Source organism: Coloeus monedula, assembly GCF_965178545.1.
Source record: "Coloeus monedula genome assembly, chromosome: 11".
NCBI lineage: Eukaryota > Metazoa > Chordata > Aves > Passeriformes > Corvidae > Coloeus > Coloeus monedula.
In genome coordinates this window covers 11,673,627-11,889,483 of record NC_138791.1, presented here as the reverse complement: position 1 = coordinate 11,889,483, position 215,857 = coordinate 11,673,627, and the positions used below count along the sequence as shown (strand labels likewise).

General features: G+C 57.4%; 26 protein-coding genes across 41 annotated transcripts; 8 read left to right on the top strand and 18 right to left on the bottom strand.

Annotated features, from left to right (window-relative positions):
* Nucleotides 1-1,359: 1,359 nt before the first annotated feature.
* Nucleotides 1,360-2,791, top strand: NDUFAF3 (NADH:ubiquinone oxidoreductase complex assembly factor 3). Its single transcript, XM_082288973.1, has 5 exons — nucleotides 1,360-1,441; nucleotides 1,567-1,759; nucleotides 1,846-1,912; nucleotides 2,064-2,164; nucleotides 2,304-2,791. The coding sequence occupies exons 1-5, from the start codon at nucleotides 1,383-1,385 to the stop codon at nucleotides 2,394-2,396; spliced, it is 513 nt and encodes a 170-aa protein (XP_082145099.1). The 5' UTR covers nucleotides 1,360-1,382; the 3' UTR covers nucleotides 2,397-2,791.
* Nucleotides 2,792-3,989: 1,198 nt separating this feature from the next.
* Nucleotides 3,990-15,527, bottom strand: IMPDH2 (inosine monophosphate dehydrogenase 2). Of its 2 annotated transcripts, XM_082288971.1 has the most exons (15): nucleotides 15,370-15,527; nucleotides 15,234-15,282; nucleotides 15,000-15,101; nucleotides 14,739-14,813; nucleotides 14,081-14,287; nucleotides 11,937-12,024; nucleotides 11,198-11,397; nucleotides 10,014-10,104; nucleotides 9,236-9,331; nucleotides 7,828-7,899; nucleotides 5,507-5,650; nucleotides 5,187-5,331; nucleotides 4,958-5,101; nucleotides 4,498-4,581; nucleotides 3,990-4,246 (listed from the first exon to the last, which is right to left on the bottom strand). In XM_082288971.1, the coding sequence occupies exons 1-15, from the start codon at nucleotides 15,465-15,467 to the stop codon at nucleotides 4,225-4,227; spliced, it is 1,617 nt and encodes a 538-aa protein (XP_082145097.1). In that variant the 5' UTR covers nucleotides 15,468-15,527; the 3' UTR covers nucleotides 3,990-4,224. The 2 variants fall into 2 exon arrangements, with proteins under 2 accessions (XP_082145097.1, XP_082145098.1); XM_082288972.1 differs by lacking the exon at nucleotides 7,828-7,899.
* A 1,603-nt stretch (nucleotides 15,528-17,130) lies between these two features.
* On the bottom strand, nucleotides 17,131-43,920 carry QRICH1 (glutamine rich 1). The gene is made up of 11 exons (XM_082288952.1): nucleotides 43,838-43,920; nucleotides 42,813-42,873; nucleotides 38,991-39,320; nucleotides 29,658-30,674; nucleotides 27,203-27,380; nucleotides 26,446-26,600; nucleotides 25,577-25,691; nucleotides 24,165-24,273; nucleotides 23,659-23,810; nucleotides 22,875-22,965; nucleotides 17,131-22,078 (listed from the first exon to the last, which is right to left on the bottom strand). The coding sequence occupies exons 3-11, from the start codon at nucleotides 39,297-39,299 to the stop codon at nucleotides 21,886-21,888; spliced, it is 2,319 nt and encodes a 772-aa protein (XP_082145078.1). The 5' UTR covers nucleotides 39,300-39,320; nucleotides 42,813-42,873; nucleotides 43,838-43,920; the 3' UTR covers nucleotides 17,131-21,885.
* Nucleotides 43,921-45,090: 1,170 nt separating this feature from the next.
* QARS1 (glutaminyl-tRNA synthetase 1) lies at nucleotides 45,091-51,360 on the bottom strand. Its single transcript, XM_082288613.1, has 24 exons — nucleotides 51,202-51,360; nucleotides 50,711-50,858; nucleotides 50,528-50,637; nucleotides 50,345-50,420; nucleotides 50,011-50,075; nucleotides 49,722-49,775; nucleotides 49,468-49,525; nucleotides 49,291-49,362; nucleotides 49,037-49,122; nucleotides 48,734-48,820; nucleotides 48,526-48,625; nucleotides 48,327-48,405; nucleotides 48,096-48,204; nucleotides 47,884-48,014; nucleotides 47,665-47,757; nucleotides 47,391-47,528; nucleotides 47,231-47,318; nucleotides 47,010-47,153; nucleotides 46,835-46,939; nucleotides 46,356-46,448; nucleotides 45,957-46,084; nucleotides 45,701-45,767; nucleotides 45,365-45,490; nucleotides 45,091-45,265 (listed from the first exon to the last, which is right to left on the bottom strand). Exons 1-24 carry the CDS (start codon nucleotides 51,346-51,348, stop codon nucleotides 45,215-45,217), a joined length of 2,355 nt encoding a protein of 784 aa, XP_082144739.1. The 5' UTR covers nucleotides 51,349-51,360; the 3' UTR covers nucleotides 45,091-45,214.
* Nucleotides 51,361-52,272: 912 nt separating this feature from the next.
* Nucleotides 52,273-54,832, bottom strand: LOC309577054 (epidermal differentiation-specific protein-like). Its single transcript, XM_082288746.1, has one exon. The coding sequence runs from the start codon at nucleotides 53,505-53,507 to the stop codon at nucleotides 52,449-52,451; it is 1,059 nt and encodes a 352-aa protein (XP_082144872.1). The 5' UTR covers nucleotides 53,508-54,832; the 3' UTR covers nucleotides 52,273-52,448.
* A 153-nt stretch (nucleotides 54,833-54,985) lies between these two features.
* Nucleotides 54,986-60,805, bottom strand: SLC6A8 (solute carrier family 6 member 8). 2 transcript variants are annotated; one of them, XM_082288744.1, is made up of 14 exons: nucleotides 60,494-60,805; nucleotides 60,006-60,224; nucleotides 59,523-59,654; nucleotides 58,708-58,981; nucleotides 58,498-58,630; nucleotides 58,113-58,247; nucleotides 57,919-58,022; nucleotides 57,690-57,814; nucleotides 57,492-57,604; nucleotides 57,275-57,412; nucleotides 56,861-56,963; nucleotides 56,685-56,785; nucleotides 56,304-56,474; nucleotides 54,986-55,497 (listed from the first exon to the last, which is right to left on the bottom strand). In XM_082288744.1, exons 1-14 carry the CDS (start codon nucleotides 60,600-60,602, stop codon nucleotides 55,366-55,368), a joined length of 1,989 nt encoding a protein of 662 aa, XP_082144870.1. In that variant the 5' UTR covers nucleotides 60,603-60,805; the 3' UTR covers nucleotides 54,986-55,365. The 2 variants fall into 2 exon arrangements, with proteins under 2 accessions (XP_082144870.1, XP_082144871.1); XM_082288745.1 differs by having other exon boundaries at nucleotides 60,006-60,128.
* A 780-nt stretch (nucleotides 60,806-61,585) lies between these two features.
* On the bottom strand, nucleotides 61,586-82,637 carry USP19 (ubiquitin specific peptidase 19). Of its 8 annotated transcripts, none has more exons than XM_082289109.1 (28): nucleotides 82,439-82,574; nucleotides 78,743-78,842; nucleotides 78,343-78,587; nucleotides 76,527-76,583; nucleotides 75,315-75,443; nucleotides 74,632-74,765; nucleotides 73,905-74,312; nucleotides 73,343-73,610; nucleotides 73,057-73,213; nucleotides 72,884-72,955; nucleotides 72,259-72,374; nucleotides 71,722-71,936; nucleotides 71,236-71,437; nucleotides 71,020-71,153; nucleotides 70,675-70,833; nucleotides 70,484-70,594; nucleotides 70,210-70,320; nucleotides 69,957-70,058; nucleotides 69,598-69,738; nucleotides 69,297-69,415; nucleotides 68,934-69,071; nucleotides 68,480-68,844; nucleotides 67,704-67,814; nucleotides 66,938-67,154; nucleotides 66,477-66,629; nucleotides 66,207-66,370; nucleotides 65,948-66,126; nucleotides 61,586-61,762 (listed from the first exon to the last, which is right to left on the bottom strand). In XM_082289109.1, the coding sequence occupies exons 3-28, from the start codon at nucleotides 78,449-78,451 to the stop codon at nucleotides 61,622-61,624; spliced, it is 4,212 nt and encodes a 1,403-aa protein (XP_082145235.1). In that variant the 5' UTR covers nucleotides 78,452-78,587; nucleotides 78,743-78,842; nucleotides 82,439-82,574; the 3' UTR covers nucleotides 61,586-61,621. The 8 variants fall into 8 exon arrangements, with proteins under 8 accessions (XP_082145235.1, XP_082145229.1, XP_082145228.1 ...); XM_082289103.1 differs by lacking the exon at nucleotides 61,586-61,762 and adding an exon at nucleotides 61,898-64,108 and having other exon boundaries at nucleotides 82,522-82,637; XM_082289102.1 differs by lacking the exon at nucleotides 61,586-61,762 and adding an exon at nucleotides 61,898-64,108.
* Nucleotides 82,638-82,955: 318 nt separating this feature from the next.
* On the bottom strand, nucleotides 82,956-93,201 carry LOC309577016 (laminin subunit beta-2-like). Of its 2 annotated transcripts, none has more exons than XM_082288675.1 (33): nucleotides 93,024-93,201; nucleotides 92,690-92,853; nucleotides 92,462-92,597; nucleotides 92,197-92,270; nucleotides 91,907-92,095; nucleotides 91,768-91,831; nucleotides 90,662-90,864; nucleotides 90,454-90,574; nucleotides 89,963-90,151; nucleotides 89,713-89,892; nucleotides 89,524-89,636; nucleotides 89,358-89,437; nucleotides 89,144-89,279; nucleotides 88,830-88,985; nucleotides 88,591-88,718; nucleotides 88,391-88,508; nucleotides 88,093-88,285; nucleotides 87,879-88,022; nucleotides 87,541-87,772; nucleotides 87,302-87,465; nucleotides 87,001-87,225; nucleotides 86,249-86,463; nucleotides 86,060-86,156; nucleotides 85,619-85,991; nucleotides 85,363-85,547; nucleotides 85,044-85,285; nucleotides 84,773-84,976; nucleotides 84,536-84,680; nucleotides 84,027-84,234; nucleotides 83,804-83,945; nucleotides 83,537-83,713; nucleotides 83,301-83,460; nucleotides 82,956-83,219 (listed from the first exon to the last, which is right to left on the bottom strand). In XM_082288675.1, exons 1-33 carry the CDS (start codon nucleotides 93,079-93,081, stop codon nucleotides 83,083-83,085), a joined length of 5,352 nt encoding a protein of 1,783 aa, XP_082144801.1. In that variant the 5' UTR covers nucleotides 93,082-93,201; the 3' UTR covers nucleotides 82,956-83,082. The 2 variants fall into 2 exon arrangements, with proteins under 2 accessions (XP_082144801.1, XP_082144802.1); XM_082288676.1 differs by having other exon boundaries at nucleotides 87,001-87,222.
* Nucleotides 93,202-93,529: 328 nt separating this feature from the next.
* Nucleotides 93,530-107,378, bottom strand: LOC309576925 (laminin subunit beta-1-like; the record flags this gene model as incomplete). The annotated part of the gene is made up of 35 exons (XM_082288523.1): nucleotides 93,530-93,663; nucleotides 93,812-93,968; nucleotides 94,058-94,234; nucleotides 94,450-94,587; nucleotides 94,676-94,887; nucleotides 94,973-95,117; nucleotides 95,471-95,674; nucleotides 95,761-95,990; nucleotides 96,062-96,246; nucleotides 96,322-96,706; nucleotides 97,163-97,259; nucleotides 97,345-97,559; nucleotides 97,984-98,208; nucleotides 98,312-98,475; nucleotides 98,817-99,048; nucleotides 99,468-99,611; nucleotides 99,797-99,983; nucleotides 100,484-100,604; nucleotides 100,711-100,832; nucleotides 100,909-101,067; nucleotides 101,166-101,318; nucleotides 101,514-101,670; nucleotides 101,918-101,997; nucleotides 102,116-102,228; nucleotides 102,615-102,794; nucleotides 102,920-103,108; nucleotides 103,346-103,466; nucleotides 103,552-103,757; nucleotides 103,832-103,895; nucleotides 103,974-104,162; nucleotides 104,314-104,387; nucleotides 104,495-104,618; nucleotides 104,723-104,898; nucleotides 105,400-105,449; nucleotides 107,089-107,378. 35 exons carry the CDS (start codon nucleotides 107,376-107,378, stop codon nucleotides 93,530-93,532), a joined length of 5,799 nt encoding a protein of 1,932 aa, XP_082144649.1.
* A 1,892-nt stretch (nucleotides 107,379-109,270) lies between these two features.
* CCDC71 (coiled-coil domain containing 71) lies at nucleotides 109,271-119,984 on the bottom strand. Its single transcript, XM_082288728.1, has 2 exons — nucleotides 119,897-119,984; nucleotides 109,271-117,486 (listed from the first exon to the last, which is right to left on the bottom strand). Exon 2 carries the CDS (start codon nucleotides 117,423-117,425, stop codon nucleotides 116,238-116,240), a length of 1,188 nt encoding a protein of 395 aa, XP_082144854.1. The 5' UTR covers nucleotides 117,426-117,486; nucleotides 119,897-119,984; the 3' UTR covers nucleotides 109,271-116,237.
* A 195-nt stretch (nucleotides 119,985-120,179) lies between these two features.
* On the top strand, nucleotides 120,180-124,290 carry LOC309577119 (uncharacterized protein). Its single transcript, XM_082288893.1, has 5 exons — nucleotides 120,180-120,356; nucleotides 120,431-120,816; nucleotides 121,439-121,599; nucleotides 122,003-122,135; nucleotides 123,607-124,290. The coding sequence occupies exons 1-5, from the start codon at nucleotides 120,203-120,205 to the stop codon at nucleotides 123,811-123,813; spliced, it is 1,041 nt and encodes a 346-aa protein (XP_082145019.1). The 5' UTR covers nucleotides 120,180-120,202; the 3' UTR covers nucleotides 123,814-124,290.
* A 508-nt stretch (nucleotides 124,291-124,798) lies between these two features.
* Nucleotides 124,799-128,880, top strand: KLHDC8B (kelch domain containing 8B). 3 transcript variants are annotated; one of them, XM_082288704.1, is made up of 6 exons: nucleotides 124,799-124,844; nucleotides 125,528-125,992; nucleotides 126,551-126,715; nucleotides 126,917-127,141; nucleotides 127,393-127,494; nucleotides 128,294-128,880. In XM_082288704.1, the coding sequence occupies exons 2-6, from the start codon at nucleotides 125,620-125,622 to the stop codon at nucleotides 128,488-128,490; spliced, it is 1,062 nt and encodes a 353-aa protein (XP_082144830.1). In that variant the 5' UTR covers nucleotides 124,799-124,844; nucleotides 125,528-125,619; the 3' UTR covers nucleotides 128,491-128,880. The 3 variants fall into 3 exon arrangements, with proteins under 3 accessions (XP_082144830.1, XP_082144828.1, XP_082144829.1); XM_082288702.1 differs by having other exon boundaries at nucleotides 127,393-127,506; XM_082288703.1 differs by lacking the exon at nucleotides 124,799-124,844 and adding an exon at nucleotides 125,113-125,180 and having other exon boundaries at nucleotides 127,393-127,506.
* Nucleotides 128,881-134,475: 5,595 nt separating this feature from the next.
* On the top strand, nucleotides 134,476-159,188 carry IHO1 (interactor of HORMAD1 1; the record flags this gene model as incomplete). Its single annotated transcript, XM_082288791.1, has 8 exons — nucleotides 134,476-134,531; nucleotides 141,954-142,113; nucleotides 143,466-143,623; nucleotides 145,448-145,496; nucleotides 146,129-146,216; nucleotides 153,382-153,485; nucleotides 154,255-154,448; nucleotides 158,987-159,188. The coding sequence occupies 8 exons, from the start codon at nucleotides 134,476-134,478 to the stop codon at nucleotides 159,186-159,188; spliced, it is 1,011 nt and encodes a 336-aa protein (XP_082144917.1).
* Nucleotides 159,189-160,212: 1,024 nt separating this feature from the next.
* PRRT3 (proline rich transmembrane protein 3) lies at nucleotides 160,213-163,689 on the top strand (the record flags this gene model as incomplete). Its single annotated transcript, XM_082288777.1, has 3 exons — nucleotides 160,213-161,305; nucleotides 161,392-161,532; nucleotides 161,951-163,689. The coding sequence occupies 3 exons, from the start codon at nucleotides 160,213-160,215 to the stop codon at nucleotides 163,687-163,689; spliced, it is 2,973 nt and encodes a 990-aa protein (XP_082144903.1).
* A 230-nt stretch (nucleotides 163,690-163,919) lies between these two features.
* CRELD1 (cysteine rich with EGF like domains 1) lies at nucleotides 163,920-167,101 on the bottom strand (the record flags this gene model as incomplete). Its single annotated transcript, XM_082288768.1, has 10 exons — nucleotides 163,920-164,836; nucleotides 164,947-165,090; nucleotides 165,172-165,267; nucleotides 165,380-165,463; nucleotides 165,552-165,647; nucleotides 165,737-165,913; nucleotides 166,017-166,108; nucleotides 166,182-166,292; nucleotides 166,369-166,451; nucleotides 166,919-167,101. The coding sequence occupies 10 exons, from the start codon at nucleotides 167,099-167,101 to the stop codon at nucleotides 164,616-164,618; spliced, it is 1,287 nt and encodes a 428-aa protein (XP_082144894.1). The 3' UTR covers nucleotides 163,920-164,615.
* A 704-nt stretch (nucleotides 167,102-167,805) lies between these two features.
* Nucleotides 167,806-172,121, bottom strand: IL17RC (interleukin 17 receptor C; the record flags this gene model as incomplete). The annotated part of the gene is made up of 17 exons (XM_082288790.1): nucleotides 172,001-172,121; nucleotides 171,906-171,927; nucleotides 171,448-171,821; nucleotides 171,154-171,265; nucleotides 171,043-171,087; nucleotides 170,745-170,884; nucleotides 170,490-170,549; nucleotides 170,297-170,351; nucleotides 170,014-170,198; nucleotides 169,874-169,924; nucleotides 169,745-169,790; nucleotides 169,524-169,636; nucleotides 169,348-169,416; nucleotides 169,218-169,275; nucleotides 168,990-169,085; nucleotides 168,876-168,914; nucleotides 167,806-168,413 (listed from the first exon to the last, which is right to left on the bottom strand). The coding sequence occupies exons 1-17, from the start codon at nucleotides 172,088-172,090 to the stop codon at nucleotides 167,806-167,808; spliced, it is 2,163 nt and encodes a 720-aa protein (XP_082144916.1). The 5' UTR covers nucleotides 172,091-172,121.
* Nucleotides 172,122-173,046: 925 nt separating this feature from the next.
* IL17RE (interleukin 17 receptor E) lies at nucleotides 173,047-177,169 on the bottom strand (the record flags this gene model as incomplete). Its single annotated transcript, XM_082288789.1, has 15 exons — nucleotides 173,047-173,654; nucleotides 173,842-173,943; nucleotides 174,019-174,070; nucleotides 174,147-174,215; nucleotides 174,287-174,435; nucleotides 174,553-174,598; nucleotides 174,702-174,749; nucleotides 174,903-175,090; nucleotides 175,172-175,238; nucleotides 175,338-175,406; nucleotides 175,487-175,626; nucleotides 175,698-175,821; nucleotides 175,898-176,004; nucleotides 176,102-176,257; nucleotides 176,791-177,169. 15 exons carry the CDS (start codon nucleotides 177,167-177,169, stop codon nucleotides 173,047-173,049), a joined length of 2,304 nt encoding a protein of 767 aa, XP_082144915.1.
* JAGN1 (jagunal homolog 1) lies at nucleotides 177,093-178,188 on the bottom strand. Its single transcript, XM_082288699.1, has 3 exons — nucleotides 178,129-178,188; nucleotides 177,852-177,949; nucleotides 177,093-177,772 (listed from the first exon to the last, which is right to left on the bottom strand). Exons 2-3 carry the CDS (start codon nucleotides 177,938-177,940, stop codon nucleotides 177,310-177,312), a joined length of 552 nt encoding a protein of 183 aa, XP_082144825.1. The 5' UTR covers nucleotides 177,941-177,949; nucleotides 178,129-178,188; the 3' UTR covers nucleotides 177,093-177,309.
* A 22-nt stretch (nucleotides 178,189-178,210) lies between these two features.
* Nucleotides 178,211-180,136, top strand: RPUSD3 (RNA pseudouridine synthase D3). 2 transcript variants are annotated; one of them, XM_082288698.1, is made up of 9 exons: nucleotides 178,211-178,304; nucleotides 178,673-178,740; nucleotides 178,817-178,861; nucleotides 178,946-179,042; nucleotides 179,162-179,239; nucleotides 179,308-179,392; nucleotides 179,462-179,588; nucleotides 179,671-179,807; nucleotides 179,889-180,136. In XM_082288698.1, the coding sequence occupies exons 1-9, from the start codon at nucleotides 178,231-178,233 to the stop codon at nucleotides 180,057-180,059; spliced, it is 882 nt and encodes a 293-aa protein (XP_082144824.1). In that variant the 5' UTR covers nucleotides 178,211-178,230; the 3' UTR covers nucleotides 180,060-180,136. The 2 variants fall into 2 exon arrangements, with proteins under 2 accessions (XP_082144824.1, XP_082144823.1); XM_082288697.1 differs by having other exon boundaries at nucleotides 179,132-179,239.
* Nucleotides 180,137-180,724: 588 nt separating this feature from the next.
* Nucleotides 180,725-184,117, bottom strand: LOC309577083 (tubulin monoglycylase TTLL3-like; the record flags this gene model as incomplete). The annotated part of the gene is made up of 10 exons (XM_082288788.1): nucleotides 180,725-181,312; nucleotides 181,385-181,820; nucleotides 181,899-182,145; nucleotides 182,221-182,369; nucleotides 182,445-182,623; nucleotides 182,841-182,974; nucleotides 183,072-183,186; nucleotides 183,254-183,382; nucleotides 183,530-183,853; nucleotides 183,977-184,117. The coding sequence occupies 10 exons, from the start codon at nucleotides 184,115-184,117 to the stop codon at nucleotides 180,725-180,727; spliced, it is 2,442 nt and encodes an 813-aa protein (XP_082144914.1).
* Nucleotides 184,118-184,948: 831 nt separating this feature from the next.
* Nucleotides 184,949-186,935, bottom strand: LOC309577051 (actin-related protein 2/3 complex subunit 4). Its single transcript, XM_082288732.1, has 6 exons — nucleotides 186,793-186,935; nucleotides 186,489-186,607; nucleotides 186,047-186,158; nucleotides 185,878-185,973; nucleotides 185,591-185,761; nucleotides 184,949-185,163 (listed from the first exon to the last, which is right to left on the bottom strand). The coding sequence occupies exons 1-6, from the start codon at nucleotides 186,793-186,795 to the stop codon at nucleotides 185,158-185,160; spliced, it is 507 nt and encodes a 168-aa protein (XP_082144858.1). The 5' UTR covers nucleotides 186,796-186,935; the 3' UTR covers nucleotides 184,949-185,157.
* Nucleotides 186,936-187,106: 171 nt separating this feature from the next.
* TADA3 (transcriptional adaptor 3) lies at nucleotides 187,107-190,094 on the top strand. 2 transcript variants are annotated; one of them, XM_082288772.1, is made up of 8 exons: nucleotides 187,107-187,707; nucleotides 187,833-188,083; nucleotides 188,253-188,358; nucleotides 188,512-188,653; nucleotides 188,792-188,895; nucleotides 188,997-189,106; nucleotides 189,240-189,425; nucleotides 189,502-190,094. In XM_082288772.1, the coding sequence occupies exons 1-8, from the start codon at nucleotides 187,501-187,503 to the stop codon at nucleotides 189,692-189,694; spliced, it is 1,299 nt and encodes a 432-aa protein (XP_082144898.1). In that variant the 5' UTR covers nucleotides 187,107-187,500; the 3' UTR covers nucleotides 189,695-190,094. The 2 variants fall into 2 exon arrangements, with proteins under 2 accessions (XP_082144898.1, XP_082144897.1); XM_082288771.1 differs by having other exon boundaries at nucleotides 188,512-188,895.
* A 481-nt stretch (nucleotides 190,095-190,575) lies between these two features.
* Nucleotides 190,576-193,897, top strand: CAMK1 (calcium/calmodulin dependent protein kinase I). Its single transcript, XM_082288520.1, has 12 exons — nucleotides 190,576-190,623; nucleotides 191,050-191,163; nucleotides 191,878-192,009; nucleotides 192,234-192,308; nucleotides 192,378-192,516; nucleotides 192,609-192,735; nucleotides 192,830-192,905; nucleotides 192,999-193,111; nucleotides 193,221-193,299; nucleotides 193,397-193,484; nucleotides 193,564-193,690; nucleotides 193,768-193,897. Exons 2-12 carry the CDS (start codon nucleotides 191,078-191,080, stop codon nucleotides 193,821-193,823), a joined length of 1,098 nt encoding a protein of 365 aa, XP_082144646.1. The 5' UTR covers nucleotides 190,576-190,623; nucleotides 191,050-191,077; the 3' UTR covers nucleotides 193,824-193,897.
* A 237-nt stretch (nucleotides 193,898-194,134) lies between these two features.
* Nucleotides 194,135-195,999, bottom strand: OGG1 (8-oxoguanine DNA glycosylase). The gene is given in 8 exon segments (XM_082288521.1): nucleotides 194,135-194,456; nucleotides 194,459-194,486; nucleotides 194,562-194,611; nucleotides 194,702-194,843; nucleotides 194,918-195,096; nucleotides 195,182-195,361; nucleotides 195,438-195,721; nucleotides 195,803-195,999. Coding segments are annotated over 8 exon segments (1,020 nt in total). The 5' UTR covers nucleotides 195,913-195,999; the 3' UTR covers nucleotides 194,135-194,409.
* Nucleotides 196,000-196,175: 176 nt separating this feature from the next.
* Nucleotides 196,176-208,103, bottom strand: BRPF1 (bromodomain and PHD finger containing 1). 2 transcript variants are annotated; one of them, XM_082288506.1, is made up of 13 exons: nucleotides 207,450-208,103; nucleotides 205,607-206,566; nucleotides 203,208-203,364; nucleotides 202,002-202,133; nucleotides 201,544-201,672; nucleotides 200,264-200,576; nucleotides 199,452-199,766; nucleotides 198,182-198,469; nucleotides 197,945-198,092; nucleotides 197,262-197,398; nucleotides 197,058-197,176; nucleotides 196,797-196,951; nucleotides 196,176-196,708 (listed from the first exon to the last, which is right to left on the bottom strand). In XM_082288506.1, exons 1-13 carry the CDS (start codon nucleotides 208,043-208,045, stop codon nucleotides 196,525-196,527), a joined length of 3,633 nt encoding a protein of 1,210 aa, XP_082144632.1. In that variant the 5' UTR covers nucleotides 208,046-208,103; the 3' UTR covers nucleotides 196,176-196,524. The 2 variants fall into 2 exon arrangements, with proteins under 2 accessions (XP_082144632.1, XP_082144633.1); XM_082288507.1 differs by having other exon boundaries at nucleotides 199,452-199,763.
* Nucleotides 208,104-209,335: 1,232 nt separating this feature from the next.
* CPNE9 (copine family member 9) lies at nucleotides 209,336-214,121 on the bottom strand (the record flags this gene model as incomplete). The annotated part of the gene is given in 19 exon segments (XM_082288679.1): nucleotides 209,336-209,488; nucleotides 209,599-209,672; nucleotides 209,817-209,874; nucleotides 209,951-210,053; nucleotides 210,171-210,298; nucleotides 210,493-210,674; nucleotides 210,755-210,801; nucleotides 211,088-211,149; nucleotides 211,262-211,315; nucleotides 211,386-211,461; nucleotides 211,554-211,595; nucleotides 211,974-212,078; nucleotides 212,159-212,262; nucleotides 212,376-212,439; nucleotides 212,662-212,738; nucleotides 213,594-213,656; nucleotides 213,660-213,697; nucleotides 213,879-213,925; nucleotides 214,009-214,121. Coding segments are annotated over 19 exon segments (1,590 nt in total).
* Nucleotides 214,122-215,857: the final 1,736 nt, after the last annotated feature.

Below are 215,857 nucleotides of genomic sequence, written 5' to 3'. Positions count from 1 at the left end.
AACGAAACCCCAGGGCAGCTGGGCACAGCGGGAACAGCTGCTTTTGGGATTCCGTTGCCCGCGCTGGCGCCGAGGAGGGATGGGCACGGGCACCACGCCATGCCACCCCGACCCTAGGGCAGTCGGTGGGCCAAGAGAGGAGAGGGCGACTTACCAGCGGGGACCGGGGCGGAGGAGATGCGTGGGAGCCGCCGCCGGGCCGTTGTGGCCGGGGGTGCTGGCAGAGACTGGGGTTGTGCTGCCGGCTCCCCCCGCGCCGCGGGCCGGGTGCCAAGGGGAGGGCGGCACGACCGAGCCAAAAGGAAACGGCTCCGAACAAAGCCCCGGTGGGGCTGGAGCAACTGGTGCCACCCCATCAACCCCCAATGGGGCCCGGAAACACGAACCGTCCCCGAGGGAGGGCACCTGCCCCGGCACCTGCGCCCAGAGGCGGCACGGTCCGGTCCGGCCCCGCCGCTGCCAGCGCCCCCAGCCCCCCGCCCCGGGGAAGAACCCTCGGAACCGCCATGGGGGGAATTGAAACCGCGTGAGGGACCCCCCATGCGGAGCTCTCGCGGTGTCGCCCGGGGTTCCCTGGGACCCTGCGCTGGCCAAGGCTGCCGGCTGTGGGAATTCCTGATGCCTATGGCACGGCACGGCACGGCACATGCCCCGCCGCCACTGCCGGGGAGCTTCCCCGCAGTGTTAGGCTACGGCTGGCCCCGGGTGGGTGACACAGGTGGGGGACATGGGTCCCCTGCCCCAGGGTACCTCTGAGCCCGCAGTGCCACCGGCCTCACCGAGTGCGGCAGGAGGAGGGGGGAGGGTGCAGCGGGAGGTCCCGGCGGCGGCTCGGGGGGTTCAGCCCGGACTGGCGACAGCCGCCCGCAGTGGGGCACGCGGGGAACCGGGGCGCCGCGCCGAGCCTGGGGCAGCCCCGGGACACCGGCGGGGCCGAGCCAGGAGCGCAGCCGAGACCCGGGCCCGCTTCCTCCCACCCGGGGAGCCACCCGCTCCCCTCTCACCTCCGGCCCCGCAGCCTTCGGCACAGCAGCCCGGGCCGGTCCACAGCCCCTCCCGGCGGCGGGGTCGGGGAGGCTCCAGCAGGACACCCCGCGCCCCGCTCCCGCCGTGCCGCTACCGCCCCGCCGCTGGCCGCTTTCGGTTTCGCTCCGGCGCCCACCCGGGTGCTGCAGGTCGGGGCACGCCCGGGCCCGGGGGCGGGGTGTGTGTGAGTGTCGCTGCCCTCCCGCCCCTCAGGACCCGCGGGCGGGGGACCCCGAAATGTCCCCGGGAGCCCCGGTCCGACCCCGCTCCCCGGGTGGCGCTGTCCCGGCCCCGGCCGCCGGGGGGCGGTAGCGGCGGGGGCGGGGCCGCTCGGCGGTTCCGGCGGGGTCGCGGCCATGGCGGCGGTGGCGGCGCTGCGGCGGCTCGTGCCGGTGGCGGGGCGGGCGGCGGGCAGGTACCTGCACCGGCAACCGGCACCGCGGCTGCCCTGCGACCGGGGGCGGTGCCTGTAGGGTGCCGTAGGGTCTCCGAGGAGTGTCCGTGGGCCCCACGTGTCCCAGCTGCTCCTTGTCCCCGCAGAGCGCCTTGCCGGGGTCACCGGCTCACGCCGGCGGATGATGAGATGTACCAGCGAACGCGGGTGATGGTGCTGGAGCCGGAGTCCCCGAACATCATGTTCATTGAGGGCTACAGCACCCGCGGCTTCACCATCAGCGGAGACGTCGTGGTGGGGCCCTGCGCCGTCCTGCCTCGCAGCATCCTTCAGTGGAACGTGAGTGCCCGGCGGCGGGACGGGGGCTGCCGGTCCCCACCGCGCACCGGGGGAGGTCCCCCTCAACGCCCGCTGTGTTCCCGCAGGTTGGGTCCCACCGGGACATCTCGCACGAGAGCCTGTCGCTGTTCCGGCTGCTGGAGCCCCAGATAGGTACGCGGGGCAGGGGGGGCGCGGACTGCCTTCCCTTCGGGCCCCTGTCGGGGTGGCTGTGCGGGAGCCATTGGTCCCTGCAGGAAGGGCAGGTCCGGGCCGAGGCAGCTCGAATGCTGCCCTGCCCACCCTTGTCGTGCCCTCGTTGCAGAGATCCTGGTGCTGGGCACAGGGGACAGGGTGGAGCGGCTGCACCCCACCACGCTGAAGCAGATGCGGGAGTGTGGGATTGCTGTGGAGGTACAGGACACGGTAAGGAAGGGTGAGCACAGACAGCACCCCATTGATAGGGAGGGAGGGGGTCATATACCTTCTTATATCTTCTTATGGGGAAGAACCGAGTCTCCTTTTTGAGGGCTGGAGCTTCACTCATTCCCTTTTCTATTCACAGGCAAATGCATGTGCAACCTTCAACTTCCTAATGAATGAAAGGCGCGTGGTGGCTGCTGGGCTCATCCCTCCGCGGGGCACCTACGGGATGTAGGCACTGCCTGCCATGCCCATGTGGGCTCAGTGGTCCTTCCCCTGCCTGCCTTGAAGCCCCCGACATCACCACTCCCAACTGAGAAACGCTCCAGACTGAACTGTCTGGAGCTGCCAGCTGGGTGATGGCTCTGCACACAGGTGGGCTGTGAGTTATGTGGGCTTAGCTCTTCCCTGCATTCCCTGGCTTCTTGGCCTCCCTGCCCAGTCTGGGCTGGGGACTGTGGGGCACAGCACAAGGCTTTGCTCCCACAGCCCTGCCAAGGTCATACCCCCACCTTGGCAGCAGAACGCCTCACCCTGAGATAGGGTGAAGGCTGGTGCGGCGAGCTGTACACCCCCGGGCACATCGGGGGCTCCATGAAGAAAATACATGTAAATGGGAAGTACAAGAAACTGTGTGGTGGTTAATGCACAGCACAGTGAGGCTGTAACAAGTTGATGGGGCATGTGCTCACCTTGGGCACTGGGCAGCATGTGTGGTGGTGGGATGCCACATAGCAGCTCCCTGAGCACAGCCAGCACCAGCAACTGGTGTGTCCCAGCTGGTGCTGGCCTGGCTTGGACTTTCCCGTGGGGCTTTTTACCACCCCAGCACCCCTGTCCCTTGGGTGGTGTTGGTCCACGGATGCTGCGTCCCCTCTCCTGGGAGGCTCAGCTCCAGCAGGGGACATGGAAAGGGTCACTGTCCTGTCCCCCCATTGGTTGATTCATGTTTGGGGATGTCACCCCTTGGGAAGAGGGTACATGGACCTTACAGAAGCCTCATGCCCCAAGCTCTGCCACCTTAGCAGGCAAAGGCAGGGGATGCAGCTGCAAGGTTAGGGTAGCTTTGCTTAACAAGGGTCTTAATGAGCATGTTAATGAGTGTGTGACACCGACACAATGGCGTTGTAGTCAAGGCTCTGGTTTTAGTGTGTAAATCAAATTTGACATCCCCAAACCACTGATGATAAACACACACTCTTCAGCAGGAGTGATGTGTGGGACATGTACGACTGATACAGGTATAAAATACTTCTGTCTCCTGGTGTTGCAAGCACAGGTAACCTGCCAAGCCAGGGAGGTTTACACTGCTGAGGCCTGCAGAAATGCAGACCAGCTCCTTTATAAACTTGTGCCCCTCCCAGTGCATTGCCCACCTTCTGGCAAACAATCGCTCTGTGGAGCCTGGGCAGGTAATACACAGTGAACAGCCCAAGGGGGTGCAACCACTGGGCCTGGAGGTGTGGCAATTACAAGAAGTTTAGGGGAAGGAGAACGCAGCAGCTGGACCAGGAATGGGGTCCTGCAGCATCCTGGCTGCTGCCACAGCTGGGTTTGGCAGCTCCCAGCAGGAGATAATGGCCCTGTAAAACGATTTGCTTTCTTGCTCAGCAGCCCAGCCCTTGTTTTCTGCTCTCAGGAAGGATTTTTAAAGAAGCCATACTGTGTTACCCCTCAACCCTGTCTCAGGGCTCTCCCATCCCTGTTGCCCTTCACATGCACGCAGTCCCTTTCTGGGGTTATCACCTGCTCCTGAGGGTGTGGGAAGCAAGGGACAGAGCCAAGGAAGGAGAGCAAGAGAGATAAAGAAGGAAGAGAGGCTCTGGGCTAACACCAACTGCACATCTTTTATTTTTTTTATTGTAAAACATGGCCAACATGTGCAAGGCTCCAGCCCAGGATCACAGCTCCCAGGTGGAAGGTGGGCCCCGTGGGTGGTCAGAAAGCTAAAGATGGCAGGAGCTCCAGGCAGCCCAGAATAATGGCACTTCTGCAGCAAGAGCAGCTCCCGCGTGGAGCAGCGCAGAGCTGAGTGGCACAAGGACAGACACAGACGGATCTCTTCAGAAGAGGCGCTTCTCATACCTGCGAGGGAAGCAGCACCAGGGAGCCCCTTTACTGACCCACCTCACCCAGGGCAGGGACAGAGGTGCAGTAAGGAATGGATCCTGCAGGCCCAGGGAGGGGGACAGCCTCAGCTGATACGGCTGTGCAGTGCCAGGGCAAGCCAATGGCACACCAAGGCAAGGGCATGGTAGCTGAGGTACAGGGTGGCTGTTTCAAACCCACAACACCCCCCCAAGGTGACAAGCAAGGATTCTGCCAGAAGCACTTACGAATGGAGGCCGTGCACCCCTCCTTCAACCTGGGCAGATGTCGTCCTCTTCTCAAATTTCAGCTCTCCTGAGTACATCATGGCTCTGAGGGGGAAGGACACCCATCACAAGCCAGGCAGAGTCCAGGGAAGACAGTGCTCTGGCACATGCTCAGGTGGAACAGCTGGGATGAGGGTCATTGGTTCCTCCAGCCGTGGCCAGAATGGTCTTTGCTGTGCTCCCAAGAACCAGGCTGGGTAATGTAACCCAAACATTTTGAGCCCAGCCAGCTGAATATGCAGCAAGAGACCACACTCCTGCAGCCCTGGGGCTGGCAGATCCATGATGAAGTGCCCACTGGATATGAGGGATGATGGCTACTAACTATCCAGAACACACCACAGCTTGAGTACAGCTGCCCAGGGACTCCAGACAGCAGGACCATGACCTAACAAGAGTACAGGCATGGGGAAGCACTCACCGGACTTGGGTCAGGCTCTTGGCACCGATATCCTGGCAGGAATGCTGGATCCCAGCAATTAGGTATGGAATGAATTTATGGATAGAGCCCTTGTCTTGCACTGCACCGGAGACCCCCTGGGCCACTTTGATTTTGTCTGTCTCACTGCATGAAAGCACAAATCAAGGATATTTGTGAAGCAGAGAAGCCCCAAAAGCTTGATCTGCTGCCCCAAAGCACCATCTCTGACCTGAAATACCGATTCTGGCTGCCCAAGTTCTTGTCCATGGCATCTAGGGAGCCCATGCCGCGGTATTTCTTCAGCCTGATGCCATCCGAGAAGAAGTACTCGCCTGGGGCCTCCGTGGTGGCAGCCAGGAGAGAGCCCATCATCACTGGCACGAGATATCACCAGGAACAGCACATCAGCAGCAGTGGTGGCAAAATCCCTCAGGGTCGCTGGGCACAGCATTGGCTGCAGCTCCCATGCCTCCAGCAGGTAAATGCCCTCATGCCCAGTGTGATGCCATATGGAAACACTTCCTAGGAGACTCCTACAATGGTGCTCACCTGTGGAGGCCCCAAGTGCCAGCGCCTTGGCGATGTGCCCAACCGTCTGGATCCCTCCGTCGGCAATCACAGGGACGCCGAACCTCCTGGCATACTCGGACACCTTGTACACCGCGGTGGCCTGGGGACGGCCGCACGCCAGCACTGCGGGACAGAGCACACACAGGATGAGCTCCACACAGCAGCACATCCCTGTCCAAGCAGGCCCTTTCAGGCTTCCAGCACACACATGCTCCAGCACTCAGAACACACAAATCCCTGGATGCTCCTTCCCTAGGCTGAATTGCAAGAGAAGCAGATGCCCGGGAGATGCCTGCTGAGACGTCCTCACAGCCCTTAGCTCCAAGAAGCTGAGTGACCTTGGGACTGGGGTCTTTGATCAGATGCTTGAGATCACACGAGACTTGTGGCTCATCCTGGTGCACAGCAGATGTGTGGGGAGCTTGGGAAGGAAATAAAGCGAACTCCAAAAGCCCCTCTCCAAAGCATCTCTGGCATGTAGCCATGTCCCACTGCTTGCTCTCTCCTGGAGCTGCCAGACCCCTTGTCCATGTACCCAGCATCTGTATGATGTGTCTCTTGAATGGAAAGGCAGTTGGCTGGGAGAGAGCTGGTATGCTTGTATATGGTATAGATATAAATATATCTATACATACAGGTCTGCATACACACACGAACACACATGCAGCAGTGGAAAAGGAAACGGGCAGAACGGTTTGGTAATAATTTATGTTCCTGCCCTGCAATATAGCAAGGATTCCTTCATCAGGTTTAGGTGTCCCATGGGGAGGGAGTTACCAGCTTTGGATTTACTTGTTCTTCCCAGTTAGTAGCAGTTAAGAGGCTTCCCATTATGTGAGGAAAACCAGCACAAGGCATGTTTTGTAACACATTTGTCAGCCACTGGCATGCAAGAACACTGAGATAAGCTTTTCTCAGGGAGACTTCCCTTCCCCATGATCAGCTGGAAGACTTTTCTCCAGTCATGGTTAGTCCCATAAACTGGGTAAGATTAAGGGCATGCAGTATTAGTACTTTGGAGTGTGAACTCCAGTTGTGGTTCAGCCTGCACGGCAGCAGTGCTGGCAGCACGTCCCTGGCAGAGGCCTGCTGGGGCCAGGATGCTGCAGTTCCTCTGCTCCCAGCACTCAGCAGCAGCTGCTGAGGGAGGGAAGCCAGACTCCAGGCTGAGATTGTTAAAGAACTGAATTTAATCAGACCCCAGCATTCAGCTCGGGCTCAGCCAGCCAGGGAGAGGCTGCCAGCTTTATCATCAATGCCCTTAAAGAGATGGTCTCGCACAGTTCCGCACTGCTGAAGGCCACACTGCAGCTGCAAAACACTGCCACGGAAGAGCTCTGTGGAGAGAAACACCCATTTCTGGAGGTCTTGAGTCCAGGGTCTATGGGATCGTGCTATAGACAGTGCAGGGCCTGCAGAAACCTCTCAAGTGCAACCACAGAGACCAGCCCTTTTAAAGCACAGCTTGGCTCAGGGCCCCTGGGAGCATCGCACCTCTCCGACTGTCCCAGTGCCCAGTGCCACAGCGCCGGAGTGCAGGCTTCCCAAGCAGGGTTCTGAGCACACACACATCACACAGTCGGGGTGAGGGTTTGTCCCTTTTAGTGCATTGGCAGAGGGTGGCCCTACAAAATCATCTGCTAGAGAAAACCTTCCAGGATCTGCAAAACTAAACCTCTCCCTTTGAGGTGTGTCACAACTAGGAGAAAGGACAAAGCCTAAGGCTTGCCTTGCAGGGGCTGCTTGATCTGGTAGCATCAGAGCAGAGAACACTGCACCTTGTGCTGGGCAGGCAAGAGCCCCTTCTCTCCAGACTTGGTGGGGAAAGATGGGACGCAGCTGCCAAGGTGGCCATGCGCGGTGAAGTCCCTCCATAACTCAGGAGAGCCAGTTTCATGGGAAGCTTGGCCAGTGCACAACTTCCCCAGAACTAGGGTTACATTTTGAGCACGATTGAGGACTGCTCAGGGATCACCTCCCAGTACTGGATCAGCAGGAGCATGCCTGGCTAGGAATCCAGAAAGTGCAGTCAGAAAGCCCAGTCAGGCTCCTAACGGGATTTTGGAGTGGAGAGGACAGGCCTGAGTTCCCTCAGCTTGGACACTTCAGATTCTGCTTTACAAAATCAGAAAGGCTTCTCAGATTTAATTTCAGATTCAAAACCAGTATCCAAAGCCACAAAACCCCAAGTGCATCTACAGCTAAATTATTCTCAAACAAGCAGTAGGGCCATGTGCAGCCAAATCAGGGTCCTGCTTCAAGACACATAATTAGGGTTGGGAACAGGGCAAGTGACTTACTATAGGTGCCCGTGACAGTAGAAGGGCATTTGGGGCTGTGGGACTTTAGGTCTGGAGGGATCTTTGGAGCAGCTAAACGAAAACAAACACACACATTTTAGAGACAGAAGAACAGCAGCAGAACAAAGGACCCCAGAAGTGACCTGCTACTGGGCAGAGCATACGGTGTGGGACAGAGCTGACTTTGCAGACCCTTCCTAGCCTGAGCCAAGCCAGAGGCCAGATCCCAGGCAGCCAGGCCTGCCTATGCACAGCACATGCTCGCCCTACCCCAGCAGCCAGCCAGAGAGGTGGCACCTACCCCAAAAAGACAGAGTTCTTGCCCTTAACAGGGCCAAAAACCTGGGGAGCTGCAGGCAAGAGTTCTGCAACCACATCTCCTGTGAAGCACCACGCTCTACCTCTGCTCTGCTCCTTTGCTAAAACCAGCACCCAATCCTATCTCCTGGGGCAGCTGGAGGAACCGCCGGGACATTCACCTCGCTGCAGATCAGAGCGTGCCTTTGCCTCGGAGCCTGGGTAGGACATGTGTGTCTGTTCTGGCTATGGAAGTGTCAGCCCAACGATACTACCCCCCTCCTTAGAAAGCTGACCTGAGACAGACTGCCCTGACTGGGAATCCCCTGCAGCCAGGCAAAGCGGGAATGCAGCACAGGTCCAGGGCTGCTCACAGGCTCCATGCTGGAAAGGGCAAAGCTAATGCAACATCTTCAGCCAGCAGCTGCTCACTTGCTGCCTCCTGTGGCACAGACCAAGGACGAAAGCAGAGAGAGGACGTGCTTGGGGACTGCAGCACCTTCCTGCACCACCTCTCTGTGCCCCACCAGAGGTTCAACACTCAAGGACTGAGTCTGTCCTCACGATAGACTTTCTTCAGGCCCTAGGGGATGCCCCTCTTGCCTTTTAACTAAGGGTGACAGTCTCTGCCTCACACAAGCTCTGTCTAACTGCAGAGACAAAAGCAAGAAATCCCATTTTGGCCTGGAAATTGCAAAGGCACCGAGCCCAGATCAATATTCAAGCATCACACACACTGCTGCCAGAAGGGAAAATGTACAGGCCAGTGCACTTCACCCATCAGCACTCGGGATCCAGTAACCCCCTCTCCCTGCAGAGCTGCCCGCCAGCCCCATCCCACGCTGAGCCAGCAGCTCCCCTCAGGCAAAGCCGCCATCTGCCACACCGGCTCTACTCAGTCTCGGTCAGTACTGGGAAATGCCTTTGCTGCTGCTGCCACCCCAAAGGTTGGAAGTCCTGGACAAAGCAGGTGGAAGACGTCTTGCTGGTCTTGCTGTTGGACACTGCCCTCACAACGGGAGAATTCCATCCCAGCCATGCTGCTTTTCACCACGGAATTTCTACTAATAGGTGTCTTCAGCCTATTTAGGAAGCAGCTGATCTCTCTTACCTTCCTGTGTGATGCAGATGGAACCACTGCCCATTCCGACCCTCAGGGCATCAACCCCCGCGTCAATGAGGTTCTTGGCCTGAGCAGCAGTCACCACTGTGGGGAGCAGAAATCGGTTTGAAAACAGACAAGCACATTTGCAAACAACACTTCTCTGCCCTGGAGGTTCCCCTCAAGGCCTCCAACATCCCCTGCCCAGAGCAACAGCCTGTGCCAGAGCCAGGCCTGTCTGGGAGGAGCAGTAAGTTTCTGCCCCAACTGTCCCCAGTGGGTGAGGTGACACTGCCCCCTTAGGCTATTCTGCAACACACTTCCACCCAAAGGCTGAGGCAGCAGAAGTCACAGCATGGTCCCAAGCACTCTCTGGGCCACACGAGGTAGGGAGGGCAGAGTACAGGGTAACAGCAACATCAGGTAAAGACAAGGACCACTGGACTCTGCTGTCAAGAGGCAGGGAAAATTGCCATTAGATTTCCACATCAAGCAATATTCATTATTATGCAAAATTTTAAACTGGTGTGTAAAATAAGCTAATGTGTAATGTGCTACAGAGAACTGTAGCACACTGTGCTGCAGAACAAAGGTTTCCAAGTATCTGCAGCTGTAAGGTACTGCCCTGTGTCTACAGTGGTCTTGCTCCATTCCACAAGCCAGAGGAAACCATTTTAAGTTCACAGACATTTACCAAGATGACCATTCCATTCATATCCCTGCAGCTCCCTCTGTGTCTAAGAAACAAACATCATTTAAAGACAAGCAGAGTCTTCAACACGCCTACCATTTCCTCCAATAACTTGTAGGTTGGGATATTTCTCCTTAATGTACTTTATCATATTGATCTGGAAGATGGAGTTCCCCTGAGAGGAATCCTGCAACAGAAAGAAAATCAGTTTCAACCAGAATTTCTGCAGATTACAAATGCAGCTTCAGAAAAGCTTCAGATCTTCACTCTGCTTGCTGGGGTCTCTGCTAAGCTGGGTAAATGGGCAAAATGACTCCCCACACTGGGCATAGAACCCCAGGAGAAGCTGCTTCCTAGACAGGAATGTACCTTCCCAGTACAGTTTATTGTAAAGTCAGTTTATTGTAAAGTCTTCAGTAATATCCTTCATGTTTAATCCTGTAGCTTCTACAAGCTACAAGCAGAACATCTGGCTGTGGATAAGAACCATCTGGCTCTACCAGCAGGACACTGTCAGTCCTGTCTCAAACTACAGCTGAAATAGAGAATGTTCCTTGTGAAACCCAAGAGGGCTGGGGAGGGGATGCACCTCCCCACTGTGCAGCAGAGCAGGTCGAATACCAGATGCTGAGCACTGAGTACTCAGGCCCTGTCAGCCTCCGTGACCCAGTCAAATCGTGTCTGTTAAACATTTCCCACTGCTCAGCCATGCCCTCAGAGCACACCGGACGCACAGGATCACGATCGATGAGAAAACCATGTGCAAATACAGGCAGTGACAACTGTGCCCGAAAGTTTACAGGCCAGAAAGGGAAACCAGCAGAGCAACTCTGGGCTCACCGATCACTCCTGAACATCAGTAAGAGAGTAACACAGTAACAAACACCAAAGGGATAAAGGGAAACTGTAAGAAGCCGAGCATTCAAAATTAGTCAGGAATATCAGAGAGGCTGGTGGCAGAGTGCAAGAGGTATTTGTAGATGATTCTGTATTAACCAACAGTGTTTCTCTTCTCAGCCTTCAGGGCTTCAGTGCACCCTACAAACTCCCTCCAGGTCGCATAAGTCTCCAGGCCAGAGGAAACCCTGCAATTTGACAATTCTAACCTGAACAAGACTGAGAGGTCAACAAACTGCTATATTCTAACACATAAAGGCCTCTGACACAGACAGCGAGTGCCACACTGCTGCCACACTGTCAGAGACATTCATCCAACCTGGGGACTCACCCCCAGTGTCCCAGGCTGACACAATGCCCATGGGCGCCCCATGGGTGCTCACCAGCACGACAGCGTCCACGCCAGCCTGCACCAGCAGGTCCAGCCGGTACTTGTCATCCTCGTGGGTCCCGATAGCGGCACCACAGAGCAGCTGCTTCTTGGAGTCCTTAGAAGCCAGAGGATAGTCCCTGTTCTTCTTGAGATCAGTGCGGGCTATGATAGCCACCAGCTCATCATCTTCATTAACAATTGGCAGCTTGCCTGGAAACCAACAGAAAGAACATTATTGCAGATTTCTGCAGGAGACAGACGTTAGCTCAGAGCAGTGCAGCAGACCAGGAGCAGTGGGCAGGCAGAAACTGCCATAAGATGGAGACTCAGAGGTGTGTTACCAAATCTTGACTGGCCATGGATGCCAGAAGCCCTGGCTCAAGAAACAGATAAAGGAGTTTGCAGGATTGGAGAAGAACTCAGTATTTTTACATTAACCATAGATAAAGTGTGTATTTTTTAATAATTAGACACACAATACCCTAGTGCTGAAATGTGAAGGCCAGGAGAGAAAATCAAAGACAGTGGATGGACAGCCAAATACTGGGCTGCCAAGAATCCCTCAACTCCAAACACATTTGAGATGAAGGCATGTGAACTCTGTACCCTGGCAGAGGGCTGCAGGGATTCTCTTCACTATCCTCTCCCATGCTTCACTCGTGCAGGGACTGTGTGCACACATTCACCCACTGCTGCCCCAGCTTAGCGCTTCCACAGCTCTCTCTTGTGCCCCAGATGGCCACAGGTACCTTTTTTACTCCTTTGCAGAATTTCATTTGCTTCTTTCAACATTACGCCAGCTGGGGCCACAACAAGATCCTCCCGCTTTGTCATAATCTAGTGGGTGGGAGAAGATAAAAAGTTACAAGAACTCCTTCACACTGATCTGAAAATATCAAACCCCCCCTGCCCACGTGAAACGCTCCGCAGCAGCCATGCAGGAGTGCTCCACAAAGAGTCCACAGCACAGCAACACGCCTCCAGAAACACACAGGAAAAGCCTCCAGTGTGCTGTCCCCATGTGAGCACTGGCATCAGGTCCCAAGCCCATTAGTGCACTGAAAACAGGAGATGGCAGAAGGCCTCAGGAAGACAAGTGAAAGTACCTAGAAACAAGGGACAACTCTCAGATGACCCTTATTTGGGACATCACCCTAACAGCCCTCCCTTTTAACTGAAGCACACGCAAATAAGGGCTGGAGACACCTTCAGAGTCTCATGCTGTTGTGGCAGAAATGGTGCCCTCGATCTCGTTTTCAGACAGCATTTCCAGTGCACAGGCCCTGGAAGGGCTCTGCCCAGAATAGCCCACTGCTGCTGCTGGTAAGGTCAGTGGGGCAAAGGAGTTGCATCAATCCAAATATGCTCACCCACGCTCACTCTGACAAACATGCACCAAAACACGGTGGAAAACAAAGGGCAGTGCTGGACAGTGGGCAACAGGGGAACATCTGACCTAGTATGGTGGCTTTCACCACAACAGTGGTCTCCCACTGGGAGAGCAGCTCAGAGAGATAATGAAATCTCCCTCCTTGGAGATTTAGACACAGCCCCACAAAACCTGCTCCAGCGGAACGTGCCTCGAGCAGGTGGCTTGACAAGAGACTTCCAAGTCCCTTTCCAACCACAGCATTCTGTGATCACCCATGTGATCCCCATGAAAGGTTATTTGAGAAGGCTGGGCAAAGCTAAAAGGGAACACTCTGTAACCCTTCAGGAAGGTAGATCAGTTGCACACAAAGAAAAGAGGGAACATTTTAGTTATTTATACTGTAAGAACAGACATTTTGCATGGGGAAAGAGGCTGACCATGCCTGCATCTACCCAAAATGCTGTGACAGAACCCACATCTCGGGAGAAGCTAATCCACACTTCCTAAGTCTCTGGGATTCATGCGCTTCCTATGCTACAGGAAACCCATGTATTTAAGTGGATGGCAATGAATGGCTCAGTAAGATGATTGCTGGACTGCCAGTGGACAGAAGATTGAGGAAACCATACATTCCCCTGGCCTTGCCTGGTGACAGGGACAAGCACCAGACACTGACAGCAGCAAGTTTCCTGCTCTGCAGTGCTGAATGACCCATGTAAAGGATGAGGGAAGATTCTTATCTGGCTCCTCTGAAGGGGCAGCATTACTTTAAAGGGCCGTGTGCACTTTTATAACCTACTCCTGGTTTAAGGCTTTCGTATCAGGTATTTGTAGCCGATTTCAAACCAAACAGGGATCAGCATGTGACATCAGGTTTGGTCAGCAAGAGCTAAAAATATTTGTGAGTCAAGAGCAAAGCGTGGCCAAGAGGCACTGGGGGTGTAACCTGACAGCGCCGCAGATCTCCAGTTACACAGCTTGTGTAACAGGGATCACAGAGAACATTCTCCTGCGTGAGGGGAGCCTGACAGCGAAGCATTATGAAGGCCAAACTGCCAGACTGCAAGTTCAGGGCGTTCTTTGAAAGAGCAAGTAACCCAGATGAGGCATACAGGGAAGGACAGCCCAGAAAAGGAAGCTCAGCACTTAGAGGATTTGTTGGGCAGAGTACAGCTGCTACACAGCTGACCAGTGCCAGCGTATGGCACTACAGCAGCAGCCAGGAACACCAACAACTAATTAGTGAAGCAGAGGAGAGCTTCCACAGCACTGAAAGATAACCCCCATGACTCATACAAACTTCATGGTCTGCACTGCAGGAATCGCTCAGAGAGTGCAAATGAACAAGACACTCTTCCTGGAAATGCACTCACAGACACATCTGCAGAGCTAAGCTGGAGCTGCTCCCTCCCACTGGCAGAACACCCTCCCAGCCACACGCTCACCCTTCTCCTTATCACAAGCCACATGGCTTCCTAACATAGTTCTCATACCCATCAGGTACTCACAAGCCCTTCTCACCTCACCAAGGGGCAGGTCATGCTCTGACTCTTTCAGGAAATCAATATCTCTGGACGAGATGATCCCAACCAGCTTGCCCCCCATCTTCCCATTGTCCGTGATGGGAATCCCACAAAATCCATGACGAGCTTTTGCTTCAAACACATCTCGTACTCGGTCATTGGGGCTCAGCACCACGGGGTCTGTGATGAATCCTTGCTCGTATTTCTGAAAGGAAGCAGATCGAGCAGCCAGGCTGAGCAGCACTGCCAGGCCAGACAGGAGCGAGGCACATGACCATGGGTTACTGCAGCCACTCACACGGGTCTGCAACCACCCAGCCCAGCCACATGCTCACCAACAGGACGACTCTCAAACCAGAAACAAGTCTCACCTAAATGTTAAAATCCAAGTGTCTCCAGGCTAACCTCCTCCCTGAAACGATGGGGAATATTCCCACACCAGGAGGACTCAAGTCCCAGGCTGCCCATAGAAAGTGCCTGGCACACAAGAGGGCTGTGCCTGCAAACCCTGGCAGCATTACAGCTCTGAAACACCAAGATCGGGCACAAGTCAGCAGCCTCCTCATGCAGCTCATTCAGCGAGGCCAGACCCGTTGCCCACCTCCACGGAGGACCCTGTGCCAGCACGGTTTGGTGCTGCCGTTCCAGCCACTCACCTTCACCTTCCGCACTTCGTTGGCCTGGAACTCCGGGGTGCAGTTGTGGTGGATGAACCCAATTCCTCCGGTCAGCTGGGGACACAAAGGCGGCCGTGAGTCACTGCAGACACTGCGCTGCGCTGCACCAATGGAGCCCTCGGGCCCGTCCTCGCCCCGAAGGGACCCCAGGGCAGACACACGGGTGCCTCAGGCAGCGTTTCCTGCCCCGCCAGCTCGGTGAGGGCGGCACACGGGACCCGCCCGCGGGGCATCACTCACCGCCATGGCGATGGCCATGCTGGCCTCGGTGACTGTGTCCATGGGCGAGGAGACCAGCGGGGTCTTCAGGGTGATCCTCTTGGTCAGCGCCGAGGTCAGGTCCTGGCGGGGAGGCAGGCGGCGGCGGCGGGTGAGCGGCGGCACCGGCGCAACCCCCGCCCCGGCCCCCGGCCCGCTCCCCCGCCCCGGCCACTCACCACCTGGTCCGCCCGCTCCCCCTCCCCGGCCACTCACCACCTGGTCCGCCGTGAAGTCGATGTACCCCGGGAGGATGAGGAAATCGCTGCGGGGTAACGAGGGGAGACGCGTCAGCGACGGCAGCGGCCCCGCGCCCCGGTCCCGGTCCCACCCCCGTGCCGGCCGCACTCACTTGTACGTGAGCCCATCGCCGCAGCTGAAGAGCTGCTGCGCCGTGAGCCCGTCGTCGGGTACGTAGCCGGTGCCGCCACTGATCAGATAGTCCGCCATGGCCCCGCCGCGTGCCCGCCCCGCCACTCCGAGCGCACGCGCGCCCCGACGGCCGCCGGGAGGGCCCCGCTGTGACCGCCCCGCGAAGGCGTGGACAGAGCGACTCCGGCAGGGGCAGGCGCCGATAGCGCCCCCTGGTGCCGCGGAGGGCCCCGAGCGGGGCACAGCCCCGGCTCTCGCTCTGCGTTGTGCCGGGCGGTGCCGGGGACGCTCCGGGCCCCGGTGTCGCTCTCAGCCGCCAGCAGTGCCTCCTGAGCAGCTTCTCAGCACCGAGCCCGTACGTGTTCAGCCCGGTGACATCGGGTCATCGCGGCTGTTCTGTGTTCAGGCCGAGCAGCCGGGTCCGTGTACCGGTAGGAGGCAACAGGAGAGAGCTGAACTCCAGTACAGCCCAGTAGAGCCCTGCGTGCCGGGCCCTGGCTTGGCTGGCACCAGCACAGTGTGACACCCGCTAGAAGACCACCTAAAAAAGCCCAGCTATGGGTGACATGGTGACACGCACAGAGAGACACTGCGGGTTGGGAGCCAAGTCCAACACCAGGTACTCCTGCAGTTTCAGAAGACAAGAATGGGCTTGTTGGGTCAGTGGTGGATGCAGAGCTGGAACAAACCAGCAGAATCCAAAGCAATTTTGTAAGTCAAAGGGAGCTGCACAAAGGATGAAAGTCAAAAGGCAGGAGCGAGGCAAGTCTTGCACCTCGAGGGGAATGAAAGGCACGAAGGAGAGAGGCAGCAGTCTCACCAGAGAGGATCCAAGGTGATCCCAGCTAGGCATTAGCCCCCTCTTCCCGAAGCCACCAGGCCAGGCTGTACAAACAAGCAGTGTGAAGAGGATAGCTGCACACTGGGGATTGCAGTGTAGCAGCTTCACATCTACCACAGATCAGGGCTGAAGGGAGGATTTTGGAGAAGAGCAGTAGCAGGAGGAGGGGAGGACTGTGCCTGGAGGAGCAGAACAGGCACAAACACAGATCTATCTGCCTCAGAGGAGCCTTGCAGAACATAGCAGTTGGCTTTTTCCAGGATGAGATGCTCCCATCCCTGCAGCTCCGTTTGGGCATCAGGAAAAGTTCCTGTACTGAAGGTTACAAAACTTCCTCCTCTTGGTTTGCTTGTTGTGACATTCCAGATCCACTCACAGAGCACCAGGGACACGAGACAACCACACCCCTTCTCACCTGCTCCCCCATAACACACCAGCCAAGATAACCCCCTGTCTAACAATAACTAGTTCAGGGACTAAAGAACAGTGCTCCTGTGCCTACAACTCCCTGCTGCAGCTAGTTAACTCCTTGTCCAAAGATCAGAAAACAGCTTCAAGAAATGTGTTACTCGTGTTACCCAGCTGTAAGACACAGGAAACATGAACAGAGATCGGAAAGCACCGCCTGCCAAGGACATGCACTCTTGAATCAGCATTACCTGTCACAGGATCAGCAGAACAGGAGGCATCATGCCAGACCAAGATCAGTGTAACAGCTCTCTACCCTTATTTTAAAAAGAACAGGCTAACAAAGGCTTGCTGAGCCTACCTGGGAAGCACACATGGACCTGAGCTGTTGCACTACTGCACAGGCACAGCAGTAAACAGGCATGTTGGCTTCTGTTCCAACAGAAACATCAGACAAAGTTTAACGGTTTTCAAACAGACTACAACAAAGGCTGCAGGGAAAAACATTTTATTTCCAAGCAGATTACAAAGAGCAGAGAATATAAGAGTAAAATTAAATTAAAAAAATAGTTGAGTGCATCTCTTTAAAATGATTTGTAGTGTGAGTTACTCACGGGGCAAAGCTACTGGAGAGTTCTGAAGGTCACTTTGCAGGATGCCAATCACATGTGCTGTTTAGACCTGGGTCAACACAGGAGGGACAGACAAGATGTATTTTGCATATAGGCTGCACACTCATTATCAAGCGAGGCCCTGGGCTGCAACTGGACCCTGCCTTTTTGAGACATCCCCTCCACCTCATTCTCTCCTGCAGTTCCCTCAAGTTCTAGACATGGTTTATTGCTGCTGTAAGTGGGTTTAATCTGCCTTCCCGTTCAGATGAGCTCCAACGAGAAGGGAGAAGCAGGCAAATGTGGCTGCCATGCACAGGGTTACAGGGAACGTGACTGCAGTGCCAAGAGCAGAGCTTCAGCCACGCAGAAAAGGGAACCGACAAGTAAGGACACAGCAATTGCTTCAGAGATTTGGGGGCAGCATGTCAGCAAGACTTCTGGAAGAATTGAGATGTTCCTTAAGGTAGGAAGAGGTTCAAGCAGAGAAGGGCTCTTTCCTAAGCATTGGCACCAGCAAAACAGAAGAGGCTGAATCATCAGGATAAGGTGCATTCCCTTTAATATTTGAGAGGAGCAGCTCCAGCAATAAGATGGGGAGAAAAGCCCCATATAAGGTGGAAGACAGTTGATATCCCACTTTAACAGTGATTTAGGAATCTAAGCACTAACTCCGAGTCAGTCACTATTAAATTCACGTAAGAATGTGGCTGGACTGGACAGCTGCACAGCCATTCAGTGTCCAGCAGCACTCAGTCCAGCAAGAGGATGAGCAAGTACAGTACCAGCAGTCCTCCACCCCCTATATACACCCAGGGGGCTCTTTTCTACCATTTCTGGATCTGCTCTTACCACAGCATAGGAGATTTCAAGGTCTTATCCCTTCTCTATGTATGCCAAGGCAGACAGTAGCCCTGGTGCAGCTGAGAACAAGACTCTTGATTTCTGCCCTAGCAGCAACAGTGCAGAAGAGGATTCTTATTAGATCAGATGAAGTCTTTTTGTATTGTCCAAGGCAGAACAGTTCAGGAACTACTTCAGACCTTGTGACCCCTCTGAAGTCCAGACCTCTAGGGGTGAGGCAGCCAATAGATGAGGGCCCTATGAAGTTACTTAGACCATTCCCTTTACATACTGCAGGCAGGAGTGAAGAACCACTCTCTAGTCTGCTCTCTGCTGCTTCAGCCATTACCACCAAAGAGGAAATGCTTGACCTCTTGAAAGCAAATGAAAATCTAATGGTGCTCTGGACACGTGTGTAAGAGGCTACAAGTTTCCTAAAGATAGGGACACTGTTAAATGTCAAGAGTTTGGCCAATACATGAGTCTCATGTCAGAATGTGAGGTGCTTTACAACAGTCAGTCTCTTCTTTCTATGGTTCCTTTCATACCACAGTGACAAGATGGGCACAGTTCAAAATCAACAACACACAGTCTCTAGCTTGACTTCTCAGGTCTATTTATTTAGGGATCGATGCATTTTCAGCCTGTCTCGTACAAGGCATAGGGCACGGAGACTTCCTGTCAATATATACACGCATACAAGAGCAGTACAAGCAGTTTGGCACTCTCAGAGCCAAGGGGGAATGCCCTTCAAGCAGCGGTCAAGCTGGTTATAGGAAAGTGTTAAAAAGCTATTTTACATGTTTGACCGGGAACATTTCCCAGAACATGGATAGCAACCCTAAGCCACGGCACTCTTCTGTGCTACTCTGTGCACGTCTTCCTACAAACCCCTACAAGGGAGCAGATCATGTTCTTCACTATCAAAGAACATAGTATTTATATTCTAGAAATACTGTACCTTTTAAACTAGCTCCAGAGAGGCAGACTAGAAGCCAGATCCAGGAAAATAATCCTTAAGTCACAGTATATCGATTGTCTCTAAAAATAGGGAATGAAGTTAACACAGCAGACATTCTGATGAGACAGTACAGAACAGTGCAGCAGTCCACTTCTGCATCAGCAGATCCTCTCCTATGTACATGCGGACAATGAGAAAGGAATGGAAACACTCCAGTCCATCAGGACAAAACCAGTCACCAGGAGATCTCCACAGCTCACCATGTGCCAAATTTCCCTGTTCTTAACCAGTATCGTCCAAGATCAAGGAGAATTCTTCCCCCTACAAAGACTTGAGATCATCTTGCAGTTAAGGGTGGTAAGGAAAGTGCACAATCTAGAATTTTAAGGTATCATGGAATTCTGATTCCCCAGAAAGCTAGGCTGAAGTTCCTGTTTGTCCCCAGCCTCCAACTGCCCTAAAATTCTGTCATGTTATTGCAGCTTCTGTCAATTTTTAGTGTAAGAGGTGGCTCTCAAGGCTGCCCAGTAAAGCAACTGGTACAGTGCATATCTGGCAGATTGTTTAATATCCACTGTATTTGATGGAGACAACCAAGGCAGCAGGCTTTCCAACTCTGCTCTGATGATGGGATAAACTGCCAAAAGAAAGGGCAAGCCACTCCGTGAGTGCCTGTTGGGCATCCTGTGCAGCAGGCACATGCAACTGCTTGGAACAGTGGGAGCCTGCCCCTAATCCTGTCTTCAAAGACTTAGTATAGGGCCAAAGATGGACATTCCAGTCACTACAATACGGTGAAGGGATTAGAGGCTTCTGACAGCTGAAACAGTACTGGTGATCCCAACAGCCACTCTACCAGGGGGCAACTGCTGGCTCCCAGGAGACAAACTGAGGTGACAGTACCTGCTGCCAGCACTACACACACCCTGGGCACTATCTTCCCAGCTTACCCACTGGGATCTGGGCACTGATTCCAGGCTCTTTTCCTCTGGCCTAGTTCTGAGGGCAGACTGAGCTAAGAGTGTAAAACAAAACAACAGTGCATTGCTACTTCACCTCTCTGCACTTACTTATTTGAACACAGAGTCCTATAGAGGGAACAAACTGCTCATACTGACAGCTAACTCAAGCACACCTGCTTCCTCAGGAACACCAATGTCAGTATGAAGCATCACGGGCTTGGGAAGTCTCTCTAAGCTGCACACCTCAACACTGCTCACAAGCACAAAGACAGGGAATATTATGGCTACTCTCATCAATTTACACTCTGCACAACCAACAGAGAGGGCAAACCTTCCTTCTCAATACAGACAGGTGCTGGACAACAGAGGCTTCAGGAAAGCTGCTTGCCTGTACACAAGTTTAAGTTCTTTTACTGTAATATATATTTAAATATTTATCTGTATATTTTGGAACAGGGAAGGGACATGAGGTGGAGAAGCAGGGAAGACAAGTTCAAGAAGCAGAGTAATTTCTCTGCATCCAAGAAGCTGGTGGCACAAATAACAAGCCTGGCAAGTGATCTCCCATTTCAAGCACAGTTGGCTACCTGCTGGCTTCAAAAGAGCAAACTATTTGTTAATGATATAAAATACAGCAACCATTTAAGATGCAGCAAGGCAAGGCTACAGGGCTGGGGATTATGATCATGAATGATGCCAAAAGCTACACGGCTGTGTTAAAAACTGTGAAAAGGCTGCTAAACTGCAGGAGTAAGCCATATGCTGCTCCTGGAAGGCCTTTTCCCTCCACTACCCCTTCATCATGCCGTTGGTGTGATGCATTTGAAAAGGTGGAGAGAGGGGGATTTGCCTGGGGTAAAGCCACAGAACATTAGGACAGTCTGATCTCACAGATCCCATGTTCCTAGCCTGGCACTGAGCTTCCATCAGCAAGCAGACATTCAGGTCCTTCAACAGAAGTTTATGCCCTTCTACCTTCATAAATTGTAGGGATGAAAGAAATCCAGCAGAGTTGAGCTGGAAAGAATGAACAGGGATGAAAACAACCAGTTTGCATACTGATCTTTGTATAATGACCCCCCACCCTCACAGCTCACTCTTCCCCAAATAAAGACACATTGTTCAATGGCATGTTGAAAAGACGTGCTCGTCATTCTTAATAAACAACTAGAGTAAGAATACATAAGAGAAACAGGGTGGTATCTTTATATGATACACAAGTGTATGTTACAAGAATTCCATCAGGCACAGAAGCCTCAAGGTTTAAGGCCTCAATGTTAGGCCAAAAAAGAAGAGTGTGGTAAAGTTTGTACTTTTAACATCTAAAAATGTCACTTAAAGGTCTGAATAGAAATTGTTGGTTTGTTTTTTTTTGTATAAATCATAATTGCAGTTCACTCTCTCCTCTTTCTTCCAAGATAACAGCAAATTAACGTCCAAGCACAAGAAAAGAAGATGCCTGCCTCTCCTCCACTGGCTGAGCAGGTCCATCCATCATTCTGTGCCCTCTAGGCTGCACGTGCTCCAAGGAGACAGAGGCCCCAGCCAACCAGGCCAATCCTGTAGTTCATGTTTTCTACATCATAAAAAAAAACCCAGAGTCAACCAGCAGCTTTCCACAGCTCCCAGCTCGCAGGGGATATGCAGCCTCCAATGGTTCCAACAGTTTGGTGTGTTGGGTAGGATACACAATGGGTAGGTTTTCCTTTAGATTCTTTTAAAGAGAAGAAGCCTAAAAGGGCTTCATAACTACACCAATAAAAAACCAAAAACTTAGGCATCTCCTTTAGTGTAAAAGTCTGTACAATTTCTCTTTGCTTGTCCCTCCCCCATCACCCTGCCCCACCCCATCTGAGCCACGAAGGATGCCTTAGTGCATGGTGCTGGCATTAGCCACGGCAAGAGCTTCCTGAATCTCTCGTATCACCAGGATCCGGGTGAGCATCTGCTCCATCTGCTCTCTGCTGATCGGCTGGATGGAATACCAGATAGGGCTGTTGGGGGCCACCACTGGCTCCGGTGTCAAGTAAAATGTGTCATTCCGGCCTTTCACACTCTGGGGGCTGTGTGAGGAAGATCAGAAATAACCAAACTAACAAAATGTCCTGGAAGAGAGAGACCACCACTGTTCTCACCCCAGGCTTCACAAATTCTGACAGTGAACATCTGGCTGATGAGACATGAAGGTACAGAGATACATCTAGGGGCAACATTCATCCCAAAGTTTTAGGACATGCCAAGGTGAGGACTACAAGAAAGCAGTTTTTATTCCACACTGGTAAGCATAACACACACATGGCTTTAGGGGTCTTTCAGAGTCTTTTAGAGTCTTTCAGATTTGAAAGATTCAGATCTTTCAAAGCAGGATGGGATATTTTCACATTCAGGCTACCTGCAGACCCATCATTGCAGAGGAACTACTATATTAAGTATCAGAATCATCATAATTTATAGATGAGTCCTTTGAGGCACCCTCCAATCTCCATAGCAAGTCCTTATTTTTATTCAGAAGCTGGTTTGAATAGGACCCTACTCCTATCTTCAGTAGTGGATGCTTCCAGATGACTTGCAACTCACAAGCAGAAGAACAAGTTCATGCCAACACAGCAAATGTCCAAGATTAAGAGCAGCCAGTTCACAAATCAGGATTTGTCTTAAATACCCCAAAAATTCATTTTACATGCCATCAGAGTTAATCCCACTCTCTCACATCAACACCCCTCTCCATTTAAGTAAATTTATGCAAATATAGAAACTGTGCCAGCAATATCACACAGTACTGAAAACTAGGCCAGGCACAGGGTGCAGCTCCCCAAGTCACAGAAGACAAGCACTATACACACAGATGAGAGCTCTCACCATTTGAAGAGGTAGAAGTCATACAGCTTTATCGGACACCTCAGGGGGTTCTCTGGATTCTCGGTCTGCTCTGCATACATGTCATCTGTAACTACAAACCAGCCCCCCAGAAGTCTGTCAGACACTCTGTGTAAGCACAGCACACTGAGCAGTACCACAGAGCCTCAAGACTGCAGCACCTTGTCACCGTGCAAGAGCTGGCAAGAGACACACGGCTGTTCAGGGCAGAGGCACCTGGCTATAAATGCTTAAAGCATTACGCAGAGCTTGCTTTGTCCTAAGGCTATTGAAAATCATAACCCATCCATATCCTTCTTTCCATTTCTCCTCTACCAGTGCGCAAAATAAGGGAAATTTTCTCACTACTAAGACTGCAAAGCCTCAGTTGCATCCTGTGCTTTTAAGAGGACAGATTGTACTTACATAGGAATTCTGTATGGGTTCACATGAATCAAGGTAAGAGAAGCCCTCCCAAAGAATTTTCTCCATCTCTTCATAAGCACTTACACCCAATAGCCTCTTTGCCCACAAAAAAAACCAAAAGTAACAAAAAAATTATCCTTGGTTCTTGATGAGTCCCACATGCCTCAGTTAAGGTACGTCCCCAAGCTTATGATTAAAAGGTACTACGCTCTCTTGAATAGAATGTATGGAAAACATATAATGCCAGGCTGCAGGTAACTGGCTGAGCCTTGGAATCCCTACCTGCAAACATCTCCGGGTTCATCCACTTCTTCAAGCCCAAGTAAGTAAAATATTCCCAAAGAAACCTCCTAGACACTACCTTTCTGTCCTGTCTGGTGCATGCCTGGAGCCTTCATATAGCGGATACTCGTGCTTTTATCCTTGGGATTAGAAGGGTTCTTCTTGGTCTGCCTCAGCACCTTGGAGAAGGCCAGCTTCATGTGCTGGTCTACTGTTTTCAACAGGAAGTACCTGAGCAGCAAGAACAGAACATAGGACATTCAGAGGCAAGCAAGAGACATCGTCACAACAGCAAGGTAGTTACCTTTAGTCGTCATGAGCAGGCTGAAGCTCAAACCAACCACTGGGCTAAGGACTGTTCCAGCAGCAAAGTATACAAAAGCCACAGGTTCAGTCTGCCCTCTGCTAGCTCACTTCCTTGTTATACTGCATCTTCTTTGTCTGATGACGCTACAAGTGGGCTCTGTGTGCAACCATTTGAAACTCATGATTTTGCCCTACCCAGAGCAGCAGTTTCACACCAATCCTGTTAAGGTATCTGAAGTTCTTTCATTCACCAAGATTCCCCAAGATTTGAGTACTTACTTTGTATTAAAAAACATCAGTGTAGTGAGCAAGGTGGAAGGGGAGTGAGCTCCAAGCTGCTTACACTCCCACAGCATCTCTTCTGTTACATGACTGGAGAGGATGTAACCTGCAACAATCAGAAGTCAGCATCATGCCAGGGGATAGACACAGCATGAACACAGGCAGCATTTTACAGTCTGTAAGTATTGGAGAGCATATAAATCTTAACAGAAGGAGGAAAAGGAGATTCTCACTAATGTCAAGATTCAGTGCTCTGCCAATAACTTTTAAAATAGCAGGTACAGTTAGGAAACACCTGTATATATCCATCAACCTCTAGTTGTGGAGTATACTTCTGCAACATGCCTATACATCCCAGCCCACAGAGAAAAGAATATGCACTTAAACAGCTTTTAATTAATGGCTTGACTCGACTGCAGATGCTCTTAATCCAATAATATGTGAGAGCAGGCAGGCCAGTGTAACAAATCAGTTCTTAGCCCTGTGCACAGCTTTAGTCAGCACACAGTGCCAAGTGATGTATTTGGACACATGAGTAATCCTTTGATTCTCAAATTTTTTCCCCTTTGTGTAGAAGAAAAATACTACACTCCAAATACACAGATAAACAGAAAAACAGACAGCAGTATGAACTCGAGGGCTTGTGGAATGTCAAAACACTGATCAAACAGCCAGACTGAAAACAAAAGGATTCCAAAACTTACAGTGCTACTTAGCCACCTAGCCTGTTACATCAGCTACTTTTCTGAACACAAGCAGTAACTTCTTCACTGATGTCCAAACATATCAAAGGGAATGAAACAATGAGAAACCAGGTTTCCATGCTCTGAAAATGCAATTCTTAATCTAGTTCTCATACAGTTCTCTGTCAAAATCTGTGTCTTCTGGAACTGCTCCCCCCATCCCTGTTGCCATGATCTCCTGATTGCAGCATTGGAGGCTTTAATCACTCATTGTTTTTTCCTTGGACACTCAGTTGGTCCTGCAGACAGTATCCATCTGGCCACATGGCACTACGGCAGTGCTGTTATTATCTCCCAAAGAAACAATACATATTAGAGGCAAGATGTATTACCACTTCAGATGAGGAAACTTGGTTCAGATGAACAATCAGCTGGCTGCCAAGTAAGCCAGTCTCATGACACTACAAAGTCCCTACAATGTGCCTTCTGATAGGTGACAAGTGACAGACAAATAATGTTCACTGACAGTCAGTGTTAGAGCCTGACAACTGCAGCAACCCCAGCATTCACTGCAAACACAACGTTTTTCTCCCTGACCAGCAGGAGCTGGCCTAGGGATGTTACATACTTCAAAAGGGTTTCTATTCAGACTACACTCATGCTTTAGGTTCAGTTTAAACATTCCAAGCTCTGGAAAGTTTTAAAGTTCTTAACAAAAGCCCTTACCAAGAGGCGAAACACGGGGCTGTATGTCCTTAAGAACTTCATGCAGCCATTCAGTGAACCGAATATAGTAGAGATCTGAGAAGATGTCATCAACTCGGCCGTTTTCAAAGAGATACTGTAAGAGATTCACAACACAGGCCAATACAGCGGGAGCAAGTGTGTTCCTCAGACCAGACCTTATCCTAAAGGCCCCCATACTCAGTCAGTCGAGCGTTTTACAGTATAGCACTGAAGACTAATACAATTTACTTGAAGAGTGAGCACTCTTGCACCAAGGCCATTACAGGGTAGGTAATCTCAGTTACTATCATGGGAATGCCAAGACAGAAAAAGGAAAAACCATATTACAAAGTAAAGCTGATTGGATCTCATGTTTTATCTCAGGTGTGTTCACTTCATGTTATTTCACATGATTAGTGGACACTACTTTTTCAGGTAACAAGGATGCTCAATTTCCCTGTCTAGGTTCAGTTCTGTTCCTGCAGCTCTTCCAGAAAGCTCATATATTCCCACAGCACGTAAGTTCTTGCCTGTTAAAGCTTCAACTAGATCTAAGTCTTGACTCTGACAGCTTCTTCAAACATCATCCAACTCTTCTCTCCCCACCAAAAAAGCTAAATGGACTTATTATTTTCACTATGATACTGAACTCAGTTATTCACAAACTTAACCTGTAGATGAAAGCATTGCTTGCACTAAGGACAAGTCATCTGATGTTTTCAGGGCTTTTTAAGCAAAGAGACTTTTTTCATATAAAATTGTTGGGAAGCTTAACAGAAGCCACAGTCTCTATTTTTATAACCAAGAGTCTCCCTACACATGCTGGCAACATGTACGGTTCTGCAGCACACAAAACTGTCCCATCCTACCTTCTGAATACACAGGAAGATATAGTAGAGCACATCTGGATCATAGGGTTCACCATCACCATTTCGAGCTTCTCGTGTCATTAAGCACAGACCATAATTCAGCTCAGCCACAGCTGAAGAGATGAGATCTTCCTGGAACCTCAGCAGCTGACGCCCTGGAAACAAAACAAAGCTATATTATTTAAACCATAAAGCCATATTATTTCCTAACATTTCAGGAAAGATTTCCCACATCTCCAGCTTTGCCATTCTATCTGGCAGGTCCAGCACTACCTCATTCTCCCAGTATAGTAGAGCAAATTGAAATAAATCCAAATCTTATGCTGTCAGAAATACTAAAAGATAAAACAGGCAAGAGTTTGATAGGAAGATCCTCTGCCCTGCCAAATGCGTAACTATTGTCTTCTTTCACCGTGCCCTCAGTGAAGTGCTGCCCTGCAGCAACAGGAAAATAGCAACTCCGTGACTGCTCTACCAGCTTGGCCAGACAGTTTTGTCCATGCACCACAGTCATGCAGTGCCCTTTTCTATTGCTATCAAGTGCCCAGGTGCTCAAGGGGGCTCAGCACAGAGCTAATACATGTCCTGCGGCAGTGGGAATGCACAAGAATTAGTACTGCAGAGTAAATTGAAGTTTAAATTTAGGAACAATCACTGATTAAACAAAAGTGTTTCCCAGAGCAGTAAACGCCTAACATTTTAGTCATTCCTAATCCTGCTTGAAAGGAAACAAAGGCCATGTTCTCATGACACTTACTTCCAATAGGTGCTAGTCTATTTTGGGCTTCTTTTTCCAGCTCTGCATTCTTGGTCTGTGCCCAGCTTTTCCACACTTCAAGACCTTCTTCTGGCTTCAGAGAGTTTGGAAGTAGAAGTTCAGGTGAAGTTTGGGGCTGTGGCTGTGGTTCAACTTCAGCAACCTGAACAGTTTGAGCCTATGAAAGAAAACACTTCATTTTATATACACACTTCAATATGCAACAGCTGGACAAAAAGCAAGAATCCCGCAATACCTGTAGCCCCAGGATACCAACCTTCTGCAATACTCCTAACAAGAAATCAATCCAAGGAATGCAACTTTTGTTGTCCAACCTGAATTGCTGCTCACAAAAGAATATTCTACACTCCAAAAACTCTTTCGGTTTGAATGGACAGATCTATCTTCAGCTCACTAATCACTCTGAATCACCACTGAAGTCCATCTCACTACAAGATCAGCCCACAGAGACCACCAGCCCCTGAACAGGAAGGTGCCACCAGCTTTACTAACCACTGCTGCTCCACACCTAGACCGCCCTGAGGAAGGTCCTGGGTACAATCACATGTGATACACCACTGGCATCCCTCCCTATCCATGCTCTCTTCAAGCAGTATATAACAGGCACACAATAAATACATTCTGTTATCATCCATGATGGATAAGATTAATTCATTTGTAAGAGGTAAAAAGCAGTAAGACTAGAACACAGCATCAAAACTCCAATTCAACTTCAATGCAGTGTTCTCAAAATATCAAATACTGCTAATGGGGACTAGCTACTATTGTGTGAAGAGTGACTGTATGACTTATTACAGACCTAAGGCATCTCCAGACCCTTTGGAGATTTACTTCGCAGCAAGACCTTAGGTCACCAAGAATTTCAATCTCAGACTGAAACTTATTGGTGCTATTGGTTTCCTTGACAAATCTAAAATCTGCAGCTAGCCCTCCAGCTGCACTCACTCTGCATTCTTCACTACAGCTTCTCAATTCCATGCCAGAGAGTCTCATAGCTACCTCAATTAACCACTTTACAGACCTTAGTCAAACTCTCACTGGCACCCTGAATGTTACAGAAATAGCAATTCTTGTATCAAAACAGTTTTGCTTTTTCCTTCCTAAGAGCTACTCCAAAAAGCAGCTTTTCCTTTGATACTGCTAAGTGCCAATATTAGTGAAAGTTGCTCTGACAGTCTAGAGACCATGGCATGTGAAAACAGCATAGAGACTTTTAATACCTGGACCTTACTCAGTATGAAAAACCAACAGCTGAAGAGGCAAAGTCTGCAAGAGTCTCAGACTGGAGCCTTCCAGCTGCCTCTGGTTGATTTTTTATTTTCTGCATCAGCTCTTACTAGCTTTTCACTTATCAGCCCCTGAAGCTGCAGCATGTAGCACAGCTGCAGAGAAACTGACTGAAAAGGCCCAACTTTAATCAAGGCAGATGGCAACCAAGTTGTGAAGGAAAGCCTCTCTCTGCCTTAAAGAGTCCAAGGGCGAACTGACTCCTTATCTTTGTAGGAGCCAGGACTGAGCCTCTGCTCTCCTCCAGAGTGCTGCCACATTACTCTCCAGAGATCTGAAAGCTTTCCAGAGCCAACTCCCTCCATAAGCCCAATCCAAGGGACAGTCTTCTGCCCTGACCCCACAGATACCTTGTCCAGTCATAGGCTGAAGTAAATCTGCTGAACTGGCAGATGCTTCTTAACAAACTTACATTTTTCACAAATAGAGCAAAATGGCTGCAATTTTCCCAGATCCTCTAGAAGCACAATGCTAGAGGACAGTGCAGGGCAGGCAGGCAAATTCCTTCTCAGTTTCACAGTTTTGAGAGGGTCAACTCCCAGAAGTGTGATGTTCATTTCTAGTAGCTTTACTGCCCCGCCTAGAGAGAGGGTACATCCCTCCTGGAATTGCCTATGTATTTAGGGGGGCTTATGCCCCTAAATATCTTACATACTATTGATCCAGGAAGTTTGCTCACAACTAGTCCGATTTCGACACTTTACCTGGGTGCTGGATCTGCTGTGGATTCCATGTGCAACATAACACAAAGTAACTAATAATGACTAGTACATATTAGCACACCTTATTTGGCTGCAATTATCCCTGCCTGTCCACTGCAACCCCTGGAACAGCTCAGGAAAATATTGCAGACCTCAGAATACCCGCTATGAAGAATCTGGCAATTAGTATGTATCTATTAATTTTTAACACTAAGATCAAGACCGTACTTTCTTTTGGAAAGTTTTGAATCCTAAAACTATGTACCAACATTACTACATGATAGTCTCATACCCATCAGGAGTCAAGTGCCCTATGTCACATTCAGGCTTCTGGGACAGATGCATCTCTGCTTCCCAGACACCAGCTGTCTGTTGGCATGCTCCCTGTCCACAACATTTTTAAGCTGTTAATCACAAACTGAGACCAAGAGGCAGTTTTAACTTACTGAGCAAGTGACTTGTAGCTGCTGTTGCTGCCCCTGCTCTTGGGGTGTGGGCTGCTGCTGCTGCTGCTGCGGGTCCCATATGTGCACTGTCTGCCCTGTATTCTGGTATGTCCCTGCTACAGCCTGCACTGCCACTGGAATGTGGATGTTGCCATTCATAAACTGTGCTGGAAAGATCGAATTAGCAAGAGTCTGCACCACTTCCTCATGAGAGTTCTTCACTACTGAAGTACTTCCCACCATCTTATCCTTGTCATCTTCCAGCTTCACTGTAGCCAGTGTCGTGGGCGAGCCACTGACGTGGACGGCATTGTAGGCCTCCTGAGGGATGGCAATGTGGGTTATGTTTTGCTGCTGAAGGTCACCACGTGGTTGAGCAGAGTAAACAGGGATGGTCCACGTCTCTCCAGTGGGGCTAGTAATGGTCCCAGTGGCACTGTACAGGTGGGCACTGTCCACTGTTAACAAGTCTGGCCTTAAAGAGACATAACTTTGCTGCTGGCCCTGAGGAATGGCCAGCACTGTGGCAACTGGCTGCCCTGAAATAGCATACGATACGGTAATAGGCATATCCACTTTACGTTTCTTCACTGGCTGAAGGACACTCGCAGAGCTGATCCGCCTCTCTCCCTCTCGTGGCGAGCCTTGTTGAGAAGGTGGGGGTGACAGTGCCCCGACTGTCTGGATCTGGATCTGCTGACCACCAGTAATGGCCTGTCCTGCCACAAGCTGGGCCTGGATCTGCTGGTGTTGTATGTGTTCCTCCTGTAGCTCGGCAGCCTGGATCTGTTGGGCAGTCTGCACATGCTGCACTTGGATCTGAGCTGCCTGCAGCTGTGATGGGCTAGGGCTCTGAAGAGACTGACTCTGTATTGTCTGGGATGCCTGCTGCTGCGCCTGGCCTTGGATCTGCACTTGGACCTGTATTGGCTGCTCAGAAGCCTGATGAACAGAGAGCTGTGGAGAGAGCTGCTGGGCGGAGACCTGCTGCGGTGACTGCTGGACCTGGACCTGAACCTGCAATGACACCAAGCCAGCAGTTAGAGATCAGCAAATGTCAGTGATTCAACAGAGATGGTCTGTCACTCAAGATCTATGCTCCAGGTCTTTTATGCTCCCTTTTATGATTCCATATATTACTCCATTAGTAAAGATTTCAGGAAAATGAAACCAAGTTATTCTAGAAGTGCCTGGTTATTAACAGTGATACAGTAGATGTGTTTGCTCAGCATTGCACATGACTCTCAGCAGAGAGAGAACAGCACGTGAGCTACATCTCCACCCTCAAAGCTCTATGGACTCAAGCCAACAGATTGCATCCCTGGAATCCAAAAGTGTCTTTAAAGCTATTTGCATTGCTAAAATGTTACTTTAGCATAGGTCTTGCAATACCAGCACTTTAAGGTCATGCACATTACAATCGCAGGAACTTGCCTCATTCTTACCATGCTTTAAATGGTTTTACTGCTGCCCACCACAGTCCCAAGATGGCCACAGGATCACTAGCTGGTGACAGGCAATTTGACAGACAAGTCAAAACCACCACTTGGCTCTTTCCTCATAAAGCATGGGAATATTACTTTGAAACCTATCATTGATAGTAACACTACTCAAGCAGGTGTCAACACAGAATGTGGCAAGTTCAACCTCAATCTTTATCATGCATGAATGGCCTACCCTGCAGCATGATTTTTAAACTCTAGAAGAATTTCTTTGGCAATGACAAAACCAACCTTTTTTTCATTATTTACTTATTCCATTTAATACCATTTATTGTCTGAATTACACTGTTGCATTTTCTAGCTCATGCACTTAGTCAATGCTGAATAACATAGACAAAATATGTTGACTTCATTTCAAATCAGTTCCTTTTCTTTTGGGGGGGGGGGGGGGGGGAAATCACACCCTCTCACATTAATGCTCATTTGTCCAAGGTCTGCCACAATACCTAGCAGCAGTCCAGCAGCACACTGAAAGCCAGGAGTCACAGGCAGCCCCCAGCACAAATTTCAGGTCTCAATACCTTCACATCCCTTGTCCAGACACTTCTCCACTTTTCCTCACATTTACACAGACAACTGGTTACATTTGCCTTGTCCTAGAAGTGATATCTCCCAGGTTCTCACGACCATCTGTTTCTCCAGGCTTCATTAACACTTTATTTTAAGGGAGGGAATTAATTCCTCAACACCTCTTTCTGGAGCCAACACGGACTTATTTAGTTATAAAACTAAATGTCTTCCTACTCACTGTCCTCTCACCTTTTTCTAGCTCACTTCCTGGAGCCAGTCAGACTAATGCAGCATTTACACAGAGACAGCACACTAGCCAGCCTGACAATACCAAAAAGAACTACAATGCAGGCCTGCTGTGCACAAAATCCACTTCCCAACATTGCTGCTAAGAAGTCTTGAAAAATGTTAAGGACCCATTTACAGCCAATTAAGAGTTGCTAAGGAAAAAACTGGGGTAGCAAAAAGCCCCACTGGCAGGCCCAATTTATAAGTCACCTCCTGTTAAGAATTAATTTATTTCCAGGAAGAATAGGGTACAGTTCCTTCTGGGAACTCTGTGCAGCATACTGTAATGCAGCTGACGTGGTGACTCTATAATAATTTCCTGCAAGGTAACAAGAAGCATGTGACCTTATGTCAGCATGACAGTTTCAAAAGCTGCATCAATGAGTGATTTGATCAGGCAGTCAATTGAAAAAGATGAACTCACCTATGGGATGTTTCCTCAGTTCTATTTGATATTGTTCTGCCCTGGAGCATGAGTACTGCCTTGGGCAAACAGGCCCAAACACGGATCCCAGGTAAGGGTTCAGTTTAAGAAAGCCAGTTGCAATCACACCCCTAAGGCAAGAATTCTTCAAAATACTTCACTTTAAAAATCACTAATATAGTCCTTACTATTAAATTAAGTCCTTGTTCAAAAGATTACCTGCAAGGCAAAAGCCAAAGACTGAACAAATTACATGTTTTATTGCACTGATATTTTCAGTTTCACACAAGAAACATTTGCTTTACCTGCTAGGATTCAAAATGATGGTAAGAGGTAAATGTGTCCTGTACTTCTGTAGTGCTTTCATAATTTGCACAGTTGACTGAGAACACCTTAAAAGGACCCCCATCTTCTTCCCACTCAAACTTTTACATTACAGTTCCTGTGAGTGTTCTAACATACAAAAAGGAAAGACTTTTTTTCGGCTAGCAGTAAGAATTCAAAGTCTCCTCCTGTGCTGAAACAATTTTATCACACAACCACAATTAGAAAGGTAATGGAATTGGTTTAAGAAAGAGGTATTGTCAGCAAGAGGCATGGTCTAAGAACAAATGGACCAAGACAGCATTTGCTCCCTTCTGCTCTTGTAAACAGACTTTCAGTTTGAGAGGACCTAACTGATCATCTAGCCTAACTGCCCGACGACTTCAGGGCTGACCATAAGCTACAGCATGTCATTAACAGCACTGTCTAAATGCCTCTTAAATAATGACCCCCTTGGGGTACCAATCACTTCTCAGAAGCCTGTTACAGTGTTTGACCACTCTCTCGGTAAAGAAATGCTTCCTAATGTCCACCCTGAACATCCCCTGGCACAGCTTTGAATCATTATCTGTTTCAGAGCCTGAGCCTACAGTGTTTGAAAGTCAGGGGCAACTTCCACCACTTTCAGCAGACGAGCAGTCATGCCCTGAGGCCTGTTGAAACTCCCTCAGGACTGAATCCTAACTCCTACAACCAGGATGTCTTGCTACTGCTTTAGAGTCCACCCTATTATTAACACTCAAAGAATGAGTCCAGACCCAAACAATATGAAGTCAAACTCCAGAATGACTTGAAGCTCTCCGTGTTGCAAACTACAGACATTAGGCATCTGACTAGAGTGGTCCTATTTAAAAGGATATTGGACCTCTACCTACCACACATTATGCATTCCCTGTGAATTACACATCCATTTTTAAAAACCGTATCTTGCAGCAGATCCCTCCCTGTTTTCTAGTAGGTTTATGCAGGAGTGCTACAAGCATTCATTTCAGTTTTACAGGCTTCAACCCAGTCTGAGACCAGAGGCTTCTTATATTGACCTCATTGTCCGTTTTTTCCTCAGATAGCAAGTTAGACAAAGTATTACACTAACCCCACCAGCAGCAGATGACTTTATAAAAGACTCTGTACAAAGGGGAATGTTTTAAATTTACAGGCCAAGACCAACAGGGAGGACTTTAAATCTTCCCTTTATGCTGAAGATTAAAGCAAAACCATGTTATGCTGGGAATTCCTGGGTTACTGGTGCAAGAAAGGAACATGCCAAGTTACCAGTACTGAAATACTATTTATTGCCGAAAGTCTGGATCCAACAGCATGAAAGAATCACCTCCCAGCAGGCTACCATGACACAGAGAAACGCCTTTTCACCATAAAGTCTCTGGAAGCTGGATCAAATACTAGCTGACTAGAAAATCAAGTGTCAGAAATCAACGCTGTATCATAACAGGAGGGGAAAACTACATTCCCTTAGAGGAAATCTTGTCACATCAAGCCCAAAAACATATTCTGTCCTGAACTGAGCACATGCAAAGAGTAAATCAGTAACCCCACGACCATGAGAACAGCTGAAGCCTGGTTGCCAAAATTATTTTTCCTAATGGTTGATAGACAAACTTTCAAGTAGGAGTCATAACATGTCTGCCCTGCACGGATTCTCTGCCCAAAAAGGAATCAGACTCAGTTGTTTCAGAACCGCAGCTCTGAAACAACTGAGATTTCTTTGCTTGTTAATTCTTTCATCTGTAGACTGACTGGATTACCTAATATTTCCTAAAACCTAACTCTAAATGAGCACACCTAGCAACTCTTCCCTGCATGGATTTTTTTATATCTAGCTTGTCCTAGAGCACCTGACAGGCTCTTAAATGCATCTTTTCACAAAGAAATCTTGGTTTCTGAGGCGTGTTTACACTAGCAAGCAGTAGTACACACCAAGAGCAGACCTCCAGAGCAAGACTGGAGACGTACTAACATGTCCACACTATACCTTCCAGAAGACTATTTCAAACTTAGTTCTAGTCTTGCCCACCAGCCAAGTTTGACATCATGGAGACACAAGACTGCATCTTACAGCTTAGTTTCGTCAGGAGGGAACCCCAAATGACAGACTCCAAACCTACAAGAGGTAAAAAGGGGCAGGTGGCCAACTTGCTGCAGGAAGCATGCTTCAAATGCCCCCAGAAGTAATGTGGGTGCATCTCAAACTTCCCACACAAAGTCAAATACTTGGGAAAAAAGTTAGTGAGAGCATGAGAAGAGTAATCTCAGGGTTTTTTGCCCAATTTAAGGACAGAAGACCTAGAATACAGTTCCCTCAACAGTCCTAAGCTAAAGCAAGTCCAGCACTAAAAGCTAACACTGTAACAAAGAGTTCCTTCTAAAGTTACACCAGAAAGTGTACATGCAAGTACAAAACAGATACGAAAAGTGTAAGTGAAAAGACTGATCAGAGAAGTAGCAGGAAATGTCAGAACTTGTTATTTAACTACTTTACAGGAAGTCCTTTGCTATCTAAGTAAATAAGGTCTACGGGAAGGGTACAAGTCAGCTTTTCAGAATAACGGCCAGACTGACTCTCACTCCAAGTTTTTCCTCTGCTCATTCATCAACATCAGAGAGAGAATTCCATCAGCTAAATTAGGCCTTGGGTGTGTTTGAATAGTTACAATATCAAGATTATGCTGTGAAGCTGTACACTGGGGAGGGATTTAGGTCTAAGACAGTTAAAACACATGACCAAGGAAAAAACAGCTTACCTCTCCAACAGAAGCCTACTTCCATATACAAGTAAATGCTACCTCGAAAACACCACTCTTGACTATAACCACTCTTTGAAGTGCCCCACTCAGCCCTAACAAATGATAATTAATACCTGCTGCTACACTAAAATCTTACTGGCATGTTTTTCAAACATAAGCAAATAGGAACTCTAACTCCAAGCTAAACTTCAAGACCAGCACAGAGGCAAGAGGAAGGTGCATCCATCAGAAGCAAAGGAAAGATGCATTCTGTGCAGAGCCAGAAACGAGACTTTTTTCTAAGCTATTTAAGGGCATCTTTCCCTGCCTTGTGTCATTAGTAACGCCCAGCCTCCTGTAATTGTCTGAAGTCACAGAACAGACTCAGCAGTAAACACATAAGGAATTGAACGATTAGAAAGCCACAAGTATCAACCAAAAGATATTTTACACAGGCACTTAACCATTCCCCATACAGTTCCATGATCTTGCTCACATGTAGCATCCTCCCCTCAAGCCCTGCCCAAGAAAATCTTGCCACCTAGACATCAGACTGTTCATAAAAAGCTGAAACTGAGGATTTCTCCACACACATCATAAGCAAAGATACTTTCTGTCCTTTGATATTCTTTCAGTTAAAGCTTCTTGTGTAAGAGGCACAAAAGGTTCGCTGACCTCTGCAGAAGTACCATATTTGGGAAGCAAGTCAACACTAAACACCTCTTCTCACTGGCATAATCAATTTGATGGCCTCAATGCACAGGACCAACAAGCAATAATCTGACCAAAAGCAGAGCTGATAAAACTCTTACTCAACTGGAACAAAACACAGCCCTTCTCAGCCACTCCCTGATGCACTACAAGGTATGACAACTCTTGACACACTAAACTCCTTCTTAAGGTCACCTATGGCACCCCTGTGATACTGGGTGTGGAAGGAGCTCCAGGACACTTGAACTGTAGCAATGACTAGTGTAAACAACCCAACAGTTGCATCCATTCATCCTGTAAAATAAACACTTGATAAGACTTTGTTGAACCTTTTAGGCAAGAAAACCTTAAGGTGACAACTTCTTCAAAGACAAAATTTATTTTGCCAGAAAAAATTAAAGCAGCAAGAAGTCACACTCTGTCTTTAGTTGTTCACAGCTAGTAAAATCCAGGATGGAACCTGAGCACTGCCTATCTCCATGATTGAAAGATCATCAGCAGCAATTGCTACTGTGAGGTCATCTGACTGGTCATACTATTAGTCACCTTCAGCAGTACTGTCACACTGCCAGACATAAGCATAGTCATTCAAAGGGTCTTCCACTGATTTGCAATTGGATTAGCAAGAACTAAACAGATTACCAAGTCAAGTACCAGGACATATGTTTAATCAAAAGCTAAGAGGCTTCGGCAGATGACCAGAATTCATCATAATACAACACAAGCAGTATTTCAGCACAGGGAGTCAGTTGGACCGGGTGCACTGCTACAGCGGAACACTGTCACTCCCCAGAATCACAACAAAATCCAGCTTTATCCAGAAGCTGTGCTCCGCCACTGCTGCCACAGTGACAGTGCAGAGATAAGTTAACACTAAATCATGGGTTTAACATAAATTATGTCTCCATAAGAAATCTTGAAAGACAGAAAAACACTCTTTCAAAGGGGTAAAGACATTCTTCTCCACCTTATTCTTGCAGAAAAACTAAGATAATTCTGAGCTAGCTGCTCAAATACACCTGAGTCCAGCTGCACTGCTGATACACAAAAGCTGCAGCCCCATCCAGTATCAAATGTGCCACCTTAGTGTTCTGGGGTGTTGCAACACCCTAAAGTGAACAGCAGGGTAGGTAACACAAACACTGGTTATGAGCTGTACGAATGGGAAAGCAGGTATCTAAAAGCAGAGGCACATCAAAAACAAGGAGCAGAGAGTAGACAACATTCTTTAGGAAACTTGATGAAATCTTGACTTTCACGAGTTTTTCATATTCTGGATGCAGGTCATTGAGTTCAAAAATCAGGAACCGGTCTCTTGCAGCAACTCTATGCTTATTTTCAAGAAGGTCAGGTTATTTTTCTCTGGAGCATATGATATATGACCTCCCTCCCTATCTCTGTTACTAAAAGACTTGCAAGAGTTAAGCCTGAATACTGAGTAGTTCTGAAAGGAGGCAGCAAGAGGTAAAAAATGAGTGGGGGGAAAAAAAAGATTCCTTTTGACTTCTACAATTGGTTTGGGGGCCTTCCACATCTTTAAGGCTGAGGCACTCAAAAGCCAACCCTCCTAGCTCTTCTACTGAAAAACAAAACTTCTTCCAGAAAACATACTAGCTGGCAAAACCAAACCCACTCTTGATCAGTTTTAATAGCCTCATGCAGAGATCCAAGTCATGCCTGCAAGACTTCGGTTTTTGTTCTTCAAAAGCCTTTCAACACAAGTTACTGTAGGGCAACAGGTTACAAAAGCCCCAGTTAAGCATTTATTTACTCAATAGAGAGTAACTGGAGATGAGTTACCAGTGAAGGAGGCAAGTCTGTCTTTGCCGTAGGATAAAAGCATGCAAGTGAGCCTTTGGCACAAGTCTACTGCACTGCAGCAAGCTCGCACTTATTTTGTACCTTATTTCCACCCTATTTGTGACTCCATACCCTCATTTAATGTAAAAACAAGAGAGCTCACAGCTTTACATTCTGCTACAGAAAGAAGAATGATTCATATCTCAAGTGTATCAGAATTGCAGCTATAGGCAGAGTTCAGCTGTTTGGAGATATATCACAGAAAAACCTTAGTAAATGCCCTGCCACCTATGAACTCTTCAAATTACAAAATGTATCTGAGGACAAAAGCAGTTATCCTAAGTTGTAACATTGGTTTGGTTTTCTTCCCTCTGATGCTGGATTTGCTTACTTAATACTTATTAAAATACCTAATGTAATATCTACTTTAAAAAATAACAAAAATGACAATTCCTTCCACTATGCAAATGGATAATCTACCATGCATCCTTTAGAATTCCTTTCCTGAAATGTATCATCCCCTGGTTTATATCCTAAAGTTGACTCTCTGGCATTTCTCCCTCACTTAAAAGACAGTTCAAGAACAACAACTTGTAGAATGTTCAAGTAAAACCTTTCAAAGATTATTGATTTTATTAAAGTAATAAAAAAAACCTGAAGGCAAGCTCAATCCCACAGCCACCCTGAACAACCAGACAGTCAGAGGGGGCTGGTATTTATAGCAGCTTCAGAGCAGAAGGCTTTGGGAGTTGTGCACATGCCAGAACTGTTGACCATTTCTCCAATAGGTGACACCACTCCATTGCTATGTACGTGGCTCCTCCTACAGCAGGGCCTGAGGGAGGCACAGTCCAGAGAGCCAATTTACTACCAAATTCCTTAAATGAAAGGGAAATATTGCTGTACTATATAAAGTTAATTGGCCCTGCCTCTTAAGTACTTGTCTGCGGCTTAAGGTTAGACAACAGCTCTGAACACTACTCTATCAGTTAGCAAGTCATATACACATTCAAGGATGATTTCAGATGCTTACCTGGACTTGCTGGGGTTGCTGAACCTGTATCTGCTGCTCTGGCTGAGTTTGCTGCTGGATACTGGTTGTCACAGGACAAGCAAGTTCAAGCAAAGATCCAGCCACCTCTGTGCTGTCCGTGTAAATGCAGTTGCCACCCTGCTGATACACCATTGTGGTGGTAGCCGTCTGCTGAAACTCCTGGAGAGCTTCTGGCCCCTTGGAAGCAAGGGAGTCTAGAAACTCCTTCATCCTGTGCTGGGGGATTGTTCGCGCCTTCACACGGATGTATTCTTCAAAGGAAATGGTGTTCTCCAGAGAATTATTCATATTGCAAAGTCCTCAGGGTTCCTTAAGGAAAGAGAAAGTAAAAGTCTTAACTACAGCACTCCCTCGGTGCAAGGATATTCTTAACTCCAGTAACTAATTTCTCATACCAAGTACTGTATGAAAATTGGCAAACATGCACAGCCAGATGCCCAAGACAGATGCTTTAGTTTTACGAGGCATCTTGTGCTACTATGCATTTCTCAGATTAACCCTTGGCAGCTCAGGGGAGTCTGAATGATACCCAGGTGTGACTGTGGAACTACTCACAGAGCTCACTGCCAGGTAAGCTCTCCTAGCTCTGTACTTCACCCAGACCAGGCAAGTCCTGTACCAGACAAACCCAGTTGTACATTCCATTTGTTTGCAGCATGCACTGTTAGCGAGAGAGGCTCAGAAATCAATATCTGCAGCCCTGCTTTGCAGCCGCAGAGCTGGGGAACTGAGCAGTGTGTTCTATCAGGCCGTGCAGTTCTATTCTAGGCAGCTAATGGGTAGCACAACAGAAGAGCAACAGATGCAGCATTCAGCCCATTGCTATTAGGACTAGGATAGCCTCATCGATCTGAACATAGCAAGCAAAAGGAGAGCAATGGAATCTAGCGATTTCCTCAAACAGGGAACTACACACATGGAGAAGCAGAGCTCTGGAAATGACAAAGGCAACAGCAGCATTAGTTTTTGATCTCCTTTTAATATAGGAAGAGGTTAACATGAAACATGCCATGTGTGAAGACAAAAGAAAGACAGAAAAAGAAGTTAGATGATCAGGGCGGAAGTGAAAGCAAAGAGAAAAAAAAAAAAAACACCACCACCAAAGATGACTCCACCTGAGAGCGTCAGACAGCTCTAGGGTATATTCTGACAGCATTATTTTCTTACTGACTTATCTTGTTTAAACCCACAAATTGTTTTTGCAGTGAGTATACTGGTTGTTTCTAAGGCACTAATTAGCCTTTATATAAATACATTTGAGCTATCACATCACTGGACACTGAGACAGTTGTGAAAAGATGTGAAACAACACAAGATTAGGACTAGAAGAGGTGATTCAGCACTACTAGATCAAGCTACATAAAGGAGGAAAACCACACAGACATCACTATGTACATTGACTGTAGTTCTAAAGAGGACAGGTACAAAAAGAGAACTTTATGTATCCTTTTACCATGATTTTACAAAGTAGAACTCAGACAGGGCTATGGTTGAATGTAAGACTGCAAAAGCCTGCCTGTGTGAAAATGGGAGTTAACTCCAGGCTTTGACTGGCGCTCAAGCACACTGCACAAGTCCAGCCCCAGTTATCATCAAAACCTGGGAGAGCTGAAGCAAACGCTAACCCCTCTTCATTGTTACATGACAGCAGTCCAAACACACAGTTTTTGTTTACATGGAGGTTCATGGCTAGTGCATTGGACCAGGCCCACAGGAGAAAAAAAAAAAACAAGTATCAAAGGTAAGGGGAAGATACATGAGGCAATTTGTGCTCTATCTATGGCTTCTGAAGTCTTTAAGACACATTTGTTGCTGTATGAGATTTCTACAGAAGATGTTCTTAAAATATGCAGCACTGTTTAGTAAAAAAAACATATAATGATGTTCACATGGCAAATCCAACAGCTCTGTAAATATCGGCATACAAAAGCTCCTGTGGAGCTCACATCTGGACAGAAAAACGATTCTTTCAGAGACACCAATCTGACATTTTCAAGCCAGCTATGGGTGATAGAGCCAGTAAGACTACTCACTTCTCCAACAGCCACCCAAGAGTAGATTACACCTCTACAACACACATTACTAATGCCTTGCTATGTGACCATATGCCCCGGGTGAAACCAAGGGAGAACAATGATGTTAATGCGTCCGTAGGGACTCAGACAAGACCTAGAGCAGGCACACTGAAATGTGTTTTGCATCTAGCTGGATGACACTCCATTATAGACTCTGAGGTTGGAAAACAGATTTTGAGCAACTAACTTGTCCCAGCCTTCTACTTGGAACTTCCAAGTATTTGACTTCAATATTACAGTGAGGCTTTCAGAAGGGCATCATCATTTTCCATGTCCACTCTGAGGTGCACTAGCAGATACAGCTTTGACAAGGAAGACTCTTCTGAGGAATAAACCTCAAGGATGCCATGCTGGGCTCCCAAACACGAATGCCACAGATGTTCTTTGACAGCAGGATCCCAGACATAAGTGCCACAGATGCTCTTTAACAGCCAGCTGCTGCCGAATTGGATGGGCTCACTTCTCCCAGGTGCTCCCTTCCTGCTTGTGCATTGGTATTTATTATGTTGTAATGGTTCAGGGAATAGCTATCCACCTTCTGTTAATCTTGTCAAAGGAGAGAGCAGGGAGGTCACAGGGCTGCTGTTTCTAATGGGAGCTGATAGCCCTCACTTCCACTTTTGAAACTCCAACCCTTCTTTCACAAGCTACATCATTCTCCCACATAAGAGACCAGAAGCCACAAGAAACCCAGAAGCATAAGCAGCAGAGGTCCACCACCGAACCATCACCAACCTCTTCTGACCACCAGGAAGCAGAACAAAGCAAGCACTAATTTCTTAAATACAAATCCTTGACCCTGCTGAGCTGGTCCATTTTAATTAGTTCTTGTTAGCATGAAAACCAAGAGCCTACTAGGCCAGTCTTCCCCTACTAGTAAATCTTCCTCTCTCAAAAGCTGTCACAAAGAATCTCTTTTCTTTCTTCTACCATGGAGAAAAGAATTTCCTTTACATTTTCTTGAAGTTACTATACCGAGAGCCACTAAGGTGAGACCCTGCAGTATTCCAAAGGCATGGACCAGAGCCCCACCATGCCACAAGGCATCTGTTCCCGTCCCACAAGAGGGACAAGATCTTCCTTGGGTTTTCTCTACAGATGCAGCTACAGACCCTGTAGGTAACAGTGTCTCCATGGGTCATTCACACCAGTTTTAAGGCTGCTGGATTATTTAACTAAAAGCACTGAACTACTCAAAACTTCACAAGACCCTATGCAGCAGTGGAGGTACCCGGTCCAGAGAAAGATTCAGGAAAGTAATGCTGCACTCCCAGAAATTTTACTTATTAAAACTAAACCAACCTGCACTTCTGGCACAAAACCTCTGTAAGGCTCTAGTGCATTCAACAGGCTTTTGTAGGGCAACACGTGCAGCTTGCTGCTGCAGTCACCACTTTTACTATTAGTTATTAAAACACATAATTTGTGCATTCCATTTATCCCACAGACACGCACTGGAAACTGCAAACACCCACCCTCACTGGATCTCAGCAGCATGTTTTTAATACTGCATTTTAAAATTTAAAAAAAGAGCATCCAGGCAATAAGTTTCTCCAACAAAGTAAGGTAACTGCTCTCTGTGCAGCATAACTGCATTTTTTTCAGGAAGTAAGTTCAAGAAAAATTCTTTGAAGATTATGAGCACATACGGTTAGTTGATAAAACTTAGACTGAGGTTACTGAAAACACACACACAACTTGCAGCATGTGGACAATCTGGACTCACCAGTCACCATGTTGCATGTATTTCTGCTGCTCTTGTCCTGAGCTCTTAGACTTGTAACGTTCTGGAGAAGACAGAACAAAGAAGCCCTTTCCATCCCCAGTTCCTCTTTCTTTATTAAGTCATTTTATTTTAAATATGTATTCCATTAAGAAAAAAAAAATCAGGAAACAAATATATGATCATCCACGCAGCTAGCAGCTCCTACTGAGGAATTGCAAGATGCCCAATTTCTAACCATCGTATCCCTCAGCCTGGTGGTACTGGGAACGACTGTGTGAGCACATCTGTCACAGAGCGCCGTGCGGCGACAGGCGCGGCACGGTGGGTAACTCCGGAGTTACTGGCAGATAGAACTTAGAACAAGGCAGCAGCAGTAGTGACCGTATCCAGAGCCCCCACCCCACCGCAGGTGTTCCCAGTGCTGCCCCGAGAGACAGCCGGGAACTCTACGGACCGCTCGGCCACCCAGCCAAGACGAGGCAAAGCTCCGCATTCAGGCCCTGAGACCGTCGGCTGCAGCTCAGCCTCCGTCCTGCCCGAGCGGGGACGCGGAGCCCGCGGGGCTTCCCCCGCCCGCGGGCACCCGGCACTGCCCCAGCCGCTCCCGCCGCCTTTGTTTCTCGGCGGGGCGGCCGGGCCGGGCCCGCAGGCGGCGCCGCGACACCGCCTCCCCCGCCCCCCCGGCAGGAGCCATGTCGGGGGCTCCGCGAGGACGGGGCTGCCGAGGGCCGCGCACAGGCCGCGCCTTCCGGTGCCTCGCTGCCCGGGTGGCGGGGGCGACGGGGACGGCCCGGTGCACGGGAGGGGGGGGGAAGAGCGGGGAGCGCGCCCGCGCGGGCCAGGAAAGCGCGCGCGCGGCAGGCGGGGCCGCCCCCTCCCCCTCCCCGCCGGGCCCGCGCCGCCCCCGGAACCGCCGCCTCCTCCTCCCGCGCCCAAAGGGAGGCCCCACCCAGCCCCGCCGCCGCCGCGCACTACCCCGGCCCGCCGGCCCGGCTGCGCTGCGGCGTGACCCGGCCCCGCCTCACCCCGGCCCTGTCGCCGCCGCCGCCTCGGCCCCGAGTCTTTTCCCCTCACAGCTCCCTGGGCGCCATCTTACATTCAACCCCCCGCAGCCAATCAGCGCGCTGCCCCAGCCTCGCGAGAGCGCGGCCCCCAAGCCCCGCGAGAGTTCAGCCCCTCGGCCCGCCCCGCGCCTTAAAGGGGCCTGGCCGCAGCGGGGCGCGGGGAGGGCGCGGCCGCTGGGGGGCGTCCTGTGCGGGGGGCGCGCGGCCGCGGGGGCGCGCAGAAGGCGGGGGGGACACGCGGGGACACGCGGGGACAGGGGCAGAGCGGGCAGGCGGGGTACCCGGGACGCCACCGGCACCGCGTGGCCGTGGGGCGACGCTGGCCGAGGGGCTCCACGCGGCCGCCCCGCTCCTTCGCGGCATGCGGGTGCAGCCCGGCCCCCATCCCCACGCAGCACCTGGGGCGAGGCTCCGCGTTGCGCCCTTGTTCGGGGCAGACCCCGGGGCAGGGACTCCCCGGGGAGGGCGCTGAGGCCTGCGCGGCCTGTACCGGAGGGGCCGCGCCCTGCCCCGGGCGGTACCGCGGGGCGAAGTTCCCCCATGGAGACGGAGGGTGCTCCGCGCCGCGGGACCGTGCCGGGGCTGCTTTAACGTGCCCATGTGCTCGGCGCGGCCTCCCCAGCCCCGGCCCCGCTTAAGGTGGCCCGTGGGGCTGGGCAGGGTCTCCCTCCACCTGCTTCAGGTCCAGGGGCACAGGCACGGGGCTAAGGGCACGGGCTTCACGCCAGTTCCGCGGGGACACCCCTCTGACCCCCAGCCCGGGGCCGGGCAGGGACCACCCCACTCAAGTCCACCTTAAGGGGGTAGGGCGCTCCGGCGGTGTTTGTACACAGTGTGCACACCCTGCCTGCACCTTTTTTGCACCCCCTGTGCCCTGCCTGCCGTACCTGCACCCCCCCGCACATCCCCTGCACCCACCTGTCCTGCCTGCACCCCACCTGCACCCCCTGAGACACTTTTCCATGCCACCTCGACACCCTTGACCCCAGCCCAACATTATGGTGCTGGCTGGGGGAGCTGCAGCTCCCATGGGGTCACATCAGTGCTACACAGCAGATAGGAGCAGACTCCGTGCCCCCAGAACAAGGGAGACACCCCCACACACACACCCCCAACCCAAGGCTCATCAGGGGGACAAACAGGAGACTACCCCCACCCCAGCAACCCCAGACTGAGCAGGAGGAGGCAGTGACAGTGCAGGGACAGGACTGCGATCTCCATTTATTGAGGCAATGCTGTGAGGCACCCCAGGGGGCTGCACCAAGGCACGGTGGCACTGGGGGTGTGGAAGGACCCCCAAGGAAGCAACACCACAGTGGTGTAGCAGCAGCGGGTCCCTCAGGCCTTGCCAGGGTCCTCCTTGAGCGTCACTGTCCGGTTGAACACCATCTAGGGAGAAACATAGGGTCTGCTCAGAGCCCCATGGCGGGCAGGGGGTGCTGCACAAGTGGGTGCAGGCTGCCCCACTGCCTCCATCCCAGGGCTCACCTTCCCCTCCTCACTGTCGGGATCCACAGAGAAGTAGCCCAGGCGCTCAAACTGGAACTTGTCAAAGGGTCGGGCAGAGTGGACAGAGCTGTCGACCAGGGCATTGTGCACCACACGCAGAGAGTCCTGGCAGGGGGGGACAGCTCAGCTAGCACCCTGACCCTTCTGTCCTCTCCACAGGCCTGCTCCCCCCAGCTCCTCTTCCCTCCAAGACAGAGTAAGGCCTTGCCCCAAGAGAGGTAGGGTGTACAAGGAAGTGGGTGTCCTCAGGACTGGGTGCAGGAGGTCCCCACTTTCCCCCCCGAGCCCATAACCCCAGCTGCTGCCACTACTCACAGGGTTGAGGTCACTCAGAAAGCCACCAGGTACCTCCGATGGGTCCTCAGGATTTTTGTGCAAAAACCTGCCATGAGATAAGAGTCTTATCCCAAAGCTGCCAGATGAGTGGATATAATGGGACCACAGAGCATCATCTTCCCCAGGGCAGATCCCTGTTGTGGGCAGACCCCAGGAGGGCCTGCTGGTGTACAGCTGTGCTACTGCTCCAGCATGCTGAGCGTGTTCTGGCCTCTGTTGGCAGCCAGATACTCACAGCCGCTCGTAGAGCCGCACTTCACATGTCACAGGCACCGACACCCAGTGGATGAAAGCTTTGGGCTTTTCCGCCACATCCGACTTGGTGCAGGTCACCTCCAGCTCAATGACACGTCCACTGACGTCCTGAGGGAGAGGAGATGAGCTAAGCTGTCAGGCAGCAGCCTTACCCCAGCAAGCCTAGGACTGAACCCCCAGCCCCACAACTCAGGGACACCTTGTTCTCCACTGTGAGGCACAGGGCAGGCAGAGAGCAGCCACACAGGCAGCCTGGGCCCTCACTGTGCCCAGAGTGTCCAGCACGAGATGACCATCGCTGCCCTTCCCTGCTGGGGCATGGCCATGTCCCGACATTCCACAGCCCAACATCATGTCACCAGTGCCCACGGCCACGCACCTTGATGACATTCTGGACAGTGATGACGTAGCCAGCGTGGCGCAGCCCCACCGGCTGCCCAGGGGCCAGGCGCTTGTAGCCCTTGTCTGCCTCCTGTAAGAGAGTTCACAGATGCATGAGGGGTCCCAGCATGGGCAGCCAGCCTCCCCTCCAGCATGTCTCTACATCCCCACTCCCGCCATCCCATGGATCAGTGATCCCAGGGCTATTTGAACTCCCATGTTGCTGTGGGATGTTCCCACAGACAGGGCCAGGTTGAGCACCATAGGTTGGACACGTCCTGGCCAAGCTGAGGGCAATACTTGCCCAGTGCTCATCAGAGCTGCTGGCACATTTGGGCATCACAGTCAGGTGCTCAGCACCCGCCTGTGATCTCTGTGTGCAGCACCACCACCACCACTTCCAGTGCTGCCAGGCTCCTGCTGCACAAGCTGTAGCTCCAGGAGTGAGGGCAGTATGGTCCAGTCGGCCTGGCTTACCTCCCTGAAGTCCGTCTCCTCAATGTAGATGGTCTGATGGAAGGGCACTTTGTGAAAACCACGGCTCTCATCGGCTGGAAAGTTGGGCACAAGGACCTCCAGTGGCTGGGGAGAAAGAGGGCGTGAATGCTGATCTCAAGGAACCCCACTCGACCACAGCCCATGACAGTCTCACCTTTGGAGCAGGGAAGTTGGTAATGGTGACCTTGAGGGGCTCCAGGACAGCCATGGCGCGGGGGGCCTGCTCATTCAGCACGTCTCGTGCACATGCCTCCAGCAAATGTGGCTCCATTGTCGCCTGGGCCACTGTCACACCAACCTGAGGGACAGCCTGCTGTGACCATGCTGGCCAGGGGATGCATCCATCTGCCCTGTCCCATCCTATCTGATGCCTACCCGTGCACAAAAGTTGTTGATGGCCTCGGGGGGGAAGCCTCGCCGGCGCAGGGCTGTCAGCGTGAAGAGCCGCGGGTCATCCCAGTCCCTAAGGAACACCGGTGTGGCAACCTGGCATGCCCTGGGTGAGCCCCATCCTGGCTGCTGGCCCTGCTCCTACCTCACAGCACCTGTCTCCACCAGACGGATGATCTTTCTCTTGGAGACAACAGTGTAGAGCAGGTTCAGGCGCCCATATTCCCACTGCACAGGGCAGTAAACATCCAGAGCGTTGCACAGCCAGAAGTAGGAGGAGCGCCTGCAAGGGAGGTACAGGCACAGCCCAGCTCAGCCACATGGACACACTGTCCCCTAGTACTCTGGCAGCCACCGGCATGCAGCCATCTGCTCCCAGGTACAGCTCAGCCCTGGGCCATGCTGTGCACAGTGCTCACCTGGCCTGGAACTCCTTGGTGCAGAGGGAGTGCGTGATGTGCTCGATGGAGTCGCAGAGGCAGTGTGTGTAGTCATACGTGGGGTAGATGCACCTGCAAGGCAGACACAGTTGGCTCGGGGCAAAGCACGGTGCTGCTCTACTCCTGACACCTCCCCACTTCCAGGAAGTCCAGACCCACCCCCACCACATGTGGCAGGACATGGCAGGCCCTCCCTACCACTTGTCCCCAGTGCGGTGGTGTGGAGTGAACTTGACGCGGTAGGCAACAGGATCCATCTTCCCATCCTCCATCACCATCTTCATCCTCAGCGTGGCTTCCCCCTCCCCAAACTTGCCCTTTCGCATGTCCTGTGGAGAGGGGGGAAGCTTTCAGCTGAGCCACAGATCCAGACCCCACAGTCATGCAGCACCTGCCCCAGCCAGGAGTACCTCAAAGAGCAGGAGTGACTCCTCCACAGGCCGGTCCCGCCACGGTGAGGGTGGTGGGTTGTGGCCCTTGATCTCTTCAACCTTCTGATGGCAGACATATGCCTGACCCCTACGGAGGGGAAATGCCATCACCAGACATGAGGGGCCCATCCTCTGGGCAAGGAGGACCCCCAGCCACAGCATAGGACATCAACACCACCCCTGCACATTCCTACTGCCCCACATGCTCACCTGCGTATAAGCTCCAGGGCCCAGGTGTAGAGCTGGTCAAAGTAATCCGACGCGTGTGTCACTGCATAGGGCTGGTAGCCTATGGGGATGGGTGAAATGGAACAGGTTGGAAGAAGCCCAAAGGCCCAGCAACAAGACCTGAATGTAGGGGCATCCCTGGCACCTGGCTTGATCCTGCCCTCCCCATCCTGAGCCATACCCAGCCACTCCACCATCTCCCGGATGGCTGTGAAGTACTTCTCCTCCTCCTTCTCGGGGTTGGTGTCATCATAGCGCAGGAAGCACACACCACCGTTGGCCTGGGGATGAAGAGATAGTGAGCAGCTGCTCCCTGAGGGACCACAGGGCCAGGCCAGCAGCCAAGGAGCAGGGGAAAGCAGGGGCCAGGGCAGCTTGGTGCTTTTTACCTTGGCATAGCCAAAGTTGAAGTTGATGGCCTTGGCATGGCCAATGTGCAGGATACCATTAGGCTCAGGAGGGAACCGTGTCCGTACCTGGAGGGGGAGAGGGGACACCTCTGTCCTTCAGCAGGAGACTCTTACCTTCCCTGACAGCAGTGGCACTGACATGAGCCCCTGGCAGTCCTGCAGAGCACCCCATGCTGTGTGGGTGCTGCCTCTGGTCGTGCCCCCTGTGAGCTGTGTGTTCCCCACCCACCCCGGCTGTGTCACTCTCACATGGAACCGCTGGGCTGATGGACATGGCCTCACCTGCCCACCCGTGATTGCCAGGTGCTGCTTCAGCAGGGCCATAGTGTTTGGTGTCACCACGTAGCCCTCAGTCTTGTAGTTTTCTCCTGCAGGCAGAAGATGCTCAGGGATACAGCACTGCCCTAACCATGCCAAGCCCAGCAGGCAGGGGGGAAGGACACAGGACCTGTCCAGTCCTCTGCAGCATGGAGAGCTGGGACCAGGCACAGAGCCAGCAGAGTGGCCCCACAATGGCAGCAGCTCCTCACACTTACCTGGCTTGTGGAACTTCAGGGCTTCTCCCCGCAGCTGCTCCAGCAGCGACTGTGTCTCTGTGCCCATGTCACCTGCAGAGAGATGGGACTGAGCTCCCTGATTGCAGCTCCCAGGGCCCAGCTTGGAAGCAGGTCCCAGCAGGAACTAAAGGGCTGGGGGAGAGGACAGTCTCTTACCGTTCTCCACCACAGCCACCTTCTGTTTCTCTGCTGGGGCCAGACGGGCCTTTGCAGCCTGCAGAGACCAGCAGAGCATCCTGAGTGCCCAGCTGTAGCACATACCTTCCCCTCCTGGCCCAGCCTGCTGTCCTCAGCACTCCCTCAGACCTGTTCCCATGGTGGCAGCTCAGCCCAGAGCAGCTATTTGGGATTCTGCCTGAACACTTTGCAGGAGAATACCATCCAAGTCACCAGCCTCCCCTTCTCCTTACCTTTGGCTTCTTTTCCAGGTCAGCTTCTGTCTTTGGCCCAAGCAAATGCAGCACCTGGAGAAGAGTGACACAGCCAGGAGTCAAAAAATCAGGAGTCAAAAAGGCTCCCTGTGCCCCAAGGCCTGGAGATGTCCTGTGCAGCCATCACTCCCCTCACCCTGCCTGCACCCAGCTGAGGCAGGCTGTCCCCAGCGCTGGGCCCTCCAGGGGACTGGCTGGCAGGTCCCACACCAGTCACGGCACCTCCAGGGGACCACAGCAGCACCTGACGCAGTAATCTCGCACCCACCTGCAGGTCCACCTCGTTCTTGATGGTCTTCCCGTCTGCCCACTGCAGCCGGTTCCGTGCCTCCCCTGCAGACAGGGCACCCCGTGGGCAAGGGGCAGGGCCCAGCCCGGGGGTGAGGCCATTGATGCAGAATGCCACACCCTTTGCCCCAGGGCTGTCTCTGTTGCTGGGTACTATGCCCTGTCTGTTCGGGGGATCTGGCAGGATGACATCTCCCCGTGGCAAAAGGCTGGCTTTCAAGATCCAGGGGAGCAGACAGTGACACTGGCAGTCAGGCAGAGGGATGTGACAGCCACCAGCATCAGGCAGGGGTTGCCCCGGTGTCCGCACTCACCCATCAGCAGCCCCATGTTGAAGTGGTAGCGCTCTGCCAGCAGCTCTGCTCGGTGCTTGCTGATCACAGCCTCCACCTGGGAGCAGCGCAGGGGACACTGGGGTGAGCGAGGCAGGCGGAAGCACAGCAGGAGCCAGTCCAATGTCCCCCGTGCTGTCTCCACAGGGTCACAGCCCCACTCACCGCTTCCTCGATCTGCTCGGGGGTGATGCAGACCCCCACACCGCAAGACCGCTCAAAGTCTGCCACATCCAGGGGCTCCAAGGGGTGGCTCCTCACGTACTCCAGGGCAGCTGGGGACAGAGCAGAGATGAAGAGCGGCGCTCCCGGGGCTGGGGCCGGGCGGGGGCCGGGGCCGCACGGTACCGCTGAGCTGCAGGTCAGTGAGAATCTCCCTGCGAGCGATGTAGCCGACGAGGAAGGCGAGGTGCTTCGGGTCCTTGAGGCGGGCGGCCGTGTTGTAGAGAAGTGTCCCGGTAGCTTTGTCCAGCGCCGGGCCCAGTGCGCTCCGAGCCTGCCGCCGCCCCGGGGAAAGTCAGGGCAGGACCGGGGCCCGAGCCCCGGCGAACCGGCAGCACCGGGGACCGGAGCGGAACGGGAGAGTGCCAAGGGCCAAGGCCGCTCGGCGGGGTCGGGAGGAGGTGAAGCCGGGAAGGCTGGGGTCGAGGGGGTGACAGCGGGACCACGGTGCCGATGTACCGGGGGGACACCGGGGATGAGGGTACCGACTCCCGAGGGTGACACCGGTGCCGGGGTAGCGAGTTCCCAGGGTGACCGGGTCCCGAGGTGACATCGGGATGACGGGATACTGGGGATCGAGGACCGGGGACCAGGGTGCGGGCCCGCGGCGGACGCACCTGCAGCACGGCCCGGCGCAGCAGCGCGCTGAGTGCCCCGTTGCGTAGCGTCTCGCGCGCCTTGGCCTCGCTGAGGCCGATGCCGGTGAACAGCCCCAGCGCCTCCTCCGCCTCCTCCGCCGCCATCGCCGCCGCCGCCGCCGCCATGCTGCCGCCTCCGCCACCGCCCGCCCGGGGACGCGTCGGCGCCCCGCCAACCGGCAGCGAGAGCGCTCCGTCCCGGCCAATGGAAGGAGGGAGACCCGCGCCGGCCGGACCAATGGGTGTGCGGGAGGCGGGCTCAGCGCGCGGGCTGTTGCATCATTTAAAGAGACCGGCGGCGGCGGCGGCCACGTGGGGGGCGGGGCTGGAGGTGGGCCCGGGGGCGGAGCGCGTGCTGCATCCCGCCCCCGGCGCCCCGTCTCCCGGCGCTTTGTGCCCCGCGGCTGGTGCCCGCGCCTCCAGTGTGCCTTGTGTGTCTCCGCCTGCCCCGACGGCCCCGGGCACGGGGCCTGCGGGAGGCCCATGGGGACGCACACGCCCAAGGCGGGTCGCGGTGGCGGCCTCAGCCCGATTTATGCGGAGCCAGGCCGGCTCGGTGTCCCCAGCTTCCCCGGATCGTGCGTGGTCGTTTGGCCCCGCCAGCCCAGTGTCCATCCTCTTCCCTCCTCACCCGCCCCCCCCCCCCGCTGCCCTAGTACACCCCTCATTTCAGTGTCCTCAGGTTTCCCCAGACCGGTGGAACTTCGGCTGCCTCAGCCCAGTGTCCTCCTTGCTCTCCCCCGTCTGACGTCTTGTCCAGTCTGGTGTTCCCAGCTCACCACTTTGCCCCACCAGCTTCCCCAGCCGGGTATTCTCTATTTCTTCCGGCCCGGTGCCCCCCCCACCCCCGGCCCGATGTCCCCCCTCAGCCCGGTGTCCTCCACAACCCCACGTTTCCTGCCTCAGCCCGGGAGTCCCCCGGCAGCCCGACGTCCCCTCCCAGCTTGGTGTCTCGTCTTAGCTCAGTGCCCCGCTAGCCCAGTGTTCCACCAATCCTACTCCCACCTCAGCTCAAGTAGCAGCAGACTCGAGTGGTTGGGGAAGGGGGTTTATTGGAAATACTGGGTGGGAGGAGGCACTGGCAGGTCCTGCCAGCCAGAGCCACCGGACACAACCAGACAAGGCAGGTCGTGGCTCCCCCGCGGGCGGGTGCTGGAGTCAACGCTGGTGTCGCAGTGGGTCCCACACCATGGAGGGGACAGCCATTGCTTAGCACTGGCACAGAGCTATAGCTCCATCCTGGTGCCAGGCACTGTGCCTGTCCCCTTGGTGGCTGCCTGCTCCCTGCCCGTAGCTGGCAGTGGCTTCAAGCTATAACGGGCACTGACATTGGTACCCGAGACACTGCGGTACTCGCCCATCTCTGTACGAACGTTCTCGTTCTGGGTGATGGTGAGCAGGACCGGGACGGAGAGCGTTACCTCCTTCCGCAGGACTTGGATGCTGAGCGCTGTGCGTGGGGGGATCTTCGCCGGCAGCTGCACCTCCACACGCTGCCGGCGAGTGCTGGTTTCACTGCGCCCTTTCTGCACCGTGAAGATGTTGGAGGCTTCCACGGTCAGCGTGAAGGAGAGCCCGGCTTTGAGGCTAGTGGCATTGCTGAAGTGGAAGCTCTGCCAGAGTGTGGTGCCGTACTCCCGGCTGCTGCTGGCCGCCAGTGCCTGCTCCGACTCTGTCTCGTTCACCCCCTCAATCTCATCCACCAGCACCTCCCGCTCCTCCTCCACCCGCTTCTGCTCCCAGAGGAGACGTGCTGAGACCAGGGGCCGCCCGGGGCGTAGCGGACGCAGGTGGGACAGCCGAGACTGAAAGTTCAGCTCCAGTTTGTAGTCAGCGAGATGCTCGCCAGGCCATGCCAGGCAGTGCCAGCCGCCCCGGCTGGGATGCTGGTAGAGCAGCCAGACGCCTCGCTGCACTACATGGGAGGCCACCCGGTCGTTGAAGTACCCATACGCCAAGTTGGTCTCCTCTGTCACCACCTTGCAGGCGCCTTGGAAGTTGGGGTGCTCGTAGAGGGTGATCTGGGGGTCCCCCAGGTCATGGTGCACGAGGCGCAGTGCTGAGAAGCTGTTGGGCCGATCCACAGAGGGGTACTCGCCCTCCTCAAAGGCGTGCGGCTCGCCCTCATATTTGGGGTCCGTGTAGGCAATCCATGGCTGCCCCTCCACCTTCAGGGAGGCGATGCAGTTCCCAAAATCCAGCTCGTGCAGGTCAGGCACGTCACAGGTGAACTCTCGGCTCAGCCCCTCAAAGTTGGCACGCTCGTACACCGTGATCCGGTTCATGGTGCTGCGGGTGCCTGCCCCTGCGAGGGCACAAAGTGCGGCACGTCCCCTCCTGTGGGCTCACGTGGATGCTACAGGAGACCCGCGAGGAAAGCCCAGCCAGCAAAGGGAAACCTTGGCACCCCTTTAACCCTTGTCCTCTGCCTTTCCTTTGCCCACCTCCGCCTGGTCCCCGTGCTCTCACCTTCTGTGCTGGCAACACCCCACAGCTGTGCCTTTTAGGAAGCGGTGGTGGGACCAGGGCGTGCTGTGGCACAAAGTGAAGGCGATGACAATGTTCATCCCCACACCCTGCACCCAACCCTGTCCCTGCTCTGGTGTTGGGGAGCCAGCCAGGCCCCGCACGGCGGTCGACACACTGGGATACCAGCCGGTCCCACAGACCAGCCCTGCCGGAAAGTCCTGCTGTGCCCCAGGCACGTGAGGCTCCGTGCTGAAGAGTCACTGCCAATTATCAGTGATGCTTCCGCCCTGCCCGCGCTAATTACAGTGTGCATTGCCGGTGGGGCAGGAACTGCTGGCTCACCCCAGTAGGGTGAGAGGGTATCGTGGTGGGGCAAACCCACGCCCTGAAACAAGAGTCTCTGGAACCCTGGCGATCCCAGCAACTGGACATGGACACCTAGCATGACAGTGCTGCTTCAGCCCTGAGAATGGCTAGGGCAGATGGGGACACTTCTTCTCCCTTGTCCCTTCATGGGCAGGACAACCACACACCAGGGGTGGCCAAGGCACTGCTGGAGATGGGATGCTGGGCACAGCCAGACGCTGACATCAAGCCAAGGCACTGGAAGGCAGCCACTCCAAGCACAGCATGCTGGTGGTTTTCTCTGGGCTCCATGCAGGTTCCCACAGCACAAACTGGAGCTGGCCTCCCCAGGAGCTACTGGTGTGGGGCACAGGGCACGTGCACTCCCTAGCTGGCACCCCGCTGCAAGAGGGCTCAGGCAGCTCAAGGGTTCTGGGGCAGGTTAAGCCTTTGATTTCTTCTGGCTACATGCCCAGTGGCTGCCTCATCCACTTGTCCACACAGCCCTCAGCAGCCCAGGGCTGTTCCCAAGGTACAGTGCATGGAGCAGGGAGCTACAAAGCTGACATGAAAAGCTCCCATTGGGGTACAGCTGGATCCTGACAGCTGGATCTTGGGGACAGTAAGGTCCCCCCAAAGCCTCTGGGCTGAAATCTGCCTCTTGGGGCTGATAAGCAAGGCCAGCCCTGGCTGCATGGGGTCCCCCAGTCCCACAGGAGTTTGGTACAGCCTGTGGGCACCCACATCCTGTGGTGGAGAAGGATGAAGACTTCATTGCTCCAGCAGCCTGTCCCCAGCAAGTCACCCAAGAGAGGAACCCAGGTGTCCCTGAATTCCTGAACCCTATCCCCTTCAAACCTCTCTCCCCCAAAGCCTAGTGCCACCCCACACCTCACCCCTCACTTGCCCGCTGCCAGTGCCCCATTTCCCCTGTCTGCAGTGCCAGCGCTGCCAGGGTCTCCCAGTTTATTGCCAGATGTCGGGGCGGTTGGGGTTACACCAGACAAACGCTACGGGAAGCAGTTAGTGAGTGGGGGGCCATGGGGGCTCCGGGCAGGGGCCAGGGAAGGGCTGTCCCACTCACTCCCCCAGCCTGCGGCCTCCCTGCCATCCCCCCCGGGCCGCCACGCTCCCCCGCGCCGGGGACCCCTCCTGCGCCCCGCGGCCGCCCTGGCTCCGTGGCCCCCAGCACCCCCCACCTCGCTGTGTTCACCCCCCTGCAGCGAGGCCGGTGGCCAGGGCGGCGCGGGGGGCACGGGGCAGCGTGGGTGGGAGGCGGTGCTGGCATTATTGCTATGGCAGGCGGGAGCAGTGCGACCCTCCCCACGCTCAGATCACAGTCTCGAAGAGCGTCGCCTTCTCCTTGGGGGGCTCTGGGGCCAGCAGCTTGGCCTCTGCCTCTGGCGTCAGGTACTCCAGGTGGTGTTGGCCCCAGATTGGAGTGGTCAGGAGCTGCCAGCGCTGTGGGGACACTGTGTCAGCACTGAGGGACAACAGCACTGGGACTGCCTGGACCCACCTTGGTGAATTCCCCGCAATGGGATAGGATGGGGGGTGGAGGTGAAACTGGGACAGGGAAGGGATTGAAATGGGATTGAGAAAGGGACAGAGATTGCATGGGGACAGGGACGGGACTGAGACACAGGATTAAGACAGTGATGTCAGCAAGGATGGGGTTTGGGAGAGGCTGGGAGTGAGACAGCAGTAGGGATGGGAATCTGGTAGGAGTGCAAATGATGAAGACTGGAACAGGACTTGGATGGGGGTGAGCCTAGGATGGGAAAGGGACTAAATGGGATTTAGAGAAGAACAGGGATTGCAAGGAGACACTGATGGGGACAGGCACAGGATTTGGCTGCGACAGGGATAGGGATAGGACTGAGACAGTGATGTAAGCAGCTGTGGGAATCAGGTAAGGTTGGGTATGAGACAGTAATGGGGACAGGGATGGGATTTGGATGGGAGTGAGACAATGGGGACAGGCACATGATTTGGATAGGAACGAGACAGTGATGAAGACAGGGATGGGATCTGACTGTGGATGGGACTGTGATGGCAACATGGACACTGGTGGGATTTGAATTGCAATCAGACAGTGACGAAGACAACAATGGGATCTGGTGGTGGATGGGACTGAAACGGCAATGTGGATGGTGGGATTTGAATGGGGCCAGGACTGGGCCAGGGACAGGACTAACAGGGGGGCAAGCATGGCTGAGGATGGGGTGGGGACAGAGGTAGGAGCGATCCCACTGCACCGCCCTCACCTCGCGGAAGGAGCCTTTGCAGCGCAGGAGCTTGTAGATAACAGTGCAGGGGATGCAGAGCATGGAGGAGAGCGCCAGGACCCAGCCGATGGCTTCCCCCCACCACGGGTACACGTACGTCTTATTGTATGTCAGCGGCTTGTAGTTCACCACGTGGAACACAAAGATGCCCTGGGTGGAGAGAGAGGTGAGGACCCACGGGGCAGGGAGTTGGCGGTCCCCACCCCCGACGCGTGTCACCGCCGTAGCCCCCGGCGTGTCCATCGCCCCACGGTCGCGACACGCGTGTGCCTACAGCGGCCGCCGGGGGGCGCTCAGTGCCCGTGGCACAGCGCGGGGCGGTGGCACACGCGTGTCCCCACGCGCGGTGGCCTTGCTCACCACGCAGACCAGCGGTGTCACCACAGCCCAACACCACTTCATGACGGGCAGGGGCCGGTAGCCGATCATACGGGCCACATCGTCCATGAAGCGGTCGGCACCTGCAGGGAGGAGGGCGTCAGTCAGGGCACTTGTGTCTCCCTTGCGTCCCCCCCACCGTGTCCCCCTGGCCTCACCATAGACCCAGGCAATGACTACGCACTCCCAGAAAGCCTGCCACAGCAGCGTGATCCCGCTGGCCGAGTAGTTGTCAAAGAGCTGGAATACGTACATGCCGCCCTGCCAGGAAGGTGCCCGTGTCACCAGCATTGTGCTGGCTGCCCCACACACCGCCACGCTGGCACTGTCATAGCCTTGCCAGCACCGGTACCCCACCTGGCATGGACACCCTGCATGCCATGGGCACCCTGCTCCCACAGCACCCCTACCCCACAGAGACTCCCATGCCATGGGCAGCTCCACTGACACGAGGGCAGCAGCTCCAGGGAGCTCCCACCCCACAGTGGGACCTCATGGGAGGTGCTGCCTGAGGAACAGGGGCAGGCAGCTGGTGTGGGGCTGGCTGGCAGTGTCCCTGCTGCGTCCCCCACCTGCGTGACCATGGAGAGGTCAATGAGGCAGCAGACGATGCAGCAGAGCGCAGCGGTGAGCTCACGACGCAGCGAGCCAGCCCCCGGCTGGGGGAACAGGTCCAGGATGCCCGTGATGAAACCCTCCACACCGACAAACTGTGGCACAAAGCAGGGCTCAGTGGGGATGTGCCACCCATCCTCTCCCTGATCCCCATCTCCCTGGTTACCACAGCACCTGGCTGTCCAGCCCCAGCACAAGGAGCATGATGAAGAAGAGCGTGGCCCACAGCGGGGACAAGGGCATCAGTGTCACAGCTTTGGGGTAGGCGATGAAAGCCAGCCCGGGACCTGTGGGAGAGTAGGGTCAGAGGTGCCACTCAACGGGTGTCACAGGGGACACAGTGTCAGCTGGCACCCACCGTCCACCACTCACCAGACTCGGCCACCTTGGAGATGTCCACGCCTTGCTCAGAGGCCATGAAGCCGAGCACGGAGAAGACAACGAAGCCGGCAAAGAAGCTGGTGCAGCTGTTGATCACAGCCAGGATGTAGGCATCCCTGTGGGCGGAGTGTCTTAAGGAAGTGCCAGGGGGTATTGGGGGACACACCATGGGGTCACTGGGACACACCAGGGGGACTGCCTGCAGCTGGCACAGCCCTACCTGTAGCAGTTGTTGTGGAAGCGGTTGTAGCTGCCCAGTGCAGTCAGGGCACCCAGCCCAATGGCATAGGAAAAGAAGACCTGGGTGCCAGCATCAATCCAGACCTGGGGTGTGAGGGAGGGTGTCAGGGGGTGATGAGGGTGCCAGGGGGTGTCTAGCACCCAGCTCCCTGCTGCCCTCCCCACTGCCCTCACCTGTGCCTCAACCAGCTTGGTCCAGTCAGGTTTCAGGTAGTAGATGATGCCGCCCAGCGCGCCAGGCAGTGTTACTCCATGGGCCAGCAGCAGGATGAGGACCACATACGGGAAGAGTGCCGTGAAGTAGACAATCTGAAGAGCAGTGGGTGGCCATGAGACCCCCCAGGCCAGGGCTCTCTGTCATGTGCCACAGGTGTCCCAGCAGGACCAGAGCTTGGGAATGTCCCCAGCAGCTGGTAGCACCTCCTGGACAGATGTGGGACATGGGCCTCCCACCCCTGTGGGCAGTGGCACAGGAGGGCAGGAGACAGCAGTGCTGTGTGTTGCAGTCCCGTTCTCTCATGCCGGTGGCCCTGATGCATGTTCCCCCTGCCAGCATTACCTTCCCAGTTGACTTGACACCCTTCCAAATGCAGAAGTAGACAACGACCCAGGTGGTGACCAAGCAGAGGATCATCTGCCAGTTCATCTCCCCTGGCTCGCTGAGGCCCCCAGAGAGACGCAGCACCTTGTTCCTGCAGAGTGGGGCTGTGCTGAGTGCCAGCATGACACCCCCAGCCCCAGACAACACCCTCCTGGTTCCCACACTCACTCCCAAAACTCAATGACAGGTGAGCGCTTGTTGGTCATGTCGGCACAGCTGAAATTGGAGGTCCAAGTGCTGGCAGTGGCATTAGTGCTGACATTGTGGCACAGGTCCGGGTTGAAGAGCTCCGTGCACTGCTCCGTGTTCCAGGAGTGGCCACAGGTGGCCCAGGGCAGGGTGTCCGTCAGTGAATGCACCAGGTAAAAGAGCCCCCACACCAAGATCATGATGTAGTAGGAGTTGCAGAAGAAGACGATCACCATAGAGGCCAGGCCTAAACCTGTGGCATGGGGAGACCAGAGCCCGCAGGCACCTGTGGGCATCTGGCAGCCGGCATGGAGTGGGATGTGGGGTGTTGGAGGGATGCGGGAGGACAGAGGAGAACTGACAGGGACAGGAGAGGGGAGAGCTGGTGGGAATGGGACAGGGAAGCTGGCAGCCCCAGGCAGGACAGGACAGGGTGGGGACAGCTGGCAGCATGGCACAGGACCAGGGGGGAGCCGGCAGGATACCTCTGCGGTGGGGATCCAGCAGCATGCAGGCAGGGAGCCACAGGGGCAGGCAAGGCAGGCAGGGCAGGACAGGGTGCCATGGGGCACAGGTGGAGGCAGCTGCCACCCTTGGCCGGGGCACAGGGGTGGCAATGGGACACGGGCAAGGTGCAGGGGAGCAGGTAGGGCGTGGGCAGGGTGCTGCCGGCCCCAGCAGGCTGCGGGCAGCTGAGGCACAGTCAGGGTGCAGGCAGGGTGCCGGGGGCCCTGGGCAGGGTGCAGCGGCTGTGGGAAGGGTGCAGGCAGGGTGCGGGCAGGGTGTGACATTACCCTTGAAGAGGGGGGCGATGTTCCAGGCGCCGATGCCCCCCTGCTTCATGAACTGCCCCAGGGCCACCTCCAAGAAGAAGATGGGGATGCCGCCCACGAAGACGATGAGCAGGTAGGGGATGAGGAAGACGCCTGGGGCCGGGGGCAGGAGGCCGGCTCAGCCGCTGCCGTCCCCCCGGCCCCCCCTTTTGCTCCCCCCCTTCCCCGCGCCGCCCGCCCGGACGCAGCGAATGGCAAAGGCGCCTCCGCGCCCTCCCCTTGCCGCGATGTAGGTCAGCACGGGCAGGTGGTGGGGGGCTCCCACGACCCCCCGCCCCGTGAGTGACTCTGGACCCCCACGGGGTAGCCCACGAGCCCCTCAAAGGTGCAGGGCGAGCTGACCCAGCGTGGGGTGACCCCCAGGCATACACTATCGAGCGGGAAGGGGGCACCCCCCGCCCCGCGGGGCTCACCCCCGCGGCGCGGGGCGAGCACGGGGCTCACCTCCGCCGTTCTTGTAGCACAGGTAGGGGAAGCGCCAGACATTGCCCAGCCCCACGGCGAAGCCCACGCAGGACATGATGAAATCCATCTGCCGAGTCCATGTCTCCCGTTCGGGAACGGCCTCTTTGGGGGGACCAGGGGGTCGCACCAGCGGTGCCGTCACTGTCCGCTCCTCGCCCGCCGTGGGGGGCTCTGCGCCCTCCGCCCCGCCGGGGCCTTCTGCCGAGACGGGGGGAGGGGGGATGCCCACGCCGCCGTCACGCGCGCCCGTGGGGGCGCGAGAGGGGGGGGAAGCACCTCCCCCCCCCCGCGCGCCCCTCTCCGCGCGTAGGGGCGTGACGTCAGATGTCAGGCCGGCGCGTGACGTCACAATGCAGAGCGGTGACTCACCCCGCGGCGGCGGGAGGGGGCGCGTCGCGGTCGCGCGTGGCCGTGGGCCCCCCTCTCCCCCTCCCCAAGCTCATCCCTCCCCGGCGCTCCCCGCTTACCGGAGCCCGCGGGGGCAGCGGCGGCCGCGGCTGTGGCGGCGGCGGCGGCGTCGCGTCGCGGGGCGTCGGGCGGCTGCGGGGCGGCCGTGTCGGTGGGGACGGGGGGCATGTCGCGGGGGGCCGGGGAGCGGGGGCGGGTCGGGGGCGGCTCCGTGGCCGAGGGGGGCTCAGAAGCAATCCACGAAGCACTTGAAGGTGAGTCGGAAGAACCTCATTGAGGGCGGCGGGGCGCGGCGGGGCGGGCCGGGCCGGGCGGGCGGCTCAGAGCCGGGCTGCGGGGCCGGCGCCGCGCGGCCGCTCCGGGGCTCTCTGCGCCGCGGCACCGGGCGGCGGCGGAGGCAGCGACCGGCCGCACCGCCCCCCGAGCCCCATTGGCCGCGCCACCCGCCCGCGGCTTGACGGGACTTGCAGTCCCGACGCACTGGCACCGGCCCCCGGGCGAGGCGGGAGCCACGGGGGGACAAGGAAGACCCTGCGGGATTCCGGGCACTACGGGCAGGGGGGACGGCGTGGCAACGGGGGATACCGGGCACGAGGGACACAAGGCAGCAGGGCACACCCGGGGACACCAGGGAGCAGGGCGCTAGGGACAGCAGGCGACAAGAGAGGCAGCGGGGGATGAGGCACTTCAGCGCACAACAGGCACTACAACTCCGGGACTTGCACGTCTCGCCGCACCGGGGCACAACAGAAGAAGACACGAGGCACTAAAGCGGCAGGATTTGCACCAGGAGACACTGGACAACAGGGTGCAGCCAGCAGCAGAGCACGCAGAGAGGCAGCAGGCACCGGGGGACACTGTGTCCCCCACTGCTGTGGAGTACACCTGGCAATAGCACCAAGAAACACCGGTCCCTGAGGGATCTTAGGGAATACCCAGCACCAAGTCACACCAAGGAACACTGGAGCACGAGGACACCTGGGGCAGCAGGGTGCTGGGCGTCCCAACAGCAGACTGGGGCATGGTGCCCTGGCTCACCAGGGGCCCGAGAGATAGCAGGCAGCAGAGGCGAGTGGAGTTCAGAGAGTTTAATGAGCGCAGGACAAACCCCAACCCCCTCCCCCAACCCCCCATCCCTCCAGTGCCCGGCCTGGCCCACAGCCCCAGGCCAGGCCCCCCACAACACCCTAGTCGACTTCTTCCATGCTGCTGTAGGAGGGGGCTGGGCGCTCGGCGGGGCTGGCGAAACGCTCAGGGAGGCCTTCCGCAGCCAGCGGCGAGGCTCCTTCGGGGGCCAGGCCAGATCCGAACGGCACCGGGGGCAGTCCCTGCAAGCAGAAGGTGGGCATGAGAGGGAGACTTGCACCCCGCCCACCCATCTCCCTCCCTGCTCCTGGAGGGCTAGAGGGGTGCCTGGGGAGACACAGCCCCTCAGGGTAGGGACCCCACGTGCAGAATGTGCAGCCCCTGGGCTTAGAGAGCAGAAGCTGGTGGCAAACCCCACAGCAGGGCAGAGGGAAGCATCGTGCCCAGGGCTCCTGGAGGCAGCCCCTCCAGCCCAGCAGGAGAGCCAGGCTGCTCAGCCAGTGCCAGTCAGAGCAGAGCCCTGCACCCCAGCATGGGTGGCAGTGACGGGCCACAGGCAGGCTGCCAGAGCCTGCCAGAGGTCTGAGGAACAGTGCAGGGCCAGAGGGAATTTCCAGGGCTGAGAGCACCTTGTCAGGCCTCGCTGCTGGCCACCCACCGCCAGTGAGGGCAGGCAGGTGCAGGCAGCAGCTTGTGGGCCCCAAGCCTGGGGCACCAGCACCAGCTGGAGCAGAGGTCAGCCCACTGGCGCCGGGCACTGACTCAGACCCACGAGGCCAGCACCACGGGTGAGCGGGGGAAGCCACCGAGACCCAGGGCTGTAGACAATGAGGCAACTGTTCCAGGACAGGCACCTCATGACCACGGCACAGCCCTGCCGAGCTCCCTGGCTGGGACCTGCTTGGGAGGGGAGTAAACCTCAGCACGTGGAGGAAGGGTGTGGGACAGAGGTAGGGGGAGTCCAGCTCCGGCCCCAGCCTAAAACACAGATGAACCCCTTCACTGCCAAGCATCCCTCCCAAGCCAGCTGAGGGCACAGCAGCAGAGACAGAAAAGAAAGTCACAGGGCTCTGAAGTTACCTCTCACACCCAAATACGCCAGAGCTGTCTGAGCCACGCTCAGCCAAGGGCAACACGTCTCAATGTCAGACACTGTTCGAGCTGCCGCCTGTGCCCCAGCCCCAGGGGACTGCCTGCTCTTGGCCCTGCTGGGCTCCCCACGCCCTGCACGTGTCCCGCGAGGCTACCACTCCACAGCTGGGACTAGAGCCCAGCCCGTGCCCCATGGCATGGGCAGGCAGAGCTCTCCCCTGAGCCTGCTGCCACACAGGGTGCACCAGGCACCCAGCAAAGCCCAAGGGATGGTCCTGGTGCCAGCTGGGTCACAGAGTGGCCTCAGGGGACCCCAGTGTGGAGTCCCCGCCTCTGTGTGGGAGTCCCAGCACACAGGACAGGAACGCTGCATCTCTTTGGAAAACCTGGCTTTATTAACGCACTATGGTCATACCTGTGCTCCCTGACCCCATGCCTCTCCTGCAGCATGGGCAGCTGCTGTCCTTGCAAATGAGGTGCTGCACCACACTGCTCTGAACAGACCAACTCCCCCAGATGCTGCCAGCACATAGCCCCAGGGACTGTTGGGAAGCAGTGGCCCACAGAGATGAGTGCTCACCACAGGCACCCCAGTCTGGATTGCCAGGCTCTCCAGCAGCTGTCCAGGGCTGAGCAGGGAAGCACACAAGCCCTAGGTGACAAGCCTGTCCAGCCCCAGCACAGGAGTGCGGCACACACCACTCCCAGTGCACAAGCAGCTGGCACCAGGAGGCTCAGCAGGAGGCTGGCAGGAGAGACTGGGCTGGCCAAGGACCATGGGTAGCCCCAGCTCTAGGGGTGCTCAAGGCTCCTGCAGCAGCACAGCTGAGAGAGGTGGCCAGCCAGGGCCCATGTCAGGGCATCCTGCCCTTGCTGCAGCCTCTCGGCAGGTCTCCACTTCCTTCTTGGGAGCCAAGCAGAGATGGCTGACATGCCCGTGGGGCTCTCAGGTCCCAGTTTCACTGCAGCAGCAACATCCCTTCTTGAGCAGCAGGTAGTCATGAAGTCTGCCTCACTCCCAGTGGGCAGCAAAAGAAGGGCAAAGGAGCTCCGGGTTCTCGGCTGTGCCTTGGCAAGGCAGCAGGCTGGCCACATAGGCCTGCCAGCTGGCACAGGAGATGCCAGAGCAGACAGGCAGGAGCCGACAGCCCCATGCTTCCCTTGGCGAATCTTTCCCAGCGTCTTCTGTCCTGCTCTCATAGCATCCTAGGACGGCGCGTGCCCTGGCGGCCCTGCTCCCGCAGCTGGCCACGCGCCTGGGCCTATCTCCAGCGGGGCTGGTAAATGAGTGGGTAGAAGACGTTCAGGAAGAGAGCCACAATTGCGGCCGTGGTGGCCAGGACAAAGTATCTGACGCAGCCTTCATCTGGGTGCGGGGGGGTGCCTGGACTCCGCTTCTGGCCACGGGGCCTCCAGGAGTTTCTTGCAGGCCTTTGGGGCGCCTCAAGCTGTAGCTCTTGTTCTTCAGCCTCCAGTTCCTGCCAGATCAGAGAAGCCTGCGATGTGGAAACCTGCGTCAGCACTTGGAGAACACAACGGGCAACACCCCTCGCCATCCCCCGGGGCAGGCGGCTGCCTGCAAGCCCAGCCCCGTGCCCAGCCAGCCCGCCTCCCCATGCAGCACCATCGCGGTCGCACCCGCCCCCGCGGCTCTTCGGGGTCTCTGGTGTGTGGGGCTCCGGTGGGTGGCTCTGTGGGAGGGAGCATGGGCAGCTACCAGGCAGGGTCTTCACAGGACCGCAGGGAGTGAAGCCAGCAGCTGGATCCTGATGGAGCAGATGCACTTGCATTGGTGGGTCCAGGAGGCAAGGGAGCAGGCAGCAGCCAATCACAGCCCAGCTTCTGTGATCCCAACAGGATCTTTCACATGACAGCCAATCCACAGCCAGCTGGAGCAGCAGGAGCAGGAGGCGCAGTGCCAGTACAGCCAGTCACAGCTCTGCTTTGGTAGGTAGGAATGCTCTGACAACCAATCGTAGCCCAGCTTCCAGGAGGATTTTCCACAAGCAGCCAACCACAGCTTGGCCCTTCATGTCGGTGATCGTGCAGAGCAGTTAGGGCGCAGGTCTCTGGAGGGCACCCAGTGCCAGGGAGGGTGCAGGTGGTCCAGGGTGCTTGGGGACCTGCTGAGCCCCACTGGGATCCAATGCATCCCATTACCGCAGGGGAACCGGTGCTGCCAGGGGCCCAATGAGCCCCAGTGCTACAGAGCAACCTGATGAACCCCAGCGCCATGGGGCATACAGTGAGCCACAGGGCCAGTTAGGCCCCTGAAGGCTCTCACCACCAGTGTGCAAAAAGCAGTACAGCCTTCTCATTGCTCAGGCTGCCCCCAGTGAGTGGAGCTGCTCCAGGACACGCACAGCCCCCCAGGGCAGGAACAGCCCAGGCAGGCAGACACCAAGATGCCAGACAGCCCCCCCAGCCTCAGAGACAGCCAGCTTCTGTCCCCAGGCAAGAGGGCAGAACTGCGATGCCTAACCAGCACTGGGTCAAGGGGAGCATGAGCCAGAAGGGCAGGGAGGCCAGGCCAGAAGGGCCTCTCAGGGCATACATGTGCAGTCACGCTGGAGATGAACTGAGCATTGTCCTCAGACTCTGTGGGCCTGCAGAGGTGCTGAGCATGGAGGGAAAGTCTGCAGCACAACGATGCAGGGGGTCTGACCAGGTGGGCACCACACTATGCCCCAGCCTCAGCCTTCCTGACTTTCACACAAAGATCAGTGTAACCATGCCCTACCACTGCATTCTGAAAGCACCCTGCCATCTGGCCCACCCCCAGTCCCTCCCTCCCAGGCCACCCAGCAACAGAGCACGCTCTGGCAGGTTTCTCTAGAGCACCCTGTGAAGGCTGCCAGGCCTCTGGCTCAGCACTGGTATTTACCTTTTTTGCACTTGGCTTGGCCCTGAGTTGGGCCCCAGCAGAAAGTGTCCCCCACCCTGCCTCAAAAGCGGCTCTGGAGAGCAAGTTCTTACTGCTCTCTGGCACAACCAGATCCTACTGCACTGCTCGCAACCACTCCTCTAGTGCAGACTCCGGCAAGGCTGTGCCCCTTCTTCTACCAGTGCCCTCCCACCAGCAATTCCACACTGATGACCAAAACCAGCTCTCCTGTGATCCCTCAGGACAGGGACTGTCCCAAGCTCACAGTGAGAATGAGGCAAGACAGGCTCCAACGCCCAGCCGGCACAAGCTCTTTGGTACCAAAGGGGTGCAGGCACTGCACCATGCTCTCTGGGTGCAGGCAAAGATGGGCAGGCCCTGCATGTGGGCTCCTGAGCACATTTAAAGGCTCTGTGGCTCCAACAGTGCCGAAAGGGACGCAAGTGCTCACCTGGCTTGCAGCGGCTTCAGCAGAGGGGGTGCGCTCAGTGCGGTGGTCTGAGGGATGCCCTGGCAGGGGTCTCTCCACAGGAGAGTTCCTCCGGCGGTAGAAGAGGACATATGCGTATCTGGTCACCACCTGGCTCTCATCCACTGTGGTGACTGTGCTGTCGTCAAAGAGCCGCCAGCCTGAGAAGGACGAAGGGTTAAGCAAGCAGACAAACCACGGCTGCAGGAGCAGGGGGGTGGTGAGGGTGACAGATCCTCACCTACGTCGCTGCGTTGGCTGTTCTTGTCGTTGGGCAGGCGGGCGTATGCTGTGTAGTGCCCTCCAATCATGCCTCCATAGTGGTTGATCACAGCATACAGGTCATACATAGGCAGCTGCTGCTCACCCTTCCGACCAATGCAGAATTTGCTCAGGTCCAGGCTCCTGTGGAGAGACATGGTGACCATCAAGGGTGATCAGTGTTATGCAGGCCGGACTGCAGGTCAGCAGAGGCAGTGCCAACCCAGGCACATCGTCCCCAGGCTCTCACCGGACGGGAAAGTCCACCATGTCATTGATCTTGTCCCTCCAAATAAAGCTGCGGAAGGAGAAGCGCTTGAGCTGGATGATGAGGACGTTGGGCAGCCGCCATAACATCAGCTGCTTGGAAGCCTCACGGTGCTGCTTGCACTTGGGGCAGTACCTAGGGGAAGAGTGCGCTTGTTACTGGTGTGGGGAGAGCCTCAGTTCTTCCAGCCCAGCTCAGCCCCAGGGTCCCCACATGCAGGGCTGGCAGAGGGTATGTCGGAGGGCCCAGCCTCCTCTGTCAAGGGCAGGCCAGCACAGTCCTACAGAGCACTACCTTTGCTCCCTGCTGGCTTAGCCCTTCCCAGTGCACAGGGAGGGCCAGCCCATCGTTCCTGGCTGCCAGTAGAAACAGTGTGCAGGCCCAGGTAGCTCCCGGGAAACCCTGCTGCTGCTGGCTGGAACCCGCCCTGCGGCCTTCCTCACCATGCTTCCTCTGGGGCCAGGACTTCGGGCTTGGTGAAGAGATTGAGGCACTGCTCCAGGGTGAAGTGGCCAGCCCGGGCTGCTTCGCTGGCTGAGCCTGGGTCCTCCACACACTCCAACTCCTTGGATTCTACCAACACGAATTCCTTGAGGCGCTCGTTGTTCTTCCACACCAGGGCAAGGGAGCAGTCGTCTGTCAGATCCAGGGGGGTGTCACCTGTGAAGGGGCACAGACGTCACACACATACTCTACCAGGTTGGAGCAGGCCACCTTGCTGGAGCAATCTTGCCCATCCCAGTTAGATACAGAAATCAAAAAGTGCTTCCAGAAAGGGACAGGTGCCCCCTGGCTAGGTTCACCATGCTGGGGCAGCAGAGCCCCTCAGCCTGCAGGGCTCAACACTGGCACAGCCCTCTCGTCAGCAGCACCCTCACAAACAGCCAGATGGGTGTGGGCATTCCACTCAAACAAAGAAACGACCCAGAGATCACAGACCCTCTGAGAATACATGAGGTTGGAAGGAATTGGCTTATTTGCTGAGGAGAGCAGGAATGTCATGCCCAAGAAGAGCTTCTAGGCAGAGGCTCTGTGCAGCAGAGCCCCTCCTTCCCCTGTCAGGTGCAGCTTTCACTGTTCAGTGTGGGCCACCATCACACCTGGGTTCACCTTGTGCCAGGCAGGCTCTGGCACCCTTGCCAGGCAGATCCACTACCCTGCCAGAGGTGGTAAGGGATGAAGGTGGCACTTTACAGGGCTCTGGCTCACCTTTATCTTCCAGCTTGTGCTCTCGGTTGGCAGCATCGATCTTAGTGATGTAGAACTGTGTGGCGCGGGCATTCAGTGAGTCTGGAGTGTGTTGGTACCCAGGGATGGCAGCTGTGAACAGGCAGGGACAGATTTGTGCTGGTACTGCCTGTCTGCCCTGCGTAGGGGCCAAGAATTTGCAGCACCCCCACCCCCACCTCACATGCTACGGCCTTGAAGGGACACAACCACGTGCCCGTGTCCTTGACTATTTTTAGCAGGCGCCTGCCCCTGGCAAGCTGTGCTCCTCTGCCTGCCTTGCCCCTTCACTGCACATTGCTGCCATCCTGAGACGAATGTCTGGAAACGTGACAGCCAGGCAGCCGACCGAGAGAGGCTGGTCCCATGCAGCTGAGTCAGAGCGAGGGAAGTGCTTTGCTCACAGCCCCCAGGGGCTCAGCCAGCACCAGCTCTGCCTTGCTCCCACAGGACTCAAGGCTTCTGCCCGCCCCTGCCTTCCCACCTCTCCCACAGCAACACAGCGCTCCAGCCTCTTTCCTCATCAGGTCTCTGCTCTACACCCTGGGCTTTGCCAGGGCACGGCAGAGCGTGGGTAGGTAGGCATTTCAGGTGAGGCAGCACTGCCAAAACAAAGCTCCCAGGGCCTCATCTGTGTTCCCAAGAGTCTCCAGACCAAGCTCACAAGAGAAGTGATGCTGTGGTGGGAGGTCACCCCAAGGAGGGAGAATTGCCTGAGCTCCTGGCACAGACACAGTTAGCACTTCAGCACCTCTTACCTTCTGGCTTGAGAGCTCTCTCATAGGACGGCTCTTTCTCACAACAGCTGTCATCCTGCGACTCCATGTGCTCAGAGAACCCTGAATCCAAGCTCAGCAGGGAACTCCTGGCTGTCAGGACCTTGCTTCGGACAGTGGTAGTATCCCCCGTCTCTGGGTGCAGCTCAGGCCCAGCTGGTGAGAGTGGGGGCTCCTGCAGGAGGCTGGAAGCCCTGTCCCCATCTCCCAGCTCAGGGGTGGAGGTGGCTGCTGCACAGCTGCTCTTGGCCAGGGGCTCCAGCTTGTCTGAGTGCAGAGGCTGCAGCCCCTGCTCGGGTGACATCCGGCCCAACTGGAATGGAGGCTGGAACACGCTGACTGAGTACCTGGGCAAGGAGGTGGGATTTAGAGCTGGCCAGACACAGGGCTGAGCTCAGCTCCAGGGCAGAAGCACCTTCCTTCCCTGGACTCTCACCTTGCATAGCCCTCCAGCAGCTGGGCCAGGCGGGCGTAGGTGAGGCGGGACTCGGGCACGCTGATGAGGAAGGGGAAACCGATGTTCTCGGGACGGCATGAAGCCTTGTGGTCTGGCCAGTGTGTTTTCTGACATGCCCTGTAACACATACAGTGCCTGCTGAACTCAGCATCCTTGAACAGCCTGGGAAGGAGCAGTGCAGGGCCAGAGGGGTGTGCTGGGGACAAGGGGAGCACCGGGAGTTCAGCTGGCTCCATCCCAAAGGGCAGACCCATCCCACCTTCTCCCAGCAAGAAGAGCTTTTCCATCCAGCCCTTCACAGCAGGAGACCCTCCCTTCCTGCCAGGCACCAAGCCAACTCACACGTTGCAGTAACCGACTCTATAGCATCTTGTGCAGCGCTTGAGCTTCTCATCCTCTGGCAGCTGCTTCTTCTGGCAGGCTGCACACTTGGCAACAGGGCCACTGGGCACCTGCGGGCGCTGCAGGAGAAAGGACCCATTGGACAGGGAAGGGCAAGGACAGACCGGGGCAGGACAAGGCAGCCTCAGTGGGCATCAGTGTAGCTAATCGCCCTTGTGTGCAGTTCTGCCACTCCTGCTCAGTCCCACTTAGGGCTCAGCCTTCCTGCATCCCTCCCAGTAGTCCCAATATGCTTTCTTACCTGCTGGACCTGAAGCTCCACCACGCGCTCCTTGGCCAGCTCTGGGGACAGCACCTCAAAGCAAAGCAGCAGGTCCGTCGGCGAGACCGTGTCTAGCGAGTTAGACGGCAGGAACATGCGGTGGAAGTGATTCTTGATCACCTGCCAGGAAGGCAGTGGAGCATGGCCGTGTGAGGGCTGCCCTATGTGTCCTCTCCTCAGAGAGCCACAGACCTCAGCCTCACAGTGAGCTGTGGGAAGAGCAGCAGCTCAAGGATGCTGTGCTCAGCTCGCCACCTCACAAAAGGGAAAGATGGACATCCCAGGCCCTACTATAGCGGCCTAACCCTCCAGAGCAGGTATCTGCCCAGCACTCTCACCTCTGCCAGGCGCAGGTTCTCTGGTTTCACGCGCACGCTGTGGGCCACTGAGTCAAGTACCTCCATGGCACTGGAGTTCTCCTTGCTGATACTCACGAGAAACTGCCACCGAGAAAGTGCCACATTAGTCACACCACACTAAGGCATGCCCTTACTTAACACAGGGCTTAGCCAGTTGGCACATGACCAACTGCCTGGGGCACCTCCAGGAGCATTCTCAGGCTCCCTCCCCAGGGTAGAAAGTATCCTTTACCTTGACTGGTTTCTTGTGTGGCTCCTTTGCAAAATAGTAGACAGTCAGCACCTTTTGCTTCTGTGGGAGGGGCACGGGGAGGTACAGGAAGGGGTCAAATGTAATAGACACCTGCAGATACAAACGCACACTCAGTTGTGGGAAGTTCTTGTGGCTGAGCAGCAGATCCAGTGGACCCAAGATCCAGCCTTGCCCTGTGACCTGTGCTCTCTGAGGGTCAGGAGTCTGATTCTGCACAGCCAGGACAGGGACAGAACTTCCAGGGCTGCCGTACCTTGGAGCACACCGGGCACACAAGCTTGGATTTGTACTGGCCCTGGAAGAGGTCTACTATGAACGAGTCGTTCCTCATCTTGTGTCGTTGCCAAGCCTCCTCAGCTACCACCTGCAGGAATAAAAGGCTTGGCACCTCACTAAACCACCCAGGCTGCTCTCCCAGTAATTCTGGGGGTGGAACACCCTCACCTCATCAGGCCTCCCATCCGAGTCAACAGTCTCTGTGTAGGGCTTGTTCTGGATGCGGTTGAGGTCCTCATGCAGGCCATCAAGCAGGAAGGCCATGAACTCCTGAGCATCATGCTGGGCATAGCCAGTGAACTGGCTGGCCTTGCTGGCTACAATTGCCTGTGGGGAGCACAGTCGTCAGTGCTGGCCAGCAGACCCCTGGTAGCACTGCTTGCCCCACGCACAAACCCTGGCTGCACCCACACCCACAGCTCTCTGTGGCACTTGCAGGGCAGCCAGGTGCCCACAGAGGAATGCTGGGAACCCACAGCACTTCCTGCTGAGCACCAGTGCCAGGAGCCCTACCTTCAGTTTAGAGGGCTGGAAGGCGTGGTGTGTGCCCTTCCACAGTGCTCTGAGCAGCATGGCGAAGCCGATGGCCAGGCGCCCGCCCGTCCCCAGCGGGTTGTTGTAGTTGATTTCTGACTCAAAGGACCGATCTGTAAGAAATGCAGGAGCTCAGGGTGGCTGGCTTCATCATCTGAGTGGCCAAGCTCTGCTGTGCTCCCAGTGTGGGCTCACCATGGAAGTAGTCACGCAGCTCCCGGGTGTTGGACAGGGACTGAATGACACTGTTCATGAAACAGGTGTTGCCCAGGTTCACCAGCCCTGTGAAGCCGGGCAGGCAGACCTTCTTCTTCTCATCCTCATCCTCATCATCCTCCACACTCTCGGCACTCACTGGGCTGTGTGTCATTGGTGGCACCATACACGTCGGTTTGGGCTGCCAAAGCAGAGGCAGGTGTGAGGGTGCGGCACTCAGGGAGTCTCTCTGGGAACACCAGAGGAACTCAAAAGCCCAAGAAACTCTCCAGAGAGGGCTGGAGCCATCACACCATCTCCCACTTGGACTGGGACAGACAGGCCAACAGCTGTCCCTAATCCTGCCAACTATGACTGAGGAGCACTGCCTCCTCCTCCAGGAATACTTTGCCAGCCTCCAGAGTGACACTGAGGAGGTGTCCCTCTTTCCCCTATCCAGGTCAGATCCATTGTGGCCACACTCACCGAAGGAATATGTGGCTCTTGCTTCACTGCCACGTGCTCTGGGGCCGTACGGGCTGCCACGCCATCCAGAGCCCCATCTTCCACACGCGGCTTCTCTTTGTCACTGGTTCGGGCCTCTTCCTTGCTGGAGAGGGGGTGCTGGTTACTGCCCGGAGGGTTCTTATCCAGAGGGGTAGGGCCTGTAGGCATGGCAACCTTTGCACCACCCACTGCACCTTAAAAAGGGGGAAGGGTGGGCCTGTGGTTAGCAGCACCACGCGCTGCCCACAGTGGGGCTGAACTGCTCAGTCCACACTTGCACACAGGCTCTCTTCTACCCCTCTTTCCCGTGAGCAAGGGAAACAGCAGTGCCCTTCCCCTATCACTTGGCTCACACTCTGCCTCACATCCCTCCTACTTGCACCCACTCAGCCCCTCTACTTCCCCACAATCCCATGCCAGAGGATCTGGCACCAGCTGGCAGCTGGGAGTGGTGAGGAGGGCCCATGCCCCACTGCGGTGCAGCAGGCAGGCAGGACAAGAAGGCAGGGTGCAGACCTCGTGTGGCTGGAGCCTCTAGCCCTCCCCAGCGCTGGCTCTGGCGTTTCTTCAGGCAGACATCAATGCGAGACACCGTGAAGTTGTACGTGCACTGGTCTGGCTCAATGAGGTTCCTGTAAGGCATGCAGCAAGTCAGAGGTGCCCCAGACCCGCCGCAGTCTCAGACATGCCAAGGCCTTTGCATGGCAGAGCCACGCTCTCCAGGCAGTAAGAACCCTGCTAGCACTGATCCTGAGGTAGCCCGGCAAAGCAGGGTGGAAACCCTCAAGCCTGGCCACACTGAACACACAAAGCGCCCCTTTTCTGACATCCATTCTGCTTGGCTGCCTCCTGCTGCATATCCCACCCAAAGGACACACAGGCTGGTCTGGCTGTCCCCAGGAGCTCTAGAACAGTCTGGGGTGAACTGCAGGCAAGGAGGCACTGGGATTTCTTCCCCTGCAAGCCAGCACACAGCCAAGGCAGACCAGGCTCAGGGCACTAGTGCAGCATGTTGTAACTGAAACCTCCAGATGTAGAAATGAGCATTCCCTGCACAGAACCGCCAGCTGGGACTGGTTCCTGTTCTAGCACTGCACTCTCACCTCCTTTGTCCTGGTGTGGGTTAGGACAGGAGTCATACCTGAGCTTCACCTGCCACCGGAACACCGTGTGGGGCCCACAGCCAGGATGGAGACGAAGGAAGTTCATATCACTGCAGAGAAATTGGGAGTGAGCAGAGGTGAACAAAGAAGTAGCCCAGCCACAATCAGGAGCTCTGCAGTAGCCTGGAATCATCCCGAGACAAACTTGTACCTCGTCTGAAACACGAGCGTGAAGTCTTGCTCCCGGAACAACACCTTGGATGTCTCCTTGTGGATCTCTTTCACATAGACATGCACCACCACCAGATCATTGCCCTTCTCATATGAGTCATTCTTGACAAAGGTCAGGCTTACAAAAGGTTCTGGCTCTGAGCAAGGAAAGCCATGGAGAGAAAGGTTATCTTCCTTGCATGCTGAGGCTGCAAGCTGACCCAGGAAAGGTCCTGAGCAGATGGACCTTCCTGACCAGGCTCACTCCATAGGCTCTGGCCACTCACCATCAGCTGCTGCTTCCAGAGCCACATCATCCTTGGACCAGTCCCTCTTCTCACCATCTCTGCCCATGGGAGGGGTGCCCACTGGGATGGCCTTAGAGCTCTCTCCCAAGACAGGCAGGCAGTCCCGGCTCCGCAAGGCCTCAGCAGGGCTGCCTGGCTGCAGGACTCTCTTCTCAACACAGGTGGCAACACGGTGGGGGAACACCTCCGTGGTAGCTGCAAGAGGTGGCATCTCCACTGGAACAGTCTCCTTGGCCAAAACCACAGCCTTTCAATACAGAAAGACACAGTGACACACAGACACTGTCACCCCTGGGGTGCCCTAAGGCACAGCTCCATACCACCTGCTTCCCCCACACATCCCATGCCAGCTCAGCCCCATTAGCACCACAGCCCAGCAACTGCAGGGTCCTCACTTCACCCGCTCCTCCACCACAGGTCCTCCTGTCAGCCCTCAGCATCACGGAGCCCACCACATCCCCATGGTCAGGGATGGGTCCTGCATCCCCTGCACAGGGCTGAGGAAGCAGGGGTACCCAGGTCCAGCCAGGTCCCCAGGTACCTTCTCCAGTGGCAGTGAGAGGTCTGCAAGGGCCGCGGGTGCATCGACCTGGCTGGCTCTGACATTGCGGCGGCTACCGGCCCTCCCGCTGTGCCCTTTGCTGGGCTCCGTGTTCCCGGTGACTCTGGCATTCAGCTCCTCTTCAGTGGGAGCCACTTTGAGGTATACTGCCCGCTTGGCGCTGGGGCCACTCTGTGTCCCTGGGCTGGCTGGGCTTTTCCCTCCCAGGGCCTCACTTCTTCCCGGAGCACGCTTGGGGTTGGAGGGCTCCCGCCGGGATCTTGGTGGCTCTGTGCCTTCAGCCCTCGGCTCTTCAGGGGTCAACTCCGCAGAAGCAGCTTTCTCTTTCCCATTTTCCCAGCATGCGGCCCCTTTGGCCAGTTCTTTGGATCCGTCTTTCCTTTTCTTCTGTAAAAGGCAATGCAGCACAGTGGGAAGTTATTTAGGTAGCAGCACCTTTCAGGCTTCCTATCCTCACGCTCACTCCCCCTTCCCAGACTGCACCAGGACTCTACTCCAGAACCTGGAGATGCACGGCAGGCAGAAACAGGCATATGACTCCCTGGGACAGTGACAGATGGCTCATGCAGCATGTGGATGCAGGCTCATACAGCATGTGTGCCCCACATTGCTCCCTGGGCAGCTCAAAAGTAGGGGGCTCAGAGGTCACCCCAGCTCCCCAGGGCTCCATAAGCTCCCTTAAAAAGGCAGATCATTCCCTCCTCACCAGAAGTGAAGACCAATTATGGAGTGGGATCTTCTTCTGAAGCACAAGCTGTAGAAAGTTGCCCTTCTTGCACTGGACCTTGCTGCAGGAGCTCTCGATCTCCTCATAGAACTGACAGCTCCACTGGCGCCCGTCTGTAAAGCAGAGGGGAATCAGTACCTCAGGCAGTGCTCCAGGCAGCTGTCACCTAACCCACAGCACCCTTTCACCTGCCCCCAGGATGAAGGAAGCACTCATTCAGAGCCAAGAAGGCTGCAGGCAGGCTGCCACCATACCCCAGGAGCCTTCCAGGGCTCCAGCCAGCTTCCCTGAATTTGCTTTGTACATCTGGCTGGCCTCCTTCCCAGCGGGAAGGCCCTGGGCCTCCCTGCCCTCAGGGGCACAGTAATTTTTCCAAAGGATACCCGGGACTGACTCAGCCATCCCAGCAAGCAGGGGACAGAGACGCACCGGCGCAGCAGTGGGCACTTGTTCACTTGGCACAGAGGCCAACTCCTGCCCTCCCCAGCTCTACAATGCTCTCCTATCAGCCCTGTCTGCTGCCTGAGGCTGTGCCAGCTGACAGCAGGGCATTACCTCTGAGGGAAAAGTCTGATGTCTTCCTGCTGCAACCCCATGCTTGGCCCAGAGCTGTGCCAAGTCCCAATGGAGAAATGCCTGCAGCAGTTGCTCTATTTCCATACCTGGTAGTTTGACCACACAGTCTGTGTCAGTGAAAGCAGCATCTACGTCCTCCGCCTTCAGAGCTCCACTGCCCAAGTTCAACTTGATAATGATCTCATCGGCATTCTGCTTCCAGTCCAGCAGCAGCTCTAGGAAAAGGAAGGGAAGCATCACCCACTTGCTGGGGTATGAGCCTGAAGTGCCCACTCCTTGGCCGGGGAACAAAAGCCTGAACACACACACAGTTAAGGAGGTCAGCGCAGGAACAGAGATCATGACAGTTAAATGGGACCTGCCCTCGTCACAGAGGGCACAAACAAGAGCACATGTTGCAGCAGGGCAGATGAATCCTGGTAGGAACCAGAGAGGCCAGAAAGGCAGTGCTGCTCTTGGCATTGCCACAAGCAGCAGCGGCAGCTGGGAAGAAGGGGTGGCTCCTGCCAATAACAAAACAATTATTGCTTTCCCAAGGAACGAGGAAGCCAGAGAGTTACTCTGGGGGATTTAAGTGGACTCTGACCACAATCAAAAATTGCCACTTCCCCTTTGCATATGCAAACCAAGCAGCCCAGCTGCAACCATCAAAGCACTGTACTCCTGTCAGGTGAGCATGGCTAACATGGCTGAAACATCAGCAGGCCAGCCAGCCAGGTAAGTACACTGCAACAGGTAAAAAAAGAGTGCAGCAGTGATACTCCGGTGCAGGCAGAACTTTGTGTGCCTGCCAGACTCCAGGTGTGGCCCTGTGGTGCCCTGAAGTCTTGAAGGCAAAAAAGTGATTTTGATCACCTTGATTTCAATCAGGTTTGTTCTACCCCTGGGGCACGAGGATGTCCTACTCTGTCCTCAAAGCAGGCCTGGACTGAGACAGAAACCAGCCAATGCTGCCCACAAGGTGACACAGCTTGGGATGTTCCCAGCCCATAGTGACGTCCTGCTCACAAAGAAGCAGAGCAGGTGTCAGCAGTGAGATGTCCCAGGGCTGTGCTCCACAGCACCATGACACCTGAGTTGCAAGCAGCCTGCCACATGCCCAGGGCCTCTTCCTTGCAGACAGCCCTTCTCCACCCCTGGGAAGGCCACATACTGTTAAGATAAATGCTGAGGCAAAGGAGTGCTCAGGTTAGCTCTGCTCAATGCCAGAGCATGGGACAACAAGGTGAGAGCTTCAGATCCCTTGGCAAGGGCACTCCATGGCCATGCACTGGCAGCTGGCACACACCTCAACTTACCCTCCTCTGAGTCCTTCTCCTGGGCAGTCTCAGCCTGCTCGAGCTCAGGGCAAGACACTGGTGGGCAAAGAAGCAGAGCGCAGGCAGGTGTGTCATTCTGTCACCTCACAACACAGGCCAGTAAGCTGATGCCCAAAACTTCACACATCACCTCCTTCTACCCTGAATCCGTGTCCAGGCCCTTCATTCTGCATGTGCTGCTCATCTCCCTCCTCTGCTTTCTCACACTTCCAGCAAGTCAGCCCCAGGACAGCTGCTCCAAGCCATACCACCATATCCCAGTCTAAGCAGAACCACAGTGGGAGCAACACAATACTGCACCATGCAGGCAGTGCTTTCTTGAGGCACATCTCATTGTGAAGCTTGTGGCATCCAGGCTCAGCTGTGTGGCCCAGCTTGGTGCACCAGACCCCAGCCCCCAGCCATATAGAGGAGTCCTGTCTTGATCTGACAGAAAGAACCTGGTGTTTGGTCATCCTCAAACCAATTCTGCTGTAACCAGAGAACCACATGGCCCAGCTGCACTTTAACATTTCCATTCCTGCACAAGCTGCCAACATCCACATCTGAAACTTCCTTCCAGATCAGGGTGGGGAACCAAACTGACCTGACACCTAATCCCTGCTCTCCACAGAAATACCTCCAACAGCCAGAAATGTCTCCAGGCCTGCTCTACCCACCCAGGACAGTGAGCTCTGCCAGGCAAGGCACCCAAAACAACAGCACCTTCTCCTGGAGCAGAGAAATAGTGCCAACAGGAGCTGTGGTCTCCACTCAGGAATACTCAGAGGGCTGTCACTGCCTCCCCTGACTGGCTACAAACCAGTAGGAAACCTCTGCTGACCACCACACCACTGGTGCAAAGGTGCCGGTGGGGCTGGCAGGGTGAGAAGCATAGCAGTAGCACTGCCTGGAGGATCTACAGCCCCTCATCACCTCTCACAGAGGGGATGGGGGCAGCATGGCTGCCCTCAAGGAGGCCCCTACGTCAGAGGATGCAGAGAATCAGGCCCTACAAGAGGTGTACTCCTCCCACGTGAGAGAAAGCACAACGCTGTGCTCTGCACTGTGGGATTTCGCATCAGGGACTGTGCCTGGCTGCTCTGGCACAGACCTCACCAGGCACTCAATTACCTTGGCCTATAAAACACCCTGTGATTTTGAGGTTACAACAATCATAACAGAGCAGGCATGGAAATCAAACAGCTTTTCAGAGCCACAGAAACTCTTGCCGGCATCCTGCCCGCAGGCATTCCCTGCACCTGAAGCATCATTTTTGTCAAAGGATACGTGGCAGTTACAGAAGGAATTACTCTACAGCAACTATTTCACCTGAGCCACACCTTATCCTGACTCAGAAGCTAAAGCACCAGCCCCACCCGCAGGCCCTGCACACCCGGTCACTGCCTCACAACACCTGGCCTCAGCAAACCGATGGGAAAGAAGCAGCATTGCCTCCAGCTGCAAGAGCACCCACAGGTTTCAGTTCCACTCCTGCTGGATTGGGGCAGATCACACCCAGTCAAAAGCAGAGTCTAGAAACAATCACCAAGGCCAACTCCGAACTTTAGCTAACAAGGCCACAGACCCAACCTTCCTAACATCGCTGGGGCTAAGTAGTGCCCAAAGGAAGGAGGTTACAGGTCCAGGGAGGACACTGTGTCAAAGAAGATCCCACATCACAGGGGTTACCATAAGCTGCAGGAAGCGATTAGTCAAATCTGCTTATCCTGCAGCAGATGGCTGCGAGGCTCCCAGGCTGCAGGGCTGAGACACCACGGGCCCGCTCACCACAGTGATGCTAAGGGGCTCTCACCTTCCTTGCTTTCCTGATTGGCTCGATCCTTCTGCTTCTTCTTGTTGGTAGCATCATCCAAGCCCCGAGACACTCTCCTCTGGCCAGGGGCATTTGTGCTGCTGGACATTTTCAGCCGTTTGGAGGACACAAACAGCCCACCGGGGTCGGTTATGGAGTCTGGGTCAGGGGTGCGACGTTTTCTTCCTGGCCCAGCTATCTTGGCGACTCTCTGTGGTCAAACTCTCTGGCAAGGAAGTAGTGGCCTAAAGAGAGGAAAGAGCGAGCATGGCAGAAGGAGCAGGTGGAAAAGGCCCAACAGCATCAGGATCCACTCTTTGCCTCAGGGCCAGTGCACTTACATGACCTTCACCGTGGTGTTTATGGGAAGCCCCATGCAGCACTCAGTGAGGAAACCTACCTCATCACAGCTGCTACAATGCTTACTGCCAAAAGCATGGGCTTGTCAGAGCTCCCAACATACAACCGGGGGTCTTCAGTATGTGCCACGCATTAAAAACCTGGAAAGCAAGTGTCATGCTCATGGCTCCCACTACAGCAACACTGGCCCAGAGGAGCCGCTGGTGCTAACAACACCTGGAGACACAGGCAAGGGTAAGGACATGAGGAGGCCTGGATCTGCAAAACTGAGCCTCCAGAGTCAACTGGGGGAGCCTGTCACATAGCTTGGAGCAACAGCTATTTCAGTCAAACAGTGTCCTGTGTAACAGGGCCAGAATAGGAGCCAGTAACGCCCTAAGAAGGAAGCAGGCCTGAGACAGTCTCCCATGACAGATGAGAGCAGAGCTCCCTGGCAAAAGGAGAGTTCCTCCCCCTTCGCCCACTAGCCAGGAGTTTAACCAGTATGACTGCACCTTGAATATTTATCTCCCAGCCAGTTTACAGACAGCGTCAGCGGGGCCTGGCCTGGAAACAGGACACCTCTGCTCCTCGTGCCCCAGGAAAAGAGCAGGCTGAGCAGGGCACGTAGGTTGCTCACCCCTGCCCCCTCAGACATGCCCTCCCTACAAAGCCAGCTCCCCTACAGGGTTTGGGAGCTGCTGGCCCAGGGGTCTGTTGCACTCATCAGCATCACCCTGCAATGTTCAGGGCTTTGAGAGAGCAGAACTGAAACAACCCACTGAAAACAGTCCCATTGGAGGTGTCTCCGTGGAGGTGGTGAGAGCAGAGAGATGGGAAGGTTTCCTCCCTTGCTGCCCCGGCTGCACACCCTGACCCTGGCAGTGCTCACCAGCCTGCAGGGGTTTGCAGCAGGGAGACAGGCCCAGCTGCACAGATCCTGCCCACCTCCATGTGCCAGCTGCCTGCCGCAGCTCCCAGTGCACTGATTCACACGCATCCCACGGCCCGGCTCCCATCTGAGGACATGGAGCCGAGCCCAACAGCATCTTTGGCCTAGTCCAGCTCCACTGAGCCTGCCTCTCCCTCAGTGGGAGGCAAGCTGCCCCTCAGGAACACCCAGTTCTGCTTTCACCCATGCATCAAGCACAGACCCCTTGCTGTGCGTGGGCATGGCCAGTGGCAGGAGGGACCTCCAAGGGAAACACTCAGTCAGAGGGAGGACGCTGCCAGTCCTGTACTGACCACACCCCGTTGCCAGGGCATTTGTGTTCTAGAAATGTTTGGGGCAACAAGTAGCCACAAATGTGGAGCTATAGCCACAAACTGAGAGGGACCCCAGAGAGCAAAGCAGCCTGGTCTTGCTCTCAGCTCTGGCAAAGCCAGCCCCATGACAAGTGCTGCATCCAAACCACTTCTCTTCAGGCCAACCTGCCCTCACAACCAAGAGCCACTGAAGGCAAGTGAAAAGCCGAGTCCAGCCTGACTGCCTGGCACAGACAACTCCTGCCACCCGCAGTGGAGAGCCCCAAAGTGACCTGGAGACCGGGATGCTGAGCAGGGTCCAGCATCAGTCCCAAAGAGCTGTGGGAGGGCAGCAGAGTCATCCCCATGCTGCTGCACACACTGGGTCTCTCCAGGATGCAGAAGCACTTCTGGCTCCAGAGGGAATGGGAAGGGCCCTCACAGCAGGAAACGTGGCTGTGATTCTCCAGGCTAGACCTCTGATGCCAGCTGCATGCTGTCACTCAGCTCCAGTCCCCACTGACACCCAAACAGGTTGGCTACAGATGCTTCCTGGCGCTGAAGAAGCTCAGCTGGGCTCAGAAAACATGAGAAAGCGTTTTTTGTTGTTTTTCTTTTGCCTCTAAGGTGAAAATCCCATGAGAAATGGGACACAAGAAGCAGTGACTGCTTCATGCAGGGTCAGGAGAGGCTCTATTGCCTCCTTCCTCCACCTCCAAAGGGGTGGCACAGGGTAATTGCTGGGCAGGGTGAAAGCAAGCTCTGAGAAGGGTCCTGGAGGCTGAGAAAGGACAGGCCTCTGCCCAAGAAGTGGTGAGGAAGAGAGACAGGGTTGCGTGCCTCCTTGTCACTCCTCCAAGAGAAGCCTGCTGCTCTCATGCCTCACTGAGGGCTCAGCTCCCTTGGGTGCTCTGCTGACAGTTACTCCTCATGGCAGGCAGGAACCAAGGAGGCTGGAGCTCTGCCCATTTCAGCTGCCAGACTGATGGCAACCTGAGGCTGCTACAGGCACCTCAAGGTTTTGGAGGAGTGCAGGCAAAGCACAGGTTATTCAGGGATTAGAACAGGCAAACAGGAGACTTTTTGCCTTTCTGCCACCAGGAAACACACATACAACCAGCATGTTCAGCCCTTGGGTGCACGGGGGCACAGAGGTTTTTGGCACCACTCCTGTTGGCACAGTAGGAGTCACTGTAGGGGAGAGATGGCAAAAGGCCACTCTGGCTAGATGCCAGGTGAACCTCTGGGAACTACCTGATGAGCTGGGCACTCCTACAAAACCTTCCCGGAGCCAGGGAAGCCTGGCCATGCTGCTGCTGGGAGCAGAGGTGCCTCTCCGTCCTCTGCTCTCCCTGCCTTTGTGCTGTGGTGTGTACCAGATCCAGGTGCCAGCTGGGGCTTTCTCCCAAGTGTGTCTTACCCCAGAGCTGTTTCCCAACCCAGCTCATGCTGAGACTGCAAATATTTTGACTGGCCAGAGGAAAGGGAGCAAGAGGCCAAGGAGAAGGGCCACTCCTCCCCACAGCAGCACCAAATGGGGAGGGACAGCAGAAGGTGTTCAATGAGATGGAATTTGTGCCCCGTGTCTGGGGCAGGTTTAGCAGGTGGCAGGAGGAGCTCCCTGATTCGTGCCCACAGCACTCCCCAACAGTGCCCAAAGGCCTTTACAGGGGTAGCTGCAAAGAAGGTTGGCTATCCCAACAGCATCTTTTTCCTATGGACTTTTAGATCCTCCATGACCTAAATACAGTCAACAGAAACACGTCCCTCTTGCACACAAATACTTTTGTCACCTTCTGTTTCTCGTTCCCCTGAGGGATCAGAAATCCCAAAGCTCAAGGTTGCCTTTTACTTGAGTTTCTGGGCATACCTGACACACGGGTGGAGCCAGGGCAAGCACAGAACCCCCCGGGGCAGCTACTCAAGCCAGCACTGTCACACAAAATACTTCCAACCCATGTGGAAATCACTGCGCCCCCAACGCATCATGACAGCAGTGAGCCTTGTGCTGAGTGAGGAACCCGGCAGGCCCAGCTCCCCCATTCTGGGGACGATCATAGAATGGTTTGTGCTGGAAGAAGACCTTGAAGATCATCTAGTTCCAACCCGCTGGCCATGAGCAGTGATGAGAGCGTCAAGACAGCAGCCAGCGGCCCCTGGCCCCCCGGGCGCTGCTGCCCGGCCTCGGGCACCGGAGGAGGGGAAAGGGACTGTGAACGGTGTCTGTGTGAATGGTGTTTGTTTGAACGGCCCCGGCGGGCAGAGCACGAGGTCACAGCGCCGGCTCCTGCCCGGGGCTGCCGCGCTGGGCCCGTCCTGCCGAGCCCCGCTCTCAGCCCCCGCCGCCCCAGCTCCTGCCGCCTCGCACAATCTCTCCACTCAGGCCCGTCACAGGCCGCCACCACCGCCATCCGCCGCCTGCCTCTCTCTCCGCCGCCCCGACGCCCGCGACCACGGGCCGCATCCCGGCCTCCCACCGCCCCCGGGCCCTGCCCGCCGCCGCGGCCCTCACCCCGCGCTGGCCCAGGCGCCGCTCGCCGTCCCCGGGCCCCGCCGCCGCCCCGGCCCGGCCGGTCCGGCCCTCCCCGCACTCACGGCCCCGCCCGCCGCTCCGGTCTGTTTGTGCCGCGCCGAAGTTCCGAACGGGCCGACAACGGAGACAGGCCCGAGCCCGTGACGCACTTCCGGGAGCCGCCGGGCGCGCCCACGTGACACGGAGGGGGTGCCACGTGACACGGGAACGGGGGCGGTGCCGGCGCGTTCCCGCAGCAACGGGAGCGGGGCGGTGTGGGTGTCCCGGTCTGTCCTGTGGGGGACCCGGGTTTGATCCGTGGGAGTGCCCCGCTGGTCTGTGGGGGTCCCCGCGTGTGCTGTGCCCCCGAGCCCCGCTGCTGATTCCCGGCCCCACCGCCCGACCCCAAGCCCCGCTGTGGCCCACACCCGGAGGCGGCCAGCTCCCACCCTGGGGAAAGCCGCTGTGGGCCCCCGGGGCAGACGGGCCCACGGCACGGGGCGGTGGTGAGGCGGTCTTGCTCTGTAACTTTATTCACACGGGGGTACCCTGCAGCCCCCGCCCCACCCAGCGCTGCGGGGGCAGGTGGAGGCTGGGCGGCAGGAGGCTGGGTGCTCTAGGGGGGTCCAGGCCCCTCCGGGGGATCACTGGCAGGTGTTGTAGATTTGGACCTGCTGGTTGATGGTGGCCAGCACCTCCCTCATTCTGGCCTCCAGCCCACCCAGCTGGGCTGCTTTGGCGTCCAGCACCCGCTCGTTCCGCTCGTACTCCTCCTCCAGCACTGCAGGGACAGGGAAACATGAGTCAGCCTGGTCCCCACCACTGCCCCCACCACCACCCCAGCATGCCCCCCTGGTCTCACCTCGCAGCCGCTGCAGCTTGTCCTGGGCGTCCTGCAGCAGCCCTGCAGCCTCCTCCCGCAACTGCTGTGCCCGGCTGCCCGCCTGCTGCGCGCCCTGCGCCCGGTGCTCCACCAGCTCTTGTGCTGTCCGGTACCGGTCCCGAAGTGGCCCCTCCAGCACCTGCTGGGCAGCGGGGCTGGTCAGCGGGATCCTCTGGGGACCCCTGCTGCCACACTGGTGCTGCCTGGTCACCCACCTGCTTGGCCTCGCTGGCTCGGTCCCGCGCAGTGCTGGCTGCCTCCTGGGCACGTGTGGCTGCCAGGCTGTTGTTGGCACGTTTCACCTTAAGGGCATCAGTCTGCCTGTCCAGGAGCCCAATCTGCTCCATGGCACCCGCCAGCTGCTGCTCTGCACTTCCTGTCTGGGTCTGCATCTGGGGATCGGTGGCATGGGGGTTTGGTGTAGTCACACTGAGTGCATGGTGGGGATGGGGTCCCATGGTCAGAAGGGATGGGGCTCTTACCATGCTAAGGGCTCTCTCGCTGTGCTGGATGTCACCAGCAGCTTGCTGCAGTGCCTGCTCAGCCATGCCCTGGGCTCGCCGCGCCTCCTCCAGTGCCTGCCGCACTGCCTCAGCTGTGCCCCGCACTCCCTCTGCACGTGACCTGCGGCAAGACGGCAAGGCTTCAGCACAGCCTGGGCTGGGGGTCCCTGGAGGGATTGCATCTTCACGTCCCTGGGCTCACCTGGCCCGCTGGGCATCCTGCAGCAGCTGCCCAGCCTGATGCACATCACCAGCCGTCTGCTCCAGGATGGCATCCACACTGGCCAGGCTGCGCACCCGTGTCTTGATCTCCTCGGCCAGGCGGTGGATCTGGGCCGGTGAAGCGGGAAGTGACAGCTCCAGTACCCGGCTGGCTACCACCTCAATGCTCTCAGGATCAGCCCCCTCCTCTGCAGGTAGAAGCAGTCATTGTGTTCCCTCCGGCATGCCAAGGTGGAAGGAGCAGGCAGACCAAAAGGCAGAGTAGAACATGGGACAGGGCACGGAGGCCAGAGATGGCTGGAGGGCACAGGATGGTTGAGGCAGGGCAGGGACCATGCAATGCAGCATGGGGAAGGGGTGGCAGAGCCCACATGCAGTGTTGGGACAATGCAGTGCGGCACAGGGCAGGGTCAGTGCAGTGTGGTGCAGGTGCAGAGCCACAAAGCACTGGGCAGGGGTGGCCAGCCCTCCCGGCATGCCAGCACTCACGGCTCAGGAAGGCCTTGACATTGCTGATTAGCTCCCTCAGCTCCTTGTTGGAGCTCTCCACACGGGCCCTGGTCTGGTTCGCCTTGTCCAGGGCTGCCTGCGCTCGCAACCGGGCCTCGTCTGCCTTCCCCTTGGCCTCTGCCACCTGAGCATGGGCAGAGACCCTCGGTGCCAGCCCCAAGGGCTGAAGAGTGTGGCTGTGCCACCAGATTGCACCAGCACCCGTGTGCCACAAACCTTGTGGGAGAGCTGGGCCATGTCGCTGGCAGCCTGACGCAGCTCCTCTTGGGCATGGCGTGCCCGGTCCAGGGCGCTGTCAGCCTTGGACACGGCTCCACCACAGCTCAGACCGCCACAACGTCGTCCCCCATTCTCATCCCGGCACCCGGCACCCCCACAAGGGCTCTCAGCACAGGGCACATCACCCGCTGCACCGCAGACCTGCAAGGCAGCATGGGATCAGGGCAGCCCTGGGTACCGCTCCCCCAGTCCCCTCCCTAGGTCCCACCTTCTCGTTGAGCGGGTGCAGGCTCAGTGCCTGTGCCCTTGCTGCCAGGTCCATCAGTGCCCGCCGGCTGGCCGCATTGTGGCGATTGAAGTCATCCCGCTGGCTGGCCAGGAGCTGCTCAGTGCGGTGACGGGTGGCTGCCGAGATGCTGACAGGGCTGGGCACGGCACGGGTGGAGGAGTCTGCCTGGTGCTCGGCCTCCCGCGACTCCCCATAGGACTGGCGAATACTGTCATAGGCACCTGGGGTGGGGCAGGGGCACTGTCAGATCCCTGGCCGTGGCCTGACCGCCCTGGCCTGGCTCTGTGGTATGGCTCACCAAGGAAATTGGAGGTCTTGAGGGCATGCAGCTGCTGTTCCAAGTACTGCAGGCTGTGGTTGAGGGCACGGGCGCCCCGGTCCACAGTGTTCAGCACATGGCTGGCATTGAAGTTGGCATCCTGAGCAGCTGTCAGTTCCCCTTCCACCCGTGTCAGCCTCTCAGTTGCCTCCTCGATCTGCCGCCTGCAAGGGAAGCGGGTGAAAAGCTGCCCCCAGGGCTACCCCGGGAGCCATGCCCTGTGCCAGGTGCTCACCGCAGCCCCTCCATGGCATGTGTCAAGTGGGTAGCAGTAGCAGCAGTGGCGTTGCGGGTGGCCACCACATCACGTACAGTGGCCAAGTTCTCCTCCAGCCGTCGGAAGGTGCCCTCAAAGGCGCCAGCAGCCCCGGTGTGCTGCAGGAGGCTGGCCCGCTGTGCCAGTGCTCGGGTGCGGGTGGCCAGATCCTGCACCACACGGTCCCAGTCCCCGAAGCAGGGGTGGCAGGGCTGGCAGGCAGGGAAGGTACCAGCAAAGCCCCGGGCACACTGGTCACAGCGGACTCCAGAGATGCCAGGCCGGCAGTCACAGTGGCCGCTGCTGCGGTGGCACTGGGCACTGGCTATACCACGGGGGTCACAGTCGCAGGCTGCAGGGAGAACAGTGTCAGGGCACCATGGGGCCCACTGTGGTCCCCCTGCTGGCACCAGCTCTCACCTCGGCACTGCTGCCGTGGGTCGCCCCAGTGGTGCTCCTGGCAGTCGGTGCATGTCCGGCCCCCAAAGCCTGGCCGGCAGGAGCACTGCCCTGTGAACTGACAGACATGGCATGGCCAAGGCTGGCACTGCTGCAGCACACCTCCAGCCCCATCCCATCCCCCCAACCCCTGTCCCTGTCATGTCTCACCTGGTTGCAGGTGGGTGTCAGGGAGTGCTGAGGGTGGCAGGCGCAAGGCTGGCAGCCCTGCCCACTGGCCAGGTTCCAGAAGTTGGGGCTGCAGCGGTCACAGCTCTGGCCCTCCACATGGGGCAGGCAGTGGCACTGCCCGCTGTGCCTGTCACAGTGGCACTGCTGCGGCCCACAGGTGCTGGGGTCAGTGCCCAGGGGGTTGCAGGAGCAACCTGGAACCAAGAGACACTGAGCAGAGATAGAGATGAGAGAATGAGGACAGGGATGGGGATGAGACTGGGACGGAGATAGGATGGAAGTTCTGATGGGGACAGAGCAGGGGTGGGATGATGATGGATTAGGGTGGAGGCAGGATGGAGACAGAGATTGGGCAAGGATGGGGTTGGGACTGGATGGAGGTGGAATGGGAGCAGCATGAGGACCACTGGTGGGGATGGGATGGAGATGGGACCAGGATCAGGAATAAGGACAGGATGGGGACAGATAGACAGCAGTGGGGATGGGATGGCAATGGGGACAGGAATGGGCATGAGAATAGGATGTAGATGGGATAGAGTAAGTTGGACATGGGGACAGGGACTGGGCCACAGTGCTGGGCCTGGGCAGAGGAGACAACCTTGTTCCAGGGCAGGGCTGCAGGGACTCCACAGCACTGTGTACAAGCAGGGGCAGCCATGGGTGCACATGGTCCCCAAGGGCATGTTGGGCCCTGGAGACAAGTCTGTCTCGGCATGGCAGCGGGTACTCACGCCTGCAGCTGTGTCGTGTGGCATCTCCATAAAAGCCGGGTTGGCACTCAGCACAGTGGGGCCCTGCTGTGTTGTAGAGGCAACGCAGGCACTGCCCTGTGCGCCGGTCGCACGCCTCTGGGTCCGTCACATCGATGTTATCGTGGCACTGGCAGGGCAGGCAGCGCCCACCCTGCAGAGGGTCCCCATAGTAGCCAGGGGCACACTCATCACAGCGAGAACCTGCTGACACAGAGTGCTGGGCAGTGCCCGGGGACAGGGCACCCCGGAGGGCACCAAGTGTGCTGTGGCAGGTACCCACCTGTGTACCCAGGGCTGCAGTGGCAGACGACCTGTTGGGAGCGGCTGTCTTGGTAGCAGGAGGCAGCAAAGTGGCGGGGGGTGCTGGGCCCCTCAGGACAGGGGCAGGGCCGGCAGTGCTGCCCGGAGCCCAGCGCTGGGTTCCCAAAGTGTCCGGCTGCGCACCTGCGGGCAGGAGGTCAGCAGGAGCCGGGGCTGCTGGCAGCATCCTGCCCCAGTTTGGGCACATACCCCACCTACCTCTGGCACCTTTCACCATCTGTGTGGTCACGGCAGCGCAGGCAGCTGCCTGTCCGAGGGTCGCAATTCTCAGCATGCCCGTTGCACTGGCAGGGCCGGCAGACAGGGAAACCCCAGTGGCCAGGCTGGCAGCGGTCACAGCGTGGGCCATGGGTGCCCTCACGACAGGGGCACTGCCCTGTGGTGCTGTCGCAGATGGTGCTCACTGAACCCTCACGGCTGCACTGGCATGCTGGAAAGCACAGCACCCACAGCGTCTGCCCCCGAGCTGTAGACAGCATCCCTTCCCCACGCCCCCAGCCCTGGGGTGCCCAGGCTCCTCTCCCACTGGCACTCACGTCGGCACCCGCCAGGCCCAAAGCCGAAGGTTCCCGGAGAACAGCGGTGACAGCGCCGTCCCATGACATTGGGTTTGCACTGGCACTGCCCGCCCTGGGGCTGGCACTCAGCGCTGAGCGAGCCTTGGGGATCACAGAGGCAGGCTGCAGGCAGAGAGCGGGGTCAGTGTCAGCTGCTGTGGGACAGGGTGCAGGACAGGGTGCGGGTACTCACGCAGCGCCCCGTCATGCAGGAAGGCTGAGAGGCTGTGCAGGAGGCTGGAGCAGGGCTCAGCCACAGGCGAGGGCCCTGCAGCGTGGAAGGGCTGGGCACAGTGGTACCGCTCAAAGGTCTCCCGGCGCTCCATGGAGCTGGGGTCGCCCGCAATGAACATCTCCAGCGAGGAGTAACGGGGCAGGAGCACCAGCTACAGGGCGAAGTCAGTGGGGTGTCATGTCCCTCTCTCCCTATGGCTGCATTCTATCCCCCTGAAGGGTTGCTGCCCCCATCCCACTGCCCATCTGCCCCTCACCGAATCGATGAGCACACTGGCAGTGGGATCCTGCCGAGCAGCAGCACAGCCCAACTCCAGGCGGAGGGTGTAGGAGATACCCTGCTCCAGACAGATGGGCTGGGACAGCACCACATACCTGGATGGGGGCAAAGCAGAGCTATGGCAGCCATGTGTCTCCAGTGAGCCCCAGCAAAGCCTCACCGTACTGAGGTGCTTACCTGGCACCAGAGGGGAGGCTGGTGGAGAGCTGGTCATCGGCAGGGATGGTGTTTCCACAAGGGCTGCTAGCGGAGACGGGGTTGGGGCGCAGCACCTTCAGCCCCACCTCCTGCCAGGCCTCTGGGTGCTGATGGCAGAGAAGGGGCAGTGTCAAAAAGCCTCACCATCTGGAACTCCCCACCACTACCTCCCAATCTGGCGATCCATCACACTGCTGGCTTCACCATCTGGTGCTCACCTGGGGCTCATAGCGGATGACCACATCATACTCAGTGGAGAAAGGCACATCACTGACATGAAACTCCACCCAGCCGCCTTCCAACATACGGGCAAAGCCTGTCCCTGTCCAGGAAGCTGGACGGTCTGTGGGGGGCTCACGCTCCACCACCGAGCCCTGGTGCAAGCAGGTGTTGTGAGATGGGACCACAAAAATTGCCTTGGCCAGCAGGCACTGCTCTGCCCTGGGTAGGGAGGCAGACCACTGCCTGCTGGTTTGGGGACCACCGCTCTGCTCTGCCTGATGTGCTCCCCAGGGACACCTTTATTCCTTACCTGATGCAGCCGTGCATCCTCTGCCTCATAGGTGTAATGATCCAGGTTGATGTGGTAGAAACCAGGCTCCACCTGTTCACACTGTCGTCCTATCACATGGCTGCGGCACTGGCACTGCCCTGTCCCCATGGCACACCTGGTACCCCAGCAGCACCATCAGCCCTGATGCCAGCAGGGGTGCCCCTTGCCCTCTGCATCCCCACAAAAGACTCACAGGTTGTTGCGAGCACCTCCCACATCGCAGTCACAGGGCCGGCAGCCTGGGAGGTCGTGGCTCAGTCCCCAGTGCTCGGGCTGCAGAGGGCAAGGGTGTTAGAGAGCAGCTGTCTGTGTGCTATAGTCCTGAGCACTGTGCATGGACCCTGGCACAGCCCACTCACCAGGCACTGGTTGCAGCTGCGCCCGGTCACCAGTCGCTTGCAGAAGCACTCTCCACTGACAGGGTCACATCGGCTGCCATCAGCCACCGTGCCACGGGGGTCACATTGGCACCCTGCACGGAGAGCCAGCAGCTTCCAGCAATGCCAAACAACATGCCTGACCCCAGTAGGTGCCACCCCGGTACCTACGCCGGCAGCCCTGTGGGTTGTTGGTGCTGAGGCCGAAGAAGCCAGGTTTGCAGCGGTCACAGCGGGGTCCAGCCACGTGCTCCTTGCAGCGGCACTGCCCCGCAATCAGGCCCCTGGCTGGGTCATCAGCACTGTCGCACAGCCCACCATCCAGAGAACCCTCGGGGTCGCAGTCGCAGGCTGGGATCACAGGCAGGGTCAGCACCGTGACCACCAAAGCACCACCCTGCACAGCCCATCCCACACTGACCTCGGCACACCGCGGGGTCCCGCAGGTCCTTGGTGGGGTCCTTGTAGTAGAAGGGCTTGCAGAGGTGACAGCGACGGCCCATGGTGTTGTGCTGGCAGCCATCACACACAGCCCCACTGGTGTTCCCCGTGGCCAGGAACACAGCCATGTCAAAGTGGCACCGCCGCGAGTGCTCATTGCAGTCACAGCCTGCAGGGACAGCACCAGGGCACGGCATGCGGCACCACAGCTCACACCTGGCAGGCAGCACCCCCAGTGCCAAACCTCCTCTGCCTGGACTCTCCTTACTCTGATATGCAGCACCACAACCCCAAACCTCCCTGAAGTACAGCCTGCAGCACCCCAAACACCCCCAGCCAGTCTGCATGATGCCAGTCACCACCAAACCACATCCCACTGTGCAGCACCCCAAAACCCCTGGCACAGCACAGCCTGACAGCTCTGGCACCGGGATCACTGTGCCAGGAGCCGGTGCCAGCAGGGGCACTCACGGCGACAGGCGTTGGTGCTGGAGCCCTCGGCTGGGCGCCAGGGCAGGTCTTGGTAGAAGTCCTCGCAGCGCTCGCAGTTCAGCCCCTGGGTGTGGTGTTTGCAGACACAGCGCCCGTGCACCTGCCAGGATGCCACGGTGAGGAGCTGCGGGACTAGGTGGCACAGCTACCCAGCTCCAGCAGGGCACACGGGCCTGGCTCACCCTACCATGCCATCGCTGGTGGCGGGGGCCCCGCTGAGCGGGGCGCACTCAGAAGCGTGCCCGTAGCAGAAGCAGTTCCCGCGCATCACCAGCTCATAGAGCGCGTAGTAGTACTTCTCCCGGATCTCCCGCCGTGAGTCCAGCAGGTTGTCCCCCAGTGTGTGCAGCTTGGTGAGGTTCACACGCAGATTGGTGACACGCAACAGGTCTAGGGCAGGGAGAGATCCATGTTGGCATAGGGTGCCTGGGCACGTCTAGGCACAGCTCACCCCTGCTGGGCACAGCTGAGCTGGGCTGGGCTGTGCATGGCATAGGAGGCTCTGTGCGTGGTTCAGAGGAGCTGGGCATGGCTCTGCTCTGCTGGGCATGGCTGGGATGGGCTGTGCACGGCATGGGGCATCCATGCAGCGCTGCACGCTATCAGGCTGGGCTGTTGTGGTTTTCTGTATCATACAGTATTGGCCCAGGGCCGTGCATGGTTTGGCTCACAGGCACGTGGTTGCACGTGGCCAGGCTGGGCTATACGTAGGTGTGAGGGTTCAGCTCCCACACACGTGGCTGTGCGAAGTCTGGCTGTGTATGGGCTGGGCTCTGCACCCCGACAGCAGAGGCAGGCTGAGACCTCCCCAGGGCAGAACAACACCCTTGGCACAGCACCTTTAGATGTCTTAGAGCACTCACCATTGGGGGCTGTGCCCAGGAGATGGCTGTGCCTGGTGGGCGCAGCCTGAGGGCCCTGGGAGGACAGGATGGCTTCCCCAGAACTGCAGCTTCCCAGCAGCCCTGCCCTGCAGATTCCTCCCCTCCTGCTCCCAGTCTAAATTTAGCCTTGGGTGATTAACCCACTGTGTCCTGTGCCCAGCCTGACTCCCCATCTCAAACCACAGCTGGTGCTGGGCTCAGTCGTAGCACAGCCGTCCCCCTCCATTTAACCCAATGCAGCCTGACCTTTAGCTGCTCTCACAGGGCAGGGTGCAGGAGGGGCCCAACACCCCACAGGCTGGATCGGGTCCTGACCCCAGTGTAGGGCCCAGAGCAGGGAGAGAGCAGCCAAAATAGCTACGCCCAAAATAGAGCAGCCAAGCAGGAGCCCACATGGCTGGCAACTCACTTTGGATGGCAGGGCTGTAGGGGTCCCGGATGGGGATGGCAGGGTCCAGCACGCGGTAGATGACCTGGGAGGGACAGTAAGGTGATGAGAGCAGTGCAGGGGGTCCCCTGACCCTCCTGGGATGCTACTAGGGCCTCACCTCCCCCTCAGTGGAGGGCTCGATGTCAGAGTAGCGGGACTCGCAGACAATGTCATCAATGCGGCGTGGGGGCCCATGGGGGACATGGGGAAAAGAGGCAGCGCAGTCATAGGCGAAGTAGCGATACACCTTCCAGGTGTGTCCAAAGTCGGCCGAGCGCTCCACCAGCATGGCCGCAGGACGGAAGGTCTGCAAGACACTCATTTGGGATGGGGGCCAGCCCCACAGTCCCAGAGGGCATGTTCCATCCTGTCCCATCCCAGCCTGGGTACCCACACGCTGGCACCCACCTTGAAGGTCATGATGAGGTGGGTGAAGTGGAACTCAGCCTCCAGGTCCAGCTGGATGCTGACGTGCTCCACACCTGGGGATGACAAGTGTGACAAGTGGAAGCACCCACTCACAGGTCCCGGGGGCTTGTCCCCCCCAGCCGGCAGTGGTCCAGGGGTGCGGCCGCGGCCACAGGCTGAGTCACACTTCCTCAGTGTGGGAGGAAGGGAAGGAGAGCCCCCCGGGACAGGACAGGATGCTCCACCACCCCCACCCACTACTCACCGTTCTCTGACTGCCACCAGGCTTTCTTGGGGCGGGGGGCAAAGCTGGTGACCACGTTCTCGATGCGGTGGCTGTTGGTGTTGGTGCGGGCATCGTAGGGCCGCCGCGAGTCGCAGATGAAGCACTTTTTCTCCTCCTGCGAGTTGGGAGGCTCAATGATGTGTGTCCCCAACCCTGTCCCGTGCCCCCCATTCCTCGTCCAGTCCTCCCGGGCCCCGCCCCACTCACCTGGAGGTGGCTGACGATGCAATAGGGCTGAGGCCGGCGCAGCCCGCAGGTGGAGGTGGCACTTAGGCGGGCTGCTCGCCCCACCAGCAAGTCCCCGGTGGCCGGGTAGCAGCTGCCGCGGGCACAACCCTGGGGGGAATCGGGGGCCAGGGCCACCCCCAGCCCTGCGAAGCGGCGGGTGGCTGAGGGCGCTGCGGGGCGCGGGGGGGCCCGGGGCTGGGACTCCCCCCGCCGCGCCCGGGGCCCCTTCCGCGGCCGCCCGGAAACAGGGCGGAGGGGCCGGGCCGGACCCTGGCGCCCACCGGCCCCTCTGCGGCGGGGGGCGCGGACTCACCGGCCAGCAGCGGCAGCAGCAGGAGGGCGGCGGGGCTCCACTTCGCCGAGCTCCGCATCGCGGGGCGCGACGGGGCGAGACGGGACAGAAAGGGGCGCAAAGGGGGCGCTCGGCAGGTGCCCGCCGGTCCCGTCCCGTCCCGTCCCGTCCTGACCCACCGGTTCCCCTTCCCGTTCCCGTTCCCAGTCCGGTCCCCGTCCCCGTCCCCGTCCCCGTCCCGGTCCCTCCCGGCCCCTCCGAACTGGGCGGCAGGCGCAGCGCTCGGGGCTGCGCGGAAAGCGCGGGGCGGATCCCGGCTGGAGCGGGGAGCGGGCCGGCCGAGGCAGGCGGGAGGAGGCAGGAGCAGGCTAGGGGACGCACACACATCGGACACAGGCACACACAGTTTAGGGCTTTATTTGCAGGCGCGCCCGCACTAAAGACACCTGCAGAGTGGACGGGACCCCCGGGCTCGGGGACCTGCGGGGCGGCGGGGCAGAACCGGCCCCCGGCCCCGCCGGTGGTCCCTAGCAGGTGGCGTAAGCGTTGGCCCTCTCCCGGATGTCCTGCAACAGCCCGGTGACCTGCTGCTCCAAAGCCTGCAGTCGTGACACCTTTTCCGCCATCGCCCGTTCATTGGCCCCAAAGCGCTGCTCCAGGTCTGTGGGACGGGCAACATGGTCACAGTGCAGCGTCCCACCGTGGGAGGGACCCCACCTTGGGACACCCAGTGGGACGGGCCCAGGGGGACATAGAGAGATGTATGGGGAGGTGGCAGGAAATGTACTCCACTATGTGCTCCCCCTCACCTTCCAGTTTCCTCTTACTGTTGCTGGCCTTATCCAGGAGGTCTTGGGCCTCTGCCGTCAGCTGTGACACACGCTGCAGGGCCCCACCAGACACCCTGTCCAGCATGCCCACTTGGTTCTTCAGCACCACATAACGCTGCGTTACCTGTGCCAGGTCCTGGCGGCACAAGGGCATAGTGAGGCTGAGCATCCCCAGCACCCAGTACCTGCTTGGTGCCCCGCGTACCAGGCAGGGATGGAGCTCACCTGGGTAAGTGTCCCCGAGGTGGTGGTGGCACGCTGTGCCCCCTCCTTGGCTTGCTGGGCCATGTGGTGAGCATCCCGGCCATGCTTCTGCAGGGCGTTGATGTGCCGTGCCAGTTCCTGCAGCCGCCTCTGTGCCTGTGACTCCTCCTCGTCCAGCACCTGCAGCCTGTGCTCCGCCTGGCAGGTGTGGACACCGGCTGCAGCAGGCACAGCAACCACCACGCCCGTGGTGCCAGCCCCACTGAGCTGGCACCTGCCCTATGCCATCCATATTTCCCCAGCACCAGACTTCCTACCCATAATGTGCCCAAGGCATCAGTCCTGCTCTCCACAGCACTGATCCCATTACTCCCAGCGGTACCAGCTCCACTCCCCCAGCCCATGCCCCTCACCTCCCTGGCTCTGTTCTCGGCCACCCGGATGGCATTCCTGGCGCTCTTCAGGGTGCTCCGTGCTGTCATTGCCTGTGTCCGCGCCACCTCCAGTGCCTGCTGTGTCCCTGCCAGCTCATCCCTTATGCCTTCTGCTCGCTCCCTGCAGCAGCACAGGTAGCTCCAGCCCCTGCCAGTGCAGGGGGACTGACCCTATCCCCTGCCTGCTCCAGCATGCCCCCACCACTTGCCTGGCCTCCTGCCCCTGTGCCAGCAGATCCCGTGCCACAGCCAACCCCTCTGCTGTGCTGTTGAGAATGGCGTCCACCCCCTGCAGCTGGCCAATGCTCTCCCGCATCTCCCGCAGCAGCTCCTGGATCTGTCTGGGGCTGCTGGGCAGGGAGATGTTCAGCACCTGCCGGGCCACCAGCTCAATGCTGCCCGGGTCAGCTCCCTCCTCTACGGGGACAGGGGAGCAGGGTGGATTCAGGGTGGGCTCACTGAGTTCTGCCATGCCCATGTGCCCACCCAGTGCTGGCACTACCTGCCAGGAAGGCCTTGATTCGGCGGATGAAGTCCCGCAGCTGGGCCGTCGCCTTCTCTGCATGGCTGCGGGCGGCCTGAGAGCGCCCCAGTGCCTCCTCTGCCCAGCTCCGTGCCCCCTGTGCCAGCTCCTGCACCTCCTGCATCTGAGGGGCACCTGGCTGAGCAGGGGGCACAGGGCAGCCTTGGGAGGGGGCATTCGGGGAGAGCAGCAGGTATGAGGGAACAAGATGGGGGCCTGCAAAGGAGCATGCAAGGCAGGTGCAAGGGGACAGAGGGTACAGCAGTGGCCCAAGGGGGCAAGCACACTGGTGGCACAAGGTATATCTATGAAGGGGCATAAGAGAGACCTACAGAGCTGACATGCTTGGTGGCAGGGGGAGGGAAAAAACAGGACATAGAAGGGGGTCGTGCAAAGTGGCATGGAAAGGGCACGAACAGGACATACAAAGGGGACACAAGGAGACCCCAGAAAGTGCCATGGAGCAACCACCCCTACCTTCTGTGCCACAACAGCCACCTGCCCTAATGCCTCCTCCAGCTGCTGCGAGGCATTATGGGCACTGCTCAGGGCTCGAGCTGAGACAGGCAGTGCCCCTGCACACCCAATGCCACCACAATGCCTTGTCCCTGCACTGTCCCGGCACAAGGCTCCTCCGCAAGACGCGTGCTTGCAGCTCTGGTCTCCAGGTGCCCCACAAATCTGGGATGATGCCAATGGTGGAAATGGCAGCTCAGCAGTACATGGGGGGGTGACCCCTGCACCACCTGTGCCAGTCCTGCTCCCACCTTCTCATTGATCCTGGCAATGTTGAGTTCCATCACCCGTTTTTGTGCCTCCCGCAAGGATTTCCGGGCTGCGGCTGTGCCACGGCGAAAAGTATCGCCCCGCTGCCGCAGCACCCGCTCAGTCGCCTGCCGTGTCATCTGTGCCCTACTTAGCTCGCCAGCTGTGCCATTGGCCACCACCTCCGCCTGCCGTGAGGCCTCCACCGATGCCACGATGCTGCGGTAAGACTCTGAGGGTGCAGGTGTCAGGGTTTGGCCAGGATGGCTGCCACCAAACCCAAACCTTGCTGGATGCTCTTACCACTGAATCCAGCTGCCACTATAGTGCCAAGGAGGATTTGAAGGTGGGAGGTGGTTCGGTTGAGGTCTCCCAGCTCGCGGCTCAGCTCAGCTAGCCGGTCATGGTGCTGCATATCTGCCTGTGCCAGCAGGTCTAGATGTTGCTCCAGCTCTTGGAGGTGCTTCCAGAAGTTGTCCAGCTCCATCCTTTGGGTAGGGAGGAGGGCTTCAAACTTTCAGGGGTGACAAGAGGGGGTCCCTCCACCCCAGCCCTACACGCACACTTGCCTGGTGCCACCCAGCTGCCTGGGCAGTCCATCGAGGAGGGGACCACCAGGGCTGTCCCCCTCTCCCAGCAGCCGTTCCACGTGCCCCAGAGCCTCCTCCAGCTCCCGCAGGCGACGGGGGCTGAGTGGGAGTGCAGACCCTCCCTCCCTCAGTGCCTGCACCTGTGCCCCAAGGCGCTGCAGCCTGTCCCGCAGGCTGCCCACGACCAGGTCCCAGCGCCCAAAGCAAGGATGGCAGGGTGAGCAGTGGGGGAAGGGCTCCTGGTAGCCCCGCTGGCAGCGGTCACAGCGCAGCCCCCCGAATCCCAGCCGGCACCGGCACTGCCCGTTGTCCTGCTCGCACTGTGGGCTCTCAGCACCCAGCGGCTCACACTCACAGGCTGCAGAGACAGTTGGCGGTGTGTCCCAGCCTTCCCATGGAGCCCCATGACCCCAGACTCCCACCATGTCCCACATCCCACCATATTCCCCTGTGTCTCCAGAATCCAACCTATCCCCAGCATCTTCTGTGTCCCTACAGTTCCATCAAGCACTCTGCGTCTCCTGAGTCCTGCATGTCCCCAGAGACACACCATGTCCTCAAGGTTCCACCATGTCCCCACCACCCCACTCTTTCCCCAAGGTCCTCCATGCCTGCAGTGTCCCACCACATTCCCAAGATCTCCTGAGTCCTTTGTCCCCAGTGTTCCACTGTCTCCTTAGTGTCCCATGTTCAGAGTCTCCCACCACGTCCCCAGGGCTCCCATGTCCCTAGAGTCTCACCATGCACCCAGAGTCCCCCCACACCCCACACCCCCAGAGCCCCTGCTCCCCCAGTCCCTGGGATGTGCTCCCACCTCGGCACTCCTGCTCAGGGTCTCCCCAGTGGTGCTCCTGGCACTGGGAACAGACACGGCCCCCAAAGCCAGGCTGGCACTGGCACTGCCCTGTCACCTGCAGTGACAGTGCCGTGCTCACTGTGCAGCTCACTGGGCCCCAGGAGGGCAGTGGAGCCATACCAGGGTGCCAGGGGACTCACTGTGTCACAGGCAGGGTGCAGGGCATGTGTGGGGTGGCAGCCACAGGGCTCACAGCCCCTTGGCCCCCCCAGGCTCCAGAAGTGGGGTGCGCAGCGATCACAGCTCTTGCCCACGACATTGGGCCGGCAGGCACAGGCTCCTGTGCCACGGTCACAAGAGCAGGTGCCATTGGTGCAGTGAGAGGCCAATGTACCCCGTGGGTCGCAGCCACAGCCTGCAGGAGGGTGAGTGGCCACGTGGGGCTCAGCCCATACCCCCTGCCCAGGCAGTGCACTGCTGGCCCCCAGCACCCCAAATCTGCCTGACCCCAGTAACTCCCAGTGTGCCCGGCCTCAAACCCCTGCACAGCCCCCACACCCCTGATCCCAACACCCCCACCAAACATGATCCCTGTCCCCTGCACAGCCCCAACCCAGGCACAGCCCCATACCCCTTCTAACAGCCCCAAACCTCTCCTAGCCCTGAACCCCAGCCCCAAGCCCCCCAACACCCCAAAATTCACCCCAACCCAACCCCAATCACCCCACACCCAACCACAGCTCCAGGCCTCGTCTCTACTTTGAGCCCTTGCATCACTTCAGCCCCCCATCCCAAACCCCCATGCAGCCCCAGCCCTGCAGAGCCCCTGCCCCGCTCACGCCGGCAGCTGCGCTGCAAGGCATTGCCATAGTAGCCAGGCTGACACTGGGCACAGTGTGGCCCGGCAGTGTGGTACAGGCAGCGCAGGCACTGCCCCGTGCGGGGGTCGCAGCCCTCCGGGTCGCTGGCGTCGATGTTGTTGTTGCACTGGCAGGGCCGGCACACCCCCCCCTCCATCTCCGGAGCCCCAAAGTAACCGGGGGAGCAGCGGTCACAGCGGGGCCCTGCAGAGATGGGGGGCTGTAGGTGCTGGGGTCCCGCAGCCCCAGCGCAGGGGTTCCCTGCTGCCCGGGGGGTCCCTGCTGCTGTGCCCGTTCTGCCCCTCACCCGCGTATCCAGGGGCGCAGAGGCAGACGATGTGGTGGGTCTTGTCGTCGGCGTGGCAGGCGCTCCCGTGGTAATGCCGTGTGCCAGGGTAGCCGGGGCAGGGGCAGGGCCGGCATTGCTGCCCCGAGCCCAGCACAGGGTTCCCATAGTAACCATCCTGGCACCTGAAAGGATGAGGGGAAACCCAATGGGTCCCTCCCATCCATCATATACCATCCCACCATCCTATCTCATTTCATCGTATCCCATACCATCATATCTCACCCTATCCTAACCAATTGTATCCATCCCATCCATCCTATCCCATCCAATTATATCTATCCCATCCTACGCCATGCCATCCTATCCTATTATACCCCATCCCATCATATCCATGTCATCCTATTTCAACTCATCCCACCATTCCAATATATCCATACTATCGCATCTCATCCTGTCCTACCCCATTGTATCTATCACATCCTGCACCACGCCACACCATCCCCTCCTCTTGGACCTGGCTCACCTCTCACAGTGCCGTCCGTCCGTGTGGTCACGGCAGCGCAGGCAGGTGCCCGTCCGGGGGTCGCACTCCTCAGCGTGCCCATTGCACTGGCAGGGCCGGCAGGCAGGGAAGCCCCAGTGCCCAGGTTGGCACTGGTCACACTGCCGGCCCACAGTGCCAGGCTGGCACCGGCACTGCCCACTCACCTCGTCGCACAGCTGGGACACTGAGCCCTCTGGGGAGCAGGTGCACGCTGCAGGGCAGCACAACTCAGGTCAGGCACACGGATGCAGGGACACAGGGATGAACAGACAGAGAGACAGGCAGGGGACCAGCACCCAGAACATGCTCACTCCATGGGCTGTGGCACAGAAGGGCTCATGTGGACACAAGAACATGAATGGACAGACACGTGAGTGAGTGCAGGGCAGCACAATGCTCACATGGGGGCTCATATGGATGGGTGGATGGATGGATGGATGGATGGATGGATGGATGGATGGATGGATGGATGGATAACTGGGACTGAACTCATGGGCTGCAGGTCGGCAGGGCTGAGATGGACACATGCACAGACAGATGGACAGACAGACAAGTGAACAGGGCGCTGGTGGCTGGACAGACAGACAGGAGAGACAGTGATTCCTGGCTGATGAAGATCCCACTACTCACGGCTGCATCCCAGGGGCCCGAAGCCGTAGCTGCCTGGGGCACAGCGGTCGCAGCGTCGGCCGATGACGTGGGGCTTGCACTCGCACTGCCCGCCCTGTACCTGGCACTCACTGCTGCGGGAGCCCTGTGGGTCGCACTGGCAGGCTGCAGGAGCAGGACCAGTGTGGGGCCAGGGCTGCCTTGTCCACACCAGCCCACACCTGCCCATGCCCTGTCACTGCTCTCCTGCCCACCATGCCAGAGGCACAGGCATATCCTGACTCACTGCCCCAGGCAGGGCTCCCCCCCTGCCCACTCGCCGGTCCCATCCCTGCAGGTTCCCCACTCACGCAGCGCCCCGCCGTGCATCAGGGCTGAGACGCTGCAGACCAGGCGGGCACAGGCCTGGGCCAGGGGATGAGGAGGGGCCATGCGGAACACCTCCAGGCACTGGTACCGCTCCAGCTCCTCCTGGCGCGCTGCTGCCTCTGCTCCGTGGAAGCCTGGCAACTCTGACACCCGCGGCAGGAGCACCAACTGTGGGAAGGGAAAAGGAGATGGGGCTGGGGGGTATAGCCAGCCTCCACTGTGGGACCTACCACTAGGCTGGATCCATGTGCTCCAGGACAGTCCCAGTGCTGCTGGGGTCAACTACCCCAGCTCCATCAACAGCCCCAGCTCCACTGACACCCCCAACCCCATTGATATTCCCATATAAATTGCCACCCCCAGAAGCTTCCTTATCCCCTTCCATGCTGACATCTCTATGCCAACCCCAACTCTATCTAAGTCCCCAGTCTCACTGATATCCCCTTCCCCATCAACATCTACTTCTCCTTTCCCATCCCCATCCTCATCTTCATCTCATCCCCATCTCCATCCCATCCTATCTCATCCCATCTCATCCCCATCCCCACCCCCCACACATCCCCAGAGGGGGCCACTTCCCGCTCCAGCCTGTGGTCCCCTGTCCCTGCCCATGATCCCATCCCTGCCAAGCTAGCCCTAGGCACAAGGTACAGTGGGACCCCCCTCACCGAGTCGATGAGGATGAAGGCACCAGGGTGGCGCTGGGTGACACCAGCCCGCTGAAGCCGCATGGTCACCTCGTAAGGGGTGCTGGGCTCAAAGCAGAAGGGCCGGGACAGCAGCACGTACCTGTACAGAGTCAGGTGTTAGGGCATGGGCACAGCAGGGCCATGGAGACAGCGAAAGGATAGCAACAGGACCCATCCCCAGCCCACCCTAGCCCATCCTGTTGCACCTCTGGCTGTGGGGCAGATTCTCGCGGTACATCTGCTCGGAGGGCAACAGGTTCCCACAGCGAGAGCTGGTGGGCAGCACCCGGGAGCTGACACTGACCACAGCTTCCCAGTCCTCGGCTGACTGTGGTGACAGGCAAGGCAGTGTCAGGGCTGTGCTGTGCCATACACACCCTGGCCATGGTTGTGGCCATGCTCACCTCAGGCTCGTAGCGCAGCAGCAGCTCGTAGTCCATGGGGTAGGGCACATTGTCCACGTGGAAGGTCAGGCCAGCCCCGTCCCGCACCCGGGCGAACCCCAAGCCCGTCCACGTCACCATGCGCCCGGCACTGTCCCGCACCACCTCCTCCACATCCAGCTGGGCAGGGCACCGGCAGTTTGGCCCTGGCTCTGCCCCCTGGTCGCTTCTGCCCTGCAGTGCCGCGCTGTGCCCTCTCCCACCGTCCCAGGGCTCACCTTGGGGGGCTGCTGGCGGCTGCGGCGCGAGGGGACAGGGGACTGGGGGGCACGGGAGGGGCTGCGCTGATGCCGTGAGTGTCCCTTCCGCCCCCCCGGCTCCCTGGTGTCATACTCCAGGCAGTCCTGGGGCACCTCTTCCCGAATGGCACCCTGCAGGGACAGGGTCAGGGGACGGTGGCCATGCACAGGGACAGCCGTGCACAAGGACAGCCATGCACAGGGCATGGTGACAGCGACATGCAGGACAGGGTGACAGCCATGCATAGAGCACAGCGACAGCTATGCATGGAGCATGGTGCACAGTGACAGCCATGCACAAGCACAGGGACCCCCAAGGAGACTCACCGGGAGCTGGGGGTGGCTGTGGCCATGGCCGGTGGCCTGCTCGGCCTCGTAGGTGTAGTAGTCGAGGGGGGCGCAGAAGAAGCCAGGTTGTACCTGGTCACACTGCCGCCCCATGATGTGGGGACGGCAGGGACATGCCCCATCCTCCATGGAGCACCTGGTGGTGACCATCCTGTCACTTCATCTGTCCTTCTGTCTGTCTGTGTCTTCATCCATCCCTACTTCCATCTCTGTCCCCATCCCTTCATCTCTGGGGATAGAGATGCCTCTCTTTCTCCCTCCATCCCAGCCCCCATATCTCCCCAGCTTTGTCCCCATCCCTCCCTCCCCCCATGCGTGACCCCCAGCCCTGTCCCCACTCTCACCCCCACCCATGCCCCTCCAGGTGCTGTGCTGGCCCCCACCGGTTGTTGTAGGCTCCCCCGAAGTCGCAGGCACAGGGCCGGCAGCCCCCCAAGTCGTAGCTCAGACCCCAGAACTCGGGCTGCAGTGAGGAGGGAACATGTAGGGCAGGTGTGGGGCCAACCCAGCCCTGGGGGTTGCCATGGGGCTGGGGAAAGTCAGACCCACAGCCATGGTGTGGCGCAGGCTGGGGCACTCACCACGCACTGGCTGCAGGAGCGCCCAGCCACGAAGCGTTTGCAGTAGCAGTCCCCACTGATGGGGTCACACGGGGAGCTGCCCGCCACCGTACCCCGTGGGTCACACCTGCATGCTGCCCCCACATATGAACGCGTGAGGGGTGCCAGTGGGACCACAGCCCACATGCTTCACAGCCCTCCTTCCCCATCCCATATTCATCCTTTCCATCCCCATCCGTCCATCACCATCCCTCCATCCATCCTCATACAACTATGCCACATCCCTCCATCCTACATCCTTCCATCTCCATCCCTCTATCCCAGATCTTTCCATCCTCATCCCTCCATCACCACACCTCTGCTTCCACCCCTCCATTCTCATCCATCCCATCCCCATTCCTCCATCACCATCCCTTCGTTCCCCATCCCTCCAACTTCATCCCTTCATCCCTACCCCTCCATCATCCCCCCATCCCCATTCCCACCCCTCCTCCCATGTCATCCCTGTCTCCCAGCTCACGCTGGCAGCCCTGTGGGTCGCCATGGCTGAGGCCATAGGCGCCGTGCTGGCAGCGGTCACAGCGGGGACCGGCCACATTCTCCTTGCAGCGGCACTGCCCCGCAATCATGCCCAGCGCCACGTCCGTATGCCCATCGCAGGCACCTCCATCCAGCGAGCCTGCCGGGTCACAATCGCATGCTGCCAAGAGAAAGGATCATGAGGAATTCTAGCTGCTGGCACCAGGAGCTGTGAGGCTGGGGCAGGTGGCACCAGGAGCCATAGGGCTGGGACAAGCTATGGGGCTGGGGTCCCAGGACACTCACGGGCGCAGGCAGTGGGGGACCGGATGTCAGAGCGAGGGTGCCGGTAGTAGAAGGGCTTGCAGAGGTGGCAGTGGCGGCCCATGGTGTTGTGCTGGCAGCCATCACACACAGCCCCACTGGTGTTCCCCGTGGCCAGGAACACAGCCATGTCAAAGTGGCACCGCCGCGAGTGCTCATTGCAGTCACAGCCTGCAGGGACAGCACCAGGGCACGGCATGCGGCACCACAGCTCACACCTGGCAGGCAGCACCCCCAGTGCCAAACCTCCTCTGCCTGGACTCTCCTTACTCTGATATGCAGCACCACAACCCCAAACCTCCCCGAAGTACAGCCTGCAGCACCCCAAACACCCCTGGCACAACACGGCCTGACAGCTCTGGCACCGGGATCACTGTGCCAGGAGCCGGTGACAGCAGGGGCACTCACGGCGACAGGCGTTGGTGCTGGAGCCCTTGGCTGGGCGCCAGGGCAGGTCTTGGTAGAAGTCCTCGCAGCGCTCGCAGTTCAGCCCCTGGGTGTGGTGCTCGCAGACACAGCGCCCGTGGATCTGGGGGGAGCACCCAGCTCAGTGTGGCTGCCGGGTCCCACGGGGCACCGTGCCATGCTGGTCCCTGGCATGGTGTGCGCCTCACCATGCCAGGGACAGAGGGTGTTGGGGCACCCGGTGCTGGGGCACAGTGGGCGGCGTGGCCGTGGCAGAAGCAGCTCCCACGCAGCACCAGTTCATCCACAGCATAGTAGTACTTGTGCAGCACCTCCTGCCGTGAGTCCAGCAGGTTGTCCCCCAGCGTGTGCAGCTTGGTGAGGTTCACCCGCAGGTTGGTGACACGCAACAGGTCTGGGGGCGTGTCACTGTCAGCACCAGCCCTGACACCAGCCAGCCCCGCGTCCCCAACACCCCCAGCCACATACCCTGGATGTCTGGGCTGTAGGGATCTGCTACGGGGATGGAGGGGTCCAGCACCTTGAAGATGACCTGTGAGAAGGAAAGAATAGGTGATCCCATTCCCCCCTGACCCCTGGCCCTGCTCTGCACCGCCCTATCCCTACATACCTCCCCATGGCTGGAGGGCTCGATCTCAGAGTAGCGCTGGTCGCACAGAACCTCATCCACGAGCCCTGATGGGTGGTTGGGGATTCCAGGGAAGAGCTTGGAGCAGTTGTAGGCAAAGTAGCGATACACCTTCCAGGTGCGCCCAAAGTCGGCTGAGCGCTCCACCAGCATGGCCGCAGGGCGGAAGGTCTGCAGGACACCCAGACGGGATGGAGGCCAGACCCACAGCTCCCCTGGATCTATCCTGTCCCATCCCATCCCATCCCATCCCATCCCATCCCATCCCATCCCATCCCATCCCATCCCATCCCATCCCAGGCATCCATGTGCCAGGACCCACTTTAAATTTCATGATAAGGTGGGTGAAGTGGAACTCGCCCTCCAGGTCCAGGCGGATGCTGACGTGCTCCACACCTGAGAGACAGAGAGACAGAGATGGATGAGGTTAGGGAAGACCCACATGGCCACACAGCCCCACAGCATATGCACATGGGGCAACCCCACTGCCACCCTGACCTCACCATTCTCTGACTGCCACCAGGTCCGTCGGTCATGGGGGCTGCTCAGGTAGATGACATTCTCGATGCGGTGGCTCTCAGGCCGGGACGGGTCACGTGAGTCACAGGTGAAGCATTTCTCTGAATCCTGTGCCAGGGAGTGGCACCACCAGGGATGGGTGACTGGAGGCTTCACAGGTGCCTGGCTCTGTGGGTCTATGCCAGAGCCGTTCTGGGGCTGGGTAGGCTCACCTGGAGGTGGCTGACGATGCAGTACTCCTGAGGCCCGTCCAGCCCGCAGGTGGAGGTGGCACTTAGGCGGGCGGCTCGCCCCACCAGCAGGTTCCCAGTGGCCGGGTAGCAGCTGCCACGGGCGCAGCCATGGCTCAGGTCAGGGTCCTGCCAGCCCCCTGCCACCTGTCCCCCCACTGCAGAGAGCACGAGGGCGTGGGCTGGGGGCTGCGCCGGGGCGCCTGGGCACCCCCCGCTCCCCCATGCACCCACCCCACCCCCAGCCGTCCCATCCTGTCCTATCCCTGCATCCCAACCCACTGATGCAGCACGAAGCTCCATGATCCGGAAAGGTGCTGGCAGCAGCGCCACAGCCTCGTGACCAAGGGCAGGGAGTGGGGTGAGAGGGGGGCTGGGCTGCCCGTGCTCCTGGGGGCCCGGGCAGCCCCAGGGTGCCGAGCAGTGCCGGGGGGGAGTCGGGAGCCAGGTCAGGCGCTTGCTAATCCCGACAGGGCTTAGTGCAGCCTGGATTCCCCGCTGGGTTTTGTGGCAGTCAGGCCATGGCCGCTGCCAGCCAGGGAGCATCACCATTGCCACCACCTCCGCTGCCCAGCACCCTCCACTGAGACTGGGGTCCCTGAACCACCACAGCTCCCAGCACTGTGGGTATGCAGGGTGCCCCTGAGGTCAACACTTACCCAGGAGGAGAGCAAGTGCCAGGAGGTCCATGGGCAACCACAGGATCTGCCTGGTGGGACACAGAGATGGCACTGCAGTAGGGTGCAGGGTATGGCATGGGGTACAGGGCGGATGGTGCCTGTCCTCTCCTGGCTCTAGCACAACAGCACAGTCCAGGATGCACCCCCCTGCACGGGCATGATGGTGCTTCCCAGGAATCAGGGTCAGATGGGGCAGCTGGGTCTCAAAGTCCTCCGGGATGACATCCAGCACCCACCTGAGTAGCTCTGGGGGACTGTCACACACACACCCAGGCACACAGCCATGCTATGCCCCCCCAGAGCTGGCACAAACTGTGCCATGCCCCATCCTGCCTGGCTCAGAATGGATCTATCCTTTTGAGTGTCACTAGTGTCCCTGGGGGGTACCAGCACCGGGCCAGGGCCAGGCTGGGAGGGGAGCCAGGAACGCCGGAGCCAGCTGGGCAAGGGCGTCCCTGACTCTGGCCGGGGTCCCGCTGTTAAATTTAGGTTGGAGCTGCCTTTTGTGTTTCCTTCTATCCCGGTACTTCCCGCTCCCAGCCTCGCAAGTGCTGGATCAAAGCCTGGTCCCGGCTCTGCCCAAACACATCTCTCCTGTCCCCCGCACGGAGCCAGCCCAGGGCAGGGGGGCTCGGGGCGGCGGGGGGAGCCGCGACTCTGTCCTGGCACCCGCCCCGCTCGAAGCCATGCCAGGGCGGTAGGCAAGGTGGTGCAGAGCCACGTGCTGGCACGAGGGTCCCCGAGCCCCGCGAACCCCCGGTACCTGGCGTCCTGCGGCGTCCGGCGGGACCAAGGCCAGGGGCGAGGGCGGCGTGGGACCTGCTGCCCCTGGGCTGGGCGCGCAGAAATGAACCGGGACAAGGGCAGCGATGGGATGGCGGCTGGTGGCCCCCCTTCCCCGTGTACGATTCTTATTCAAATGGGCTGCCCGCTGAAAGGGACGGCGGTCTCCAGGCTACGGGAATGTCACTGCCGATTCCTTCTGCCTGGAGGCCCCCGCCGCCCGCCCGCCCGCGGAGGCCAGGCCGGCCAGGCGTCGGCAGCCCGGGCACGCCCCGGCCCCCGGGCGGCACGGTGGGCCCCGCCGGCAAACAAAAGGGCGCCTCGTGGGCTGGCGAGCCAGAGGCACCGCGTTCCCTGGGCTCCCGGCACGGCGCGACAGGAACGTGCCTGCTGCCACTGGCAGTGAGGCGTGGGGGCCGGCATGGCGGGATGGGTGCCTGATGCTCCAGGAACCGGCGGGTGCAGCTACACAGGAGTCACTGCACCATTCTTTGCCCCACCTGGGGATGTCCCATGGCGAAGGCACCTGCACGGCTACGCTGCAGGGTGGAGCCATGCAGGGCATCTGCTCCACCAGGAGCTCACCCGGGCACAGCCACGATGCTGCCGGATGGGAACGTCCCTCCCAAGGTACCCGTCCCTCCCCACTGCCACAGCTCCCCGGGCAAAGTCCGGCACACGTCAGCCCCGGGAAGAGCATGGCAGGGGTGGGGGTACCCAGCCTGTCACTGCCAAGGGACCCCGCAGCCCCTTCCTTGAGTGCTGCCTCATGCCAGTTGCCAGCACCCAGCCCGTGCCATGGGGCTGTGCCGTGTACCAAGGGCTGTGCCATGCCCCAGAGCTGTGCCGTGCCCAGGGTCTCCCCTACGGCACACCGGCTCCTACCTGTGCCCGTGGGAGCCTGGGGTGCTGGGCAGGTGGCTGGTGGCCCGGGTGGGCTGCGGAGTCGGAGGCCCGCTGGGCTCGGGCTGGGCTCGGGCTGGGCTCAGCTGCTGTTCCTGGAGGAGGACGGCCGGTGCCTGTCTCCTCCTCCGGCAGCCGTGCCAGGCAAGGGGAGGGACCTGCCCGCACCGAGCTTTAGCCAAGGTGAGGCAGAGGAAGGTACACGCTAGCGGTGGCCCACGTGTGACACAGCAGTGTCCTGTGCCTAGGCTGGCCGGGAGAAGGCACAGCATTCCCACAGGGCTGCTGTGCCCGGTTGTGCAGCACGTGGGGCTGCTGAGACAGGCAGCCTGGCTGGGACTCGCCCTGCACTGCACGGGCCCATCTGTGCCTCTTCAGGGCACATCTCCAGCAGCGGTACCGGGAGCCCTGCACTGCATTCCCCCGGCACTCATACCAGATGGATCCTGTTCACGCCCAGTGCTGGCACGGTGGGCTCTGCCATGCCCCACTCACCCTGTGCTGGTCGGTGCTGCCTGGGATCCTTTGGACTGGCTGAGCTGGGTGCTGAGCCGGCAGCCCCGGAGCCCTGCGGGGAGCATGGCTGTGCACAAGGGCCGGGTTCCACAGAGACTTCACTGTCACGCATGGATAGTGCCTTTTATTAGCCGAGGCCGAAGGAAGGAAGAGGAGCCGTGTACTCTCCATGCCAAGGCCACGCTCTGGCCACCCGCCGCCAAGCAAGGTCATGGGCAGACAAAGAAGCGGCTCTCGGCCATAGGGATGCCAAAACCCACGCCCCCAGGGACACCCTGAGCCAGCCAGGCACCTCAGCAGGACAAGAGATGCTGTAGGCAGTGCCCTACCAGCTCCCCGTAGTCACGAAAGGCACTTGGAAGCCTGGAGGAGGGGCCAGGCTGTGCCCAGCAGTGGAGGCTGGTGGTCAAGCACGACCACCACCTTCTGAGCTGGGAGAGCTGTCAGGAGATGAGCTGACAAAAAGCCATTAGAGCTGGCCAGCGCGTCTGTGTCAAGGGATCTTGCCAAGCAAACTTTATCTGCTCTGAGGAGATCCAAAGAGGACTGATAAAGGCAACTGTAACAGGATCCCTGGCCTTGAAAAGCGAAGTAAAAGTGGAAGGGAGGGACCCTCAGCGGGATGTGAGGGGCGAGAGAGGTATCCCAGCCCATGTCCAGGCACCTCCCTGAAGGCCGCTTTGACTTCCCATGCCAAGCTGCAATCCCCTCGTCTGGCCCAGAGCTGAACGCGTGGGGGTGGCCCGGGTCTGCCGGGGAGATGGCCTGTCCGGGGGCAGCTCCACTGGCCGGAGATCTGCCAGCAGCTGTGCCCTCCATCACCAGCGTTTCAACGCTGCCGAGCATCCCCCGCTCCCTCGGGCACCCACAGCCTGGCTCCCCCAGCACCTTTCAGCAGCGATCAGGGCACTCTTGCAGCAGCGCAGAGGCCCCCCCACCCATCCTCGGCAGAGCCCCTGAGCTGCAGGGGCAGCCTCTCACGCCTGGCCAGCCCTGCTTGGACCGACTTCCGTGCGCGCAGCAGGCAGCCAACACTTCCCCGAACATCCTTAGTGAGCAGAGAATTGCTTAACCACTTCCCTTCTCGAGGAATGAGCTCCAGCACGGCACCGGAGCTGCTGTCTGCCCAGGGCCACGGTCCCACCACCATTAGTGCTGGGTCAGTGCACTGACAGCCCTGCAGCACAAACCGGATCCAGATCGCAAACCGGGGAACAATGGTGCTTCTGTTGAATTAGCCGGCAAGAGGGTCCCGGCTGCAGAGCGGGCAGATTCAGAGAGAAGCTGGAGGGTGGGCAGCCAGGCTGGGGCTGGCAGAGCACCTGCCAGCACAGTGCCACCCTGCATCTTTCTAGGAACTAACCAGGAAAGCGGATTTACCCCAGTAAATCGGCACCAGTGACACACATCCGGGGTATTTCCCACCCCAAACCAGGCAATCCTCAACGGAGTTTGCGCAATGCCAAACTTCCCTGGGAGAACTGGGGAGAAGAGCTGGGGGTGTGGTCTGCAGCTGAGCGTGCCCCATGCAGCATGCAGCTGCTGGGCACACGGGAGACACCATTCCATGGAGCTGACACAGGGCTGGGAGCAGAAGCCCAGGGAGGAGCAGTCTTTCATAGCCCAAAGAAAAGCTGGACACATTGGGTGGTTCTGAGCACCATTTTATTGAAGGGCTGGACACCTGCTAGGACTTCATAACAAAAAGTTCACTTCATTTAAGAAAAAAGACAGTCTGGTTTTTGTCCCATTCCCTCCAAAGAGTGGAATAATACTAGCACTGTCTTTTCACTAAGCAATGCCATTCCAAAATATACAACACTGAATGTGGAACAGCCCAGCTTCATATTAACATTACACATTATTAGAACTTCAGAAACATTCTACACAAACAAATGAAACGGTAAAAAGTTCACTCAAGAACAAGATGGTCATTTGTAAAATCATCATACAAAGTTTGTTACGTGCCCTCCCGTGGGCTGCAGTTGCTGCTCCCCAGCCATTGCTTGCGATGCCCAAACCCAAGGAAAGGCCACAGCAGAGCCTGTGGCGCCAGTCCCAGCCGGAGTAGTCGGTCATGCTGTGGCATGGAAACTGCTCTCATGGAGGCGCTGGTTGGCAGAGAGTAGGGGGAGGGCATCACACGGTGCCTTCCCCGCCATGAACAAACACTGGTACTCGTTTTGTCCCAACCCAGGCCTGGGCAGTGTGGCGGAGCAAGGGCAGGAGGGGAGGCATTTCTGGGGGTAGCTTTGCAGCACTTTCTCTTTTAAAACAGCACCATGTGCATACGTCTGTGGGAATCACCAGAGACTCAGAGGGGCTGCCTGTAGCCACAGGAACATAGGAATGGAAAGGACTAATTAAGACAATAAGGAGAGAGTCCGAGACGATAATAAGGCCTTTAAGGGACTCCATGGGGAAGGTATTTCGGAGGCCGTGCGAGTAGGGCCAGATTGTGAGACCAATGAGGGATGAAAACCAAGGGTTGGGGGGGTGCCTGCTCCAAAAGGACTCCCCCTCACCTGCAGCACTAGTGCCCGTGTAGTGCTGCCAGGCAGGACAGGGGAAGCTCTGTGGCCAGGCAAGGATGGAGGGAAGGCAGTGCTGCAGAACGCCACAGCCTTGGCTCCTCTGTTTGCACGTCTCCCGCAGCAGACACAGAAGCTGCAGGCTGCTGGCTGTCCAGGTGCTGCTGGCATCTTTAGCTTTCCCTACTCCCAGCTTCTTGCTTTTTCACCAACTTCCTTGGTGTTTCTAAGCAAAGGGAGGGGTCTGGCCTCAGCACCATGGCTTTGGAGGCAGCTGCTGGCCAACCTGCGAGTTCCAGCAATGTCACACCTACAGACAAACTTCATTTGACACTCAGGGATGCCCTTGTGACAAGGGCTGGCCTCTCATGTGTTATGGGACAAGATTCCTCCGAGGCACCTGGCACCTTCCAAACAGCACCCAGCTCCAGGCAGAACAGGTTGTGAGGAGAGGGAAACCCTAGCATGGTGCTCTCTAGCAGAGTCCCGAACGTGAGGGCTCAGGAGCAACCTGCTGTGCTCCATTCTCCACAGGTGGTGCCAGCCCACCCAGGTGGCAAAGCTGAGGGCTGCAGCACTGTCAGGAAGGTGCCAGATATCCCAGAACTGCTGTCCTCTCTGTGGGCTGTAGGGTATGCCCAGCCACTGCCCTGGAGGGACATCTGCTGAGATAAGGCGATTGAGCAATCTCCCAGCAGGACCCCCCCTGAAAGGCAGCTACTCTTCAGTTATGGCGAGAAGAAGGCAGACCCAGAATCCTCTGGGAGACCCTATGCAGACTCTTTGTAACCCATTGGCCTTCACCTTCTGACACCCACCCCTGTATCCCTATAAAGCTAGCCCCCTGCCCCTGTGAGAGGTGGAGTTGCTCCTCCCTAGCTCCTCTTTGCCGGAGTACGGACCAATAAAGCTATCCCGTGTGGAACAGCTACACGAGCCTCTCATCTCTCTCCCTGGTCTGGCTGGAGGCTGCCTTGCAGAGCAGAGCTGAAATCACTAAAGAGCTGACAGCCTCTGCACAGGCCCTCCTAGCCAGCAGCTGAGGGAAGACACCGGGCCTCAGGAAGGCGATTCCTTTTGGAACCATCTCTCCGGACCAGTCACCTCTTCCTTGGTCAGAGCTACTGACCCCTCACCAGCTGTAATAGTGGGCCACCTCAGCTCCTGGAAGGCCATCCCCATCTGAGCACAGGAGCAAACAGGCCAGTGCCATTTTGAAGACTGAAAAAGAAACTGTTTCTTCCACATAAACCAACCTGCCTGAATGAGCAGCCGGCGCTCCACAGCTCAGCACCGACCCTGCCAACCACAGCCAAAAGAGGATCCTCCCACCAAAACCTGCCTTCCTGCCTGGGAAGCTGCCCAGCCCAAGTTACACTGCCCAGCTGGAGCTCAGAGACAAACCCGCTCTCCGTATCCAGGGATCCCTTGAGCCTTGGCCAAAGGCCCAGCTCCTAGACAGGGCAGGGGACTTGGATCTGAAGGGGAAGAGTTGGGATGACTGCTGGCAAGTTCTGGCCATGAACACAGAAAAAGTCACAATTAAAAGGGCAGAAACTCTGTGCTCAATTCCAAAACCCAAAGCCTTCCAGCCCCTCCTGCCACAGCTGGAGCCAGGGTGAAGTGCTGCTGGTGTACAAGGAGGGCCTGGAGGACAGGCCACAGAACAAGGGCAGCTGTGGAGCAGGACCATGGAGCTACCTGCACAGCATCATCACCTGTGCCATTCTGCTCCCAATTTCCCTGCCATGTTCTTAGCTGGAAACTGGCTGAACTCTATGCAAGGAAGCACCAGGCAATGGGGGGGGGGGTTCTCAGCCCACTAACCCCAGCCCTCTTAGTATGAACTGGTCTGAGAGCTGTCCGGCGGGGTGAGCACTCCAGGGAGCACACCTCCTCCACACACTGATATAGCATTTGTGGGCTGCCAAGCAGGAGTAACAAAATAATCCTTTCTTATTTTGCAAAAAAGTGCTTAAGAAATTCTGTACAAGGATTGCTAGAGCAGCTGGCTCAGGGGGGATGCAAACAGTTTAGAAGCAGCAGCAGCAGCAGCAACACACTATATGGCTTGCAGGGAAGAGGCTGAGGAGAAACTTCTACAATTGTAAGCAGTGGCAGATGGTGAAATCTGCTCACAGTGGACATGAGCTTCAAAACATTTCTACCAATTAACATTGTGATTTCAACTGGTATCTGATGTCAGCTTCCCCTTCAGCTGCCTGCCGGACAAGCTACTCTCCCCATGGGCCTTGCTGACGGACATCTGAAGCATGCAGGAAGCTCAAGGACCTTATCTGGTGGAGGGGAAGCATAAACTGCTTCTTGGCAGCTGAATAAAAGGAGAAATGATTTCCAAAAAATCAGTTGGAAGAACAGCCCTTTGACCGCTAGCCGAATCGTTTCTAGAAGTGACAGTGGCACAAATCCATGCATTAAAAGCATTCCTAAGAGAGTCCGCAAAGCTCTCGGCTGTCACAGCGCCCAGAACACCACAGGCAAGGTTAGGCACTTGGATGAATTCAAAGTGACTAATACAGAAACAGGTCTGAACAAGGTGCATACCACATGCTCAGCAGAGACCACAGCGCTTTGGGCAATGCATTTCTATGGGCCCTGCCAGTTACTGTTGCAGAGATCCCTGGAAGGTAAGTGTTACTCTGCTGCCACAGAGTAACACAGGATGGAAGGGACCTGTGGGGGAGATCTCTGGTTAGATGAGGTTTCAGGTAGCTCTGGTTTGATAAACCCTTCATCTTCCCTAAACAGCAGAGCAGCGTCCACGCAGAGCCCCTCTGTAGCCTTGTGCACATCAGTGTGACATGCCCAGGACACCAGGAGAATCCACACCTGGCCATGAGTTGAAGGACGGTGGAGCCAACCCGCACCAGACTGAGGCACTCCCTCTGCCAGCACTGACCGACGGGAAGCAGTTGCTGGCATTGGCACAGGGGCTGTAGAGCCCCTCTATAACAACCTGCAACCCCTTCAGTCAAGTTCCCAAAGCACCTGCAAGAGGAAGAAGAGACAACAGGAGGGCAGAGAATGGAGGTCCAGTGCTGCCCTGTCGCCCAGGGCCCTGTGGCCTGTTAAGAGATGCACAGGAGAGTTGACAGACCGGACTAGTGATGGGCAAGTCTCTAAGCACACAGCTATGGAGTGCTCACTTCCCTGGCAGGAGTCTCGGTGACACAGAGGCATTTCCAAAGCTTGTCTCTCCCTGTGGAGCAGAAACCTTTTGCTGGTGGTCTGAGGACATAGGGCAAACTGTCATTACCAAGTCTGCACAGAACTCAGCTCAGTGCAGGGAAAGGCATGGCAGCACTAAGGCTGGATGCTGTGCTGGATGTGTTAAGCAACAGTACAAGCCAAGTCCTTAACTGGCAAAGACCCAAGCTGTGAAAGACAAGAGGCGACGGAAAAGAGTGGGGAGGCAGGCAGCAGTGCAGCTGGGGGAAGAGACACAGCGATGAAGAGGGATGTGGCCTGGTAAGTTGGCCTCAGGTGCTCAGCTTCCCGCTCAGGCTGGAGGAAAAGTGACCTCGACCTGAATTCAGCTTTGTTGATGCACGTTGTTTTTCCCAGTGGAGGCCAAGTGCTCAGCTGGGACGTCTGCGCTGCATGAGGAGGCTCCAAAGACAGCTCTCAGTGCCCTTATAAGGGTCTGGGAACAGGGGAAGCTGCTGAGCAGCCTGACAGCAATACCACAGGCAGGAGTTCAGAGCCCTCCTCGGGAAAACAGCCCAAAAGAGAAACACCAGTGCAGGACTTCAAGACCTGGCATTTGAGAGCGTGGGAATGAGAAAGGTCTGAAGGAGTGGGAACAAAAGGAACAAAGCAATTTTTGGCCAGTTGACAGTGATGGAGAGCCCCTGTTCATCCAGCACCAGGTCAGGACAGGGAACTCTCTGCCAGGGCATTTTAAAACACAGAAGCAGAAGAAAATATTTCCTTGCCCTCTGCAGCCAAGCAGCGGCATTCACAGGTCAGTCTCAAACACTGCAAGTTATGATCTCTGACAGCAACTCAGAACCCAAGTGTGGGGTTCAGGGCTTGCAATCATCCCCTGAATCATAAAATCACAAAATGGTTTGGATTGGAAGGGATCTTAAAGATCATCTTGTTTCAACCACCCTGCCATGGGCAGGGACACCTTCCACTAGACCAGGTTGCTCAGTGAAGGAGAACCTCCACGCTGCTCTATGTGGGTGAGAGGAGAACTAGATGTACCTCAGAATGCTCAGCTTCTGTGCCCTCTCACCCCATCATGAACATCCTCTCTTCTCTCCATACCACAGTCTTCCTTTCTGCACTAGGGATCAGACACTGACCCCTTTTACAAACCACTAAAATCCAACCAGGTGCTTGGGGGGCAGGGCTTAAATATAAGGAGCTGGGACTTCCCTGGGGAGCTCATCCCTTCAGCCAATGTCCACAGAGATTACTAGGTCAGACAACTGGTATTTTGAGCTGGTGAGAGAATGAGTGGATTATACTACTGCTGCAGAGATCTGAGCACACAGTGGTGCATGGAGCCAGGCCCATGCCCAGCCCAATGCCTCTTCCTTTCCCCAGGACACCAGGTTGTCCCTTACAGGTGACAGCAGCAGCATTAGCTGATTAAATGAGGTGTTTCTCCTGGGATTAGTAGATCCCTCCCTGTGGAGCGCAGACCCGTTTTCCCATCCGACAGCGTGCCCCCGGTGCAGGGAGGTGACAGCAGCCGTCTGCAGTGGTTCTGCAGTGCCTCCTGGGGACGGGCAGAGCCTGCACTCCTTCCACACAGAGCTCTCACACCTGCCACACACCTTCTCACAACATCTCTGATGGCACAGCAAGGCTGCCAACCACCACAACATGGTGCCCATCTCCCCTCCTACTGCATCATCCCCACAAACCACAGAAAGCGACTCTCTGTGTTTAAGTGCTGGTATATGTCCTCCCAAATTTTTCGCTTTCCTGCTTTAACTCAGGCTCAAATATCCCACTGAGCTTTGGGACTGGCAGGATGTAGCTAATACATTCAAACACAGCCTGTGTCTCTGTCGTGGTTTAACTCCAGCCAAAACCAACAGTCTTCTCTACCAGCACCTGGAATCTGCTCCTGGAACACCCAGCAACAGCAAAGTAGTTATGTGGTGGGCAGGACACTACACAATTCCTGCTAACAATTCCAGCCCTTTGGCTCTAACAGTCACAGTTCATAATCCATAGCTGCACCTGGTGTATAGGAGAGCAGAGTAATGCTGGGCGCTGAGGAGGAATCCTCTTCAGAGGCAAATCCTTACCATGAGTTCAGAACTTCTGCTACCCACAAAGGGAGGAGGCACCTAGAGACGTCAGACAGACTTGCAGCCCTGTGACACGCCCCCACCGTTATGCAGAGGTAATACCGAAAATAGGATTAAAACTACCAGCTGGTAATGCTCCAAATTGTTTGGCATTCTGGAGACAAACAAGTGGCTACAACACTGCTGCCTCCGAGCTGCTCAAGGGAACCCAGGACAGACTGTCACAACACTGAACCACAAAGGAACCCCGGCACCTTTCAACAAATGACTAGCTGAAGGGAAGGAGGAACAAAAGCTATCAAACCCAATCCCAGAGGGATGAAGGAAGTGCATCTTCCCACAGCTCCTGGGTCATATGAACATATATGGATATATAGATATATAGATAATAAAGTTATAAAATTTGATCAAAATAAAACCAGTAAATGTACAGCTTGAAAAAGAGCAGTATCACAGTGCATCAATGTCATGAGAAAGTCTTGTGTTCTCCCCTGCACAAGAGCACAGCCTGCCACGTTCAGGGAGCCTGGTGGGAAGTGAGCCCTCCAGCCTGCTCAGCTCGATGCTGGCCAGAGTCACCGTCCCGTGCTCCCACACAGGGGTTTGGATTTCTGCAGCCAGTTCTGCACAGCAGTGGCAGACAGGCAGGAACAGCACAAGAGTGGGCTGCTCTGTCTGCAGGTTAGTCGGCATATTGGCACCAGAGACACAGAGTCATTCCTAAACCTCTCTGCGCTCTGGTGCCAGGCTTGTATTTACTTACTTACAAAAAAAAGTGACAAAGTGAAGAAACTCAGGGCACACTATGAGAATGGGACAAGGGCTGAATTCGGATCACAGGGGACAGGTTGACCCTAAGAATCTTCTGTGCTCTCCTCCTCACTTCATCATCAGAGGAAGAGTTGCCCACCTTGATGGTCCGGAATTTCAGCAGGTTCAAAGTGCTCTGAGCCTGTCGAGTTTTCTTTTGGACAGGAATGGTATTTGCTTTTTTCCTCTGTGGTGCTTCTCTTGCCTCTGTAGCTCTTCTCTTCTTCTGCCCAGTACTCTCCCGGTAAGTGCTGCTGTCCTTCCACTCTGTTTTTCCCACCAAAGCTTCCTTATTTTTGATTTTCAAGGTCTTGGGCTGTGGCGCTGTGGTGCAGCCCTGGGATGAGCTGCCTGTGACTCTCCCGTTGAGAACTCCTGAGGCTTTGCAGGCATTGCTCTCCTGCAGCACTCCACCCTTTGGTCCCTTCAGAAGGTTCAAAGCGCGGGTGGCAGAATCTGGTGCTTTCTTGACCAAGTACTTGTACCCCTTTCCTTCAGGTATTTTAGTGCTCTTGCCTGAAGAAAACTGCCTCGGTGGACTTGAAGTCTTGAGGAGTTTAAGGTCGGAGGGTGAGATCCCAAGACGCCCTTGTGTGTACTTGGACTCCAAACAGGACGTTGCGGTTTTCAGTGGTACCAGGGCTTCCAGAACCACCGACAGTCTCATGGCTGGATACACGTCAGGATACATGCTTGTAGGGAAGCCCACCGCTGCTGCCTTGGATGTGCCAGATCCTGTCTGCTTCAAGGACCTCAAGAGGAGATTTGTGGAATCCCCTTTGGAGACTGGCTGACCAGAGACTTTCAAAGAGCTCACTGGAATGCTGGTGGGCGAAGGAGCCACTTTTGCCACTGAGTTCCTGGCTGGACTCTGAGTGGACTCAGTGGTGCTGGCGCAGTTGCGCCGTGTGTTTCCTTCCGTCTGACTGGGTGTGACCGCTGTGCACGAGCTATACCCGTACACATCCTTACTCCTCAGAATCGTGGGCTGGTAGCCCTCCTCCTTCAGGCCTTGGATGAAGGCCACCAGCTGGGTCTCTGTGTCCGATAGGTCCTTGGACATTGGGTTGAAGACTCGGAGGGCTTCCTCCAGCACTTTATGTCCTGCAGAGGAAATTCTTGACCAGGAATGGACAGCTTTTTCTTCCTCATTGTTCACTGCAATATTCATGGCATTAGGCAAGCAGGTGCTTCAAAAAGGTCCAAATTACTGGAAAAACAACCCTTGACACCTCAAAAGGAGAAAGAAGACAGTTAGCTCACAGCAACTGAAATTATCCCAAGTTTCGAAGACGGGACCTGAAATCATTAAGCCCAGGTGTGGCTGGTTGCAAACACTGGCTCAGATTCTGGGCTCAACCCAAGACAGAAGCATCATCAAGAAAATCCTGTCACTCATTTATCTCTGAAATAAAAGTAAAACATCTCTCACAGAAATATCCTCCAACCTAAACAAAGATTTCAGGAAATCCCATCCAATCTACCCCAAGATGAAGGACTCCAATGATTAACTCAGCAAAATCTGCATCTTGTTTCCAGTTTGAGTTTGACCCGCCCCAGCTTTGGGTAACCAGATCCCATTTTCCCTGGGAAAAACTGAACCCTCATTGAACTCTCTCCCTGTGCACACACCATGAGCAGGACTATCGAGCCATCTCAACACTAAGAAGTGCCTGAGCACTTCATCCCAGCATCACCTTCAATTTCTCAGCTTCTTAACTGATGCTACTCTAAAATTGATTCTGAGTCCCTGCCAAAGCTGCAGCTTCCTCCCGGAGACCTGGCAACAGGGCTGGAGGCTGTTCCAGTTGTGCTTCATTGATGCCGAATGCTGTGGCAAGGCAGCGCTGCGCCTTGCTGTTCCCTTGTTTGAACAACGGTCCACAACTTGCTGTCACAGCAAACTGGTGTTGATCCAAGGACACTTGCTGCCAAGTGAGGAGGAAGCAGGAAATTCAAGCAGGGCAGTATGAAGGAAACACACATCACCAGGGCCAAGTGCACAAAGGCCTGAGGGACAACACTGGGATCACACTCAGGGCACTGCACAGCTGCCTGCCCGGCATAAAAGCATCAGTTATTGCTTTCAGTAAAAAATAGGCACTGAAGGGCAGTCCAGGAAGGACTTTAGGATGCACCCGGGAGAACTCTGATCCTGGTAGCCTCACAGCTCCACAGCTGTGTGCTAGACCTACAAGGCATAAAATCTTTAGCTTCATTGATACCTCTCAAAATAATAATGAAGATTCAGTTAAAAACCCTAATCAAGGAAATGCAGGAAGTGTCAAGAGACACTTTTGGAGAGGGTAGTGCACAGGCAAGAATGCTGTGATGGAGAAGTTAGCGCCTGAGCAGACAGAGCAAGAAACTACTCGTGTCTCACATTCGCCCCAGAACTCTGGTCTCACCACAGCACTGGAGCAGAGCCCGTGCTGCCGCCAGCTGCACAAGCAGGGAAGAGACACAAGCCAAGAGCAGCCACAGAAGGGAAAGCACAGGTCAGTGGGGGAGTAAGAACCTCCACATGACAGACTAATCTCAGTCAAGTGCTCTGCAGACGTCATGGCCGGAGAGGGATTTGGAGGAGGATAATGCAGTTGCTCAACAGCAGGCGGGGGACCTCCCACGAAGCAGGGGAGGCAGGCAGGGAAGTGATCCCACAGAGCCCCCGCCAGCGTCACCAGCCAGCAGTGAGAGTCACCACCTCCAAAGGGACCAAGCAGTGCCAGGCACAGAAAAGCCAAAGAGGGTGTAATGTTAATTTTGGTCTGGTAGTGAGGCAGAGACTAACGAAGAAGCACAAGTAACAACATGTGCTCAACAGGCTGCAAAATGGATCATCTTCAGGCTGCAGCAAGCCCAGGAGCAGCTGGGACATCTGAAGGGGTGTTCTGGCTGTGACATTTCATGGGAACAGGACTCCCCAACATCTGTCTGCTTGGTCCTGTTTGGTGTACTGCCAGCTGTACTGGAGGAAAGCCAGCCACGAGCAGACGCACCCCTGGACAGTCTGTCCTCCCGACAGCAGGTTCCTCCACGTGACACACTACCGGGGGGCCGGGGGGCTACGGGAACACAGCACTACCCGCACGGTGCAAGGAGAGCACCGATGCTGGCACGGGTTTAGAGGCCTGGCTGTCCGAGCATGGAAAGGGCTCTCCGGGTGCACCGCAGGGAAAAGCGGCTGTCGGCAGGGCCGAGACGCGGGGCTGGGGCAGCCTATAGAGCTGGAGGCCGGTGCGCAGTCCCAACGAGGGCTCGACGGGGCCGCCAGGTCCCCGCTCTGCCTCTCCTTTTGGCCCGCCCCTCGGCACAGGCGATGCCTCTTCCCAAGCGCCCGTCCCTCGCTCCCGCTGCACCCTCCCCAAGGCTCGGCCCGCCAGCCGGAGGGACCCCGGGGTGGGCAGGCCGCCAGGGCCGGCCCCTCCCTGCAGGGCTACGGGAGGTGATTGGTGCAGACAGGGGGTGCGGCCCCCGCGCTCGGTCCGCGCCGGCTCCCGGGACCGGGGGGGCGGGGGCCGGGGCGGGGCCCTCAGCGCCGCGACTCCGCCTCCAGCGCCCGGAGCCCGCCCCAGCGGGCGGCTCGGCAGCGCCCTCGCCCGGGAGCCGGCGCGGGGCCCGGGCCCGCCGGCCCCAACCTACCGGCCGCCGCCAGACCCGCGCCCGCCGCTGCGCCGCACCCGCCGCTCCAACATGGCCGCCCGCGGGGCGCCGGAAGCGCCGCCCGCTTCCGCTTCCGGTCCCTTTCCGCGGTCGGCGGTCACGCCCACAGCCGCGGCGCGTAGTCGGTCACACCCCCCGCGTACCGAACCGGCCACGCCCCCGCAGCGTCCGCGGCAACGGCGGCGCGGGCCGTCCCCGGGCCGGCAGGGGGCGCCGCCGGCGGAAGCGGCGCGGGCGGAAGAGGCGCCGTCACCAGGTAACGGGGTCGGTGTCGGTGTCGGGGCGATGAGCGGCGGGGCCGGGCGGCGACGGCGCCTGGTTCTGCACGTGGACCTCAACAACACGGTGGTGGTGGCCGACACGGTGACGGGGCAAGCCCCGCGGGCGGCGCTCAACACCTTTCTCAGCACCGTCACCTGGGGCCGCGCCGGGGCCGCCGGTGAGCGCCGGGGCCGGGGGCACGGGGGACCCGGTGTGACGGTGGCGGGGGCTGAGCACGTTCCTCTCTTCCAGGCGAGTGGGAGTGGGTGAGCGACCGCCCGTCCCTGCGCCCCCCGTGCCCCGGCGCCCTCAGCTACTACAGCCGCCACGGCCGGGACCCCGCCTTCACCGAGGCTGGCCCGGGCCGGCGCTTCCGCGACCTCCACGCCCGCCACCTGCGACTGCTGGAGTGGCCAGGCCGGCCGCAGGACGTCTTGTCGGTGCCAGGGGAGCCCGGCAAACGCTACCACCTGATCCTGCCCGCCTTCTTCCGCCTCCTGGACACGCTGCACCGGGATGGCAGGGCCTTCGCCGTTGTCTTCAGGACCTTCGGCACCGACCTGCCCCGCGCCCTGCAGGCCGTCAGCAGCGCTCTGGACGGGCAGCACCCCCAGTTCCCCGCCCTGCGGGACGTGTCGGTGAGTGGCGCCCTGAGGGTCCGTCGTGATGGGGAAGGGCAGCCGGGTGGTTCCACGGAGCCCCCCTCCGTCAGACTCTTCTCCAGCTGCTTGGCCAAACTGCTTTTAAAAGCACCGGGTTCTCTGGATGAAGCTGTTAGCTGTGGGGGAGCATATGTGTGCAGATCCTATGTGGAATGGTCTCCTCTTGGGATATCCTGGGTTGGGCAGAGCATGCCTTCTCCCGAGGCTGCAGCAGAGCAGGCCTTCCTGGCCCAGAGGGGATCGCAGCTGCACTCTCCTGCCACTGGCAGCACACTGGGCAGGAGTGCTGGGAATGAGCTTTAGAAGATGCTTCAGTTATTTCTTGGAGTGTTTTCGTGTAGCAAAGATTGAAATGGGGTCAATGTGCAGCTAGGAGGTTGTTCCTTTCCATCCCTGGGGAGGTCCTTCCTTCCCATCCCTGGGAAGGGGATGATTTTTGGTTGGATGCATTCCATGCCTCCTCCTGCCATCTCCCCAGCACTATCCTTCCGCACTGTGGTGGTGGGGAGTCTCCACCCTGCTGCTCGGTGTCTCTGCCAGTGCATGAAACCTGTCTGCTTTGGAAACCTGTCCTTCCCCATTTTCTGTGGTCCTGCAGCTCCCTGTGGACCTCACCCCTGGCCAGATACGCTGCAGCAAGCGAGAGGTGGTGCTAACACGGGGAGCAGAGCGTCTGGCCACCCGGGAAGACAGAAAAAAGCTTTACAGCTACTTCAGCTCCTTTGAGGGAATTGGAGGCTTCCAAGACCACTTTGATTGGTGAGAAACAGGGCATTAAGGAAGTGAATTGGGCATGATCTTCTTTCCTGTGATTCTCTTAGTTTCTGGGATAGCTCCTAGTTTTGAAGTCTTTATGTTGTTGGGGTCCTTATCACTTAGACACTCCCCATTTTGCCTGTGGGCTGCCTAACGGGACTCTCACACCGTTCCTGAGGTCCCCATTCCCTAGTGTGCATCCTGCTTTTCTCCAAAGATTCCCTGATTTGTTACCTTGATGCAAAACGCATCTTTCCCAGGAGGCCGTGGGCAGCAGGACAGGACGTTCTCTGTCCTGCTTCTCTGGCTCAGACGGTGCCCTGGGCCTGCAGTACAGTCTGCCATTACCTGGGAGCTGTCACTCTCTCCCTCCCCTGACTGTTCCTTCTCCCAATTACTGTTTCAGGTGGGCCAGAAATCAGTTCTCTTCCCAGGGTGGGAAGCCCCTGTGGATAGACCCCCACGATCCTGACGTTCACCACATCTTCATTGATGACAACATCCGGCTGGACGATGCAGATACCATTGTTCACCCCCAGGTAGGTGTTTGAAGGCCCCTCTGGCACCAGCAGCCTGCCCTAGGGGTGTCCCTGGTGAGGTCAGACATATTTTGTCCCCTTTGCATGAGGCTGTAAAGGGGGGATCAAGGCATAGCCCTGGCATCACTGCATCCTGTGCCACCAGTGTCGATGGCAGTGATGCACAGGGAGGGTGAGATCAGCCATCAGCAATGCGCAGCAGGTGGTGGCTGCCTCTGCTCCCCACCGAGTCAGCCCCATGCCTGGAGGCAGCAGCGGTGATATCCAGGCTGCCAGCCCTGTCACCCATCTGAATGAAAGGGCAGTGTTTGTGGGGAGCACGCTTGGGAAACAGAATGTTTATGCAGACAGAACTGCCTGGCCATTGGACAGCTGTCAATGCTCAAACAAGAGCTGCAGGTCCATGGGCGAGTCTCAGCCCCTGCCTGTTTCCATCCATATGGAGACAGTGCAGGGGGGAATAATGCGGCAGTCAGTGAATTGTCTGCAGTGTTTGCCAGGCAGCCCAGGAATGGCAAGGGATGGGATGCTCGTTGGATATTCCCTTCCATACAAGCTCTCTCAGCGTATGGATTTGTAGCTGGTGGCAGGAATTGTCATTGCTTGGACAGACCTGTCAGGAATAGAGTTTGGTCTGTGCCATGCCTGGTTGAGGGGAGCTACTGCAATGGCTGCTGCATGCACATCTGCAGCAGCTGGAGCATGGCTCACACAGCTCTACTTGCTGCATTTCAGCCTCAGGCTATTTGTCTGATCAAGGAGTTCCTCCTTTGGCATTGGTAGCCTGCACAGCTGGTCAGTCAGGCTGCTCTGCCAATCTCATGGCAGCCATGCATCCAGCCCTGGGTCTGCTCCCATGCTGGGTCACACAGGTAGGATCCAGTTATGGTAGCAGCAGACCACGTGGGAGTCTGGGCAGCAGTCAAGCATCTTCCCAGCAGGGCTCATCCTCACTGCTGGGACCTTGCTGTCCTGCAGCCAGGATCAGTAGGTTGAATGCCATTCTCCCCTCCTCTTGCGTCACCAGCTCTGCAGAGCTGTCCCCATGTCAGTGGTGGTGACAGAGCAGCACTGGGAGTGAAACAGATTGCCAGGTGCCTTTAAGCAGGCCATGGTGAAGATCAGAAGGTGAAGTCCCTGTTCCCTGCTTTGGCAGCTAAAGGAAGAGCTGTTGGCAGAGGTTTGCCTGTAGTCAGCTGCTCCACAGAGCCATTTTCTTCCAGCTACATGGTGTGTCCTTTCTCCTTAAGGGAGCACCAGGCCCATGTGTGGCATGCTGGTTCCAAGTCAAAGGCACTTTCTGGGAGAGGGGGAAATCTCAAGAAACTTCACCTTCTGCTGCTGGAGTGGAGATAGGATCACCCTGCCCTCTGCTCCCAACACACAGCCAGCATGGAGGTGCCTGGCTCAGAGGAGGGCAGAGCGCACCACGGGGTGTGTGCGTTGCTGCCAAGCTCTGCTCTCCCTGCAGGTGTTCTCAGAGCAGGGCAGCAGCAGTCCCAGGAGTGTGCCCACCTCGGAGCTGTACAACATTTGCCTGGTACAAACCAATCTGCTGGAGGCCATCGCCAATGAGGACTATTTCCTGCACTGTGTGAGGACGTGTGAGGAGAACTACGACCGCTACCTGGCCTGCATGGAGAAGGACACCCCAAGCCAGCAGTGGGATGGACAGTGATACCACCTCATGGGGCTGAGTGGCTCCAGACTGGAACACCTCTCGCTTCCTGCTGCATGCAGGCAAAGTCCCAGGCAGGCTCCTGCTTCAAGCTGTTACCTCTCCAATGTGCAATGTGGGCGTTGAATCCTATCAGGAGCCTCCATGAGCAAACACAAGCATCCTGGGAGCTTGTGTGATGGGATTCTTGGAGGAAATGGTTTTCCATTCCTTGGCAGCGTTGCCCATGGTGCCCACCTCTATGTGAGGGCTGGGGCTCACCGTCCCCCTGCAGTCACCAGGCAGGTCCCTTCCACCATACTGTGATGCAGGCAGCCTCGCAGTGTTCACACCTCCCTTCCCGCTCCTTCAGTGATGGCTGGTGCAGAGCAGGTGCCAGGATGAGTGCAGTGTTATCAGCAGCATTCCCAGGTGCCATTTGTGGTGTGGTGTTCTTGGAGGATGCCTTGTCACTTATGTCTGTTTTTAAAGCAAATCTTTTTAGCTCATTTCTGTGTGAGTTTCCTGCCTGCCCTTGGCTCTGCCTGTGCTGGTGGGTGGGAAGCGCCTTTCCCAGCGTGTTCATTTGCCTGGCTCAGCCAAGTGGGGACAAAAGTGTTGGTGGAGGGTTTGAGACCCATGTGCACCTTTCCTGACGCTGCTGAGAGACCCCAGCAAGGTCGTGCTCAGAGTAGGGCTGAGCTCATGTTCTGTCCCTGCAGTGGTGACAGGACAGGGGTTCTCTCCAGGGTAGGACGGTGGGTTCTCAACTCCTTGAGCCCGGCCTTGTGTGACTCTGGCACCAGCAGCGTGCAGCAAGGGAGCGAAGAGCCAGGGTCTGTTCAGCCCCTCTTCCTGTGGTGGCTCCTTCCCGGCGTGGTGAATGCGGCGAGGGCACGGCGGGCCGGTGGCACCGGGAGGGCCGGGCGGAGGGGAGCGGGGCAGGGCGGGGGGGGCCGGGGCGGACGCGGCGCCGCCCCCACCGGCAGCGGGCGGGCCCGGGGCGGGCGGCGGCGCGGAGCGGCGGGGAGAGCGGCGGAACGGGCGGAGAGGTGAGCGCGGTCCCGGTCCCGGTCCCTGGCCCTATCCCGCTCCCGGTCCCGGTCCCTGGCCCTGTCCTGCTCCCTGCGGCGGGGCGGGGCGGAGCGGAGCGGGCAGTCCGGGCACGGCGGAGCGGCCGTCCGGGGTTGCGGGCGGGAGTCCGGGGAGCGCCAGGCTTGCGGGCGTTGCAGCGGGAGCCCGGGGAACGCCGGTGGCTGCGGGCTGTGGGCGGGAGCCCTGTGGGTGCGGGCTGCGGGCGGGAGTGCGGGCAGCGCCAGGAGTGAGGACGGTGCGCCGAGAGCAGGAACCTGGCGGGATCCGGATTGTGAACGGGAAGCCTCTGGCGGGTACGGACCCGGGGGATGCGCGTCGAGAGCCCCGGGCGCGCGAGAGTCCCAGTGAGTGCGGGCTGTGTACCAGCAGCACTGGGCAGTGGGAGCCCGGGGTGCGGGAACCTCGGGAAACAGGAGCTCCGGCAGGTGCGGACAGAGAGCCCCAAAGAGTGGGAGCCCGGAGGGGGCGGACAGGGAGCCGTGGGGCGCAATCGGGAGCCCGGAGGGGGTGGGCAGGCAGCCCCGGGGTGCAGTGCGGAGCCCCGCAGAGCAGGAGCTGTCGCACCGCCGAGGGGAGCTGGCTAGCTGGGGCTGGGGGAGCGGTGGGTGCATGGGCGCTGACTCGGATGCTCTCCCCGCAGGAGGCCGTGGGCCGGACCAGTGCCGAGCCGGGCCGGATGGGCGGCACGGCGGGGCCAGAGCCCGGGGACCCCCGGGGCGGCTGAGCTGGCCCATGGCGGCGGGCGCGGGCGCCTTCGCGTGGGCCACTTTCCCCGCCATGCCCACGCGGCGCGTGTACTGCAGCGCCGCGCACCGCGACGGGCAGCTCTTCGTGCTGGGCGGCTGCGGGGGCGGCGGGCGAGCCCTGGGAACTGCCGAGGTGCTCGACCTGCCAGCCCAGCGCTGGACCACGCTCCCACCACTGCCCACGCCGCGGGCTGGCGCAGCCGCCCTCGCCCTGGGCAAGCAGATCTTGGTGGTGGGCGGCGTGGATGCGGCGCAGAGTCCCCTCGCCTCCCTTGAGGTCTACCACGTGGATGAGGGCAAGTGGGAGAAGAAGGCGGCACTGGCTCAGCCCTCCATGGGCATCTCAGCTGTGCAGAGAGGTGAGGGATAGAACGTGTTGTGACTCCTGCTCAAAGTTTGCTGGGCATCCTTGGAGTCTTGGCACAAAGCAGCATGCCAGGAGCCAGGGTTGGTCCCTGTACGTGGTGCCCATGTCTGCTCCCTGGACGGGGATGCTCTGGCATGGACCAGGCTGCAGCGTGGTGGGCAGGGCAGAGGAGATGTCAGGACAGTGGTGGGAGCAGGCAGGGGTGCCGGCCGGCTGCCCTGGAAGCAAGAGCAGGATTTGGCAGTATGGCTGTGTTGCCATGGTGTCTCCAGGGAGATGGTACTACCGAGAATAATTAGAGAGAATGGCCTTGTGCTCTTCTCTGTGCCTGATGGATGGGGTGGAGAGGGGGGCCAGAGGGTGCCAGTGAGGTCAGGGCGTTGCCAGGCTCAGGCCTGGCTGGACTCACTGTCCCCTAGCTGCCCTGGAGCAGTGTCTGGCTGTGGGGCTCAGTAGTGCCCATGCTGCCTGCCCTGGAGGGCATGGGAGGACTCCCAGCCCTTTGGCGCTGCCAACAGATCCCCCTGCCTCACTGCTGCCTCTTTTCTAGATGGGGCTGTCTACGCGCTGGGGGGAATGGGTGCAGACACCTCTCCGCAGGCACTGGTCCGTGTCTATGAGCCAGCAAAGGACCACTGGCAGCCCCTGCCCTCCATGCCCACCCCGTGTTACGGAGCCTCTGCCTTCCTGCAGGGCAACAAGATCTTCGTCCTGGGTAGGTGCTGCTGGGGCAAACCAAGCATCCCCTGTGCCTCTGTCCTCTCCTTCTGCTGTTCACAGGCCAGAGAATGACCTGGTGCACCCCAGGGTGGCTCCATGCTCCCCAGTGCTGCAGCCAGCGGGCCTCATCCTGCTTGCTGAGCACACCAACAGTGCCAGCTCAGGGCACTGGCAGCCACATCTCCTCTGTGCACAGGGGGTCGGCAAGGCAAGCTGCCCGTCACCGCCTTCGAGGCCTTTGACCTGGAGACAAGGAGCTGGACGCGCTACCCCAGTGTGCCCAGCCGCCGCGCCTTCGCCGCCTGTGCCATGGTTGATGGGGTTGTCTTCAGCCTGGGCGGGCTGCAGCAGCCAGGGCCCCACAACTTCTATTCCCGTCCCCACTTCGTCAACACCGTGGAGATGTTTGATCCTGCGCAGGGTGAGCTCCATATCCCTGGAGGGTGAGGTGGGACCCTCATCCTGTGGGTCCAGGATGACTCTGTGAGTTGGTGAGGGGTGTCTGTGCCTGAGGGACATGATCATCTGTGCTCTGAACATTAACCCCTTGCATCCATGGTGAATCCTGCCCTGTGCTCCCTGGTCCCAGGGAGTGATTAACCTGGGGGTGTCCTGGCCTTGGTGTGTAGAGAGGAGCCCCAGTGGGCAAGGCTCACTCCCTCTCATACCCAGGTGTGTGGAGAAAGCCAAGCCGCACCATCCGTATGAAGGAGAAGAGAGCCGACTTCGTGGCTGGATGCCTGGGAGGAAGAGTGGTGGCCGTGGGTGGCCTCGGTAATGCTGGGGGTAGGCGCGTGGCCATGTTCCCATCCCCGTTCTTTGTGGCACATAAGTGATCTGCATGGCAGTAGGGAGGTTGGCTGTGCAAAGCCAGGGGGTTACTGCAACACTGTCTGCAGCAACATCTCTATGTGCCCTCACAAGTGCTGGGGGGACCCTACTGCCCTGTCCCACTGGCTGTCCCATTGTGCCCCTTGCCCCTTTCACCCCCCAACCAGGCTTTTCCCAGCTCATGTGCAGCATGCTGGGCTCACACAGCCCATGGTGGCTCAGCTCCACTGTGCAGGGCTGCAGTGCTGCATCCCTCTCCCGAGAGAGCTGGGGAAAGGTTAGCGCTGTCACTCAGCAGAGGGAATACAGCAGGAAGGGCTGCCTGGGAATCCTGGTGCCAGCCACAGAACCCCCAGCCCTGCAGTGAGGGTTGCCAGACCCCCAAGATCACTGGGGGAATGGGGAATGGTGCTGGCTGCATCCCTGCAGTGTGGCATTGCTCCTGAGTCCTGCTGCAGCTGGAGGTGCCCTCTGCTATCCCTGCAGCATGCTGGCATGGGGAGGGGGGAGGGTGAGGAGTGGTTGGGGAGGTAGATCCAGCAGTGTGGCACTAGTGCCAGCATCCATCCCTGTGGGGACTCTGCTAATCCTCTTGTGTCCCCACTAATTGCCTCTGGGATCTCAGAGCCCATGCAGCCCAGGGCTCCTGTTGAGGCATCAAAGAGATGTGGAGGGGGAAAGGCAGAGCCTGGGGCGGGGGGAGGGATCTGCACGGGGGCTGATGTCATTCTGTCTTCCACAGGGAACCAGTCCTGCCCACTGGACTCAGTGGAAGGGTTCAGCCTCTCGCTGAAAAAGTGGGAGCCACTGCCCCCCATGCCCACTGGCCGCTGCTCCTGCTCCAGCTGCCCGGCACCCAGCCTGCTCTTCGTCATCGGCGGTGTGGCCCAGGGTCCCAGTGGCGCTGTCGAGGCTCTGTGCCTGCGTGATGTGCCCTGAGTGGGACCCCGGGGACCAGCCCTGGTCAAGCACCAAGTGCCTGAAGACGGGGACAGGGTGTGTGAGCACCCATGTGTTCACCCAGGGTGACCTGGCTCCAGGAAGCCTCTGTCCCATGATGCCAGGCACCAGAGCAGCTGCAGTTTTGGGAACTCTTCCCAGCTCCTGCAGGCTGTGGCAATGAAGCCCAGGGCAAATTCCTGCCTGGTGGGATGGCCATCGCCAGCAGTGTGGAGGGAGCAGCGGTGGCAGGACTGTCGCTGGCCTCACTGCCCTGTCTGGCCCCATCTGTGCCACGGCGTGTCCGTGCCATGTGTGTAGCAGTGAGTGCTGTGTCGTCGTAGACCCAGTCAATGTCTCATGTAGCACAGAGGTGCCCTGTAGCTCAGTGCCTGGGAGGTGACGTAGCATCTCAAATAAATGAAACACGTGGAATTTTATCCCACTGGAGTCGTGTTGTCTCTGGTTATCCTACTCCAGGGCAGACACATGCCGCAGCCTGTGAGGAAAATCCCTCCCAAGGCAGAGTTCAGTGACTCCATACTGTGGAGCAGGGGTAACTCTTGTTCTCCCACCTCCAGAGTGAGTGGAGCAATGTGATGCAGAGATCCAGCCCCTGTTTGGAGAGGATGAGCTGAGCAGGGGTTGTCTTGCCTTGGCACAGCCTTGTTCCTGCTTGATCTCCGGTGGGTGAAGAGGCTGTGGGGGGTGAAGGCAGCAGAGGGAGAGGGGCTTTTGTGGAGGAAGCAAGGGTGTGAGAGAGGCAGAGAATGGTGAGGGCTGCCAGGGTGTTGCGAAGAAATAAGAGATGTCTAATGTCAGGGTTCCTGGGCCCTATCCAGCACCACAGCCCCATCTCAAAGAATGGACCGTGGCTGGTGTGTGGGAGAACTGGGTCCAACTGTGTCCAGCTTCTGTAGGCAGGAGCACTGCAATCCTGCTTACTAATAACCAGGAAGGGAATGTAAGTTCCATACTGGTGGTGTCTGTGGGTGATATTTAGGGGTGCACTGTGAGATCAAGGGGGGGTGACACTTGAATTACCCAGTGCTATGGGCTCACCTGAGCCTTGCTGCTCTTGGCTCCACACCCAAAGCAGAGAGCAGGTGAGGGATTTGATCTTCCATTGGTACATTAGAAAGATTTCACAAGTCCAAGTAAATATCAAGTACAGATGTCTGACCTTTTGGAGAAGACAGCCAGTGTGAGCCTCGGGTGGGCTGCAAGCCTGTAGAGACAGGAAACTGAATCCCAACAGAGTGTGGTAGAATCAGACACACTGCTAGGGCAGGCTATGCCATGTCCCAGGGGCATCACAGCATGGGAAAAGTTGGAAACCATTCATAAAAGAGTATTCAGAAGACATTGTCATGTTGCTGCTCCATTGCCTCTGGTGCCTATCTGGCACAGTGACTGCAGGGTCCATCCTGATATGCTGCATGGCTGCTTGCCCATGATTTGGGAGGAGCAGCTTGGGATACCTGGGCTGGTGGTACCTCAGCTGGAAGCATCCCTGCATCTTCCTCTGGAGTTGCCATAGAAACCACCACTGTGCCAGAGCCAGCATCAACAGTGAGCCTCAAATTAGAGCCGGGAGGATGCGCTGGCAGCCAGGGAGGAGGTCAGTGGTTTGTGCTATGGTGGGGGGCTGGACAGAGGGACACCTCCTCTAAGCACAATGTGCTCCAGCCTTCTATGAGTATTTCACAGCACTCCCTGACCTGTGCTCAGCCCTGGTGGGCTTGTCCTTCTGGGGGTCCTGGACGACAGACCCCTTGCTGCCACTTTGGTACATCTCCCCACCCTGACAGCTCTTTCCAGAAGCCACCAAGGCATGTAATAATTCCACTCCTGCTAAAAGTTTAGTCATGGGGGACCCTAAATCATGGAGCTGCATTGAAAACACAGGCCTGATTAATAAGCCTTTTCCTCAGGAGCATCGCATGAATGGGATAAATCAAGACGCTGAGTCACCAGCAAATTGACATCCCTGTGTGCCAACTTCACACGCTCCCTGCTGCTGATGCGGTGCCCAAGGCTACTTTTCCAAATTCAAGGTGGTGGTGGCTGCAAGAGCCAGAGGATGCTGGAAGGGGAAGCTGCAGCGCAAGACCCCCTCACTGTTGTGGTGTTTCCAGCAGTGTCTTGGTTTGAAAGACAGGTGTCTGCCATGGAAGGCAGGAGCCTCCCTTGAAATGAAAAATGCAACCCCCTTCCCTCAAAAGTATTATAATTTGAAATTAAGGGGCTTTCAGGAAAAGATATGAGGAATAGGAATTACAGCTCTTTACTATTATATATATATATATATATATATATATATATATATGTGTGTGTGTGTGTGTGTGTGTGTGTGTGTGTGTGTGTATAACCAGTCAAACAAACAGCAGTAGCTATGTCAGTAGCAGCAAACAATCCCAAACCCAGTGCCAGCCTTCTCGGCTGTCGGGCCCTTTCCCCTCGGGTGCAGTTCCGCTCGCAGCCGGCAGGGGCGCTGGCGGCTCCCGGTGAGCAGGGCAGGTGCGATGGTTCCCCCGCGGCTGCAGGGGGCGCTCCGGAGCGAGCTCGGGGAGCACGCGGCACTGGCGGCCTGGGATCCCGGGAAGGGATGGGACAAAGGCTTCGCAAACCCCTGGGCAGCCGATCCCGGTGTCCGGCCGGACCCTCGGGAACAGCAGGCTGGAATGGCAGGGATGAGCACAAATCCCGGGTGGCAGACGAGATGTATCAAACTCCGGAGCTGCAGCGGGAACGCTGGGAGGTCTGGGCAGGCAGGGTGTGCGGGGCTACAGAGCAGCGAAGGCTCAAAGCAGTGACAGGGGCAGGGCGGCCACAGCCCGGATTCCAGCGGGGCAGGGAAAGGCAGGCTTGGGAATCCCGGGGTTTCTCCTTGAGGCACCCAAGCAGATGGCGAACAGGTCCCTCTTTTAGTAAGGTGGGGTGTTAGGGTCCCAGTGCAACAGCTGCTCCAGTGAGCAAGCTCCACTCACGGTAGAAGGAAGGCAGCTGAAAGCAGAAGCCCGCAGCGCTGACGAAATCCCTCCACAACGACGGCAGCATCCCTCCGTCCCCACGCCGAGAACACCAGCCCACCCGGGATGTACCCAACCCCCAGGTGAAAGAGGGTAGCCAGTTGGACCCCTCCCTCGTCTTTTTGTTTTTCTTAAACACCCAGTAATTTGTTGCCCTGGCAACATACATGGGAAAAATTATTTAAGAGAAAAAGAAAACAGGAGAACTCCTAAAAACCCCAACAAGCAGTAAGGCTGATGATCCCTGCCCCACAGGGGTTTGCCCCTCGTCAGCAGCACTTTGCCTCCTGTGCACGCACTTTCCTGGCACATCGACCCACTGGAGTGCCTTTTGGCTTGGCTCCTCTACCCGAGTGGAACAGAAATCTGTGACCTCTCATTAAGCATAGATTTCTCATTGTTTTCTATCTCCGCTTTTGAGTACAAGACCAGAATCCCATTTGAATGAGGGGAGAAAAGTTACCAAGAAAATGTCCAAGGACATCTCTGGGATGGAGAGATGAAGGTCCTGACCACTTTTGCAGACTAACATGTTATTAGTGTTCTAGCATGAAGAACTCCTGTGAGTTTCTAATGAAATGTGCTATGAAGTTAAAAAAGTTGAGGATGTACCGAGCATATTGCTGTCTATCTCCTGGAAGCTTCTGCTAATTTTTACTAAAGGAAAGACTACAAGGATCTGGCCACCCTCCCTAATGCTGGAAGCACAGACTGTTATTTCAGATATAAGGAGAGCTATGAGCTAGCGCTTGGCAACATGGTTAATCTCCCCAGAGCATGTTATGGATGGGGGAGATGGAAATGGAGGTAGCTGTCAGACCTATAATTAAAAAAATATGTTTCCATATAGAAATCTCTTTCCGTTGTCAGGAGAGATGGAAATACAAAAATCTCATTTATCGTATTCCACAAACTCACTAGATGTTCACACCAGAAGGCTCCAGCCACATCAGAAATAGGAATAGCTCTTTCTAAGTACCTAAAATAACACCTCGAGCCTTATCATCAGTGCGCACAGCATCGGCAATTCCGTTTCTAATGGCAGTGGAAGTATTGTAAATGAGTACAGGACTCTACAATCTCTTCTGCAGGCAGATCTGGGCCAACTTTTCAATCGTGAGCAATAAAATGGTGGAAAATCACTGTTTATGATGCAGTGCCATATAGGACCTGGATGCACAGCAGGGCTCTTGGCAGCAGTGCCATGCACTGGCCTGTACTACAGAGCTGTAGACAGTTCAGGAGCAGAACAAGGCTTTTATTTACTCAAAAGGTGCAATAAACATCAACATTTCCATCAGCTTGGCTCTCTAGAGGAAGGTTTGCTTTCCAGCCCACGGCTGTCTTGGACAGCCCAGCCACTACCCCATCCCTGAACACGTCCTAGAAAATGAACCTGTCAGAGTCTTCTCATTTAGCTGGGAGGTATCAAGCTGCCTTGATTAATCCAAGCTATTTAAACCAACACTAGTGCTATAATGTCAAGCAAAAACAACGCCGTGAAGTCACTCCAATAAGCTTTTTATGGGTAAAAGGCCAGAATTTAATTTTTTTATCTGAAGTGAAAGCTTTATTTACATAGGATTTGATTAGGAAACCAGATATATGCATCAAGAAAGCCATTGTTTTGACACCCCTGAGCTCCGGGTTGCCTTAATACTAAAGGCAAAAGAGAATAAAGGGGAATGTAAATAATTCCCCTGATCTATTCATGAATTTATGTCAACCTTATTTCTGCGGTGGTTTAGTGCTTATGGAGTATTTTCAGAGCCAGGAAACAAACATTTTAACTAGTATTGAAATAGTTTTGAATTAAAGGAGGAAAAAACAGGCAAGCAAGCATGCCTGATTTACATTCCTAAACATGGGGGTTATGGAACTATAAGGCAAAAAATCCAGTAAAACTATATTTGAGAATGTTTCTCTGGGGAATGTTTAGATTATGGTTATTTTTGTCATACTTCTGATGGGTGAAATTAAATCCTTCTGCATTTCTGCCAGAGGTATTTACATGAGAGACTGCACAGCCTCTGGGAATGAAGGAAATGGGTGCTGTGGCTGCCATGCTCCCATGGGAACAATCCTCAGTGTGCCAGGTTCCAAGCTTTCAGCTTTCTCTTCCTCCCAGTGCCCTGTGATGACCCCCTGTGCCCAGGGCTATGCTTCCAGATGAAGGACAAGGGCTGGCTTGCAGAGTGACTGGTGCTGGGGCTGATTCTGAGTCCATGGACACAGGGTGAGATCCAGAGACCCTCCAGCCTCAGGGTGAGATCCAGAGACCCTCAGCCCTGAGGTGACCACAGGGGCCCTCAGCTCCAGGAAAGGAGCCAGTGACACTCAGTCCCAGGGTGACCCCAGGGACCTTCATAGGACCTCAAGGCATCTCAAGCCTCAGGGTGAGGTCCAGGGGCCTCCAGCCTTAAGGTGAAATCCAGGGACCCTCAGCCCCGAACCGATTCCAGGGACCCGCAGCCTTGAGGTGAAATCCAGGAACCCTCAGCCCTGGCGTGAGACCCAGGGACCCCCAGGCCTCTCAAGTCTCAGAGTGAAACCCAGGAACTCTCAGCTTGGGGTGACCCCAAGGACCCTTGGGCCCAGATTGACCCCAGGGACCCCCAGGCCTGGGGTGAGGCCCAGGGACTGCCCCAGGGCACTGAGGCCCCTCAGGCCCCACAAGGTGGGCAGGCCCAGTGGTCGGCTGCATCCCAGCCCTGTGGAGGGCCCCAGGCCAGGCCTGCCCTGGGCCTACAGGGCCATGTCCCCCTGGGCTGTCCCCACAGCCACAGGACACAGGTGACACTGCCCTGAGAGGGGCTGGTCATCTTCTTCCATCTCCCTCCTCCCTGCAGGGTACTGTGACACTATGGCTGCTGCTGGTGGGGAAAGGCCGTGAGGGTCAGAGCCATGGTGTTGGCTGGGGGCTCCCTGCCGGGGTGTCAGCCCTGAGAACAACATGAACTTCAACATCTGGAACATCAAGGAGATGCTGAGCACACCGACAACCCTTGGGTGAGCGTGAGTGGGGGGAGATGGAGACGGGATGGGGTGTGAAACCAAACACTTGGCAGGGGTGAAGGCAGTGAAGTGAAACATGCCCAGAACTGACCTGTGGCTAATTAGGGAAATCTAATGGGAATTCATTAGCCTACCCTGGAATCCTGTTTATGTCCCCAGCCTGCCAGCACTGCCATAGATCCACCATTGCTGGGAATCTAAAAATCAGCATCAGCTGGAAGCTGTACCCTTGTCCATTCAGGGTGTATTTGGAGAAGCCCTGTAAGCTGTCCTCATCTCATTAGATAAGTTAAGTGTTCCCCTTGCCTGTGCAGAGGACAGATAGAATGAATCGTGATGTGCAATATTATTGCACATTATGTAACTCAAAAATTATTCCATATCCTGCATTTATACACATGGCTTGTTTTTTTCCCAGCAGAAGCCAAAGAGCAGCTAGAACTCCCCACATCTACAATCTGCAGTGAAACAACAAATATTCAGATGTAAACATCTGGAGGGCAAATATGTAAGACAAGCTGCATTTTGTACTTCAGAGCATCCTTTGTATCACAAGGCTAAAAAAGGCAGTGGGATTCATCCTCTGTTTGACTCCAGACAAGCTAATTGACAAATTTGGTGCTCTGAGCCTCTGTTAGTTAAATAGCCCACTTACATAACTAACTTGTTCAAATTCACAGTTTTAGTCATACTGTCTCTTTGGCCAGATGTTACCACAGTGATGGATGATAATGAAAACATAATAGTCATTTTCTTACCCATTATAAAAATGCTTGCCATAGATATGAATTAATTAAATTTTGTACAGATGCAGGGGGCAAAGGGGAGCCAATTCAGGGAAAAATGTATTTATATCTGTCATAGTTTTGTCTTTATAATTGTGTGTTGCTTCACTCTATTGTCTTCTTGGTACCTGCAGATTTATTTTGTTTGGTTTTTGGGGGGTATGTTAGTTTTCACTAAGTTGTTCCTAAGTTTGAAAACCTGTGTCTTTCTTTCTGCTCAGAGACTGAGGAGGGGAAATTTAGAGAATATATTAAAAAGACATAATATTATATATAAAATATATAATTACACTTTTATATTATATACAAGATATATAAGATATATTTTTTAAATATATTAATAGTTCTGTGGAGTTGTGCCATAGGGAAGGAAATGAATGGAAGAAGCACAGATGCCTGTTTGGAAAGGGATCACTTGAATTTCTTCCTCCTCCAAAGTAGCCTATCACCTACAATGTCTTCCCTTGTAACTCATTAATTAATACAGGAAGAAAATATAGGCAAGATTTTAACACCCACTCCTCAGCATTCCACATTTTTTGCAAGTGAGTTCAAAAGGGTCAAATAGGGCATAAAACATTACTGGAAATGCAGCTGGGTTTTTGCAGGAGGTAAGAAGAGGGAGAAAATTTTCTGTGGACAATTAACTTTTTCAAAAGGAAAGAAAAGTTTCCCACAGGAACACGTGAATGTGTGTGTGTATTTGAAATAGGGGGGAAAGGTGTTGATTACTTTTCCCTCGCTCACTTCTATTACTAGAAACCTTTCCCACCACAGCAGGGTATGCTGTTTAATCCCCAGAAAACTCTTTCAGGGAGCTTTAGAAATGAAACATAAAATCAGCGTATAATCTAGGCAGAGTATGACTCACTCTGTGAGTTCTGTGCAAGTTTGAGTCAGGGTGTTACTTCTGAGAGCAGCTGCCACCAGGTCCCCAGGAAATGCAGAGCTCCAGTGATGCATTGCTCTCACGGCCACAGCTCTGCACAAGCCCAAAACTGCTCTGGGTTTTATTTGTTATCTGTCAGAGACACAAGTGCTTCTCTGCAACCCTAACAGCCTGAGAAATAGGGTGTGGGCAACCAAAGTCCCTGTTCCACCTGGTTTTATATATGAATATTGGCATAATAGAGATACTAGAAATGCAGCAGAGGGAAGATTATCAGGTTAGACAATAATATCAGGGTGCCAGTTATTTTAGAGGGTGGAAGGGGGCCACATGACAGCTATACTGGGAAAGCTTAGGCTTAGTTGAAGTATATTGACAAAGGACACAGTTTTTATGGATTGAAATGCCAGCCTTCATTAGAGAAAGTGCCACATTAGAGCAGTGCTGCCGCCTGCCCAGCTAAGAAGGCTGGCAGAAGATCACAGATGATGCAAGAACAGCAGCCACAAAAGCAGTGATGCTTCAATCAGCCTTTGATTGACTGGATAAGCATCACAGGGGTGTGATGCTGAAAGTAGATTTTCAGGCACCATCAACACCTGCCTCGACCACAGAGCTCGCAGGGGAAGAGACATATCTTGCCTTGGCCCTGAGCTGAGCACAAGACCCATGTTCAGGCTATTTACTCTTGTAGTGCTACCACGAGAGTGGCAGTAGGGAACTGGAGTCAGTATCTGCAGGAGCAGCAGAAGCCAAAAAATCCACTACTGTTAATTAAAAAAAAAAAAAAAAAAAGACACTGGAATAGTAATAATAAACCTCATTAAAAAATAAATTAAACTGTGCAGCCAGAAGGGTTAGATGCTTGCCTGAGGCAGAAAGATTATTTAGACTTGATTATTTAGATTTGGTATTGAAGTTATGAGAAATTTCTTGTACCATGAGAAAAGAAGTAACTTGCTAAATGCATAAAAACTACTCATATACTGACTTCCAAAGACATCAGAAGCAGAGAGCCTGTCAGAGAGTGTGTAAGGCCAAGAAATTATGAAAATATTAAAGAGGCATTCAAAACAGATGCTTGAAGTTAAAGCCTACTTGGGCCACTACTCTCTACAATTTATTTCTGCTGTTGAAAATAGCTTCCAAGTTTAATAACCTCATTCAATCCATTATCCCATGAAATTCCATCCTACATCACAAGGTCACATATTTTGAAGTTGTATTTAGGTCCAAAAACAAGCAGAAACTGAAGGAGACAGCCAGGACAAAGACCAGGAGAGCAGCTGTAAAATTCCAGAGCCTCACAGGAATGAGAAACCACGGCTGTAAGTGCAGGCTGGAAGATGGCTTCAGGCTAGAGAGGGGAGTGGCAAAATTATCCCTGTCTCCAGATGCCTAACTTTCAGTATGGTTGGGGATGCATTTTGTGGGAGCAAACAGGGCTGCTCTACAGAAATCCCAATCTCCCCTTCAGGAAAGGGCTCTGTTATAACAGGCAACCAGCTCAGGACAAAGGGCTAACATGGAGTCCAAGGTAAGGAGGGCAGTACTGAATCACAGCTGAATGAATAATGAATAAACTCATAGAAAGCAAAAATGACCTTGAGAAATTAAAATAAGACCAGAGGGATTTTGAACCTGAAATCTGGAAACTGGAGGCAGTGTTTGAGCTGAATAACTGAGAGGGATTTCGTCGTGGTTAATGCATTAGGGCCAGTGCCAGAATCTGTTTGTAAAAATTCCTTTTAGGATGTGGTGCAAATTATTTGCGGCAAGCAGGTCCTGCCATTCCAGAGGACAGGAAGCAGAAGAATAATTTTTTACTGTGACTGTTTCCAGTGAAGAGATGGCAAATGGCTGGAGGCTGCAATAGCAGCTAAAACTCCTTGATTTAAACTCCTCCAGCTCCCCTGCACCCAAGGCCAAGGCTGATCCTTGCTCATTTGTTGAGCACATTGGCACATTGGCAGGCAGCTGATAGTGAGGATGAGAGCAGTACAGCAGAACTAGAGACAGTTCCTATAGATACAGGCTAAAGCCAGGAGGAAGACCAGGTTAACAGTAGCTCCTAGAAAGTGAATTGGATTTGCTGTGATTCAGCCCTGGCCCCTAAATGAGGAGGAGCAGAAAGGGCTGTGAGATTTTCTAGAGGGGAACCAGGAGAAGAGAGACTTTATGGCACTGATCTTACTCAAGACACTGCTACTATGAGAGAAAGATCTCTTTTTTGGGAAAGAGGCTTTACTGCACTTTGAAGAAATGTGTCAGAAAGGTGTAAGTGAGCTTCACCCACAGTGCCTGAGAAGAAGAGGAATGTTGGCACAGGTTCAGTGGGGATGACAGAACCAGAGAGAATCACTTATAGCAGCACTACAGATAAATGTTATGTTGCAAATTGTAGAAGTCTCAGTCTGCTTTTTCAAATTACTCTTAAACCTTGGTGTTGGCACATAAGGATGGATCTAAACAGCAGAATACAAATACCTGTTTTAAAAAAAGATTGATGAGGCCTGTGACAATTTACAGTTATGAAGTTTTAGTTTGTCAATGTCCCTAGAACATCTAGGAAACACAAGAAGAGAGTAATTATTGCATACCATGTTTGTTTTGAGGCAAGGCAGAACCTTTGAATGAAAGGTGAATGTTTGCATGTGATTGTGCTAAAATATTTGGAGTGAAAATGAGAAAAGAAAAAAAATGAAAGAAGCTCCTGAAAGCTCTAACTCCTCCTATAAAGGGTGAATTTCCACTGGCAACAGGGAAACAGAGACTGTGAAGATCTAACTGACCCCCCAGATATGCAGAACGCTGCAGATTTTTTAGATCACATTCATATCACATGAAAGGGTTGGAGTTGCCAATATTGCAATACTTTGCATTGAGTTAGGTGGGAAAATGAAATCATACCATCAGTCAGCAGAGGATGATTTACCATTTTTTGGAGCTGTCAAGAACTTGTTTTACATATCTAAAGTTTATTTTGCTTTGTATGCATATGCTAGTGCCAGTACCAAAGAAATGTTATGGGCACCAACACACGGATGATTTGAGGCATGGCTCATGTTAGCAGACAGCTAAAAATTCTCCTGGGGTAAACTATTGCATCAACTTAGGAGGGACTGCTAACTGGGATTGCATACCTGGGATGTTTCCTCGCTGTTTATGGGAAAGGGTTTATATTTAGGACAGAACATGCATCTCTGCGTCTCAGGCATTCTGAAGGGAGTGGTCAGGTGGTTAGAAGAGCAGGAATTGCCTGATCATGGATCTGATCCCACATGTGATCACGGTTGTCTGATCTCTCCGTCAGGGACAGGCCTGGGTCAAGCATGGCCAGGCTGATGGCTTGCCCAGATGGTCTTGTTAGTAAATTAATTGCCAGCAGTGTTAAGCAAGGGAGAAAGAAATCCATTGCTATGGGGAATGAGTGTATTCAAAAGAGACATCTGTTTCACCTCCCCCTCCAATTTGCAGAAGTGCCATCATACCTAAACCAACTGCTGAGGTAGTGGACTTTAGACAGAAAAATTGGGCTCCAGAGCAGCCAACAGCTGTCTTTGGTTGTAGTGCAGAGTAAGCCTAGGAGGTCACTTGGCTCATAAAGTCCTCTCAGCTCAATACTCCTCATAAAATTTTTGTTATAAGAATCTTGTGCTTTGGGTATTGAATAACACAAAGGATCTGAGAAAACAAGCATATATGTGGGGTATGATATTCACCACTTGTACTAGACACTTTCAAAGGGGTGCTTTATCAAGACAGTAAAGCATCTAAAGATTATAAAAACCCTTCCTCAAACTAAGAGGGAGCTTTTTTTTGGCTGGAAGACAGGAGGATTTAGAAAACTGGTGCAGGAGATGTGCTGCTCACATTGCCGGCAGGGGTTCTGCCTGTGTGCAGTCATGGCAGCCCATGTGCTCACATGTCTCCCCAACATACTGGCTGTAGATTAAGAAAATTTATTTTTTTTACAAAGCTTCACTGAGATGGAAGCAAGAAGCTGTGCAAGTAAAACTGTATTCAGATTTTTTTCTTAACAGATTTGAAGTCCAAACAGGGATCAAGGGAGAAATTTTGAATTCAGACAGATTTATCAGGCTTTTTGAGAATCCAGAAACCCATACCTCATCTATTTTTGCCTGCAGCTCAGTGTATGCAGTGAGCTTAAAGCCAAAAGTATTAATATGATATTGTCAGTGACACTACTGTATAATGGAGACTGAGCAGTTCAAGTACTGCTGCTAAATCCTTTCCCTGTTGTGTCTATATATTTGGCCTCCTTCCAAAACTGGGGATTAACCAAACGTGACTGTTAATAAATGTTGGGGTGATCATCTCTTGTTATACACATGAATTATTCTCCTGTTCCTTCTCCTTTACTTGTATCATTTAATATGGAAGAAAAATCGTGTGTAAAATTTTCATTAATTATTTTCATTAATTTTGGTCTCTAGTTCCCAGCTCCAAAGGCAGCAACACATCTTTCCATGTTGGTAGCTCAAAAAAAGCAAGAACTGAGAATATAAACTTGGCCCAGCTTTTTTGTGTTTGGTCCTAACCTAAACACTCTGCCAGACCTTGTGGATGTGAAGCAATGGAATAGTGATAATTTAGACAGAAAGATGGTAGATTTAGATTGATTATTATGAAAAAATTCTTTCCTGTGAGGGTGATGAGGCACTGGCACAGGTTTCCCAGAGAAGCTGTGGGTACCCCATCTCTGAAAATGTTCAAGGCCAGAAGGGATGAGACTTTGAGTAGCGTGGTACAGTGGAAGATGTCCCTGCTCATGGCAAGAGGGTTGGAACTAGGTGATCTTTAAAGTCCCTTCTAACCCAAAGCATTCTACAATTCTGTGTGAAAAATGAAAGAAGTCTTTTGTATATATTTTTGCTACCAAAAAATTGAAACCAGCCTCCAACACAATGAGAAGCAGTGCGGCTGTGCAGGGAAATGTTTGTCTGAGAGAAGCTGGTCCTGTGCCATGAGCCTAGTCTGTAAAGCAGGAGAGGAGTATAAGAGTGTTTCTGAAGAGGAGTAGAACCAGAGTAACACAGCACAAAATCAAGGGTATCTTGAAAAGATTTGAGTAATGCTCAAGGGAAATAAAAGCGTTTTTGAGTAGCATGTTAATATATTTGAAATATTTCCAACAATTCAGATCAGTTCATCCAGCCATATGCTACCTCTATTAATTTGTTGTTCTACTGTGTCAGACTTAAGGCATGTGGAGAATAAATGCCCAAGAAATGTCAACTATTAGTCAGAAAGTTTTATTCTGTTGGAACTGCCTTACCATTAATTGAAGCAACCCTTGAGTTACAACAGAAATTATTACCCAGAGTAGCTGAAAGGGAAAGATCCAGCACTTGCTATGAGCCCAAGGTGTCTCTTTAACTAAGACTGATTGACAAGGCAGGTAGGATGAGCTGTGTTAGATGCCCAGTCCTGGGTTTGGTCTTCTGTCTGCACGACATGCTGGAGAAACACCTTCACTCCTATAAGGTGAATGTGGAGCTACCACACTCTGTGTGGATGTGGTAGTTTAAGATAACCCATCTGGTTTATCTTAGAATTCAACCATATGCCATTGTAGGAACAGCACCTTCGAAGCAGAGAGTAAAAATTAACATGCTGAAGTGGGCCACGATCAAGCAGTTCCAGCAGGACATGTAGGGAATTCTGTTTGGCTTTTTAATTGCTCCAGACTCATTCACATCCCTCTCTGCACCATTTCAGGCCTAATAAGATTTCCATGAGGAACAGCACCGCCAGTGACTACTCGAGTCTGAGTGATTCTCAGCTGCTCTTCGGCTCCCAGTTCTGCCCGGAGAATGTGCAGTCGGCAGCAGCACCTCTGGAGCTGGGCTCGCAGCTGGGACAGCAGAACTCCCAGGATGTGAGTCTCGCTCTCAGTCAGCCCTGTGCAGGCACACATCCACCACTCAAAGTTAATGGAAAATGCTGAAATCAGGTGGTAACATTTGCAAATATCAGTAACTGCTGAAATCAAGTTATCTTCTTCCTACATACACATACTTACTGTGACAAGACAAAGTAGCAGCCTGGTCAGATGAAAACCTGGTATTTATAACAGATTGCTATAAATTATTATTGAGATAGGTATTATTTTCTTCAATCACATTTTTTGAGTTACTAAAATAATATGAAATTATTCTCAAGCTAATGTCTTTAGGCCACCTACCTAGCCAAGGTAGAATATTACATCTATTTTTCTTTCAAAAATGTTGTGTTTCACTTCCTTAGCTTTCCAGAAGAATGACAGCGCTACTCAGTGTTTGCTTCCCTGCACTGACAATGACCTTGCTGCATTGTTGTTATGGCAGATGTTTGGATGATTTTGGATAGGGATGAAGAGTTTCTACGCTCACAATGTTCCTCCTACAGCTCATGGTTTCTGATGTTACCAGCCTCCACTAAAATAGTTCCTGTGCTGCTAACAGAGAGCACTGGATCTGAATAAACACACCTGGAGCAAAGATTAGTAAAGAGCAGTGGTGCCAGCTTGGAGGCCCCAGGCTGTCCTTCAGCTCCAGATGCTATCTGCTGTCCTATGCATTTTGCCTAGGAGCAGTTTTCATCAGACACAAAGTAGGAAATTCACTTTTCATGATTAAAAAAATCAATGGAATTTGCATTTTCTTATGTTTTAAGGAAAAGGCATTTCCATTTTGGTCACACAGTGTCTGGAAATTTTGTAGAATGAAGCTTTCATATTAATATTAAATTTCTTTGAAAATGTGTATTGAAGAATGTGAAAAACTCATCTACAGTCTGTTGATGTTGCTAGTTGGCAGCAAAATGATGTCATCCACCAGGAAATTCAATAGGATTTTTTTAGATTCCTGTACAGGCAGATTCTCCTGACAACTTGACTTTTTCACAATTCCAGGAACACTGGAATTCATTTATAGTCTCTGTCTTGAACATAGAAGGGAAAAAGCCCTGCACACCTTATAATTGTAGCAAACTGAAAATCCTCAAGATGAGAGAAAAGCCTGCATCTGGAGGAATTTGGGCTGGGTCTCAGTTCCACAGGGAGCTGATCTAACTAGGCACAGTAAATGAGGCATAATCTCACTAAATTCTTAATCTCCTCGTCCAATCTAATCTGTCATGCCCAATCACTGTGATCTCTGTCTGCAAAGCACTGGATAAACAAATGGTTTCTTCTAATTAATGTTCTGATTATTTTTGTACTTCAACATTTTTCTTTTGTTTGTGTCACAGAGTGAGCCCAGTATTTTTACCAAATACCAGACAAAACCACAGTTATTTGATGAAGAAACAAGAGAAAAATGTTCACTTAATTTTGGTGCAGGAAGAGTGAAAAGTGTCTTGGAAAATTTTGAAGTGAATAAGAACAAAATAAAGGACAAATATGACCGGTATGTAGACATCCATTGGAAATTCTTTCCATGCCGGTGGTTGTCACTCCCTGCAGCTCCTTCTTCCCCTCTTACAAATCATACATGACATAGCTGTATATTTCTCCAAGAAAAGTATTTTCAGATTTTAAATAATTTCTAATTGGAACGAGTCGCAAGGTAAGAGAATAGGGTTTATTTGCAATTTATGTAACACATTCAGCCATAAGCCCCATGGAACAGCAACACTCTAACCTGAATTTATCTTTGTCCTTCTTTATCTAATCAGCATTGTTTCTTTTTTCTGTATTGGTTCTCTGTGAAAACCCTTATTTTTCAAAATTTTATAGGCTATGTGGGGACTGATAAAAGGGACTCTGAGCATGGCCTTCACATTTGGGCCAGATGAGGGGATTGCCAAACACACGTTTGCAGGTTGCATCTTTATAAGCATGCACATATCTCTAGAATTTTATTTCCATACAAGATTTTTATGTATTGTTTTTTTGATAACAGAAAAGTGTTTTTTGCTAATGTGATTTGCATCTGCTCTTTGTCAGATGTCAAGAATTACATGTACTTGTAGGTCCTGAAGGCCTTTAAGGAACAAGCCAGTGATTTGAAGCTCAAAAATGAAATATGGCAAAATCCCCAGTGCACCTATAAATAATTCTCAGCACTGTACGTTTTGTAATGTAACATCCAAAGTGAAGGGTGTTTTTATTAAAAGCCTTTGATCAAATCTGGCTATGTATCTCTTCTGCCTTTTCAATGGGCACTATGTTTCTGATAAGGCAAAATTTGATTCTCTATTGCCTATTAGAGGAAGATTTTTGTAATGAAATAAGAAAGTAGTTTTAAATGTTTAGGCATCACTCATAATTATTCTTTATTTTTTCTTTAAATGGATTATGCTCCTTCCTACACTCCAGACTTGCTCCCAGATTAGAAGCCTGTTTATAGAAATAACTATATTATCTTTGCAAAGATAAGTGTATAATTTATCAATTTGTATCCCCCGCAAGTTTGACTAAGAAAATGAGTATCTTCCTTTCCATAAGTCTAGAGAGATTTCAGAAGCACTGCCTAATTCTCATAACTAGGTTCTACCTGGCCTCTGCATATTTTTGGCTGTTGTAATTTAGATCACTCAAATGATTGACTTAAAATGACCTGAATCTTCAGACAGGAAAAAGTTATCACTTTGCTTAGCAACCATCCGTGCATTTTGGTGTGGCAGGTTAATCATGAATATAGCCTGGTTCCTGATAGGCTGGCTCAACTTAAAAGGACAGATAACAGAAACCACAGGCATAATCTCAGGAGGAAAGGATTTGCAGTATTTGTTCTTCCTGGCCTGGGCTTTGTTGATGCTGAAGCTTTTCCCATGTTTTTCCCACAGTTATTTTAGTCCAAACACAATATCCGTGTATCGCAGCAACTGGCACGTCACCACACAGGCTGGGTCCTTCCGGAGCAGATAACATGGCGATCACATCCCAGCAGCTAATGGACAGTTGTGCAAATGCCAATTAAAAATTTGAGAGAGGCACCAAAAATCTGAGAGTAAAACCACCATAATTTCATGTAGATGACATACATGGGCATTTGTGTATATGTATTTTTTTCTTACTTTGCATTGCAGAGTCCATGTTTTCCTAAAACAACTGAAGTGACTTCAAAGGGTTATGCCCCCTGAAGAAATCATGTTTCCATGCTTACATTACATACTACACTATGCCTTGCAGTGTTTCCTGACTCATTTTTACAGTAATCTTATCAATTTTTGTACACTTCATTAACTTACATTTCTGGTTCATACTTGTTGGTTTTTTTCCATTTTAGTGAAGTCCTAAGCTCCTTTATTTCCAGCATCAAAGACAGGCTTCAAGAGGTAAGTTACTTCAAATACAGGATATAAAACAGTGAAGAGTTAGAAATAATACAGACCATTCAGTGTTCACCTTCTCTCCTTTACTATGTTGATATCTAAAATATTACATTTAGCACTCAAATACTTTAAACCAACAATTATAAGGTTTTTTGCATAAACCATTCACTTTGTGGCCTTAGGGTCAAGGTCTTTGGGGACTTGATTCAGAATTTCTCTGGGTCTCTGGAGCAAAAACAAGTTGTAGTGGCCATCTGCAAATACCAGGGGTTTTTTTCCTTCTGCCTGAAGAAAGCAGTCTGCTCTCAGGATTAGTCCCTGTGGTCTGAAGGTGAAGGTCTCTCCCCCACCCCTTCTATAATTAATTTTATTAGTTATTATTAGTCCTATTTTAGAGATCAGTATCTCTTTTTTGAAATATATTCGTATTTCATGAGCCTTTTGAGCCATCCCAGATCTTCTTTGGGGTTGCAACCAGCAGCTGGACAAATTGTTTCAAATGACAGATAAACAACCATTTTCAGGCTGCTCCATTCCATGAGTTGCAGTCATTGTTCTGTGGCATCTGAGGCTGTGATTTTGCAAACAAAGAAAATTGAATATTTTAATTTTCCCATTGACCTTTGTTTTTGCAGCTGCAAGTGGGCTTCGAGAAGTTTGAAGAAATGTTCGATTCTAAAAACAAATCCATTTTGGTTTGCCTAGAAACCCTTTTCAAGACAAGTAAGTCCTTCCGGTGTTCGTGTTGACAGCAGAGGGCACAGTCAACCTGCCAAATGTCACTAGTCTGCAGGCTGGGGTGAGCTGGACAAGTCATGCCACTCACAGCTGCTCTCCCTAAGGGAGGAGAGAAAATAAGACTTATCCATGCCATGGACTTGTCAAGTTTTTCCATTCCTACTCTCTCATTTTTTCCCTTTCTCTGCCCTCTTGTACTTAGGTGTTGCATGGTTAGACACTGTGCTCGAATAGATAAACACAATCTCTGGTTTTGTGTTTTGCCTGGAGTATGGTCATTTTTAGACCATCTGGAGTACTAATGGAATACACAGTAAAAATAACTTAGGTATTTATATCCTGAGTATCCAGTTTCAGTTTTTAGGGCTTTCTCAGATTTTCATTTGTTATTTTGTGGTGTTCCATTACTCCTCTGTGCTTGAAGCGATTAAGTTTTGGATGTAAACAAAACTAGTACTACTCATTTCTTGAATGAGAAGCACATAATGAAGCACACTATTGCCATGACAAAAAAGTGACCTCCAGAAAAGCTAATAATGTAAAATACTTTTGAACAACTCTGTCTCTGAAGCGGCTAATCACAGAAATCTTCATTGAGGGAAAATGCTTCAAGAAATTGTTTGTAATTTAGCTTAGATCTGAGCCTTTGAGAGTACATTAATTTTTAATGCTGGTGTGATACTTTATCAACACCCTGTCAGGACTGCTCAGAGCTTGCTCTGCTCTGTGCAAGAACAAGAGGCCATTTTCAATATACACAAGAAACGTTAAATGAGTTACATCTTGTGAGATGAAGGCAGCAGATCTGCGCAAAAGCACAATAATATTCAGTGTGGCAAACTGTGGCTTCCACAAGGCACGTCTTTGACAGATACCCTTTAAATCAACAGAGCCCTCTCAGGCAAAAAGAGTGGATTCTGATGCATTCTGCAGGAGGCCATGATAGGCTGTACATTTGAAATACCAATCTTGTTGTACTAAGAACACTCCTTTGCTGTGCTTGGCAAGTGCTCTTGGTGGGACCCTAATGTAAACAAGAACCTGGCTGCTTTGGCCAGGACAGCAAGTTCCCTATTACAGATTTTCCCATCTCCTAATTACTTCAGTGCCTCAACTTGTCCACTCTGCAGCAGGACTTTGCCTAATTTCTCACACCTCATGTGCAGACGTTGTTGTCATGGCACTGAAAATCAAATCTATTGTTCATGACTCCCCCTCTTCATTCCATACCATTTACTCAGCTGTCCTGTTTCCTCTCCATATCCATTTTAAATGAATGTGCCTTGAATGAAATGAGAAACCTCCCAGAGGTGCATACTGCTAGATTTTCAAAGCAATTGAAAAGAAAAATTGGTACTTTCTGTAATGCATCATGCTGCAGAATGTTGAATATATAATGAAAATCATCACATGCTGCACAATGTTGATCTTTTTATGTTTCTGGGAAGTTCATCCATCACTGGTTAATTGCAGATAAACACTGTCATTTGACTGATATCACAGTGATGCATAATTAAGTTCCCACTAAATAGATACCTATGCTAGTGCCTTGAAAAGAGGCAATTCCCTTGAACAACTGGTATAAAATTCCAAAACTCAGGTGATAAAGAGCTAAATTCAGAGCAAATAAAGTTCTGAATGCCAGTGAGTGATGATACAGTACCTTGGGATGCGGGTGACATGGCAGAGACATGTTAAATCATTGGCAGTGGAGTATTTCACAGGCAGGAGAGGAATGCAGAAGATTAAGAGAACCAGTGCATCAGGACATTCCAACAGCTCTGAAAACCAAAGGCAGGTGGGACTTGAAATCAAGTCTGTCTTCATTAAAGATTATAAGGAGTATCACAGGCTGCATTTTTAGCAGTGGGTAGCAAGCACAGTTGGCATACTCTGCATAGCCACCAGGAGAGAACAAAACAGAAAATATTTTTCAAAATGTATTTCCAAAGTGTTTCCAAATGCTGTTGGACTGGCATGCTCTGTGCAGGAAGATTTTAAAGAATGTTCTCTTTTGAGTGTTTATCCATATGTGCTTGCTCACAGTGGTAGAGCTGTGTCTGGCACTGGAGATCAGACAAGGTTTGGCTGAGCAGCTTCCACAGAAGCACAAGGGCTCTGTGTCTTGCTCACATCTTGGTGTGCGGTGCACAGGGATGCAAATAGGCAGGCAGACCCTGTGGCCTCAGTTCTTCCACCTTATATATACACAGTTTCTGTCGTTGACTTGCCCACTCATCATTTGCTCTGTCCTTCGGATTTCTACTCCTGTAGATCATTTCTTTTCATATTTTTCACATTTTAATGCACTTCTATCAAAGCCTTCTATTTTTTAATACAAATGCCGATTTTCACCACTCAGCCCTCTCTGCACTGCTTTGCTCTTCTGCCATCTGGTAGTTCCAGCTGTGACAGCTCAGAACAGCTGAATCCTCCACAACACCTTGTCTCCAGTGCACATGAGCAGCATCCTCCCAGCCAGCATGCCACAGGCAATCCTCTGACGCACTGCCATCAAGGGTGACAAAGTAATGTGCAATATGTCACTTACAGAGGTATGAGGTCATACCAGGTGCCTGGTGAGTGGTTTTCAAACATGACTTGCTTCCAGACTCCCCAGGCCCAGTAGCTGCTGGCAAAGTTTCCAGGGAAAATGGCTGTGTTTAAAATGAGATTTGAACTTGTACAGTATGGTCCAGACTGGGACACCTAGTTCAGACTCCCTTACATTTTGTATGGATTGAAAAGTCAAAAGGTTTGAAACTGATTTTAAAAATGTTTTTTCCATGTAGCTGCTAACTAGCCATGCAGTGACTGACAAAACTGTTGAGTTGAGGGACTTAACCAGACTCCAAAACATCTCAGCATGGATGGTGAGAGGAAGTGTGGATGTTCCAGTAGATACTGAAACTCCTCATTGTCACAGTTCAGCACTGTGTGCTGTAGCACAGGGTGAGATCAGGGGCAGCTCATCCCACAGTCCCACAATGCAGGTGCTATCTGATGTCTTGTGGAAAGGGACCCAGGCTAAGCCAGCACAAAAATGCCAGCTGACTGCTTGGAGTATATCTGAGCAGGATGCAGCCATGACAGCCCAAATGTTTCACCCTCTGGCACAGCTCCGTGGCTGCGCAGGGAGAGCATGCAGCGCTCTGCTGAGCTCCAGAGCTGTCTTCCCTGGCCGTGTCTCACCAGGTTTATAGCATCTCCAATTTCCCCTACTGAATCTGGGCGTGGGGGAACCAACCTTCTTCCAAACTGTTATTTAAAGCCTCTGTGCTGTTAGTGCAAGTCTCAGGATGAGCTGCATAGATGATGATGGAGAGACATCAGAAGCAGTTGCTGTTTAATATTCCTAGGCTGGGAGGCTCCCTTGACTGCTCAGGCTGTAGTTCTCAGCTGCTGGGAGTGCAGCTGCACCCGGGTACAGGCTGATTTGCAGGGAGGTCTCTGCAGCACAGGGTGGCAGCCCTACCCCAAGGTCCTTCAGCCTTTTATCTCATGCCAGATTTCATATTCCAAATGTTATTATTGTAAACAGTAGCATCCGAAGACAAGGGTACAGCAAATCAAAACACAGCGATGTTTCAGTTTGTAAATAACTGCTTTGTTTAAATTACCTCAAGAGAGGCACAAGTCTGTGCATAAGTCACCCATTAACTGAGTAAAGATTTTCTGTCTGTGATCAAGTTATTGAATAACTATCTGCTGCAGGGTTTATTTGAAGAAAAGCTCTGAAGCAGCCCTTCTTGATCATGTTCAAAGACAAGAGACCTAACTTAACAGAGTCCTTGATCTGATCTAATTTGGCCATCTCAACACCTGTTTTTTTTAAGTCTCTATTAATGCTCATTTTTACTTTGTTTATTAGTGTTTGACAAGTCTGAACACTCCTCTGGGTACAGAAGCAGGGAGGGGAGTGCCCCTCCTCTCTACTGAGGGTTTTTTCTGCAGAATACTCCTACACGTACAAATGAAACGCATTCAAAAGGCTGGCTGCTGGTTGCTTGCCTGCAGCATGCTGTGCTGAGTCAAATGTATGTGCAGATCACAAGCCCAGTGGATGCAGGACTATTTTTAGACAGAGGATACTATGTTGAAGAAGAATAGGCAGACTAGGGAAACAAGAAAGTTTTAAAAATAATTCTGAGCTAAAATTAAGCATATGAGGAAGAGCAGCAAGATAAGGTGAGCTTGCAGATGCTGCCCTTTCTGTATCTTCACTATGTAGACCTGGAAGGTGATAAAGTGACATGGAAGGAGTTTGTTCCCTTAGTCACTGCTGCTTTCCTTCGCTTTGTAGGTTGTCAGGCTCCCCAAAAACCTGCTCTCAGATTGCTGGTAGCCCTTGTGTCTAACCAGAGAGAGGAAAAGGCCCACTCAAACATTCACTCCCCTGTTACAAACCCATTCTGCAAGTCATAGATTTCCGGGTTTCTAAAACAGTCTAAATCTGTCAGAGAAAGACACTAGAAGATTAAAAACAACAACCAAATTGTCTGCAACAGCATATTGTTTGAAATATGTACAGATAATCCTCATAAATCAGCCAAGCTCCTACAGAGAAAAAGACAAAGCCATGTGGTGATGTTCATCCTGAAATAATGCAGAAATTCCACTCGACCCCAAGTCTGAGAGATGGTTTTAATTCAATGTGTGTGAGGAAGATGCATGGATGAGGCAACTGCGAGGTTCCTTCTCCCAGATGACAGCTGTGTGCACTGTGCCCAAGCAGGGTGCCTTCATAGGAGGCAAAGTTAAAAACACAGCTGGGAACAGGGGATTCCTGGTGCCAGGAGGTGCCATTCCCTATGTCTATCCCTGAGCGGCGCCTCCAGCCCTCTGCCACTCCACACTTCTGCTTTGCGTGGCTGAATGAGACAAACACTTTCAATCTCCTTTCATAAGAGGAGATTACCATGTAAGCACTTAATTAACTTGTAGCTTTCCTCTGCCCATGTCTCAGTTCAATCTCTTTCTTTCCTTGCACATAGATAGCTGGGAAGGCGTATGGGCTTCCTGACATCCTGGGGTGCACAGCAGTTCTGTCAGCCAGAGCTGGTGCACCACCACACACCACACTGCCCTGTCTCACCTGTAGCCTCTGGTGCTGGCATTTGCATCCTTGTGTCACTTGCTAATTAACTGAATGCCCTTTGGCTTTTGCACCCAGGTGACTACAGCAGATTTTAAGCGTATTTGGCTCATGAGAAGGCCTTGACGAGCACCTTTCAGAGCTCCCTTGTCCCTCATGACACCCTGCTCAAGAGCTGATATTTTCCCTTTAGTTGGGGCTTATTTTTTAAGTTTCCTGTTATTTTTTCTCCTTTTTTTTTTTTTTTAATATTACAGTACAACTTCCACTGAAAAGCTTTGTTTGAATCTACAGAAAGGCCACTGTGTTGTCTTTGTCAAAGAAGTCACCTGCCTTGTCTTAGTGCATTAAATCACAATCTACCTTTTATAAAATCATGTTCCATCTTATTCCATTTCCCTCCATATCTTCAAGTACTTTTCCCCTAAAAGGCTGTTCTAAAACCTCGCACCATATGAGAACAAATTACTAAGCCCATAATTGCTCAGATTTTTTTCCTTTCTTCCTTCCCAAATTTTTAGAACATCCCTGTTTTTTTCACAGAAGCAAAGCCTGTACAATCATTTTCTGCCTGCCACTCCCTAATAGCTTTCAGCTCTTTAACCAATTCCATCTACAGTTTGACAGAAGGGCACAGCTCACTAAGATAATTAAGTCCCTGAAAGCTTAATGAAAATAGCTGAGCAGGAGGAGAAGGGATCCCCAGTGCCCTGCAGCTCTGCAGCCTATGAGCACAGCACTGTGGGGCAAGAGGTGCTCAGCAAGGAGCTGAGATAAACACTGGTGAGCAGGAACAGCTTCAGATGGGCTCTCAGCTCCTCTGACACCAAAGTCAATCAAACACCTTGGATCTGTAGCAAAAGTAGATTCATTAATTGCACAGCTCTTGTAGCCACTTGTTGAAATGTAGGTTTTATTCTGATTTTTCTCAGGTACGCAGTGCTGCTCCAGCACTCCAGGGTTTCAGCTCTCCTGGCCCATTGGTTTGGCAGTGGTTTAATTCAGCAAGAGTGCTTTGGATCCTCTTTTCTGCCGACCAGCCAACATTCCACACCATCTGCACACACCTTCCTGCACCCTTCACAGGAAAGACCAGACGTGTTTAGCTCTTTCTCTCCACTCTTTCTCAGCTCTTTCTCTCTGTCCTAATTTACGATTTTAAAGGAGACTTCCAAAGGATTGCTAAAGATTTTTCATCTCCACACACACTGCAAACTGTGTTCCCATCCTATAGCATAGCAGGCACAGCAGTGGTTCCTACAAGAGTAATTTAAGCTGTATGGGGGGAGTTATATTCTTATCCCATCATATAACACAAATCCCTGGGGTTTTATCAGTTTTTCAACAAGACTGACTGAAGCCAAGAGCAACTTGCTCCAATTTAAAACCCTCCCAGGGAGCCTGTGCCTCCACAGGACACTGCTGGGGCCCCCACTACCAAGTGGGGGGCTCAGGTGGTTTCTGACCACATCTCTTCCCATGACCAGCAAATGGAAATTCCAAATCTTTGCACACTCCTTCATCATTTCCCTCTATTTGTTCCAGCAGTTTTCCTTCAGTTTTTAGCCTCCTGTGCATTTTTGACACAGTTTCTCTGGTTGCACTTCTTAGCCATTAACCTCTTACACCTCCATCCTGTTTACCATCACCTGGTTGCATGAGAGTGTTGGTTATGTGGGGGTGGATCAGCTATACTGGGGTCCCCCTGCCTTGGCCATGCCTGTTGTGCACCTGGCAGACAACGAAGCCTCAGCCTTCCCTGTGCTGAGCCTACCAAATTCTGCAGCTTTGCACAGCCTCCCTTCTCCAGCTGCCATGTTAACAGAGTGCAGTAAAGGAGGTTTGGCCTATGTGCAGCATCTTACAAATTTCAAGTGCCTTTCATTAAACATCCCCCCCCATTGTCCACTGCTCAGGGTTTGGGGAGATCACAGCAGGAGAATCATGTGGTGATTCATGCCAAGCCATGCAGGAAGTAGCAATAGTATTGATAGTACTTTATTCACATTTACAAATGAAAAACCAAATGTGTTTTTTATTGATTTCCCTGTTTAGTGGAAGATGCTCTTCAAAGTCACTGCAGCTTGGTGCTGAAAGCTTTGACAGATAAAAGCCAAATGGAGCAGGCACTGCTGGAGATGGAGAGGAGACTTGCAGCCGTAAGTGAAGAAATTAATCTTTTATTCTGAATCCTCATTCTGAATTTCTCCTGCTTCTTCAAAATACTGAATATTAAATTGCCTTCAAATGGTGGATTATAAAGCAGACTGCTCCTGTTATAATGAAAGAGGAAAGACATATTAAATGCTAATTCCAGGCCAGTTACTGACAGAGGCTTACCCAAGAGCTGGCTAACAGTGCTGTAAGCTCTGATGAAGCCCTGGTCAGCAAGAGAAGCCAACAGTGCCTTGTTGTGGCAGGCCGTGATGGAGCACTCCCTGCTTCCTCACCTGACACATGCCTTCGCTGGAGGAGGTGGTGCAGTGCATGTCTGTGAGGGGTGAGCACCTCACAGAAGTGCAGCACCTTGTCCCTTCAGCCAGGTGTTTTCCAGGGGGAGGAAAAAAGACATGAAAAGAAAACAAAGTGGATGTCAGAGACATGAGAATGAACTGTCGAAGACCTCCTGAACAGGTCTGGTTTCTCCAAAGGCCCTGCTGCAGGAATTGCTTTTGGCAAGGATGTGTCACACCAGCATGTGAGAAGGCAGTGCTCCTAGGAGAGGGAGTACACAGTGGGTTAGGGGGATGCTCCAGTACCAAACCTCTCACCTTTATGGGACAGTTTGAGGATACGTATTACACGGGAAGATACAAATTGCTAATCTTCATGTCAATACCAAACTGACACATGGTACCTAAAACTTTATTACTCTTGTGCCTTTTTGTGGGTTTTTTACTGCTTCTGCTCTGCTTTTTGCTTCCCTAGAAAGATGTGGAGATTTTGGATATGAAATCCAGTATCCAGCTGCTGAAGGAGGGTCTGGAGTCTCTGCCAGCCCAGATGAATGACCAGTTCCTGAAAGTGTGTAAAGAACTTGGCTTCCAGAAGCTCTGTAATACCTCAGCTGAGCAGCACATGCTTGTGTCTAGTGCCAGCCTGCCCCCTCACATGACAGATAAGTCTGTCCAGACGTCCCCTGGGCTGTATCAGCACTGTGTCCTGAGTGAGGAGCACCCCCACTGGCCATGCTGCCCAGGGAGGGGAGTTTGCAGCTGCTCAGGCCGGTCTCATTTCCCCTGTGTGACAGTGGGGCAGCAACACAGAGACTCCCCTGGAAGGAACCAGGTTACTGGAGATGGCACATCTAAGGGTGACCTAAACCCAGCCTCAGGAGACAAAGCCAGCCCCATTGCTACAGCAGCCTGTGGCAGAGCAAACACCTTTTTGCAGGAGGTGAAATACAGCTTGGAGACACAGAGCTCTGCTGCCCATCCTTGCATGTGCTGTGCTGGCAGACACTTTCTGGGGAGTAGTCAGAAGAAACACTGTCCTGTGCTCCCAGAAGTGCCTCATCCAACCCCACTGAGGAAGGTGTTCAAGAGAGGCACTCAAGGGTTTGAACCACTGACACCATCACAGCAGCAGCAGCCTCAAGTTTGCCACCATTCTGCACAGAAAGTGACACCTGGGCAAAGATACAGCAACTGGTCCACAGACCACGAGGTGGAGAAGGCAGCTGTAGGGAACAAAACAAAACAGAGTCCTGGAAGGATGTCCTGGAAAAAAGCAATAGGGAGAAAGAAAACGTACTCCACTAAGAGGAAAGGCGAACACTCTGGATGTGCTGACAGTGGGATGAAGCAGAGGAAGGCAAATGGGACTATTGACCTGGAAAGCTCCAGAAAAAATTGCCTTCCCAGATACTTGGTTGATCTCAATTCAGAAAACTCTGACCCAGTTTTTGCAGCTCCCCATCAGCAGATCCTCAGCAGTGCTCAGCTGGGGCTTACAAAGAATTTCCCACCAGTGCCGTGCTCTGATAAAAGCCTGCAAAAACTTGCAAGCAGAAGAAAGAGAAGTCTCGAAATTAAAAAAAGAGTGGATGTTTCCAGTGTAAGAAGGTATCTCTTGGATTCCTCTCCTGAGGAGGATGTACTTTCCCTGTGTAGCACAACAGGTGTAAAGCAAATGAGCTGCTTCAGCCTCCAAAGCCCCTCAAGCTCTAAGAAACCACATCCTGTCAATCCACTGTCTCAGCAGAACACAGCCTGTTGCTCTTTACTGTTTGATTGTGATTCTTCTGATTGAAGGGGTTTATTTCATGCTCAGAGCCCTTAGTGCAGGATGACCATTTCAGTTGCAGTTTATTCCTCTAGGTGTGTTACCTGCTTAGTCAGAGGCAAGACTCAGGCCTGGATGCTTGAAAGTGCTGTTGCCCAGTTTGAGATATTGTAAGGGACTATGTGGGGTTTGAGCAGGGCTCTGCCCTGGTTTGGAATGCTGAGGGGATCTATGTTGCTTTCCTTGCCCACTCCCAGCAGAGATACCATGGGCTTGAGTTACCAAAGTATTTACACAGCAGGGAAGTACCTGACATTCCCAGGGAGGAGAGGGCTGGCAGAGCAGACGGTCAGGCCAGTCATATTTGGCACTGAGATCTACTGGAAACTCCTCACCTAGATCGATATAATGCTATCTCTGTGGTCAGAAGCTTCACTCTGTTTCTCACTCGTAGTATCTCTGTCACTTTGTTGTGTAAAAGTTCAGGTTTTTAGTAGAGTAGTGTTATTCTGGTTGATTTTGATCAGGTTCAGATTTGTCTCGGAAGTTGTTTGTGACCTTTGGGCAGGGACAGGTTTAACTGAGGAAAACCAAACCCCAGCGTCTCAGGTTCCTCCACTATTGTCTCTCTTCTCCTTACAGGCTGAAATTCCTTGGTTTCAGAGATTCCAGGAAGTTATTTTGTTTCTACTTTATTTGTCTTTTGTATCTCTTGGCTGATTACGGAATTTTCAAGGGCAGTGGTTCTCAGAGACCAAAGATACAGCAGGCAGATCCAGCAGATGAGATGCTGGACAGTCTGAATTCCCACAGACCAACTCTTTTCAGGGTACCCAGCTGTGACTGTGGGCAGCTCCCACTGCTTTGGGCATTTGTGTCACGTTTGATTTTTGATCTGAAATGTTACCAGCAAAAGAAGCATTTTGGTGTTGAAAAAACCATATTGCCACAAATCCAAATTATCCAGCTTTGTCATCCCGAGGGAGATGGCTGGGATCCCTTTTTTTCTGGCTTAAATAAACTCATCTTCAGCAAAGCCCAGTGTCTCTATTTTGGTTTTTTGGGAGAGGCAGAGGCCTGTTCTAGCAGGAGAACCGGCAGTTGCTCTTTAGCTGTTTAACTCCCCTGGATTGTGGAATTGGAAGGATTCCTTTTTTAGCTCCGCTCTCATGTTTAAAGATGGAAACCTTCACCCTTCCAGCTTAACATTGGTCCAGTGATGTTAATTAGCAAGGAGAAGGGGGGGGTGGAGGGGGGACAGTCAGATATGGGGAGCCCCCAGAGCTTGGGACCCCCCTGTCAGTGAAGGGGGCTGGTGATGGCTGCCAGCAGCAGTGGCTGTTCGTTCCCATTGCCCTTGTGTACTCGCCTTCCCCAGCAGCCCCAGCACGGCCTTTACTGGGCAAAACCCGTTCGGTGGGCTTGCCACCCCGTGTGCTTTGGGATCGGCGAGGACGAGTGCAGGTCTCTGTGCAGCCCCTGGCCTTGTTGCAGGGAGCTCGGCAGCACATGGCTGAGCTTGGAGGGACCTCTGGAGGTGTCTGTTGCAAGCCCCTGTGCAGAGGCAGTGTGGGGACTGGCTCCTCGGCACCCTGAGATGGAGCATCAGTGCCATGGGGTGCAACACAGGGCTGCCCTGGGGACCCCTGCAGCTCCCTGCCACACGCAAAACCTGGAGCATAGCACAAAACGAAATCCCTGGAGATGGAGGTGTGACAGCAACAGCAGCCAACAATGCGTCCCCGTGTGTAGGACCACTTCCCTGGTGAATGGGATGAAGCCCTGGGGTGCCACCCTAGCCCCACAGCCCCTCTGTGTGTTCCCACTCAGGGTCTCCTCCAGGGTTTTAGCTGCCAACAAGAGCATTTGTCCCAATATGGCTGTGACAATGGCAGCTCCTCTCCCAGCCTTGCTGAACAAAAATGGAAGCATGCAGGCTGTGTGGCAGCAGACTTCCCAGACACTCTGCTTGCACCCTGGCGGAGCTGGTCCTGCCTCCCAGCCTATACTCCCAGATCACTGTCACTGGCTCCTTGCTGGATCAGACATACCCCAGGTATGTGTGGTTTCTCCTGGCCTTTGCCTTCATGGAGCTGCCAGTAGCCATGTTTGTAGTGGTCTTGTCCCACCCTTCAACCAGGGAAGGTGCCAGGGTGGTTCCACCTGCAGCACAGCCAAGAAGGACTGTGGAGGGCACAGGGCAGAACCATAAAATACACACAGTGGTCAGAAAAAAAAGCAAAGTTGGGATCCAAGCTGTCTGGGGAAATTTTCTCTGAAACTGGAGTTTTGGAGATTTCTTGGGGGAAAACCCAGGAGAAAGGGGAGAACAGTGATCAAAAGCCTGTGACACCTAGGTGGACATGGGCACAGGGGCTGAGAGAACTGGTTGCATCCTCCACCCAGCATTCCCGGCTGTGCAGGCAGCAAGCAGGTGGCTGCTGCAGCAGCACAGAGCAGGGGGCTCAGCTTTTCATCTGCCAGTGAGTCACTTGGCAGAGGAGGAAACCTCTGACAGCACCGAGGATGTGGAGGTGGCTGCTGTGCCTCTGCCTTGTGCTAAAGGTGCTCCAATGACTGTGGTATATAGGGCACAGCCATCTCCCTTCCCACAGTCCCACTGCACACTCAGCACTGCGGCTGCACCATCCTCAGGATGAGACCCTCTGGCTGCGGTGGTGCCCAGTGCTGGCAGTGCCTGGTGCAGTGCAGGATCACCTCCACTCTCCCCCTGTGCGCCCTCCTCAGCACTAATCCCCAGACTAGCTGCCTGCCCTGCCTGCTTTCTGGGGCCCAGTGTGCCGGCATTGCCCAAATTCCTGGACCCTGCATTCAGCTGGCTGCCACAGCCTCCTGATCCCACAGAGGAGTGGATCAGGGACCAGAAATGCCCCATGCACTGGTGGTGAACACAGCACCCCGGGAATGGACAGGTGGCAGGAAGCAGGAGGGGGGCACTGCATGCTGCCGCCAGCACACAGGTGCTGTCATGGGGACCTGAGGTGCCACATGTCTGTGCTGGCCTGGCGAGAGAAGAGCGATGGTGATGACAGGACTTTGCCAAGGCTCTGGCGACTCAAGCACGGGTGAGGTGTAGGCAGGGAGGAGCAGGGATGCAGGCAGGGAGCTGGAATGCAGGTATCACCATGCAGGATGGAGTCCTGAGCTGGTGTGACTTTGTGGCGCCGTGGCCGTACCATTGCCAGCCCAAGCCCTGGCAGGATGGGCAGTTTTCCAGCCGGACAATTAAGCAGATTAACTAATTACCTGAACCTTGGCAGGATCCCACAGCCCAGCGGCTGCCAAGGCGCTATATATCCATGCCAGGCGGTTGGGAGACAAGTGTGGGGCAGGTTTGGGGTAGGGCCCCCCCAGACCTTCCTCAGGACCCTGCTAGTGGGTCCGACAGCCCCCTCTCCCCGCCTATCCCTGGCAGCAGCGGGATCAGCCTCGGCCACAGCCTGCTGCCACCGCGCTGCTCGCTCCGGGCAACCCTGCCCACCCCGCGGGCAGCATACCCCCTCCGCCACCCCGCCGTGTCCTGCCCCGCGGGAACCTGCCCTGGTGCCCCTCCGGAATCCACGTCCCAGAGGATCCGCGCCACGGGCAACCCGTCCCCGGGAGTCCACCCCAGCTGAGCCCCACGGACCCGCCCGTGCCCGGCCCTGCGGGTCCCGTCCCGGCGGCGGCCCCGGCCGTGCCCCGCGCCCCCCCCTCCCGGTGCGGGCGGGCTCCCGCGCGGGTGCCCGCGGCTCGGGGCGGCGCGTGACCGGCTGCCGCCGCCGCCCGCTCCGCCGCAGAGCCCGGCCCGCGCAGCGGCACCGGCACCGGCACCGGCAGGTCAGCGCGGGGGGCTGCGGCTCCCGGGGCAACAGCACTGGGGCCGCCAGTGCTGCGGCGGGCGGCGGGAGGGGGCTGGCGGCACCGCGGCCCGCGCACCGAGCGGCGGAGCCGGCCCGGCGCGCTGCGGGCGGGGTCGACGTGATGCGGCGGCCGCACCGTTCCCGCTCTGGTCCCGCACTGGCCGCGGCCCGACTCCGCAACGCAGCCCCGCCGGTAACCCGCACCGAACCGCGGGGCCGCCGCCGCAGCACCCTGGCGGTCCCGGCCCCGTTCCCGGCCCGGCGGGTCTGAGCCGTGCGTGCGGCGGCAGCGCGGGGCACCGGGCCGGGCATCCCGCCGGGATGCGGCCGGGACGCACCAAGGTGAACGGTGGGCGGCGGAGAGGGGCCGCCGGCGGCGGGGACATCGGGAGAGGACACTGGGGATGGAGAACCGGGAAGGGGACACCGGGAGGGACACCAGGATTGAGCACCGGGGAGGGGACACTGGGGATCGAGCACTAGGAAAGGGACACCGTGAATGCTGGGGGTCGGGACCATTAAAGCACCAAGGACCACCCACACCGGAGACACCGGGATGGGGAGCACCAGGGAGCACTGAGAAGGGAAGACTGGGAATGGGGCCACGGGGATGGGGACAGCTGGGAACAGAGCCCAGGACTGCCCGGGAAGGGACAGCCAAGCCACTGTCTCTGTCACTGGGCAGTGGGTGGCCAAGGGCACAGCAGCCTCACGGCCAGTTGCGCGAGTTGCCTGGGCAGCTGCCGTGGATCCTGGCTCACCAGACCCCCATCCCCACAGGGCCAACTCCGTACTCACCATGGCTGCTGCACAGCTCGTCACCTGGGGGATGCTCCTGGCCACCGGGGTCCCTGCCAAGGCCCAGGGGGTGCTGCCAGCAGGGCTGTCCTTAGGTGGGGACCCCTTGCACAGCCTTGCCTGGGGACAGCAGTGGCCAGGCCCATCCCCCACCTGGGAGGCATCGGGGGAGCCGAGCGGTGCCGGGGCCCCAAGCAGTGAGCGCTGGGGGATCAACAACCCCGTGCACTGGTCCCCACCGCTGCAGGTGGGGGATGGCACCAGGGCACCCCTGGAGATGGAAACCACTATGACAGGCGCTGATACCAAGGTCTGGAGGGATGGCAGCACAGTCCCGGCTGTGACAGAGGAGCCGCTTGTTGCCTGGCAAGGACAGGAGACTGCAGGCCAGGACAGCTCCCTGCCCCACGGCTCTGCACTGGGGACACCGGGCCCTGAGGTGCCCACGGACAGAGGGGCAGACTCTCCAGGGCCACCCTGGGCAGGGCAGGACCTGTCCCTGTCCAGGCAGAGTGTCTCCAAGACAGTCGGCACCCCCAGCCCTCAGTCCACCATTGCCCTGAACCCCATGCTGGTGGCGGGAATGAGAACAGCAGATGCTCACACAGAGGGATACACAGCGGCAGAGGGACACACAGGGGCCCCGGGCCTCTCTCAGGATGAGCAACTCACTTCAGCCAGCAGCCAGTCGGTCCCACTGGGCACAGCCGCTGTCTCTGATCCCACAGGCACGGGGCCAGCATCGGGTCCCCATGCCAGCCCTGGCTCTGCGCAGCCGGTGGGCAGCTGGGGGGACACGGGAGGGCCCCCCAGCCCCTCCCCGGCTCTGCCCAGCTCTGCCCCACGGCTGCGCCACACAGCCCCGTCCTGGCAGCTGGCTGAGCCCTGGACTCGAGTGCTCCCGTCCCATCAACGCAGCACCCGGAGGGCCCCACTCAGCCACGCCACCACCAGCCCTGGGGATGCAGCCCCTCTCATGGACCCTGGGACGACGGGGCAGCGGGGACCCCAGCCCGCCCCAGAGTCTGTCCTCAGCACCGGCCCTGCGCCACCCCCCGCCTCCAGCACGGCCACCCCCGGCACCCCGAGCAGAGGTAGGAGCCAGAGCAGTGCGGGGGGACCCCTTGGCGGGGACCAAGCCCCCGCAAGTGTCAGCGCCCTGCTCTGCTCTCTCTAGCAGGGCTGCTGCCCGAGGAGGACGTCGGCTCCCCACAGCAGGTTCGGGGCGCCGTGGGCCCTGTGAGCGTCCCAAATGCCACCAAGACGACCCCACAGCCAACGGCACATCCCACCACGGGGACGCTCGAGACAAGGCACCCAGGTGATACAGGGCTGCGTCCAAGTGCATCCGTTCTGCAGATGCTGTGGAAGCCTATCCCTGGGGCGTCGGGGCTGGTGGGGGGGATGGCAGCTATCTTGGGCTGCCCAGCCGGGACACAGTGACACCTTCAATCAGGATTGCACCTGACAACGGCCTTAATCTACTCCTGCCCGCAGGGATTAGCGCTAAATGCTCGGTGGGTGGGGGCTTCCCCAAGGGGGTGGGGGACGTGACCGGGGATGTGCAGTGCACTGCGCGTCCTGACAGAGAACCCCGGGAGGCACCGGTGGGCATAGCCCCTGCCAGCACAGGGCATCCCCCGCTGTAGTGTTGGGGTGCCACAGCTGATGCATCCCAGTGTGGGGTACAGGTGTGGGCCCCCACTCCCCCCGACCGTTCCCGTCCTTCCTACCTGCAGACACGCCAGGGACGCAGACCCCAGCCTCCAGCACTGCGACCCCCTCGGCCACCTGGCGACGGGCAGGGATGACGCCTCAGCCAGCCCCCCGAGATCCATCAACGCCGCAGCCACAGCCCAGCCGTGCCCCCCCGCCGCCGGGGGCCAACGCGACCGGGCTGCGCTGGGCCGAGCTGCAGCACCAGCTGGGCTTCTCCTGGGAGGCCCATGTCTATGGAGTGGCTGCCGTCTTCCTGCTGCTGGCACTGGGCTGCCTGGCGGGGTTGGCGGGGACAGCCATCCTGCGGCCCCCACACCTGCGCCACGTTGTGGGGGCTCACGGACTGCTGCTGGCCGCCTGTCTGCTGCGGGCCACCTTCCTGCTGCTGGATCCCTATGGGGCACTGGGCCGCCTGCCCGCCCCGGCCCTGCTGATGCTCAGCACAGCCCCTTTCCCCCTGCTGCTCGCCGCCTATGCCCTCCTGCTCCAGCGGCTGCAGCGCCTGGCCCAGCTTCAGCTGCTGCCAGCCCGGCTGCAGGGGCTGCCAGCGCTGGGGGCTGTTGCTGCCCTGCAGACTACGGTGATGGGGGCCGCCGACCTGCTGCCGCCGCGCCTGGGCCTCACCGCCGCGCTGGGGCTGCAGGCGCTGGGCTGCGTGGCGGGGGCTCTGCTGCTGCTGGGGGGGCTCTGGGGGTGCTGGCGGGTGCTGCGGGCGCCCTGCGAGGGGCCGGGGCCGCAGCCGGGGGCGCGGGCGCTTCTGGCGGCAGCGGTGGCGGGGCTGCCGGTCTGCGGGCTGCACCTCTACAGCGCTGTGTGGCTGCGAGGGGTCCTGGGCCCCCCCGGGCGCTTCTCCCGGCCCAGCTGGGCGGCACAGCTCTGGCTGCGGATCGGCGAGCTGGGCACGGCCCTGGCGCTGCTGGCGGCCGCCGCCGAGCCTGTGTGCGGCCGGTGCCGCCGCCGGAGCCCCGCCGGCCACTCCTGCTGGGCCAAGGCACTGCGGTACTTCTTCGCCGGCCGCAAAGCTGAAGCGCCCGAATACCCCAACAACTGCTACGACTGGGCCGGTGGCAGCACCGGTGGCACCGGTGTGGAGCGGACACCTGCCAATGACATCTCCAAGAGCCTCATCCGCAACCCGGCGGAGCAGCTGCCCCTGCGGGCTCTGAAGGACAGCAACGAGGCCTGGGCAGCTGGCACCGGGATGCCGGGGCTCAGCCCCAAGTGCCCCAACATGTTGGCCGCCCGCTCCTGCGCCGCCTTTGAGCAGGGCTCATCCCCCTCGCTGGGGGAGCTGATCTTCCGCCCGCCGTCCCCCATCGACCTGCGCCGCAGCATCGATCAGGCGCTCTGCCGCCGCCACCTCCTGCACGACGGCCTCTTCGGCCGGCCCCGCCGCGGCTCCGGCTCCTCACTGCACGGCTCCCCCGTCCCTGACAAGACCCCCCGCTTGGGGCGCATGGTGCGGTGCAGCTCGCTCACGGAGCTGCACGGCCCCTGCCAGCCCCCCGGCACCGTCACTGTCACCGTCACCGCCTCAGCCAGCTCGCTGGAGAGCAGCTCACTGAAGATCAGCTGGAACCCCTGGCGCCATGGGCTGTCCTCGCCCGACAGCCTGCCCCTGGACGAGGCGCCCAGCCGGGCCCCGCTCCTGGTGCCCGCTGGAGCCCCCGGCTGGGAGCGCGAGGCTCCCCGCGCCTTCCCAGCCCTTGGCAAGGCGGTGGACTCCCGCAGCCTCTCCAGCGACACCATTGAGCTCTGAGCCCACGACAGGCAGAGACTGGGGGCGCAGGAGGACAATGAGCCCAGTGTGAGGGTGCGGGGGGTCTGATCCTGTGCCCCTGTAGGGCCGGGCAGGGGCCGGTTCCATTTGTGCCAAACGAGAGAAATAAAGAGTTTATGCTGGGAGGAGACGGTCCTGTTGGCATGTGAAAGCGGTGGTGGGCAGCAGCACCCCCAATCCCTGCCAGTTCCCACCCTGAGTAGCCAAGCTGGGTGTGCAGAACTTTATTTCCTGAGATATGGACACACAGACAGATGGGCACACCCCGACGAACAAACCACGGACAAATGCAACAGCCACACTCATGCATCCAGCAGGGCCCCCTCACCAGCACAGCACCCTGCCAGTGGCAAGGGGCCCCTGGCCCCCCAGCCTGGGAGGGGAGATGGGCTCTGCCCAGGGAGGTGGGGAAGAGGGGTGGGATGGGGGGGGCAGCTCTCCCAGCCCCACAGCTCAGGGCATGGGGGGACCCAGCCCCCCACTCCCCCACAGGGAATGGCCTCATGGGAGGGGAGTCCTATAGGGCCAGAAGCCCCAGGCTGGGTGCAGATAGCAGGATCACCCCCTCACCTGCCCCACCACCCCCTCACCTGTCACGATGCCAGGCCTCTCCTCCAGAGCACGAGGAGCTGGGGGCAGCATGCTGTGCCCCCCACATGATGCTGCACTGCCTGGCATCACCTCTCCAGCCAGAGGGGGCTGTGTGGGAGCCCCCAGGATCAGGTACTCCTGGTTCATTCTGCAGGGACAGGGAAAACGAGACCCTATGCTAAGGGGGGGCTGGGGGACGCATGCAAGGCACAGCATCGTGTGCAGGATGCGGCCTTGGCAGCCAGCCCTGCTTGGGGGAGGCCCTGCACCCCAAGCTGAGCCTGCCCCTCCGCTTGTGCCCAGCAGCTCCAGAGCTATCTGCCCTTCATGAAGCCATCGAGGACACGGTCACTGCGGTCAGAGAGCCAGTAGCCAGCCATAGCAGCCACAGCGCCAATGAAGATGGCGGTGAAGACCATGTCACCCTTGGCAGCCAGCGTGGCGAGGGCACAGATCATCACACCAAAGAACATCTGCTGCAGCACCACCACCTCATCATCAGTCACGTCATCAAAGAAGCCCTTTTCTGGGGCATCTGCATGGACAACACTCGTGGGAGGGCACAGCTGAGCAGCAAGAGCCCCCCACTGTGTCCCACACCCCCTGCTGAATGCCCATGTTCCCCTACATTGCATTAGGCCATACCAGGGGGCTTGTCCTCAACGCACTGCCCATCTCGGCGGATGTGGCCTCGGGCACAGACACAGCGGTAGCTGCCCTCTGTGTTCTCACACACTTCTTGCACCCCTGTGCACACCGGCTCCTCGGCACTGGCACACTCATCCACGTCTGGGGGGAAGAAGAGCTCAGCCAGAGCTTGGGCAGTGAGGAGGGGACAGTATGGCCCCCCAGTCCACGGGAGGCACTCACCCAGGCACTTGGCTCCGTCCCGCCAGTAGCCCTTGTTGCATTTCTTGCAGCGAGCCGGCCCAGCACCCATGCAGCCGATGCAAGCCGTGGAGCAGTCTGCCTCAGGGAAAGGAGCCAGGGTTGCTGCTGGAGGTCCTTCCCAGCCCAGCCATGGTTGGCCCAAGCAGGGAAGAGCCACCTGCACGAAAACCCCCCACCTCCCTCTGACCTCGGCACTCGTAGGAGCCCTCTGTGTTGACGCAGTACTGGTTGGCTCGGCAATGCGCCATCTCTGTGCCACACTCATCTATGTCTGCAGGAGAGATGGGGATGGCCCCACTGAGCCTTGGCTCTGGGGACGCAGCCCTCACAGCCCCGAGCTCACCCCGGCCTTCACTCACCAATGCAGCGGTGCTCGTGCAGCACCCAGCCCCTCTTGCAGCGAAGGCAGCTGGAGTCCTCAGGCCCCGTGCAGCGCCCGCATGCCTGGTAGCACTCTGCGGGAAGGAAGGGCAGGTGTGGACACAGCCAGGGGGGAGCTGTCTGTACCCAGGGCCTGGGCAGCACCGGGAGAACCCTCACCTACCAGCACACACGAGGTGGCTCTTGTTCCGCGAGGCCTCGTAGTAGCCGTCACCACACTCGGCACAGAAGGGGCCACCGTAGCCCGGGCTGCAGACGCAGAGGCCGGTGCCGTGGCGTGTGCCGTCACCATCGCATCGCCCGTTGCCACTGCAGGGCTGCCGGGGCCCACCGGCACAGGCTGCACAAGGAGAGACCAGCCGGCTGGCAGCCGGGGCGGGGGGCAGCAGCCAGGGAAGCCCCTCCAGCCCTGCCAGCACCCTGCTCATCCCACAGTTACTCACACCGGCAGTCCGGGCCATAGGTGCCGGGCGGGCAGCAAAGCATCAGCCTGTCCACACACAGCCATTGGAAAAAGTCAGGGTGCTGCTGCCGCCTGGGGAAGGGGAGATACAGCACTCAGTCCTCTGTCATCCCCTGTGCCCCCATGGCCCTGTTCCAAGACTCACTCATGGAACCACCACTGCTCCACATGCTCCTCACTCCGCTCCAGCAGTTGGTGGCAGGCGAAGTCTGAGGGGGCACAGACACCCTCCAGCACCTCCAGCAGACGGGTCTCACTGCAGGAGCACGAGCCAGTGTGGGACATCTTCTAGGGCAGCTGGGCTCCCCCAGCCCCTCGCTGGGGTCACTTACCTGTGCTGGTACTTGGACAGCTTCTCCTCCTCCCAGGCTGTGTTACCCCCACCAAAGCCCTCATGCTCTGTCCTCTCCAGGCCCTGGGTGCATGGTGGAGTGGCAGTGCAGGCATGGGACCCCCCCAACAACACCTCTACCCGTAGGCTCCCACCAGACACGTCACTTCCAGGGACCTGCCACCCTCTCCCCTCCCCAGAGCCCAGTCACTGTGTCCCTGGAAATACTGTAGGAGTGCCTCCACTTCACCACTGTCCCCCCCAAGCCACCCCTCTACCGGGCCCTGTCACCACCCTTACCCACCCGGCCTGTGATGCTTCTGGGCCCCCCACCCACATCACCCCACCCAGGACCCCCTTAGGCCCTGCTCACTGTCACCTCCAGGCCGTGTCCCCCTTGTCTCCCACCCGTGGGTCCCCCCGGTCACTGTCCCCTCGCCCCCAGCTCCCCCCCAGCAGCGCCTGTGTCACCCCACCCCCCTCGGTGCCATTCTCCCCCGTGTGCCCCCTCGCCGTGGCCCCCATCATTCCTGTGCCCCCCCGCCCCGCACCCTGCTGAAGCTGTCGGCGAGGCCGCGGCAGGCTCGGCACGGCTCGGCCCCGTCGCGGTGGGGTTCGGGGTCGGCGTGAACCGCCAGCAGGACTCCCCCGAGGAGGGCGGCCCCCAGGAAGGCCCCCCCCAGCCCGGGCCCCCCGCGCCGGGGCGCCCGCGGCAGCAGCGCCAGCGGCCCCATCGTCCGCCCGCCCCGCCCGCACCACGTGGGCCGCGCCCGCTGACTCAGCGCCCGCCGCCCCCGCCAATGGCCGCGCGCGGCCGCCGCCGGCCCTCCTCTCTCAGCCAATCCGCGCCGCCCGCTGGGCCCGCCCACCCGCGCCTTAAAGGGGCCGCGGCCAAGGGCCCCCGGCGGCGGTAGCGCGGATGGGCCGCGGCCGGTGACTCCGTACGGAGGGGGGCCGGCTTCCGGGAGCACACCGGCCCAGTGCCCGCCTGGCCTGGGCGGGGCCCTCAAACATTCCCCCCAATCCCCAGCCAAACCAGGCCGGTTGACCTCCCCTCCCATCCAGTCAAACTGGTCCAGTTCCCTCTCACTGTACCCAAATCTGCCCGGTTCCCCCTCATCTCACCCTAAACCGGTCCAATTTCTTCTCACACTTTCCCCCAAACGATCTCAGTTGCCAATCATCCCCCAGTGAGCTAGTCCAGTTCCCCACCACCACCCCGAATTCGTCCAGTTCCCCATTCACCCTCCAACCAACCAAACCCCCTTCCTCTTCACGCCCCAAACAGCCTAGCCCCCTTCCTGTCCCCATCCCCCTATACCTCCCTAACACCCCTCTCCACGTCATCCGAGTCCACCCCATTACCCCTTCCCAGCCCATCCCAGTCCCTGCTGGACTCAGAGCTGGACTCACACTCAGCAAAAGCAATGTCACCCCTTTATTCCCCCACTGCCCGCTGCAGAGCCTCGGCCACCGCTGCCACGTATGGCTCCGGCCACCGGCCCCGCCGCCGAGCTGGGCCTGCCAGTGCCTGCAAGAACCCCTCCATCCCGCTGGGCAGCGCAAAGGCAGGGGCTGCCCGCAGCGCTGGGGGCACCGCCGGCACCAAGGCCTCCAGCCGAGCCACCACATAGCGCCCGTGGGCCGCCGCCAGCCCTGGCATGGCACAGGACAGAGCCGCCGCAAACACCTCGCAGGGTGCCACGGTGGGGACATCATCGGGGCCAGGACTGTGCCGGGGCCCAAGGCTGCTTTCAGCAGCCCCGGACTCTGGCACAACCTTGGCCCCAGTGTCCCACTGGTGTGCAGCAGCCACGGCCGCCGGAGAGAGGAGGAGGATGATGGTGTCGCTGTCACGCAGTGCCCGGTGGTGCTGGGCATGCAGCCAGGGCAGTGGCCCCAAAGTCGCTACCCCGCTGCCACCCCCCGGTGCTGCCACCACTGTGAGCCCCAGTGAGTGCAGAGCTGCCATCAAGGCACAGGCTGCCCGCTCCGCCACCGGCTCTGCTGCGTGCACCAGCAGTGCCCGCCGGCCTTGCAGCGGACCTGAGGGGGGGATCATCAGTGTCTGCATCCCCCTAGGCACCCTACACCCATCCTACGGCGGGAGGCACGCCGGGAAGCACCCACGCTGGGGGAGACCATCCCCTGCCTCTGTCGCCCAAGCTCTGCAGCACCCCCTGTACCCAAGCTAAAGAACTGCCACAATGGGAAGCAGCTGAGACCACCACTGATGTGGGATCCATCCCCTAGTCAGCCCCCAATCCCCTTGCCGAACCCTTTACCCACCCTAAGGGACAGACATGGTGGGAGGCAGATTGCAGCCTGCCTCCCACCCCCCAGAGGGTTCTCACCCTCTTCTGTTTCCCTAGACCCCTACCTACCCTGTTGGGCAGGCAAACATGAAGTAGTCCTGGTGGGGGACCACCCCGCTCTGCCCTCTGACCCCTCTGGGAGAGGCATAGACTGCCCACTCCCACCGAAGTCCCAGGCTCAGCCCACACTCACCCTTAGAGCCATAGCCAGCCCTCAGGGATTTCAGCCATCCTGCGGAGAGGAGAGGCAGTGAGATCCCAGGAGGGGTCCCAGGCTAGACACAGCCCCCAGAAGTGCACCACTCACCTTTCATATCCTCCTTCTTCATCAAGAGCAGCAGTAGGAGACAGGCAGCCCCCAGCAGCACCCCCATCCACACCAGTGCCCAGTGGGTACGCAGGTCTGCAGGGCAGGATCTGCATCCACCGAGGGCCCCTGGCACCCAGCAAGGGTCTCCAGTGGCTCCACAGGAGGATCCCCTCCCTCAGCCCTCCATTATCCCTCCTCTCTCCCACTGTGGCTGTTGACACTCACACTTGTGCAGGGGACAGGCCCAGAGCGCAACACCAGTGCTGTTCTCAGGGTGCCACAGCTGCGGGGGACACAAGGACATGTCAGACACGGTCCAGTCCCTATCCACTGCCCACTGGCTGCTCACACTGACCTGCTGGCACTGCCCCATTGCCACGTCCTGCTGCAGATCCTGCTCCAGCAGCCCAGGGTGCCCTGCTCCCTGCAACAACACGCAGGTCAGACAGTGGTGCCACCACTGCCAGACACAGGGGTCCCTGTGCCACCAGTGCCACTGATGCCAGGACATGGGGGTCCCTTCCCCTTTACCGTGCTGGTGAAGCTGGCAAGGGGTGTGCAGGCACCCCGCTCCACAGCACACAGTGAGGCATTCCCCCCGTGTTCCAGCAGCAGGAGGTCATCGGGGCGGCCGGGCAGCGCTCCTGGGAATGTGCCAGGGGGCTGGGGAGGTGGCGAGGGGAGGCCAAGGAGGGCTCCCTGCCAGCTGGACCCACAGGCTGCCCCTACCCTCCCACCCCAGCAGTACTCACGGTCCCGCAGGCACTGGGTCAGCCGGACCTGCCCACCGCTCCACACCTGCCCCAGAGAGTGGATTAACAGTGCCTGGGGGTGATGTGGGGCTGCCCATGGGACAGCTGTGGGGCAGAGTGGTGTCCTACCTGCACGCAGAGGTTGGGGTGTGGCCACAGCCCTCCAAACTCCTGGGGTCCCTGTGAGTGGAAGGGATGCTCCATAACTGTCACCACCATCCTTCACAAAGATCGCAGTGCCCCACAGAGCCCCACTGAGCCCCACTCACCTGCCCCCTGGCAGGCTGCTGCAGGCCAGGGAGGGGTTGGCAGGGCCCAGAGGGCACCGGCTGCCAGCAGGGCACCAGCTCAGCCAGGAGGTCACAGGGGGCTGAGAGGGAGCAGGTGAGCACCTGCCCCTCAATGTGCAGGACCAGCTGGCTCTGTGCCCACAGTCGCTCCCAGGCCTCAGCATCTGCAGAGGCACCAGGAGTGGGGTGTCACCCCATGTGGTGTCCCCTTAGGTCCCCCTGTGTCCCAGCCCCCTACAGCCCAGTCTCAGAGTGAAGGTACCATGAGAAAAGGGGCACATGGTGGCCCGCAGTGGGTCCTGGGTTTCTGGCCAGACCTGGGAGTGAGGAGAGAGACAAGAAAAGTATCCATGCTGTGGCTGGCTCCCTTGGGACATCAGAGGGAGATACATAGAGATTGGAGTCCCTCTTTAGTGGCATCCTGCCACCCCTCCAGTGCCCAGTTGGATGCCCACCTGCAGGCAGAGGCAGGGCAGCACCTCATCGGCGGGCAGGACATAGCTCATGGGACTGCTCTGCTACCAGCAACCAGATGTGGGTCACCCCGTGGCAAATCGCCACCAGCAGCGTCACCCAGGGGGATCCGCTCCCAGGGGACCCTCTCCCAGCACACCGCCTATAACACAGACACGGCTTCTCGGGAAGCGGGAGGGGGGCAGCAACCAGAAAACAGACAGGGTGGGGGTTCAGGGAACAGGGTCCATACTCACCGCGGTCACTGCACGCCCTGGCCCACTGGTGCCATGGCTATTGTTGTGGTAGAGCCGGAGCGTGTAGCTGTGCCCCGCTGCAGCCCCCTGCACCTCCACCACCACCTCCTTCTGCCCCGGGGAGACCCACAGCCTGGGCACTGTATAAGAGGCAGTTCAGGCCACCCAGCTGCTGACACTGCCTGCCCAGCACCACGGCACAGGGCACGGCACCCCCAGGGTCACTCTCACCCCAGGTATCCACTGCCCAGCTCTCCCCGGGGGATGCAAACTAAGGCGGGGTGACACCAGCACCTACCTTGACACTGGGGGACAGCAGCCTGTGCTGCGGGCCACGAACAGTCTGTGGGGACAGGGAATCAGTGGGCAGGGGGGCTGGGGCCACTGCAGGGGATCTGCTGGGGCTCACCTGGCACCCGCTGCTGCTGGCTCAGCCTCTGCCGGCCCCGTGAGTTCGTGTATGCCGTGACGTGGAGTACAGAGCCCAGCGGTGCCTCGAAGCACCGGAAGATCACCCAACCCTGGGCAGGAAAACCACCACCCCACTGCGGTGAGGCACCGGCACCACCAGCACCCACCTCCCTGAGGCACGGGAACAGGACCACCGTGCCACAGGGATGCGCTGGTGCCAGTGCCCACATCCCCGGTGCCCAGGGACTGACAGTGCTGGGACACCCATCCCCAGTGCCCCGCATCTACATACCACGGTTCGGCCACGCAGCGTAGGGCCCAAGGGTGCCCAAACCTCCACGGCCACACAGCGGGATGAGGCGTACGCGTGCCCAGAGAGCAGCAGCAGCCCAGTGACATTGGGCTGGGATGAGGTGGCTCCAGTCGCTGGTGGCCGCTGTCCCCCATCACCGCTATCCTCTGTCCCAGGGGTGCCTGGCAGCACGGAGCGGCGGGGCTCGGTGGCGGTGCTGGCGGCAGGTGGCAAGGCCAGGCGCACGCGTGCCTCCAGGCAGGGCACACAGGCCGTGGGCTCGGTGCAGCGCAGTGCCGGCTCCAGCCGCAGACGAGCCGGGGCCAGCCCGTGCCTGGGCCCCGGCGGCTCTGTCCCGCACAGCACATCGGTGTCTGGGGGGACAGAGAGGGCGGCATGGGGGTGGGGTGCCCATGTCCTGGGTGGGGCGGGGGCCATGGCATGGTGATGGCACTTACCCAAGAGGCGGCAGGTGAGGCCCTGGGGGAGGCAGGGGTGAGGCCGGTGGTGGTGCCAGGTGCCTGACGCCTGCGTGCTGGTGACACCAACTCACCTGGGAGCAGGCCAGGGTATCGCGGGGGTCCCCACGGCCACCCGCCGACCCCACCACCAGCACCAGCAGAAGCTGTCCCAGTGCGTGCATGGTGGGGCCGGGGCCTTGGGGTGCCCCGGCCCCACGCCGGCTACTCCCCAACAGCCCCTCTCCTGGCTCCACGGGCCCCGCCGCCGCCGACGGCTCCCGCTTCCTGCTCTGATCCCGGACACCCGGGTCCTTGCGTGGCGTCAGCAACCGCCCTGGGGTGGGGCCTCCTGCTCCCGCACCGACCACGGAGGGCTCCGTGCCCCGCCACCCCTGGGAGGGCTTGGGGCCCCACAGGGACGATTTGGCTCCATAGCACGGGAACGGTGCCAGGCTGGCCCCAGGCAGCCACAGCGGCTGTGGGACACGGTGTGGCAGCCGTGCCGGTACAGGCTGTGCCCAGCCGGGTGCGTCCTCTTGCCCCTCCGTGCAGCAGAGGAGCACTGGGCAGCCCTCAACCCTCCAAGGCACCAACAAATCCCCCGTGGTACACCAGAGAGACAACAGGGCAGGGTAAAATGACACCTTTATTGCTCCCACCCCAGACCAAGTCCTGCTGGCAATGTCGAGGCAAAGAGCAGGGCCGGGCTGTGCCCAGCACCAGCCCTCTAGCCACCTGTGCCTGGGCAGGGCAGGGAGCCTCCCCATCTCTCAGCTTCTTCCTGCACCACCCCAACGGCTCGCTTGGCTGTGGCGTCCAAAGGGGCTTCTACGGGCTCTCCTCTAGAGCAGGTCCCTGTATGGGAATAAAGCTGCCCCTGCTCGGGACAGCATCTCCACTCCTGGCCACAGATGACCATCTGGATGCTCAGTCCAGCCCCTGCAGCACACTCCATGACTGAGGCCAGTCCTGCTTGGACCCCCGCGGCCCCTTCCCGGGGCACCCTTGGGTACCCCTCCTGCCGCCGCAGTGGGCACACGCTCACCTGAGCCTTGCCTCTTCCTGGCAGAGCCCCTGCCCTCACCGGGGGCTGTGCCCAGCCCTGCAGCCATGCCCAGCTCAGGCCCAGCCCGGGTACTCAGGTGCCAGCAGCTGCCCCGGGGGGCCGGTGCAGGGGACTACCCTCCCCAGCCCCCACCTCCAGCAGCCGATGCAGAAGCCCCCCCGCCCTGCCCCGCCGGCAGCGGCGAGGGGCTGGGGGGCTGCCCCGCAGGGCACCCAGCAGACCGGGCAGCTGTCGGGGCAGGCGGTAGGTGGGCAGGGGCCGGAGGGGTCGGGGGACATCGCGGGGGCTGCAGAGCCGGCTGAAGTATGCCAGGACCCACCCGCCGCCGCCGCCCACCGCCCCCAGCTCCCCATGCAGGCAGGCCATGGCTGCCCCAAAGATGTCATGGGCATCCCCGGGCATCCTGTCGGCCATCCCGACCTGCCACCGATGAAAGAGCCGGGCACTGCCCCGGCTCCAGAGGAGGAGGACAGTGCCACGCTGGCGGCCCACGTGCCCCCGCTGGGCGTAGAGCCAGGGCAGGGCGCCCGCCTGTCCCAAGCCACCCGCTTCCCACAGGTCCAGGCGCACGTCGCAGCCCAGCCCTGCGCGCAGCCGCTCGGCCAGGGCACACACCAGCCCCAGGTGCTCCTCTGAGTCTGGTGAGTACAGCAGCAGCACGGGGCGCCCGCCAGGGACACCTGCAGGATGGAGGGGACAGCAGGGACAGCTCAGCTCCGTGTCCTACGGGCATCGCCTGCGGACATCCTGGCATTCAACAGCATCCACCATCCACCACCCTGGGACCCGTGCAGCCCAGGAACTGGCACCCCCTGGCACTCCAGCCCCTCTTGCCATCCCTCCTGCAGCCCCCCAGGTGCTCCTCACCATCATCTGGCCTCCAGGCACCACGGCAGTTGAGGAGCAGCACAGTCACCACTAGTCCCAGTGCCAGCACCAGCCCCAGCAGCCCAAAGTGCCTGTGGGAGACTGGGAGAGGGGCAGTAAATGGGGTGTCTGCCCATTTCCACTGCCCCCTGAGTCCTCTCCAGGACCCCCTCTCACCGTCGGGACAGAGCAGCTGCTTCCGAGCAAAATGCACGTCTGAGCGCCATACCTGGGGAAGGGCTGGGTAAGAGTGGGACCATGTTGGGTCCCCCATAGCACAGACACCAGCTCAGGGGTCACCTTACCAGCACACAGCTGCCCAGGACCCGCACCGGCAGCAGCAGCGCCAGCTCCCCTGGAGCAGAGCCCTCTGGCTGCAAAGCACAAGGGCAGCGTCAGTGCGGGTGTGTCCCCACCATGTCCCTCCCAGCCCCGCACCACTCACCTGTGTGATAGTGTAGAGTGGGGCCTCGGGTTCACACTGCCCACCCCGGCGCTGGCACAGGGCTGCGCTGAAGGCTGCAGGGATGCGGGAGGTGAGGCGCAGGCGCAGCTGGAGCCCCAAGACACTCACTGAGACATTCCAGGCAGTCTCTGCAGCCACCAGAGAGAGAGAGGAGGTTGCAAGATGCCAAATAGGGTAAGTGGTGCAAGGGACCCCAGGGCAGGCCTATGCTTAGCCCAGGGCTGCCTTCTGCCCCTAGGGCTCACCTGGCTGGTGGGGACACTCCACGTGGCTGATGTTCTTGTAGGAGAACTGAGGGGAGGTGGGATCAACAAAGGACAGGGTGAGCTGCCCTCACCAACCACAGCCCCCCAGCCCCTTCTGAGGTGGTGCTCACCCACCCACAGGAGCTTACTCGGAAGCAGAGCTGGGGGTGCACATCCACCTTGTCCAGTATGTACACCTGGAACAAATGGAGTGTGTCACTCTGACCCACATAGCCCACAGGCACCCCAGTGCTCACCCATTGCCCTAGAGAGACCCTGAGATCCAGTGGATGCCCCATCTGGTGGCAAGGTCCCACATCCTGTGACACCTCAAGATCGGGAGCCCTCACCTGCTCATCCTCACTGGCTGTAGAATTGGGGATGTCGTGACAGGGTGCAGCCTCATCTGCTGCCTCCCTCCAGCAGAGGGTGGCCCGTGGGCGCAGGGGGCAGCTGGCACTCAGCACCATCACCATCTGGTCCTTGCTGCTGGTGCTGTAGTCGTGGAAGCGCACCGAGGACCACAGCTCGGGACCATCTGTGGGGCACCGCATCAGTGGGGTAGGGAGACACCGAGAAACAACCCTGGAACTCGGCTCCCTTCCCCCCAGGCACTCACAGGCATCTGGCCGGTCATGGAAGGGGCAGTGTTTGCTCCGTGGGCTGTCGTGGTGGGAGTAGGAGGCCTGGGGCAGCAGAGCAGGATGGTCAGGGCAGGATATGCCCCCACCCCTCCTGTGAGGGCAGACAATGAGGCTCTGGTGGCTTCAGGGTGGGCAACCCACCTCAATGCATAGGCAGGGCACCAGGAACTCATACGGCAGTGAGATGTGGTGGCCTCCTGGCACCAGCACCTGCAACATGGAGGGAGCATCAGCTGGCAGGGAGTGTGTCCCCCAGTCTGGGATGAGGCTGTCAGGGGCAGAGCCGTTACCTGCTGGTGGAAGGGCCGGGGCAGCTCCTCACACTCCAGGGCCAGCTGGTGGCACAGCCGCACCATGAGGGCAGGACCCTCGGGCACCCACACCTCAATGGCCCGCACCTCAGGGACCCACGCATGGGTAAAGACAGGCCCTACAGAGCAAGCAGGGGGTCAGCTGGCACCGGTGTCCCACCAGGACACCTCCCAAGCCCTTCAGTCTCACCGGGTGGCTCAGCGGTGACCAGATGGCTGCAGCTTAGGGCCAAGCCCCGGTCTGGGATGGTGCGGAGGGAGACAAGGACTTGCCGCCCGCTCTCTGCCGGGAAGCAATCGAACTGCACCTGCCACTGCGGGTAGCAGGGGGTCAGTGGGGGTATCCCAGGCCTTGGTGATCCCCGGCTCCACCGCCCACCCGAGACTCACCGCTGAGCTGCCCAACGCCCGGCGTCGCTGCCAAACCTGCAGCCAGCCAGCCCGGCTGGAGCCCAGCTCCAGGAAGGTGAGCTGCAGTCCCCGGACACCGCCGAGCTCTGCGAGAAACCGGCGTGGGGTTCTGATACGGGTGAGGGGACGGGGTGTGTCCCCCGCCGCCGCGGGGATGCCCGGCCCCGCCACCCCCGCCCGTACCTGAGGTGGGGAGGGCCAGGCGCACCCGCAGGCAGGGCTGGCAGGGCTGCGCGGGCAGGCACAGCCGGGCACGGCTCAGCGACAGGGCGGGCGGCTCCAGCGGCGGCCCAGGGCGGGACGGGCGGCGGCAGCGGAGGCGGCTCAGCGTCCTGTCGGCTGCAGGGGGAGAGCAGAAGGGCGGCGGCCGTGCGCCGGTGGTCCCGCAGGCAGCAGGAGCCCTGGGGACTGGGAGTGCTTGGAAGGGAGAGAGCCCCGGGGAGTCCCGGGGAGGTGTACTCGGAAGGGAGGTGCCCCGGGGATTCAAAGTCCTGGCAAACCGAGAACCTCGATGATTCGGAGTCGTCGGAAGCGGGAATCCCTGGGGACCGCGAGTCCTCGGAAACGGGGACCCCCGGGGATCCGGAGTCTTTGGAAGTGGGGAGCCCCGCGGGCCAGGAAGTCTCGGGGATCGGGAGTCCTCGGAAGCGGGGAGCTCAGTGCCCCGGAAACCGGGAGAGCCCCCCCGCCCCACCCCATCCTCCAGGACCCAGTAGCCGCGGACGGGGAAAGCCCCACCATCCCGCCGCACCCTGGAGCTGGTACCGCCGGGCAGGAGCAGCCCCGCGCTGATAGCCCTGCCCCGCCGCTACTCACCGGTGGCCCGGCACTCCTGCAAGCAAAGAGACGGGGGTGAGCGCGCCGCCGCCCACCTCCCATCGTCCCCCGCCACCTCCTTTCCCCGGCGCTCACGAAGTTGGCGGAGACCCGGAGGCGGGTCACGACGGCCCCGGTCCCGGTCGGTGGCAGCAGCAACAGCAGCGCGGCGACAGCGGCGAGCAGCACCGGGCGCCCCATGGCCGAGCGCCGCCGCTCCCCGCCCCGCCCCGGGCCGGCCCCGCCGCATTCCTCCACCGGCACGTGCGGCCCCGCCGCCCCCCCCACCCCGCTGCCAAGCGGCGCTTCCTGCGGCGCAGACACGCGTGGGAGCGCGGACGGTGCTTTATTTCCATAGAGCAACACGCGGAGGAAGGGGCACGCACCCCAGGGAACCTCCACGGCCCCCGCCCTCGGGGGTCTCCCCCCTTGCATGCGAGCCCATGGCCGTGGTGTGGCTCAGACACCCACCCTGTGGTCCCCGAGGATTCCCCACCCACCGGAGCTGCGCCAGCGCCGCCCCACAGGACTGAACTGCAGAGCTTCAGCACCTCACGGAGCCCACCTATCCCCACTCATTTTTTCTTCTTCTCCTGCGTGCTAGTGAACCAGGAGTCCAGCAGCTTCTTACTGTAGTAGAGTTGCCAGCCATGCACCTGCGCAGCCACCACCACCACCAGGTACATGACAGAGACGGCCGAGAAGCCGAAGATGAAGCGGTAAGCTTTGCCGTGGCGGTACAGCTGCTGCGCCATGGGGAACATTTCCATGGCTCCGTAGATGAGGGGAGCCATGGAGAAGAGGCCGGTGCTGATCATGGAGAGTACCAGGTAGCTGATATTGTTGCGGGGGAAGGACAGGAGGCCCAGGAGGGAGGGCAGAATGCTGAGCAGGTAGGGATACTCCCACTGGTAGGGCATGGCCACCTGGTCGTGGGGCAGCAGCTTGAGGTGCCCCACGACCATCTGGGCCAGGAGCAGCAGCCAGATGACCACATGCGTGTAGATCAGCTTCTTGATCTCCGACTTGAGGGTCACGCTGGGGAGAGAGTGTGGGGCCGTCAGGGCCTGCTGAGGTCGCGTGTCCCCCCCGGCGTCCCGGGGAAGGGGACACCTACCTCATCTGGTAGTGCGAGGCCACGCGCTCCCGGTGCTGGAAGTCGCTGCCATCGGTGCCGGCGGCGCGGGGACCCCCGCGGGAGGCCATGGTGCTGTCCTGGGGAGGCACAGTGTCAGGCGGGGCCGCCCTCCCTGCCCGCCCCCCCAGCGCAGCCCCGGCACCAGCCCAGCCCCGGCACCAGCCCCCCGGGCCTCCCTCCCCGTGACTACCCGGCCCTCCGGGACATCCCTGCGGTGTCTCGTCCCCCCCGCCCGCCGCTCCCCGCCGTGCCGCACCTGCGGGCGGGACCCTCTGCCCGCGCTTCCGCTGCTCTATGGCCGCGGCCGCCGGCTCCGGATGCCGGGGGGGTCGCTCGGCGCAGGCGCGGCGGTGCCGCCATGGCGGGGACCGGGAGCGCCGCCGCCGCCGCGCGCGGGCTGGCGCGCGTGGGAGCGGGAGCGCGCGCCGCGGGGTCAGCGGGGCCCGGAGCCGCGCGGGGGGGGAGCCCGTACACGGGGTGCGTGTGTACACGGGGTGCGTGTGTACACGGGGTGCACGCCCACGGGTGTGCTGGCACCTGGAGATGCGCACGCGCGGGTACAGAGGGGTTATGAGGTTGGGGTTATGGGGGGGTTTTGGGATTGGGGACACACCTATGGGGTTTCAGATGTGTGAGCGCAGAGGGGCTGGAGAAGCATGAGGGTGCGGGGACACGCGTGGAAAGGAGGGCGGATAATGGTGGGTGAGGTTTATGGACACGCTGAGTGGGATGCAGGGTACTGAGGGAAGTGGCTGAGGGAAGTCCCACCCGTGTCCCTCTGCCCACTCCATCCCCTGCAGGTGGAGGCGGCTGCTGGGCCCCAAGGAGACACTGAGGTTGTTGGAGGGCTCCGTGGTGCACCGGGAAGGTACCTGCGACAGGAGAGGATGGGGGCAGGGGAGACAGTGAGGGCGGTATATCCTGACCAAACTTCCCCTCACCAGGAGCTGTGCTGGCACTGAACAAGCCCCCAGGCCTCCCCATCCTGGGTGAGTACGGGACAGGAATGGGGGGTCTGCGGGAGTACCTATGTGGGGGGCTCAGCGGGTGCTGACCCACCAACATCTTGCCAGGGCGCCCTGGGGACCTGAGCCTGGATGCACTGCTGCCAGCACTGAGACAACGCCTGGGCCTCGCTGCTGAGCTCCACGTAGTGAAGGCTCCTGCCAGGTATGGTAGGAGGTTCCAGGCTGGAGGTCCTGGGGTGGAGCAGGGGCTGCCTTTCCTCCTCCAAGGCTCAGAGCAGCCGTGTCCCACAGGGTGTATTCTGGCCTTGTCCTCCTGTCCAGCTGCTACCACACCACTAAGAAGCTCCAGCAGTTCTTCACCAATGCTCGCTTGAGAGGCCAGTACCCTGCCACGTATCGGTGAGTCCTTGGGACCCTGCCATGCTGGCATGGGGGTCCTGTCCCCTTCTCACCACCTTACCCTGCAGTGCCATCACCGTGGGAATCCCAGCAGAGGTGGAGGGTGAGATCCGCACTGGGCTGTGCTGGCAGCAGCACGGGGACAGAGCCATGGTAAGGGGGTGCCATCAGTCTGAGGGTACAGGGGGTACCCCAGGGAGTGCTGAGGGCTGTGTTCTGCAGGTGGTGCCAGTGCCGGCCCCAGGACGCCACAGTCTGGCCAGGAAGGATGTGAAGAGCACCCTGACGCGCTACCGGGTGCTGGGCACTGTGGGGGGTTGTGCTCTCCTCCAGCTCCAGCCTAGGACGGGTGAGCTGTCCCCCAACACCTCCACCACCCCAGCCATGCTTCCTGACCCCTGCAATCTCTCCTTCCCCCTGTTCCTTCCCAGCCTTCCCAGAACAGCTCCAGGTGCACCTGACACTGCTGCTGTGCCCGGCCCTGGGCGACCACAAGCACTCTTCCCGTGTGGGCAGGGTGCTGGGAGTGCCCTTTCTGACCCCTGAGACCGCCCCGACCCACACACAGGTATGTGGTCAGTGTGGATGCTAGGTGGGGCATTCAGCACAGCCCTCAGCACTCCTGCTAAGCTGCCCACCCACATTGCAGGTGCTGGACGAGGAGTTGCTGTCCCGGCTGGGCCTTTCTCCACAGCAGCTCCATCACCTCCCACTCCACATCCACCTGCAGGAGCTGGTGTTACCTGAGGGCCCCCTCTGTGCCCCCCCACCACCCCACTTCCTGCACACTCTGCGCTGCCTGGGGCTGCCTGAGCACTAGGAGCCCTAGTGCTGCAGGGGGACACCCACTCCACCCTTTTGCTCTCTGCCACCCCATTAAAATCCCCCCCGGCTGCCTGGGTAGCTCAGCACTCAGTTCTTTTCTTGGCACAGAGGATACATTTTTCCTGGCTGTGCCTCTGGCATTACTGGGGGCATCAGCCCTGCCACCAGTCTCTGCCTGCCCTGGTTCCAGGTACTAGGATGCAGCAGCATCTTCACCCACCACAGCTTTGTCTGGCGGGGGCAACCACAGGCAGGAGCAAAGGCAGCTTTTCCTGCCTGCCCTCTGCCCTGGCAGCCCCAGTTCCCACCTGCAGCCTCATCCCAGGGGCAATCCTAGCCCTCTCCACAACTCTTACACACAGAAGGTTCGACCCCGGCTCCTTATCACAGAATTATTTTAAAACGTGCATGGGGGAGGAGATGGGTTCCACGACACAGCAGTGGGAGCTCTTTGGGATGAGAGGTAGCTGGGTACTGTGGTGTTGGCCCAGCAAGGACAGACAGTGTGTTGTCCTCTCCTGGGGGTGTCTCAGTGTCCCAGGTCTTCTGCATCCCGCTGGGAGCTGCTGTGTGCTTCTGCTTCAAGCACAGGCTCCTGGTGCTCTGCGCAGACAGAGGTTGTCTCAGGGGCTTGGCAGGAGGGAAGCAGCAGGCACAGCCCTAGCACGGCCAGTGGTTGCTGGGGGTTCCTCGGGGTGGTGGCACAGGCACCCAGTTCAGGGGACAGCCATTGATCCGGGGCTGTGCAGCCTGGGGCTGCCCAGGCAGGTGACTGAGCCATGGCAGCCGCTGGCTCCCAGCAGAGGAGGCCCAAGCCTTTGACGGTGCTGGGGGGTCAGAGCTGGGGAGAGGGCTGTGGCTCCATTGCTCCAGAGAAGGCAGCTTCCCTATTGGGGCTCTGGGCTGGGGCACCTGGGTGGTTCTGCCCCCTGGGGACACAGGTGGCTTGGAGGCACTGGGCACCTTGGTGGGAGATCGATGCTCAGCTCTCCGGCGCACCTGCGTGGTTCTGACCCTTGTTGACATGGGGAACTTGGGGGCACAAGGCAGAGTGCTGAGGAGCTGATGCTGTGCTCTCTTGGGTACATGGGTGGCTCTGGCCCCTGGGGACACCGGGTGCTGGAGAGCATTGGCCGCAGCGGTAGGGGGCTTGTCCTGGGCTTGCTGCTGTGCTGGCTGGGGCTTCTTCAGGGAACAGCCTTTGACCATCAGCTTCACACGTGCTGACAGAGGCTTGGGCACAGCTGCCTGCAGGAAGACAGCAGGGAGTGGGGGCTCGGGGTGCCTGGGGGGTGTCTGCCCCCCATCCCCCCAGCCTACCTCCTTGTAGATGAGCTCAAATGCTCCAATGGAACAGGTGGGGTTGTTCTTGCGGTCGAGCACAAGGCGCAGTATGTCCCGCTGGACGTTGGCACAGAGCCGTCGGGTCACTGCTGAGGAGGGTCTCATGGTGGGGCAGGAGTTGATCTCCAGCAGCCAGGGCTGGCAGTCCTCCCCGACAAGAAAGTCAGCCCCATAGAGCTCGAAGCTGCCCTTGCGGAAGCCCACCTGGTCCTGGGCACTGCGCAGGGCATTCAGGATCGCCGCCTTCATGCCGGGCACCAGCACCTGGTGCCAAGCATCTGCTTGCCCCAGCTGTTCCAGGTATTCCTGGAACTGCTTGTTTGACCAGATTTTGTCAGGGGGCACACGGGGGTCTTGGTCTGGTGATGTCTTGTACCACTTCTGGACGGAGACGTTGCAGAGGTGTCTGGCACTGAGGCAGGGAGAATGGGGCTGGGTCAGGGGGTGCCAGGGTGCTGGGGTGTGGGGAGCTGGGGTGGGGAGCACTCACCGCTCCAGGTGACACAGGGAAAAGGGCCAGGAGCAGAAGCGCAGGTAGCAGTCTCGGTAGAACCAGACGGTCAGTGGCTTCCAGTCAGTCACAACAAACCATTGACGGATGTCGAATTTGGTGCCGAAGATGGTCAGCAGCCGCTCCACATACTTCTGCACCACCCACCTGCCCACCTGCACCGAGGGTGCTGTGAAGCCCCGTGCCAGCTGCAGTACCTCTTCCAGCCGCGTCGTGCAGACAATGCCTGGGGAACACATTGATGGTGGGACCCCTCCTAAGTGGGGAGCTTCTGTGTGCTCCCTGCTTCCCCCAGCCTTACCCCTGCCTTGGGATTCTGCACCAGGCTTGAGGATCCAGACGTTGAGCTTGCCCTCCATGCCAAGCTGGGGCAGCTGCTCTGCCAGGTGCTGCAGAAGGTTCTGGCACTGCTTCCGCTGCTGCCTGGTCAGCACCAGCCCTGCCCCCTCACTGTGGGGGGGATGGGGGCCTCAGCATCAGCCCTGCCATGGCGCCCCTCATCCCCCCATCCCACTAAGCACTCACTGTGCCACATGGTAGTATTCCTGCAGGAAGCGGTCCCAGTCGATGCATGTCCTGCAGGGGGATGGGGTGCCCCTGTCAATGTCGTGGTGTCGTAGAACACCCAGGTGCTGCTTACAGACCTCCAAGGCCTCCTCCACCAGCTCAGTGTACAGGGGGAAGCCTGCCGGTGCTGTGGAATGCTTGGGGTGAGAGACATGACTCCCATGCCAGCCTTAGGGCCAGAGACTCCCTGTAGGATGGGTGGCTTTGGCTGCATGGGGATGGGGTGGGGAGCAGAGCATCCATAAGGTGGGCTGGTAGGAGGGAGTGGGGGATCCCAGGCCACAGCCATGAGCAGAGGCTGTGCCTCCAAGCTCAGCCATCAGATGTCCCTAACTCTGAAATCCCTGCCATCACCTCCAGGCCCAGCTCCATGTACACACCTGCCCTCTTGGCAGAGTTTGAGACCTGCTTAGTCCTCACTGGCCTGTCCCCAGCCTCCTCCAGGGCCAGTTTGAGCAGGCTGCGTGCTGCTGTCAAGCGGAAATCCTCTGCAAGAGGGAGGCATCATCCTCAGCCAGTCCTGCACAGGACATCGGAGGAGTGGGAGCATAAGGTGGGACAGGAGAGCAACAGCCTTTGGCTCACCAATGAAAGCTTCTTGTTCATCCGTGGTCCCCAGCCGGTAGCACCGGGGGAAGAAGGTGTTAGGGTCGGCTTGCTCAATCCACGGCAGGTTTTGTAGGCTGAGGCACAGCCCCTCCTGTTTAGAGGAGGTAGTCAGTCCGTACTAGACCCCATCCCCCTCCCCAAGGGCTCCAGCCTCCCACCTTGGTGGTGAAGGCATCCACCCGGGCATAGTGGTTCACCACGTGGTCCTGCTGCAGCAGCTCATGGTCAGTGGCCTCGAGGAAGTTGGTCCAGATGAAATTTGGCAACCGGTCCCGCACCAGGTAGGACTGGCAGAGGGAGGAAGCCACGGTGGGACACAGAGCCCCCATCCTACTACCCTCGTCCCCTGTCCGAGGCTGTGCCCACGCCTGGGGGTCCCAGGGGAAGGGTGCTGGGGGCAGTGGCGGAGCTCAGCCCCAGCCCTCTCAGCTAACCATGAGGTCATGGATGCCATTGGGGTCCTCATCACACTGCTCTTCCTCCTTCTCTTCCTCCTCCTCAGCAGGTGGCCATGCATAGTGCAGGGGGTCTGTGGTCCCCAGAAAAGGCTGTGCCCCACCGCATGGGTTCAGCAGTGCCTCCCCCTGCCCACCACCACCATTACGTGGCCTCGTCTTCAGCCGCTGCTTGTTTTGGTCACCACGGTGCTGCTCCAGCTGTCTGCCTATGCTCGGGAGCTTCCTCTCCACCCAGCCCCGGGCTCGCAGCAGGTGGCGGATGATGGGGTAGGGGCCCTGCACCATGAAGATCTTCTTCTCCTGTACAGAGATCATGGGCTCAGCCTGCCCCAGTCCTGGTTCCTCTGGCTCAGCTCTCCTGAGCCATAAATGCAGTAAATGCAAGCATGTGGCATTTGAGGGGTGTGAAATCAGGTCCCTCACCTTAATGGCCATCTCCACATGCAGCTTGGCCTTCTTGAGCTGCTCAAGGTTAAGCGAGCGCTGGCAGCCAACCTGGCGGCTGCTGGTGGTGGCTGCAGAGTGCCCTGTGAGGACAGCCCTGTCTGAGCCCACTGTCCCCATGTCCCCAGTCCCACAGGGCAGGCAAGGAGAGGTAAGCACTGACCTGCCTGCCTCTGCCTGACTGAGCTCTGGGGCCTTGAAAGGGCAGCCTCCGACTTGCTGAGCCTTGTGCCAGTGTCCCAGCGGCACTGCACAGTCCCAGGGTGCCCCACTGTGCCCTTGTCCCCAGCCTGCTGGGCCGTGGGGTGCCTGGAGTGTACCCTGCTCAAGTGCTGTCCCTGGCTGGGGGGCTGTGTCCCTGCAGTGCTGCTCTCTGTGTCACATTGTCCCATGGTAGCCTGAGGGTGAGGGGAGCTGTGGGTGGCTCTTCCTCCTCTGTGCCAAGTGGGGTGTCCTATTCCCCTGTCCTCCTGGGGACTGAAGCAAGCATCCAGCACAGGACATGGCCTCTAAACCCCAGTACCATGGATGTCAGAATGCAGGATATGGCTCCCCCAACCCCAGCACTGCTGTGATGTCACAGCCCCAGCTCCAGCCACCACAACGGCTCCACTGCCCGGAAGGGGGCACAAACAGCCACCTATGCCCACAGCCTGCAATCCCCCACTCAAACCCTGCACCCTGCCTGAAATCCTTCTGTGCCCCACACCCCAAGCCCCTTGCTGCCTCCAGGCCGGCTTCAAGTCCTTTCATACTCTCTTGACACCCCCCCATGGCCCCTCACACACCACCAGGGCTGACCCCGCTGTTTGCTCTTGCCACACCGTGCCCCTCCAGTTCCATGCCCTGCTCCCATGCCATGACCTGCCCCCAGGGCCACAGTGCCCCCCACCCCCCGCCATTCCCCAGTGTGGCCAAGAGTGGCAGGAGGGAGGAAACTGAGGCAGTGGATACAGCAAACAAGACCATTTAAAAAACAAGACGAGACAGGGGCAGCAGCCGGGGCCATGCTGCCGCAAGCGGGGGCTGCTCCCACCCGGCCCAGAGAGGGGCAGGCAGGGCCCGGCCCCGCCCGGTGGTCCTCGAGGAACGGGAGCAGGCACAGGCACAGTGCCCAGCAGGCACAAGCACAGGGGAGCCACGGGGTCCTGCACCACGGCCTAAAACTGGAGAGAAAACACGGCTGTTAGTCCCTGCTTGCAGTGCTCTGAAAGCCCTCACCACTGTCCTGGCACCCAGAACGGAGGCTGAGGGTGGCCACTGCTCACAGGGATCCATGCTCAGCTTCTCCTGCTGCCTCCCCCATGCACTGCACAACCATCTCAGCACCCACCAAAAGGGTCTCATCCCCCAAGGCTGCTGCTGCCACTGAGCAAGCTCTGGGGGTCTCAAAAGGTGGCACTTAATGAGCAAAGGGGATACAAGGACCTTTGGCATCTTCTCCTCCCTGTCTCCAAGAGATTCCTTGGGTGGGATGTCACTCTGTCCTCACTAATGGGACAGGGGGGCTCTGGGCACAAGGGCCACACTGGCTTTGAGCCCAACACCCCACTCCCAAAATCAGAGACCCCTCCTCCCATTTCAGAGTCTCACATTCTTAAGGAACTCCTCTGCCACGATGCGAGCCCTGGCGTTGACAGAGAGCTTCATCTCACTGATTTCCTTGTCAATCTCCTCCATGAAATGGATGACAAAGTCCACCAGCTTGTGCTTGTACATCTGCTCCGTGTGGAAGTTCGTGATCAAGAAGCTGATGTCATAGCCCTGCCCAAGAGAGAAACACCTTAGGGTTTAGCACCCAAACCGCTGTCCATGCAACCTCACATCCCAGTGCCAGGAGCAGAGTCAGGAGTTGCTTTGTCCCCTCCCTGTCATCTCACCTCCACAGGCTTCCTGCGCAGGATAAAGAAGTTCTCAGCCCTCATCATCATAAAGCGCATAAATTTGTGGCACAAGATCTTCTCAATCTCGTCAGCCTGGAAAGAGAAAAGGGAAGTGAGGCTTCCCCACAGGCTGAGCTGCCAGGCCCCTGTCCAAACCCCCCCTCACCTGCTTCACTGCGATGCTGACGCGCACAGAGTTAATGGAGCCCTCAATGAGGACCTTCTCCTTCTCATTCCTGCTGATGATCACCGGCTGCAACAGCAGCTCTTTGCTGCTCCTGTGGACAGAGGGAGGGCAGGAGTGACTCAGAGGGAAGCATTTACCAGTGGGAAGCAGGGAAGGGGAGCCGCAGGGATCACGGGGATGTGGGGGCCTTGTTACAGGATGCTCCCGCCTCCCGAAGATGTTCCTCCTCGGGGCAGACACTCCCTCGGTCCCAAGCTAGATCCCCTTCCTCCTCCCCGCACGTCCCCTGTTCCCTGCCGGCACCGACCCCGTGCCTAAGGGCTAGCGGGGTGCCCAGCGAAAGGCAGGAACGGGCCAGCGGCCCCCAGGGCGGGCAGCCAGGACTGCGCAGGGTTCCCCTGGTCCCCTCCCGCCCCCGTACCTGACTTCCACCTCGGGTTTGTTGTGCCGCTCCACCACCTGCGAGGAGAAGTTCTCCAGGCACAGCGCGGCCTGCAGCGTGGCGCGCACCGCGTTCAGGTACGGGCGCAGCGTGGCAGTCTGCGGGGACACAGCGGCGGCGTCAGACCCCCGACCGGAGCCCGGGGCTCGGGCCTCGCCCCCTGCCCCAGCCCCCGACCAGCAGCCCGCAGTCCCCCCAGCTCGGCTCACTCCGCTGGTCCCGGTTCCGACCCTCCCCAGCCTCCCCGCTGCCACCGCCCCTCACCGGGCGCCCCCCGCCCTACCATGGTGGCGGCGGCGCTCCGGTCCCGGCAGGCGGAAGTGGCCGATCACCTCTTCCGGGATGCGCGGCACCTCCCACTGCGGCGGGGGGGGGGCCGGCGGAAGGCTCCCACCCTGCGGCCCGGCCCCCCCGCGGCACGGAGCCGGGTGGCGGCGGCGAGACTTCGCGCAGCTCCCCCCGCGGCCTGCCGCGCTTGGTACGCGCCTGTCAGCGCTTCCATATTAGGGAAGGGAGATGGAGGGCGGGCTGGGCCAATGAGCGGCGGCGCGGGGCGCGGCGCGGCCAATGGGAAGGGGGAGGCGGGGCCCCCGCGGGGCCGGAAGGGGCGCCCGGCCCAGACCCGGCCCCGCGGCCTCCGCTGCGCCCCGGGGCCGGCCCCGCCTCGTCCCCGCAGCGACCCGTGATCCCCCCCCGGGTCCCCGCACCGCCCCGGTGATCTCCCTCCGGTTCCCCTCGGTGATCCCCCCGCCGGGTTCCTCGGCGCCCCGGTGATCCCCCCCGCCTTGTTCCCTCAGCGCCCCTGTGATTCTCCCCACGTTTCCCTCAGCGCTCCGGTGATCTCCCACCCCGGGTTCCACAGAGTCCCGATGCCCCGCCACCCTCCGTAGCTCCCCACTCCACTCCCTTCCCTCCCGACTTCCCCTGTCCCCGGCTCCCCCGTGCGCCCGTCGGTCCCCCAGAGCCCACTCGGTGCCCGGTCCCCACCGCCATGAGCGAGCTGAAGGACTGCCCGCTGCAGTTCCATGACTTCAAGTCGGTGGACCACGTGAAGGTGTGCCCCCGGTACACGGCCGTGCTGGCCCGCTCGGAGGACGATGGCATCGGCATCGAGGAGCTGGACACGCTGCAGCTGGAACTGGAGACGCTGCTGTCTTCTGCCAGCCGCCGCCTCCGCGTCCTGGAGGCCGAGACGCAGGTGCTGGGACCACGTTGGGTCAGGAACAGGCTCTCTGTCTGGCTCCTTCCTACCAAGGGGCTGCCTCTGGCCTGCCCCTGCCCAGCACTGGACACAGGACCTTATGAGGCATCACTCTTTTCCAGATCCTGACGGACTGGCAGGATAAGAAGGGCGACCGGCGGTTCCTGAAGCTGAGCAAGGACCATGATGTGGGCACATCTGTCAAACATGGGAAGCCCAAGAAGCAGAAGCTGGAGGGCAAAGGGGGCCATGGGACTGGGCCTGGGCCTGGCAGGCCCAAGTCCAAGAACCTGCAGCCCAAGATCCAGGAATATGAGTTCCAGGATGATCCCATTGATGTGCCCCGCATCCCCAAAAATGATGCTCCAAACAGGTGTGTGGGTGTTGGGGGGCGTTGGGATCATCTTTCTCCTTCCTTGGAGCACCTGGCACAAGGGCTGCTTCTAGCCCGAGAGAAGAGGTGCCACAGGGGGAAAGGGGACATGTGTCACCTTCCACGTGCTCCCCTGCAGCTCCCCCTCACAGTTCATCTATCTTCACAGGTTCTGGGCATCGGTGGAGCCGTACTGTGCCGATCTCACCAATGAGGAGGTCAGAGTCCTGGAGGAGCTGCTCAAGCCACCGGAGGATGAGGCTGAACATTACAAGGTGAAAAGCTCCTGAGCCCCTTCCTCTGCCCTCTCTCCCTATCCCCTCTGGCACTTCACAGTGAGCATTCATGCCTGGCATGTTGCCGTGGCACTGGGGAGGTGGAAGGCAAGGCAGAGGCTCCAGGAACTGTGCTGAGCCTTGCTCTTGCAGATTCCACCGCTGGGGAAGCATTACTCCCAGCGCTGGGCACAAGAGGACCTGCTGGAGGAGCAGAAGGATGGAGCCCGGGCAGCAGCTGCTGCCGACAAGAAGAAGGGTGTCCTGGGGCCGCTGACTGAGCTGGACACTAAAGGTGCCCCCATCCCACCCCTGCCTTTGCCCAGAGGGGCTGAGAGTGCTTGTGCCCAGTGGAGCCAGGCCCAAGAAAGTCTGAGACTGCCCTGCCCCACTGCTCATCTCTGTGACTTTGGGGTTGCTTTTTTCCTCCCAGACGTTGATGCCCTCCTGAAGAAGTCAGAAGCCCAGCACGAGCAGCCAGAGGACGGGTGTCCCTTTGGTCCCCTGACACAGCGTCTCCTGCAGGCCCTTGTGGAGGTGAGGGGCTCCGATGGGGCCACGCCATGATGGCCTGGCACTGTGGGGCATTGCTGCCAAGACCCAGCACTGTAACCCTTCCCTTGTGCTCCCTTTGCTAGGAGAACATCATATCCCCTGTTGAGGACTCCCCGATCCCTGAGATCACTGGCAAGGACTCAGGAGCTGACGGTGCTGGCACATCTCCCCGCAGCCAGAACAAGCCCTTCAGGTGAGCAGCTCAGGCGAGCCCAGAGCTCAGCACTGCCCGTGGGTGCACCGAGCACGCTGCTGGCTCCCTGCCACTGTGAGTCACAGGGAGCAAAGGGCGTGTGGTGGGCAGCAGCCACTCTCCACCCTGGCAGTGTCCCCCACACCAAGTCCCTGGAGGGGCGGATCAAGGAGGAGTTGGTGGCCCAGGGCCTGCTGGAGTCAGAGGACCGTCCGGCCGAGGACTCGGAGGACGAGGTGTTGGCTGAGCTGCGCAAGAGGCAGGCAGAGCTGAAGGCACTCAGCGCCCACAACCGCACCAAGAAGCACGAGCTGCTGCGGTGAGAGCGAGCGGGCAGGGACGGGTGCAGGCAGGGGGCTGCCCAGCAGGGCCTCACACCCCCCTGTGCCCCCCAGGCTGGCCAAGGAGGAGCTGCACCGGCAGGAGCTGCGGCAGCGTGTCCGCATGGCTGACAACGAGGTGATGGACGCATTCCGCAAGATCATGGCTGCCCGGCAGAAGAAGCGCACACCCACCAAAAAGGAGAAGGACCAGGCCTGGAAGACCTTGAAGGAGCGGGAGAGCATCCTCAAGCTGCTGGATGGGTAGCGGGGACCAAGGACCCCCCACTCGGTGTGGACCTCACCTGCAGGGGGCTGCCCTGCCTGAGCCCAGCCACCACTGGGCGGAACTGGCACAGCCTCCCCCATGCCCTGAGTTTGCTCGGCCTCCCCACTCGGATGAAGGAGCCCAGCTGCTGTCCCCTCCCTGTGCGAGGCTGTCACTGACCCAAGCTGGGCACGCCATGGAGTTGCAGAGGTCCCTCCCTTGAACACCCCGACCCCGGCTGGTGGCTTCCACTCCCATGTCTCCCCCGCACTCCCCGTTACTCGGGTGACATCAGCCAGGTCACTGCAGGGGCCAGATGTGGTGGCTGTGACGGTGCAGTTCCCACGGTCCCCTGTCCCTCTCTGTGATGTGGGGCAGGGGGAGATCCCAGACCCCACGGGTGGACTGGGGGGAGTGGGGAGGGGAAGGGGCTGGAGGGGTGGGAGGCCCGGTGGGTGCGTGGCCGAGCTCTCCATGTACCGGTGGTTTCTATTGCCGCGAGCACGGGCAATAAAGGTAGCCGTGTGCAGGTGATGGTGTGGGGACATCATGGGGACGGTCCTGCCCGGCTGTTGGGGTGGGTCCTGCTGGTGCTGGGCTCAGTCTGGGGAGGAGGGCGAGGAGTGGCGGGGCTGGGTCTGTCCGGCATCTACCCAAGGAACGCCCTCGCATCCCCACAACAGGCGCGCGGGGGGAGCGTGTGGGTGTGGCCGCGCCGCGCGTGTCGCCCTGTCCGCGCCTTTCCCGCGTGTCCACGCGCGCCCGCGGTCACGCGTGTCCCCCTCCTTCCCACCGCGGCCGAGCCGCCCCCTCCCATTGGCGGCGCCGCGCGCTGCCCGCCCCCCGCCGTGACGTCAGCGCTGTCCGGCGGCGCCGCGCCGGGAGGAGTCGCCGCTGCTCCGCCGCTGGGCCCGGGGCCGGGGCCGTCGGTAAGGGCGGGGCGGGGCGGGGGCGGCGTGCCCACGCGCGGAGACCGTGCCCACGCGTGACACCGAGTAGCGGCGGCGGAGCCGCGCATCACCCGCGCCACGCAGCTCTGCTCCCACGCGTGTCCCTCCCGGCGCGGCTGTGCCAGCTGGCGGGCGTGGGGAATGGCGGTGGGGATTCCCCCGTGCACCCACGCGTGTGTCTGGGGCCCTCCCGCTGCCTGCCCGCCCCGCACCCGCCCCATGGGCGGGCATCGGGAGGGTCCCAGCATGTTTCCCCAGTGGGGCAACCTACGCCAAAACTCCTGCGTCGACACAGCTTGTTCCCATCACCCCAGGATGACAACTACCTCCCCACAGCACCCTGTCATCCCGTGTGTCCCCATGCCATCCCAGCACGCTGACAAGCTGTCCCCACTTGTGTCACAGGTGGGAGTGGGTGGCCCCATAGGGCACCATGCCGCTGGGGCAGGATGGGCTCAGCTGGAAGAAGAGGACCGAGGATATTCAGAGGATCTATGATTTCCGAGATGTCCTGGGCACGTGAGTTGCAGACTGGGGTGGCACGCCAGTGACAACCCACTCGTGGTGATGGGTCTGGCCCCTCAGGCTTTGCCCACCCTGCCATATGGAACCAGCTCAAATCCTGGCCCAAGGTGGGACTGGCATATGAGGGGACATGCTGTGGGGCACAGGTGCCACCTCCCTCTGGTGCTGGCTGGTTCCCGGTGCCGTGCTTGAGGGTGCCTGGGGGTGATCCTCTGGCAGGTAGAGGGGTTCCCAGCGGTGCCCACGGCACCGTAAGGCTCTTAGGCTAGATTAGCAGGTTAATTATGTTGAGGCTTAGGGCCCAGCACAGCGCAAACACACTGCCTGTCACTCCTGTCATTTCCCCACCTGGGCACTGCCAACAGCTCTGGCTGGCTCCTGGGTGGCCCTGGGTGCTACAGCATGGCACAGCACAGGGCTGCCACAGCCCACACGGGGGCTCAGCCCCAGCATAGCTCGACCTCAGCAACACCACAGCCTTATCCTGCCTGATATGGGGATGGTGCAGCCACACAGGGAGGGCGGAGGGTGCCAGGCATCCTATTGCTGGCAGGGTCCATGTTCGGCCATCCCAGCGGGCTGCTCCTGCTTGCTTTTCTCCTATAAATAGCTGGACTTTCTGCCTGTCGCCATGACAATCATGGCAGGGTGGCATTGGCAGCTCCAGCTGGTGGCCCCCTTGCCCTGCTCATCCCTCACCCCCCCCAGGGGGGCCTTCTCCGAGGTGGTCCTGGCAGAGGAGAAGGCGACGCGGAAGCTCGTGGCCATCAAGTGCATTGCCAAGAAGGCACTGGAGGGAAAGGAGACCAGCATTGAGAATGAGATTGCCGTCCTCCACAAGTAGGGGCTGTCCCAGCGCCAGGGTGGGGGTCCCACTCTGTGCCCCCCCACATCTGGCACAGCCCCCCACTGCCAGCACTCATTGCCGCATGTTATTGCCAGTGCCCAAAATAGCCAGTGGTGTGTGATGACCTGCGGTGCAGAGCCTGGCTGCTCCCTGTCCCATGGGGGCTGAGGTGGGGGCAGTTGGGTGCCCTCTCACCCCCCTGTGCCTCCCCCTGCAGAATCAAGCACCCCAATATCGTGGCTTTGGATGACATCTACGAGAGTGGCACCCACCTCTACCTCATCATGCAGCTGTGAGTGAGATTGGGGGGCTTCAGAGGGGCTGGGGGGGGCATGCTGACAGGTGCTGCCCATCCCTGCAGGGTCTCTGGGGGGGAACTCTTTGATCGCATTGTGGAGAAGGGCTTCTACACCGAGCGGGATGCCAGCACCCTGATCCGGCAGATCCTCGATGCTGTCAAATACCTGCATGACATGGGTATCGTCCACCGTGACCTGAAGGTGAGCAGTTGAGGGGGGACACACAGAGCACATGGTGGTGGCGGTGGGAGGAGACCCCAGTCACCCGTCCCTGTACCCTCCTCTCCTCGCAGCCCGAGAACCTGCTCTATTACAGCATGGATGAGGACTCCAAGATTATGATCAGTGACTTTGGGCTGTCGAAGATCGAGGGCTGTGGCAGTGTCATGTCCACAGCCTGTGGCACCCCTGGCTATGTGGGTGAGTGCCTGCCATGGGCTGCCACCACCCTAGGTGTGGGGTTGGGGTCCCCCCACAGGTTGGGGTCCCCCCTCACCACTGCCATCCCCCCCAGCCCCTGAGGTGCTGGCACAGAAACCCTACAGCAAAGCAGTGGATTGCTGGTCCATTGGAGTCATCGCCTACATCCTGTATGTATCCCCCCTCCCACTCTCTTCCCCTCCTGGGGGCCTGGCACCTTGGGGCTGCATGGGACCAGCAGCCCCCTCCCCACTGCCCCCTAGGCTCTGCGGCTACCCCCCTTTCTATGATGAGAACGATGCCAAGCTCTTTGAGCAGATCCTGCGGGCTGAGTATGAGTTCGACTCACCCTACTGGGATGATATCTCAGACTCAGGTGAGCTGGAACCACCAGGGCAGTGGGGCCTGTGAGCCTGGCACAGCTTCACAGTACCTGGAGGAATGGTGGACACAGGCACTCAGAGCTGCTCCATGCTCTGTCCCAGCCAAGGACTTTATCCAGCACCTAATGGAGAAGGACCCTGGCAAGCGCTTCACCTGTGAGCAAGCCCTGCAGCATCCCTGGTAAGGGGGAGACCTTTCACTGTCTGTCCCTGTCTCCAGCTCAGCCCACAGCAGTCATGGGGTAGGGAGGCCCCTGCTGACCCCTGTCTTGCTCCAGGATTGCCGGGGACACAGCCCTGGACAAGAATATCCACCAGTCAGTGAGTGAGCAGATCAAGAAGAACTTCGCAAAGAGCAAGTGGAAGGTGAGTGTGGGGTGCTGGTGGGTGTTAGGGGGTGCAGCAGCCCCTCAGGCACCCCTGACAGACACTGTGGGGTTGGTAGCAAGCTTTCAACGCCACAGCGGTGGTGAGACACATGAGAAAGCTGCAGCTGGGAAACAGCCAGGACGTCCCTGGGCAGATGACTCCCACCAGCCCTGGAGAGCGGCTGGTCAGGGGGACCAGCAATGGTGAGCTCTGAGCCCCCTATCCCCATCCCACACCCCTCGGGGCTGCCACCAGGATCTCACCCTGCTCCTCCCTGCAGGGTCAGAGTGTGGGCGCCCACCCACAGGCAGAGCTCAGCATCTCCCACCAGACTGAGCATGGCCCCATGTAGCTGCATCCAAGGGGGCCCAGGGGGGTCCAGCCCCCCATGGGCCCTGTGTGGGGTGGGGGGCTCTGCAGTGCAGGACCAGGGGAGCCAGTGTGGAGGCACCGTGCTCGGCTTGCCCTGGGTATGCGGGGCTACCCTCACTGCAGCCTCACAGCAGAGTTCTGCATTGGGGCACGAGTACCCCACAGAGCCCCCCAGCTTGGGGCTGTGTCCTGGGCCCCTTCCCACACCCCCTCCCTCCCTCCACACCTGGCCTGGCACTGTCCCACACCCCCAACCTCAGCATGTTCAAGGACAATTTTCCAAATGGATGTTTCTATTTTATTGCTTGTAATAAAGGCAAGAGGCCAAAGGTGCTTGGCTCAGCTCTGCACTGAGGGAGCTGGACACAGCCCTGACCCACCCAGCCTCACTGCCCAGGGCAGCAGCTTCCCCCATGCACACAGTGGGCAAGCAACAGGCAGCTGCCCACATCCTTCTATCCCAGGCTGGCAGCAGGTGCCATGTCCCACTCAAGTCACTGTTCCTCCTGGAGTGTCCCTAGAGGGGCCCATCCCCATAGCTCTCCCAGCCTCAGCTCTCCCAGGCCCGATGCTGATGCTGGCTGCTGGCTGGTTTTGGCCCTTGCGGAGATCGGCACAGAACAGGACCTGGAGTGGGGAGAGATGATGGGGTGGGCATGGCTGGGGTGGGGGGCAAGGGTGCCAGGAAGGGGGGGTACTCACTGCCTGTGCCCAGCCGGCACGAGGGCCCCACAGGCCCCGGAAGAAGTCACCTGCGGGGAGAGGTGAACACCAGTGTGGGGGACACTGGCACCATCCACCATCCCTGAGAGTCCCATGTCAGAGTCCAGCCCTGCCCTCACCGATCTCCTGGTAGGCCCGGGGGGTCAGGCTCTTGCCGCCCAGTGCCACGCCATAGCGCTGCCGCGCAATGTGCCAGACATGGGTGTCCACTGGCACCGCCTCCGCCTTGTCCAGGGACAACAGGCAGACACAGTCGGCCACCTGCCACCAGCAGTACCCAGTCAGCCCCCAGTGCTGGTCTCTGCTCCCTGTCCCACCCTCATCCTGGCACCCACCTTGGCACCTACACCAGGCAGGGCACACAGCACCCTCCGGGCCTCGGCATAGGGCTCGGTGCGGAGCTGGCACAGCCCCTCGGTGCCGAGCCCTTCGGCGATGGCCCGTGCACTCCCGCTGACGAACTTGGCCCGGTACCCAAAGCCCAGCGCCCGCAGCCGGGCCTCGGCATCAGCGCCTGAGGGGGCACAGCAGAGGGACGTGAGTGCACGCAGGCGAGGCCATGGCAAGATGACAGCAGCAGCAACGGGGTGGTGGTGGACCTGTGAGTGCCGAGAGGGATGGGAAGGCGTGGAAGGGTCGGGAATCGAGGCAGCAGAGGCGGCGGCCGAAGGCCTGGCAGAGGCGCTCGATCATGGCAGTGATGCGGGAAATGTGGTTGTTGGAGGTGCAGATGAAGGAGAAGAGGCACTCGACGGGGTCCTGCCGCAGCACCCGCACCCCTGCAGGGAGGATGCAGTGAGGAAACGCCGGGCAGGTGCTACGGCCATCCCGTGTACCTCCGTGGGGCCGCCTCACCTGGGAAGTCATTGGCCACCTTGCGGAACAGGGGATCGGCCGCCCCCCAGGCACGGTACAGGGCCGACAGCCCCACGTCCAGCTGGAAGTAGTCGCGCAGGATCCGGTCCGTCTCTGCGGCGTCCAGCTTCGCTGCTTTGGCGGGACACCCACCCTGCTGCTCCTCCTCGTGCTCATCCTCCTCGCCGTACACCGTATACCAGAGCCGGTCCCCGTCCTGCCGCAGTGTCCAGACGCGCCCCCCCAGCACACCCGTCCAGGCCCCCGGGCTGCTCTCCCACCACCTGCCGCACACGGGGGGATCGGGGCCGGCTCGGACGCGCCGGGCAGGGCCGGGGGATGCCCGAGACCCCTGGCTGGCTCACCGGAAGCTCTGTCCCGAGGAGAGCACCAGGTCCAGGCGCAGCTCGGCCGGTGAGCACGGCAGGCAGCGCCACAGGGACGGGCAGGCGGACGGGGCGTCCCGCAGCTTCATGGGAGTCGGGGAGCGACTGCGCGCCCCTGCCCGCGAGGGCGGCGGAGTCAGGGCACCGCGCGGTGCTATGCCCCGGCTGCCCCACAGCCCCGGCCCGGCCCCACACCTCCCCACAGCACCCCAGCCCGCGCCCCCGGCCCCGGCCCCGCCGCTCCCCACCCCAGCTTCCGCTCGCAGCCGGAAGCGCGGCCAGCGCCGCCACGCGTGTCCGCCCCGCTCCCGCTCCCTCCCCGCCCGCAGCGGCCGCGGCTCCGCAGCGGAGGTTTATTTTCTAAGAATCAATAGATTTTTCTTCCTTCAAAATAAATACAAACAACGTCCGAGCGCGGGGCCGCCCAGGGGCTGGGCCCGGGGGGGGGGGGGCAGCACGGGAGTGCGGGGCGCGGGGGGCCGCCCTGGGGCACGGCGGCGGCCAGAACAGCATCCCGGGGAGCGGCAGGCTGGGGGGGAGCGGGCACCGGGAATGGGAGAGTGGGGGGGGGCACGGGGGACCGGCCCCACCCCTCCCGGTCCCCTGGCCCCCCGTGGGTGCAGGCCAGCTGCACGGGGTGGGGGGTCACCGAGCCCCGTTTGCCCTGAGATTCGGCAGGGGAGCGGCTGGCGGGCACCGGCTCAGTCGCTCTCACTGGAGTCGCTGCTCTGCTCGCCCTGCACCTTGTTGCGGTGCTGCATGGCGCGGTGGTAGGCGATCTGCACCGACTTCCGGATGTTGGACTTGCGGCCCTCCAGCATCTTCTCTTTATCCAGGTCCTGGTTCACCCCCAGAGGCACCAGCTTTGTCCGGGGCAACCACTGCCTGCAGAGAGCAGGGGGCCACCTCATTTGAGGGTTACAATCGTCTCCAGGGACCCCCCCCCTCAAAGCCCTCGGCAACCTGGCCTTACCAAGTGCGCTTGTTGTCGAAGAACAGGACAAGGTAGAGGTGCTCGCGTGCTTCCTGAGTCATCTGCTCCCCCAGCTTCAGCACCTCCAAGGGGGGCACGGGGATGGGGACGCCATGGTGGAACATGCCTTCCCGCGGCATCTTGGGGTCAATGATCTGCCAAAAGAGCAGGGGAGGGCTGAGAGGAGAACAGGGACCCCAAGAGCCAGTCTCCAGGGAGGGGACATGGATTTCAGAGGCCCTGATGATGGGCAGTACTCACCAATGCTGGGTAGGAGGGGTAACCCCGGCACTTGGCCCACACCAGGTCCAGGGCATCCAGGGAGGAATCCTCATCCTCAGACAGCCACCCCGCGCCACGCCCCATACCCTTCCGCACCACTGTACAGGAGGAGAGGGGAGTCAGCTGTGTCCCCCCAGGTGATGGTGCTGGACAGGCACAAGGCTGCACAGCCACAGTACTTACTCCCGTGCCCCACGCCTCGTCCCGTGCCCACGGAGTAGGACTCATTCTCCGTCCCTGATGTGTCCTCACTGCTGTCCTCTGGGAAGTTCACTCGGGAAAAGGAGGGTTTCCCTCTGCCCTGCTTGGAGGGCGTTGTGCTGCAGAGACAGGGAGCAGAGCCATCAGCAGGAGTCATGTTAAGCTTCCAGAAACTGCTTTCCAGAGGGCCAGGCTGGTGGGACACCAGGGCTTGTGGCCTCCAGCTGCTGGCCTCAGCACTGGGAAGGACTTGGCAGGGATACCAGGCAGAAAAGTGGGATGGTGCTATTGCCAGGGTGCAAGCCAGACCCTCACCCAGTTTCACCTGGGAGGACCAGAAGATGTGCCCTGATCCAAATTAGAGGCATAGGCAGGAACCTGCTAGTGCTGGCTGCTGGAAGGACCAATGACAGAGCAGCTGCTGTGCGAAGAGGGGATTCCCCAGTTTATGCTTCCTATTAGCTCTTTGCCACACGCTCATACCTTTAGGTTTTACATTAAAAAAGGAACAAACCCCACACATTTCTAGAGATTAGCAGCCCGGCTGCAGGAGGATGAACAAGACAGGGACCACCAGAGACCTTGTCCAGCAACTCAAGGCTGAGAGCTGCCCACTACCAGCCTGGGCAGCACTGCTGTCAGCAGAGCTGGGCCAGGGACAGTACCTGGTGCGGTCTGAGGCAGCACTGCTGCTGCTGCTGCTGCTGGACTCCGAGTCGGAGCTGCTCCGGGGAAGATTGCAGTCGTTGCGGTACACCAGGAAGCTCTTCTTCACGGGCTGGTTCCCACTGCTGAAACCGTTGGCTGGCAGGTCTGAAAAACACCCCAACCAAGAGCATTACCACTGCACCAGAGCCTGCCACACGCTGCCAGTGGGGCCACAGCTGCCCAGCTGCACCCACCCATGGTGGTGTCCTCTGTGGACTTGTCGCTGTCACTGTCCGAGCTGGAGCTGGGGCGTGGGCTTCGCCCTCTCTTCCTCTGCCGCTGGGAGGACCCCATTATTGGCAGTTGGGGGGGCCCAATGGGGCTGTTCCCATGCCCAGGAGTGATCTGGCTGTCTCGATTCTTTGGGGGGCGTCCTGGACGTTTTGGAGGGCCTGCAGTTTTAGGGTTCTTCTTGGAGAAGAGAACAGAGGTCCTCCTGCCAACTTCATGTGCTGGGGTAGAAGAAGAATTGGGACCTAGACCTGGAAGAGAAAGGAGGTGTCAGCTGCAGCCCTGATGGCAGGGACTGCATGGCAGTAGTGTCAAGAAACAGCTTCATTTCTTGGGAACATTATTTCAGATGATCATCCCTGACTGCAGAAGAACCTGCTTTTCCCAGTGATTAGGGGACAGAACTGGGATGCAGAGGTGGTAAACCCCCAGTAACTCATAGCAGCTCTGCCTGAAGCTTTTGCTGTGCTCCTCACAAGAGCCCAGCTCAGCATCTCCATCCAGGGAGCTGGCAGATGGCCTGTTTGACTCTCAGCCCTGGGAAAACGTTTGGAGCTCAGCAGTCAGTGCTGTTGCAACTCCCTCCCATGCCCTCAGGCAGGAAGGAAAACCGAAGGCAGCCTGCTCCATAATGCCACTAAAAACCAGGTAACATGGCCGAGCTGGCAGGGCCTAGCAGGAGGAAACAATCCACCTCATGCCCCATGTCACACAGCTGGAACTGTCAGTCTCTGGAACAACATCCAGTTCCTCGACTGACAAGGAGATTGAGTTCACCAGGTGAGTGCTGACCGCAGCTGTGAACACCAGTGACCTACCAACCCTCCCCAGGGCCAAACACACACCAGGCTGTGGCTGTTCCAGACACAGGACATGGCCTCCTTCATCCAATCCCCCCTGCTTGGCTGGCACAGCTCACTACACAAACTATCCAGTGAGAATGCTGGGAGGGAGCCTGGGGAAGCACAGATATCATACTCTGCATCTGCCCCTATCGGAGGCACTACAGGAAATGAGGGGCCCCACAGGGGAATGCACAATAAGGGACTATCCCACAGGAGGCCACCTGCCCCGTTCCCATGGAGGGGTGAAGAGCGAGGTGTGTGTGGGGAGCTGCCCACACAGTCCTTCTGCCTCAGGAGGCACCTGTCAGGGCAGCCTCTCCCCAGCCAGTCCTGTCCAGAGGCAGCTCTCCATGGCTCCCCAGACTAGCAGTTCTGGAGAGAGCATTACCTTTGCCAGTCTCCTGGCTGCTGCTCTCCTCCGCAGCACTGTCCGTCTGCAGGTCCTTCTCACAGGGGTTGTGGGACTGCAGGACTCCCCTGGCAGAGGAGCTGTGCCGCTCCAGCCCATCCCGGCCCAGGTCCCGTGGGTGTGCGAGCTTCCGCCGTAGGACTGTGATCTCCTTCTTGATCATCTTGGCCCGGCGGGACCGTCCTATGCTCTGCTTGCCAGCGTTGACCTCATCCAGCCGCTCCAGCAGGATCTTTAGCTGCTCCTCCAAGGGCAGGTGCTTCTGATTCTCCGAGAGCAGCAGCCGCACATCTTCTGGGGAAACAAAGAGGAGCAGATGCATGAAAGAAATCAGGAACTCATTGGAGCTCCTCTACCTGAAAGGGCACGAGGCAATCCAGGTTCCCTGCAGGGAAGAAGGAGCTGACATGGCATCAAACACCTGTGAACCCTTTAGGGAAGTTATCCTAAAAGACCAAGAGAAGGACCTCTGTGGGAAGTCAGCCAGTTGGGACCACTGGGGAAAGCAGGCTGATCAGCAGTGTGGAGAATACCAGCATTCACATTGTCTGGAACAAGGACACAACAGGAAAGAAAGGACACACAGACAAATCACTGCCTAGAACCAACCTAATGGGGCTGATAGGTACCTGGCTAACAAAATCAGCAGCTCTCCAGGGAGTGGGGACACACAGCCCAGCATTAGACTTAACCTCCCAGAGGAGGCAGGTCAGACTCTTGGGTGCCTTGACTCTGCCCAGACTTTACCTCTGAGTAGCCCTCGTACCCCAGGGCAGGGAACAAGTACCCACCATCATCAATGTCTTGGATTTGAGCCTCTTCCACTGTTACACAGTGGGGGAAGTGCATGCCTGTCTCAAAGTCAATGCCCATCTTCTCTGCCTGCCGGCGAGCCTGCCGGAGCACAGCACCTCCCTGCTCCCGCAGACGGATGGCTGCCCGGTAGAAGATTGTGTCTTTGGCATTGTATTTCAAACAGTTGTTAATAATCAGGTTGAAATCCTCCTCAAAGTCATCAAAATTCAGATAGCGATAGGCTTCCAGATTTTGTTTCATTGTCTGAAAATCCATCGGCTTCTTGATGTGATCCAGGTAGTCTGGGACCTGCATGAGGAAAGAGCCAGAGCTAAGAGCCCAGGAGCCACAGTTAGCAGTACCTGCTCCAAGAAAACAGTTGTTAGAGGAATCAGGTATCGCTCCCTGTGCTCTGCCCAAATGCACATCGGGGAATGCCGTCTGCTTTTGCAGCTTGAGGAACAGCAACGCCTCCGGACTAGGAAGCCCATGTGCTGTGCTCAACCTGCTAGAGCGGATACGTGCTCCGAAGCATTTTACAGCTCCAGCACACACGCCAGCATCCTATCCTCAACTTCTGCCTGCAGGCAGCTGGGATCCAGTATGCTACAGGTTATTCCCTGGAGAGGGAGCTGCAAGTGCAGCCCCAGGGGTGAGGGTGAGTGCAGAAAGGTAAAACAGAGCCATCCAGGTGGCAGCTGGCTGCAGGTGAGATGGTGCAGCCTTCCTCCCCATCTGCTAAGATGCCTCCATGCTGACCTGCTGCCAGAACCTTGCAGAGACCATGTGGACTTTGCCCATATTCCCAGGCAGGGACTCCATGACAGTCTCAGGAATTCTCTCTCCTACCTGCAGCAGTGGCAGTCTGACATCCCTGTGTCCCTGCTCAGTCAGTCACCTAGCAGAGGCCTTCAGAAGAAGACGGGTAAGAGCACGCCAACTGCTAAGGGCTGGCACTTTGCCTTTCCCAGTGGGAATCCCCAACAGCTCACAGACCCTGGGATGTCACAAGTAACACATGCAAAGGAAGGGCCAAGTGCTGTGCTCCCAGCTGTCACCAGCTCAGCTGTTCTGCATTCGGCTTATCCAGGAGGGGCATTGCTGCCCACCCCCCTCAAGTGAGTGAGTGATGCTGGGATGTGTGAGCCAGCAGCAGCTGCTCAGGGATCTTCTGGACCAGAGCACACCCTGGGCAGCCCTTGGCAGGAGCAAGGGACAAGTTTGAGTGAAGTAGAAATCTGGGGGAGGGGGTTCTTACTTCGTAGATTTCTGTTACCTCAGACAGAGGGACCGGCTCACTGAAGATGTTGCCCGTGTCTTTCTCCTGCAGCTGCTCAAGCGTCTTTCGGAGGAGGATGAGGAAGGGGGTCAGCTGCATTTCCAGTGCCACCTGCTGCACTTTGATCTGAAACAAAGGAACAGAGTGGGGGCTGAGCCCCTGGCCCCAGCCAGGCAGTGGGGACTGTCCCCAGGGAGCAGCAGCCCTGCAGGACAGCAACCCCTCTCCTCTCCTTGCAGGGGCAGGGACTGCCCCTCACCCCCGTTTCTGGGGAGCAGAGGTGTAACACCGGCTCCAGCACCTGTGCATCCCACCTGCGCCTTGCAGAGCAGCCATCTTTGCTCAGAGCCATTGGAGCAGGGCGCAGCACAAGGGGACCCGACACACCTACAGCACTCTATGGAGCCCCTGCTGATGCCCACCCCAGCGGCTCCCCAAGGAGGGGCAATCGTTACCGTCTCTCTCTTGAGCTTCTCCCGCTTGCGTATCAGCTCCACCAGCAAGCGCGCACGCTCGAGGTCATGGCGCAGGCGCTGCCATGACTTCAGCTGTTCCTTCAGGGCCCAGTTCTTATCCTCAGTGTCTCTCTGTGGGAACATCAGAGGCCATGAGCTGATAGAAGATGTGCTCCCATCTCTGCCTTCCTGACTGTGTGCTGGGGCTCTTCCCTGGCAAAGGGAACCAGCATGCCTGACCCGCTGGTCCAGCAAAGGTCACAGCTCTTTTCTTGTAACCTAGGCAGGTGATTCAAGACCAATCTGACCTCTGGTGAGAGCTAAATACCTGCCCCTTGGTCACCAAGCCCTTAGGATGTCAGGAGGTGGACATCCTGAGCCTCTGGAAATACTCCTCCTAACATGACCGACTGCCTGTAGCTGCCCAAGAGGTCGGTGCTGCTGCTCACAGCTCTGACAAAGTGCAACAGGGCAAAAAGGGAATCCCAGCTCTGGTTGCTTTCATTTCTGGAGCACCAAAAAAATTAAACCTTTTATCCTGCCATAGCCAAAACTGAGCAGAAACAGTCTCAACTCTTCTCCAGCAAAAATAAGTAAGAGTAGACAAAGGCAGGAGAAACCTCTGCCCAGTCACAGTCATCAAAGGACTCAGAAAGAAAGATTTAGAGCTCAGATGGGGAGCCAGAAGAAAAATCTTCCTCTCTGGCACCAGACTTCACATCTGTGAAGTGCTGACTGCGGGCTGAGGCAGACTGTGGGCTGGAAGCAGCACCCGGAGGGAGCACTCCTGGAGCAGTATCAGAAACTGGAAGCGAAGCCTTGGTTTGTTCCAGACTGTTTCTGGAGATCCCCAGCCATCTCTCTGAGCACTTCCTGACACAGCGGCCTCATACTAGAGCCATTTCTGACAGGTTTGCCACCACCACTGGCTAAATGCAGGCACAAGAAAGGAACTACCTTCAGCATGGCAGCCTGCCAGTGCCGTTGTTGCCTGGCAATTCTCTGAACACTGAGAGCAGAGGAGAAGGTGAAGCAGCAAAAGCAGTTGGGGCTGCCCTTTCCTCATCTGAAAGCTCATACCCCTGATCCCCATCTTGCACCTGGAGGCATTGCATGCAGCAAAGGCTCCAAGCCCACAGCTCCAAAGGCACAGGAAGCACACATACAGCCAGGGCTCCCTGCAGCCCCCCAACAAGCAGACCTTACCTGGTCGCAGTTTCTCTGTGACTGCAAGTGTGTCTGAAGGCGGCGGAGCAGGGGGACACCATTGCGGGACTGTCTCTTCAGAGTCCAGTAGCTGTGCAGCCTCTGCATGAACTGGCTCTTCCTCTGGATGGTTAAACGGTTTGTAATCTTACTGAGCCTGAGGAAAGGAGAGGAACCACAGAGTGCATCAATGAGACAAGTCTGGCTGCTGCAGGAGAAGCGCTGGCTAGGGACATGTAGCAGCAAGGCCACCCGAGAGGAGCTGAGAAGCTCCTCAGGCAGAGAGCACCCTTTCCGTGGCAGGACTTTCTGTAACACCAAGCCACAAAGGGTAAGCACAACAGAGGATGCCAGGAAATGTGCAGCCTTGCCCCTCCATAAGAGACTTGTCCTTTCTACTTCCTGTCAACTTTTGGGCAAAGCCTGGGGCAGGATGGGGTGCAAGACAGCCACCCTGGGGGCTGGACCTTTAACAGCTCCCATGGTCCCTGAGACCAGGAGTGTTAAGGTGCTACTACCCCAAAACCATTATTTACTGGGCTGAGGGCCACTTGCTGTGACAGAGGGTCTGGCCAAATGTTACCAGAGAAACTCAAGCCCTGGCAAAGCACGAGGAGGGAGCAGGAGGCATGAATACAACAGAGGTCCCATCCAAGACTATCCTAAACAGCCCAAAACATCACAAAAGGGATTGCTTACTTCCTACAACAACAGATAGTCTGGAGGGGCTGTTTAGCCTTGCTCAGTAGAGTTGGACAGAGATGCCCTGCTAGCAGAGAGCCAAAGGGACAAACCCTCAGCATCTCCCCACCTCCCAGGGACAGCTCTTCCCAGAGGATGACCCAACCTGCATCAGTCTCAGCTGAAGAGGATGGGCACAGCAGCTTCATGTGCCATCACTGGCCAAGCACAGCTCCCACAGGAAGACGTGGCAATCTGGCAACAGCCCTTGAAGAATAATTAATCCCAACAGGAAGGCCTGGGGAGAGGTTAACAGCTTCTAGCTCAGTGTGGGTTTCGCTGTGAGCACGATAGCAGCAAGACCCTACAAATTGCCTGCCAACACGTCCACACGTTAAGAAAAGAGGCTCTTGCTATGGAGCAAGCCCTGAGTGAGCAAAAACATAAGTTTTTGTAAAACACAAGCCTGCAGCCTTGTGGCAGAGACCTGCCTCCCCAAGTCACCAGAACGCTGCCCAGAGGGTAGTGGCTTCCATGTGCTCCCTTCCAACTGCACAGGAGATAGTCTTGAGGGTCCTGACAGTGTCCTATGGTCACAGCCCCAGCACAGCTCCTGCCACAGGAAGGAGGAGAGCTCAGCAGCTCAGGATTGGTGGCTCACCCCCACAAAGGCAAATGCTTCCATGGCCAACCTGTGCTTCAACTGGGTGTCATCTGCTGCAGAGTGACAATGAGATCCAAAAGCATCCTAGGATGCCCTTATGCCCTTTACACGCTGCTGAGGACATCCAGACTTATGAACTACACTGACAAATTCTGGCAAGGCTCTTAGGTGCTCTTGTTGTGGGATTTGCATGCCAGCCCAACAATCTAACAAGAGCAAGGCACAAAGCAGTTGCACCTGTAACTAAAGGGTGTTTGCATCTTCCCATGAAACCACAGGTTTGGAATGTGACAGAAACACAACCCCTTGTGAGGCCTCGTGCTGGGGAGTCAGCCTTAGGATCGCCGTGTTCCTTGGCAGGCAGGAGTCCTGGTGCTCTCCAGCCACCCCTCCTCACAGACAGCTTTCAGCTCCCGTGGCCGCCCAGCCCCGCTCCAACCGGCAGCACCGAGAAGGAGCAGCTGCTGCTGTGCCTGGCAGAGAACACTGAGGAAGCCCAGCAAGGGGTACGTGGCTGCTGGGATGGATGAGCTCTGCTCAGCAGAGCACAGGGATCCCAACCCCAGACCTCTCTGCTCCAGAGCCAAAATAACCCGGGATTAGCCCGTTGGCCAGGCCTGAATCGCTCCCATACTTCTGTCTTTAGCCTGACACAGCCCCAGGAGAGAACAGACCTCGGCAGAAAGGAGAGCAATTCCCTCCTCCCCGCCTCATTTACTCCAGTGCCTGAGGTCAGCACAACAGGAAAGTAGTGCTGGGAACCTCCAGCTGCTTCCTGACGCATCCGGCCAAGTTCATTTTCTACTGTTATACTAACAGCAGCTATTTCCTGCCCTGCTGAGGGCCCAGACACTTTTGAAGGGCAGCGCATGGCCCTGCCTCTTTGCAGGACTCCCAGAGGAAACCACCATAGCCCTCTGTGACAACAAAGTGAGAAGTACCTGTGCAAAAAGCAACGGAGAGGAATAGGATAATGCCCACATGGAAAGCAGGACACAAAGCATGGAGGAAAGGAGAAATTTCTCCCCAGTCCAGGGAGGGTGGCAGGTCGTACCTGTGGGGAGGGATGCAGGGCACGGAAACCACAGGCGCTGCAGCTCGTTTCTCTGCCAGGATCTTCCGTGCCTTCTTCATCTTGATCCTAGACTTGGCCTTTGCTTTTTTGACTTTCTCAGAACTCCAGCCCTTCCCCTCCTCCTCTTCCTCCTCATCCTCCTCTTCTCCCTCACTGTGGGAGAGGGCAGGAAGCCTGCGCACGGAACCTGGCGGTGTGTGGATGTCGCAGTAGGCAGTTTTGCGCACACTGAAGGAGGTACCATTGGCACCCGTCTCCCGGACGGGCTCCATCTTCATGTACAGCCCGGCCTGCTGGGCACAGGTGACATGGAAGGCGGTGTAGCAGTTGGCTTTGTGACACTGGATGCAAGCCCCAGAGCCACGCTGCTTGCAAATGTAACAGGTCAGCTTCCAGCGTGCGGGCGGGATGTGCTCGATGCTGTCGATGGGTTCTAGGAAGACGGTGTTGGCAAAGCACACCTCCGGGATCCAGAGGGCACAGACCACGTGTGCCCAGCGCCCATCGTCCGTCTGCTTGAAGGCCCCCCCCTTGTTTGGACAGAGGGCACAGTCCACAGCGCGCGAGGGTGACTGCAGGCACCGTCTGCAGAGCCACTGTCCCTCAGGGATGTAGGGCACCCCATAGCACTCCTGGTGCACAGCCAGGTTGCACATGTCGCAGAAGAGGATGACGTTGCTGTTCTGACACTCCCCATCGTTGCAGATGCAGCAGACGGCATCCTCATCCACCAAGGCGTTTGGGTCCCCCTTGTTGTGGCTCTCAAAGTAGGACTCCTTCTCTAGCCGGTCCATCAGGTACTCAAAGATCTCCTGGGGAATAGGGCTCACGCCTTCGTTCTTCCGCCTCTCATTCATGATGTCCAGCCAGATGTAATCCTCCTCATCCATGTCGTACTCCACCTCCTCATCCAGCTCCTCTGCTGACTTCTCGATGTACCTGGAAGGACAGCATGGGAAAGTAAGGGCATGTTTGACATGGCTGGAGCTGCTGAGCCCCAACTCCAGGATCTGTGGCTGAGGGAATGTTCAAATGCTCCAGCATTTCCAGCAGTAAGTCAAAATAAAGAAACAGGGACAAGGCAGGAATGTGCAGAAGTGGAAGAATGTGCTGCACCCTAACTAGCACAGTGGCACAGCAGCAGCTTGGAGACAAAACAACACTGGTCTAAGGAGCAAGGTCAGGCCTTGGAGACTCTTCAGTGCAAGGAGGGGGCCTGCACGTGCCAGCCAGCAAGTGCCAGTGCTCTGGAGGCAGCAGCCTCACAACCAAGACAACCATGCATGAAGGCACCATGTTTCATTAATTCTGGTTAATTAACCAGGGGGGCTCTGTTAATTCCTGCCTGAGGTATTAACTGGGGCTACTGCACCCACCAAATCTCTCAGAGAGTAGTGTAGGATAACCATTAAGAATTACGCCCACAGACAGATCCTACAGGTACTGGTGCTGAAGGGCTCTGAAACTATCCTGGCATACCTCCAAAGAGCAGAAAGAGAGGCAAAAGGACACATTTGGGTTTTGTTTCAATTTTATGTGCTGATCCAGCAAGGAAAGAGCACAGCAGTCAAACTGCTGGCAATGACCTAAGCAGCAACTGAGAGCTCTGTAGATGCACAGAACCCTCAGAACTGTGATGTGACAGCAGGCAGAGCCCCAGGAGCCTGAAGCTATGGAACAGCCAGCTCTGTTCCTGGGAGAGGCAGACAGAGGCCAATTCCAGGAGCCACGGGCAAGCCACTTGAACAGAGCGCAGCAAATTCCGCCTCCAAACCCAGGGCATGAGCCTAGGAGTCTCGTTGCACCCTGGCACGGACAATACCTGTAGTACGAGGTGGGACGAGGCGGGGCGTCAGGGGTGTCCTGCTCCAGCTCTCGGTACACCACCTCGGGCAGCTTCGGGGTAGTGCTGGCCGAGGCGTTGTGGTGATGGTGGTTGGAATCCTTGCGCTTCTCCTTGTTCTTGTGCTTCCCAGATTTGGGCGGGACGCTCTGCGTCTCCGTGTTCTCCTTATTGCTTCCATTCTCGGGCACCTCCTCGGGAACATCCTCGTCCTCGGACACCACGTCGAGATTATCGAAGATGCTGATGCGGTGGACGCGGCCATGCAGGTCCACCTCCACCATGCGCTGGGCCTGGGCGTAGGTCATCACCTCTCGGCCGGGCGACTGGGAGGTCTCGGAGGGGCTGGGCGACTGCTTGTTGGCGGCGCGGGCCTGGCGCCCCTTCTTCTTGTGCTTGCGCAGGGGGGTGTGCTGGGGCGGGGGCGGGTTGTCGTGGTCATAGTGGTACAGGTGGTACTCGATCCCGCTGTAGCTCTTGTAGATCTTGCGGCAGGTGCCCACCGGGCACTCGTAGGGCGGCTTGGTGGCCCGCAGGTTGTGGCAGAAGGTCTTCACGTCGAAGTCTACGCCCATGGCGGGGCCGCGGGGGGCCGAGGCCGGGCCGGGCCGGGCCCCCCGCCCCGCCGCCCCCTCCCCGGGCCCCGGCCGCCCTGCCCTGGCTCCCCGCTGCCCGCTCCCTCCCTGCGGCGGCGCTCCCCGGCGCGGGGCCGCGCTCAGCGGGCGGGCGGCTCCATGGGCGGCGGCGGCGGCGGCGGCGGCGGGCCCGGGCCGGCCCCAACAATGGAGCTGCGGCGGCGCCTGGCGCGGGGCGGCCGCTGGGTAAAGCGCCGCGCCGCCCTTAGCAACCGCACTTTCGCCACGGCACCGCCGGGCAGCGGCACCGGGTGGCGGCGGCGGCAGCGAGGACGGAGGGGACGGGGAAGGCGGCGGCGGCGGCGGCGACGACGGGGCGGGGAGGCCACGTGGGAGCGGCGGGGCCGGGCCGGGTCGCGCCGCGATGGCGGTGGCGAATCTGCCGCCTCGAATCACAGACCCCGCTGCCACCGCCCGGCCCCGCCCCACCCCGGCTCCCCTCGTCCCCCTCACCCCTTCGGTCCTCCCGGTCCCTCCCGACTCCTCGGTTCCCCAGGTCACCCCTATCTCCAAGGTCCTCCCGGTTCCCCCGGCCCGGCTACACGGCCCCCGGTACCATCGGCCCCCTGGCCTCCCCCGCCCCACCCCACCCGTGCCTCCTGTCCCCCTTGGTCTCCCCGCTTCCCCTACCCCAGCACGGCAGCAGACCCGGTTGAGCAGTTTATTTACAGTCGGTAACGCAGTAGAGACCCGGCTGCCCTCCGCCCCGGTACCCCCCGGTGGCGGGAGCCCCGGCCGTGGGGCAGGGCACGGGGCAGGCCGGCCAGCCCTGGTCAGCAGAGCCGGAGGAGAGGGCACAGGCAGGAGCGGGGTGCAGGCAGGAATGGGGCGCAGGCAGGAGCAGGGCGAGGCCGCTACCCCAAGGAGCAGCGGGGCTGAGACCCCCGGCAGGCACTCAGGGTCAGCCTTCCCCTGGGGCACACGCCAGGCTGCTCTCCCGGGACACACACACACACACTGTGTCCCCCCCTCACTGGCCCTGCCCGCGCTGCCACGGCCGAGGGACAGTCCCGCCTATCTGCTGGACGTCAGGCGGGAGGAAGAGGCAGCCGAGGATGTCCAGCCCTGTGGTCTCACTGCCAGAAGCGTGTCCCAGCCATGTTTTCACCAACCATAGCAGCTGATTATCTCCCTAATGGGGCCACATCTCCATGCTTAAGCCCTGGCCACCAGCAGAAAAAAGGTGACGTATTCTCGCCCCACCAGCCAGTCCCATGGCTCATGGAAGAGCTACTCGGGATCTGCCTGGCGAGGCTTGATGTCACGGGTCTTCATGTAAGAGAGCAGCTGCTCAGGGATCTCAGCCAGCACGTCCTTGGCCAGGCGGGCCATGCTCAGCACCTGGTTGCCCGAGTCGTCCACGTAATCCCGAAACGGCACAAACTTTGAGGGCAAGAATGTTGCAGTCCGGTTGGAAAGAGCTCTGGTGCTGTGGGGGTCAGCAAGGAGGACTGAGCATCTCTCACCGATGGTGGGTCTGGATTCAGAGTTACCTGTACAATGTCCCTCTCGGCATACCGTCCCCGGGAAGACAACCGTACCTCATCACCGTCCAGCTCCTCCATGGCTGGGGGTGACAGCTGGTGTCACCAAGCCTCAGTGGGGTGAACACCGGGGATGGAAACACCAGCCCTTTGGATGCCTTTGGCATCCCAGAGGAAGGGATGATGTTTCCATCCCTCTTCCCTGGTGTCCCCAAGTCCCAACTCACCCTCAAACTCAGCTGGACCTACTCCCACAATGATGATGGACATGGGCAGGGAGGAAGCCTGTGGAGCAGGGGCAGGGTGTCAGCCAGGATAGTGCCCATGTGAGGTGAACTCAGAGCAACAAGGGTGCACTCACAGTGACAATGGCTTCCTTGGTCTGCAGCATGTCAGAGATGACACCGTCAGTGATGATGAGGAGGACATGGTATTGTGAGCCATCGGTCACCTGGGCAGCTGTCCTATGGGGAAAAGGGATGGGATCCCTCAAGCACTCCACTGGTGTGGGGCAGTCGGCCCTTCTGTGGGACAGATGGCATTTGGGGATGGCAAAGGGGGAAGAGTGCCCCAGAGCTCACCCAGCCACCTGGTTGATGACAGGAGCAAAGTTGGTAGGACCGTAGAGCTGGACGGTGCGCAGGCTCTGGAGGTAGGACTCCAGCACACCTTCAATGCCAGCACAGCTGGGGTTCTCCACATTGTTGTTCTGGGGGGCAGAGATGGGCACTTGGAGGAGGACCACAGCTCCTGGTGCCCCCCAGGCTGTGGGATTCTGGGGCAGGATGTAACCAGGGTGCTTCTCCCCCCTGCCACGCTGCTGTGGACACCCCAAGACCAGCTCTGCCCCACAGCCAGGGAGTTTGGGTTCACCCTCAGCCCTGTCCCACAGGGAGAGCGCACCAGAGGAAACTGGTGGGAGATCTTGCCATCAGGTGGGACTTTGGCACCAAAGCCGTAGGCAGGGAAGAGCTTGTCGCTGTCGTAGTCCTGGATGATTTCCCCCACTGCCTTCAGTGCCAGGGCATAGGCGCTCAGCTGGTAGGGGCTCGCGTAGTGCAGTGAGGTGGGCTGTGATGGCAACCCTGCGGCACAGTGCCCATTGCACCCGCCCCATGGCCAGCCCCACGGTGATGGGGACCCCCCAGACACCAGGTGCACTCACCATTGGAGGCCGTGAAGTCAATGGCAACAGTGAAATTCAGCTGCGTCCTTAAGGGGGAGAGCGAGGGAGGCTGCCGGCCCCACGGCACAGGGATGCCATACCATCTTCCAGCCCTACAGTGCTGGTGTTTCCCTGCCCAGACCCATTGCCTGGGCTCCCCTTTCCCCAGCCAGCACCCCACAGCCCCATGCCACCATTCTGCATCTACTTCCCAGCCCCACTGCCTCCTTGTCACCCCCAGGCTGCACCTTTGCTGTCACCACTGTCCTTGCCCCGAGACCCTCAACCATGGGGGATCTCAAGGAGCCAGGGGGCTCCTGGCCCCCCACTCACCCGCCCCGTATGTAGTCAACGAAGGTGAACTCAGACTCAACGGAGAAAGAGAGAAGTGTCACCTGTGGGCACAGGGGATCAGATCTGGAGCCCCCCAACCTGGCACACACAGCAGGTGGAGCAGCACCAGCCCCTGAAAGGCAGGAGGTTCAGGAACTCCCCAGCCCCACTCACAGTGCCAGAATTCACATATTTCTTCTTCTTGCATTTCTTCCTGGGATTCAGCACCTGCAGGCACGAGGCTAGGTCAGTCCCAGCATGGAGTGCACCCTGCTCTCACCCTGACCCACTACCCTACCTCATACACTGTGAACTGACTCTGTGCGCGAGAGAGCTCCCGGTAGCTGGTGGCAAATTCCCCAATGAAGTCATGGCTGCAGGAGGAACACAGGGTCAGCATGGCCAGGCACCTGGGTGAGAGGTGCCCTGGTAAGCTTCAGCTGCACCCTGATGTCCCTTGCCTCACCTCCCATCCCGGTCCCAGTCGTACACATCTATCTTCACCGTCCTGAAAGTGAAGGTGCACAGTGGGTGAGCCACCAGCCAGGCTGGCACAGCCCCTCCAGCCCCTGATCTGGGGACATCCAGCCCCACAGCCCAACCCACAGGGAGCATCCTGCCCACCAGCTTCCAGCAGAGCCACCCTGCCTGGCCAGCCTGCGGCTCTGCCGAGAGGGAAGCAAAAAATTTGGGTCACGGTGGGGGCCCTGGAAAGGAGGGAGATGCCTTTATGTAATTTGGGTTGCAAAAGAGAAAAAACCCAATCGGGACCCAGTTCTGAGCTGTCTGCTGCTGCGGGGACAAGCCCACAAAGAACTGCTCATACCCTGCTCTGGCCCCATGGCTGCCCCTGTCCCTGTCCCCATCCCCATCCCCATTCCTGTACCGGTCGTAGTCGCCATTGCAGAGGGCACGCACGGGGATGGTGAAGGGCTGCCACACCGGGTTGAGTGTGTTCTTCACCACCTCTGTCTTATGGCAGATAGTAAAGCTGGGGGGACAGGGCAGAGTTGGGCCATGCTGTCTGGTGACATTGGCACCCTGCCTGCCCCATTGGGTCCCTGTGCTCACGTGCCATCCTCATTGCTGCGATAGAAGACGAGGAAAGGGTCAGATTTTCCAAAGAAGTCCTTCTTGTCCAGCTTGTTGGCACACAACTGCATCGTGACGATGTCCTGGGGACAGGGACTGTCACTGCCAACCACTTCCTCACCCCTGGCACCAGCAGCTTCTGTACTGAGGGGCCATGCAGCCCTCTCCTCACTGCAGCTGGTACATGGGTACTCACCCGGCAGTTGCTAAGCTCCTCAGCCAGCAGCAGGATAGTCCCACACCGCTTCCCTGGGACACCCCTGGAACCAGAGGCATGCAGTCAGCTTGGGGACAAGGAGGACAGTTCAGGGGCAAGAGGTGGGGTCAGGGCTGGGGCTTCTGTCCCACAGCTGGTGGTGCTTGGCAGTGTGACCACAATCTCCATCACAGGACATGCAGGGAGGGGTCCAGTAGAGCAGGTAGTGGAGACACAGTGTGGGACCCTCCCACCTCACCTCATCACACCACAGGGTGTGACTCACGTTAGGGGTCTCTCCAGGCGTCCCCGCTGGGACCCAATCACCTCTCCCAGTGCCACAAATGCCTGCCCCAGGAAGTCCTGTGCCCCCAAAAAAAACACTGTGAGACCCTGGAGGGCTGTTGCCCCAGTGCCCCACCACCCACACCCACCCCTTTCTCTTGCAATGCACTCATGGGACCTGCCACCAACTTGACTCTGGGCCACCCCAAGTGTCCTGAACCTACACTGTGACCCAAGAGCCACCTTGCAGCCCAGGACCCATTGTGCATCCCCAGGACTACCCCAGGTGCCCGCTTCATGTGCCTTACACTCATCCTGTGTCCCCAGGGCATCCCCACAGCCCTGGACCCATCCTGTGTTCCCCCCTGAACTGCTCTACATGCCCTGACCTGTCCTAGATCCCTCGGGCCTCCCTACACCCCTTCTGCCTCTCAAAAGCCACCCCCATGGTGCGTCCTGGCCTCATCCTGCCCCACCAGGTACTCCCATGAGGTCTGGGTTCCCAGGGCAGAGCAGAGGCTGGTGTGTGGCAGGCACCTACCTTCTGCCAGTTCCCATGGGGCACGGAGAGATGGAGAGCAGGTTAGAGCCCTCAGAGGGGCACTTGTCCCACCCCAACAGCACCCACACAGGGCACAGCCTCGGGGTGTCCCACCATGGTGTCACACCGGGGCGTCACTATGCGTCCCCCCGGCCCAGGCTGTGCTCACCTGCTTTAAAGCGGAGCAGCTCTTGGAGTCCACGTTGTAGCTAGTGTGGGAGAGCAGAGCCCTGAGCTGGTGCCTGCAGGGATGCTCCAGCGCACAGCCCCACTTCCCCACCCATCCGGGCTATTCGACACTGTATTCTTATTTGTCATCCTTTTTTATTACTGACTCGGTGCTTTGTTCCACCCTCAGTGGGGCCAAGCCCTTCCCTGGCCACCTTACTCACACATCGAAGCGGAGGTTTTGCTTCTCCTCGAAGTAGTAGTCGAGGACAAACTTGCGGACAAAGTCAGGGTTCAGGGTGTTGTCGATCACCTCGGTGCGTCCGAACTGCAAGGAGAGGGGTGAGGGTGGCCCCCCCAGGACCCGTCCCCATCGCAGCTGCCTCGGCGCTAATCCCGGTGGGGGATTAGCGCTGCTGGCGGGGCCGGATCATTAGCGCGGACACGGGTGGCCATATGGGCCCGTTTAACCCAGCCGGGGATTAGCCAGGAGAGGGGGCCACGCTCACCTCCTTCCACTCGCTGCTCCCCGAGACCTGCACAAAGAGGACCACCACTGCGGAGAGAGGAGCAGAGCCAGGCTGCCGTGCCATGCCGTGTCTGTGCCATGCCATGCCCCTGCCCGGCTCCGCCACCCACCTGGGTCGGACTTGGAGAAGGTGTCCAGGTCCAGCAGGTTCCTGGGGGAAGAGCCAGGCGTGAGCTACCCTGAGCACCACCCACCTGGCCCCGCAACGGGTCCCCATGTCCATCCCCCTGACCACAGGTCAGCACCATGCCAGAAGGCCGTGCTGGCACCCATGGATAAGAGCATCGGCACTCCAAGGAGACACGCTGGCTCTCTCTGCAAGGTTCGGTGGGGCAGCCGCGCGAGCGGCGAGCAGCGTCTCCAGCGCTGATGATGATTGAATATGACAGGGAACCCATTTACAGGATGAAACCTTCCCCGGTGCCGCCGGCGCCGGCTAAGTGCCCGCCGCGCCCCGGCAGCAGGAGCTTGGCTAATGGTGGGGTGCAGAAGTGAGAAGAAAGGAGACACTTGGAGCAGGGGCTGAGCAGCCAGTGGGCATCCCCCGACACAGCTACCGGCAGAGCGATTGATCGTCGTCCTGTGCGCGGTGTGACACCGGAAAGTGCCGGGGAATGCTACCGGCTCTGCTGGGATACTTCCCGCACCCCCAGGGTGGCAGCACAGGGTGGGCTGGGGCACGGCCGGGGGCTGCGGGGCTAAGCCAGCTCCCCAGGCCCCAGCGCGCAGGGGAGAGACCCCACCCTGGTGTGGGCTGGGTCCTGGGGCTGCGAAGCCGAAGGCTACCCCTGCCCTGGGTTGTCTCCAGGTGTGGCCCCCGGTCCCTGCCTGGAGCTGCCCAGCCCCGCAGCCCCGCAATCCCTCTGCCTGCCGTCCGGGAAGCTGGCAGCGGGGGCCAGGGCTCAGCCGCGGGAAGAGGGAAGGCACGACAGCCCCCGGCCCGGCCCAGAGTTTGCATAGTTCGGGGATATGCTGGAGGTGCCCATCCCGGTCGGGGTGCTCCGTGCCACAGAACCCACGGCACGGGACGCTACCTCCCAGTAGGACGCTGGTGCCTGTCCCTGCGAGCGGGACCCCCGGCCGCAGACAGCGGTGCCTCCGACGGGCTATATTTAGCCGCCGGCAGACCGGTTCAGCCGCCGCCGCTTGACCGGCGGACCCTGGCCAGAAGCCGGGGCACCGAGCAGCCCCTCTCCCGCAGTCCCCATCCCGCCATCGCTAATACTGCTACGCTCCCGGTCCCGTTGCCTTGCACCGAGCTCGCCGAGCCGGGCAGAGATGAGCAGAGCCGGGCAGCCGCTCGCAGCCAGCGCAGGCACCCCGCGCCCCGCCGGCATCACCCACGTCCTACAAGCATCGCCCCGCGAGGGGCCGTCCCCCGCCCCAGCCCCGGGTGAGGGCATCGGGTCGCTTCACGCAGCCGTGCCCGGTGCCAGCATTCCACGGGACCCGATGAAGGGGACGGGACGGGTGGCAGCAGGGCAGAGGGACGCTGGGCATACGCCCTGACACCGGGAGCTACCCGGGGAGGGACGAGGACGCGCAGCTCAGTACCCCCTGAGCCAGGGGCTGAGCGGCGGGCAGCGGGACGCAGCGAGCAGCCCCGCAGCGCATCCCCGTGCGTTTCGCACCCACCCCTGTCCACGGACTAGCCGCCGCCCTCCCGCTCCCCCGCCCGGCTCTCGGCTCACCGGCAGGACACGGTGAGCTCCACCTTGGTGCCCGGCACGCTGCCGGCCGCCGGCTCCAGCGCTCCCGGAGCCGCCATCCCCGCCCGGGCGCCGCCGATGCTCCGCGCCGCCTCCTCCCGCGCCGCCGAGGAGGCGCGGCCGGGGGCGGATACGGCACGGGCACGGCGCGGCTCAGCACATCTCGAGCACGACGGCCCTTCCCTGCCGGCAGCGGGGGCACCAACCCGGGCACCAAGGGGTTCGGCTCCTGGGGCTCCACCGGCACGTC

Coding starts and splice junctions, on each gene's coding strand:
- USP19 (XM_082289103.1), bottom strand. CDS start 78,451: ATGTCCAGCAGCACAAATGCCCCTGGCCAGAGGAGAGTGTCTCGGGGC. Junction 66,630..66,937: donor CTGGCCCCAGAGGAAGCATG/GTGAGGAAGGCC, acceptor CTCTTCCCCTAG/GTACTGCCCCAAGTGCAAGC. Junction 64,109..65,947: donor CTGAAGCCGCTGCAAGCCAG/GTGAGCACTTGC, acceptor TCCACATCGCAG/GCTTCTCTGATCTGGCAGGA.
- TADA3 (XM_082288771.1), top strand. CDS start 187,501: ATGAGCGAGCTGAAGGACTGCCCGCTGCAGTTCCATGACTTCAAGTCG. Junction 187,708..187,832: donor TCCTGGAGGCCGAGACGCAG/GTGCTGGGACCA, acceptor ACTCTTTTCCAG/ATCCTGACGGACTGGCAGGA. Junction 189,426..189,501: donor AAGAAGCACGAGCTGCTGCG/GTGAGAGCGAGC, acceptor TGTGCCCCCCAG/GCTGGCCAAGGAGGAGCTGC.
- IMPDH2 (XM_082288971.1), bottom strand. CDS start 15,467: ATGGCGGACTATCTGATCAGTGGCGGCACCGGCTACGTACCCGACGAC. Junction 9,332..10,013: donor ACAAGTTATTGGAGGAAATG/GTAGGCGTGTTG, acceptor TGCTCCCCACAG/TGGTGACTGCTGCTCAGGCC. Junction 4,247..4,497: donor GGGGTGCACGGCCTCCATTC/GTAAGTGCTTCT, acceptor CTTCCCTCGCAG/GTATGAGAAGCGCCTCTTCT.
- RPUSD3 (XM_082288697.1), top strand. CDS start 178,231: ATGGCGGGGACCGGGAGCGCCGCCGCCGCCGCGCGCGGGCTGGCGCGC. Junction 179,393..179,461: donor AGCACGGGGACAGAGCCATG/GTAAGGGGGTGC, acceptor TGTGTTCTGCAG/GTGGTGCCAGTGCCGGCCCC. Junction 179,808..179,888: donor CCGCCCCGACCCACACACAG/GTATGTGGTCAG, acceptor CCCACATTGCAG/GTGCTGGACGAGGAGTTGCT.
- JAGN1 (XM_082288699.1), bottom strand. CDS start 177,940: ATGGCCTCCCGCGGGGGTCCCCGCGCCGCCGGCACCGATGGCAGCGAC. Junction 177,773..177,851: donor GCCTCGCACTACCAGATGAG/GTAGGTGTCCCC, acceptor CTCTCTCCCCAG/CGTGACCCTCAAGTCGGAGA.
- LOC309577016 (XM_082288675.1), bottom strand. CDS start 93,081: ATGCGGAGCTCGGCGAAGTGGAGCCCCGCCGCCCTCCTGCTGCTGCCG. Junction 92,854..93,023: donor GCTGCTGCCGCTGCTGGCCG/GTGAGTCCGCGC, acceptor GCCGCTTCGCAG/GGCTGGGGGTGGCCCTGGCC. Junction 88,023..88,092: donor CCTGCATGACGGGGCGCTGC/GTGAGTACCCGC, acceptor CTCTGCCTGCAG/CCTGCCTCTGTGATCCCCAA.
- QRICH1 (XM_082288952.1), bottom strand. CDS start 39,299: ATGAATAATTCTCTGGAGAACACCATTTCCTTTGAAGAATACATCCGT. Junction 26,601..27,202: donor TAGACTAGCACCTATTGGAA/GTAAGTGTCATG, acceptor TTTTGTTTCCAG/GGCGTCAGCTGCTGAGGTTC. Junction 22,079..22,874: donor GACTTCTACCTCTTCAAATG/GTGAGAGCTCTC, acceptor TTCCTCACACAG/CCCCCAGAGTGTGAAAGGCC.
- NDUFAF3 (XM_082288973.1), top strand. CDS start 1,383: ATGGCGGCGGTGGCGGCGCTGCGGCGGCTCGTGCCGGTGGCGGGGCGG. Junction 1,442..1,566: donor GCGGGGCGGGCGGCGGGCAG/GTACCTGCACCG, acceptor TTGTCCCCGCAG/AGCGCCTTGCCGGGGTCACC. Junction 2,165..2,303: donor CTGTGGAGGTACAGGACACG/GTAAGGAAGGGT, acceptor TTCTATTCACAG/GCAAATGCATGTGCAACCTT.
- LOC309577119 (XM_082288893.1), top strand. CDS start 120,203: ATGAGCGGCGGGGCCGGGCGGCGACGGCGCCTGGTTCTGCACGTGGAC. Junction 120,357..120,430: donor GGGCCGCGCCGGGGCCGCCG/GTGAGCGCCGGG, acceptor CCTCTCTTCCAG/GCGAGTGGGAGTGGGTGAGC. Junction 122,136..123,606: donor ATACCATTGTTCACCCCCAG/GTAGGTGTTTGA, acceptor CTCTCCCTGCAG/GTGTTCTCAGAGCAGGGCAG.
- QARS1 (XM_082288613.1), bottom strand. CDS start 51,348: ATGGCGGCGGCGGCGGCGGCGATGGCGGCGGAGGAGGCGGAGGAGGCG. Junction 48,406..48,525: donor GGAGATGGTGGAGTGGCTGG/GTATGGCTCAGG, acceptor CCATCCCCATAG/GCTACCAGCCCTATGCAGTG. Junction 45,266..45,364: donor CCGACAGTGAGGAGGGGAAG/GTGAGCCCTGGG, acceptor GTTTCTCCCTAG/ATGGTGTTCAACCGGACAGT.
- BRPF1 (XM_082288506.1), bottom strand. CDS start 208,045: ATGGGCGTAGACTTCGACGTGAAGACCTTCTGCCACAACCTGCGGGCC. Junction 198,470..199,451: donor CAGCCAGGAGACTGGCAAAG/GTAATGCTCTCT, acceptor TTTCTCTTCCAG/GTCTAGGTCCCAATTCTTCT. Junction 196,952..197,057: donor ACCCCTCCTACCCAGCATTG/GTGAGTACTGCC, acceptor CTCTTTTGGCAG/ATCATTGACCCCAAGATGCC.
- LOC309577051 (XM_082288732.1), bottom strand. Junction 186,159..186,488: donor AAACCCGAGGTGGAAGTCAG/GTACGGGGGCGG, acceptor CTCTGTCCACAG/GAGCAGCAAAGAGCTGCTGT. Junction 185,974..186,046: donor TCAGCATCGCAGTGAAGCAG/GTGAGGGGGGGT, acceptor TTCTCTTTCCAG/GCTGACGAGATTGAGAAGAT.
- SLC6A8 (XM_082288744.1), bottom strand. CDS start 60,602: ATGCCCCCCGTCCCCACCGACACGGCCGCCCCGCAGCCGCCCGACGCC. Junction 58,631..58,707: donor CCTGTCATTGAGTTTTGGGA/GTGAGTGTGGGA, acceptor CCCACTCTGCAG/GAACAAGGTGCTGCGTCTCT. Junction 57,605..57,689: donor CTCCAAGGTGGCCGAGTCTG/GTGAGTGGTGGA, acceptor ACTCTCCCACAG/GTCCCGGGCTGGCTTTCATC.
- KLHDC8B (XM_082288702.1), top strand. CDS start 125,620: ATGGCGGCGGGCGCGGGCGCCTTCGCGTGGGCCACTTTCCCCGCCATG. Junction 126,716..126,916: donor CAACAAGATCTTCGTCCTGG/GTAGGTGCTGCT, acceptor CTCTGTGCACAG/GGGGTCGGCAAGGCAAGCTG. Junction 127,507..128,293: donor TGGCCTCGGTAATGCTGGGG/GTAGGCGCGTGG, acceptor TGTCTTCCACAG/GGAACCAGTCCTGCCCACTG.
- CAMK1 (XM_082288520.1), top strand. CDS start 191,078: ATGCCGCTGGGGCAGGATGGGCTCAGCTGGAAGAAGAGGACCGAGGAT. Junction 192,906..192,998: donor GGAGTCATCGCCTACATCCT/GTATGTATCCCC, acceptor ACTGCCCCCTAG/GCTCTGCGGCTACCCCCCTT. Junction 193,112..193,220: donor GGATGATATCTCAGACTCAG/GTGAGCTGGAAC, acceptor GCTCTGTCCCAG/CCAAGGACTTTATCCAGCAC.
- CCDC71 (XM_082288728.1), bottom strand. CDS start 117,425: ATGAATATTGCAGTGAACAATGAGGAAGAAAAAGCTGTCCATTCCTGG.
- LOC309577054 (XM_082288746.1), bottom strand. CDS start 53,507: ATGAACCGGATCACGGTGTACGAGCGTGCCAACTTTGAGGGGCTGAGC.